Here is a 288,358-nt window from a genome sequence, read left to right as displayed (position 1 = left end):
CAGCAATATGTGTTCATATTATTCCTTCCAGTGTCCTTGCACTTGTCAACATTATATTTTGTCATTCAGTATGATGCTTAATTGCTTTGCTGGGGCCTTCTGGAGTTAATCAGTTGCCTAGCTTAGCCTAACCTGAATAACTTTATCCTCTGCAGATCTTGCTACCTTGCTGTTGGCTCCCTCATCAAGCTCATGAATACATTAAACAACACAGGTGTAACCCTTCTGCCCGTCAGAGTTGGCAGCAACAAGGACCGGGTTCAATATCTAGGGGATCCATTCCAATAACACAATGCAAACCGGCTCGAGCCCCCACCCAGTGACCTGGGACAAATATATACCACCCCCGCTGGGCGCCTTCCAGAGGCAATACTTCCCCTCTCGCAAGCACCTAGTCTGAGTGTAGCAAAAAGCCTTTTAATAACAGAGAGAAACAATGTGGCATTATGTTGGGGAAACACCACCAACAGGATTCATAACACAACCCATGAGCAAAAAAAACCCACCCCAAGCAAATTGGGGCATGCCCTTTCCCTTTGGTTCTTGAGTCCAGCAACCCCAATTCACCCAAAGTCCCAAAAGTCCAATGACCCAAAAGTCTCTGTCCCTGGTCAGGGCAGCCCCAGCATTCAAAAGTTTATCTGCAGAGCTTTACCTCCCAACCTGGGTGGAGATGGGGGCGGGGGTAAAAGGCACCTTACATGATCTGAAGCCGACCGCCCCACAGCTCCATAGGCCTTCGCTCCACTCCACCAGCCGCCACACAAACTGCTTCGCTCCGCAGCCCACAAGCAGCTCCCGCCGTCCCATGAACTGCTCCACCAGCCGGTCCACAAACTGCTCCGCTCCGCGTCCCATCAGCAGCTCCCGCTGTCCCATGAACTGTTCCACCAGCCTGTCCACAAGGCACTCCAGCCGTCCCAAAAACTTCTCCACAATATATCTTCAGGCTCCCCCACTACTTAACACAATGCTCAGTGATTCCAGCTCTTAGTCAGTTAGCTCTTTGGTGAATTCGGCTTGTAGTAGAGGAGCCTCAGTGCTGGTGCACCATTAGCCCAAAGTGAGCTCAGCAGCATGTAACTAGACTCCTAATGAAATCAAAATTAGCTCTGATATTCCACAGTGGAGAGAGGAGGAAGTGAAATTAGCATGTAAGGCCCTCACCAAGGGGCCCATGACACCAAGTATTAATACTTGTCCCCAACCTCTCTCAATTCACAGAGTTTTGGAACCCATGACCCTTGCCTAGCGAGTGCTACTTAGTTGATGGTGAGTCCCTCCATCATAACAAAAGGCCAAGTACAGTTCCAAGCACAGTTCCCATAATCAGGGTAATAACAATTTATTCTTCCTGTCCCAATAACAGAGACACTGGGGATCCCACAGCAGCCAAAGTGACCATTTGGGCAGCTATGGTCTCATTCTAGGTGGGGTGGGTGTGCCTATGCAAATGAGATCGGCCCCAAAGTTCTTTTCCACAACTTGCCACACCTCACCACCAGATGTCAGGGTGGAGCTCATCCTGACACTGCTTACACAGGTCCTAGTCTTGTAACCTGTGGGGTGTCCCATGGTTCACTTTCCTATGTTAACATGCTCCTCTTCTTTTTTGTCTTAGCCAGTGTCCAGTCTGTCAGAGCTCTCCTGCCCACCCACTCCTATGTAGCTTCCTTAAGTACTACTTCTGAAAGATTCTGCCAGCAGCTTTAACAATTCATGAGGTTTTTGGAGGCCTGAGCCAGCAAGGGAGGTTTTCAGGGGAGGGGGAAGAGAAGGGAAGCCTATGTGCTGATACACCAGCACTTTAAGGGCTCTCCCGGCACTACTGCCTCAACTGCCGTGCTGTTCTGAGGGAGCAGCACCCCTGATGCTTTGGTGCAGGGATATGTGGTTCCCCTAACCCTATTGGTTCCTTGTGCAACAGAGTTAAGGTGGCGATGGCAGTGGCATCACTATCAGCCAGAAGAGCTACTTGGCTGCCTCCCCTACTCCACAGGTGTCCTGCTCAACCAGGGCCGGATTTAGGGGCGGGCAATCCAGGCGACCACCTGGGGTGCCGGGCTTCGGTGGTGCCCGGCTCAGGGTGTTGTTTTTGTTGTCACCAAGAGGAAACATTTTACTTTGTTCTATTTTCCAGATATTTCATATGTGGATTCATTTTTCACTAACCTCCTAGAATGTTCTGGACCTTTGTAGAATCTCATGGAACCTTCCAGACTTTCTGAAAACTACATTTCCCTTGAGTCGCCTAGAACGTTGTCAGCCATGCCCTCGCAGGTATATAAGGGGCAGTGTGGTGCAGGGCCGTGCTAGTCAGTGAGATGGTGGGGGGAGGCCAGGGGCCCATGGGCCCACCTAGGGTTGCCAACTTTCTATTCACACAAAACCGAGCACATGTGCCCCGCCCCTTCTCTGAGGCCCTGTGTCTGCTCACTCCATCCCCCCCACACTGTTGCTCGCTCTCCCCACCCTCACTCATTTTCACCACCTGGCTCAGGGAGCTGGGGTGTGGGAGGGGGTGAGGGCTCCAGGGTGGGGCCAAAAATGAGGCATTCAGAATGTGGGAGGGGGCTCCAGGCTGAGGCAGTGGGTTGGCATGTGAGAGGGGGTGAGAGCTCTGGGGTGGAGGAGGGGGCTCTGGCCTGAGGGATGGAGCCAAGGGGTTCAGAGTATAGGAGGGGGCTCCGGGCTGAGGCATGGGTGTGGGAGGAGGTACAGGCTCTGGGGTGAGGCCAGAAATGAGGGGGAAGGGCAGTGTGGGGGCCATAGGGCCAGGTTTGGGTGCTGGTGGCCTCCCTCCCCCACTGTTAGGAAGCTTCCACTGCCCGGAGTGAGATATAAGAACAAAGTGAGAGCCCAGCTGCAATATTGTGAACCTTGTTTTATTGTGTAATTGTGAAAATGTACTTTGTATTTTAAGACTTGAAGAGTGTAAACAGCGACTAATAAAGGACACTTAATGAGACACCAGAGATATCTATAGAACCGCTATCTATGCAATAATATAAAAGTACTGTTTCTTCTTTTGATATGCTTAACACATAATGTTTGATGACTTGATGTTACTACATTTCAGTTATTCTTAAAATTTAAAGAATAACTGAAATAGAACTCTTATATCACACTCACTTCCCCCACCCAGGAAAACACACAACTGCAAACTGTTTCAGCCCATATGCCCCTAGAAAGCAAGCTACTCAAGGTCTTACATCTAGACAAACACCTAGTCCCTCAAGGTAGGAGCTGAGATTGCCTATTTCCTGGTGAGTGTGACAGAGTTTGTCGGAATTGAGTGTATTTGAAATGAATGCGAAGTGATGATGGCAGCGTGGGGATTTCCTACACTTCTAATGTTGGTGGCTGACACTGGAAGGAACAATGCTTGCACAATATGGCTTATGTGGGATTTACAATGTTGGTTTGAAATTATAAAGAAAAGCTCAGAGGGCAAGTCATGGCTTCAATAAAGATCAATAGGCAAGGGTTAAAAAAATAAATTTTTTCCCATTCATACATCTGTTTGGCTTCTGTTTGGAGTGTAAGCACCTTGACTCAGGGCCTGGTCTCACTATGTCTCTTGTCCCAGGGTCACCTAAACCTTTAAGGGGGCTGGGGAGCGTCCTCATCTATGTGAAGTTTAGCCCAGCTCCCCAGGAGGGAATGAGTACAAGAGTCATGTGATGGGGAGCACGTGCCTAAGAGCCAGGCCTGCTAAGGGAGACATAAGGGCAGCCTGTGGTCAGGGAGGAGTGAGCTTTCTGTTAGAGTGGGAGAACAGCCAGGGCAGGGCCACTGGGGAGACCTAGTCTGGTCACATAAGAGAAGACAGGGCAGATTGGGTATGTAGCAGAAGACGGATGCGGGTTTCCCCTATGCTGCAACCTTGGGAGCAACTACCCCTGTCACCGTGGGGAAGAAAGGACTGATTGGAGCCTAGGACAAGGGCTAAAGACCCTCATGGAAGAGGAGAGACGACTGAGAGGAAGGGTTGGACCTGGCAAGAGTCTGGGGTGAAAGACAAGTTTTGTGGTTCTCTTTAGATTTTGATTAACTCCAGAGGAGTTTTCTGACTGAGCTGGAGGACTAAGTCATCTTAGGGGCCCAATAATTCTGAGAGCTGGGGGGAGACAGCAAGTTGACCTGAGTGGGGAAATTATGGCACCAGACTGAAGGAAACTGAGGTAGAGGACAGGTCTGAAACAACACTGCTTTAGGCCCTAGTACAATCTCCGAAGCACTTAATACACTGAGGTGCTATATTAAAAACTATTGTTCCATTTTACCAAGGCCCATGTCTCTTAGATAGAAAATGTTAATACATCTACACTGTAGGGAACTTTTAAAAATTACTTAAATTTCTTGGGCCATTCACATGCTGTGAAATACTGTACAAGCATCAATAGAAGAACCTTAAGACCACATTAATGTGCCCTAGCCAGAAGTTGCTAACCCCAGGAGGATTCAGGAATACTCCCATGTCTTTCGTATGAAAGACAAACTAATTACCCGTGTCAAATTTAATGCTGCAAGGCTTCAAGCCAATGCAAAAGCATTCAAAGCTCATCCATTTGTGCTTTGCGCAGTCAGTACAGAAGTAGTTGAACATTTGTTTTCCTGCTCCTTTATGCCTACTTTATTGTGTGACATTCAGGAAATAACACACTACTATAATCAACAGCTCAGAACTACATTAAAACTTGATGGCCCATTGCTTAACGGCAAAAATAAGTAATTAGAGCTGCAGCGTAAGCAGCAATCAGAAGCAAACTCTGGTGGGATCTCTTCTGTAAACACAGGAACTGCCAATGCTTGTCAGCATGACTGTTGTGCCAGGAAGGAGGAGGAACTGGCTAAACTACTTTGACTTGATCTGTGCAGTAGACCCTCCAGTAATTGGACCTCCATACACTCATGAATAATGTAGCAGGGTCTGCTTTCATAACTATAGCTCACTGTGAAAGCAGGGAGGCTGCTACCTAGCAAACATTAGACAGCACCTGCCTGGTAGCATTACCGATGTAACAAACAAAGCTGAAAATGAGGTCACTGCCAGGCATCTTTAGTTTGTTCAGCTGAAAGTGGAGAAAACCTTAGACTGAACGTTTCTGCTACAGATTGCTAGGTATTGTGTCTCAGATTAGCTGATGAGAAGAGCAGATTTTTAGAGATTGCATCTGGGAAGAAAATCCTTATTGAAAAGGCCTAGAATAAACTGAGTAGCTTAAAGGAGAGCGAGGAAGAAAGTTCTAGGAAACAAGAAATAACATAACCCAGCTGGCATAAATTATTCCATAATCTTTAGCTTCCTTCCACTGTCCTCCATGAAGCACACCTTAGTGTTTACAGTACCTTTTTTTAGATACTCTTTATTACTGCAAGCATTAGGAATGAAGTGACAACAATTCTTGTACCTCTAAGAGGCATATTTGCCCCACAGAAAAGGCTGTAATTTGCATCCCATTTCTACTGTAACTCCCATATGGCACAGTTCTTTGGGGTTTGAGTGTAGATATGCAGTGCTTAGAAAAGAGATCATGTCACTGGCCACTTCTCTCCCTGCCTCTCTTCTGCTTCTTCATTTCCATCTCTGGGAGCAGCAAAACAAAGCACTGAAAGAAAAAGTGGCAAAGTCTTCTGAAGAAATGGAGCCTGGATCTGAGATGGCAGCCGGTGCCTCTGACCCCTCTGACAGTGTGGTAAAGCCATGACATTTTGCAAGAACTCTGAAACAGGGAGGAGGAGAGTGTAGAGGAAGAAGATTGTTAGGTTAGATCATTAATGTGATAGTGTTTTTCAGCAGGGTGTCTGAAGCCTTGGTTAAAATTCTGCCACCAAATTGAAAAGAAGGCAAAGAGTTACTTACTTCATGGAGCATTCCCATATTACTTAATAGAAAAGCTTTCTATATTTAACACTTCCATAGACTACAATATAAAATTATATCCTTGCTGTAGGATGGTTTAAAGCTATAATGGATAATGTTAAAATCTATAGCTTTTTCTGCATAATAGCTATCTAATTCTAATGGTTTCATCCCATAAGACACTTCCATAAGGGCTGCCTCTGGAGATTACTGCAAAAGCAAAGGCTGCTAGAGGATAACTATCCCAAGGACAATCAGTATTTCTAAAGAGCAATGTTTTTGACAATGGAATGGACCAAATTATCACAAAATTCAAGTTCCTGAACAAGGAACCCCTCAGATTGCTCTACAAAGTACTCATCCCTACAGACTCCTCTTTGAATAATACATACTGAACACTGCTGTGGGTAACTTCAGTACAGCTTCATGGAATAAAATGTAGCTACTTCAGAAGAGAGGCAAAAAAGAAAACCTGAAATCTATGCCTGATTGATTTATTTCAGAGGATAGGGTGATGAGTACTACTTGTGGGACACAGAGTTTTTGAAAAAGGAAAAGGAGGACTTGTGGCACCTTAGAGACTAACAAATTTATTTGAGCATAAGCTTTTGTGAGCTACAGCTCACTTCATTGGATGCGTTCAGTGGAGTTTTAAAGCAATTCCCTAGATTTTCAGCTCAGCCACTTTGTAGCAGCACAAAATTAGAGATGAGTGAATGCCGCAGCAAAACTTTCACTGATGTTTGCTTGAATAAAAAATTGGCTTGGCTTCACTTGTGTTTGCACTCCATTTTGTAGTTTTTTAATAGAAAGCTAACTCAGGTATGTCAGAGACCCCCTTGGGACTGTCACCTGGTGTGCTGGAATTACCTCTGAGCCCATTTTCCACTGGCAGCTTGGGACTCCAGAACCCTGCCTTGTTGAGCCAGACATGCTAGTCTGCTGCAACACAGAGCCAGGTCTGGTCCATCCCCCCAAACCTGCAGACTTTAACCAAAAACTGCTCAGCAAGTCACCTATCTCCAGCATCCAGACACCTAGCTCCCAGTGGGATCCAAACCCCAAATAAATTCGTTTTACTCTGTATAAAGCTTATACAGGGAAAACTCATAAACTCTCTGCCCTCTATAATACTGATAGACAGATATGCACAGCTGTTTGCTCCCCCAGGTATTAATCACTTACTCTGGGTTAATTAATTAACAAAAGTGATTTTATTAAGTATAAAAAGTAGGATTTAAGTGGTTCCAAGTAATAACAGACAAAACAAAGTAAGTTACCAAGCAAAATAAAACAGAACATGCAAGTCTAAGCCTAATACATTTAAGAAACTGAATACAGGTAAATCTCACCCTCAGAGATGTTCCAATAATCTTCTTTCACAGACTAGACTCCTTCTTAGTCTGGGTCCAAACCTTTCCCCTGGTACAGTTCTTGTTAGTTCCAGCTCAGGTAGTAATTAGGGTTTTTCTCATCACTGCAGCCCCTTTGTTCTGTTCCACCCCCTTTTATAGCTTTGGCACAAGGCAGGAATTCTTTGTCTCTCTCTGGGTTCCCACCCCTACTTTTAAATGGAAAAGCACCAGGTTTAAGATGGAGTCCAGTATCAGGTGACAGGGTCACATATCACTGTAAGACCTTATTCTTCATTACCCACAGGCTGGCCCACACATCCACAAGAAGGCTTGCATGTAAATAAACCATCTACAACCAGCTGTCCGAGTCAATGGGAGCCATAAAGATTCTAAACCCCCATTAATGGCCCACACTTTGCATAGTTACAATAGGACTTCAGAATAATACTTCATATTTCTAGCTTCAGATACAAGAAAGATACATTCATACAAATAGGATGAACACACTCATTAGATTATAAGCTTTGTAATGATACCTTACAAGAGACCTTTTGCATAAAGCATATTCCAGTTACATTTTATTTACACGCGTAAGCATATTTCCATAAATATATGGAGTGCAACATCACACCAGGAAAGGAATGATACCCCAGATCAAAAGACAAAAATGAGTATATTTACATAAAGTCTGACTGGTAATGTTCCAATGCTCTCTGAACCCAGCTGAGTAACTCTTGTTAATTATAGTGGAATCGACTTAAAACAGTCCTCTACTGAAGATACAACATGTATGAAACTGAACCAATGGCCCATGTGACTTATTGTTTCTGAAAGCCTTTTTGCTTTGTGATCAAAAGAAAATTTGGTGCGCTATATTCTTTTCCTCTCCCCTGCATATGCTGAAGTAACTGGAAGCCAGATATTTCTCAGCTCCAATCATTTAGGTGCTTCTCATCTGTGGTTGGCAGAACCCCCAGAGCTGAAATAAATTGTTTACCTGTGTGTGCAGGATATCTACCAAGCAAGATTCCATCAAATCACTCTGCGAGTTATGATTTAAGATAAGGTCTGTATAATCTAGTTTTAAGTTAATCAGTAAACTGGGTTTTACGGTGTTGACTTTCATCTCGTACAATATTTTAGAATAAATTGAAGCAAAATAGAAAACATTTTAGTAATCTTGGACTGAATGTTATAATTTTGAATGGCAAATGGTGAGATCCTTGTTGTGCTTATGATGACTGGACTGATGACCATTTCCATGAATGCAGAATGGTTGTATATCTTTGTCTAATATCAGCAGGCTGATGGGTAGTGGTCTGATAGCATCAATTTTTCTTTTGAAACCATTTAGAGATCCAAATATAAGTTGATTCCAGTAAAAGTAATAAAATAAAATTAAAATAGTTTAGGAGTTAGCAAGCAATAAATGGGAAAAAAAACACAGTGTTGCTGGAAAAGTATTGAATGAACTAATCTAGAGAGATGAGGGGTAAAGGAGATGTAATAAAAATGACAGGAATAGATATGGCTGGATATACCTGCATTTATGATGTTCCCACATGAGTCGGGTTTTTTTGTTTTTTTGTTTTTACTCTCAGCATCATGTTCAAAACAGTCTGGTGGGTTTATTTTTGAAAAGAAGCTAGCTTCAAATTATGAAACAGTCCATTAAGTGTTGCCTTAATAGCCTCTCACTACTGTGAGTGCAAAACAACTCTTATAATTGTGTAGGGAGCGTGGGGGCGAGAGAGAGAGAGACCTCAACTATTTGTATTTGAATAATTGGTGGATAACTTTGTAATTTTTTTTTAAATTTTCCAGGGGGAAGGGAAAGACCTCTAGTTCTTGCTGTTGTCAAGTTGTTGTTTTTTTTCCAGTGGGACTGGCAGAATCTAGCTCCATGGATCATGAATATTGTTCATCAGGTGCAGAAGTACTTGACCAGTCTGAACGCTGCAGGAGGCAGTCCATGGAAATGCTTGAGGTGGTAAGAATGCAGATAACTTGTGTGAATTAGCTCCCTATCCTCTTGTGCTGCTCTCTCCCAGTCCCACTTCTCTTGCTAGTGTAGCATGACCTACGGCACCCCTGAAGTTGCAGTAACCCAGATGCTACACCAGCTCTTATGCAGGGGAAGGGAGGGGGTGAAAAATAAGACAAGGACAAGGTCCCTATATTTTGCTCGTTAGAGTTAATCGAAATAGGTGAAAAGGAGAGCTGTCTAGAAGAAAAGAATAATATACTATAGGCATTTCTATTCAGGGACAGAGTTCTTTTGGCATTGGTGATTGCTGAAAGGCTTCACCATCAAACCTGAATGGGGGCTGCCTAGGGCCCTGAATTGTCTTAATTCGGCAATTCTGAAAGGAAATGGGGGGTTTCCATTGAATGTAGCAATTAATCATTTATGTGCTTAGCATTGTAGTTCAGCTAGTGTGTGGCTAAGTCTTTTCTAATGGGTAATTTAGTATTCTCCTTGTACTTTGTTTCAACTCTGTGTTCCTGTTGGCTGAGTGTGACTTGGGGCAGGTTGTGTTCTTTTCTCACTAGCCCTAGACCCTGAAAGCATACAGTAACTATGCACTGCACATGTGACTAGTCAGTCAAGTGCTGGTTTGAGCTGGACTTTTTTATACTTCAGTCTTCATGAACTTTTTTCTTTTTAAATAGACATTGAGCACTGAAGTTCAGAAGATGGCTTAGACGGCACACACTTCAAAAGCTTATAATATTCATGACTAGATAGAGCATGAACTCCATTTTCAGATGGCCTATTTACATACATTGTTAACTTTCCACACTGCAAACTGATCACTGGCATCAGAAGAACCAACTATTCTGAATGCTGCTTATTTAAATTTCAGAATGGTGGCTCTGCTGATGACAATATACTGTAGCAGTGCTACTGTAAAATTTTGAGTACCTGATCCCAAGGATGGGGACTCAGCAGGAGAGCCAGGTGGCTGGAGGAATGTGTTGAAAGTTTGAGACTCTAATGAGAAGACAAAGATTAGGCTGCCCTGGCTGGTGGCTGGCCTGTGGCTTATGTAAATATATTATCCATTTAGGTTCTAATGGAAAGGTTTCTGTGTCATAAAAATCATCATACCTATTGGCAATGAGTGCACAAGTCAAGGACTGAATGGAGTGGTGCCGGGATTTACTGAGGACATTATCTGGACTCTGTTATGCAGGAGGTCTAACTAGATAATCACAATGGTCCCTGCTGGCCTTAAAATCTATTTATGAACTTCTCTCTGCATGCAGTTCCCTTCAGGCCAAGGTTGATGTTCCACTGCTGAGTCCATGTTCTACTTTGTTTGTGGATAAATATTGTGAGTGTTCTTAATCTGGCAGCTTTAGCCAGCACTAAATGTACTTAATGTTCTTTTAATTGGCTTTGTCAAGAAATTACAAAAGCAGAAAAGCTATAAACGTAAGACAGAAGTAAGTAGCAATGCCCAAGCCACTCATAGAGGATGGAAGTTTCATACACTACTCTGTTACAACAGGAAATTGCAATAATAATTTAAAATAAATTCACTGTTGGCACTCAATATTAAAGTAGCAAAGGCGAAGAGCTCCCTAATGAAATGTCTCTTAACTGATGGAAACTCAATTAAATAAAATTCTTCTGAAACTTATAATTGCCAGAATGGCACCAGGGATTTGGTAGCTCCATAGAGGACACCTTGTTGGACTCTTGAATATTTCATTGGGTTTCTTTGCGGGGGAGTTATCTCAGACTCGGTTGAGGGAAGGGTCCCTATATTGCATGGATAAATAAACTTCAGTCACAAATTGATGATCCTCAGGGTAGGATCTTATAATGTCAATGTTGAGAATTTTTACAGTCCACTGTGGAGTTCTAGATTAACTGACTTTTAGGTTGCATTATTGGAAAGGAAATGTAGAAAATGAGTTTCAGTTAATCTCTTATTTGACCTATAGCCTCGAATGATCTGTACAGTATCTGTTGGAAAGATAATTTCCCCTGGACTTGCAATGAGACTCTATGATAGGTCTTAGTGTCATGATAGCTTGGGTACTACAGTCCTCTTGGACTGAAACTTCCACTAGCTTTGTAATGCTGAGCCAAAAAATGGCTTGCTTACTGAAGCACAGATGATGCTATTAAATAGTTTCTGGAGGAACCATTGTGAAAGGTAGAAAAGGCAAATTTAGATGTGAAACAGACTGAGGAAACTCAGCGTTGGCTTTTGTTTTGCCTTTTGTAAATCAGTGGTTAGTCTGCATTTCTTTCTGGAGAGGAGAGAACAAAGGAGACAGTATTGCTATATCAAGATAATCTGGGACATCTCTTTTTACCTTAGAAAAATCATTTTGAGTTACAACAGTAAGAGTTTGCTCTACAGCCTTTGGGTTTAACGGTTGCCGTCAGGTATCTGAGAATGTCACGTGGAGCAGCCTGCTGTGACTGTGATAACACTTTTTTGTAATTTTTCAGTATTAAGTGGCATATCTCCATTAAATAAGGTACTAGTGGAAGTATTTCTTATTCCCTAATAATATACTGTTTGGATAGCAAATAGAAGACTGTCTATAGGAAGACTTTCTCTTCTGTTTTCCTTCCATTCCATTTTCAGTGTTCTATTTCTGACTTGATCTATCATTTACTTGATACAATTATGAAACATATGAATACTTTAAAAGAAGACAGCATGGTTCAGTGGTGAGAGCCATGGACAAGAAGTCAGTGAATCAACAGTAGATCTGGGAATGAAAGCTATGACTCTGGAAAAATTGCAGCCTCTCTGCCTCAGTGTCCCCATCTGTAATCAAGCTTACCCACTTTTGTAAAGCATTTTGGCTGAAACACTGCATCTGTTTGTTTCAATGGCAAAACTCTCATTGACTTCATGGGGCCAGGCCTTCACCCTTTGTGATGTACAGATGAAATACATTACCTAAACTATTGCTCTTGATTGATAGTAGAGAGCATCCTGCTAGCAAAGCATATAAACACTCACGGCTTGATATTCAGAGGACCTCCTCCCATTATCAGAGTTGCAAAGCTAAATAGTGCTGGCCTGACTTTTGGTATATTAATCGTAATATAAACAAAAGCACTTGCACCATGTATTTTGTATAACTTCAAATTCTATATTCTCTAAGTTTACTGAAACTCATTGTGACACTGGACCCCATATTCTTCACAGTGATATTATTATGATACGATTATGACATAATCACAATGTATTTTATGCAAGATAAGTCATGTGAGGTGTCATTGGAAAAGTTATGATTTGCTGAATATGATTATCCTATTTATATGCATGTATCATTTTTGTATCTGAAGTTATGAATATTGATTATGTATCTGCATTTCAAATGTAGTTACACCTGGCTAATGCCCACTAGACAAGATGATTTCAGTCTAGATAGTTGGTGGGGAAGGGCCAATTCAGGGCAATGGGCCATTAGGAAAAAACAACAGGGCTTAGGAGAAGCTTATCTCCCACCTGGGAAGCCTTCCTGAGAATGCTACAGACAGCCTCCAAGTAATGGCTGCTATGACTCTACAAGGACATGTGATCAGACCACGTGTCTCTAGACTCCATCTTGGGATGTCAGTATTTTTCCACAGACTGGTCTGGGAACCAAGCTTTGAAACAAAGGGTTGCCACCATATGAAAAAGCTATATAAGGCAGGGAGTGACATCATCTGGTGTTCTTCGCTCTCCACACCAGAAGACTCCTGGAAACACCTGAGGAACAAAGACTGAACTGGGGGAAGTGTTGGACCCAGGCTAAAGGGATTTTTAGCCTTTGAATGAAACATCTGGGATTCCACCCAAGCTGTAAAGCAAGTGCAGCTTGCCCCTTAAGAATCTGCAGCCTGCTTGTATCATTTTGTAGGGTGAGAATCTGCTATTCCTATCCAATCTATTTAGTATATTAAGTTTAGTTTGCATTTTTTGTTTGTTCTCTAGGTAATCTGCTTTGATTTGTTTGCTATCACTTATAATCACTTAAAATCTTTCTTTTGTAGTTAATAAACTTATTTTTGCTTTGTCTAAACAAATGAGTTGGAGTGAAGTGTGTGGGAATCATAACTCAGGGGCAAAAGCTGTTGCATATTCCTCTTCACATTGAGGGAGGGGGCGAATTTTATGAGCTTATGCTGTATAGTTCCCTGTGCAGTGCAAGACAGTATAATTTTGGGTTTATACTTCAGAGTGGGTGTGTGCCTGAGAAGCTGGGAGTTGCCTTAACTGTAGACTTCCTATGCCGGGGCTGGTCAGAGAGCCTGCATATAATACAGTTGGGTATGGTCCTACCTGTATGAAGGCTGGTGAAAGTGCAGGCTGGAGGGCTTTCCAGCTTGTCACAGCAATATAGTGTGAGAGGGAACCCAGGATGGTGGGTCAGGGGACTCAATGGTGCCCCAGTTCCAAGTGGCACCCCATCACACTCATCTAAAATTAAAGAACATGGGTTTTTAGTCCTTAAGAGGAACTGTCAACTAGAGCCAATAGTCACAAATACCAGGAACAGCAGGTCATGTCACTGATAACATTCTGTGATACATAACTGACTTTTCTGCACTTCTCCAGTTTTGCATGCAAAAATAATGCCTGAAGTCACACAGCTTTCTCCTGAGAAGCCTGGTAATAACCCTCTTCATTCACAGATCTATCACTTTGCAAAGGAGGGTAAGCATTTATTTTTCCTATTTTACAGATGGAAAAACTGAGGCAAAGAGACTGAGTGACTTGCCCACAGGGAGAACTGGGAACAGAACCTAGGTCTTCTGACTCTTAGTCTCATGCCCTATCTACTGAACCTTACTGCCTCCCATATTAATACACCACTGCTAATGCCCAAATTAGCACTGTTTGTAGATATACCAAGTATTTTATAAGTCCCTGACAAAGTGCTATATACGTAAAGTACTCTTTTTGTTTCAGCTAGTCAGCTCCATGTGACCTTTCTTACCAAGCTGTGACTTGTCTCAGCCAGTTAGACTCTGAGTGGTAGGCTTATGAATAAGAATTTTCTGATGTCTTTTTTCTGTGCTAGCAATCAATAAGGGTCATAAATTGGGCAAAGTAACACCAACTTGTTATTCAGCCCTTCCATGTTCATTAAAAATGCTATTATACATATCTCAATCCGGACTCTCCCAGGATAATAAAAGGCATTGCTCTGTAAAATATAAGCAATACGCAAATCCCGACCTCTTTAAAAATCAGTATATTCACACTAACCATCTGTACATCACAGGACCTAAAAGATCTTTGGCAGCAGCATCTCAACTTGCTCTTCCATCCCTTTCTGCATTCTACATGGAATCTTGGAAATATGCCATGAGTGGCACTGTGGGTCCATCCAGTGCAGACAGAGGTCACTGGCAAAATTAGTAACAAAGAACTGCAGGTCTGTTATTGTAATCTTTCTTCTTATAGCACCTGAGTAAAGAAATGTGGCTTTTTTGCCATGCTTTGAGTGTTGAATGGCACTGATATACTTGGTACAACCTGGCTGGCCACCTCTCTGATAACTACTTCATATGCCAAACATAGGTCGAATACTTTCTTTCAGTATCTGGAGGGTCAGTTTCCTCTTTCAATAACCTTTAATTCTGGTCTGCTGTATGGATTTCAAGGGTGGGTAACTATGGATATTTTATTTCCAGTGTTTTTCACTTACATGTAAAAATAATAGTGTATGCAGAAGTATAAGGAAACTTATTTCCTCAATGGTGTCAAAATTTCCTCCATAAAGTTGGGTGACTTCACATTGTTCCTATACAGCTCAAGCAAAATGTTATAGTATGGAGCTAATAAAAAGAGAGAGGTCTGTATCAGAATGAATTTCATTTATTAAATGATGGCAAAGTAGAATCTAAAGTTTTAAAATGTCAAGATTCTTTTGAAAGTGAACATGTCTTCTGGCTTTTAGTGGCATTTTGCCATTTCTCCTTTGAGTAAAACAATTAGTCTACTAACACTTTGAAAATCTTTTATGAGAACAGAGCAATGGAGCAAAATGCTTCTACAACCAGATCTCCGCTTTCTAATCATAAATTGCTCCTGGCTTCATGCACTGAATTCACAAAGTTGATAGCACTTTTTTTTTAAATTGGTACTATTTGGAAAATGACTCCTCTTTATAACAATATTTTAGCAAATAGAGATTGGTAAGAGAGCCCTGACTGCATTACAATAAGAATGTAAGAAAGTTGGAGAAACTGGAAAAGGAAGCTTGCTATAACCTGGTCATCTATATTACAGCAAAGTATAACTTGGAGTCTGAGCCTGCAAATGTATACCATATGGTATAGTGCTCATTAATGAGTAGTCTAACAGTGTTCTCATCCAAACTTCGGTGAATATACACATTTATCGTATACTTGGCTATAAAGCTTGTTGATGGTGGATAGGGGCCTAGTCCTGCACTGATTACCAGATAAAAAGGCTCTCAACAGGCTGTAAAAACAATAGTATGATTATTATGCAATGATATGCCACAGCTAGAGAAGGGCAGAGTAGAAAGTAATTGCCCATGACAGATGGAACAAGTGTTTCACTCGTGTGCTTTGTCTGAAGCCCAAGCACCACCGCCCAGGGCTGACACATGTAACTTAACTTAGCTTTGCAGGGCTTCTTGTGCTGTGGGACCCCAGGCAGGTGCCCTGTTTCCCACCTCCTAACTCTGGCCCTGCACTTGCACCACCCCTAAAACCATCCTGCAACCCCCATGGGAATTGCAACCACCAGGTTGAGAAATGATCTAGATGAGTTGAGTACTCCCTGGAAGTACTCCCAGGGGTAAGTGTACCCCAGGTTGAGAAACACCAGGTTAGAGCAAAAGTCATAAGCAGTATGTGAAGGCAGTTAAGTTATTAGTAACTTCAAGGATTTGGGAGTTTAGCTTCTACTACTATAAAAATCTGGTTTTACAAAGTGAAAACACTTTCAATTACAATTTGTCAGTTTCTTAGGGCAACAATACTCTTGCCTTCCCAAGTGGGTTCCCTACTGTCATCCAAAGAAGATCCTCATATAGAAGTGGACGAGGAAAGTTGGCAAGGAAAGTTTAGTCAATTATCCTAATCATTTGGTTGTACAAAATAGAGAATCAGACTCAAACTTTGGCTACAGCTGTTTGTGATCCAGAGATGGAAGTTTGCTGTCTTCATGAAGAGGTTTGCTTAATGTTTTCAAGAAAGAGCTGCTTCTTTCCTTTGTCTTATCTGTGGATTATAAATCTCAGACATACATCAATGTGTAAAGCAGTTTCCCCCACAAAAGAAGCTATCCTTTGTTGGTTGTGGCAAGCACTTAAAATCTCTCTGTAGAAGAAAGCGTTGGCTAACGTGTTGTTCCCAAATAATATGTTGTGTATGTTCAGTATTTTGTTGGCATTTTTTCCAGTTACTTGCATTGGAGGGTCCAAACTATCCCAAAATGGTAGTCCTAAAGCTTTTGTCATCTCTTGATCTGGTTTGACACTATTTTTGGTATTAGTCATCCACTGGTTGCATTTGTAAACCAGCTGGTGAAAATGTCTGCACTTTCCTGAACTCTGTAGGTGGCATCTAAATCTGACAGATGCTTAGTCTTTAGGATCTCTCTTCCAATCCTGTCCTGGAGGTGTAATTATTCCAGATTTATTTGGCATAGTAGTGGAAAGTATGCTCACTTAATGATGGAAATAGCTTATTTCAGTGCAGGGGTGGAGGTGGTATCGTCTATTGTAAATTTTGCTCTTTGTACCTACTGATGATAAAATTGCAGGGAAACATACACAGTGTGCAGTATCCTCAGCAGGTGTAAATAAATCTAACTCCATTGATGTTTAGAGCTGATGGGCCAGACCTTCAGCTAGTGCAGAACAGTGGAGCTACACAGCTTTATACTAGCTGAAGATCCATCCCATTGACTCTAAAATCTTGCTTTAGAACAAGTTTGGAAATAGTTTTAAATATACTACTAGACCCTCTAGAAGATCACCACATAAATCCTGCTTGTCAGAGCTAAAAAAGTTAGTTAATATTTCACAAAGGGATGGGTGGCTTTATGCAATGGAAATTCTGAAACACTTTCACCACTTTTGTTAAACCATCTAAGACCCTTAAGATGGCCTGTCCAAGACAGCCCATCACCTCATTAGGGTAGTGGTCAGAGACCTTCAATCACGAAAGCCACAAGACCGACCAGTGATTCTGATTCAACCACAAGGACTCATGGACTCAAAAAATTCCAAAATTTTCTAACGGACAAGGGCACCCCATCCTCAGGACAAGAAGTCAAAGACTTGGTGAATCATTACCATTCTACCCTGACTTCTGCCATTGCCATGCTGGTCCCCAAATGGTCCCTTCCTCCTCATTGCCCACATAGATCTCCTTGGTTTTCTGACACCCTGCGATGGATGAAGAGAGGGACAGAAACTTGAGCGGCAATGGCAGAAAACAAAGGCTGATTCAGAGAGGATAAAACATAATGAGTTCCTATGCTGAGGCTGTAATACAGCCTCCAAGAATCTTCCTATCAGTTTCCACTGAGGCTGCACAATCCCTCCCCAAAGAGTTATCCAGAGTGGCAAGATGCGTCACTAATCCTGAATGCCTGCAACTTGCATCAAAGCTGAGCACCAAGCATTGCAAGAACTATCATCCTGCTTCACTGAAGAGATCACACACATTTGGGAAGGCTTCACAAACAGCATGGATCTGCTCCACCTGAACCCACCAACCAACAGCCCACCTGCATTCCCAGAATTCAATACATTAACTCATCAAATTCAGGACCTCCCCCACAAAACCCATGAGTCTGGCCTATGCTCTTCTTGGCTTGTGACAGAGTCATGAACTGAGGGAACTCCAGAGCAAAACAGCCAACTGCTCATTCAGAGAAGGAATCTTCCCTTCCTCTGTCAAACACACATTAGTCTGGTCAATACTGAAGAAACCCGTCCTGGACACTTCAGTCCTAACCAATTATCACACAGAATCAAATCTCTCATTCCTGAGTAAAGCTCATAGAGAAGCTGGTATAAAAGACCAACTACAAGCTTATCTAATTGAAGCCAATATCCTACACCCAGCACAATCTAGATTCAGGCAGGACATGGAATTGGAATCAGAACTGTCCTAGTGGCACTGATGGATGATCTCCTGCTGTCAATGGATAGAGGATAGACATCCATTCTCATATTTCTGGATCTCTGCGCACCATTTGATCACAAGATTCTGCTGTCTCACCTGAGAGGTGGTCAAGGATTGCCAACCCTCAAAGATTGTTCTGGAGTCCCCAGGAATTAAAGATTAATTTTTAATTAAAGATTGTCATGTGATGAAACCTCCAGGAATATGTCCAACCAAAATTGGCAACCACAGGTCAGGGTAATATATTAAAATGGTTTGAGCCCTTCCTAGAGGGATGTACCTAATGAGTAGTGATGGGAAACTGCACCTCCCCCTCTAAATCCCTTACTTATAGAGTTCCCCAAGGATTAAGTCTCCCTCCTGGTTCAACATCTACGTTCAACCACTAGGTGAACTGGTCAGACAAGGACTCAAGTGCCAGCAATATGCAGACAACTGTTCTATGTATCCTATTGTCATGGACTAGGATGTAGGCAGTCATGCCTACTGGTTGGAGCAGTGACTGTCAGGCCTAGTGGTTGGAAGCAGGAGTCAGAGCTGGAGTCAGGAGCAGGATGAGACAAAAGCTGGTAACAAGGCAAGCAGGAGTGATTGCAGGTGCAGGTGTAAGTGTTGAGCTGCTAGTGACCTGCTGCTGCTGGGCTTAAGAGCATGCCTGTTGGTTCCCCTTGGCTAATCAGGTGGTTCTGCTGTAGCTCACCCATGTTCATAAGTTTGCTGGGCCTAGCTAGTCCCAAGTTCAGCTGCAGACCTTCACTCCTGCCACTTTCACCACATATGAACGCACCACTACCACCAAGGTGGCCCAGTGGTTGGATGAGATCAGCTTTTGGATAAAGAACAGCTGGCTGAAGCTGAACCCAAGCAAGACAGAGGTGATGTTGGTGGCCAGAGGGAAGCATTTGGAAGAGCTTACAACCACAGTGCAGTGTCTGTTTATTTGATTCAGTCCATAGCCTAGGAGTACTCTTGGATTGCTTGCTGACGTTGAGCTCTCACATAACAACATCCATGAATAACAATTTCTACCATCTCCACTTGGCTAGGAAACTCTGTTTTGTACTGGTAGATGAAGAGATGACCTCAGAGGTGATGAAGGCATGAACAACTCAGCTGGATTACAGCAAAGTAATATATCTGAGCATGAAGCCTTCGGTACTTAAGAAACTCCCACCAACTCAGAACTGTGCAGCATGTCTACAGCAACACAGGCTACTGCAAACCTTTCCTCTATGCGCTGCACTGGCTTCCCATAGATTTGTGAATTGAGTTCAAGGTCTCAGTCCTTCTCTTCCAACTGCTCCATGGCCTGGGCCCAGGCCATCTACAAAGACGATCTAAAGATCTGAGGTGAAGACGGTGGTCAACAGCTACGCTCATCAGCGGCAACTCCATGGGTGCGCCGGGGCTGGAGCACCCACAGGGAAAAATTGGTGGGTGCTCTGCACCCACTGGCAGCTCCCCCACCCACCCCAGCTCACCTCCGTCTCTGATTCGCCTCCATCTCCACCTCCTCCCCTGAGCGCGCTGCCGAGTCCTGCTTCTCCCCCCTCCCTCCCAGAGTTTGTGCCGCGAAACAGCTGTTTCATGCGGCAAGCTCTGGGAGGGATGGGGGAGGAGGAGGAACGCAGTGCACTCGGGGAAGATGTGGGGCTGGGCTAGGGATTTGGGGAGGGGTCCAATAGGGGCAGGGAGGGGGTGGTGTTGGGGCAGGGCCTGGGGGGGGGCGCGAGCACCCACCCACGCTAAGAAAAGTTGGCGCCTGTGGCTACACTCTTCTGGGACAATGGGGTTTATGAATAAAAGTACAGCTCATCTATGTGGGAGAGACAACCTTCTCTGGGAGTATGCCGAGATACTGGAATTAACTCCCCCAGGAGCTAAGGGCCATCACAAACCTCACCACTTTTCACTCCAAATGCAAGACAGTTTGTAGAGATTTTTGTTTTTTGATGATAGTGGGGTAAAAGCTAAAACTGAAAAGGGTGTACTGGGTGTGGTGAGGGGGGCGCAGTGGAAGGTAATTAACATATAAGGAAGAAACTGGTTCTTTGTCTTTTTAAGTTTAGCCTAATGTCACTTTTTTCTTCCCAGAGAAGCCACATTTTTTTAATGCTATATCTCATTAAGTCAGCAATTAATGGTAAATATCACAGGGCACCTACTGTACACCATTATATCAACGCTAAAGATTGCCTAGCTTACATCTAGAAAGCATTCTCTTGAACATAATGCCATAGTCTTTAATCAGACTTTTGGCCTTTTTCCTCACAGTACCCTGAAGAATTTAACTATTCAAGCCTGGGAAAAGATGAGCCCTCATTTTAGAATCTTTCTTTTTAAGCAGCTGAAGAGGAGATCAAACCACAAGATTTTAGACATCTAACTGAAATGTTCAACATGAATTTCATTTTAAAGTATGCCTGACTTACAGCAGCTGATATGCCCTATTAATGAGCTCTTGAGGAGGAATTTTTCACACTTCCAAAAAGCCTGACTGTCTATTCTGTAAAACCTCAGAAAAGTGATTTATGAAGTGCAGCCATCCTGGTAGTAGGTGTAGCTTGAGTCTTTGTGAACCCAGGTTGAATTCAAACTGATGGTCTGAAATTGAAATCCTTGTATACCCCCCCGAGTACAGTTTTGATTTTGACTTATGCTGAGACAGTACTTAAAAGCAACTTCTACTTGACACTTTACAGAGGAATGTAAAACAATGTTTGTTGGGTGATGAAGGGCAGGAGGGTAAAGCATGTGCTTCGGGAGCAGATGTACAAAGAACCAAATACTGCAAATAAACCTTTATTCACATGAGTAGTACCACTGGCTTCCTCTGTGGGTTAGGCCCACTTGTGTGAATAACTATTTGGAGGACTGAGTCCTCTGACTTCAGCCCATAACAAATATTTTTTAGCTGTTTATATAAAAACACCTGAAAATCAGGCCTTAATTGAATTCCCAGAAAATCAGGCATTGTGGTGTGAAATTTAACACTGCGAATACAGCTGCCTGCTATGAAAGCTGAAAATGACTAGCTGATTAAGAACCAGTTCCCATTGAAGTTTATGGGAGTTTTGCTACTGGTTGCAGTAGGAGCAGAAGCAGGTCCTAAATACTGAGAAGTCTGAGCTCTAGAGCTGTAAATAGAAGATATGTTCTATCCTTAAAGGCATACAGAAGCTGGCCTTATAGGCTGTTTTATGCCAAGAGTGGGGAAGACTGTAGTTAATAAGGTTGCCTGTTAATAATGTGAGTCATTCCTCCAGTGCCTGAAAAGAAGTATTTAATTTATTTGCCAAGAATAAACTAATGCTGCTGTGGCTGCTTTGTAATCTAATTACTGCTCACGCTGAAAGGAAAACAAAGCTGGTTGTTTCCCTATACCTCATTCCTTGTATCAGAACCATTTCAACTGTTTGAATTCAAACAAGGTAGAGGAGGTAATATCTTTTATTGGACCAACTTTTGTTGGTGAAAGAGACAAGAAATTGGTCCAATAAAAGACATTACCTCTCCCACCTTGTCTCTCTAGTATCCCCTGGGATCAACATGGCTACAACACTGCAAATAAAAATAATAGAGGCAGATGTGGAGAAACTAGATCCATGTTTTGCTGTAAACAGAGGTTTGATCATAATTATGAAAACTGGAACAGGAAAAATGGAGAGAAGACAGCTTTGTTTAAAACAAGTTAAGCAGACCCAAAGGAGTCATCAGATGTCTGTGATAGAGACCACCTTTCTCAGCTAAGGTATTAAAAGTACAGTTTTTTCCTTTCTCTGTTATAAAGGCTACTCAATTCTATACAGGGTAGACTAACTACTAGTGTGAATATATTTTAAATGAATATGAAATATTCATCCTCTATGCCCAGGGATGCTCCTTCTTCACCATGTCAATATGCTTTTTTTTTTTTTTTTTTTTTTTGGTACAAGATGCAAATGAACAACTGTTTGGCTCAAGGTAGTCATTTGGACTCATGCTGAAAAATTTCAACTTTTTTTTTGTCATTTAAATAATTGCTCAATCCTTGGTTGGAATAGAGATAAGAGAGAACATGAATGTTTAGTACCAGTTGCCCTGGATTTCCTATTCCATATGCTCTCTTTCTCAATGGAGGAAACAATTCAGAAGATGATGGGAAAGTGGTAATGGTCATTGGCACAGGGATATGCTACTTGATTTGAAGTGGGATGAATAGTAATTGAATGCAAGGTAACAATTAGCTAGCAGAGACCTGTGTGGACAGAGTAAACTCCTTGAGTACAATTATCAGAGGCTCGTATGCAAACACTGCAGGCAGATTCTGAGTTTTTGCATGATTTATTTGGAAAACAAACATGTTATCCAGTATTAAACAACGTGAAACTCCACATAAAGGTAAGATTGGCTTATTTAGCTGCCATAATAGAACAGAGAAGTGGAAAGAAATGAACAAAGGCTACCACAGCTGGTGCATTTATACCTGCAAATGTCAGTTCAACCTATGAATTGCTGTGACGAGGCTTGCAGATGTCTGTGGTGCCACTTAGATTGTTGTTCATTTCTTAGTCACTCCAATGTCTAACAGTGAATCAGTTTCTTGGCAACTGTCACAATTAACATTTATGATTTTAAATTAAGTTGATGAAAAGATGGGGTTCAGAAATATTAAAGAAGAGGTGGCATATAAAAAAGGCAACTGTAATAGTTGACTTAGGGCTCTATGAATATGAAATGTTCAATTAGTCATTGGATAGTGATAGATCTAGATGGATAGAGACAAATCTGGGAAAGCTGTCCTTTGAGAAATAACTTTAGCAGGCTTTTCAAAGTCCCTTCAAGTTTTTAACGTGTCGTCTGTCACCTCTTTCCTTTTCCCCCATGTTATGTCTCTCAAGCAGAGGCAACAGGGTAAGGATACAAGCTCAGTATGTCACAGCTTGCATGGAACTTGGAGGGAGGAACAGAGACTGCTGGAGGGAAACATTTGGAGGGGACAGAGAAGTCTGTCTGTCTGGCACATGGCTTGAATACCAGTTGCAGAATCTCTGTAAATAGTTCTCTTTAATAAAGAGCCAATTTAGTTTTAGAAGCATGGAGTCCTCTCATGTTGTGATGCAGCATGCAGTCCAAGAAACACAGTAAAAAAGTTCCTATAGAAAGGTGGTGAGAACTCTCAGGGTATCTCTATGCTGCAATTAAACACCTGTGACAGTCCTGGGTCAGATGATTTGGGCTCCAGCTGCAGGGCTGTAAAATCGTGGTGTAGACATTTGGGATCCAGCAGGAGCTTGAGCTCTGGGACCCTGTGAGGGGGAGGGTCTCTCCTCACAGCCCTGGTTGTATACACCTTTACCTATTGTTAGCAGAAAGGGAGTTTTGTTTCAAAATCCTTTACTGATCACATAGCTTCAAAGCATTCCTGAGAGAATAGTCAGACCTTCTAACCAGATGCTTAGACCTTAGTCAGACCTTCTAACCAGATTAGCAACTAAACTATACTCATGCTCAATATCACCCTGGTGGGTGCATGCATAAGGTATTAGGCTGGAATGAGTTGAATCTCTTAAATATTCAGAATGATTGTAATGAGATATTGAATCACAAGCACAGGCTGAAAGTATAAAATCTTTAATGAAACAAATCACATTAAATCCTGATGTCTTGGGGAAAATATTGCAAAGTCAAGTAATATTTGTCTGTATATTGTTTTGATAAAATTAATGGATCTTATTGAATAAGCTTTAATTTTAATTGAATTCTCTTGCCAGTTCTTCATTTGTTCTGTTTCTATTAAATATTCAAAGTGCTTTTTTTTTCTTATGGTTCTATGCTCTTACTAGAACAATTACTGTTACTTTGGGATTGACTACTGACCATGACAGAATAATGAACCAAATAGGGAAATCCAAGAGATACTTCTTAAATGCCAAGAAGGCTTATATATTTCCTAAAATGAGCAGAATTCCCCAATCAAGGAGGGAGGAAAAAAAACCTTTCTTTATGGTCCGTTTCAGTGGCAACATTTCTATGCATCTGTCTGGTTTCCTGTCAAAGCTTACATTTGTCAAAAATGACCCAGAATTTCCCCTTTGATTTTGATCATGCTAGAGAATTTTATTAAACACAACTATTGTGAGTGGGGAGAAAAGAACAAGTGCTAGAGAATTTTACTGTGGTTGGGTATGGTTGATTGTATCTTTATTTTTATCTTTGTTTATGATAAACTATCCTAAAAATAGAAGACATTTTGTATGCCAAATGTCAGGATGATGATTTTCTCGTAGTTATCAACTTCATTGTAAGCCTGCAGAAACATAGATTTGGTATTACTTATTCATCTCCCCCCATAGTACCTGGAGGACTCCTATACAAGGTTATACTTTTTCTCTATTTTGAAGATATATTAGTACACTGTAACTTTAACCTTATCTGCTTTTCCTAAAGGAGTAGGTATGCTGTAGTTCCCACCATAAATAAAAAAACAAAAAGATCAACATTTAAGAATGGGACCTTCTCACTCAGGTAATCTTGTGTGTATGCAGGGCCTGATTTTTCTGAAAATTGCAGCCACCCAAATTCTGTTAAACTCAAGGAAGAGGAGGCTGCACTGCATTCTGGAAATCCAGGCCCTCAAATATATATATTTTTTACTGATTAAAAATAAGTCTTAATTGCTTCTCACCCTGTAGAGCAGCAGAGCTGTGGGCGAATAAGCTGGGTTCAATTATGCACGAGCTAGAACAAATTGAACTGTTAACCAAGTTCCACCTTCTGAGCTGAGCCAAATTCTTCCCTCAGCTATACCTGTGCAACTCCATGTAAAATCATGTGTGGGTGCATCGACATAACTGAGGGCAAAACCTGATCTGCAGACTTATTCCTCATGATGCTGAAGAGGAGCCCAGAGTGAATCTGCAGGGTTGACTGCAATGTTTCCCCTAAGCTGCATGTGCAGAGCCATGCTTTGCTTGAGGTAGGAGAAAGGAGCTTTGGGGCTCCACTTCCTCGCTAGGTGTTGAGAGATCTCTGGCTCTATTTCTCTGCCCACTGTTCCTCGCAGCCATTGGAAAGAGAGTAGCCCCACTCTCCTGGCCATGAACAGGAGAATGGGAAGCCCCGGAGTTCCCTCCCCCAGCCAGATTGTGAAGATATTTTCTAGAGGAGTATCATAGAATCATAGAATATCAGGGTTGGAAGGGACCTCAGGAGGTCCTCTAGTCCAACCCCCTGCTCAAAGCAGGACCGATCCCCAATTAAATCATCCCAGCCAGAGTAACCTGGGCTAACAGAGGAACAAAACTATGATTCATTTGCTCTCTTAGCAAACACTATCCTTAACCATATACACAGAGGAATATTGATTAGAAGCAGGGAGGTCTTGTTACCAAGGCATCAGTGAGACCATTATTGGAATATTGTGTCCAGTTCTGGGGTCCACACTTTAAAAAAGGAGGTTGACACATTGGAAAGGGTTCAGACAAGAGCTACAAGAACAGCTCATCATAGGACAACTTGCATTACAATGTGGCTAAAGAGGTTCAGTCTGTTTAGTTTATCCAAGAGAAGGTTACGTGATTTGATCTGTCTCACAAATGCCTAAGTGAGGAGAAGAGTTCAGATAATAGGTGGCTCTTTAATCTAGCAGACAGAGGCATAACAAGAGCCAATGGTTGGAAACTGAAGCTAGACAAATTCAGACTAGAAATAAGCTAATTTTTAACAGTGAGGTAATCAACCACTGGACCAATTTACCTAAGAATGTGGTGGCTTCTCTCACTGGATATCTTTATAAAAAGAGATGTTCTAGAAGTAATGGGTTTGATGCCAGGATCACTGTGTGCAATTCATGTTACGGAGGAGTTCAGACTAAATGATCATAATGGTCCCTCTAGCCTTAAAACCTGTGAAAAAGCCCAGTGGATGGTGACTTGCAGTAAATAAATAATCTGGCCTACAACTGTCAACCCTGAAATGTGGTAATGTAGGTTCCTCCTAAGCATGTTGGTGGCTCTACAGTTTCGAGCGTTGGGAACAGTTTGTACATAGAGGCTTCTCCACAGATCACAAAACTTCTATCTAGCTATGTTATACCTGCTCCTCACCATAATTCTAACACAAAGTCCTCAATGCCAAGTCTCTCTCTGCAAAGAAGTCTTTCAAGAAGAAGGAAGGCAATGGCCTGCTAATGGACTAATTTGTTTTCTTTCTATATGTAGGCTGTATTGGGAAGATACTTACTAGAATGCTGTGACTACATATCTTCTCCCTCTTAAAAACAGTTGGTGTCCAAACCATTTTCATATAAAATGTTCTTTTTTTCCTAATATGCTGTGGGATTGTGAGCCCTGTATTCAATAATTTTTTGTTTTCCTATTGTGTGAATACAGGTGGGGAGAAAATAATAAAGGATGGTAATGCAAGCTTTGCTTGCTATTATGGCTACAGATCACAGCTGCTTGTCACACAAATCCATACACAGCATTATTGACATAATGCAGCCCCTTCATTAGAACTGTTATGTTTTCAAAGGAAACCAAAACACTGAGCTCACTGCTATTAGAGATGACATCAACTGCTCTTTTCTTTGCTAGTTTTTCTTAAATTCTCGTTCTCATTTACTATTAATAACTTCTAGCAGTGCCTAGAGGCCTCAGCCCCATTGCGCTAGGCACTGTATAAATACAGCAAAAATGGTCCCTACTGTGTTGCTTAGATACCCTCTTAAAATAAAATTATGGCTCTTACCTGACTTGTTTGTTATCTAACAATCATTTGAAGATTCAGTTTTAGCTGGTTCCTTATGGAGCACAAACCAGACAGGATTATGTTGGAACACTGTATAATCCTACTTAAATTCAACTCCTTATTCTGGTAGGTGTGGCTTGATAACATCATCCTGGTTCTGAGGGATGTGGGAGTAGTTCTCTGGGGAAAAGAAACTAGGGTGCTAACACTGGTGTTCCTGGAGGGAAATGCTAGGGGCTGTGAACTTCAGGGACGAAGCTTAGGCTGAAGCTGGTGATAGCGGTTTTGATACCAATAATGACAGCTAAGGAAGGAGATCAATTTGGATACTCCTTGGTAACTCAAGTCTCTATATTCTGTTGAGGATGGAGTAGGGACTCAGTCTGTTTAAAGGCCATATTTTGGCTTTGGATAGACTTGCATCATCCTTAATTGCTTTCAATGGAAGTTGAATATATAGCTCTGAAGTCAGAATAGGGCCCTGAATTAGTCAGTACCCAATTGCGTGTGATCCTGAACTACCTATCAGAATCTGGAAGTGTAGTTTAATGTACTTGCCTGGTCTCTGGTCACTTTCTATAGCTGCAGTAGCAGATCAGAAATATTATAGAATCATAAGCTTATTATAAATATAAATATAATTTAAATTAGCTTCTATACCAAATGACTGGAGGATAGCTAATGTGACGCAATTTTTTCAAAGGACTCCAGAGTTGATCTAGGCAATTACAGACCTATTCAACATATTCATAAATGATCTGGAAAAAGGGGTAAACAGCGAGGTGGCAAAATTTGCAGATGTTACAAAACTACTCAAGACAGTTAAGTCCCAGGCAGACTACGAAGAGCTACAAAGGGATCTCTCAAAACTGGGTGACTGGGCAACAAAATGGCAGATGAAATTCAATGTTGATAAATGCAAAGTAATGCACATTGGAAAACATAATCCCAACTATACATATAAAATGATGGGGTCTAAATTTGCTGTTACCACTCAAGAATGAGATCTTGGAGTCATTGTGGATAGTTCTCTGAAAAGACTCAATGTCCAGCAGCAGTCAAATAGCAAACAGAATATTGGGAATCATTAAGAAAGGGATAGATAATAAGACAGAAAATATCATATTGCCTCTATATAAATCCATGGTGTGCCCACCTCTTGGATACTGCATGCAGATGCGGTCGCCTCATCTGAAAAAAGATATATTGGACTTGGAAAAGGTTCAGAAAGGGCAACAAAAATGATTAGGGGTATGGAATGGCTTCCATATGAGTAAAGATTAATAAGACTGGGACTTTTCAGATTGGAAAAGAGATGACTAAGGGGGGATATGTTTGAGGTCTATAAAATCATGACTGGTGTGGAGAAAGTAAATAAGGAAGTGCTATTTACTCCTCATAACACAAGAACTAGGGGTCACCAAATGAAATTAATAGGCAGCAGGGTTTAAAACAAACAAAAGGAAATATTTCTTCACCCAATGCATAGTCAACCTGTGGAACTCTTTGCCAGAAGATGTTGTGAAGACCAAGACTATAACAAGGTTTAAAAGAGAACTGAGTATGTTCATGGAGGCTAAGTCCATTAATGGCTATTAGCCAGGACTGGTAAGGAATAGTGTCCCTAGCCTGTTTGTTAGAGGGTGGAGATGGATGGCAGGAGAGAGATCACTTGATAATTACCTGTTAGGTTCACTCCCTCTGGGGCACCTGGCATTGGCCAATGTCGGTAGACAGGATACTGGGCTGGATGGACCTATGGTCTGACCCAGTATGGCTGTTCTTATTATAGAAACACTTCACCTTGAAGTCCCTTGAAATGTGTTACTGTACATACTTATGCTAAACAATCTGTTCCACCTTGTATTTAGCTGTGAGACGCTGAGTAAGTTTCCCAGACCTGAAGAAGAGCTCCGTGTAAGCTTGAAAGCCTGTCTCTCTCACCAACAGAAGCTGGTCCAGTAAAAGAGATTACCTCACCCACCTTGTCTTTCTCTCGTAGTCTGGGAATGACTATTAGAGCTACAACAACACGGCATATATATAATAAAATAACCACACCTTATTTGTTTAAAAAAAAATTGTCTGACTTTTGCCTCTAAAGATTTCTCAGTAACAAAGTGCTGCATTAAATAAATAAAATAAAATAAAAATAGTGTCCTATTCATATTTTAGAATCTAGATGTATTCCCACCCAAAAACTAGGTCCTATTATGCCTTCACTATTTGACAATCTCTCTAAAAGGGCACTATAGAGAAGTCATAAACTAAAGAAAATCCCTTATCTGCATTATATACTAACATCTGATTATGATGACTGAAAGAATTCTAAATCTCATTTTCTTTTCATTATCTGTCCTGAAAAATTAATAGTTTTCTGTGTGTAGCATTGTTCCGTTCTGGGTCACCAAGCTGTAATTCAACAATGTTGTGCTAAACTTTCAGATGCTGCAGAGGGAATATTTGTATTTTAACTGATTTTTATTTCAGAAAATAATTAATAGGTTTTGAAAAAGAAAGAGGTTCTTTACAAAACCCAAACTATTTTATCTTTTTAAAGAGTATTTTTAGTGGATGTCTTTGCCTGAAACAACTGTTTGGTTATGAGTTTAAAAGGCATTGATTCTCTTTCATGTAATCAAGAGATGAAGGCAAATTATAAATACAAGGGGCTTGGTGCTTTTCTAAAAAGTGATAATGCTGTAAGTGAAGCGGGGGGAAATAGTTATACTTTACAGAGGGCCACAAACCTATCACTATAAGAAAAAAACAAAACGGGCTAAATTGTGGGCATCTGAGTTTGACTAAATGTTATTTATATAATCTTGGGGAGGATGTTTGCACCTATGTATCTATGTGGAATCCTGATCTCTCAGGCTTGTGAGATTTACCTGAGCCAATTAGAAGCAGTATTAAAACAGAAGCAACATTTTGAACAGTAAGCTTGTCCTCCAGGCTGCCTATAAAGGCTGAGATAAGATCTCGGGGACAGGGAACAGTACCTCCAGGTTACCTAGGGGTACATCATTAATACATGTGCCATACTGCTATGTCTGGCTGTAAATACTAATCAAGCAGCCAGAAATGTCAGGAGTTTAAAGAAAGAAAAGAAACTACAAGATGCCAGTCAATCCTCTAATTTTTCCAGGTAGATAAGGCCCCTCGACATAATACTTAGACCTGTCACGAGTGCAGGGGAATAGACTAGATGACCTCTTGAGGTCCTTTCCAGTCCTATGATTCTATGGCAGCATGGCTCAAGCAATGCACAAATTGGGCAACTGGATGAACAAAAACACAAGGTGAAGGTTACTTCAATATAGAACTGCCACAATAGGTCAGACCAATGGTCCATCTAGCCCAGTATCCTGTCTTCTGACAGTGGTCAATGCCAGATGCTTCAGAGGGAATGAACAGAACAGGGCCATTATTGACTGGTCCATCCTCTGTCATCCAGACCAGCTTCTGGCAGTTAGAGGTTTAGGGACACCCAGAGCATGGGGTTGCATCCTTGGGCATCTTGGCTAATAGCCACTGATGGACCTATCCTCCATGAACTTATCTAGTTCTTTTTTGAACCCTGTTATACTTCTGGCCTTCACAACATCCCCTGGCAATGAGTTCCATGGGCTGACTGTGTGTTGTGTGAAGAGGTACTTCCTTACGTTTTGTTTTAAACCTGCAGCCTATTAATTTCATTGGGTGACCCCTGTAAGGGCACTGGAACTCGGGGGGGAGGGGGGACAGGAGGCCGTGGCTCTCCCACTTTTTGAAAGTGGACAGGCCTGGCCTATCCACTTTTTGCCATGGGCCTCCGTACCCCTTACCCCCAGCCAACCTGGCAGGTGGAGCATGATTGGGGAGCCCAGGAAGCGTGGGGTGCCATGCCATGGACCCTACACCTTCCCTGGGCAGTGGCTTGCAGGGCGGAGACACAGGCTGGGGGCTGCTTTCGGCTCCCTTGTCCCAGGCAAGTGGAGGGTCCACAGCTCCCAGCCTGCTATGGCTTCCGGCTTTGCCAGGGGCAAAGCAATAGGCAGAAAGGGGCAGGGCCTCAGGCAGAAGGGGTGGGGTGGGGCCACGGAGAGGGAGGGGGGGCCTGGCTCCCCCTTTTTTGGGAAGCTTTCACCACCGGTGCCCCTGGTTCTTGTGTTATGTGATGGAGTAAATAACACTCACTTATTCTTGTTCTCCACACCATTCATGATTTTATAGAACTCAGTCATATCACCCCAAGTGGTCTCTTTTTCAAGCTGAAAAGTTCCAGTCTTTTTAATCTCACTTCATATGGAAACTATTCCATACCTTTAATCATTTTTGTTGACCACCTCTACCTTTTCCATTTCTAATATACCTTTAAGATGGAGTGACCAAAACTGTATTTAGTATTCCAGGTGTGGGCATCCCATGGATTTATAAAGTGGCATTGTATTTTCTGTTTTATGATCTATCCCTTTCTTAATGTTTCCTGACATTCAGCTACCTTTTTTTTTTTATTTTTTGACTGCCACTGAATACTGAGCAGATATTTGCAGAGAACTATCCATGATGACTCTGAGATATGTCTTGAGTGGTAACAGTTAATTTAGACCCATCATTTTGCATATTTGGTTGGGATTATGTTTTCCATTGTGCCTTACTTTGCATTTATCAAATTGAATTTCAATTGCTATTTTCTTGCCCAGTCACCGTAATGTTGTGAGATCCCTTTGTAATACTTTGCAGTCAGCTTTGGACTTAAGTATCTTGAGTAATTTTGTATCATCTGTAAATTTTACTACTTCACTGTTTACCCCTTTTTCCAGATCACTTATGAATATGTTCACAGCACTGGTCCCAGTACAGTTTCTTGGGGGACTTGCTACTTACCTCTCTCCATTTTAAAAACAAGCCATTTATTCCTACCCTTTGTTTCCTATCTTTTAGCCAGTTACTAAGCCATGAGAGGACCTTCCCTCTTATCCCATGACTGCTTACTTTGCTTAAGGTGAGGGACCTTGTCAAAGGCTTTCTGAAAGTCCAAGTATACTATATCCACTGGATCATCCTTGTCCACATGCTTGTTGACGTCCTCAAATAATTCTGATAGATTGGTGAGACATGATTTTCCTTTACAACAGCAGTGTTGACTCTTTCCCAACATATCGGGTTCATCTGTGGCTCTGATAGTTCTATTCTTTACTATAGTTTCAGCTAATTTGCCTGGTACTGAAATTAGGTTTACTGGCCTGTAATTTCCAGGATCACCTCTGGAGGCTTTTTAAAAAATGGGTGTTACATTAGCTGTCCTCCAGTTCCCTGGTACAGAGGCTGATTTGAATGATAGGTTACACACTACAGTTAGTAGTTCCGCAATTTCATATGTGAGTTCCTTCAGAACTCTTGGAAAATACCTTCTGGTCATGGTGACTTATTATAGTTTAATTTATCAATTTGTTCCAAAACCTCCTCTGTTGGCACCTCAATCTGGGACTGTTCCTCAGGTCTGTCACCTACAGAATGGCTCAAGTGTCGGAATCGCCTCCCTCACAATTCTGTAAATTCTGCAATTGGTAAAGGCCAGTGCAAAGTTCATTTAGCTTCTCCACAACAGCCTTTTCTTTGAGTGCTCCTTTAGCACTTCAGTTATCGAGTGGTCCCACTGACTGTTTGGCAGGTTTTTTGCTGTGAGTTTGTGTCTTTTGCAGTTGTTCTTCAAATTCTTTTTTGGCCTGCCTAATTATATTTTTACACTTGACAGAGCTTATGCTTCTTTCTATTTTCCTCACTAGGATTTGACTTCCAATTTTTTAAAGGATGCCTTTTAGCCTTTAACTGCCCCTTTGATAATGTTTGGCATTTTTGGTGGTCTTACTGTTTTGTTTTGTATTTTATTATTTGGAGTATATATCTAGTTTGAGTCTCTATTATGGTGTTTTTAAATAGTTTCTATGCAGATTGCAGGCATTTCACTCATGTGATTGTTCCTTTTTGATTTCCATTAACTAGCTTCCTCATTTTTGTATAGCTCCCTTTTTGAAGTTAAATGCTAATACGGTGGGTTCCTTTGGTATTCCCCCCCACCACCCCGGGATGCTATATTTAATTAAAAGCAGCCCAATGTATCATGTGCTTCCAGTCTAATGACTTCTGAAGATTGTCAATAAATAGCACCCCCAGACTCATTGGAAGGTTTGTAAGAAGCAGGAGAGAGTAGTGTTGCATTTCTTACTGAGTTATGGTTTTTTTTAAAAGATCCAGGATTGTAGCCTGAACCCAATAACAGATTCTGTTAGACATTTTTTTTTACTCTCTGGTGTAGGAAATTTCAGAAAATGCAGCACCTAGTGAAGTCAATGCCAAAAGACATTGATGGCCATACTGTTCCTGAACTTCTTCTCAAATGTAAGACTTCCAATAATAGAGAAGAGATTCCAAGTGACTGGTTGACAGCACTCCAAACAAACCAATCAAGCACTGTAATGCTTTCCGTGAGTGCTGTTTTCTGAAGGGGAAGACAAACATACACAGGGCAGTATACTGGCAAAAAATGAAGGGTTTTTGCCAGCTGTGGAAAAAATGGTGCAAACCATATAATAAACATTTCCTGAACATGAAAAGAGCATACAACATAAAACCAGCTACTGCAAATGGAAGGAATTAGAGCGGTCACAGTCAGGTGGATGGGGAACAGACAATGAGGTTCAAAACAAATATTAATAAAAGCTGCAAGATGGAGAGCAATAGTGGAACCAATGTTGGATGTTACCTTCTATCTTGCTTCAAGGTGCTTAACATTCCAAGGAGGAGATGACCTGATTGGTGATCCACTCATGGCAACTTTCTTGTAACCTTGAGTTACTTACAAGTTACTCTGTTGTAATGAATGACTAATTGGCTAAAGTCAAACAGAAGCCGATGGAGGGTAGAACAATGCAAGGAGTCAGAATGAATGAATTACATGGGGAAAAGCAAGCAAACTGTCATTCTTGTAGAGAGAAAAAACTATCTGTTCTATCATGTGATGCTATTCCTGATGCCTCTTACCATGAAAAAAATGTGTTCGCCTTTAGGTTTGCAGTTCAGGACCAAAACAGTGGTGCATTTGACATTCAAGAAGTATTTGAATTCATCAGCTTCAGGGAACAGATAGCTAAAATGCTAATTGCCAGCGTGAAGGGCCATACGTTCCACTTGACTGTCGAGGTCAAGGTAAGGATTTGATAATGGATCTAATAAGTCATGAAAATTAAAAAGCGTTCAGGCCTGCATTATGTCCAAAAATAAACTTGATGAGTATTCACCTTGCACTTCCCATTCACGTAATCTCATAGGAGTTAATACTGCAGCTGCACGTAGTGAAACAGTAACACTTTTTTTTGATTGTGTACAGAAATTTGTCGTGTTTTCTGCCAGTGCTGTGAGGTGGAAGATTTTAACAAATAAGATTCATTCCAGCATGTGTCCAGCTAAGAATGGAGCGAACAGTGTGTGTGCTAATGCTTTCTGTCCAGTGATGAAGTATGTCCCAGGAATTCTGGAGGCATTGGAATGTGCTATCAGGGTTCCCTCCCCATTCTGAACTCTAGGGTACAGATGTGGGGACCCGCATGAAAGACCCCCTAAGCTTATTTCTACCAGCTTAGGTTAAAAACTTCCCCAAGGCACAAATCCTTTGTCCTTGGACAGTACGCTGCCACCACCAAGTGATTTAGACAAGAATCAGGGAAAGGACCACTTGGAATTCCTATTCCCCCAAAATATCCCCCAAGCCCTACACCCCCTTCCTGGGAAGGCTTGAGAATAACATACCAACCAAACAGGTAAACCAGATTCTTAAAAAAGAGAATTTTATTATAAAGAAAAAAAAGTAAAAGAAGCATCTCTGTAAAATCAGGATGGAAGGTAACTTTACAGGGTAATCAGATTCAAAACACAGAGGATTCCCCTCTAGGCAAAACTTTAAAGTTACAAAAAACAGGGATAAACCTCCCTCTTAGCACAGGGAAAATTCACAAGCTAAAAATAAAAGATTATCTAACGCGACTTGCCTTATTTACTTACTCTTTGGGCAATATTGAGACTCATTTTAGGATGATTTTAGTAGAAGGAGTTTTCTGACCTGGTGCTTCTCTGAACACACCAACACAGAGCACAAACAAAGCCTACCCCCGCCCCCTCAGATTTGAAAGTATCTTCTTTCCCCATTGGTCCTTTTGGTCAGGTGCCAATCAGGTTATTTGAGCTTCTTAACCCCTTACAGGTAAGGAGGAATTCTAGGCTACCCTTAGCTGTATGGTTATGACATGTGTTCTTGAATTAAATTAGACACATGAAGCTCAATCAGAAGTGGAAACACTGAAACAGCTCTTCTGCTCATTTTCATGCCTTTTGTTGGCTAGCTTTAAAATTTTTTAAAGTATTGATGAAAAGAAACAAGATTTTACAAGCCTGAGGGATCTCCTTTTGCTGATGTTATTGAAGAATTAAAGCAACTTTGACATTAGTGACCCAAAATTCTATTGGGAGCACGCCTTGTTGTAGAAGGTATGGAAATTTTGCCACAGTTACTGTAGAAGAAGTAGGAAATGGAAAAGATTTCATGAGACCCCTGAGAAATCATGTTCTATCACCTCTGAAAATGAAACAGTCTTCATTCAGAATGAATGTGATCTGTGCAACATTGGACAACATTATCTGTGAATTGGAGCACCAATTTAAAGCAACAAATGACATTTGTTTTATGTTTTGTTCAGTCCTAAAATGTCATTCTGGTGTCTGTGGAACTCGGAGAAGCAACCTAATGACTAATTCTCAAGTGTCTTATGGGTCTTTCGGAGAACTTTCCAAGTGAAATGTTACATCTGAAAAAAATCTTCGTCTGCTTTTGGAAAAGAACATGAACTGCCACCATTTATCTATCGTAATGAGATTTAAAATAAAAAAAAAAAACTTTCTCTGGCAAGTCACCGTAGTTACAAAAATAAAATAAAAAAAGGCAGCAGTCTGAGGCTGCTCAGGAATTTAGAATATGATCAGTATAGCAGGGCACATGGATTAGTGGACAGACTACCACCAACTTTTCCTCCTGTCCTGGCTAAAAATACTATGTGAACAATCAATCACCATCATGATGTCTTGGTTCTTCTGGTTTCCAGCTGGAAACAGAACCAGAAGTGGAGGGAAAACATATCTGAACACTTTAGAGCAGTGGTTCCCAAACTTGTTCCGCCGCTTGTGCAGGGAAAGCCCCTGGCGGGCCGGGCCGGTTTGTTTACCTGCTGCGTCCGCAGGTTCAGCCAATCGTGGTTCCCAGTGGCCGCGGTTCGCTGCTCCAGGCGAATGGGAGCTGCTGGAAGCAGTGGCTAGTAAGTCCCTCAGCCCGCGCCGCTTCCAGCAGCTCCCATTGGCCTGGACCAGCAAATCGCGGCCACTGGGACCTGCGATTGGCCAAACCTGCAGACGCGGCAGGTAAACAAACCGTCCCAGCCTGCCAGGGGCTTTCCCTGCTCAAGCGGCGGAACGAGTTTGGGAACCACTGCTTTAGAGTCTCAAAAATAGTCCTGTTTGATTTCAGTTCCAAATTGGGCAAAGATGCCAGGGGACCAAGGAGTTTTTTATTTATCCTTAATGAGTATTTTGAGGTGGGATGGTTATTTTGGTATGAGAGACAGTCAAGTATTGATTAAAATTTTTTAAAATTTTAATCCACTTACTGATTGTCACTTTTAATTATTCAGAGTAAGTGTGTTCTTAAAAGCAACGAAATTAAGTTCTCTTTCTTTAATGTTATACTCCAGCAAAGAGCATTCTTCCTCCACGATTACTTGATGCTCTAGTGAAAGATAGGATAATTGCATCACACCAAGTGTATGTTAGCAAAGTCAGCAACTGACTTCTTCTTAGTTTGCGGTATGCTATGGGTATTCATGGACGCTTTTCTCTTCAGCAACTGGATGTGATATTTTGCAATGCACTGTGGTTTTGGAAATTTAATCTAAAGGTAACTGGAAGATATTTACACTGTATTTTCAGTTAGTGTCTCCCTTTGTTTCCTCAGTCAGGTCACACAAGTACTTTGATAGTAAATAGACTAGTTACCCACTTTTCTCCTTTCAAAGTGCATTTATATAATAGCGAGCTCCAGTGTATTGTTCAGTTACAATGGGCTCACCTAAATATTGGTCTCTTGGTTTCAGAGAAGTGAAAATGCAGATGACTGAGGTGAACGCTTGTGAACTTTGGTTATTTACTATATTACAAATGTCACTAAAAAGTAAACTACAGAGATTTTGCTAAAGCCTAGACAATAAGATTCCAAAAGAAGAAATAGTAAATGGCTGTCTTAGCACTGTAGTTTCAGCAAACTAGTGAGAACAGTTTGTTAGAAATCTCAGCCAGAGGCTGTCTGCTCACAAAACTACTTTTATTCTGGATTGGAGGTAGAATTATAGAATATCAGGGTTGGAAAGAACCTCAGGAGGTCAGCTAGTCTAACCCCCTGCTCAAAGCAAGATGAATCCCCAATTTTTGCCCCAATCCCTAAATGGGCCCCTCAAGGATTGAACTCACAACCCTGGGTTTAGCAGGCCAATGCACAAACCACTGAGCTATCCCTACCCACATGGAAAGCTATTTTGGAATAGTTTATTTCACAGTAGCTATGCCGGTCAGTTTCCCCACATAGAGGAGGCCTAAGTGGCATCACAGCACCATCAACAAAGAGATTGATGAAAGCAGTTCTGAATAGAACAGTTCTTTAAAACTTATATTAGTGGTATTTATGTTAATCATGCTGGCAAAAAAGAAAAGAAAAAAGAAAAAAAAGCCAGTGTTTCCTAAGATGTTAGGGAAGGAATTTTTGTTAAAATGCAGCACTGAGTTTCTAAAAAATCTGCTATAATTTCTTCCCATTCTCCCCCTGTCCCTCCTTCAGGACTCCTCTATGCACCCAAGCTGTACTGCTTTAACCTGCCGATATAGTTGAAGTGGTACAAGCTCCCTAGTGTGGACACAGTTATACCGGTATAAAGGTGCTTTATACCACTATAGCTATTTCCATATGGGAAGGGGAATAATTGACCTAGCATAAGGCACCTTTATACTGGTATAATTGCATCCACACTAGTGGTTGTACTGCTATAAGAAATTTGTTAACCAAAATAGTTGTACCGGCATAAAACCTCTGTGTAGACAAGGCCTGAGAATCTCTTGCAGTTTTTCCACCCCCATACTATGTATACAAACTGCCATTATCATTTAAAGAGAGTTAACTGCACATATCAAGAGATACAAACATTCAATTTTCTCAATTCCTGCACAACACTCTAGAGCCAAAACTTTTCTGTTTAAATGGAACACCAGCTATTTATTTTGTTGACAAGTCAGTTGAATGTTTAAATAATAAACAAATACACCCAGGCACTCTGAGCTGAATGTGAAATCTAATGCAAGATTCCTGGGTTCTGTGGTGCTCTGCCATGGCAGACTTGAAATTCTGGGGCAGCTTCACTATATAAACAAGAACAATACATTAAATACAGTTGCTCTCTTGGTGTTTATCTTATATATCCATTTTTTATGCTGCCCCACACATTGAGATGTGCAGGGTAGGTCACAATTTCCAGCACCATTGATTTATGCTGGCTACAGATTGAGAAGAAAACTGCATCACTTTGCACTTGGTTTATATTTATATTTTCAGGATGGCTTTCATAGCCATAAAGTCTAGGGACAAGCTTCTTTGGTTTAAGAATGATACCTTAAACACTGGAACACAATTCTGCAGCAAGGGGTGGATGCCATGAAAAACTCCACAGAATCATTGGATACATGAGGTATTGATCACAGAGCACAAAATGATAAATATAAGGAGGACATACATGCCATTTATTTAGCATACCTGTGCCTTTCTTCTAAAATTTCTTCATCAGCGTTATCAAAGCAAACACTTCAGAGAATCATACTAGCAACCGACCTGTGTTGTTGACCTTAAATTCAATCTAGAGCAGGGGTAGGCAACCTATGGCATGGGTGCCAAAGGCGGCACGCGAGCTGATTTTCAGTGGCACTCACACTGCCCGGGTCCTGGCCACCAGTCGGGGCAGGGGGGAACTCTGCTTTTTAATTTAATTTTAAAGAAAGCTTCTTAAACATTTTAAAAACCTTATTTACTTTACATACAACAATAGTTTAGTTATATATTAAAGACTTATAAAAAGAGACTTTCTAAAAATGTTAAAGTGTGTTACTGGCACGCAAAACCTTAAATAGAGTGAATAAATGAAGACTGGACACACCACTTCTGAAAGGTTGCCGACCCCTGGTCTAGAGTCTCTGGGCCTTATTTTCATTTACATTAAGGCCTCTTTACATCACGCTGGCTTTGTAAATGGACTTTACAATGAGTTCAAACTGCATGCTGGCCTGAATAAAGTAAAGTGGCTATAGAGAATGCAATAAACATCTTCAGCACCAAAGCTACTATTTTTAGCAGTAAATTGTTCTGTATGGAACAATTCCATACTTGTTAATGGCGGTATAAATATCTATCCATTATGTCTGTGTGGTTAAAAAGATGAGTATCTGATTCTAGTGGGACAATGTAAGATCTCTCAAAACAAAAGGCCTAGCCATTAAAAGATCAAGGTTAGAAGGGAATAATTCCTCTTCTGAGAGTAGGGGAATACACAGTTGAGATCTGTATGCTAAAAAGGGCTATAGTAATTTGAGTATTCCCATAAAATTTGAGGTAGGCACCTGTAGCTTTGCACTAGTGTATTGGCAAGAAAATAAGCTTTAAAAGAGACGGACACTTATATCAAGTAAATATCTGGAGGCACAATTACTTCCAATAAATTGCATTTTTTTCACCTATTCAGTAGCTGCAAAAGTATTTGACAATATAATCTGTATTACAGTCTTTAAAGGTAAGTGGTCCCCCTTGATTTAAAATGTATCCTTTATTAGGAGCATAGTTTTTGCAAAATGTTGACAACGGATGGCAGAGAGGATTTTGGTTCAATGTTTAATGTATTCCAGTGATGGTAACAAGTCATTTATATCAGGAGATGTGTGTAATGATGGGTTGAAGTAGGTGTAAGTGATGTATAGACCTTATAGTGGTCTGTTTCAGCCACAGGCAATTGTGTATTACCAGGGAAAATCTAAAAGATAACATTTGAGACAGTTTTTAACACATAGAATATACACCATTAAATATCCATATTTGACATTAATTGGCTTGTTCTGGCTTTTGTTGTTAGAAATTTTCCATCAAGCTACAAAACTAATAGCAAGGGGGAAAAAAAAGACTATTTCAGCTTCAAAGGTCCACTATTGGTCCTAGGTACCTCAATAGCTAAGATACAATTTGGTTAATTTTCATGATATTTAAAATATATGCTGTTTAAAATGTTTTACTGTGTTGTCAAATATAAACTAAACTACTTGCAGAAGCCACTGAAACAAGCAGAGAAGCAATAAAGAAGGGATCTAAAATATAATCAATTCGGGAAGCAGAGGGAACACCCATCAAAAGTCTTCAAAAACCAAAAATGAGCCAAACGGATTTGTGACCAAGGGATGTATCCAGAAGCCACAATTAAATATTACTTTATTTCAAATTATATGCATACATTATACATGTACAACAAGACAGTCTTCCCCAATAACAGGATAGAACAGGATCATCAGGTACTCCTGTGATCTCCACTTTTTCTTCTCTGGTCCAATGGTTATAGTACTAGCCTGGGACTCAAGAGACCAGGTTCAATTCCCTGCTCTGTTACAGCATTCCTGTGTGGACTTGGGCAAGTCACTCAGGCATTTTTAGAATTACCCTAAGTGGTACCTAAGTGTTATCTGAAAATAGGATTGAGGTGCTTTTGAATATTTTACCATTCGTCTCTCTGCCTCAGTTCCCCATGGCACCCAGCCAGCAGCCGAGCAAGCACATGCAGAATCCAAAAGCAAAAGGAAAAAATGAGCAGCAAGCAGCAGTTTTAAAGCTTTTTTTTTTTTTAGCAGATTGCACAACCGGGGGCCAATCATGCTGTCTGCCGGGAAATTAAAAACCAAACAAAACAAAAAAACAAAAAAAAAGAAGCCACACACCCCTGAAAAGCCCCCAAACAAGCAACACACTACTTAAGAAATGAATAGGCAATTACACACACAAAGAAGCCAATATACACTTGCTGGGAGTGGGCTCGGCAGCCAACAGTGATAATGGAACTTCGCTGCCTCACAGGTGTGTTGTGAGGATATTTAAAGATTCTTAGGTGGTCCGATACTACAATCACTGGGGCCATATAGATACCCAACATAGTGATAAACACTGTATTTATAATCTTCATAAAATATTCAGGAATAATTTAATTTGTTAAAATTTCATCCACATATCTTGACAGTTCAAAATTGCAGAAATATCATTCTGTATTGTAAAAAAAAAAAAAAAAAATCAGCAAAGACCTGAAGAGATATTAGTGTTAAAAGCTAGAAAAGCACTTAGCAGAGACGAGCTAGATGATACAATTAACTTTGATTTTTTTTTTTTTAAAAAACTATGCTAATTCACTTTGATTTCTTTAAAAAAGCAATACTGACAGTACCCTCTGAGGCTGAGAATTGGAGCTTGACTAAGTTTCCATCTCTTAAATAAGATTAAAATATATCCTGAAGTAGCTCCAGCGGGAAGTTATTTCATCAGCATACATACTCTACTAGCACTGGACAGCATGGAAATGTGACATTTGTTTTAATGAGTTTGCTCATGAAACCCATAGGTGATGGCTTAAGGAACTGTCTGTGCTTTCAGTGAGAGAAGGAGAATTTTGCACACCTCTGTGAGATAATCATGTAGATTACCATAAAAAGAAAAGGAGGATTTGTGGCATCTTAGAGACTAACAAATTTATTTGAGCATAAGCTTTCGAGAGCTACAGCTCACTTCATCGGATGCATCAAATAAATTGGTTAGTCTCTAAGGTGCTACAAGTCCTCCTTCTCTTTTTGCGAATACAGACTAACACGGCTGCCACTCTGAAACCTAGATTACCATGGTTACTGACTTTGAAACTTCCAGGCCCTGACAACAGCGCATCCGTGTACAGCAGTTAGAGCTATTTTTCTTTCTGCTTTGGGCTGCCAATGAAGTCTACATTTTGAAATCACATTTGCTCAATTAAGGCAAGAAAATTTATTTTTAAAATAAAGTGAACTTAGTGCCAGTGAAAGGTGGGGGGTTGGCAGCATTAGAGACTGAAGTCCTGTATTTACAAAGAACAGGAAGTGCACAGCCTACAGCAGCCTTCCCCATGATGCCCCCATATATGATAGCCTTTTTGAGGGTATCACCGTCACAGGGGACCAAAGATCACTTGATTGCCATGTATTTTTTTATACAGGCTCTGATTCAGTGCCTGCCGAACTCAACAGGAGCCTTTCCACTGACTTCAAGTCTTTCACCTCTCCGCTGAACAAATTTGATCTGGATTACTGAGACACAATAAAATGTGAACACCATGATGCCCTTTTAATAGTCTGTTTGGAAAGTATGTTAGCATTTGAAGAGTAAATTCCCTAAATGTGTTGCTGGTTCATTTTTCGATTGATAACTGTTATTCCACTTCAGTCTCCCATTTAGTCAGCCATAAATGTTTATCATGTTCTTTGCTGCTGGGATTTATTCTGTGATACATATTTGAAATATGGATTCAGATTTTTGAGGACTTTTAGACAATATGCTGGGGTGGAAGAGCACAAAGGGATGGTGTTTTAACTTGGGTTTGTGATAGAAATATGCCAGGTGTCAGAGGTTTCAGCTCCCCTACCTTGGCTCAGTACCATCGTGGTACTTTATGTCAGGGAATACACTGTCTTGCCATAACATCTATGTGCTAATCTGCTGCCAGCACTCTACAGGGAAGTACTGTTGTGTACAAGTACATGGCACAAATGGCTACAACAGGACGTCATTGTTTCTTAGCCCTTTCCTGGAAGGAGAAATGGCAAATGACACATGTTTGAGGGGCAAGTTAGCGACTGTAGAGCTCTTTCTCCCTGCCTCACCTACCAATGGTTCCATGTTAATCTTAAATTACAGAATTCCACAACCCCAATTTTGGACTGTTTCTCTTGTCACAACCTGGCCTAGTCTCTCTAGACAGACACCAGTGTGTGAGTGGATCCACTCACTGCAAAGTGCAGACCTCACATCTGCACCCCTTCCTTGGGATGTGGAGCTCCAGAGCCTGGTTGCCTTGACCACAGAGCCGGCGGCTTATAGAAGCACTCTCAGAATTCTATCTTGTTATGGGCATTCTGAGATTCTTATTAACCCCTTCAAGGACAATATGGCTGGCAAGCAAGGAATACAGGCTTAGCAAAGGAACTGCTTAATCACAGCCACTATTACTCTTGAAAGTACTAGAGTTACAGATTTTGAAAACCAAACAGTCCTCAGCTCTTCCCTCCTATGGGTCTGAGGTCAGGTCACTGTTTCAGGCAAGACAGACCCTCCTCCCTCATGCCGTCTCTGACCAGCCTGGGCTTCTGGCATGTGGCAGTGGACACCCCCCCTTCACAGCGCACACTCATATTTTAATATAGTTTGACCATGTGCCCAAGAACTCCAGCCCCTTTCCCTCCCAGGGAAGTTTCTGTCTAGAGAGTTCATTGTTCTTGTAGATGGGTCAGTAGCTGAGGGACAATCAGAGTTGATGGCCTTTAATGACTCACATTGAAAGATTTCTTCAAGGTGTCCAACACCCCTTCTGAGCAGGGCCATCTCTGCAATAGACTGACCACAACACAAACAGGCAGCTGGCACACAAACATGGAGTTCACAAAACAAAATGGAGTTCACAACTTGATACAGACATATTCCCCTATGTCACACCTCTGATAGATGTTTTATTAAAACCATTTATTTACATATTTAATTTATTTGTTAGTAAACTAAACATTTACTTCTGTAAAAGGAGGAGGAGCATAGTTTCACCTTCAAAAATAGGACATGGAAAATAGAACTCAGACTTTTGGGGAAATGTTGTGGTTTTACTTTTTTTATTAAATAAACGATAATTGGTCTTAATTTTTTTTAAATGGAATAACTAGGTCAAAAGTTAAATGTCACTGTGACACTGCACCCCATATTCTTTGCAGTGATATTATTATGATACGATTATGACATAATTATAATGCATTTTATGCAAGATAAGTCATGTGAGGTGTCATTGGAAAAGTTATGATTTGCTGAACATGATTATCCTTTTTGTATGAATATATCATTTTTGTATCTAAAGTTATGAATATTGACTATGTATCTGTATTTCAAATGTAGTTACACCTGGGTAATGCCCACTAGACAAGATGCTTTCAGGCTACACAGTGGGAGGGAAAGGGCCTATTCAGGGCAATGGGCCATTAGGAAAAACAATAGGCCTTAGGAGAAGTTTATCTCCCACCTGGGGAGCCTTCCTGAGAACGCTACAGACAGCCTCCAGTAATGGCTGCTATGACTCTACAAAGACATGTGATCAGACCATATGATACTGGACGCCATTTTGGGATGTCAGTATTTTTCCACAGACTGGTCTGGGAACCAAGCTTTGAAACAAAGGGTTGCCACCATATTCAAAAGATATATAAGGCAGGGAGTGACATCATCTGGTGTTCTTCACTCCCCACACAAGGAGACTTCTGAAAACACCTGAGGAACAAAGACTGAACTGGGGGAAGTGCTGGAGCCACGCTAAGGGGGTTTCTAGCCTATGAATGAAAGACCTGATGATTCCAAACTGTAAAGTAAGTGCAGCTTGCCCCTTAAGAATCTGCAGCCTGCTTGTATCATTTCGTAGGGTGAAAATCTGCTATTCATAGCCAATCTATTTAGTATATTAAGCTTCATTTGTGTTTTTTGTTTATTTGCTAGGTAGTCTGCTTTGATCTGTTTGCTATCCCTTATAATCACATAAAATCATCTTCTGTAGTTAATAAACTTGTTTTTGGAGTTGGAGTGAAGTGTGTGGGAATCAAAACCCAGGGGCAAAGGCTGTTGCATATGCCTCTCCACATTGAGGGAGGAGGTGAATTTTATGAGTTTACGCTGTACAGTTCCCTGTGCAGCGTAAGATGGTATAATTTTGGGTTTATACTCAGGTGGGGGTGTGAGTCTGAAAATTGGCTGCTGTTTGCTGCATGTTTTTGAGTGGCTTGGGTGAATCTGTTCTCTCAGGTAGCTCAGTTTGGGTGTGTGGCGCCACCTGCTGTCGTGTTGGATGATAACAGGGCCTGGATTAGGCTGGCTGTGTCCCCAAGCAGTGTAAGCAGGGCCAACCCAACTGAGTGGTTAGTGGAGCCCAGTGGATCCCACAGCTCCCAGACTGCACCTCTAGGACACCAAGGTGACAGGTAAGCCAGGCCACTCCTTCAGTTCAAGGAGGAATTTGTAAGAGGCACTTCCAGTAACAACAGCTGGTTGGCCTCATCCCACCCTCCTGCCCTGGACTGGTGCTTCCAATTGGAAGGATGGCACATTGTGACTCGTCACACTCCAACTGGATAGAATGAATGAACAGCCTCAGCTCTGCCCCACAGGATGGAAGGACACGTGTGGTAGATATGGGTGAAGAGAATGGAGAGGGAGAAAGAGTAAGTGCATTTCTGTGGAGATCCGGCACTATAACATTTAGCAGTACGTCACTGGTAAACTCTCAATTTTATTATTCAGCTAAAAGCTTGTTTTCTGTTTAAAGAGAGAAAACTACACTAAAGGCCCCATTTCCAGCAGTGAACCCCATCTAGAGTAACCCCCTCAAGATTTTCCTGTCCAACTTTGGATGAACTTTCGTTGAGACCAGACTAAAGCCTTGGCATAAACTGGTTCAACTCCCAGTATAGCCATTGGGAGTCGGATTAATTTACAGCAGCGCTGAATCTGGCCCACTACAACCAATGGTTTGGTTTTTATGTTTGATTAAGGCAGACTTCAGTGTGTTTCTATTAACAGTTCACTCTTTGTATTGCACTAGCTCATCGAGAGGTCCTGACCAGGGTCATTGTATGCTAAGTGCTGCACAAAGTAAAAAGACAGTCCCTTCCCCAAAAGTGTGCAAACTGTGTTTGACAAGACGCAACAAATTGTAAACTCTTTGGGGTAGGGACTGTCATTTATTATATTTTTGTACTGGTCTTACCACAGTGGGGCCCTTGTTCTCATGGCCTTTACGTGCTCTCACAATATAAGTTTAAAAAAACCCAACACAGCACCAAGGGAGTGGGGACAAAGTAAGAGATGAGCAAGTGTTGTAAACAAGAGTCACAGCTGACTCCTACTTAGTTGTTAGCAAGCAGTGTTTGGTATGCATGTGGCAAGGCCAAGGCAAATCTTAAAGGAGGGTTAAGGAGGCAGATAAGGCAGTGTGGCTTAATGGACTCTTTCAAGAAGCTTTTCCTGTGCACAAGAGGTAAGTAAGAGAAAGCAGTCAAGGGAAAAGTTGACTGGATCTCAAAAGTGTGAATGTTGGTGTGACCATGACAAGATTTTAATTCTGTACAGTGCTTTGAGACTGTGTGCTGTGAGTGCTAAGTAACAGGTGTTTTGAAGTACAAATTCTTCGTTTTGAAGGCTTTCCATGTACCATTTTAACTATTAGTTGACCACTTGATTTCATTCCCATTTTTGTCAAGCAGTTGTTAGGAATGTACGGCTGGAAGGGGCCGCAAAAACTCATCTAGTCTAGCTGCTTGCACTGAGGCAAGACCAAGTATACCTAGACCATCCCTGAAAAAAAATGGTCTTACCTGTTCTTAACTTCCAAAGATGGCTACTCCACAACCTCCATTGGTAACCTAGTCCAGTAGTTAACTAACCTTATTGTTAGTTTTTCTTATAGCCAATCTAAATGTCCCTTGCTGTAGATTAAGCCCATTATTTCTTGTCCTATCTTCAGAGGACATGGAGAACAATTGAGCACAGTCCTCTTTGTAACAGCCTTTAACATATTTGAAGACTACCAGGTTCCCCCTCACGCTTCTTTCCTCATAGGTTACATTTTCTAAATCTTTCATCGTATTTGTTGAACTCTCTCCAATTTGGCCACATCTATCCTAAAGTGCGCTGCGCAGATCTGGACACAGTACTCTAGCTGAGGCCTCACCAGTACTGTGTACAGTAGAACAATTACCTTCCATGTCTTGCATGTGACACTCCTGTTAATACACCCCAGAATGATAGTAGCCTTTTTAGCAACTGCATCACATTGACTTGTATTCAGTTTGTGATCCACTATAGCTAAGGCTACATTTTAGTAAAGGGTATTTTTAGTAAAAGTCATGGACAGGTCACGGGCAGTAAACATAAATTCACGGCCCAAAACTATACCCCTGACTAAATCTTGCGGGGAGGGCGGGGGATGGCCGGCTCAGGGATGTAATGGGTGCTCAGGCTGGGGGGGTGGCCCTAGAGCACCGCAGGTGCTGGGGGTAGGGGGTGCGGGCAGCAGCATGTGGCCCAGGACCCCGCTAGTGCTGGTGGGGGAGGGGGTTGGCAGGGTCGCCAGGCTCCCTACCTGGCTCTGCACCTCCCCAGAAGTGGCACCATCCCCCTCGCTCAGCTCCTAGATGGAGGCGTGGCCAGGCAGCTCTGTGCACTGCTTCTGCCCAGGAAGCTGGGTTTGCAGCTCCCGTTGGCTGGGAACCATGACCAATGGGAGCTGCGGGGCAGTGCCTACAGGCAGAAGCAGTGTGCAGCGTTGCCTGGCCAGGAGGCTTCCTCTGCCTAGGAACTGAGTGAGGTGGATGTTGCTGCTTCCAGGGAGCCCCCCAGGTGAGCGCTGCCCAGAGCCCACCTCCCCCCGTCCCGTGCCCCTGCCCCCTCCCATGCCCAAGCTCTGCTGTTGGGGGAAAGGGGTGTGGTGGCCCAAGACTGCCCCAACAGTGGCTGGTGCGACTGGTGCAGGGGCTGCTTGAGCTGCTCCTGGGCCAGGCACACCAGCCACTGCAGAAGTCATGGAATTTGTGACTCCCATGACAAACTTGCTGCCTTAACTATAATCCCCAAATATTTTTCAACAGTACTACTGCCTAGCCAATTATCCCCCATTTTGTAGATGTCCTTTTAATTTTTCTTTCCTAAGTGCAGTAATTCGTATTTGTCATTACTGAATTTCATCTGGATGATTTCAGACCAATTCTCCAATTTATCAAGGTTATTTTAATTCTAATCCTGTCCTATCCTCTAAAGTGCTACAACCCCAGCTTGATGTCATCTGCATGTTTTATAAACATCTCTTCCACTCCATTACCCAAGTCATTAATGAAAATAGTGACTAGTACCAGGCCCAGGACAGAGGCCTGTGGGACCCCACTAGGTTTGTCATCCTATTGTTAACTACTCCCTTGAGTACAGTCTTTCAACCGCTTGTACACGCACTTTTGAGTAGTCACATCTAGATCACATTTCCCTAATTTGTGTATGAGACTGTCAGGTGGGACTATCAAAAGCCTTACTAATATCAAGACAAGCACTTCTGTAGCATCCCACTATCCCCTACGTTGCCCTGTCAAAGAAGGAAACTAGGTGAGTTTGGCAGGATTTGTTCTTGACAAATCCATCTTGGCTATTACTTATTACCCTACTATCATTTAGACCATTGTTCCTCAATTGTCAGCACATGGGTTAGATCTGGCCCAGGAGAGCATTCCCATTTGGCCCTCTGCCAGGCACCAGCTGTTCCTTCCTGCCTCCGGGGAAGCAGCAGCCACTCAGAGCTGCGCAGGAAGCAGCAGAGCTCTCCCCCTTCCTTCTGGAGCCTACCCTGCTCTCACAGGGAGGGAGAGTGGAGAAGCCATCCCTGATCGGAGGAGGGATCAGAAAGAGCCCTGCAGCTCAGAGTGGCCCCTCCTGCCCCTCACTTCCTGTAAGCATGGCTGGCTCCTCTGCTTATCCTCTTCTCTCCTTGTAATACCTTGCCTGGGAAGAGGGAGTGGGGTGAAGAACCACTGGAGCTGTCTCCACCCCAACCTGAAAGAAAGAGGGGAACCACACTGCAGCCTCTCCTGGCCTGGGAGAGGTTGGTGAAGAACCCCAGGGGCCCCTGGATGAATGAGATACAAAAGGAGAACTTAAAGACGGTAAAGTCATCGTGGAGAAACTAAATGGATTCTTTGCTTCAGTCTTCATGGCTGAGGAGGTTAGGGAGATTCCCAAACCTGAGCCGTCTTTTGTAGATGACAAATCTGAGGATTTGTCACAGATTGAAGTGTCACTAGAGGACATTTTAGAATTGATAAACTAAATGGTAACAAGTCACCGGGACCAGATGGCATTCACCCAAGAGTTCTGAAAGAACTCAAATGTGAAATTGCAGAACTATTAACTATGGTTTGTAACCTGTCCTTTAAATCAGCTTCTGTACCCAATAACGGGAAGATAGCTAATGTAACGCCAATATTTAAAAAGGGCTCTAGAGGTGTTCCCAGCAATTACAGACTGGTAAGTCTAATGTCAGTACCAGGCAAATTAGATGAAACAATAGTAAAGAATAAAATTGTCAGACACATAGAAGAACATAAATTGTTGGGCAAAAGTCAACATGGTTTCTGTAAAGGGAGATCATGTCTTACTAATCTATTAGATTTCTTTGAAGGGGTCAACAAACATGTGGACAAGGAGGATCCAGTGAACATAGTGTATTTAGATGTCCAGAAAGCCTTTGACAAGGTCCCTCACCAAAGCCTCTTATGTAAATTAAGTTGTCATGGGATAAGAGGGAAGATCCTTTCATGGATTGAGAACTGGTTAAAAGACAGGGAACAAAGGGTAGGAATAAATGGTACATTTTCAGAATGGAGAGGGGTACTAGTGGTTTTCCCCAAGGGTCAGTCCTAGGACCAATCCTATTCAACTTATTCGTAAATGATCTGGAGAAAGGGGTAAACAGTGAGGTGGCAAAGTTTGCAGATGATACGAAACTGGTCAAGATAGTGAAGACCAAAGCAGACTGTGAAGAACTTCAAAAAGATCTCACAAAACTAAGTGATTGGGCAACAAAATGGCAAATGAAATTTAATGTGGATAAATGTAAAGTAATGCACATTAGAAAAAATAACCCCAACTATACATACAATATGATGGGGGCTATTTAGCTACAACTAATCAGGAAAGAGATATTGGAGTCACTGTGGCTAGTTCTCTGAAGATGTCCACACAGTGTGCAGCGGCAGTCAAAAAAGCAAACAGGATGTCAGGAATCATTAAAAAAGGGACAGAGAATAAGACGGAAAATATCTTATTGCCCTTACATAACTCCATGGTACGCCCACATCTTGAATACTGCGTACAGATGTGGTCTCCTCATCTCAAAAAAGATATACTGGCATTAGAAAAGGTTCAGAGAAGGGCAACTAAAATGATTAGGGGTTTGGAACAGGTCCCATATGAGGAGAGATTAAAGAGGCTAGAACTTTTCAGTTTGGAAAAGAGGAGACTAAGGGGGGATATGATAGAGGTATATAAAATCATGAGTGGTGTGGAGAAGGTGAATAAAGAAAAGTTATTTACTTGTTCCTACAATATAAGAATTAGGGGCCACCAAAATGAAATTAACGGGCAGCAGGTTTAAAACAAATAAAAGGAAGTTCAACCTGTGGAACTCCTTGCCTGAGGAGGTTGTGAAGGCTAGGACTATAACAAGGTTTAAAAGTGAACTGAATACATTCATGGAGGTTAAGTCCATTAATGGCTATTAGCCAGGACGGGTAAGGAATAGTGTCCCTAGCCTGTTTGTCAGAGGGTGGAGATGGATGGCAGGAGAGAGATCACTTGATAATTACCTGTTAGGTTCACTCCCTCTGGGGCACCAGGCACTGGCCACTGTCAGTAAACAGGATACTGGGCTGGATGGACCTTTGGTCTGACCCAGTATAGCCGTTCTTATGTTCAATAGGAGCAGAGGTGAGGCTGGGGTGTGGGGAGCACAGCTGAGGAGTGGGTTGGGCAGATTGGGGGGCTAGAGGGCAGAACAGTTGGGGGAGGTCAGGTGTGGGGGCATAGGCATAGTTTGGCTTCTATATTTGAGGAGGCAGCTCCAGTCAGGCCAACAGGACTGCGTGTGGGGTGGGGGATAAATTCTGCACCTGCCCAAGGCTTTCAGTTAGTGGAGCAATGCTCCCACAACCCTCCAAACTACACCCATAGGGCTAGGTATGTGCAAATCACTTTCCCTTCTCGTTATCATCATGCCATGTAAAATTGTTTCATTTACACATATTGGTGCTAGACTATGTTGATCACACTTTGACTTACAGTGGTACTCCTTTTTAATCAGGCACTTAATCAGCTACTTTTGCAAAGATTGGTAATTCAAGTGCTTTCATTAGTTAATTTGATTGCATGCTGTGTAGTACTTTTTGGGGTGCAGGAAATTGCAAGCATTAAAATTTCAGGCAATAAGAAAGTGGAATTATATTTCTTGTGAGTTTATCGTCTCATTTTAATTTTAGGGGGAACTCTGTGTGTGTGTGCGCGAGAGAGACTGTGTGTGTGCTGAAGGGAGAGTGTGTGTGCTTGAGTGTGAGTGCACTGTCTCTTTACGAAAGCACTCACACTCAGGAGCCTGCAGGTGTGTTCAGACACAAGCAGTTGCTGGCAGCTTCGGCACAGATACATTCCCCCGTCCCATCAGTGGGGGCTCAGGGGAGACCAGGTACATAGGCAGGGGGAAGGGGACGCCCCATCAGCCTCCCCCACCCTCCCTGCACAACAGACAGGAGGACGCTCCCAGTCTGGAGCAGCATGGCCAGGGGTGACTCCAGGGAGGATTGGAGGGGAGTGAAACAGGAGCAGCAGCAGCTGCACAGGGCAGGGGAGCGGGGGGGGGGGCACCCCTGTTCCAGAGGAGCAACCTTGCTGGTCATCCAACAACTACCCCTCTGCAACTTGGGTCCCTCCACCCTCTCCAGATGCTGCTGCTTGCCTGCCTGCTGCCTCCCCCAGCCCAGCTGGCTCTTGGCACACCAGGTGGAAATCAGGCAAACCCTGCACATGGTACCCTCTTTGGCAGGCCGCCCTGGGCTTCCACCTGGACCGCCCACCCCAAAGGCTGGCCCTGGTACCTATAGAAAAGAGGCATCAATGTATCTCTTATTTTGACAAAAAAGTAAGTGCTTTTATCCATTATATAATGGGTTTCCTCGTTGTCCTTGGAACTATTCCACTTCTGACCTTACCAGAGAAAGCAAGTCCTGTATTTAAAGGCTCTATTCCTCTCCTTCCCAGCTCACTCTGGGCTAGCTGAGGAACACCGGCTCCTCCTCTTTTGCCTATGTTTAAGGGAACAATATGGATGTGATGTTGCATGTTACATGATTTTATGAAAATACACTGAGGAGTGTGAATATAATGTAACTAAAATATGCTTCATGCAAAAGGTCTCTTGTAAGGTATCATTGCAAAGCTTATAATCTACTGAGTGTGTTCATCCTATTTGTATGAATGTAGCACTCTTGTATCTGAAACTAGAAATATGAAATAGAACTCTGAGGGCCTATTGTAATTATGCAAAGTGTGGGCTATTAATGGTGGTTTGGAATCTTGATGGCTCCCATCAGCCAGGACAATTGACTGTGGATGGCTCTGTTTGCTGGCAGGCCTTCCTGTGAGTCAGGCTGGGAAGAATGAAGGCTTGGGGTCTCACAGGAAATATGACCATGTCATCTGGTACTGAAATCCATCTTTAACCTGGTGCTTTTCCATTGGCGGGGGGGGGGGAATAGAGAGACAAAAGATTCCCACCTTGTGCCAAAGCCATATAAGGGGGTGGAACAGAACAAAGGGGGCTGCAATCATGAGAAATCCCCTAGCTACCAGCTAAGCTAGAACAAGGGCTATACCAGGGGAAAGGATTGTGCCCAGACAAGGAAGGTGTCCAGTCTGTGAAAGAAACTTATTGAAACATCTCTGAGGGTGAGATTTTATCTGTATTCAGTTTTATTATTGTATTAGGCTTAGACTTGCATATTTAATTTAATTTTACTTGGTAATTCACTGTGTTCTGTCCATTACCACTTGGAACCACTTAAATTGTACTTTCTATATTTAATAAAATCACTTTTTACTTATTATTTAACCCAGAGTATGTATTAATACCGGGGGGGGGGGGGGGGAAGGGAGGGGCAAAAAGCTGTGCATACCTCTCTATCAGTGTTATAGAGGGTGAACAACTTATGAGTTTACCCTGTATAAGCTTTATACAGGGTAAAACTGATCTATTTGGGGTTTGGACCCCATTGGGAGTTGGGCATCTGAGTGTTAAAGACAGGAACACTTCTTAAGCTGCTTTCAGTTTAAGCCTACAGCTGTTAGGGGACATGGTTCAGACCTGGGGCTGGGTTTACAGCAGGCTAGCAGGTCTGGCTCAAACCAGCCAGAACACTGAAGTCCCAAGCTGCCAGGGGAAGAAAGGAGGGACAGAAGTAGTTTTGGCACATCAGTTGGCAGCCCCCAGGGGGTTTCTGTGATCCAACCCATCACAGTGGGATTCTAGGGGTGTAATCTACACACCACATTGCAGGGGCCAGGATGATGGAATGGAATCTATGGGCCCTTAGACATACAGCGAGTCCCAGGACTAGACTGACCGATAAGTGATAAATGTGTAGGACCAGTAGCTGCTGTGTAAGACATACAACTAGTATTCAGGGAGATGAAACGCAAGAGTTTAAATGGAACGTATATAGTAAATGTAGCTGAAAAGTGAAATACTTCTAATGTAGGTGTCCATATCAATCAACACTAGGTCTAAACTGACAAACTGGATCCTAAACAAGAGAGGTCTCATACAATCAGAAATGTAGGGCTTGAAGGGACCTTGAAGTTATCCCGTCCAGCCCCGCAACTCCTGAGGCAGAACCAAGTAACTCTAAACCATCCTTGACAGGTGTTTGTCAAACCTGTTCTTAAAAAAACTCCAATCCTCTAGTCCCTCACCATAATTATCTCATTTCTTTTCACCATCTTAGCTTGTGAGAAGAAAATGGAGCATCTAAAAATGAGCAACTGTTACAAAGAAATAAGCACTCATGGTGGTAAAGTGGAAAACAATATTCCTGAGGGTAAATTTTGCAGATGTTAGTGGCTGTTTGTTAAATCTTCCATTCTAACATCTGGGTTGGAAACGTTCAACAGTCAGATGATACATTTCCTCATTGTAGGCATTGGAGAAAAGAATGTACTAATTTATGAAACTGCCTCTGATTTTGGTTCCTGAGCTGTGATTATAGCAAAATAGAAGGGGCAGCAGGAAGAGCAATTTCTGAAAATTAGAGGGTTGTTTCTCAAAGGAAACATCTGCAATTAGCCCTTATTGTGAAAAGGCTTTCTAAGTACCTCAGCAGCCTCCAGGACCCATACAAAGATGACTCTTCCGCACTGTACATGGTTTAGCTACCTTCTTGCTCTTGTGCATTTCCATTCACACATTCCTACACTCATCTTTCCCTCTCTTTCCAATCTAGTTGAGTGCAGAGCTTCACTAAGGCCTCCTGTGGTTGAGGACTCCTTCATGGCTTGGTTTCATTGGAGCCATGTAACCTGGGAGGCAGCAGGAGACCAGAGCTCCTGGAAACTATACATGCTTAAGGAAGAAGCCCATGTTTGTTCCACCAAGGAATGAATTCCGCAGGTTTCTTTGTATGAAGGGTGGGGAAAGCAGCTCTATAATTACAAGACATACACTTTATACCTACCATGAAAAAAATATATATTCAAACTATACATGCAGTTGTAGGGAACATACCGGGGCCTCACTTCAGTTTAATTACACAGTAACAAAGCTTCCCTGCTTTGCTCTTGCATTCTGCTTGAATACAGATGTGTTTAGACTCTACAGCCTGTCATTTGCACAGATAAATGGAAGGATTACATTTCTTTTCAATCTGAAACCATACAAAGCGATTGAGAAATATTCTAAAATCCTCCTTACTTCCACTACTAAAACCACCAAGTCCTCTTATGAAAAAAAGGCTGATTTCTGATGGTGACCGACAGTGTGACCATGATCCATCATTCCCTGTAATTGTATCATGGGGAATTTTACTTGTTTTTCAAACCATTTGGCTACAGTAAGAAGCTGCTTCTCCTGGAATGCACGTCCAATAAACTGAAGCCCAATTGGCAAACCTTTCTCGGAAAGTGCTGTAGGAACAGTTATGGCTGGCAGCCCTGGGGGGAAAAAAAGCAAAATTATTAAAACATCACACGTGCAGGATTTGCTATTACACATATTGCTAGAATTATTACAAACCAGACTCTTAGGAAAAATAACCAAAACAAATGCATGTAAGCTTTTAAGGCTTGTCTCTTTGCATTTTAGCAGTACAACCAAGATTATATTACTCCTGGGGGAATTCTGCACCATTGCACATGTGCAGAATTCATGTTCCCCACAGATTCTCCACCGCCACAGAAAATACATTCTGCCAGAGAGGCACTGCAGTTGCACCTTTCACCCACCAGGTGCTTGTGGTGCCAGAGAGTGGGCAGCCGGCTCACCAGCTGGAGCAGCCAGTCAGACAGGAATGGGGCAGACGTTGCGTTCCTCACAACATGCCTGTAGGGCCCAGGTGAGGAGGCATGGGATATTGGGCGGGGGGGGGGGGAGGTGGACACAGCGGGGCTGCTGGGGGATCACAGTCTGGGATGGGGGCACAGGAACTACTGGGGTGACAGCATTGCACCAGGGTTGAATGGGAGGGGGGGGGGTGCAGGGCCACACGGGGACAGGGGCAGATGTGTTGGACTGAAGAGAGGCTGGGGGTGGGGGTCAGCCAGGCTCCCTGTAGGGGGAGGCTCCTCAATTCCCAAACAATTCCTCCCCTCCCTCCCCCGAAATACCACCTGTTCCATACTTCTCCCACCCACACTCAACAACCCTCTAGGTTCACTCCCAGGCTCCTTTCCAGAAATTACTTCCCTCTCCCTCAGCTCCTCCATTACCTCTGATTCCCCCAAACCTTTGCACTGCTTCTGAGGGGTGTGGGAAATAGGTTTCTGTACTGTAGTTTAAATGAATTACTACTCAAAGTTCTGCATTAATATGCCTAGTAAGGAATCTATTTATCAAAAAAGTTTCCTGAATCTCTGTCTGTGTTGTTAGATATACTTGCCGACGGGTATTTTGAAATAAATTACCAAAATAATTGAAACTTGGGCATGATTATAGTGTGTTATTTTAACAAATAAAATATACAGAATTTTAAAATTGTGTGCCAAATTTTTAATGTTTTGCTGCAAAATTTATGTTTTGGTGCAGAATCCTCCAGAAGTAATTATATACTTAAATTCTTGCACATTTAATGAATGAACTCACTTCACACTGCTACCATCTTATGGTCAATATAAGCTTTGCTACTCAGAGAAACAAGCTGACAACTTGGTTCAGACAGTTGCTTTCTATACACAGGTCCTATAGAAAGAGGGCAGCTGGCTGGAGAGAATGGATACTAAATTGAAGACTAGTTAGGAAATATGCCAAGGAGATGCACTTCTCTCTCTACTTACCTGCCATGTTTGCGGCCTGTGTAAAAATATCATCCTGTGCACTGCGGGTTCTGTTGTCTTCTTTGATAAACTCCACATATGGTATTGTATCACTTAGAGTGGTGGGAGTGAGCAAAACATCAATACCACTATGGAAAACATTCACAAAGTCTTTGGCAATGAGTCGTCTCACTTTTTGGGCCTTGATAAAATAATTCTCATAATTCCTAGGAACAAATAGTCACTGGTGTTAGAAGTTAAGTTTAAGACCATCAATAATTTAAATTGCTAAGTGGCTTTTGGGGGAAAAAAACAAGCCCAGTGTTCCCTTTGGGTTGAAGGGCTGCACCACAAGTACTTAGGGTTTCAACAGAGAACAAGATCAGTCATCAAAGCAGCATGGCTGCAGATGAACTAATGGCACTAAAGCATATTCTTAAAGATGAGCCATGAAACAGATCTGGGGAGAGACCTGGGGCAAACACCACTGAAGAGAGTGGAGAGGGAATATAAATGAAGGAAAACACAAGCCAAGTGGAGGGTAGGCTCAAATCAAGATAGTATTTTATGACCCAGTCTTTTCCTGCAACCTTATTGTTTACTTATCTACTGAACTTCATTGCATGACGGAAGTGATGTCTGGAAAAAAATGACTGTCTTATAGTTGTGATTTATCAATCATTTAGGGACTCTATCTAGCAAGGCACTTAAGCACATGAACAGTCCCACTTGACTTCAGAGGGACTACCCACATGCTTAAAGTTATATGTTTCAGGTGTGTGCTTTGCTACTCGTCCTTCTTATTGATATTATAGAGAAGCACACCAGGTCTTTGTCTAAAATTCCCACAGTCATTTACTTTATGTAAGCAGCAGTTTAGACTGAAGGAAACTATGAATTAATCTGTTTTTCTGCATATCTGAGGCAGAAAAACTGACAATTTTATATTTCATTCCTACATCACATGCAGCATTACCCTGAGTTTAAGGATTTAATGTCAAGTTTAGAGGTTCAGTTTCAAAAGAATTTATTAGTCAAAAATAACTGGTACTGTAAACATTTTATGGGTAATTAGCAAATGTATTGTAAGTCAAGGGTAAATAACTAAATGCCAGTGTCTGCTGATAAAACAATCCAAATTATCCAGTACATAACTGTCAGCTGATCACTCTGAAGATCTGATTTGCTGAAGAGTTGTCCTGAAAACAAAGTTGAGTGTGTCTTAACTTTTCAAGGGAACCTGGTACTTATTCTTCCAAAGTGATTGTAAAGATCAAGATATCACTGATCTCCGACAGCAAATCCATTGTATTATGGAAAATGGCTCTTTCTGGGGTTATTTATGAAACCCTACCTACCAGACTAAGGAAAAGGTTAGTTGCAGAACTAATAAAAATGTTCAAGACTCATGTAAGACTAAAGGGTCTTTAACCAGTTTTCCTGGTTTACATTTTTTTACCCTAACTACTTTTAAAGAATTTATAGGAGAAGAGACCGAGTAGATACATTTTAGACTTCACTGACGATATATGCAAGCATGCATAACTTCAAGCATCAATCTAGTTATTTTATGGATTTTACATCTTAAAGAAAATATTTTGTAATTTGAATATAGCAGAGAACAAACATGGCTCTCCTGCAATCTATTAGGATAATGTTATTTTAACCCTAAATTCTGTTCTTGATGATTCATTTACTGTGGATTGTAGCAAAGTGCTGAGACTCCCCCCTGCTTAGCTCTTGTAGAAATCACTCCCGTTTTCCTTCACCAAAACTGACCCACACAGGTTGTCAAGCATTCACCCTACATTTATGATAGATGGCCCAGGCAGATGTCATCAGAGAACACTAAATTGAGGATGCTTAGCAATAATATTGACAGTTCAGAGGGGCTGGCTGCTCATATGCTGACATCCCTGTCGTGAAGACACCCAGCTTTTATTAGCTCTAAGAGCTTAAAGTAGCAAGAATATTCTTGTGTGTGCTCAGTGTCACAGTTTAGGGCAATTGCACCTGCATCTCCCCTCAGTGGTTCAGCAAAGGTACCCATTCTCAGATTCCAGCTCCCCAATGGTCGCCTTTCTGGGTGGAGACCCATGTTTCTCTCCCTATTTCCAGGCTGCACAGTTCTTTGCCTTCACTGTATATTTCCCAGCAAAGACAATCTGCCTAAACAGACTTGCTTGCTTTCTCTTCAGAGACTGATAACAGAGGGATTGCTACAGATATAAGGTACCAAACAGTTCTTTCTGTGCAAGCCTATTGTATTCTTAAGGTAAAAAGCACTATAGAGAAAACAATACAAAACATACACTCTTGTTAATAAGCTTACCAGGAACCCCCACCCTAACATGGATTCTGACATGGTAAGTCCTTCAGAGGACTCTAGGGGAGTCCTTGTGATTCCCAGTTCATGACAGCTTTGAGGATTCCCAGTTCATGACTTCTTCAGCTCAGAACAAACATACTTATAACAGGTTCAGTTCACGGGTCTTTGATTTGAAGTTTCCAGATACAGGTAATTAGCATACAATGGGTCCCATTCTTGGGGGCTACCTTCAAAAAGCTCAGAGGGGAGAATTTGCATTCCCCTGACCCCCAAGGTATTTCCTCGAAAATCCACTTCAAGTCTTTTTGGAACAATATGTGTGAAGTTACTAATACCTTCCAAAGATTGTATTAATCTTGTCTTCCTGCTTAAGCAGTTCCACACGATCTCACAATAGTACATAAACACTTTTAATACAGACATAACATCCAAAAGATGTTAAATTTAATTCAATAAAGTTTATTTTAATAGATACGGTTCAGTCAGGATATGGCAGGAGATTGTTAGTCTGCAACACTCAATTTTCTTAAAATAATTATGACACCCTGTGTCAGTTGTTTTGTGGCAATGTGGAAATCCTCATTGTTTGGAATCTTAACAGGGTGGAGGCAGAGAAAGTGGCATTCTCCAATTATAATCATAAATGAAGACAGATTGAGACTGAGTGGAAATTAAAAGTATGTTCATTCTGAGTTCACATACCAGTTCATCCAGCTGAACTGCATAAACATAAGGTTCCTCACAAAAATAAATGAGTTTACTTGATCACACCAGTACAATTTTATTTTCTCTGTAGACTCAAGCAAAGAGGTGGGGAAGGTGAGAGAGATATATAAACTAAGGGCCACATCATCTGGCTTTCCATAAGAGGCATCAGTAGAACATAATAAATGTTTCTATACCTGGAGAACTTTAGCAAGATTAAATCGGCTTGATGCTGATGGCCACAGAACATTTAAATATAGAATAGTTAGGGCTCTATTCTGATTTCACTGACAAACATCACAGACTACGTTTTTGCATAGCTTAATCCAAGTGTGCCAATAGGCTACTCAAGATGCAAATCATACAACATGTTGTTCTACCTTCCTAAATTCAAAAGGCTTCCAGTTAAGAGTAAAGGAAAGCATTCTTTTTAGCCATTAATAACGGTTTGCTACATATTATACACTTAAACCAATATAAATAGATATTGCCTTAGCAACAAAGAATTTGTTCAACATAAGTAATTTCATCATAGCTGCTTAACAAATAAGTCATTAATATGGTACATTTGAGCTTTAAAATATGATGAACTTACTGTTTTAACAAAAAGTAGTTTCCGGACAGAATTCTTCCTCTTACAACATCATTAAACCCTTCCCGTCGAGTTGCAGCATACATGACTTCTGTGGACTTGTCCATACTGGAACGGTGTCCTAAAAATAAACCACCAGTGATCTGGAAACAAATCCTGAAGACCCATGAAAACTATTAAACTATATAAATTATTGACCTTCACAATGACATACTATGTCAAGTGCACTAGATGTTAACATGCTATTTTTGCATACAAAAACTAAAAACTTAAGCTAAATATTAAATGAATTCTGGAATCATACTGCAACTATACATTTGGGGTCTCTAGAAGTGAAATATTTCTATTTATCTGTACTGAGAAGTACAATGGAGTGTGCTACAATATGAACACTCCTGCCTCTGATCTTCAGCCTGACATGGAAGGCAGAGAGAACTCTTATCCTTCACGACATGAACGTGTAGAAGTATTTCAGCAATACTGATAGCTCACCCTTCAGTTTATTTTGAGTAGAGACTAAAAACTGATCTGAACAATGCATACATCCTTTGTGCTGCACAGTACACTCCTCAAAGAACACAGCTGAGAACATTTCTCTCAGACTAAAAACTTGCTTGCCGAAATGAAAAGCAACAACTTATTTACAAGGGGTCGGATCCTAAGCTCACTGTATTCAATGAGATTCAGTGGAATGAATTCAATAAACTTTGGATCAGGCCCTAAGCTTCCCATAACTTAAAGAACACCCAAACTTCAGACAATCAGCACTGGCGTAAGCAGTGAAATTCCACTGATTTCAATTAAGCTGCACTTGCTTAAGAGTTTGGCCAATCACTTAATTCTGTGAGGCAGGGACAGGTACACAGAGAGGATTGAGTCTAATTCAAAGTCTTTTTATGTATTGGGTTTTTGGGGATAGCTACAATATCTCAAAACCCCAGAATGTGAGCATTAGTTAAATAGAAAACAGAATCCAAAAAGGTCACATACTATAAACAACATTATAATGGTGGGTTTGTGACAAAAAGAAAGAAGAGGGGGTGAAAAAATCACAGGAAAAGCTTAGTTAAAAGGGGGAGAAAAGCACCATCTGCACCATCAATAGCCAGGTGCAATGGGGATGTTTAAGGAAGTTATTACACCTAATTCAAATTACTATCTGGTAAAAACTTAGATATAATACTAAATCTTTTGATAGTCCTGGCTTATTTTAATGCATTGAGAGTGACTGACTTCAGAAATTAGCTGCATTTTTATTTTTCACTCACCAGCACCACACATACCATAATCAAGTGATACACTCATTAGACAAACTAAAATGGCAAACCATTAAGACAACAACCCATCTTGGTTAAGTCACAAAATACAATCATGAAAAAGATCTTTTAAGTCTATCTGGTTCATTTCCCAGATAATTCAGGACTATTCCCTTGTTTACATTAACTAGGCTGCCTTTTTTTTTTTTTTTTTGGGCCAGGCCTGTCTTTGGATGTCTCCAGTGATGGGATTTTTTACTCAAGTGCTTCTAAATTCTAAATATTTTAATGCACAGTATCTCACCCAATAAGATGGCAAAACATTCATGTATATATTGAGCACTTTATGCTTTTAATAATTCACAGTTTCTGAAAACAAATTATTTTCATCTTTTCGCCACAAGCAGAAAGCCAGTGCAAGTTTCATGATCGTTTGGGATATCTCCTAACATTCAACCATGAAATGCAGGTAACCATGTATGTTAAATCACCACAGTGCACACACCTATGACAGGCATCTTTATGCCACTTAATGATCAACAAAGTGAATGTTACTTTATATTATATGTAATATAGCCCTTTTTCCTTTGAAAACGTAAACTTACCATATTCTAGTCCATCAAACCTGGCCATATTTGATGCTACTTCTGCTGTGCACAGCACATGATAGCATACAATTGAATAACGTGTGTGGGGTAGACTCACTTCAATCACCTTGGCACCTGCATTCTCAAAGAGGTCAGCAGCTTTAGACCAAAGTGCCAGAGTTTCACTAGATAATCCTGGTGCATGATATTCCTTAGTGGAGAACAAAAGTTAGGAAATGAATTCTATGAATAAGCATCTTCACAAATAATTTTACGTGAGTTTACTTTCAATGGTTCTTAATTATCGGTTGACAGTAAGCAAGCCAAACTATGTAATATACTATTAGATGCAAATACTGTTTAAAAAAAATGCAGCGATGAGCACTAGTTTAAGTATTTATTAGACTTATGTTTTTGCTGACTGTTAGGATATTAAATCATATTAAGTTCATAAGTTTCATAGATTTTTGATGCCAGAAGGGACCATCACGATTATCTAGTCTGAACACCTGCATAATGCAGGTCGTAACATTTCACTATACACTTCTTGCTTCAATTCTATAATTTCTGGATGGGAAGCTGCCCACTTGTCAATCTATTAACTGGGACTGTGCAGTTCATGGACAGCACATCTTAAATTTTAAGCCACGATACCAGGCCCATTATGAATGTTAAATGAGCAGAAACAATGGCCAAAGCACATCAGTGGCAAGTGTCATACCTAGGTCAAAACACAGCACTAAAAAAAAAAAAGTCTCATAATATGAGAGTTGGTGACAAGCCTCACTCTGTGTATACTCTTAGTGTTTGTCTACATGGAAATAGCCCAGAATAGCTATTCCACAGTAGTTCACTGCATAGACACTCTTATTCCGCATTAAAAGTGCCTTTTTGCTGTTTATTGAATAGCATACGCTTCCTAACCATATTAGCCTAAACAGCAAAAGGCACTATTAGTGAGGAATAAGACTGTCTATGCAGTGAGCTACTGTGGAATAGCTATTGCACTTTACATTTATATCCTAGTTTATTCTCTATTAACTTTCCCATGAAGACAAGCCCATACCAAGGAGACAAGGACAGCCAGCCTAATTAGCCTAAGTTTAGTTGAATATCCACTTTTGTAGACAGTGTCAGTTCAGTGTCAAAATATGGGACCAATCCTGCAGACTTGACCATAGTACTAACAGAGTTGCTTATATAAAAAAAAATCCACACTACTGTAAAAGGGACACTACTGTCAGGAGATCACTTATTTAAAAAGTCCTTACTTGTTACCACCACCATTTTGGATTACTAAAATTGAAATATTTACCATATAATTTACAAATTACTGTACATGCTCTTTTTACATTTCAATCAAACTGGACAATGAAAATAGACTGTTCAGTGATATTTTTGTTTGATTAAATTTTCTGGTTCACCTGTACTAGCACAACGCTTGGATTGCAATTAGTGAAGGGTGTTTAAATCCAACTGTTATCCCCTTATCTCACAGAAGGAAACACATTCATAAAAGGTTTTTTTTGGCCTATTAATAGAAAGACAAAAACCTAAATTGTGTCCCTCGAACTCCTGATCCCTAATTAGAACCCTTTCCCTGCTATTCCCTTCTTTGCACGGCACAATAATCTTTTTAAACAGTATTTTGTATTAATACAGTGCCTTTCAACCCAGGATCTCAAAAGCACTCCACAAACATTTATTAAGTCTTAACATCCCTGTGAGGTGAGTATTATGCCCATTTTACACTCAGGCAATGTCTACACTATGAGCTAGGGATGTGATTCTCCTACTCGCGTACATGTACTCCCGGTAGCTCGATGAGAGCTTAGCACGAGTATAAACAGCAGTGTAGCCACAGTAGCACCGGCAGCAGCAGAAAAGCCATAGCTGAGCTATGCCGAGTATGTGCCCCCTGGTTTCAAGCGGCACGACTCTGCAATGCCTCCACTGCACGTGCTACCACGACTACACCGATCTTTATACTCGGGCGAGCTATGATATGTGTACACAATGATAGGTCATCGAGCTATGATATGTGTACACAAGCTGAGGATGCACACCCCTAGCTTGTAGCGTAGACATAGCCTCAGGCACTAAGAAAAAGAGTGATTTGTTTGAGGTCAAACAGGCAGTCAGTGAAAGAGCCAGTAATAAAGCCCAGGAACTCAGGCTCCCAGTCTCCTCTTATAAAACTTCTAGACAACATTCCCTCCAAAGACTGGACAGAACTCTACAGAGAGAGTCAATGCCCTATAAAGGCCTGAAGAGGTTGACACTGAGCAATGAGATACACACACTTTCACTCCCATGCTGTCTCCGCAGATCCAAATCATTGCAGACTCAGGGAGCAGGATATATAGGTTTTTACTCTGGTATGAATTTTTTTTCCAGTGATAAAGTTGAAAATGCTACCTTTGGTATTCCTATACAGAGCTTGCTGGCATCTGTAAAACAGGTTAGTTCAAACGACTTAAAGGGGTCCTGCACAGTAGTAGAGTCTTTAGGATCATGCCCTGCAAGCACACCTGAAAGATGAAAAAGGGCTCATGACATACAGAAAAAGTAATACAGTGGATTCTTGAATTCAAAAGGTTTTGAGACAAACTGTATACAAAGACATATGCACTAGTAAATACCCAATACAATTGCTGCATCGTCCACACATCTGGTTAAAATTCCTGGTACATCCATGGAGTTCACTAGTGGAATGAGACCATGACGAGAAATCAGTCCATAGGTTGGCTTTAAACCTACTACTCCACAGTGAGCTGCTGGGTTTCTGGTGGACCCTCCTGTATCTGATCCTAAAGCCCTACAGTTTAAATAGAAGCATCATTAATAAAATTGAATACTTCAAAAACACATCCAAATTGTATCTGTTCTTAAAGAGGTACAGTTTTAAATTTATCAGAGGGGTAGCCGTGTTAGTCTGGATCTGTAAAAGCGGCAAAGAGTCCTGTGGCAACTTATAGACTAACAGACGTATTGAACCATAAGCTTTCGTGGGTGAATACCCACTTCGTCAGATGCACGAAAGCTTATGCTTCAATACGTCTGTTAGCTTATAATGTGCCACAGGACTCTTTGCCGCTTTTAAATGGAATTTTTTTTATATACAAATATGAGAATAATTTAAAGTGCTCCCATTTATTCTAGCCCTTTCTTTACTATTTAGTATGAAGCAGCAGCAGTTTTCAGTTTACAAAGACATGCTGATAAAATATGCCCTTCACATCTAACAACAAGGCTTGTTCATCAAGGAATATTACTTTTTTCGTGTTTTCTAAGATTGAGGCTGTGCATTGTGATTTCCCTTCTATACCAAAACTGCACCTGCTATACCAGGGGAAGGCAAACTATGGGCCACGGGCTGGATCCGGCCCGTCAAGGTTTTCAATCCGGCCCGTGGGATTGCCAGCCACGTGGCACAGCGGGGCTAAGGCAGGCTCCCTGCCTGCCCTGGCCCTGCTCCCAGAAGTGGCCGGCACCACGTCCCAGCAGCCCCTGGGGGAAAGAGAGCAGGCAGAGGGTTCCGTGCGCTGCCCTCGCCTGCAGGCACCAGCCCCTGCAGCTCTCATTGGCTGGGAATGGGGAACCGCGGCCAATGGAAGCTTCGGGGGTGGTATCCACAGGTGAGGGCAGGGTGTGGTGGAGCTGCCTGCCCCACTCCACCACCAGGAGCCACTGCTGGACGTGCTGGCGACTTCTGGGAGTGGTGTGGGGCCAGGGCAGGCAGGGAGCCTGCCTTAGCCCCGCTGTGCGCTGCTGCCACCCTGGAGCTGCTCGAGGTAAGCAGCGCCAGGCCGGAGTCCACACTTTGAACCCTTCCTGCATCCCGCACCCCAACCCCTTGCCCTGAGCCCCTTCCTGCACCCCAACCCCTTGCCCTGAGCCCATTCCTGTACACCACATCCCCTCCAACACCCCAACCCCCACCCCTACATACAATTTCCCCACCCAGATGTGGCCCTTGGGCCAAAAAGTTTGCCTATCCCTGTGCTATACTCAACATTTTTAGTAAAGCTGGTTGCAATTTTGATTGAGCCTCTGAGGGGTGAATGTCTGGGCTCGGAATGAAATGATTTAAACGTACCTACATGTAAATCACTTTTAATTTGTGTTACGCATTTCAGTATCTCTGTGTTCTTCATAGTATAACTAATTCAACACCAATGCAAATAATCCTACAGTTTCAAACAAAAACATTACCTTCCCTTCCCCAGGCACTACACTATAAACTAGGTTTCAGAGTAACAGCCGTGTTAGTCTGTATTCGTAAAAAGAAAAAAGAAAAGGAGTACTTGTGGCAGCTCACGAAAGCTCATGCTCAAATAAACTGGTTAGTCTCTAAGGTGCCACAAGTACTCCTTTTCTTTTTTCTTTTTACTATAAACTAGGTTACTGAAAGATTCAAAAAATCAAATTAAATTTTGAGGAAGAGTGCACAAGCCATTATGAAGCATTTAATTAACGGTTCTAAAAAGGCTCTTACACAAAGCATGTGAAAGAAGACACTGCAGCAGCGCTACCTCCTGAGCTTCCTCCTGTTATCAACCAATTGGAGTCTTCATTCTCAGGATGGGAGTTCTGCACACATTTGTCTCTGTACTGCCTTGAATAACTCCAGGGGTTTCTAACTGGTCCAAATATTCCATCTGTGCTTCCAGATCTGGTGTGAGAAATTCAGATTGAAATATAGTTGTCTGTATTTATCCTGTTATAGACTTCACATTATTAATACAATGTTTTTCTTCCAATTCCACCTTTTACTCCTGGCCCTTCAGGCAAATCGGATTGTGACATGGAAAGGCTGATATAGATTTACTTGTGAAGCTGACCCCAATACTGTTTTAAAAGAGTTGCTTGAAATCATAAAAACCGATAGTTATAACTTCACTCCTTCCTTCCGCAGAGTAGACTGAGGGCTAAATTCTCCCTAGTGTAAATTAAGTATAACTCCACTGAAGTCAGGGGACTCACACCATGTAAGCATCAGGCAAACCAAGTTATAAGTCTGCTTCGAAACAAAGGTCTTCAAGCCTGAGATACAGTAAACTACCAAAATTGGGTATGAGAAAACCACACAAGATGACCTCTTGAAGTAGTATGTCACAAGAAAGTGCCACACCATGATGGCAGTGTAGACTGTTCTGTAGAAAGCATAGCTCTTCTTGGAACAAAAGAAGGTTTCCAAGACAAGGCAGATTGTGTGCAGAGGCAATGTGATAATTCTCATGCTTAATTCAGTTACTAAGAAAAAAGAAGCCACCTTGAAAGAAAATACTACTCAATTAATCTCCTCAATACCATCCTACCACGCACAGCTGCTACAGTGTCTGGCCCTCTTTTCTTTAAATCACACCACAATGAATATACAGCCTAATAGGATAGGTTTCAGAGTAACAGCCGTGTTAGTCTGTATTCGCAAAAAGAAAAGGAGTACTTTTGGCACCTTAGAGACTAACCAATTTATTTGAGCATAAGCTTTCGTGAGCTACAGCTCACTTCATCGGATGCATACTGTATTTTCCACAGTATGCATCCGATGAAGTGAGCTGTAGCTCACGAAAGCTTATGCTCAAATAAATTGGTTAGTCTCTAAGGTGCCACAAGTACTCCTTTTCTTTTTCCTAATAGGATAAATATTCTGTGAGAAGTTCACAGACATAGTCATCATATTCCATTAGTCACCCCGGGGAGTAAATATTTACCACCATATAACAAACATGCATAAACTCAGCAGTTTAGGATTAGAGATGAATCATAGTAGACACTGTAGTTATATTACTATGCAATGATATTAAATATTTAATATAACTTACCCCATTGCAAATTCATCTAGGTTTGTTTTTCCTAGAAGCACAGCCCCCTGATCCAATAACTTCTGAACTACCGTAGCATTGTAAGGTGGAATATAACCTTAAAAAAAATCAGATTGGTTAAAAAATTGTCTGATACCATCTGGAGGACTTTCAATAACTACTCCTCCAAATGTTTCAAAGTAATCATCTCTGCATGGCAACTGTCATTGTGCAGTGCTACCAAGTTTCTTTGTGACAGTAGCAGTGATAATCAAAATTGATTGATAACAAACAAGGAATAAGTATTAACTAGCACTTTTATTATTTCCTAGAGTAGTCTTCTCCTGAGACTGAACGAATCGTACAGTTAATTCAGACCTCGTTCACATGGAGAGGAGAACCAGGCCAGTTACAAGAGCACGTAAACAGGGTGATTGCAGCCAGAGTTCTAACAGTTTCTCTGACCAATACTGATGCAGATATCTTTTTCTGAGAAGGATGTTAGAGCACTGGTGGGCAACCTGTGGCCTGTCAGGGTAATCCGCTGGCAGGCCACCAGACCATTTGTTTACATTTGCACAGCCGCCTGCAGCTCCCAGTGGCCGGGAATGGCGAACCACAGCCACGCAAATGTAAACAAATGGTCTGGCAGCCTGCCAGCAGCTTGCCCTGACGGGCCGCATGAGGCCCACAGGTTGCCCACCATTGTGTTAGAGCCTATATCAGAGTTTCACCCTCAAGACTCTCACCCACACTATCCCTGTCAATCACAACTGCTTTGGTGGCATGCAGAGGAAATGGTAATTTTAGATAACTTGACCCTTGCTGTTCAACGGATATAGTCAATTTTTCCCCTTTCATTGTTACAACACAATAACACGAATTGAAATAAATTAGTAGGATTTCCCCCCCATTTTTTCAGTTTGTTTACCTTGTGTATTTGTCAGCACTTTTTGTATCATCGGTTTCGCTCTTTACCCTCATTAGTTAATGTTCCCTGTTTGTGGTGGTCTATTACACAGCTACATGAGAGAGAATTTTTTTCCAAATAGGAAAATAATAGTGCTTTTATTAATAAAACATATTACAATGCTATGAACATCTTAATGGAACTGCTAAGTGAAACAGTGAGCTATGGGTATGCAAAAAAAAAGCAGCTTTTTATAAAACAAAAAATTATAAAAGAATTATGAACTGATGACTCACATCAATATGAGACAACTGTTGAGCTCAAGAACTAGGACCAAGTCTCTAAGAACACAACAAAAATTGTGTTTGCATTTTTGTATGTAGAAAGACAATTTAACAAACAGAAACAAAAAAAAAAGACTACTGTCCAGTAACAGAGTAAAATGTAACCTGTTGATAGAACAGTTACATTTTAATGTATTGATTATAGTTAATATTGCATTGTTTCATTTATTTACATTGTTACAATATTAATAGTTTTTTAAATATATGACTGCAAAAGCCACAAAAGTTTGGCAGATGGAGATAAGGGAAGTTTAGTGCCTGAAAGTACTTGAATTCATTTTTTGAAAATGACTAGGTTTTAAGTAGGTTGTGCTGCTTTAGAGAAAAGGACTAGAGCTTCAAAATGGTGTTTGCTTTGCCTACAACGCATTACTTTACCTTTCAGCATGTTTGATGCACATGTTGTTTCAATACCAGCTGTGCTGAAGTTGTCTTTTACTGCAACAGGAATTCCATCTAAATCCCCCAGTATCTGACCTGCGTTACGAATTGGTACAAGGACAACAGAGTAAAATCTAAGTATTAAAACACACTGTCTATGTTGCTCAGCAATGACATTTTATTTTACTCTTCAGCTTCACTTTTACGTGGAAGTAGGAGTTGTACTCAAATGCTTTTAAGTTATATTTTCACAAAAGGTCTTTTGTTTTCAACTCTAACATTGAGGACTTTGCTCAGGCCAGATTTAGTTCCATACTGCATATTCTCTGCAACTCAGAAAGTGGCTTCCAAACTAGGTAAATTATTCCAAAAGATGCTTACCACCTCAGCTGTGGCCATGCAATTCTTATTTCATCCTTAGACAGCTACTTAAATCTACTCCATTTCCAAGCCAGGAGTCCTAGATTCTGCCTTCTGATGCACAGCAATTGTGCTCGGAATTAGTAGTTGGACAAAGAGTCTTTCACAGCTGACTATTAGTTATCCAGAGAAGACTCTCAAAGGGGATAAATGCCTTGAAGCTGAAGTATCTTAACTGGCATTTTGCTGAAGCAATGGGATGGTAGGAACTGTTAGACAGAAGAGCAGATCTACCAGGTTGAAATTCTTCTCCTCCTGCCCCTGTTCATTCCCCATCTTTTGTAAATGGTGACGACCTCAAGTGCAATCAGTATATGTCCACAGAGCCCTTAGTCTCAATAGGCCCCATTGTTGTTCACTGCAAGCAAATCAAATGAACAGTAGACCTCACTTTCTTTTTTTTAAGTTACTGAGTCTAACAAAAGGTTCCATCCACTACAGTCAAAAAAATTTATGGAAGAACAGCAATTAAATACAAATCTAGGGTAACTTACCTCTCCTATATCGCTCCTCTGATTCTTCAGCCTGTTTTAATGCTGTGTCTTCTGCTATAGTAATGTAAGCATTAAGAAATTTTGTGGCTTTGATAAAGGAGAGACATCTTTGACAAAGCTCTGTTGGAGTCACTTGGCCTTCTTTCAGTGCTGCAGAGATCTGAAAGGACAGTTTCCATTTTTAAACTGCAAGACCCTAGTTAGAAATATTGGTATGACTGGCAAGAATTATTTCAGTCAAGTTTCTAAAACTAATTCCCTCCCTCCACCCTTAATTTTGGGGATAAATTTGATACATGTAGTACTTTTATGATGGAATAAAAGCATTAGCTAAGAATGCACTCTGCCAACTTTCACAACTCTTTCAAAGCATTTCAGCCTCAACCAGCAATGCCACTGCTATTCTGGTCATGTCCTGAGCAATTTCTAAATATGCTGGTAACATGAAACCCAGTCCTTCAAACTTTTATGCATTTGAGGAGTCTCGATCACATCCATCATGTGCACGAGTGTTTATAGGATCAGGCCCATCATTTGTAACTGGTTATTGTGGATGCAAATACAAGTTTTGCAGCATAATTATGATTAAAGATGGTTTTAAACACAGCTACAAATCCCTACTCTGCATAGAGCCTTTGTTAACTTGCTTTTGGCTGGTGAGGAAACTCACCAGCCAAAGCCTTGTTCCAAATAGCACCACTATCTCCCTCTTCATAAGTTAAAACACACACAATCATCCAAAAAGAGAATGAAAACAAGATTTTAACCAGGCTGTATTCAGCTAAGGTGGCCAGACGTCCGGATATTAGGAGCTCTGTCTTATATGGGACCCTATAACCCATCCTCCACCTGTCCCGATTTTTCACACTTGCTGTCTGGTCACTAGCTCATGGGCAATGCGCTGCAGCCTAGACACCCCTCGGAGAGGAGGCGGCTTTTATTAAGAGCGCTGCTTGCTCTGTGTCCTGCCAACGCCTCCCTCCCTAGCCCCAGCTGGGCCGCAGCGTCCGATGCGGGACTGAGTGCGCACGGGGCTGCGCCAGTGCCACAGCGCGTCTCCTCCTCGCTGCCGGCTGCGCCACTTCTTGCTCTTGCGGGGTTAACACGCTCCGCCGCCCTCTTGGCCTTTGCGGCGCCGCCGCCAGCGAGGGGCTGGGGGAGAAGGGCGGGCGCCTCGCGTGGGCACAGCGGGTCGGGTGCTGCGGGGAAAGTTACACCGCGCACACCGATACCACGGCGATGGGCGCGGGCCGGGCTCCGGGCAGTTGCTGCAGGCAGAGCTCGGGGTTCCGCTTCCGCCCCGTCCCCACAGGTGGGAGCCCCCGAGCCGCACGGGGGGGGAAGGTGTCGGCGCCACGCGCCCGAAGCCCGCTCACTTCTCTGAGGGAGACGCGCAACATCCTCTCCGCGCCGCCACTCCCCCCGGCCGAGGACACCGCACGGCCACCGCTAGGGCGTCAGGCCCCTGCTCGGCCGGCCGGGCCTGGGCGCTGCCATCTTGGTGTGCACCGCTCAACATGCAGCGGCTCCGTTGGCTCGAGTCTTCGCCGACGGGCATGATGCCGGCTCGCTATTGGCTGAGGTGAGCGGAGTGGGCGCGGCCCGGCGGTGACCCTCAGCCTGTGCGCGCTGCGCGGAGGAGATTCAGGCTAGGCAGGGACGCGCTGAGAGGAGACGGGGGAACGCGCTGGCACCTGGGGCAAGGGCAAGGAAGCGGGAGAGCGAGGCGGGGGCTGCCTCACTTCTGGGGGCCGGGGTCTTGTGGGTGGAGGCTGAGCTGGCTGGGGAGGGGTCCTTGGGGCACTGAGATTTGGTGATTTGTAACGGGTTTGGGGGAGCCCCTCTCTTCTTCCCCCACCTTTCAAACTAGGGAGCCTCTGGGGGCTGTGATGCTCGTGGGGAAAAGCCAGTTTGTTCAGGTCGCCTCGTTCACACCCCAAAACCTGTGAGCTTTATAGTTAAAAATTGAATCTAGACAGGCCTCCCCCCATCCCGTATGGTTGTAAAAGAAGAATTAGAGAAATAGTAAAAGATTTTTTTTAAAAAAATTGAAGTTGGCAAACATACATGGCTTAAAAATTATCTCTGTGGAGATGGGAAGCATCAGTGTAGCCAGCATGTAATTATTTTTACACATCAAGTATAGTAGCTAGAGTCATTAACGATCCCACCTTATGCATTGTCAATAATGTATTTAAAGATGCATCTGTTTAGTAGGAGAGCATACAGTGGCTTGCTTTTCAGTCAAGGTTCCATGGCAACTTGCCTTAGAAGCAGCAAAAGTTTAATCAAGCCCCGTCTATATAGAAATATCAGCCTCTCTTGTCAGAGATGTACAGTTATGGCATCGTGGATAATAGATAGATATGGGCGAAATGATGTGCTACGATTTACAAATAACATGATGTTCCCTGTAATACATTTTCCAAATGAAGTTATTATTAAAGTCCATGCTGCAAGTTTAAACCCTATAGATGTTAATATGAGAAGTAAGTGATTTTTTTTGAGTAGGAATTATTATATTTTTGTGTATTTTAGTGTTGATTAAGTTCTTAACATAACATGTTCGTACTGTAAATATAATTTTATTATACCTGTATTATTTTTATTAAATTGTTGGTGTAAATCATAGTCCAAAATGTGCCTGTGGCCCAATAGTTTTTAAACAGGGCTGTCTGGGAAAATATTCCATGATTATTGTGGGAAGATACTCTTGCAGAACTTTTTTTTCTGTTAAATTGTTAGGGGGAGTGGTGAATTTTTAGACTATTGTTCTGCATCTACCAAAGCAAAACTAAGCTGGGTTTTAGCCCAAGTAATACAAGCAGCTGGCTGCTGCTCTTCACAGACTTAAAACTCATGATCAGAATGAGAATCAACTTGCAACCCAATTTTAAAGTGTTTTTCTTCTTCTGTTAGTTTGGTTTCTATTGTGCAAGGGTCCAGGCCTGCAAAACATTTAGCTTCCTCAACTCCCATGACAGTTGGCTCATACAATTAATTCCCAAAAATGTTTATTTCTCATCTTTGTCCTAACTTCCTGTTGCATAGGTGCTTCAGTGCCTACTTTTATTGGACCAACTTCTATTCATGAGAGAGACAAGCTTTTGACCTTACACAGAGCTCTTCTTCAGGTCCGCTGAATTCAAGGCTTTGGCCAATCAGTACATTTAACTGATTGATCATTGACATTTGACATTTTTCTAGTCCGACAATTGTTCTCAGTAGCAGGCTCAGAAATCTTAACAAAAACTTAAAATCACAGAAAATCTTACATTTCACTGTTTATTCACAGCAAGATGCGACCTTGCATTTCAAATTTTGATACTGGTCTTTGAGGAAAATTGAAGGAACTTTCTATTTTTTTTAAACAATCGAGCTTAAAATGTCAATGATACAGCAATTACTTGCAATTTAACGCTCTTCAAAAGCCCTGATCCTGCAATGAGCTCCATCTTAGCAGACTCCTGAGCCTACACAGAAATCTGGATGGATCAGGGATCTGCCTGCATGAAGCTCCTTGTGGGCTTCTGGGTATTCTGGGGCCAAAACTAGTCAAAACATAGCAGGTTGTTTGTTATAGGATTGTTTGTCCAATCATGCAACCCATACTCATCTGAGGGGCCCTACTGAAGCCAGTGGGATCATTTGTGTGGTTAATGATTGCAGAATTGGCCCTGTCAATGCTCATCTACCTATGAAAAATAAATTAGACATCCTTGAGATAGTCAAAGATTTTAAGGAGCTCTTTGGTACATATGGCTTGCAAAGCACCATATTTTCATCCTCAGAAAATATTTTGTGTTTGAGTGTTCCTTTAAGCTTCTTTATTATAATAGTGCATAATTAAGATCGTGATTGCTCATTTTTCTATGACTGATAATTTTAAAAATAATAGGACATCTCTGCAGACTATTATATATTTGGTAGGCCTTGTACATCTGAACAACTGTCTAATGAATAGAAAATGGTTAGTCCAGACAGGATATGACTGTTGTTGGACCGTGACCATGAGTGGTGCAGAGCATTCACATTTACTTAATAGGAGTTAGAGTTGCTCAGTACCGATCAGCATAAGGCCATTAGTGATTTCCAAGATCATGTTTAGATGAATACTGATGTAATACTTCCCTCCTTGGGGAAATGAGACACATTTTGCAATTCTTTTGCATCATTAGCTATAAAGTATTATTGTAAGATGAAATGTGTTATCAGCTGAAGTTCTCAAGAGAATAGAATAAAGTGCTGTGTGTTGTTGTCACACATGAAATGATTGATTGTTCTTATTATGAAATAACAAATGTCTGTCAGTGTGATGTCTAATATCATGTTATAAGTAGCTAACTGGTTTTATGATACTTAATATTTTATATGTATTGTGCACCAAACAGGACAAAAGAAGAAATATTGCAAGACTTAAAAGTTGATACTTAGTTGTATAAACTTTTTTAAAACATAAAATAATACTCTTCTGCTTGCTTCTAGTTCTTTAGAGTTGAGAACATTTTCAGAACTGTAAAAATCAAATTTCAGGAGTGTAAAGTTGCCTTATGCACAGGTTATACACCTTACTCACTTGTCTGATTTTGCAGTTCTAGAAAAATAATCATTGATATTTCCTACTTTGTTAAACCATGTTTTATAGATGGTTATGGAGCAGCCGCTTTAAATGTGAAACGTGATCCACTGAAATTGAAAAGCACCGGGAGTGAATTTCCTCTAACACTTGGTCGAGATGTATCTGGTGTAATTATGGAATGTGGGCTAAATGTGTCCTATTTCAAACCTGGAGATGAGGTGATGTAACTTGTCTCATTTTTCTAACTTTATGTATGTTGAAAATGTAATATGAAGTCAATTTTTTTCTTTTTCTTTGCAAATACCTTTTTTTTTCTTGCCTCCGTGCAGCCTACATGAAAACTAGGTTGCAGTAACTTTTTTTTGAACTTCTATTTGTTTTTTTCCTGCAAAATATTCATATGGGCTAGTTACCCCATTCCTTTATATTTAGAGTCCATTGAATTAGCATATGTTAAAATCCTGAGGTGGGGTTTCTTATATTAAAAAATGAAACACCCAAAGCTGCTTCATCTTGATTGAAACTAGAATTTTAACAGGAAATTTCTCTTGGGTAAACCTTTATTATCTTATAATACCAAAAACTCCGACATAGTTTAGGAGCCAGCAAATTTCTGAGCCTCATATAAATCCTTATAAGACTTGCTTTTAACTTTTTTCAGTTCTACTGGAGGAATGTTTTTTTCTTTCAGGTATTGTACCAGCTCATGGCCTTCCAGTAAGATATGAACTGTTTAATGTAATCTGCTTTCTCCAAAAGTTTATATTATACACAGTACAGTACGTCTTAGTTATATGGCCCATCCATGCTTCTATTAATCATTCCTCTGTAGTTTGTTTTAAGAGAGCAAATGAAACCTTTTTATAGTGAACTTAGATATAGTGAAACTGATATTCCGTATAATTAATCATAGAATCATAGAATATCAGGGTTGGAAGGGACCTCAGGAGGTCATGTAGTCCAACCCCCTGCTCAAAGCAGGACCAATCCTCAAATAAATCATCCAAGCCAGGGGTTTGTCAAGCCTGACCTTAAAAACTTCTAAGGAAGGAGATTCCACCACCTCCCTATGTAACCCATTCCAGTGTTTCAACCACCCGCCTAGTGAAAAGGTTTTTCCTGATATCCAACCTAAACCTCCCCCACTGCAATTTGAGACCATTCCTCCTTGTTCTGTCATCTGCTACCACTGAGAACAGTCTAGATCCATCCTCTTTGGAACCCCCTTTCAGGTAGTTGAAAGAAGCTATCAAATCCCCCCTCATTCTTCTCTTCCGCAGACTAAACAATCCCAGTTCCCTCAGCCTCTCCTCATAAGTCATGTGTTCCAGACCCCTAATCATTTTTGTTGCCCTCCGCTGAACATTTTCCAATTTTTCCACATCCTTCTTGTAGTGTGGGGCCCAAAACTGGACACAGTTCTCCAGATGAGGCCTCACATTGTCGAATAGAGGGGAACGATAACATCCCTCGATCTGCTGGCAATGCCCCTACTTATACGTCCCAAAATGCCATTGGCCTTCTTGGCAACAAGGGCACACTGTTGACTCATATCCAGCTTCTTGTCCACTAGTAACCCCTAGGTCCTTTTCTGCAGAACTGCTGCCTAGCTATTCGGTCCCTAGTCTGTAGCGGTGTATGGGATTCTTCCGTCCTAAGTGCTGGACTCTGCACTTGTCCTTGTTGAACTTCATCAGATTTCCTTTGGCCCAATCCTCTAATTTGTCAAGGGCCCTCTGTAGCCTATCCCTACCCTCCAGCGTATCTACTTCTCCTCCCAGTTTAGCGTCATCTGCAAACTTGCTGAGGGTGCAATCCACACCATCCTCCAGATCATTAATGAAGATATTGAACAAAACCAGCCCAAGGATTGACCCTTGGGGCACTCCACTTGATACCGGCTGCCAACTAGACATGGAGCCATTGATCACTACCCGTTGAGCCCGACAATCTAGCCAGCTTTCTATCCACCTTATCATCCATTCATCCAGCCCATACTTCTTTAACTTGCTGGCAAGAATACTGTGGGAGACCGTGTCAAAAGCTTTGCTAAAGTCAAGGAACAACACATCCACTGCTTTCCCCTCAACCACAGAGCCAGTTATCTCATCACAGAAGGCAATTAGATTAGTCAGGCATGACTTGCCCTTGGTGAATCCATGCTGACTGTTCCTGATCACTTTTCTCTCCTCTAAGTGCTTCAGAATTGATTCTTTGAGGACCTGCTCCATGATTTTTCCAGGGACTGAGGTGAGGCTGACTGGCCTGTAGTTTCCAGGATCCTCCTCCTTCCCTTTTTAAAAGATGGGCACTACATTAGCCTTTTTCCAGTCGTCCGGGACCTCCCCCGATTGCCATGAGTTTTCAAAGATAATGGCCAATGGCTCTGCAATCACATCCGCCAACTCCTTTAGCACTCTCGGATGCAGCGCATCCGGCCCCATGGACTTGTGATCGTCCAGCTTTTCTAAATAGTCCCGAACCACTTCTTTCTTCACAGTGGGCTGGTCACCTCCTCCCCATGCTGTGCTGCCCAGTGCAGCAGTCTGGGAGCTGACCTTGTTCGTGAAGACAGAGGCAAAAAAAGCATTGAGTACATTAGCTTTTTCCACATCCTCTGTCACTAGGTGCCTCCCTTATTCAGTAAGGGGCCCACACTTTCCTTGACTTTCTTCTTGTTGCTAACATACCTGAAGAAACCCTTCTTGTTACTCTTAACATCTCTTGCTAGCTGCAACTCCAGGTGTGATTTGGTCTTCCTGATTTCACTCCTGCATGCCCGAGCAATATTTTTATACTCTTTCCTGGTCATTTGTCCAATCTTCCACTTCTTGTACGCTTCTTTTTTGTGTCTAAGATCAGTAAGGATTTCACTGTTAAGCCAAGCTGGTCACCTGCCATATTCTCTATTCTTTCTATACATCAGAATGGTTTGTCCCTGTAACCCAATAAGGATTTTTTAAAATACAGCCAGCTCTCCTGGACTCCTTTCCCCCTCATTTATTCTCCCAAGGGATCCTGCCCATCAGTTCCCTGAGGTTGTCAAAGTCCACTTTTCTGAAGTCCAGGGTCCGTATTCTGCTGCTCTCCTTTCTTCCCTGTGTCAGGATCCTGAACTCGACCATCTCATGGTCACTGTCTCCCAGGTTCCCATCCACTTTTGCTTCCCCTACTAATTCTTCCCGGTTTGTGAGCAGTAGATCAAGAGGAGCTCTGCCCCTACTTGGTTCCTCCAGCACTTGCACCAGGAAATTGTTCCCTACACTTTCCAAAAACTTCCTGGATTGTCTGTGCACTGCTGTATTTCTCTCCCAGCAGATATCAGGGTGAGTGAAGTCTCCCATAAGAACCAGGGCCTGCGATCTAGTAACTTCCGTTAGTTGCCGGAAGAAAGCCTCATCCACCTCATCCCCTTGATCCGATGGTCTATAGCAGACTCCCACCATGACATCACCCTTGTTGCTCATGCTTCTAAACTTAATCCAGAGACACTCAGGTTTTTCTGCAGTTTCATACCGGAGCTCTGAGCAGTCATACTGCTCTCTTACATACAATGCAACTCCCCCACCTTTTCTGCCATGCGCGTCCTCGTTGAACAGTTTATATCCATCCATGACAGTACTCCAGTCATGTGAGTTATCCCACCAGGTCTCTGTTATTCCAATCACATCATAATTCCTTGACTGTGCCAAGACTTCCAGTTCTCCCTACTTGTTTCCCAGTCTTCTTGCATTTGTGTATAGGCACTTGGGATAACTTGCTGTTTGTCCTGCTTTCTTAGTTTGAGGCAGGAGCCCTCCCCTTTCGCGCTCTCCTGTTCGTGCTTCCTCCCGGTATCCCACGTCCCCACTTACCTCAGGGCTTTGGTCTCCTTCCCCTGGTGAACCTAGTTTAAAGCCCTCTTCACTAGGTTAGCCAGCCTGCTTGCGAAGATGCTCTTCCCTCTCTTCGTTAGGTGGAGCCCGTCTCTGCCTAGCACTCCTCCTTCTTGGAACACTGTCCTATGGTCAAAGAATCCAAAGCCTTCTCTCCGACACCACCTGCATAGCCATTTGTTGACTTCCACGATTCGACGGTCTCTACCCAGGCCTTTTCCTTCCACGGGGAGGATGGACAAGAACACCACTTGCGCCTCAAACTCCTTTATCCTTCTTCCCAGAGCCACGTAGTCCGCAGTGATCCGCTCAAGGTCATTCTTGGCAGTATCATTGGTTCCCACGTGCCTACTTATGCTGCACTGAAGTTGTTCTGGAGGTTGGAAAATGACTTTTCTATGATATAGATACAATTTTAAGAAAATAATAAAGGTTGAAATGTGTTTTTCCCTTTCGTTTTAGGTATGGGCAGCAATTCCTCCCTGGAAGCAAGGCACTATTTCAGAGTTTGTTGTAGCTAGTGGAAATGAGGTAACCATAGCAAAATTTCGATATTAAAAACAAAAATTTCAGCAGACTTTGTTTCTTCCAAAATCTATGTAAATTGCTTTTTCACAGTTTTTAAATTGTATAGCTTTTTTTAAAAAAAAAAATTTTCTACTTTATGTAGTCAACATATTTTGAAACATGGAAAATTCAACAGCTGAGGTTTAGTATAGCTTGTTTAATTTGCAGCCTTGTAGTCCACTTGGTGGGTTGAGTTAAATCAGTGATTTAAATCCCCAATTTTAATTGTAATTTAAATGAGCAGGCAGGAAACCTTGATTTAAATAATTGATTTTAATCTTGTTTTATATTTGTATTTTTTAGTAATTTTCCTAAAGAAAGGTTGATTCTCACTGATTGGTAACCATTAAAATTTGTGGATTTACAACTAAACATAGCCTTTACACTAAATGTGGTTGTGACGGGTCCTTTCCGGGGTGCCACCTGGAGCTGGGGTACCACTGAGTCCCCCTAATCCACTAGCCTGGGCTCCTTTTACACAGAATTGCTGTGAGAAGCTCTCTCCAGGCTCCAGCCTGTACTTTCATCAGCACATGTACAGGTAGGAACACACCCAGCTGCAGGTACATGCAGATGCTGTGATCAGCCTTGCCTGGGAAGGCTGCAGCTAGGGAACTTCCCAGCTACTCAGGCATGCACCCTCTGTGGAATGTAAACCCAAAATTATACTGTCTTGCACTGCACAGAAAATTGTACAGCGTAAGCTCATTAAATTCGCCCCCCTCCACCCCCCACATGTGGAGAGGAATATACAAAAGCTTTCTGTCCCGAGTTATGACTCCCACACACTGGTTTTAGATAAAGCAAAAACAAGTTTATTAACTACAAAAGATAGATTTTAAGTAATAGCAAACAGATCAAAGCAGGTTACCTAGCAAATAAACAAAAATGCAAACTAAGCTTAATATGCCAAAGAGATTGGATGTGAATAGCCGATCCTCACCCTAAGTGATGATACAAGTAGGCTGCAGATTCTTAAGGGGCAATCTTCACTTTTTTACAGCTTGGAATCTCCAAGTGTTCCAGTCACAAGCTAAAAATCCCTGGGTCTAGCACTTCCCCCCAGTTCAGTCAGGTGTTTGTTCCTCAGGTGTTTCCAGGAATCTCTTTATGTGGGAAGTCAGTGAAAAACCAAGATGATGTCACTCCCCTGCCTTATATAACTTTTGCATATGGCAGGAACCCTTTGTTTTAAAGCTTGATTTCCATGCCCATCAGTGGAAAAATACTCATATCCCAAGATGGAATACAGCACCACGTGACCTGGTCACATGTCCCAGTAGTGTCACAGCAGTCTTGACTCGGAGGCTGTCTGCAATGTCCTCAAGAAGGCCCCCAGGTGGGAGATAAGCTTCTTCTAAGGCCTGTTGTTTTCTCTAATGGCCCTTCCTCACCCAGCTTTCAGAATGAAAGCATCTTGTCTAGTGGGCGTTCCCCAGGTGTAAACACATTTGTAATACAGATACATAGTCAATATTCCTAACTTCAGATACAAAAGTGATACATGCAAACAAATAGGATAGTTTTATTCATTAAATCATAACCTTTCCAATGATATCTCACATGGCTTATCTTGCATAAAATACATCATAATTATGCCATAATGATATCAGAATATCTCTGTGGAAAATATGAGGTGCAGTGTCACAGTGGAACAATTTTTTGTTATACATTAGAAGAATAACCTATACAAATGTATGTTAAGCTATATATTTGTTTAAATTTTATTCAGATTCTAAATTTGTTACATTTTATTTATTTTAGCAAATGTGAATGATACATTTCTTATTTAGTACATGATTAACCTTTTACTTATGATTTGTGTCAAGATCTATTTGCATGGAAACTAGAATCTAGTTAAAAATGCACAAAATCAGCATTAATTTTTTTAGCAGTTAATTAAAACTACCTTATATATGCTGAATACATAAGAAAAAAGTTAATTTCAAATGCAGAACATGTTTTAATAAACTGATTTATTAAAGTCATTAGTGAATTGAATGGATTGTTTCTGGTCACCGTGTCCTTCAAGATTCTAGAACTAGAAGATCTCATCCTCTCATACTTAGCTTTTCTTCATAGATTGGAAGAGGAAAACAAGCTTTCCCACTTTTTTCAGCTCCCAGCTGTTTTCTTAACTTTGAATGAACTAGCCATTGTACTGAACTAGTTCAGTAAACTGAAATTAAGAAAATATTCTCTCAGCACCTGCCGTCAATACTCTTGCTGTCAAAAGCTGGGTTAGCAGCTCAGCAAACTCTAGTTCAGCGGTTCTCAAACTGTGGGTTGGGACCCCAAAGTGGGTTGTGACTCCGTTTTAATGGGGTTGCCAGGGCTGGTGTTAGACTTGCTGGGGTCCAGGGCCGGGGCCAAAGCCTAAACCCAAGCCCCACTGCCCGGGGACAAAGCTGAAGCCTGAGTGTGTCAGACCTGGGTGGTGGGGCTCAGGTTACAGGCCCCAACTTGGTGCTGAAGCCCTTGGGCTTTGGTTTTGGCCCCCACACCTGGGGTTGTGGGGCTTAGGCTTTGGTCCCCCCTTCTGGGGTCGTGTAGTAATTTTTTTTTTTTTTTTTTTTTTTGTCGGAAGGGGGTCATGGTGCAATAAAGTTTGAGAACCCCTGCTCTAGTTCCAGGTTCTGAGCTAGTGACTTCCTCTAGTTCAGAAGTATGTCTTTTTAAAAGTTTTGCAGTAAAAATTTACTGCTTAATTTTTTTTTAATATAAGTGATTTTAATAGATTATAGAAAAAGTTTAATTTTTTAAATGAAAAATGTATTTAATGTAAATCAAATTTGAATTTTTTTTATTGAAATCCATATTAAAAACTTTATTTTTATCAACCCTGGTAGTCCACAAATATACTATTCATTGTGATTTAGACATGGCTGATTTTCTATTTAGATCTCTCACAAGCCCAAGTGTCTCAGTCATATGGAAGCTGCCTCCTTACCATATGTGGGTCTAACAGCATGGTCTGCAATAAACCAAATTGGGGGACTGAACCAAGATAATTGCAGTGGGAAACGGTAGGTAACTGGTCCTGCTGCTAATATGTTTTCATTAAGTTTTGTATGTTTAATTTTTGTATAGAAAGCTCACTGAATTTAAATTTTTAAGAGAGGTAAAATAAAAAATGAACGTGCAGAGTCATTCCTATATACACAAAATGGTAAAGCCTTTGAATTTGCATTAGTATTGTAAAGATACAGAGATGACATATATGGCTGAAAGTTTACTTTTTTAATTCAGGGCCTGACCTGCTAACCTTTATTCTGACAAATAGTCCTATTAATTTCAGTGTGGCTATTTGCTTAAGTAAAGCTTGTAGAACGAGACCCTCAATTGTTTTGGTGGGGTCAGAGGACTTCTCACCTCACTTCCTTCTGAACAGAAGGAAAATCCAATTGATCTTATAAACACTTACACATGTTCTTAACTCTGCTTATGTGAGTAGTTCATTAAAATCAATGGGACTACTCACATGAATAGAATTAAGAATGTGCATAAATGTTTGCAAGATCTTGACCTTGTACTTTCTGACCTCCTGTTATCGTGGTGTATTATGTTTTAATAAAATATATTGCAAAGGACATTGGATTTAATAAAAATCTTTCTTCTATCTTTGGAAGATATTGAAGTAACTGGCTATTGTGTGCCATGGTAAATTTCATTATGAAAATATCAGGCAAATGTTTACTATATTTTGAGAAAATAAATTATTCTTTGAAATTGTTTCTGCTCTTGAAACTATTGGTATTACCCTGTAGTAAACAGTAGAACTTTACACTTATCCCCCTCTTTATTTTTTAAATATTTTAGGTAATTTTTTATTTTGGTTAATTTGTTGCATGTAAATGGGATAAATATCATTTAATGAGGTGCCTTTGGTTAAACAAAATTAAAAATGCCCTACCTAGGTTACAAACATTACCTAAAAGTGAAAGCTCTTTTAAAAAAAAAAACTCCTTTATTTATACTGTTTCTTTACTTTTTGCATTTGCTGCAGCTTAAACAATGAAAAAAAACTAGTGAGTTTTACTTTCACATTCTCAGTCACTATTTAAATGTTCTGTTACTGCTAATAATGACTCATATGCACTTATAGATTGCTTTGTAAATAGTTTCTAGTGTATAACATCTTGGTTCCAAACAACAGGCTGTGGTCAGCCCCTGGGTTGGGGGAAATGAAAAAGTTTTTGGACCACTTGTTTTGTTTCTGGAAATGTACTTAGTGCTCTTTGCTTCAGCTATGGAACTCTTGTACCATGTACAAAGAAGACCCATGTGTCCTGGAGGCTTTTAGAATAAAAAGAGAACCCTCACCAAAGCTGTTCCAAACTTCCACTGAAATATTTTACTTCAGTCACTCTTCAAAAGATGAATTTTCAACTCTTTAGCTGTAGCTTTCTTCAAAAAATCAGTGAGAAAATAGCAAATTTTAAGTTAGAAAGAAAATTGGCAAGGTGTTTGATGGCAAAAGTATGTGCCTATTTTTTAAACCAAAATGTTGAATCCAACATCCAGACAGTATACTACGATCTTGAATTGCAAAAGCAATTCCCTTCATCCCCAGCATAGTGAGAGGGTTTAAATCAGAAACATCCTTTGCTTGAAGATACTGAAACTTCAATGAAACCCCCATGGTGATATCTGAACTTCAGTCTTTTGAACAAAATAGTCACTGAAATTCTGACTTCAATATTCCTGCACTGAAGTCAGCAGATGGTTCAAAATTTACAATTCCAATTATAGGCTTCAGGTAACACTTTCTTATTAAGTCTATGTATTAAAGATTTGATAGAAAGTATCTAGATGAAGTTTATAAAACACCACGATTAGAGTGCTGAGTGCTGTACTGAGGTCTCGTATCATTAAAACTAGATTATTTTAACAAAATATTCTACAGTGTCTTTAGTAATATACTATGAGGTATTTATTACACACAGGTGTAATGAACGTACACTTGTCAAAATAAATGAAAAACATGTTTTATGGTGCAGTAGCTCTGATCTTTATCGTATTTGCTCATTCTCAGTGTTTGGTATTCTGTAATCTCTTCCAATTATAAATGAAAACTAGCAGAGTTCTGCTCAACTTAACAGTAGCATTCCTAGAAATGTATTTTGGTTTAGTACAGCCTCAAAATTATTTTTGCCTAGTCTACTTCATTACATGTTTTTTTTCTCTGTTAAACTACTATAAAGTTTAATAATGTGACCTACATTCCATGAGTTCTAAAATGTCCCAATACTGTAAATACCACCACTTTAAACAAATATTTTCTCTTAGGTTTACATTGACAATTGATTTTTCTGTAAAGGAAATGTCACAACACGAAACCAATGAAAATTTGGTGCATAAAGTATGGGTCCAAACTTAGGAAGTGCTAACCTTATTCAGTTCTTTTGGGGAGAAAGTGTGGAAATAGTGCTTCCTTTAAGTTGTCTTTTGATGAAAATATTATTGGCCTACGGTTCCACTGCTGGATTAGTGGAAAACTCATATGAACAAGGCAAAGAGCTGCCTTGCTGTACTGGAAGATAGTGTTATTGGCACAGAAGTGTAAATCGACAGTGTTGCCTCACATTTTTAGTCATCTGAAAGGTTAACTGTCCAAAGGACCAATTTTGAAAGAGAAACAGAGCTGTTAGTTTCACATAGCCTGGTATCTGAAATCTGTAAGAGACATTCAAGTAGGGTGTTATTAAAATTTTGCACTTTTTTAAAAGCTGACATGTTGGCACCTTCTCTAAAATATAACCCTAGGTATTTGTTATGATTGCTGCAATGCTGTATTCATCAGACTTTTGTCCTGGCTGCCGCTTCTCTCCTACATTCATGTTCATCTCCCTGTTGTAATCCTCCCCCTCATGTAAATAGGATCACCAAGGAATCTTTATGTATATTGGGTATTTCATTAGTTTAATTCACGTGGATTCTTACATGGTGGAATTGTCTTGCTATGCAGTTAGGTTGTATCAATTGGAATTGCTCTTGTTTTACAGAATATTAATTTTCGGCGCTTCAGGTGGAGTTGGTACCTTTGCTATCCAGGTGATGTATTACAATAAGCCCAGTATGAGGCCTTTATAAAAATACTCTATGATCAAGGTTTAGGGAAATGAGGTGGGGGCTGTTGGTGGTGAATCGGGGCGGAGGGATACCTCAGTGGTTTGAGCATTGGCCTGCTAAACCGAGGGTTGTGAGCTCAATCCTTGAGGGGGCCATTTAGGGATCTGGGGCAACTATGGGGGATTGGTCCTGCTTTGAGCAGGGGGTTGGACTAGATGACCTCTTGAGGTCCCTTCCAACCCTGATATTCTATGATTCTATGAATCAGCAAGCTACTGAATGATCTCAGTGCAAGCCCAAAGGTAAGAGAATATGAAAATAGTTTGAGATTTATCATTTCCATCTATTTTATTATCTTAGTCTAAGTTAGAAAGGAGTCGGTTTTAGGTGCAGAGAAGTTATGGGTGTAGGAAGTGAACGTTTACACTTCAAGGCTTTAGTTACTGGGAAGGAGACTCCAATTTCCATGTGACTTGAAATCTGTTATATGTTTTGATTAGATTTTCTGCCTCCCTCACCCCCAAATGGAATAAACCTGGTATAAATTGATAATGACTTCAGCAAACTGTTTTGTTTTCTGATGTAAATTCTTCTTAATGTGTTAATATTTTTATGTGCATCAAATATAGTGTAGTTGCTTAGAATGCAATTCCCCTTCCTCCCGTTTTTAATCTCAACAGTTCCAAACTTTGGGGAGAGGAGATGTTTTTTAATGAGCTATTCATCTTGAAACTTGTTCTGAGTACATTTGCATTAAATTTGGGGCTTTTGATTGAAAGCAGTGTCCCGTTATACTCAAGTATCTTTGTCTTCAGAGTATAAACAAACACATTTTAGATGATTGCACCACAAAGTGTTTTTTTCAGATTTCAAAGTTGTAAATATAATAGCCTTTAGAAGAGCATGGGAGAGTTTTCAGTGGTACACTATCTGCCTAAACCTTAATAAAGCAGGTTGCTAAATGAGTTCAGTAAGAAAGGTTGAGCCTGCCACTGAGTAGTTGTGATGTCTACCTGTCATCATGTAGAATAATTCATTCCTGCATTAAGTTTATGGTTGGCAAATATCAAAGAAGATATTGCAGTGAAGAGTGAGAATAAGGTATACAACAGAGGGTAAATTAAATTATTAGCAAAATTCCTTTCTGTCTAAGCAGCTCTGCAGACTATAAACTAACCAGCCATCTTCCCCTATGATAAATTAGTGATAGTTTTTGCTCTTTGAAATTTCCACATAGCCAGATTATTGTTTCTAGTGAGCTGATTTACAACCAAATAGTCTTTACACTAGATTTGGTACATCTTTTTTTATACCTAGGAGGGTACACTATAACTATATATATATCTATTTACGCATATTTATATATATTGATTATATAGCTTAATACTTTCAGATTCTTATTAATGGTACATTCTTAGTATGTTAGAAAATGGTGAATGATATATTGCTTATTTACTAGATAATTTATCTTTTTGCTCGTGACTTGTGACAAGCTGCATTAAGATGGTTATTGGAATTTAATTAAACACACAAAATAGCATATAAATCTTATTTTTATTAACGAAACAAGTCTTGAATAGAGTTCATGACCTTTTCTGATATATTTACAAAGCTTGAGCTCAAAATTTAGATGTTTTTTCCCCTGATGCTTTCTTTATCTAGAAAAAGAGCCTTTAACTCAAAGTTTTTGATAGAGGCTTAGGGATTCGGCATATTTGTTTTTTATTTAAATGTTTTAAGAGATCATAATTTTACAACTTAACATATTTTGTATTAAATTCAGATTTTATTTTAAATAAGTTTAATTTTTAAAAGGAAAATGTATTATAATTTAAATAAGAAATTAAAAAATCTGATTCAAAATTAAAAAAAAATCATTTATTTTTATCCATCTTGATGGAAGGTTTGCATTTTGTATATTAGCAGCCAAGTGCATACTTAGGTAGTCAGCAGCATCTGAAGAATTAACTGTCCAAATGGCCAACTTTGAAAGGCACAAAGCCTTTTACTTAAGGTAGCTTGGTATCTAAGATCTGTAAGAGGCATCAGAGTAGAAAATTATTATAACTGCATATCCTAAACACCATTTATGGAGTTATGTGTTAGTGGGTTGCCCTACACAGTAACACAATGCACCTGCTGTACCCCCTCTGTATTGCAGATGTTTATTTGGATTCTGTTGATAATGAGATGTTGGTCTTCTCAGGTATTTTCACTGTTTAAATAATTTTTAAACCTTAGAATTTTTTATGTTTTTTTTTTTTTATAGTTAATGAAAGCTTGGGGTGGTCATGTGACAGCAGTTTGTTCTCAGGATGCCAGTAGCCTGGTGAAAAAGCTTGGAGCAGATGATGTGATTGATTACAAATCTGGAGATGTAGCAGAGCAACTGAAAATGTTACCACTGTATGTACTAATGCAGTTAAATATGTATATAGTGCTGTAGGGACATAGGCAGCAAGCAGACTCCCTTGCATATACCTTTTGTGTTGCTGGAATCCTAAATTAATCTGGCAGACTCCCTGCCTCTGGGGTTTTGAGCCTTCCTGTTTGCAAAGCCTTACTTTCTAAATCAAGCTCCCTGCCCTTCCCCCTTTTGAATGTGGCCTGTGAAGTGAGTATCATAAATACAGACTGCTCTGCAGTATTAAGTCAGAAAAAATAAGATTAAGTCAATGTGGAAGAGCTCACTCATTTAAAGACATTTGAATGATGATAATGATTTCCACAACTATATCAGCTTCCCTCCAAGGATCTCAAAATGCTTACAAACATTAATGAAAGACAAGGTGGATGACAGGTTTCAGAGTAACAGCCGTGTTAGTCTGTATTCGCAAAAAGAAAGGAAGAAAGGTGGATGAGGTAATATCTTTCACTGGACCAACATCTGTTGGTGAGAGAGACAAGCTTTCAAGCGATACAGAGCTCTGCTTCAGACTTAACTGTTTCATGCCTCAATTTCCCTTTCTGTAAAATGAACCTTTGGTGTTGGCATATCTCACACAGGATTTGCAAAGCTTAATTCGGTAATGTTTGCAGTGTTGCTGTAGCAGGCCTGAAGAAGAGCCCTAAGCTTGAAAGCTTGTCTCTCTCACCAACCAAAGTTGCTCCAATAAAAGATATTACCTCACCCGCTTTGTGTCTGTAATATCTTGAGACCAGCACAGCTGGAACAACATCGGAAACAATGAATTAAGCTTTACAAGTTTGTGTGCGGTAAGTAAGCACTAATAGCTCATTTTACAAAAAGGGAAACTGAGGCATGGAGCAGTTACATGACTAAAGTCTGATAGCAAGTGTGCGGCAGAGCTGGGAATAGACTGAGTTTTTCTGGAAGTCTAGTCCAGCTGTCTCAGATAAATAACAAACGTTTCAAGACAAATACATTTATGTTTAAAATGTATCGTTCAGAGTTTTCCTTGGAATTAGTTGTTTGATAGGAATTCTCACCTTAAGGATTTTTTGCTTGTTTTTTCTTAAAGACTTATTCAAATATAAATTGTGATAATTATATTTGAATCTAAATAGTTTGAACTTCAAACTTTCAAGCAAATATTACTTGGGAGAAGAATGCAAAGCTCTAGAATATGGGTGGGTCTACAGTTGCAGCAGTATGTAAAGTACAGACACAGTACGCCCAGCTAGCACGGGTATAAATAGCAGTGTAGATGGTGAGACACTGCTTAGGTGAGTAGAGTGTCCTACACATTTGAACCCTACGTGCACAAGCATTTCTTCTCCTGTCTACGCTGCTATTTTTTGCACTGTAGTGTCCTGCTGTCTCCCCATTGTGGGAGGCTTTTCCCGCCGCAGTGAAGCACTCCAGCAGCTCCTCTGCCTCTCCCCTAACAGAGCCTTTTCCTCACTGCAGTGAAAGGCCCCAGCAGAGGGGAGCTGCTAGAGCCTTTCCCTGCTGCCTCCCTGCTGTCAGAGCCTTTCAGGGCTACATGTAGCTGCACACCATAGTGAGTGTGGACACAGCTTGCTTTCAGATACCCTAGATGCTGCTGCATGTGTAGGCCAATGTAACAGTAATAGTGACTCTAAACAATTAGGGTGGTATTCAGTTTAGCTACAGTGAGATTGTTAGTTGGCCCTGAGATCAGCGTGTGATGGTTGTGTCCTGTCTGTAGTGAATGACCAGTAATATATAGGTACAATCTCTGTGTACAGTGGGGCTGGGTTATAGTGAACTAGGATTTAGTTGAAAGTCTGGGTCTTCCATGCTACATTCCTGTGCACAGATTGTTTCAATGCCTTGCATCTGCAAATGGACAGTTCAGCTATAGTCAATCTCTGCTTAGAATCACCTTTTCCCTGAAATAAACAAGTTAATTACAAGACTGTTGCCCTGTTTCTGTATTTTTTTCAGTGCAACACCGTGCTTTTCAAACACATATTCCCCCCTGTTTCCAGGTTTGATTTCATCCTAGATAATGTTGGTGGACCCACTGAAAAATGGTCTCCAGATTTCCTCAAGAAATGGTCAGGAGCCACATATGTTACTTTGGTAACACCCTTTCTACTGAATGTGGACAGGCTTGGAGTAGCTGATGGCATGCTACAAACAGGAGTCACAATTGGAACCAAAGCTGTAAAGGTACAGTAACAAAATAGATGCTTTAACTCTATGTAATAAGGAATTTGGATGCAGTCAGTCTCCTGGTACATATGTTTTGGGTTTTTTTGCTTCATTCCTGTGTGCTTAGTTAGGCATGCTCATACTCTTCCAACTGTTTTTTTCCCTTTTCTTCTGTGGTAAACCCGGGACAAACAACTACAAAAAAGGGAGGGGTAGTAATTAGTCCCAGGGATTAAAAGGCCTCTCTCTGTCCACTGAGGAGAACCAAGGGGAAATAAATTTCAGCTGGAAAAGGGGTTGCTAGGGAGCTAATTAGGTTCAGCTGGCTCCAACTGCTGGAGACCTTTTTAAACCCTCCCTGGCGTGGAAGAGGGGGGCGGGGGTGAGAGAGAAGCAGGGAAGCTGCCAGTAGGCTAAGGGCAGCAAGACACTGAACCCTTCCAGGAAGGGAGGCTGCTCTCCCTCCCCAGAAGGGAAGGAAAGCAAACACAAGGGACTGATCAGGGAAAGGAATAACCGGACCCTGTGCTACCTGTAAGGATTTGCCTTGCCCAAGCCGGTGTCTCCAAGGCTAAAAAGGACTGAGTCTGCTGAGGAGAACAAGGTACTTTGCCACACCTCCACATACGGGGTTGGTGATAGTTGAGTGAGAACCGATATCTGTCTGGCTGATGTGGGAATGTTTTGGGTGCCTCTGAGTTAAGGTTTTTATTCTGCTTTTTTCATAGTAAGTCCTGTTGATATGTCCACAGTAAATGCACCAGATGAAATCCTGGCCCCATTGAAGTCAATGGGAGTTTTGCTATTGACTTCATTGGGGTCAGGATTTCACCCAACACATTGTTTGTTTGCTCCAGTGATGCGCTGTCTTCATCCCAAATGGAGAGAATTCCCACAGGACAGCTAAGAAACACTTTTTATTTTCCTTTTTCCTTTCTTCTCTCTTCCGACTCATGTTTCTGAGTGGTGATATTGTTACCCTAATTTTTCTGTCTTCACTTTTTAAATTTCTTTCTGTCTGAAACAGGTGAACTTTTTTTTTTTTTAAAGGCTTGTTTTTTCCCTGAACATGCAATTCTTGCTCTCCAAAGGAGTGCTTTTTCTACAGTTGTTGTGGTTGCATATTTGAATGAGACCCCAAGTCTAACACTGACACTTTAAAAGGGAGGCCTCCTGTTCATAATGAAGTGAAGTACGAGCCTGGAAAGAAGGCTGTACCCATATTGCTCAGTGCAGCTTTCTGCACGTTTACATGAGAGGCATTTTGTATCATGTATCACGTTTCAATTGTATTTGAAAAATCAAGGCCCTGATTCTGTTCTCAAACCAGATTTCAGTCATTGGAGTTACTCCTGACTTGTATGGTTGAATGTGAGATCTTCCTGAAACTTTAATCAAAATCCCCTTTTTGATTCACCTCTTTCTCCTAGCAAAACTGGTAGGGGTAGGCCCCTATCTGTATGTCAGTGTCCGCTTTAAAACGCAGCTATCTTCTGAAAAGCTACCTTGTAAAAATGACACCTTCTTTTTCAGCAGATCCTTTAGTTCTGTCTCTGCATGATGTATCCAAGAGTAAAAGCTGGCCTGCAGAATCTATATTACTGGCAGGGAAGTTGAGCTAGAAAAAGCTGACTTTCCTGTCAGAGCCCAGGTTGACCTTGTAGGGCTGCCTATATTTGTGTGTGTGTGTATATAATATAGTTGATTATTTATGTATATTTAATATAATTTATGTATTTTAATGTATAATTTACTATAATATATAATAATAAAATTAATTTAACAGTAGTGAATGACGGATTGACAGCTTCAAAGATGGAAGGTGGCTGGCTCTTCAAGGAGTGTGTGATGCATAGCAGCAACGTTAGCTTTTTTCACATTGCTCCCCTAGTGTGCCTCAGCCCTGCCTCTGAGTGAGAGAGGGTACAAATAGCTCATTCTTTCTAGGTCTGCTCGGTTCTTAGCCACTGATACCGCCACCGAGTATGCCTGTCAGCTGAGAGCTGGACTGAGACAACCAGCCCACTTCAAATGGGCCACCAGCCAGTCATCAGGCAGTAATGATTTTCTGCCATCGCCACCCTGGGCTGGATTTGAACTGATTACATAGAGGTGAAAGGCTCTGACTCCCCAGCAAAATTCAGGATTCATTTTGTGTGTGTGTGTGTGTGTGTGTGTAAACATGTGACTGTTTCTTATACAAGATGTAAACTGTGCAGTCTTGCTTGTCTGGCTGTGAAGATAAGGCTTTTATCGCAACCAGCCAACTCATGCAGTTGGACGCTGGATTTCACTCTGGTCTTATTGTGACGGCGCAACATCCATGTGCGTACATCTAGTCCATGTACTTCTGTGACATTTAGACACCAGAAAATATTTCCCACATTTTTCTTAAGATCCCTTGCTAGGCTCTGACTCTCTTGTTTAAATATGCGGTTCATATTTTGAGTTTCTTTGTAACTCTTTGTGTGATCTGTCCATTTCAGCACCTCTGTAAAGGAATCCATTATAGATGGGCATTTTTCACACCGAGTGGCCAATCTTTGGATGAAATAGCAAAACTGGTTGATTCAGGAAAGGTATGTTAGAATCAGTAATTTAACCCACTGTGTTATTGCTGAAATAAATGCTTCTTTGCCTTAAAAAGTGTATAATTCACAGTTAAGGAATAAAACATTACAAGCTGCTCAGTGAGAGGGTTAATTGTTGCTCTTCAACTTTTCCTTCTCACTTAGTTCTTGCCCCAGTGTACAGAATGTAGACATTGGTGTTTCCTACTGTGTTAATAATAGGATTCTCCACTCTTTTCAGACATTAAATCTACTGGGCTACAGGCAAAATGGGCTACTTTTGGCACTGGAAGTGATTGTTTAGCCTGAACTCTGACAATGAAAATGAAATGTCCTTCTTTTTTCCCAATTCCTGAATGATCTTTAGGCCACTTCATTGCTGCTATTCACCTTTTTAGTGCTGTTGACCAGGCACACAGGATAAGGTGCACTTCCTGTTCTGCCCATATACCCAATACGCCAGTATGTCAGCACTTCAAAGAATATTACCTCAGACTACTGCTACACAGGGGCTGTATTAGTAAATGGGTTGTAGTGTTTTATGACAGTGCTCCTGGCTGCAGCTTCACACCACTTCACTTGGCATTGCATCCAACATTTCAAGCACAATCTGCAGCCTATAAAGAACCCACAGCAGATGCTTCACTTCCTGTGATCTTGCATGACCATACTCAACAAATCAAAGTTTAATAAGGAGCAGAAATACCTTGTGTTCCTAGTTACTGCTTGTCCTGACCCTTGGCCAGTCACAGCACATTTGTGTTCTGTTCCTACCTTATGTTTAAAACAAAAATGCAGAATATGCCCATGAAGGTGTCTTGGGAAATATCTGTTTATGCAGTAGAGAAAAGGCTTAATTTGTATTCATCTGCCTAATAATCTGGACAGGGGATGCTAATGCTATTTAAAATGTATGTCATACATTTAAGGATGTCCTGATGTACCTTTTTATTGTTAGATGGTAGGAGGATAAAGGTGTTTGTTTAGTCTTTTATTCTGTGTCTCTACAAAAACCGGCTGTAGTGTCAAATAATGTTTTATCTACATAGTCATTATGCTAACAGTATTTAACTCATTGCTTTGTAAAATGCAGTATATGAAAAGTATTGTATAAAACCCATATCTGTTCCATTTGGATCTACTTTAATATCATGTAATTCTGTTGTCTGTACACATTGGTTCCCTCAAATTGAGTGATCATCGATTCATTGGGGGAGAAAATGTGAAATGCGGGGGGGTGGGGGAAGCGGATATATATGTCACAAAACATCCCACAACTAAATTATGAATAATATTTGTTTATGAAACTAGTTTATAATAAATGAGCCATATGGAGGCTAGACATGCAGATGCCATTGTCCATTGAAGTCAATGGGGAATTTGGATCAGGTTCTCAGTCAGCATAAGAATATAGGAACGGCAATACTGGGTCAGACCAATAGTCCATCTAGCCAAGTATCCTGTCTTCTGACAGTGGCCAGTGCCTGGTGCATCAGAGGGAATGAACAGAACAGGCAGTCATTGAGTGATCCATCCCCTGTCATCCACTCCCATCTTCTGGCACTCAGACATCCAGAGAATGAGGTTGCATCTTGTTAATAGCCATTCATGGATCTATCCTTCATAGGGGTGAATGCACTTCTGTGTAACCCTGTCCTAGTCTCCCCCCCCGGATGCAGGATTTGTTGTGTCTAAACCAGGGGTGGACACATGTCAAAGGCAGCACACGAGCTGATTTTCAGTGGCACTCACGCTCCCGGATCCTGGCCACCGGTCCGGGGGGCTCTGTATTTTAATTTAATTTTAAATGAAGCTTCTTAAACATTTTAAAAACCTTATTTACTTTACATACAACAATAGTTTAGTTATATATTATAGACTTATAGTAAGAGACCTTCTAAAAACATTAAAATGTATTACTGGCTTGCAAAACCTTAAATTAGAGTGAATAAATGACGACTCGGCACACCACTTCTGAAAGATTGCCGACCCCTGGTTTAAACCATCCAAGACAGATGGCTATCCAGCCTCCTTTTGAAAGCTTCCGGTGAAGGAGCTTCCACAACCTCCCAAGGCAGTCTGTTCCATGGTCCTACTGTTCTTACAGTTAGGAAGTTTTCTCCTGAGATTTAATCTAAATCTGCTATGTTGTAGTTTGAACCCATTGCCTCTTGTTCTCTCTTGCCACAGAGGGCAGGACAACTTTTCTCCATCTTTTTTTATGGCAACCTTTCAAGAATATAAAGACCACTATCATGTCCCCTCTTTAATCTCTTTTCTAAACTAAACATACCCAGTTCCTTCAGCCTTTGCTCATATGGTTTGCTTTCCATCCCTTTGATCATCTTTGTTGCTTGCCTCCGGATCCTTTCCAGTTTCTCTACGTCCTTTCTATACATTGGTGCCAAAATTGGACCCAGAACTCCAGCTGAGGCCTAACCAGAACCAAATAGATGGTACTATCACCTCCCGTGTCTTGCATGCCATGTCTCTGTTAATGCAACCCAAAATTGTGTTTGCTTTTTTTGCAACAGCATCATGTTGCTGGCTCATGTTGAGCTTGTGATCCACTGCAACTCCCAGATCTTTCTCAGCAGTGCTGCTGCCAAGCCAGTTATCCCCCATTCTATATTTGTGCATTGGGTTTTTCTTCCCTAAGTGTAGCAACTTACATTTATCTATGTATAATTTTATTTTGTTGTCAGGGTACCCAGGACTGTGACTCACCATGTTTCCCCCTGTCTTTGGCGTGAGGGAGTCCTGCTTGGACTGGGAATCGGGTCCAGGACACCATGAGCCTGTTAGCCACCCATGCACTTTCCTCTGGACAATGCCTACCCTTACGTTGCCTTGCAGGTTAGCAGTAGGTGCACCCAAGTCCCCGAGTCCCTTTGAAGTGTTCCCCTGTAGTGATCAGCCCCATATCCACTGAACACTCACAGAAATACCAGGTCTGCTGTCCCCAAGGGAACAGTGCACACACCACCGTGTACAATTCACTTCCGGCTCAGCTCTTTGCTTAATACCACAGCACTGAGAGATGTATCTGTAGTGAAACCAAGAATAAGTTTATCATCAGAGATTCAAGAGTCATGTGACAGTAAGAAAATTCAAAACAAATGGTTTACATACAAAACAAAATCATAACACGCTTTCTGGAGACTACACTTAACTTAAATGGCTAATGTCCCATCTAAAGAAGTTTCTCGCCCTGAAAGTCCTATGCAGCATTTCAGCTAAGGCTGGTTGTGATCTCGCTTTCATGCCTGCTTCCTAGATGGAGGATTATGAGGTGTCTTTTTTGCTTCCTAGATTCACTACCAGAGCTTATTGTCTTTGGATAACCACCTCTGATCTATTTTTCCTTTGTGTTCCTTCCTTTTTGGCTTCACATCTCTCTGTTAAATTCTGACATTTTATAGAAATGAGCTTCCATTGTGTTAGCGTTCAATGCTTAATTTATGAGCTGAGAGAGAGACATTTCTTACCTCCTGTTTGGAGGAAAACCTTTGTTTCACCCCTGCCTTGATGCAGATTTTAAAACCATATTTTCAGTATATAAAGATAACTATTGACATAGTATTTGTACATATATTTCACGATGACATTAATGAGCAGTGTGAGCCTGCCTTTTATTTAAGAACACACATGATATTTTTTGGTGAACCACAAAGTACATACCAGAATCAAGATATTCCTGCAACTCTCTTGTCAGTTAGCATTGAGGAATTCATGTGGTCACAAACCCCATATTAAAACTGTGCAGAATATTGGGAAATTACAGTCTTATATAATGATCTTAATGATCCCGTAATGATAGACAAAAGGGACCACTATGATCTGCCTGCCTGGTTACTACAACTTGTGCATACAGCTGGGTATTTAGACACTTAAATATCCCCTTGTTTGTGCAAGAGGTATCTATGCTGAAAATGTAGCACTGTTTAAGGTAATTGTTGTTATTTCAATATGCGGGGTTACATTCCAAGTACCTTTGATTGTTTCAGTGTTGTTATATTTAACATAGAAGAAGAAAATGTGTGTGAATTACCAGTATGAAGTTAGTCCCAGTGTGAAAATAGTAAGGTGTGTTTATCTTAAAACAAAACACTTCACTCTCCCCGGGAAGCCATGCAGTGTTTTTATGTGAATGTTGTTAAATTCATAATGGAGATCACTCATTCAAATAACTATGCTGATTTGAACAGATGTTACATATTTCAGCCTCTAGATAGCCAGTTGTACATCTGTTTCTAACTGTGTGTCTGTGTGTGGTGTATTGGCCCTCTATGCATAGTTTGAAGTTAGTAGAAAATAGCATACCGCACACAGAGCATATTATTTTCAAATGCCTTTATTATTTATATACTACACAATTCTAACATGTCTGTCACTTGTCCTGATGTTGATGGGCTATACACGTGCCAAGTTTGAATGCTATTTCTAAGTAAGTTTGAGCCATCAGTGTCACAAAAGTGATTTAATATCCTTAAATTACTTAAAAATGATCAGAGTTTTCCCAAACTTTTCAAATAATTCCTCTCTGTGCTGAGAATATGCTTCAGAAGCATATCTCAGTTTGCATCTATAGCGTGTTGTTTAATAAATAAAACATCTGTTTCAAAAGGCATTCCCAAAATAAACAGCACCTTGTCCCCTCAGGCAAAATCCTTGGAAAAGGAAGGAGATTTGCATCTTAAAGCTGCAGTTCTCAACCATTCTGTCGGGGACCTATGAATTTTCATATGACTGAATCTATCTCTCAAAGGATTTATTATAACGATTACTAACCTATTTACTGGTATTACTGTAATGTCTAGGATCTCTAGTCATGGACCAGGACCCGGAGAGGGCGTCAGGATACATCGTTGCTATTCCTGGCTGTGGGACATTTATACAAATCACTTAACCAATTTGTGCCTCAGTTTCTCCCTCTGAAAAATAAGGATAGTGATACCTTTCCACCTTGGTAAAATGCTTTGAGATCTCCTGATGGAAAAATGTAATATAATTTCCTATTATTATTACCAGCCTTTAGAATTGAAGAGGCAAATTACAGATCAATATTATAATCAAACCTGACACCCCTCAGGTTGTCTGCCTGTTCAGATATCCAATCTGTCCTTCTGCCAGTTTCCTTGCTGCACCATTTGTGGAGGTAACCGCAACCTTTTGATTGAATGTGTTCACTGTGCATGTTGTTTATTTATTTGCTCCCCACCCCTCTTATTAGGGATCTGCAGGTAACATCCCCTTCATTCCTGCTACATTTTGCTGTAGATGTCTTCTCTGCTATAGCATCTTGGATCCCAAACGACTCTACAAATTCAGTATCTTTTTGGATGTGGACCGCACCAGCGATTTAGGCCTTTGTCCCATCATGGCCAGATTGGTGCAATGTGCTCTGCAGGGTCTACACCTAACGCTATCTAGAAACTTCAGCTAGTAACAAAGGTGTTCTGCTCATTTATTTAATGGGATCCTTGCTTGGAACAGATAACCATGCTCCATAGTCTGCACTGATGTTGATAGTTTCTGCGAGCAGTCCAAGGTTTTAACTTACAAAATTCTTATGATTTTGTTCCCATGCCTCCCAGGATTTGTCTTCACTTTAGAGTTAACTGAGGTGATTGTCACCCAGATCTGAACATGCTGGTTAGCCTAGGCTGGCTCTGAGCAGCTGCCCTGCAAAGTGACATTTGAGTTGCTATGTCCACACTGCTGCGCTCATCTGTGTATGTTCTAGGGCTTCTGGGGACATATCCTATGGTTCTCAGTGCTGCAGTATGCTGAGCCACTATGATTCTTTCCTAGTGAATTGTGGGTGTACTTGTCTGTCCTTCTTGACACATGGGGAATTGTGGCACGGCACTGGAGGACTATCGGCACTTGAGTGGTTTAACTTGTGTCCTCAATGCAAAGTGGATGGGTTACCAGCCAGATTTGGGCTTTAGCTTACATCCCCAGATTAGTGGTTGCTTCATCCAAAGCTAACTGAACTAAGGTCAGAGGTTTTTGCATGTGGAAGGAAGAGGGATTTGAGACAATACTTGGATAAGAGCCCACATTGACTCTGCAGTTAAGAAGTATCTGCAGAGTCCATCCCTCTCCAGGGTAAGATCAGTTGGAAAGCTTGACCCCACCCTGTCTAGCTTTGTATGTTTAGATGTTGTCGGTGGAGATGCCTTGACTTTAATTAGTTTTTCGTGATGGTTGGCTGGAGCCTGAGGTATTGATTTTTGAGAGAGGTTGCAAAGACTTTCTTTTAAATAACCCATCTTTGTAGGGTGTTTTGTTTTGAGAGAGAGAGAGAGAACTCTAGAGCTGCATGTAGCTAAGGCTGTATAAAATGCTGTGAATTCTGTTTTTTATTAAAACTCATCTGTTCCTCTCTTCTCAGATAGTATAGCTTACTCATGGTGATCATGAAAATTCTTCAGTGCTTACATTAATACAGTTTCCATAAGCAAAGCTAACTCAAAATGTACACTCTTTACACAGGTGTTGGGCTTTATTTGAATATTCAGATTCACATAAATCATGATTAGACCTGGAACAGTGTAAGCAGATACCAGACGCTTACTCAAATGTGTTGCTCTCTCACTTGGTTAGCCCTGATGCAGTTGTGTATTCTGTGGTTAATCAGCACTGACTTTCAGGGATCTTGTCTTCAGGGGGGGGGAATACATCTAGATTTACTAAAAATAGTTACAGTAGAATGGGTAAAGGTGGTGAACAAAACAGCTTCTGAATATGGTGTGGTGTTTCATTTTCTCAGCCCTTGCCCCTGGGAGTGTGCAAACCATGGGGAGGGGAGGGTTCTCCAGTAAGGGGAGACATTTTCCTCTGCTTGAAAAAAACAAACTCAGGTAGAGGGGAAGTATAAATAGGAGATGCAGCTGCACAAACAGCTCTCACTTCTTGTTTGTGTGGGATTTATAACACCAGTCAGATTAAACTAACAGCATAAGTGAGTAACACTGAAGAGTGTGTGATGCAGTATAGAACAGCTTCCACTGCCTGCTACTAGACTAGAGAGTTCTACAAGAGAAGCTGTCCATTTTTCCTTACACCAATTAGAGCTTTCCTCTGCATAGTCCAGTGTGTTTTAACATGGGGTAAATTAGCTGCATCCAGCCACTCTAACTTGTATTGAGGCGAGCCTGGCCTGGCAAACACAATGCTCTTGGGCTGGCTCCAGTCTCTTGTTCCTCCTCATTGTGCTGGAAACTGCTCCAGCTGCTCCTGTTATGATCAAATACAGCCTATGCGTCACTTAAACCCCCAAACATAACTGGATTCACTTGGACTTTGCTATCAGAATTTTATTGATCACGTGTTACTCTATCATAACTGCAGTTAGGAGTAATTTGTTGTTTTAAGAAACATAATATGGCTGTTTTAATTCTTTAAAAGATACCAGAAGAGCAGCTAGTGTGTATGACACAAATGTTATGCAAAGACACCCTGTGAATTAGGTATTGTTACCATTTGACAGATGGAGAAACTGAGGCAGAAAGAGAGGTTTGTGACTTATCTAGGGTCTCATAAGAAGTCCTTGGTAAAGCTTGGAATAAATAGAATCCAGAACTTCTCCCTCCCATTCCTGGGTCTTTACCACCAGAGCATGTGTGTTCCTATTTGATCATTTTTCATTAGGCATTTCTGAAGCTCTAGTTATTTTAAGATCAAGGCAGAGAGGTCAAGCTCTTCAATGTATTTTTGTGCACATAATATTCATATTTTTTGGAGATTCTAAGATTTCATTAAGAAGAAAAACCCTGCTTCTAGCCTTTGGGTTCCAAAGCTACCCTTGAATATGTGACACGAGTAATCACTGCAAGTGCCATATTTGAGTCTGACAGCAACTTCAAACAGTGCCTCCAAGAGGTGTGAACTTTCCTCCCACCCCTTAATCTCACACTGATGTTAAGTCTAGAGCCTATTGATGACACTTCTCATGTCCGCATTAACTATTTCATTGCATATCATTTCAGTGGTAAAATGGAGAAGGGGGTGGGAGTGAAGGCCGTGGAAGGTGGGACTTGAGAGATGCAGCAGGGAAGGAAATGCAGACATAAGAAAGGAGAGAAACAGAAAGGAGGATGGGGAAGGAAGAGAAACAAAAGGCAGAAATAGCGGTGTTCCTAAAGGTGAGCGTATTTTCCACTTAGTGACAATAAAGTACCAAACAAAAATGAAATTTTTAGTTGCAACATCAAAGCCAATTCAACTAATGATCTTTGTGCAAACTTCTCATTGACATTGGGGGAGATTCACTGTGGATGCAGGGAGAGGAGTAGTGAGTCCTACATTTATATCTTGGCTCATGAACCATAATTACAAATGGAATTTGGCCCTTTCCACAGAACGAGTGCCCCTGATCTAGGTACTGTCATGCTTTCATGTCTCAAAATTACAGTGTGTTCTTCATTTCAACCCAAAATATGCATATTTGTATGCAGTGCATTGTTAGCAAACATTTATATTTGTGTCCAAAGGCCCTACTCAGGATCATTGTGCTGGGTGCTGTAGAAACACAGAAAAGAACCAGTGCAATATCATTGCTTTTGAGTTATGGGGTTTGATTCTTCAGTTCTTGCTCAAAGCTCCTAGGGAGTTTTATGTGAGTAAGGACTGCAGGATTTAGGCTCGTCTGTTCACTTCAGAACTGAAAGGGCCAGTGCATCTCTTATCAGAGAAATACGGACCTCCAAGGAAGGATTCAGATTGGCCAACGGTTTGAAAATTACTACTACTGAGTGGACTCCTAATGCAGCATTTCAGTCATAGCGTGCTGAGTTCAGAGCTGGGTTTGATACATTTCAGACTCTTAACTAACATTAGCAAAGAGGTTTCCCCTCTCTCTCTCCCCTCCTCCTCCTTTTAAAACATGTAAGGAGCTCATTGAAGAGCCCAGAGATCCGTATCTATAATGTTCTGCACATTATTAAGAACGGAGAGCAAGAGAATATTCAAACTCAATCTGTTTTTTCAGATAAACAATTCTGTAGTTGTGGGTGTAATCCGTTCTCTCCCCAGCCTTTAGTATTTAATCCTGTTTCCCTGAACAAGTAAGTGTCCATTGGCAGGGGGCTGATGTGTGGCTGTAAATAGGCAGTGTTTGCATTATCCAGTTAATCTCCACTTATTATCATGTATTCAGCAAACAGGGATGCTCCCTCCAGCCTGCCTGCCTGTTCACAGGAAGAGATTTTATCTGTGTCAGTTGATTATGGTAAAGGCCAAATGACTCATTGTGCTGTGATATGGTCAGCTCTTTCAGGGTTATCCAGACAATGGGCTAATCAGCAGGCCAGAGAAATTTTTTAATGCTTTAGATTGCCAGGATCATCAATTTAGTATTCATGTCTCTAGAGCATTGCCTAGGGGTCAGTGTTTAGATCAGACCAGAGGTTTCTAACAATGGAGCATATGAGCAGTGAGCATTTGGTGGCAGTGATACACGCAGTGTTTTGCATTCGATCAGGTTGGGCTAGGGATTCCTCTGAATCCCCTAGAGCACCATTTTTAAAATGAGCTGTGAACTTTGTGATATATTGAGAACCTAAGACATAGTGTTATAATCTGATACAAGTGATCACTCATAGTTCAAAACGTATGTTGGGTCTACAGAGGGTAATAGTCTTGTTTTTGTTCTGAAATCTTTATATAACCAGTGTTGGTGTCTGGAATTATCCTTATTGTACCTTTCCTTGTAAATGGCTCTTCTGTGCTTCCATCTGGGGATCATATCTGAGCTCCAACCTTTCCTGATTACTATTCTGATAGCCTCACCCTGCCACAGGCCACACTCCCCCTGGGCTAATCAGTGGTTTTGTGCTGTGTGTTTCTGAGGAGTCTACCTCTTTGTTTTAAACTGAAGTGAAGCTCGGCAAATAGATCTTATTTTAATAATGTTTATAGGTAGTTCAGGTTCCTCAAGCCATGCTCGGTATAAACAAGTTGGCGAATTTTCCCTGCTCTTTCCCCACCCTGCTGTTGCTAAAGCAATGGAGGACAGCCACTGCTGTTGATGCTACATTTCCCTTGCAGGCAGTCACAGCAGCTGCTTGATCCACCCCATCATCATGGCCAAAGACACTATTGCTTTACCTCCCTGTCCCTAGGGTGACCAGATGGCAAATGTGAAAAATTGGGATGGGGGTAGGAGGAGCCTATATAAGAAAAAGACCCAAAAATTGGAACTGTCCCTGTAAAATCGGGACATCTGGTCACCCTACCTGTCCCTGACGTTGTTGATCACTAGGGCAGCACTGATTCTGACCAGCATAGCAAAACTAAATTAGTCTTGAACTCAGTCAGAGTTGCTCCAATATTGGGTAGTAGTGTGTGCTATGCAGCATCTGACTGCCCGCTCTGCCAGTTCTCCATCCCACTGCAAAGAAAACCAATTGTGTCGCTCCCCTTGTTCAGCCAGGTAAAACTTACACTCCAGAGTGTGGTATGCAGTGGTGCTGTAGCACTTACATGAGAGGAAAGTGATCAGGAACAGTCAGCATGGATTCACCAAGGGAAGATCATGCCTGACTAATCTAATCGCCTTCTATGATGAGATTACTGGTTCTGTGGATGAAGGGAAAGCAGTGGATGTATTGTTTCTTGACTTTAGCAAAGCTTTTGACACGGTCTCCCACAGTATTCTTGTCAGCAAGTTAAAGAAGTATGGGCTGGATGAATGCACTATAAGGTGGGTAGAAAGCTGGCTAGATTGTCGGGCTCAACGGGTAGCGATCAATGGCTCCATGTCTAGTTGGCAGCCGGTGTCAAGTGGAGTGCCCCAGGGGTCGGTCCTGGGGCCGGTTTTGTTCAATATCTTCATAAATGATCTGGAGGATGGTGTGGATTGCACTCTCAGCAAATTTGCGGATGATACTAAACTAGGAGGAGTGGTAGATACGCTGGAGGGCAGGGATAGGATACAGAGGGACCTAGACAAATTGGAGGATTGGGCCAAAAGAAATCTGATGAGGTTCAATAAGGATAAGTGCAGGGTCCTGCACTTAGGACGGAAGAACCCAATGCACCGCTACAGACTAGGGACCGAATGGCTAGGCAGCAGTTCTGCGGAAAAGGACCTAGGGGTGACAGTGGACGAGAAGCTGGATATGAGTCAGCAGTGTGCCCTTGTTGCCAAGAAGGCCAATGGCATTTTGGGATGTATAAGTAGGGGCATAGCGAGCAGATCGAGGGACGTGATCATTCCCCTCTGTTCAACATTGGTGAGGCCTCATCTGGAGTACTGTGTCCAGTTTTGGGCCCCACACTACAAGGAGGATGTGGAAAAATTGGAGAGAGTCCAGCGAAGGGCAACAAAAATGATTAGGGGTCTGGAACACATGACTTATGAAGAGAGGCTGAGGGAACTGGGATTGTGTAGTCTGCAGAAGAGAAGAAAGAGGGGGAATTTGATAGCTGCTTTCAACTACCTGAGAGGTGGTTCCAGAGAGGATTGTTCTAGGCTATTCTCAGTGGTAGAAGATGACAGGACAAGGAGGAATGGTCTCAAGTTGCAGTGGGGGAGGTTTAGGTTGGATATTAGGAAAAACTTTTTCACTAGGAGGGTGGTGAAACACGGGAATGCGTTACCTAGGGAGGTGGTAGAATCTCCTTCCTTAGAAATTTTTAAGGTCAGGCTTGACAAAGCCCTGGCTGGGATGATTTATTTGGGGATTGGTCCTGCTTTGAGCAGGGGGTTGGACTAGATGACCTCCTGAGGTCCCTTCCAACCTTGATATTCTATGATTCTATGTAGCTGTGTCAGTCCCAGGATATTAGAGAGACAAGGTGGATGAGGTAATATCTTCTATTGGACCAACTTCTGGTGATGAGAGAGAGAGAGAGAGAAGCTTTCGAGCTACACAGAGCCCAGACTTGAAGTAGCTCGAAAGCTTGTCTCTCACCAACAGAAGATATTACCTCACCCACCTTGTCACTCCAGAGTGTGCACACTTGATGCAGCTGGTGAATATATATTAGCACAGTGGCTGTAGGGGAGAATCAAATATACTAATTCTGATCCTTTCTTCCAAGTTGTTTGTGTGTGGGCGGGAGCTTACATCCCAGTCATGTATGCTTTTCCACTTGACACTGCTGATTTGACTTCTCTGAGTAAGAAATCAGGTGACTACTGTGGCATAATAGGTTGTTTTGATTACTAATGTCCTGGCTTTTTGCAGTCACACAGATCAATTCTTTATTGCAGATTTGTGCTTTGCTGTAGGACAGAGGTGGGCAAACTACGGCCTGCAGGCCACATCCGGCCCGCATGACCCTCCTGCCTGGCCCCTGAGCTCCTGGCCTGGGAGGCTAGCCCCTGTCCCCGGTCCCTCCCACACTGTGGTCCATGTATCGTCTCCCTGTCCCCCTCCTTCCCCCCGCAGCTTCAGCGGGCCATGCTGCCAGCGTAGTGTATTAAGCTGCTCCGCGTAGGAATGTGCTACTGGTAGCAGTTATGGAGAGCAATTTACTACACTACACCCGCGCAACGCTCTGGGCGGCGTGGCTGCAGTGCCGCCAGCCACCGGTGCTCTGTGGTAAGGGGGCAGGGAGCGGGGGGGTTGGATAGAGGGCAGGGGAGTTCGGGGTGGTGGTCAGGGGACGGGGGTGTGGATAGGGGTCGGGGCGGTCAGAGGGCAGGGAATGGGGGTGGGGGGGCTGAATGGGGCAGTGGGGGGCAATCAGGGGCAGGGGTTCCGGGGGGGGACAGGGAGCGGGGATGGGTGGGTGGATGGGGCAGGGGGGCTGTCGGGGTGAGAAGCAAGGGGGGGGGGCGGATGGGGGCAGGGGCACGGGCACAGCCTCCCCTAACCGGCCCTCCATACAATTTCCGAAACCCGATGTGGCCCTCAGGCCAAAAAGTTTGCCCGCCCCTGCTGTAGGGCATTTAATATCAATAATATGAACTGAAAATATGCCGAGGAATGAGTGAAGGACCCTACATCAGGACTTTCAGCTACTATATGAGGGTTGTGCAGCTGTGGGGGATGGGGGGTGGAGAATGTGGCCAGTTTTCAAAACCTTGCTTGGGAAGTGCATATATGGACCCCTTCACTGGTAGATGTGCTATGCACTCATTTCCCGGGCTGCGTTTCTGAAAATGAACCTTTGCAGTTTGGTAAAATTGGGGGTGAGGGAGGGGGGCTGTTCGCTTAGAAGCATGAAAAAGAGCTACTGCTTCTGAAATTTGCAAGCTGCTTGTGGGATTGTTGTTGCATTAGACCTTTGGCATTTATAAATATTTGAATAATATGCAAAAACAATGAGGAGGACTTGTGGCACCTTAGAGACTAACAAATTTATTTGGGCATAAGCTTTTGTGGGCTAAAGCCCACTTCATGAAGTCTCTAAGGTGTCACAAGTACGCCTCATTGTTTTTGCTGATACACACTAACATGGCGACCACTTTGAATAATATGGGAACTTGAGAGAGTAATTATGAATTTTTAAAGTATTCAGCTACATAGATCGGGGGAAAAAATAGCCGCTTCTCCCAAAGGAGAATTGTCTTTATCAACAGGGTGTTATAAATGACGCGCATCTTTCTAGTATAATAAACAGGGTGTTTAAGGCTTTGTTGTTTAAATTCTGATCACTGCTTCAGCTAGATGCAGAACCAGCTAATGTTAATCTTTCTTTCCATTAAGATAATCATGGCCAGCCCATTGATGAAGGAATATTGCATCAAGGTGTGAGATCACCCTCTGGGTAGTGTTCTTGTAGAGCTTGTTATCTTGGCCTCTGGGAAGAGGGCTCAATATGTGGTGCCTTTTCTAGCACCCTTTTTGGCTGTCAATGAGATGTGTTTTCAGAAGAAGCTAATGTTCTCCCTCCATGGGGACAGCTGGAATGTGATAATTAGCAAGAGATGGGAGGAATATGTATAAATAAGAAGAGTGAAGCAGTGTTGATTTCCACACTGTGATGGGGACAGCGAATGTGGTTGCTTCACCTTATTTGGAGGAGATATGAAAACTGTATATAGGATTACTTTGCAAAATTAACAGGAGTATTTGTGGCACCTTAGAGACTAACAAATTTATTAGAGCATAAGCTTTCGAAGGCTACAGCCCACTTCATCGGATGCATAGAATGGAACGTATAGTAAGAACACGAACACAGAAGGGGTGTGTGTGTATACACACACACACACACACACACACACACCCCTTCTGTGTGCATGTGTGTGTGTGTGTGTGTATATATATTCTTACTATATGTTCCATTCTATGCATCTGATGAAGTGGGCTGTAGCCCACGAAAGCTTATGCTCTAATAAATTTGTTAGTCTCTGTCATAAATATAAAGGGAAGGGTAATCACCTTTCTGTATACAGTGCTATAAAATCCCTCCTGGCCAGAGGCAACATCCTGTTACCTGTAAAGGGTTAAGAAGCTCAGCTAACTTGGGTGGCAGCTGACCCAAAGGACCAATAAGGGGACAAGATACTTTCAAATCTTGGGGGGGGGGAGGGAGAGGGCTTTTGTTTACCTGGTTGTTCTCTCTTGAGACTTAATGAGGCCAGACAGAAATCCATCTTCTCCAACCCATCCTAATCCAAGTCTCCAATATTGCAACCAGTATAGGTAAGCCAGGCAAGGCAGATTAGTTTATCTTTTGTTTTATGTGAATTTTCCTTGTGTTAAGAGGGAGGCTTATTCCTGTTTTCTGTAACTTTAAGGTTTTTCCCAGAAAGAGATCCTCTGTGTTTTGAATCTGAATACCCTGTAAAGTATTTTTCCATCCTGATTTTACAGAGATGATTTTTACCTTTCTTTTTTTTTTTAATAAAACCCTTCTTTTAAGAACCTGACTGATTTGTCCATTGTTTCAAGATCCAGAGGTTTGGGTCTTTGATGATTTTGTAACCAATTGGTTAGGATATTATTCTCAAGCCTCCCCAGGAAAGAGGGTGTGTAGGGCTTGGGAGGATATTTTTGGGGGGAAGACGTCTCCAAGTGGCCTCTTTCCCTGTTCTTTGTTTAAAACGCTTGGTGGTGGCAGCATAGGGTTCAAGGACAAGGCAAAGTTTGTACCTTGGGGAAGTTTTTAACCTAAGCTGGTAAGAATAAGTTTAGGGGGTCTTTCATGCAGGTCCCCACATCCCCACCCTAGAGTTCAGAGTGGGGAGGGAACCCTGACAGTCTCTAAAGTGTCAAAGTACTCCTGTTCTTTCTGCAGATACAGACTAACACGGCTGCTACTCTGAAACCTGTCATTTTGCAAAATTAAGGTGTCAAAATAGCTGTTGGTACAAGTTGTTTCTTGGTCTATGTAAATTATACATAGATTTTTAAAGGTACGGATTTAAAGGGTGGGATTTTGAAAGGTATCTAGATGCCTAATTCCACTGGTTTAAATGGGAATTAGGTACATAAATACCTTTTAAAAACTGGCCTGAAGTGACTTATGAGAACAAGTATGGGCCTTGTACTCCTAAGGCATTTTTAAAGGTGGGGGCCTAGTGAGAATTTCAAAAGCACCTAGGTGCCTAAGTCCCACTGACTCCAGTGGGAGTTAGGACCATAGATGCTTTCAAATATCCTCAAAGGTGCCTAAATACCTTTTTAAAAATCTGGCCTTTGAACCTGGTGTGTGTATTGAGTTGAACACGAAATAAATAATTGTCAACAATGAAGAAAAATGTAAAACACTTCTCTTCCTCCAAATATTAATGTATGGAACATAAGGTAGAATCAGTGTATCCATCTGCTTTCTCAGAGCCTTGGACCATAGATGACTACGTTAGTGTCCAAGGTTAGCTGTCACTGTGTTTTAGTTAGTTATTACATATAAGTTGGAAGTGTGGGAGGGGAGAAACTGTTAGATATCACTTGGCAGGGATCAAATGATTGAGCATGATCCTATCTGTTTTTGTTTCATAGATCCATCCAGTTGTTGAGCAAGTCTTCTCTTTTTCTGAAGTTCCAAAGGCCTTTCTGAGGCTAGAAGGAGGACATGCACGAGGGAAAACAGTGATCAATGTAATTAATAAAAAATAACATCTACAGCCATTCTGTTTTGCTTGCAGTCTGTTCTCGCTGATAAATGGCATTTGGACGTGGTAGACTTGAAGGTGTAGTTTACTATTTCCTTGCAAGTCTCTCAAAAATGGTGTCCTAAGGTTAAAACGCTCCTAAAAGTTTTATAGGCCATGAATCTCTAAGTGTAGTAAGTACTAAAAGTTAGTTTTTAAAAACAAGTTATTGAATGTAAAATTCCTAATATAAAAAATTGGTTGGGTCCTTCCTACACCAGTTTTGTGGTTTGTTAAATTTATGAAACAGAGGAAAGGCTAATGCCTTTTCTAGGTTGGCTAGATTATAGCCATGTGTGAAGAGGATTTGTAATTCTTCACAGGGACACTCATACCCATCATTCTGATGGCAGTAGCTAAGTTGACAGCCTCATTAATTTTTAGTTCCATGGAGCAGTTTGTGCTGTAGGCATGTTTCAGATAAGTTCCAAAATGTCTTGTGAATGATGACTTTGCCCCAAAGGAAGCATTGGCTGTCCTGAGTTGTAAACAAGTGCTGAACTTCAGTCTACAGTTTCTTGATCTGTAGAGTAACAGCAACAGAAGTCATTACTACAGACTAAACTCTTCAGGGACCTTGTCTTCGTACGTGTTTACACAGCAACTAGCACAAAACCACGTAATGCTACTGCAATATAAAATAATAATTTAGGGTTGTCAAGCAATTAAAAAAATTAATCATGCTGTTAAATAGAATACCATTTATTTAAATATTTTTGCATGTTTTCTATATTTTCAGATACATTGTAACTGAAATCCGTGTACAGTGATCACTATATTTTGATTACAAATATTTGCACTGTAAAAAAAAAAGTTTCAATTTGCCTAAGTACCGTAGCGTAATCTCTTATCATGAAAATTCTACTTTGTAAGTTCAACTATGTACAAAGAAATTCAGAAATAAAACAATGTAAAACTTTAAAGCCTACAAATCCACTCAGTCCTCCTTCTTGTTCAGCCAATCGCACAGACAAACCAGTGTGTTTACATTTGCAGGAGATAATGCTGCCCGCTTCTTGTTTACAATGGCACCTGAAAGTGAGAACAGGCGTTCGCATGGCATTTATAGTTGGCATTGCAAGATATTTATATGCCAGATGCGCTCCTTCGTGCTTCAGCCACCATTCCCGGTGTGTCTATGCTGATGATGGGTTCTGCTCAATAATGATACAAAGTAGTGCAGACCGACACATGTTCATTTTCATCATCTGAGTCAGATGCCACCAGCAGAAGGTTGATTTTTCTTCTTTGGTGGTTTGGGTTCAGGTTCTGTAGTTTCTGCATCAAAGTGTTGCTCTTTTTAAGACTTTTGAAAGCACGCTCCAGACCTTGTCCCTCTCAGATTTTGGAAGGTGCTTCAGATTCTTAAACTTAGGGTGGAGTGCTGTAGCTATTTTTAGAAATCTCACATTGGTACCGTCTTTGCATTTTGTCAAATCTGCAGTAAAAGTGTTCTTAAAATGAACATGTGCTGGGTCATCATCCAAGACTGCTATAACATGCAATATATGGCAGAATGTGGGTAAAACCATGGAGCCAGAGACATACAATTTTCCCCCAAGGAGTTCAGTCACAAATTTAATTAATGCATTTTTTTAACAAGTGTCATCAGCATGGAAGCATGTCCTTTGGAATGGAGGCTGAAACATGAAGGGACATAGAATCATAGAATATCAGGGTTGGAAGGGACCAACCTAATATCCAACCTAAACCTCCCCCCACTGCAACTTGAGACCATTCCTCCTTGTCCTGTCATCTTCTACCACTGAGAATAGCCTAGAACAATCCTCTCTGGAACCACCTCTCAGGTAGTTGAAAGCAGCTATCAAATCCCCCCTCATTCTTCTCTTCTGCAGACTAAACAATCCCAGTTCCCTCAGCCTCTCCTCATAAGTCATGTGTTCCAGACCCCTAATCATTTTTGTTGCCCTTCGCTGGACTCTCTCCAATTTATCCACATCCTTCTTGTAGTGTGGGGCCCAAAACTGGACACAGTACTCCAGATGAGGCCTCACCAATGTTGAATAGAGGGGAACGATCACGTCCCTCGATCTGCTCGCTATGCCCCTACTTATACATCCCAAAATGCCATTGGCCTTCTTGGCAACAAGGGCACACTGCTGACTCATATCCAGCTTCTCGTCCGCTGTCACCCCTAGATCCTTTTCCGCAGAACTGCTGCCTAGCCATTCGGTCCCTAGTCTGTAGCGGTGCATTGGATTCTTCCATCCTAAGTGCATGAATAGCACGTAAATATCTTGCTGTGCCAGCTACAAAAATGCCATGTGAACATCTGTTCTCAGTTTCTGGTGACATTGTAAATAAGAGGGCAGCATTATCTCCCATAAATGTAAACAAATATGTTTGTGTGAGTGAGTGGCTGAACAAGAAGTAGGACTGAGTAGATTTGTAAGCTCTAAAGTTTTACATTGTTTTGTTTGAGTGCAGTTATGTAATAAAAAAATCCACATTTTATAAGTTACTCTTTCACAATATGTGAGGTGAATTGAAATACTATTAATTTTTATAGTGCAAATATTTAATCAAAAACAAGTGATCACTGAATACTCTGTATTGTGTTGTAATTGAAATCAATATTTGAAAATGTAGAAAAACATCCAAAAATATTTAATACACTTCAACTGATATTCTGTTTAACAGTGTGATTTAAAACTGATTAATTTTTGAGTTAACTGCGATCAATCACCAACCCTAAAAACCCCCAAAAGAAATAGTATTTTTCAGTATTTCACTTCATACAAGTACTGTAGTGCACTCTTTTTATTGTGAAAATGCAACTTACAAATGTAACGTTTTTACATAACTGCTTTAAAAAACAAAACAATGTAAAACTTTAGATCCACTCAGTCCTACTTCTTCAGCCAATCGCACAGACAAACAAGTTTGTTTACATTAATGGGAGATAATGCTATTTATCAAAATATAAAGAGCAGTGTACATTTATATTCTATGTTGTAATTGAAATCAATATTTGAAAATGTAGAAAACATCCAAAAATATTTAAATAAATGGTATTCTATTATTTAACAATGATTAAGGCTGTGATTTTTTTTAATGTCACGATTAACTGGCATTTTTTTTAATCCTTTGACAGCTTTAGTTAAGACATACCATCTAGTTATGTTTGTAATAACGAATAGGGGCATATAACGGTCGAGAAACAGGGGTAGTGTGTTGAGGAAAATGGGGGTATTCAACTTAATTCAAAACCTGCATTAAGTTCTGCACATTATTTGAAACCTTTGCTTATGATGCTGCAGCATCAATTTATAACCTGCACAGTAGCCCTTATTCCTCTCATTTGCCAGACACAGTTTAATTAACCAGAAGTTATAATCAAAGAAACACAAATATTTAATTAGTTTCCACTCCCTGGGATTGTTAAAAATTATCTTGCCCATAAAATTTTCATTCCAGTAGGTTTCTCTTAATTGATAGTGGAGGCTTATCATTATATGCATATTCACCATCTTATGGTAATTCACCTTTAATTGCCCCCTTAACATGAAGTCTTGGGTTTAGGCACTTAAGTCCCACTTTTAGGCTCCACAGTAGTCCACAAAACTCCCAGTGAACCATAAAGGTATGTCTGCACTGTGATAAAAGACCTGCAGCTCAGCCATAGCTCTCAGAGCTCAGGCCTGCACATCCCCATGGGAATAGTTTAGCCCTCAGCCCCAGTCAGCTGTCCCAGGCTCTGAGACTTGGTACTGCAGTTTTGTGTGGTTTTTTTTTTTTTTTTTTTTAAATCAGTGTACTCAGAGGAGCCTTTAGCAGCACCTAAACTTCTGCCTCACCTAGGTGTTCGGATGCCTGTCTCCAACCTGAGCCCACAAGTGAGCCCTGACCTCGGGGGAAGATAGGTATTTGCCTGTGTATTGTGTGCAGAGTCTGATCGGGTAGTTGTGCTCACAGGCTGCCTACAGGCTCAGGTCCCATTCAAAATAGGGTCACTGAAGAGGGGGTCCCTTCAACCTGGAAAAGGAAGGGGATGATGGAAACACCTACCTCAAACTTTAGCCCAGTGGCCACTCACCTGGGATGGGGGAGACCCAGGTTCTATTTCTTCCCCCCCACCTGAGGGGGAGAAAGAATTTGAAGTTGGGTCTCCCACACCCCTGCACGTGGGCAGCAATGAACCCCTGCTTTGGGGAGGCTAGCCTGCTGGCCCTGACCCCCCCCCCCCACCAGAGCCACAACCCCTGCCCCAACAGGAGAAGCCCTGAGGGGCCCCACTGTGACCAGAGGAGCTCCGACCCGCCTGCCCCAGCCACATCAGGCCAAGCTGCCAACCCCCCCAGCCGAGTTACTGCCCCCACAGCCAGCACCAGGCTGGCCCCAGCACCAGGCCGAGCCACCGGCCCACCACCCCAATGCTGGGCCAAGCCACCAGCCACCCCACCCCTGAAGGCCTTCACCAGGCTAAGTCACTGACCCCCCCAGCCAAGTCTCCTCACTCCCCTGCCCGTCTCTGGCTCTCTGTGTCCCTTCTCACTCCTACATCCCCCAGGAGTGAAGGAGACATGGCAGGAGCAGGGGCCTTCCCTGGCCCATTATACCCTCCACCCATGCCCCTCCAAGAGAGTGCTTTAACCTCTGGTGTTTAAGCTGTCCCACTGTGGATGAACAGTGAAGGAGTGATTGTGGGGAGGGAGGGTGGCTGCTACTTTATAACTATAGTTCCCTCTCACTTATAGGTATTGGGCCAGAGTGTGTGAAAGCAGGCACCACCAAGTCCCCCTCTGTAATTTTGCAAGGCAAGCACCTAACTTAATTCCTGCGTGAAACTATTTAAGAGTCGAAGCCATCTGACTCCAGGCAAGTAGTTCCCATTTGTGGATTGCTAAACAGGGAGAGGTGCTCCCTACAGCCTGGACTTAGGTGCCTACCTGCATGAGAGGAAAGGCTTAGGACACACACTTCTCATGAGCATCTCCTCTGATCCTGCCTCCGGGGCTGACTTTGTGGATTGCAGCCTAAGGCTCATTTCTCCCCATTCTTTGTATAGGGAGCCTAGCTGATTTACTCAGTCTAAGGATCTCAGTGTTGTTACTTTGATGTTCTAAAGTGCTTAAGTCCTTTTGTAGATCCAGGGCTCAGTGCCGAGATTATTGGTTTAACCTGAAACAAATCAAACAGTACTTGAGAGATAAAACAAGAACTTAATACCCTGTGTAGAAGTGATCTTAGTGTAGTTCTTGTGTCACAGAAGCACCAACTATCTCCACCACTTTTACATTCCTTGTAGGCAATCCATGGTAGAAGAATTAAGGACCGAAGACGACAACAGCCTGGGTGATCTCTTCACAACCGATTTGAAGCACAATGCATGAGAAGCAGGCAGCATTGCACCTGTACAGATGAGCTTCACTATAGACATGTAAACAGGGAACTTTGCAGATAGTTTCACTAAATCAGATTTAGCTGAATAAAATTTGTGAAGTACATATAACATACTGTGTATACAATAAAAAAAAGCACAGAAAAATTTGCCAGAATTACCACCTTGGAACCAGAAGTAGCACTCTTTAGAAAGGTGTCAGAGTAGCAGCCGCGTTAGTCTGTATTTGCAAAAAGAAAAGGAGTACTTGTGGCACCTTAGATACTAACAAATTTATTTGAGCATAAGCTTTCGTGAGCTACAGAATAAAAGCATGTTACAACTGTACAATTTTTAAAGAGTAAGATGTATTTGAATGTTGATTATTGCAGTTGTCTGTACAGGAAGTGAAAAAACAACCCCACACACTTAAAATTAGATTGAAGGCACTGACTTTCCCACAGGTAAAGATAAAAAGTAAAGCACCAGTATCCTGCGAAGCAACAAACAGTAAAGAAGAAAGTTACATTCTAACAGACTTACTATGCAAGTCAACATCCAACGAGTGCCCCCTGAGGCTCCTAGGATCGGTTTGTAATAACACTGGTCTAGGCAAGAATGAAATACAGCAGCATGGTACAAGAGATTACATTCACTGTTCTGCCAGTGACATAAAATAAAACCACAATTTTAACATTGGGCCAAGGGAGACAGTAAACCATTAATGCACAAGAACAACCTGCTACAAGTTATTTCACATGCCTCTCTTGAAACAAGCTCTTTGCTAAGGTGTGGTTCCTGTCCTCAAGTATGCATGGAACTTCAAACTTGCTTGACTGGCAATGTATGTAAGTTCTTGTATGGCACTTATTGTGGTATGAGTGTCTCCCAAGTTTTCTTTCCTACCTCAACAATGAGCTTTTGTCCTAGAGTCCAGTGCATTGCTGCACTAGGGTTGCTGTGACAGCCTGGCTTCGCCCGCCCACTTCCCGGATCCCAATAGGATTACTTTCCTGTAGCCATCTGGTCCGACCTTGTCACATAGGGTTATAAGAATGTGTTTAGTGCTTAGACTTTACTGAATACTTGTGAGTTGCTCTCTGCATTAGTCTGACATAACATCTGTATTCCACATTGTAAGGAACTATTTGAGCGGTTGTATTGTGAGCCTCTGTGACCATGTAAATCATCAGACTGGAGAGAGACGGTAACTAGTGTGAAGTGCTGATCTCCAGCAGAAGGTGTTACGTCCTGCCAAACAGGGAAGGCGCATTGACACCAGACAGACCATTGTGGGACATTAAAGAGGATAAAATACCATTGACCTTGCCCTCCTCAACTTCACCCAAGATGTTTGGCGCATACGAAGATCATAGTGGGTTCAAACGTAATTAACTACGGCTAGTGGCAGACAGTAGCTGGGACAATGTCTCGAGAGATTTGGAACCACTGACTAGTGATGCTTTTTTAAAATAAAGGAGAGAGAAGTATTTTAAATTACATTCTGAGAGTAGTAATGACTGCACTTAATGGAGCTACTTCTAGGTTTGAAGTATTTGCCCCAAGCAGAGAAGTAGATAATACTTTTAATTTGTAAAGAGTAAGGCAGCCTTTTAAAGTAGAAGCAGATAGAAAATGGGCAAATTCTTCATAGCTGACACACCCTTCTTGCTGCCTAACACTTTTGCTAACAAACATCTATAGATTTGTATTCTCTGTCTTTCTAATAGAAAAACTAGAAAAATAGATTGCTTATTAAAATACAGGCTTTAAAATGACAACTTACTAAAATACATCTGCACATACCTTGTAGTCATTTTTTGGTAAAAATTCTCCTAAACAAATTTCAATAGACTGAAGTTCTTTTTTGTACTAATGCATTATTTACATGTTAATTTTCAGGAGATGAATACTCCAATATACTACTACAAAGATCAATCTATTTTGCATACCCCCCCCATATATGTTGCACTTCAATCTTTTGTGATAAGTTTTATCTAATTATCTCTCAGTATAATAGTTAAAACTTTTTTCCTGATAAAAACATCTGTAGAAATAATTTAAAATTACACTCATTTAATATAGTCTGGATTAGCAATTCATCACTGACATGAAATTGCTGCTTGGAAGGAGGACCTTAACATTTAAAAAATTAGTAACAAACAAACAGTTGGGAGCAGTTACAAAAATTGGTCAACATCGTTGTGGGTTAACATCCAGTAAAACACACAAACTTATGGAATTAATGCTTAGTGCTGAATCTATCCTGTCGCTTGTTCTTACAATTATTGTGAAGGCAGGATAGAGATTCTCTCTCTTCTTCAAAGACGGCCACATTAGTTGGATTGTCCAGAGTGTTGTTATAATTTCTCTCAGATGGACGGAACTGTCTGGATTTACAGAACTAATGCTTCCCAACACTGGGTTGGCTTCTGTTCATTGACCGCATTAACAACAACATGATTTTGATCATATTGTGTGCCCCCTAAAAAGAAATTTAAAAAGAAAATGAAATGTGAAAAATCACGAACTGTTGGATTGAGACTGCGTCAGTGTTGTAAATGTTTCAGAGCCATTCTAAGGATACATGGCAAAGACACGTAAATCACATGCACCTTTTTAAATAGAGGTACAGAAGAGGAGTATATTCTCATCTTCTGTACTTCCCCCATTCCTACACTGCCTCCTCACTCCCTAAGGAACTGCAGAAGAGTGAGCCTATCTGCCTCCCCACTTGGTGCCTAAGTCATGCACCTCCTGCTCCTGCTGTTGTGTGAAGGAGAGAAAGTAGGACAAGGATGTCAGGTGAGGCTGACTGGATCAGGACTCTGACCTTCCAATAATCAAATGCTGCCTCACAATCCCCATGTTCTAGCCATCCAGTGATTAACTGGCCTCCAAAGGCTAGCTAAGGAGTAACTCAATATAAAAGAAATGATGCTGGCCAGCAGAACATATAGCAGTTTCAGCATGGGCCACAATAGCCTTTATGTTGTTAGTATTCATAAATAACCACAGCTATTTGCTTTCAGGTGGTGCACTCAGACTATAATGCATTAAAGAATGGCCATCCTGGGTCAGACGAAAGGGTCCATCTAGCCCAGTATCCTGTCTTCCGCCAGTGGTCAATCCCAGGTGCCCCAGAGGGAACAGGTAATCCTCAAGTGATTCAACACTATTCATATGGGTGCATATATTGTATGTCCCCACCTCCACCTCTCCCACTCTAACTGCAAATTGCAACACAAACCATGCCCTTACATTTGCACTATTTCAATGACACCTGACATTATTTTCTCTCTCCTGAAGTCAGTAAATGGACAGATGTAGTTGTCTGTTACATCGGTGGTCACGAACACAGATGATCAGTCTAGAGCTCTCACTGCTGGGAAGCCTCAGCCTCTAGAGCAAGGACATTTCTCATCCGAAACATGAAATCAGTCAGTGACTAACACAGCACCCAAACCTGTATTTCTTCATGCTGTATTCAGATCATGCCACAGACCTATCACTAGTGGGTGTTTGAGTGGACTGATAGCCAATGAAGAAAATGTTCATTCACTCAAGAAAAGTCTATTCTTCCTATTCACAAAGATGTATTCTTATAGTGAAATAAATGCCTTCAGGCAGTTGCAGGTCAATTTCCATCTCCCTAGCAAGCTCCACATATTCCTGGCCCTATGCTTTCCACAGCAGCTCAATGTGGAGAGAAGCCCAAGCTGGTGGAAAGAGCTGGAACAAAGAACAGGTATATAAAAGTATCCTCTCTGCCCTGGAACTGCCTCTCCCCTCTGCAATCACTTTGTGGTAGCTCAGTTCTGTGCGACAGGGCTGTCATCCACGGCTCACTGTGGCATGTAGCCTTCTTAGAGAAGCAGAACTTACGACAGCAGAAGAACAAGCTTCTTATGGAGCAGCAGCAATTTCCCCCCACCCCAGCTAGGATGGATGGCCTGGGACCAGCCAAAAGGTAGTACAGCAGATATAAGACTTGTACTGCCAGGGCAAAGGGAGACCCGAGCAGAGGGGAAGTGTGGTAAGGTTGAGATCAGTGAAAGGGCTCTGTTAGTGCTATGTTATTTTGTTGAGACATAGGATGATCTACAAAAAAAAAAAAAAAAATCTTGGCCATTGGAAATAACTAAGAGATAACAAAGAAGAATTAACTAAGCAATGCTTCTAAAGTACAGTTCATAAGTAATCATCATGGTAAAATATTCTTAAATTTATGCATGCTGGAATGTAACTGTGTATGAGACAGTACCTGAAATAGAAGGAAAGCCAGATATTTAAAAGCATAAAAGTGTATGGTTATTTGGGGCAAATATCGCTGCCCTGCATTATTTCAGTACACCCACAAGATGGCAACATTATCACACATTTTGAACAAGTAAGTTTATTTGCTAAAGGATGTGTTCGGGCTGAAAAATAGATGGTTGATTATTTAGCTTTAACGTTGGTCCAGCGATGTGGAAGGACTAGAGACAGTTTTTATTTAATTGCCTAGACCAGCTACACTAAACCTATTCATTTTTCAGATACACTATACATAAAATAAGTCCTTCCACAAAGCACATGTACATCGTGTAACAATAAATACTTGGGGAGGAGACACGGTGGGTGAGCTTGTCTCTCTCACCAACAGAAGTTGGTCCAAGAAAACATATTACACCTCATCCACCTTGTCTCTCGAACATCTGGGACTGACACAGCTACAACAACTCTGCCTATGACAATTACTTGTAACTTCACCTTTCATAGGTAGAAAGGGAAAGATGATCCCCTTATAAACAACATTCCAGAGTCTACATACCACCTCCTTGGTCAAATGTCTGAGAAAAGAGATAGGCTTTGCACTCTGCCTTGCAGGCCGGTATAATCTGGCTCTGTCCAGACCCCGCATGGAAGCAATTCCCAGAGTAGATGATCCCCACCCCAGAACGCCCTGCCACTGGAGACTGTGAGCTCAAGCACCTCAACCAACTTCACTTGAGTTCCAGCAGAACATCATGATACATTTTTTTATCGTCTTTTGTTGGTGGTCTTGGGACCAATTCTCATTCAGTGTAATTCCACTGCAGTTTCTCCTGATTTAAACCAGCATGGGAGGCTACTTTACTCAGGTTACATTTTATTAATATTTACAATTGTCAGAGCTGCAGTTATGTCTTGCAGTTAAACTAAAAAGTTGAGTATACCTCCTCACATTTCATCTTAGAACTTTTTACAAATAAATGTTTAGGATCTCTGCCCTTCTACTTTTGAGCTTGGCAGTTCAAATCAAAAAGAGAACAAACAGATAGATATTGTATTTTCTAATGCGAGCTAGCCGGTTAGATCTCTGTCTCTCTAGATCTATATTTTCCCTTTCTGAGCTATTGTATTCTGCAATTAGGCAGTTTTCAAATATTCACTCAAAGTACATTACATGCTTTTTAAGATGTTTAATTGAAGATGAGACAGTATACTAATCTCTTTTGTCTTTGTCTAGTGGCTCAATTAAGATTGAAAATATTCTGCACAGTGTAGTTATTAAATAAAGGCACTTCCCTGAACTAGACACTTTGATAAACTTGTAATTAATAATCACACTTTTCCTTGTGGGGAACAAAAATTCCTCCATCTGGCTGTAGCACAGGGGTTCTCAAACTGGGGGTCGGGACCCTTCAGGGGGTCGCGAGGTTATTACATGGCGGGTCGTGAGCTGTCAGCCTCCACCTCAAACCCTGCTTCACCTCCAGCATTTATAATGGTGTTAAATATATTAAAAAGTGTTTTTAATGTATAAGGGGGGGGGGCACTTAAAGGCTTCCTATGTGAAAGGGGTCACCAGTACAAAAGTTTGAGAACCACTGCTGTAAAAGGATTAGGGATTACACAGTTAACATTGTGATTAATTTTAGTACTCGTGGGGGAAAAAGAACTGATAGTGCTCGTCTGCGACAGGAACTATATAGGCAAACATTGCGTAACCCTGTCCTCACATTTCTGCCAGCACTTTCCATGTTTGTCTCAATAAAGCATTAATAGTTTACTCAGGTCATTTTGTATTTGTAACAGCTATTCTGATTAATATCACAGCATTATTTCAAAATTGGTTTTAAATGAGTAAAGTTAACGAGTGGTGTTTTGGGGAGATAGTATTTGCCTTAAAAGAGAAGTAACGTGAGTAAACTGGAGAAAACGAGTTATACTGGATGAGAAAACAACAATGGTGAGCTGTTAGTTCTGCTGCTTATCATACCGGTGGGTTTACTATGCAGCCTATGAAATCACAAGGACAGAGCAAGGATAACATCTAAATGAAACAATCTTAAAATGGTATAACAAAAGCAGCTGTAAAATACGTAGTAAGGGATACAGATCTTAGGTTGGTCTAACATTAATCATGTTTTAGCATTAAAGGCATAGCTATTTTAAAATTATTTGTCCTTTTGTATTGCAAGTCTGCATGTGTTAGACAATTCACTCAATACAAATGAAAACTAAAGAAAAACGTGCTGAAGAAAAGAAATCAATTTTATATTTAAGAAGTGTTTTATGTATATCACCAAGTTAAGAACAATGGGGTATTTCTGCATACTTACACATGCACATAAGGGCCATGAAGAAACACAAGCCAGATTAATCCCATGGGCTATTGAGCTAGTTATCGGAATAACTGGGTGACATTCTATATCCTTTGTAATGCATGAGTTCAGACTAGATGATCAGAACAGTCCCTACAGATCCCAGATTAAAATCTGGGAACTATAAAGCTATCCTTAATCTACAGGAACACTTTCAGCACATAGTCCACCGTAAACGTTGTGTAATTAAAATCACACCGAAAGGCAACAGGTTCTTACCTTTGATATCTAAAACTAATGTTGGCTTCATTTTGCTATGGATCCTGCCATCAGGATTAACACACCAATACTGCTTGTCTTCATTCTCCTCGAGTGATAGGCCTAGCTTAGAGCCAGGAGTTATAAGGTTTCCTACAATTGTCAAGCAGCAATCCTCAGTCATCTATATAATTGAAAAGACAACAGCAGTCAGTCTTTAGTGTAGCTGTAGAAACAATATCTGTACCCCAGGTTTTCTGGTCATGGACGGAGGGCATAGGCAGGAGATTGTGGTTCTTGTCATCACTCCCCTTCTGTTGGTAATGGAAAGCGTTTCACCCACATTCGACTCTAGACTACTTATTTTCCCCATGATCCTCTTTCTGATGGCAGCCTCCATTGTGATCCTTTTCTTTTTACTATAGAGGACTAGCAAAACAGATTCATTTGAGAGAAACATTGAAGCTGTTTTAGACTAAGCAAAGGGATTTTTGAAAAAGGGCTACCACAATTCTTTTTGGGGTGTGACCTCTAAAGTTCTCCATTTTTATCAGCCTCTGGGTACAGCAGCACTCTTACAATATTCCTTCCCCACCCGCTATATCACCAGCATTTGCATTACTGGCCACAAGACAATACGAGGCAATAACAAAGCCAAATACAATACGTTATGTTATTTTGTATAAACAATGATTTCCAAAATTGAAGATTACCATAAGACTCCTGTAGATAGCAAATTACTTAACAAGTGGTCCTGACAACATGGATTACAAGATACTTTACTTTCAGAAGCTAAGAACAAATTGCAGGTCTTGGAATATATTTACTTCATTCTGTATCTCTAAACTTCTCACCTGTACTCTAATCTACTAATTTCTTCCTGCTAGGCTAGCAAAGATTCAACGCTCACACAGAAGTTGTACTAAACCACCATTTCTTTCTCTCTACTCTGCCAGCCAGGGAGTGGGTCTGTAAAATACTCCCCTGCTCCCTCCAGTTACCGTGGAATGAGTCTTATGGCAACTCACCAGTTGTCACTTAGGTAGCTAGGAAAGTTCTCAGCTGCTTCCTGGATGCCCAGGGCATGGCTCGTTATTTTGACTCAGGGCATAAGGCAACCTGGCTTTACCGCAATTCACAAACAGTTGTAATAAAGTCTTTTTTTATCCTCCTTTGTTTTTCAATATACACGTGTCAGAGCACACTGGCAGTGTGATATAAAGCTTTCGTTTGCACTTCTAAAGAGCAATGGCATAACTCAGTCATGGTCCAGTCATTATTGCAAGTAATGTAGCCATCCTAAGCTTTTGCTAGTTAACCTACACGACTATAGTACAGCACAAGCTGCATCCCCATGAATTCTCTGTGCACCATAAGTTTTATTTAGAATAAAGCAAATGGGTTGATTATATTGAAATGAGAGGACTGAGATAACACCCATCCATAGCCATATTACAACACTGCCCAAGTAGTAATATGTTCAGTTTGAGACAGAACTACCGTCATGAGGAAAGTATTTTGCACGTGATGTTGTTAAAGCTGTTTGCTCACTTGGCCTCATTTTTACAGTCTATATAATTCCTTTTTACGAGAGCGTCTATTCTGTGCATGTCCAAACAGTACCTCAGTAAATTGAAGAGAGGAAGATTTGTCCCTCAAGCATAATTGACACAGTTATGGAGAGAAAACGCTCCCTTTACAAAATGGCTCTATTGAATTTATACAACGTTATGAAATAGGTCACATGATTCTTTGCACTCAAGCAGATTCACCGTATTAATTCTATTCACTTTAGACCCCAATTCCTGCAAGACTAATGCACATATTTTACTTCATGCACTATGAGTAATGCCACTGACCTCCATGGCACTACTTATAGTGCACAAAGTTAAGCACATGCTTAAGTCCATGGAGGGATCAAGGCCTTAGTCAGAAGCCAAGTCTATAGTAATAGTTTGCATCAGCAAGAAGATTTTTAGGGCTTTGCCATTTCGTCTTGCTGGAATGCCAAATACCTTAACCCCTGAGTGTAACCTTCAACACAATACTGTCCAAATACTGAATTCTGCAAACAATTTTAATAAAGGTGTAGTTGAAAAGGGAAATTATCAGGAAGTCCATATTTTAAAAGCTTTCCCTGTTTTGATATTTTAATTGACATTTTTATGGGGGGGGGAAGAGGACACAGACAGAGGGAAAACAATGCATAAGGACATGATGTTATGGACTCAATTGTATGTATGACCCTAATGTTCTTCAACAAGCAGAAACACTCAAATCAAACATGTTGGACTCAACTATCTAGTGTGTTTTAACTCAGTTAAAGAAAAATGGAAAATACACTGTTTGTTATAAGATGTTTATATAATCAAAAAAAGGATGAGTTTGAGGAAAACAAAAATTATGTTTCAGGTGAACTGGAGAAGAGTGAGACATGGAAAACAAAGAAGAAAGGAAGACAGCAGAAATTAATTTTAGAAAGTCAAGAGTACATGGTGTGTTTGTTTAACTAAACTAAACTAACGTTCAATGGGAACTTTTTACTATTGAAGTAAGCAAAATATTTTTAAATGAAACAAATGTTTAATGCTTCTGTCAAGCCTGAAAAGGATTCTGAATCACAAAATCTTACCAGATGTAATTATTTTCTTCAAGAAACATCAGTCTGGTGCTTAAAACAATATCAATCAACTAAGTTTAAACCTCACCCTGCATTTGATGAATCCGTCTTGATAAACCCAGATCTGGTCATCTGATCTACTATCTTCTGTAACCTGTATTCTGAGAAGACTCAAATCATCCACATTTCCATCAGCTGACATGAACTTTCCAGTTTCCTTGTTTCGAAGTCTGAAGTATACACGTTTCTATGAAAACAACACAGCTCTTTAGCTAAACTCTCGAATGCAGGAACACATAGTGCTTCTGGTTAACCACAGAGTAACCACTACTCAGTGGTGCACTTGGGATCTTTGTCCCTGAGGCTTTGGATTTCCTCTGAGGGCATTTAAAAAAAAAACAAAAACACATTTCTAAGGAAAACCAGATTCTGAAAGTTCTCTATCTGCACCAGTACCTTAGATAGGGCAATCAAAATGAACTTATCCTCACTCTGCATAATGCTAAGCAGTTCAGAAGCAGGCCGGAACAAGGACAGTTCTAGGAGAGGGACCCAATACATTCATTATAGGTACTGGGCACTTCTTTAATTTCAAGCCCAGTTCTAATAATTAAAAACATAAGTGATTCATGAACTGCAGAAAGTTATTTCTCAATAAAAACTGGTTCAGTATGCACCACGGATGTTAGCACATGACAGAATAGTCTGAGCACGAGAATCTAAGCAGTTATGGCACTTGCCCTCAAATTAGCCAATACTTCTAAAAAAACAACATGACAGTACTCTATACATTATATTCACAAATCAATTTGTGCATTTAAGAGATTATTATACAAACAGAGAATGGATTTTTTTTTTTTAAATGTCTACACAGATGAAAGTGCCTCTGGCTAGTATCCAAAACACTAACAGCTTCATTTCCCAAATTTCTGAGACTAGCACATGACAATACAGATATCAGAATGCTTGTGACCAGTGGGAAGTTAAGAATCCTGACTGGTTGTGTAATTCAGTCAAAGTAAATTGCTCAAAAATAACATATTTAGTTTAATGTGTGCACAGGAGACAATTCAGACTTTGGGAGATAGTATTGTGAAGCCAACTGGCACAACCAGCATCAGCATTATTGAAGACAAAATTTTGAAGAGAACCTCTTTCCGTGTTCGCTATTTCTGCTGTTTAATGTTACCTTTGACTGTGTAGTACCAGAAACAATTACTGATTATGAGATAAACTTGGCAATAAAAAATACAGAAAGTCTATAAAGAGGATCTCATGCAAACTCTCAGGCCCCAAAGTAGACCACAGCCTCTCTCACCTGTAATAAAGGTCGTAGAGAACCTATCTGGTGACAGCCACTTAATTTACGCCAGTCTGGGATTTCATTTGGTGACAATAACATCTGACGCCCTCTGTAATTACTGTATTCATAGATTATCCACCTGAAAAAACAAAATATACTTTCATGTTTATTAACTGTCAAGCATCATCTGTATTAAAATGTACATTAAATACTGCTTCTGAAATTGTAAGAAGTGATATTTTAGATAGAAATTTGTGTCACGAAAAAGTAGTGCTTAAGTTAGTAGTGCTAATAACCAGGACCATCTTTCTTTTTAAGTGGTCTCCAAAATAATAAAATTATCTCCTGATTTCAGGCATTAGTAGATTTGTGCTCAACTTTTAAAACATTTCCATTAATAAATCACACCAAAAAGAAATAAAGCATTTTCATAGGTTAGAGACAGTATGAAGTATAATATTTTTATGTATAATACACCATTTCAGGAAAAAAAACAGTGTGGTCAACCAAAATGGGCATGTAAATATGCTGCAAAATCAGTCGTGTTGTGTACCTTTTTACTGGCTTGCAGAAACTCCCTATCCATAACACACGCAGGTGAGAACTGCTAGCAGAGGGCTTTGGGTTAAATAGGGACAACTGCACTACGGGGGAGTTGTAAGCACGAACACACGCCTGTCACCTATGTCCTATCCTAGGATGTCCCGCTCCAGGATTTTTTTTTTTTTTTTTTTTTGGGCAGGGGAAAGGTGGAAAGTAGAAGTGTGCCAGGATTGGTATGGAAAAGTTCTGCCTGGCACTCTACAGAATGTGCACAGATTTTCTGGCAGCCTTATATTTGCAGGATCCTGCCAGAATTTGCCCCTGTGGCTGCAAAAATACTGTATCAGACAAAACAGGAGGGGTGAATGTGTTCACTGTTTTTTATTACTCTGAAATAGGCCACAGCGCAGGGCAGTTGTCTAGTTCTCTTTCATGTACGCAAGTCCCTGCACTCTGATTAGCTGGGAGCATGAGATAGGCATACATTTTCAATAACCTTACAGTGATTATGCAAATTTCTCTGTACCATCTGCCCTAAAATCTCTCCCCTGTGACTTGCTCCTCAGTAGTCCCCCAGGACATGCCTACAATAAATGTGGTCACTGCCTTAATTTCTAAGCTCCTCCCAGCCCATCACCCATCTACCCCTAGATAATTTAATTTTAAAATGAACGACTCTGATGCCTAGTCTACACTAGGAGTTTACATCGGTATAGCTATGTCTCTCAGGGTGTGAAAAATCCAGAGCCCTGAGAGAGGTAGCTATGCCGACCTAACTCCTGCTGTAGATAGCGCTAAGTCAATGGAAGAATTCTGCTGTCCACCTAGCTGCCATCTCTCGGGGAGACGGATTACCCATGCCAGGGGGAGAACCCTGCCATCGGCATAGGTGGTGTCTGCATGGAAGCACTACAGCAGCTGCAGCTGTAATATTTGAAGTGTAGAGATACCCTTTTATGGAGAAAAGGAAGGCTAAGCCTCTGTTCAAGGGGCAAGGAGGAGCGGGGGACTGAGATATTGAGAAACCTGGCGTTGGTGGAAGCGGGTTCAGCAGCTGACACAGCCATTTATACAATGTATGGCACATGGATAGGAAATGCTGAGGGCTGTGAACATGCAGAACAAAGGGATTTAAGTAACAGAGTAGGGAGCACATGTATAATTGAGGGTATACTTCCACTAACTGAACCACCACCACATCCTTCGCCAAGAAAAATTGGCCTTTGGCCTCAGACTAGGTCTTCTAAATTAAAAGCTAATAATATGTATTAGGCAAGTAATTTGGAGGTGGCATTTACATTAGGCAGGCACTAGAGAAGTAGTCTAATTGTAGTGCTCACTTTCACACATCAAAGGATGACTTTTCAAACCACCTCAAGTCACCTTCTAATTTTGTGTGAGTGCAAATTTTGCACATACAATTGATCTGCGTGTGTTAAATTAGAGAACTCAATTTTTTTTAAAGTGGCCTAAGCCTTTTACCTTAAATTGACTAAAGAAATGAAATTCATAACTAAAGAGCTGATCCTACTACTGCTAAAGTCAATGCGCGTTTTGCCACCAACTTCAGTAGAAGCAGGCTAATAATAAAAGTTGTCATTTATTCTTACCTTATCCATAGTGCCTAGATAATACAGTAAATACAGGAGACTTACTGAAACCATTCCCTGTGCATCGAGATAAGAATAGTACATCCCATTCATAAAAGCTATGAACAATACTGCACCGTGGAAGCCTTAACTCAGATTTGGTTTGATCTCATGGATTTGTTAGACTGCTATGTAAGGCCCTCTTCCTGCAAGCTGACTTTGATGGGGCTTCACATATCAGCTTCCAGGATCAGGGACTAAGGTTGTATATTATTTTAAAACCAGATTATAGTAGTTTGGGACCCTCCTTCCAAATGATATCATGGTATCCTCTTGCACTGAGCATACCTCTCCAGGTGAGGGGACCCCTGTTATTAGAAAGAGACAGATAATAGTAATGGCGGATTCAATTATTAGGAATATAGATAGTTGGATTTGTGATGACTGGGAGAACTGAATGCCGAATTGCCTGCTGGGCGCAAAGGTTGTAGACCTCTCGAGACATCTAGACAGGCTTATGTGCAGTGCTGGGGAGGAGCCAGTGGTTGTCGTATACGTAGGTACCAATAAGATAGGACAGGCATCCCCAACGCAGTGCCCGCGGGTGCCATGGCGCCCGCCGGGGCATTTTTGTGCGCCCGTAGGACACCCCGCCGCCGAAATGCTGCCAAGAAGCGTTGACGTTTCTTAGCGGCATTTCAGCGGCGACGCTTCTTCCCGCTGCCGCATTTTGGCGGCGGGTGTGCGGCGCCCATCACAGTCTTCTGGGAATAGCAATTTGCTATTCCCACAAGAATGGTTGGGGACCACTGACCCCTAGGAACTGGTAGGAGAGAGACCCTGGAGGACAAATTTAAGCAGCTGGTGAAGAGATTTAAGTCCAGGACCTCCATGGCAGCATTCTCTGAAATGTTTCCAGTTCCACATACAGGGCCAGTCAGACAGGCAGAGCTGTAGGGTCCCAATGCATGGATGAGACGGTGGCATTTGGAGGAGGGATGTAGGTTTATTAGGAATTGGGGAACTTTTTGGGAAAAAGAGGAGTTATACAGGAAGAATGGGCTCCCCCTAAACCAAAACAGAACCAGATTGCTGGCATGTAAAATTTAAAAAAGTCATAGAGGAGTCAATTTTTAAGCTAAGGGCTGGGGGGAAGTCGACAGGTATGGAGGAGCACGTAGTTCAGACAGACACATCCCTTAGGGGAAGATTTATTAAAGGGAATACTCTATATCCTAGTAAAGAGGAGAGAATAGATGTTGAAAAACTACAAGTAGGAACGGAAGAGAAACGGTCAAATGAAAAAAAGTCCCATTCAATTATATCACATGAAGGTAGACAACTGAATATTGACAAATTTTATAAGTGCTTATATACAAATGATAAAAGTCTCAATACTAAGATGCAGGAATTTGAATGCCTTGTATTAAATGAGGATATTGATATAATAGGCAAAACTTGGTGAAATGATGACAATCAATGGGACATGGTAATACAAAGATACAAAATATACAGGAATGAGAGTAGGTCATGCTGCTGGAGTGGCACTATATGCGAAAGAAAGCACAGAGTCAAATATAGTAAAAATCTTAAATGACTCAAACTGTACCATAAAATCTCTATGGATAGAAACCCCATGCTTCAATCGTAAGAGCATAGAAGTAGGAATATATTATTGACCACCTGACCAGGATGGTTATGGTGACTGTGAAATACTCGGGGAGATCAGAGAGGCTACAAAAACAGAAAAAACAGCAATAAAGGGGAATTTCAATTATCCCCATACTGACTGAGAATAGGTCTCCTCAGAGATAAAATTTCTGGACATCATTAATGACTATTTCTTAGAGCAGCTAGTCCTGGAACCCAAAAGGGGGCAGTCAATTCTTGACTTAGTCCTAAGTGGCGCAAAGAATCTCGTCCAAGAGATAAATATTGCTGAACCACTCAGTAATAGCAATCAAAATGTAATTGAATTTAACATCCTTGTAGGGGGAAAAATACCAAACAAACCCATCACAGTAGCATTTATCTTCAAAAAGAGGAACTGCACAAAAATGAGGCCGCTAGTTAAACAGAAATGAAAAGGAGTAGTCACAGAAGTGATATGTCTGCAAGCTCCATGGAAACTTTAAACACATCATAATACGTGCTCAAACGATCTGTATACCCCAAATAAAAAATACAAAATAGAAAGAGGACCAGAAACATGCCACCAGGGCTAAACAGAGTAAAAGAGGTAGTTAAGAGACAAAAAGACATCTTTTAAAATTTAGAAGTCAAATCCTACTGAAGAAAATAGAAAGGAACAAACTCCAGCAAGTAAAGTGTACAGGTATAATTAGTCAGGCCAAAAAAGAATTTGAAGAACAACTAGCAAAAGACATGAAAACTAAAAGCAAAATTTTATTTTAAAGTACATCAGAAGCAGGAAGTCTGCTAAACAATCAGTGAGGACACTGGAAGATTGAGGTGCTAAAGAAGCACTTAAGAAGGACAAGGTCGAGTTGCGGAGAATCTAAATTAATTCTTTGCATTAGTCTTCGCTAACTGGTATATAACCTATCGCTTAAATCAGCTTCTGTACCAGATGACTGGAGAGCAGTTAATGCAATGCCAGTTTTAAAAAAATGTTCCCGAGGTGATCCTGGCAATGACAGGTCGGTATGGCTAACTTCTGTACCAGGCAAACTGTGGTGCAGGGTTTGCAGTGAATGCGGATGATCAAGGTGCTCATTATGGAGAACCAGTCTGCTGACAGAAAGCTTGTAGAGAGACAGAGTCTAGTCTTGCCCCATAAAGTTTACCGTCTCTGTGGGTGACAAAACTGACTTGTCTTTGTTTACACAGACCCCTAAAGAGGCAAGGCGGCATCAAAGAGACTGGATCACAAATACAACTTCTTGCCATGATTGCCCCACTAGTAGCCAGTGGTGCAGGTAAGGGAATACTGTATGTCCCTTCGTGTCTCATCTGGGCTGCTATGACCGTGAACACCTTCGTAAAAATCCCTGGTGCTGTCGCTATGTCGAAGGGAAGAATGCGAAACTCGTAGTGTTGGTCCCTGACCTTGAAGCGGAGGAGCTTCCTGTGAGACGGATGGATGTCCTCATGGAAGTATGCATCTTTCATGTCTACAGCCACAAACCATGCTCCTCCTGGAGGGAAGGAATTATTGATGCCAAAATAATCATACAGAATTTCAGCTTTCTGATTAATATATTTAGCTGACCAAGATCCAGGATGGGCCTCCACCCTCCACAGGGACGAGGAAATAAGGTGAGGCTGGATGCCCTCTATCGCACCCTTGAGGAGCAAGGAGTCTGTTTCCTGCTGAAGAATCAATTGGTGGGAGGGATCCCCTGAAGTGCGTTGGGTGGGAGGGCGATGAGGAGGAAGGAAAGAAACTATGGAGTATCCATGATGGATGATCTTCAGTACTCAACTGTCTGTGGTGGTCTTGCCCCAACTGTGGGCAAAGAGGGCAAGGCAGATGGCAAAGACGGGCAGCAAAATAGGTGGCATTGAAGGTGGTTCATGGGTGTTGACCCACATGTCTAAAGTGACCGTTGGCCTACAGCTGGGAGAGGATTGCGTAGGTGTCAGTGGCTGGAGCTGAGAAGTGGGCCCTCTGGGACCTCCATTGTTTACAGGGGAGAGAGGGGGGTTCTGGTGGCTGTTGATAGTAGGGTGGGTAGGCGGCTGTTGTCCAAACGGCTGCCTTTGGTGCTTGCTACTGGGAGCTGGGGTGTAGATTCCCAGGGACCGCAGAATGGACTGGCAATTTTTCAAGGAATGCAGAGACTAACCGGTCTGGCCATTAAAAAGATAGGCTTCATCAAAAGGGAGGTCCCTGATGGTGTTTTAGGCCTCCCTCAGGAAACCGGAAGACTGAAGCCAAAAGTCTCTGCACAGAATGAATCCCGTGGTCATGGAACAGGATGCAGTCTCAGCTGCATCCTCCGCAACCTGGAGGGCCACCTTAGCCACCAATTTCCCTTCATCTACCAAGGCCTGGATCTTGGCCTGGTTGTCCACAGGGAGCTTGTACTTAAACTCTACCAGCCTGCTGTACATGTTGAAGTTGAACTTAGCCAGCAGTGCCTGGGAGTTAGCTATGTGGAACTGTCATCCCTACAAAGAAAAGACCTTCCTGTCCAGAAGGTCCAACCTTTTGACCCCTTGTTTGGTAGGCTGGATTTCTGCAGCTGTTGATAAGCCTGCTCTGCAGCTGCTTGAACCACCAGTGAATTAGGGGCTGGGCGCGTAAAGAGAAAATCGGTCCCTTTGGCCGGCACAAAATAGCATCTCTCGGCTCTTTTCGGGGTGTGGGCACATGATGGGTGTGCCGAACCAGCCTGGGCAGTCTAACACCAGTATGGCCTTGTTTATAGGAAGGGCCACCCTGTGGCTCAAGGATCTCCAGGAAATGATGTTGGGGATCCTGGACTTCCTTCAACAGAATTTGCAGGTTGGTAGCCACCCTCTCTAGATGGTCTTGGTACCGCTGGTGATCATCCGGCAGAGAGAGCAGCAATCATAACCGCCTCATTCAGTGACAAGGAGGCTCCTGTTGGAACCGGTGGTACAGATTCCATGTCTTCCTCCTCGTACACTGACAGAGGCTAGCTGGCCCATGGGGAAGGAATGATAAGACCGGCAACAGTGCCGGATGTCTGTGGTACAGATCCCAGGGTCTCCAATAGGGCCAAAACCTAGACCAATGGACCCCAAGGAAAGCAGTACCAGGCCTCCCTGAGGGGGTCATAGCTGGCAGGTAAGGGTGCCTCGGCTCTCTGTCTGGGCTTCTGCATGGCAGTGGAGATGTTGGTAGGACTATGTCCTGGGACACCGCTGAGTCAGATAACGGCTCTGTCAGAAACGGCAGAACCGTCGGTAATGGAGGACCCCATTCCGATGGATGGAGCGGGGGCCTCTCCTGTAATAGCAGTTCATCCTCAGTGTAGCAATGTCCTGAAGAATGGATGGGCCCGAGAGGAGAGGAGACTGCGAGTACGGCAAGATCACTTTCTCCGGCATCAGGAATGTCTCTGTATGTCCTGTAGTCCACATAATGTCCATGGAGACTCTGGAGGGACAAGGTTTAGTCATCAGAGCTGGCGAATGGGATATGCAGAGCCACACCCATAGATAGCTGCTCCATGCATCCGGGTACTGAGGTCACCAGTGGAACAAATGGATCCTACTTCTTTGCCTTACCCTCCAGGCAAAGGGGGGGTCCCTTTCGGCACAGGTTCCAGGGGATCCAGATGCAACATCCCGACCTGGTATGCCTCGGGGACACAATGCATCTCTTATGAGCAGTCCTCTGTAGGGACGTGCTCTTATGCCCTCTAGAGTGTTTCTTACTGTCCTGGTAGGGCTTGTCCTTGGGCTTCGGTGCTGGCGGCTCTGCACCATGTCTCGTGTTTGGGAGGCAATCCGAGTCAGAGGAGGCCGCTGTATGCGGGGGTCTTCCTGGCCAGGATCAGAGTGAATCTGGGGCCTCAGTCTCTTCCATCAGGAACTTGCAGAGTCGGAGCTCCTGGGCCTCTATAGTTCTAGTGAGAAGTACTTACAGATGCCGCACCTCGCCCAGACAGCAGAGGCACCGTTGATGATCGACACTGATGGAAAAGGAATGAAGGCAGGAGACAGTTCTTGAAGCCTGGGACTCTGGGCATAGTCCCAGGGTAGAGAGGGGTTGTGTCCCCCAACCGGGGAGGTTCTGTACTAGCTAGACTAGACTACACTAAACTATCTTAACTAATCTATAAAACTATGAAAACACTATTTACACAAGCATACAACAACTCTCTGAGATAAGAGCGAAGGAGGAATTGGTGTTCCTATTCAGGCCATGTGGCAGTAAGAGAGAACTGGAGTGACATCTACCCACACTGCCCCTTATGCCCTCTCTTTGGGGCACAAGAGTACATGCCGCACATGTGTGGGTCAAAAGACACTACCTTGGGAGAAAACTTCTGGACTCAGGCTCATGGCGCGCATGCGCACCCTACATGTGAAATACACATAGGGATCATCACTCAAAGAAGAAGGGACAGATAATAAGAAAATATCATAATGCCACCATATAAATCCATGATACACCCACACCTTGAATACTGCACACAGTTCTGGTTGCCCCATCTCAAAAAAGATATTAGAATTGGAAAAGGTACAGAGAAGGGCAACAAAAGTTATTATAGGGATGGAACAGCTTAATTAAGATTAATAAAGACTGGGACTGGTCATCTTAGAAAAGAGATGAGTAAGGGGGAGATATTATAGACGTCTATAAAATCATGAATGGTGTGGACAATATGCATAAGGCAGTGTTATCTACCCCTGAACATAACACACGAACCAGGGGTCACCCAATGAAAGCAATAGGTAGTAGGTTTAAACAAACATAAGGAAATACTACTTCATGCAACACACAGTCAACCGGTGGAATTTGATGCCAGGGAATGTTGTAAAGGCCAAAAGTATAACTGGGTTCAAAATAGAATTAGATACATTCATGGAGAGTAGATCCATCAATAGCTATTAACCAAGATGGTCAGGGACGCAACCCTATACTCTGGGTGGCCCTAAACCTCTGACTGCTAGAAGCCGGGACTGGAGAAATGGGGATGGATCACTTGACAAATTGCCCTGTTCTGTTCATTCCCTTTGAAGCATCTGACACTGGCCACTGTCAGAAGACAGGATACTGGACTAGATGGACCACTGGTCTGACCCATGTGTTCTTATATAAATATTTTATATGAACTTACGGCCTGCTTCCTACAAGGGGCAAAGCACCTTCTAGTCCAACATAGTCATCTTGTAGTAAGTAGGCCCTGAGACTCTCTTGACTCAGTAAATAGAAATGAGATTATCAATGTATTGCAGAGTAATACTCCAATGGGATATCACTTATTTTCTAAGTATTTTTTGCATTATTTCATGTTTAAGTAATTTCCAGAGAAGCAAAAAGTAAATATAACTTACATGCCACCAAAAACTTGGACAGAAGCTATTCGAGGATTGTATCCTAGGAACTGGAGATTTAAGACTTCTGTAGTAAACTCCATTTTCTTCCCCTTGAAACCTTCCTTTTCAAAGAGGGCTATGCTTGGCTCAGAAAGCTCCTATATTAAAAGAAAGGGTCCTATTTAATACATGTACATCACTCCAGAACATTAAGCCACAAAGACTCTTTGCACTCTTTTGCTTGAAGATTTGAAGATCAGAAATTCCCCAACCATCCTTGCTCACTGGCAGCAGCTTACTAAAAAACCCCAAACCCCCTCTCTATTTGTACACTCTATTATTATTTCAAAATACAAATAGTGTAAAAACCACAACAGTGAGAACTGCCTGTGTCTGCAGAGATCTGAAACAATAGCTTTGAGAGCTGTGCATTGCCCCATTCATTTCAAAAACAGTGCCCTGTGAACTCGAACAGCTAAATGGGACTAAATCAGGGGGCCCAGATAATCTTCATCCAAGAATATTAAAGGAATTGGAACATGAAATTGCAAGCCCATTAGCAAGAATTTTTAATGAATCTGTAAACTCAGGGGTTGTACCGTATGATTGGAGAATTGCTAACATAGTTCCTATTTTTAAGAAAGGAAAAAAAAAAAGTGATCTGGGTAACTACAGGCCCATTAGTTTGACATCTGTAGTATGCAAGGTCTTGGAAAAAATTTTGAAGGAGAAAGTAGTTCAGGACATTGAGGTCAATGGTAAATGGGACAAAATACAACATGGTTTTACAAAAGGTAGATCGTGCCAAACCAACCTGATCTCCTTCTTTGAGAAAGTAACAGATTTTTTAGACAAATGAAATGCAGTGGATCTAATTTACCTAGATTTCAGTAAGGTGTTTGATACCGTGCCACATGGGGAATTATTAGTTAAATTGGAAAAGATGGGGATCAATATGAAAATTGAAAGGTGGATAAGGAATTGGTTAATAGGGAGACTACAGCGGGTCATACTGAAAGGTGAACTGTCAGGCTGGAGGGAGGTTACCAGTGGAGTTCCCCAGAGATCGGTTTTGGGACCAATCTTATTTAATCTTTTTATTACTGACCTCATCACAAAAAATGGGAGTGTGCTAATAAAGTTTGCGGATGACACAAAAACTGGGAGGTATTGCCAATTTAGAGAGAGACCGGGATATCATACAGGAAGATCTGGATGACCTTGTAAACTGGAGTAATAGTAATAGGAAGAAATTTAATAGTGAGAAGTGTAAGGTCATGCATTTAGGGATTAATAACAAGAATTTTAGTTATAAGCTGGGGACGCATCAATTAGAAGTAACGGAGGAGGAGAAGGACCTTGGAGTATTGATTGATCACAGGATGACTATGAGCCGCCAATGTAATATGGCCATGAAAAAAGCTAATGCGGTCTTGGGATGCATTAGGCGAGGTATTTCCAGTAGAGATAAGGAGATTTTAGTACCGTTATACAAGGCACTGGTGAGACCTCACCTGGAATACTGTGTGCAGTTCTGGTCTCCCATGTTTAAGAAGGATGAATTCAAAGAGAAGGGCTACTAGGATGATCCGAGGAATGGAGAACCTGTCTTATGAAAGGAGACTCAAGGAGCTTGGCTTGTTTAGCCTAACCAAAAGAAGGTTGAGGGGAGATATGATTGCTCTCTGTAAATATATCAGAGGGATAAATACTGGAGAGGGAGAGGAATTATTTAAGCTCAGTACCAATGTGGACACAAGAACAAATGGATATAAACTGGTCATCGGGAAGTTTAGACTTGAAATTAGACAAAGGTTTCTAACCATCAGAGGAGTGAAGTTTTAGAATAGCCTTCCAAAGGAAGCAGTGGGGGCAAAAGACCTATCTGGCTTTAAGATTAAACTCAATAAGTTTTAGGGAGGAGATGGTATGATGGGATAACATGATTTTGGCAATTAATTGATCTTTAAATACTCATGGTAAATAGGCCCAATGGCTTGTGATGGGATGTTAGATGGGGTGGGATCTGAGTTACTACAGAAAATTCTTTCCTGGGTATCTGGCTGGTGAATCTTGCCCATATGCTCAGCGTTCAGCTGATCGCCATATTTGAGTTCGGGAAGGCCTGATGCATTAGGTGCTACATGGGTAGAAGGTGCAAGTGAAAAAAATGTAGAGACTGTTATGGGAGAAGCAGGCAAAAGGGGTATTGAGACGAACTGGGATCATTGGAAGCGTGACAAAAAACATGACCAGAAAAATAAATACCTGAAATAGAAATCTTACAGCTTTGCAGAATTATGAAAATGAGCTTTACACAAACACACGTTTGTCTGTTGCTTTTTACTTTGTATATTGGTTTGCCGTAACACAGATATTATCAGGTAGAAAACTGATTGCCTTGCCTAGCTCATCATCCCATCAATGACCTCTACGGAGAAGCAAGCAGCAGTGTATGGAAGCAAATAAATGGCATGAAATTGCTTTATACTGTACTTATCTGCTAAGCCTTTAACAATCAACTTTAACTTTAACAATCAACGGCTGCCATTTGTTTGTTTTGTCAACAGAACACCATTGTTCTCCTTCACAAAGTAAAAATTTTCCAAGAGTGAGTTTATCCTTCTACGGTCAGAACAGGCATATAAAATACAATGATAGTTTACACTGCAATGTATAAAAGCTCTCTACAGATTAGACTATTTTAATTAATGGTTGATAACAACCATTATGCATGTCCAGGACCATTCTATTTATTTTTAACAGTATCTGCATCAGCAGCATGGCAATGGAGTGGAGAAAGTATGACATACACCTAGGGGGGCTCTTTTCCTGAGTTTATATTGTACCCCAAAAGGCGCCATAGGGGCTAGTAATGACAACTACATTAGAGCAATAATAATATTGTCAAAGAGTTACGTGAGTATTATAATAGCCAAACCCAACGAAAAGGAGCAACAGTTTACTATTTCTCTTCTAAAATTAGTACAAACAACTGGTAGTAGTAGTTCTAGCCTCTCATTGGATTCTTGACAACATTTTGTTTAAATTTATGTTAGCTTTAAAATGTATTTGCATGATTCTGCAAATGATCTATTGTAATGATCTATCATGAGGTTGAGTAAACTCTTAACTGACCCTTAAAGGGTAATGAGTGCAAGTTAAAATGACATTTGATTTCTCATTTGCTATTAAAATATTAATTATTATTCTGGTACGAGCAAATAGGAATAATTAAAAAAGCTTATAAATTCCATATTGCCATAGAAATATAGAATTCTGATTTTTGAATACACGAGGTGCTGAACCTTCTTTGGAAGAATGAACCATTGAGTGAGTGAACAAAAATGGAATTTTCGTGATTATGACAACTGCACATTGTAATTAATTTAGTTCTTCTGAAGTTGCATGGTTGAATTCCACTTTTTATGCACATACAGCATGGACAGCAGCAGGGAAGCTTTTCCACATTGCCCCACCAACATGCTTGAACCCTAACTTGGAGATGAACAGCAGCAGAAAGCAGCAATTCAGTTGCTCTGCCTATGGCATCGTTGACTCCTTTACTACGACTGCTATCAATAATGATGGCAGTTTTTGGTTCATGCACTGAGACCAACAAACTCATTACACATAGCTACTGAACAGCAACTACTTGTCCCCGTACCACTTGTACTTCACTGTCCTTTATGCGGTTGCAAAAATGAGAAGTTAAATACTCCTACTGCGTGTGTATTTATTCAGTTATCCTTACAATGTTTATAACATGTAGAGATTTAAGTCTTGTTTGGGGTGGACATCCCATTGCAGTCAGATTAGAATAGGTTCCTTCTTCTAACACATACTGATTACCAGAGAAATCTTCTTTATCATATGCAATCCAACTGCAGGAAGAGAAGGAAAAATCTAATAACTAAAGTATTCCACTCAACCAAAGTTCCATCAATGCTTCCCAATATTCCTTAGCATGTAAACAATCATTTTTAATCACTCTGAAATATTTTAGCAGAAATAAGCTACTGAGAGAAACACGACAAACTTCAGAGGTATTGGAGAGTTAAAAATTCACATGATGAATTGCAAAACTTTTTTCCTTCCATTTAACTCCACAGTTGGTATGTGAAACTGGATCCTTCACCCATTTCCAATTTCAGAAAGTTGGAATATTTTTATTTTAAATTTTTTACCATTTCAATGATTTTGCAATAATCATAATTCCATGCTTACCTGCCGCCCAAAACTTTTGAAGACTTTGTAGCAAATGAATTGTCAATATAATTGGTATTTTTCTCAAATATTTGGCTGTTACCTTTGAATTCTGGCTCTGAAAATAGCTGGACCTTTAAAATTATAGGGTACATATTAAAAGGATATAGTATAATAATGCATTCAGCACCCTTTAACTAGGTAAATCAAACATTACTTCCATCCATGGTTATATTCAAATGCATTTAAAAACCCAGAATCCTTCAGTTTTGCAACATTAACATATTTTATTATCCACGAGTTACTTTTCTGAAAGATTGCCAGGTAACCAGATTGAAAATTACTTTCTGCAGTAAATCATTTAGCAACATACAAAACAGTTCAACAACTACTAGTAAACAGACAGACTGTTTAAATATATCCCAGATTAGATTTTTAAAACTTCCTTGTAAGGCAAGATGGTAAATGGTCTATCAAACTCATCTGTCCTGGTTCTTTAATCATATTCTTAGAAATACATTTTCCCTTCCCCATCCATATCAAACTACCTGATTTCTCAGAATATAAAAGTTTTGTATGAACTTTGTAAGCCACTCAGATACCACAATGATGGGTGTGGTATAAATTCCCAGATTAGACAGATAGTATTTGTACTGCTAGAGCTATAGTTGTGTCAACACTTATATTACAAACCCCTTTATCTTGTTTAAAATTTCACCCTAGGCTGAAAGCCACACACACACACACTATGAATTAATAATTCATATTAATTACCGTATGAGGATAGTTGATGGCATAATTAAATCTGATCACACAGAAATCATCCCTATCATAATAATTATACCAAATTTATTCACACTTAAAAAAGATACACGTCCAGGCATGTAGAGATTTCCCACAAGAGGAATATCATGTACAACAGAATGTGCCCCCAAACAAAACATAGGTCCAGTGTTTCTTACCTCACTTAAGAATCTGTTTAGAAGTATACAATATGCAGGTGTAGACAATTTAAAAAAAAATATGCATGGGGCTGGGCAATGAACAACCTTGAGGTATTTCTTTCCCCAAAAGCTATAGACAGCTGTGAACAGCAAGGCTTTGGTAAGGCACAATATCAATTAAGCCTTGTTTAATATGATTTGCATCCTTCTCCCCTCCCCTTCCCCCCCCCCACAGGGTCATAACTTTGTATTGTATGCACCATTTAGGCTGAACTTTTTCAAGTTTCATCTGTGCCATGATTTTTTTTTTTTTTTTTTTTTATTAAAGGAAGGATGAAAACAGATTTTTTTTTTTTTTTTTTTTACAATGGGAAAAGTGTAAAATCTGTAATCTCACTAAACAGGTAAGTATCCTCTGCATATTCAGAGTCATATCTCCTTGCATGAGTGACAAAAAGTAAGATTTTACTACTCTTGAAACCATGAAAGTCCTATAGATCTAGGAGAGAAAGAAACACCTAGATTCTCTGGTAGCTTGCATTCCATCAACAGAATTGTTAACTAAAGCGGGGAAGGGATAGCTCAGTGGTTTGAGCATTAGCCTGCTAAACCCAGGGTTGTGAGTTCAATCCTTGAGGGGGCCATTTAAGGATCTGGGGCAAAAATTGGGGATTGGTCCTGCTTTGAGCAGGTGTTTGGACTAGATCTCCTGAGGTCCCTTCCAACCCTGGTATTCTATGATTCCATGAAATTCTAATTGCAGGGCTATTTCTGCAACCTCATTACCCTCAGATTATGGTCAGCTACATCTGTGTAACCCCACTGAGGACAAAATTTGAGAGTATAGAGTTTGCAAAATTGTGAATGAGGGTACTAATTCATCAAGCTATTTTCAATGCATATTGTCAGGATGCTGAAAAAAGCTGAAACACACAAGCAGCAAAGGAAGAGTTAAGACTGTACAGGCACATTACCTACTGCCAAAGGTAAGTTTCTTCTGTGTTCAACAGGTAATGTTAGCTAACACAATACTTTATTTATGGATAGAAGGGGTTTCTATTTAACCCCCACTTTTTCATTCACTTCTAATATTTTTCTTTTGAAGTTTTAACTTGGTGGGTGCTGAATCCATGAGAAGAAACTGTGTTAATTTCTGAATATTAACGCTGCATTAAGTCCACAGAAATCAGGAATGCTGTATTAACTCTGCATTTCCTGATTTCTGTGCTTAATTTTTAAATATCTGATATTGCACCAATAACCCCTTTGCTCCTGAAGTTTTTAAATGCTTGAGGGTCAGGAAATTGGGTAAACAGCAGCAGGGTAAACAAACGGATAGGGAAAGCTAAAGCAGAGATGGAGAGCTGAAGATAATGGAGTCAGAGAACATCAGCTACTCCCATAAAAAGGAACACAATGACACAAAACTATTAGTATTGGTAGTTTCTGAACAGTACAGGTTTTCTTGAATTTGACAGGATGTAGTAAACACCACTCCATTCAATTATTTTGGCATCTTAGGCATTTGCTCAAGTGCCTAGATATTTTAGTCATTTGATCAAATTACAATTTTGACAGAATGACTGCTTTTTAAAAATTTATATATATTATACACACTGAATATATTTGTTTTACAAATTTAGAGAAGGGCCTTACCTTGAATTTCCCCATTTGGCTATTGATGGTATCCTAAAAAGTTTGGAGGGAAAAAAACCCAAATATTAAGAGTGATGAAATAATGCAAAAAGCATTCAAAACCTTACAGCTTTAAGAACCTAAGCAAATCTAAATTTCATTAGAAAACAGGAGAAATAGCTACAATCATTTGTCAAAAATGTATAAAGTGTAATAATACCAAAAAAAAAAAAAAGTTTCCTTACCGCAACTATGGGCTGAACTGAAGAGATCTTACTATTCTTGCCTCCCCAGGCCTCAATGCTGGGATACAGTCCTTTATCAAGGATGTACTGCTCTCCTGTAAAGTCAGGATTCTCATAGACTACCCACCTGAAAAAACAGATACCAAAAAACTTTTTCAAAACACTGGTGAATATTCATTATTGTCTTAATGTAAGTTTTAAGAACATAAGAATAGCCACAGTGGGTCAGACCAAAGGTCCATCTGGCCCAGTATCCTGTCTTCTGACAGTGGCCAATGTCAACTGCTTCAGAGGAATGAACAGAACAGGTTCAAGTGATCCAAGAAACAGTTAATGTTACTGATATTTCCAAAGGGCAAACTAGCACACTGTTAAAAAACAAAATTAAAGAAATAGTACATTGCATCAACAATTTTAACCCAGCCAGTACCATGAGGTGCTGAGCCCCTCCTGCTACCACAGGTTTTACTGACAGCAGTGGGTGTTCAGCACTTTGCAGGCAGCACTCGGAAACTTACAATATGGGGGCCTGATTTTGCAACAGGCAGCTCAAAAGAGCCATATATGGTTTGCACTTCAAAAATCTATTGTAATAAGTCATGCTTTCGCACCATGGATCTACTGTATGTGTATTAAGATTCTGGGGAAAACAAAAAGAGAAGAAATTTCAACGCTCTTCAACTTAGCTACCGCAAGCCACATGAGGCTGTATGTATTTTATCTGGCAAGATGCTCATTTGTTTTGTCCTTGATCAGAGAGAATATTTTGAGGTGTTTCAAATCTAAAGCTTTTATTATGTTACTAATTCTATAATTTTTATTTATTAGCTTGAGCTAAGAAATAAATAAGCTCTCTCTTGTAAAATGTGAGGATGTTTGGAAACAAATTTTTGCATGATGAACAGAAGCATTAAGGATACTCTGCTACAATAACATATTATGCATTTCATAAAAAATGAACCTGACTGAAGAGGATTTTTTTTTACATGACATCACACCTAAACAAAAACATTTGACTCGTTTGCAGAAGTCTGCTAAGGTAAAGTGTCCTTCCTGCTAGGAAATATGCCACCAAAAGGGAAGGACGTTTCCCCCCAAAATTAAATGCTAAAACAAACTGAAATATCTTAACAGATTCAAAGGTTTTAAGGCTGCATGGGATCATGATGAGTCCCACCATGTGCATAGAAAAGACCACAGAATTTCTACATCAAGCCCCTAACTTCTAGTTCAGCTAGAACATGTGTTCTAGAAAGACATCCAAACTTGATTTAAAGAATTCAAGTGATGGGGAATCTACCAAATCCCCAAGTAAGTTGTTCCGATGGTTAATTACTCTCACTGATAAAAAATGTGCAACTTATTTGTTATCTGAATATATTTAGCTTCATTGAATCTTGTCATACATTTGTCTGCAACATTAAGGAGACTCTACTATTAGATGTCTCCCCTTCATCACAGAATCATAGAATAATAGAGTTGGAAGGGACCTCTGGAGGCCATCTAGTCCAACCCCCTGCCCAGAGCAGGACCAATCCCAACTAAATCATCCCAGCCAGGGCTTTGTCAAGCCTGACCTTAAAAACTTCTAAGGAAGGGGATTCCACCACCTCCCCAGGTAACGCATTCCAGTGTTTCACCACCCTCCTAGTGAAAAAGTTTTTCCTAATATCCAACCTAAACCTCCCCCACTGCAACTTGAGACCATTACTCCTTGTCCTGTCATCTGCTATCACTGAGAATAGTCTAGATCCATCCTCTTTGGATCCACCTTTCAGGTAGTTAAAAGCAGCTATCAAATCCCCCCTCATTCTTCTCTTCCATAGACTAAACAATCCCAGTTCCCTCAGCCTCTCCTCATAAGTCATGTGTTCCAGACTCCTAATCATTTTTGTTGCCCTTCGCTGCACTCTCTCCAATTTATCCACATCCTTCTTGTAGTGTGGGGCCCAAAACTGGACACAGTACTCCAGATGAGGCCTCACCAATGTCGAACAGAGGGGAACGATCACGTCCCTCAATCTGCTGGCAATGCCCCTACTTATACGCCCCAAAATGCCATTGGCCTTCTTGGCAACAAGGGCACACTGTTGACTCATATCCAGCTTCTCGTCCACTGTCACCCCTAGGTTCTTCTCCGCAGAACTGCTGCCTAGCCATTCGGTCCCTAGTCTGTAGCGGTGCATGGGATTCTTCCATCCTAAGTGCAGGACTCTGCACTTGTCCTTGTTGAACCTCATCAGATTTCTTTTGGCCCAATCCTCCAATTTGTCTAGGTCCCTCTGTATCCTATCCCTACCCTCCAGCGTATCTACCACTCCTCCCAGTTTAGTGTCAGTTTAGTGATGTAAGTACTTAACCTTCTCTTTGTTATAAGCTAGATAGACTAAAGAAATTCCATCTTTCTCTGTAAGGCAGGTTTTGCAGACTTCAAATAATTTAACTTTTTCCTGAACCTTTTCCCATTTGTCAGTATTGTTTCTAAAGTGCAGAGACCAGAACTGGACACAATATTTGAGTAACAGTCTCACTAAAATTGTATGCAGGTATAACAACATTGCCCTACTTCGATCAATATTCTCCCTTGCTTATACATCCCTGAATTGCATTTGCTCTCTTAGCCATCTCATCACACTGAGTTCATGCACTGAAACCTACTTATAAGTAAGACACTCTCCATCTCCCCCAAGAATTTCACCATTTCACAATGTCCAGAACAGCAATTTTCATACCATAGTGCATTAAAATATGGAATTTTCATTTTACTTCACTGTAAACCAACTTTCACTATATACAAGAAGTTCACCATAAGAGGACATCCCTGTACTAAAGAAGAGATTCTATTGATAAAGCTATTATTCAAAGCACAAGGAGCCTGATTCTCAGCAGCTGTAAAGTGGGACAGCTCCACTGACTTCATGAAACTAAGTTGATTTATGCCAGCTGAGGATCTGACATGAGAAGTACAAAATTCATTAAAATACATAAAACTGGTACTCAAGTTTTGTACGATTTGTCCACAGTGAACATACTCTTATAATCCTTCATATTACCTCTCCTTTTGAGTCATGTATAACTGAGTCTTTTAACGTGTTATTCTCTAATAATTTAAGGCATATTCCAGGACACACACCCAAGCCATTTTAAAACTACTTAATCAAAGTGACACAGGTATGTATGGTAAACTAACCACAAAGTTAAAAATGTTTGAAGTGTGCATACTATACCTGTAGGTCACATATGCCAGAAGCTTTGAAAATGAAACTGCCTTGGCCAATTTCTCAAACAGATGTTTACCAGCCTCTCAATTACACAAACATCTGTGTATCACTAAACTTCATGAATAATCCTAACAATTTTTTTAAAATATGACCTCAAATTCTGTTTCAGTTATTTCAAACTATATTTACTACCATGAAAATAAATATTTGTGATATTAAATCTAAGTGGGAGTGTTAATACATGCCAGATCCCCCTTGAGCGTCTCTCTCCACACTATGCAAACATCACTCTATCTCCATCCTCCACCTGCTTAAAGAGGGCTGTATGCTTCAGCACATCAGCTGGTAGCACTACCATGGTATCACATGAAGTATCCAAGAACCATAGTCCTGATTCAAGAAAGCATCCCTATTAAAGGCAACACTTAAGTATGTGCTTAACTTAATGCATATGATAAAGTCCCATTGAAGTCAATGGGACTTGAGCAAATAGTTAGGTGTTATCCTTAACAGGAGAGGACTTATGGATGTGATTAAGTGGTTTTCTGAATCAGGGCCCATTTGTGGGTTTACAGATCAAACCAACACCTTTAAGATCATTCAGAAACCAGTGCAAACAACTGCACGGGAGTAACATGATAATCATTGGAAGTATTTCTACAACCATATTCCGCACCAGCTGAAGCTTGAGTGGTCTTCAGGTACATCATTCTGTAAGGTGCATCACAGTAATCCAGTCTCAAAATAACAAAGACCTGCATAAGTGGGACAAGGTCTGTGTGCAAAAGAAAGTGTCACAACCTCGTTTCCAAGCACAGCATGAAAGAAAGTACACTGCAGCTACTGTATTTGGATAGCCATAAGTAACTGAGGATACAACATGAACCTCAGGTTGCAAACCTGAATGAAAAAATGAAGGTACCATACTCTCTCAACTGGAGGAGCTAAAAATCTCTACCAGTTCTGGTTGCTTTCTCCATCCCATAAGCTGTCTTTATTTAGGCTGAGGCTCTGCCAGGTAGCTTTCATTCCAGCCCCAATCTTAGCTAGACACTGGATATGACTAACTGCACCATCCCAATCAGATGAAACAGAGACCCAGGGAGGGGTGCCATCTGCGTACACTAATGCTATTGCAGCAGACACTACTATCTCATACCCGTAACAGCCTCTTACACACACTGAATAGGAAGTGTGACAAAACAAAATCCTATGGAACCCCAACAGAGACCACTTGGGACAGATGAGCCACTGAAATGCAACTCCATCTACTCCTGCTAGTGTCTACAGTCATGTCAACAATACTTTTTTGGCCAACAGATGATCTAAAAGAACCATAATGGATAACTGAATGAGAATTGAGGATACTTGGGACTGCTCAGGATTAGTTCCTTTATCCGTACAATAGTCTGTAATAAAAACCGCTTCTCAGTAGAATTAACCACTTCTTAAGCCTTCTTGCAAGTTCATTTTATTCGGTAAAGAAGGTCAGGTCCATACAGTACACTAATTACTTGAAAATTAGGGGAAAAAAAAGTAGTTAAATTAAAGGAGCACAGAATAGTTAACAAAAGTTTATGGGAACTGGGGCTGGGGGAGTTTTTGTCTAAATTAAACAAAGGACCAGAACCAAATTTACTCTTGGTCAAAGACCCAAGGTCAAGTGTAATCCAATTAACATTTGTATTTTGCAAAATAAGTTAATTTTATTATTTCTTAAAACAAATAGTGATTGAGCTTGGCAAGTAAAAACTAAGCAGGAAATCAGAAACACTGTACACTCACAAGAAGCTTAATTTAGTATCTGTTTAAACTTGTTTTATGGGTGTTACCTTTTGCCACTAAATTCTTCCATATTGGGATCTTTCCAATTGGCAGAAAATGGAAGTAGATATCAATGCTGACTTAAGACAGCAAAGTGGCTCTTACTTTATAAAGGTTTTCCTTTTTTCAAATGACAGAAAAATTATTTCCTGGATTTTCTAACAAACTATGCTGGGATGGTTTCTGGAAAATTTCTGAAGAATGAAACTAGTAATGATTTGTTGTAAAAGTATGCAATAAACGGTGATGTTTTATTCCAATTTGTTTGCAATACAATATATGCAAAAGTGAAAGTAATCCTTAGAAACATGCATGTAGTGTTTGAAAATAGTATAGCTAAAAACACACATATGTAATTCTTGAAAAACGTCACTGAATTGTTCACATCTTTGTTAAAAATTTACATTTTTAATCTAAAAAGATATCAGATGAGCTACTTAAAAATTTAACCACAAATTACTGCATCTATGGCATACTAGCCTATTTAATGGTATTTTACAGTCTAAATAGCTCAGAGAATTGCTAGTTGATGATGACTGCACCTTTAAATGGGGGTGGGGCACGTTGTCTGGCTTGCTGGGGAAGAGGGAATAGCTCTTTACGGCCAAGAGTGGGAGCAAGGATCAGAAGCTGCTGCAAAAGGGGGAGTGGGTCAGCGTGGTGACACTGACTCATCCCCAGGGACCGGAAGGGCGGGGAAGTTCAAAAGGGGCAAGTCTGGCAGGAGAAGCCCCCTTTCCCCACACCAGATGGAGCAGCACCCACCCTGCCTCCCCTTGAGGGGGCAAAATACCAGATTTGGTCAGAATCTGCTGTGGGCATCGAGCTAGCTGCTCCTTTCTAAGGGAGCTGGGAAGGAATTTTTCCCTCACCACCAGATTGGCCTAGGTGGAGTAGGGGGGGTTTCCACCATCTGCACAGTCGGTTCCAGTGGGGCTTTGTCAGGATGAGTAGGGAAGGGAGTTAGGCTGTAATGTCGCAACTCATTATGCAAGTGTCGGGCAGATGTCTAGTGCAGGTGCTCCACAGGGAAGGGATAAATGACTTTGGTAAAGGACTTAAAAAAGAGGTGTTTGTTAAAGGAGTGGAATGGGAGAGGGGAGTTAGGGGCTCCCATGTCTGGTATGGCAGGGAGCCAACCCCCTCTCTTATAGTCCACCTTAGCCCTTGTTTGGGGGAGAAATGGTAAGGTCCCAGCAATGGGTTGGCTGAAGGACAAGGTTGGAAAAAGATGGGGGCTGGCAGAAACCCCCCAGGTAGATAGTGAATGAACATGGAGCTACCTGCACTATACCTTTTATCTGCCAGGTAGTCCCAGACTCTAATAATAGAGTTGCGGCCTGATTAAAATCATATCAAGTGTTTCCTGACATTCTCTTGGTATAGCTGGACAATAGGGTCTTTGGTTATAGATTCAAATTTGGAAGGGGTTCTTGACCAAAAGCTGTTACCATTTACTGTCTGTTCAGTGGCTTACGTGAAATGAAATGGTAGCTTTGCATTCTCAGGGGACAAATGTCCCTATCTTTGCAATAGACACTTTAGTCTGCTGTCTCAACAAATATATTAAGGATTCAATGGGCCTGGAGACTGAACAGCACATTCTACAGTTAAATGGTGCGGTTCTTCCAGGTTGTCAGATCTCAGGCAAATGCGTAAAAGTGTGTGGAAGCTTGTACTGCTGCTGTCCAGCTGTAACAGTTCTGTAGGGTAGGACAAGTTGACTTTCCAAAGCAAGTGAATTCAGCAGCTTTCATCCACCCCGTATTTCAGTACCTGACACACCACCATCATAAAACAACTGATTTTTCTGGCAAGGGAAGAATTACAGTTTGTGCTCCCAAATACATACCTAACACTTTACAGAACAAATATTCATTACAAATACGGTTTGGTTTACTGAATGTTATTTTTTATAAATATTTCTGCAATGTCCTTCTGAAATATTAATAATACTTTAGCAGTTTAAAAAAATCCTGTTGACACCATGTATCCCATATAAAAAAATATGGGACACTACAAAAATAGTCTGATAGTCCTTTGGTAAGAGCCCCTGCTACCTGAATTAACTGTTCATTAGTAGGATGCATTTATTTAAAAGAACAGAACATGCAGGGGAGAAACTGCAGGAGGTGGTGGCAGCAACCAGACACGATAAAAAAAAATTAACTTATGGCTACCCCTGCCAACCCATAATCCTTCATTTAAAGTCTTCACATCTGAGGTGAACATTATTATTTTTCCCCAAGAAAATATGAGGAATAAAAAATGGTCAGAAGCTAAAAAGGAAAGGAGGTCTTCACCCTGTCTCCAGGTTAGGGTGGGAGGAGACAAAAGGGGCTCAGTGGATGCAAAGACTGCCATGTAAAAAGGGCTGCCTTAGGAACAATGTTTGCAACCAAGTCAGTGAGCTTGATCCTGCAGCCCTTACTCTTGCAAAACTCACACTGAAATATCAATAGGAGTTCTGCCTTCATAAAGACAGTGCAGGATGAGGTTTACAGTGGGGTCCTTCAATGAGAGTTAGCTAAATGTTGTGGAGGGAGAATCAAGCACCAATGTGTCTGAAATGCCTTCAGTGCTATCACTCACATTAATTCTGTGTATCTTGGAACATGCTGCCTAACATTTGTCTGTCTTTCCAAAACAAACTACTGTAGAAAATACTAGTCCTAGCAAGGGGTTAGCCTGAAGGTCTCGTCACAGAGCAATTATATCTTCAGAGGAAACTTTGGTTCAAAGTATCATTCTGTACTAGCAAAAAAGAAAAAAGCACATTGGAGCGAAAATAAATCCTAATGCAATTTTTATTTTATTCTCACTGAGCAACTAAAATCAAAATATTTTACTTAAGATATCAAAATGGATCTAACCCTTCCTACAGTTACATGTGATCAGACTGAGTAGGAGGCTGTTTAGAATTTGTCATGCTACTTGTTGGGCTCAGAAGCCTCATGAGTAAAATCCTCCCTGTAGCGAGCCCCAATGAAAAATATCTGGAAAAGGTGAGGAAAAGTAGCAACCCAGTGAAGCAAGCTAGAGTCGGGCTTTTACACATGCCACTGGAAGTACCACAGGCTTTCTAAATATTCAAACATGCATTCACTAACAGATGATTTAGCTACTACTGTAGTCTCATTTCAGTGACAATATAATATTAACTCATTATGTAGCACCACAAAATTAAGCTGAGTCCTCTAAGGACTATCTGAATATGTTTGACACGGATTCATAATAATCTGAATTGCAAGTAGATAAATTTACCTTACGCATACCATAAAGAGGAACAACAATCGAAACTAAACAGGATATTTCCCAACAAAAATAAAATATTCACTATGAAAAAGTATCCTGTTCCAAAGATGTGCTAAAAAACCCACAGATCTATTATGGCCCACATCACATCACCACACAACTGCCTTCCAAGTATTTATCCCCACAACACACCTGTGAACGTGGTAAATATTATTATTCCCCATTTTACATATAGGGAACTGAGGGACAACGTGATTACATGATTTGCCTCAGATAAAACACATGAAGTTTTGGTCAGAATAGCAAATTAGCCCCAGAGCAATTCAGCTGTATAACAGCTTAAAAAATTCCATGACAGCATCCTATTATTTATCCTCTGATGAACAGATAATTTACATGCATTCATCATTTACAAATAACAGGCCAGTGTTTCCTAAGAAACTACAGTCTCATTATAGGAAGAAAATAAAATTTCATAGTACATTTATTTACAAACAGCCACATTCTTCTTTGTCCTGTGCAATCACAGATAGGGAATTATATTCCCAGAAAGATTTCTTCACAGATATTAAAAGCAGAGAGCAGTAAAACATTAAATTTGCTAATTTATTCTAAAAAGAATCACTAAAAGAAAAATGTAATTAAAAATATCACTTACACTCCACTTAAAACATGTATGGATTGTGTCCTCAGTCCATATCCAGTGTCTCTCAAATTGGAAATAATTCCTAACACATTAATATTGGAACCTTTAGTCCCGAAGTCTTTTTCACTGTACATTATCATGTGGGGGTTTGTGAAATCCTGTTGAAGCAAACAAAAATAAAGGAAAATGTAATAAAATATTTCACTGCACTCAAGTAGCAAATATTAGATCTTCTTGGAACTTACACCTAGAATAGGTCTCAGCGACTGAAGCTCTTCACTGTAACCACCCCAATCTTTCCATTCCTGGTACGTGCCTTCTTCCAGCAAATACTGATGACCTGCAAATCCTGGTTTCTCGTAAGCAACCCAACTAAATATTGGGTGGGGGAAAAAAGCATATGAGAATGGAACCTTGCCACTAAACACAGAGCTGAATTTATCTCATAATCCTTCAAAACATACTGAGATACGACAGGTGAATTCTTTTTAAAAATAAGGAACGCCTGAACTTTGACACTGTTAAAAGGAAGCTGTCTTTTTAATCAACCCAGACAGAAAAGGGATAAGTGAGATAAAAATCTGAATAAAATAAAACCTTTTACTAGGGTAGATGAAACGAGGAGACCTAGGTTCAAAGTCACCATAGGGTGACTATTTGCTTGGCACACCAGAGAGGGAGGCTTCCTTGTTCTCAGGATGTACATGTGCAGTACCTAGGGTAGGTCAGAGAAGCCTGTGGTGCTGCTCTAACCTACACCGGCTGGAGCAGTGCATGCTCTAGCAATTGCCTCCTTTTTACTTATGGTGGAAATGGGGTAAGGTGGAGGCACAGGTGCTGGAGACACCAGCCCTGCGTTAGCCAAGAGCTCCTCACACCAGGGGAAATCTCAGCTAGCCAGATCTGGCTGCTTTGTGAGGCTAGAGTGCCACTAGAGGTTCAGAATGCACCCCAGAATCTGGTTATTTGCATTGATCTAACACAATGAAATAGCTATGAGGACAAAGACAGCAACTGTACATTACATCTTATCTGGTGCAATTTCCAACGCTATCATGTTATTATGTGTACCAGGCTTTTCTTCATTCTGCAATTAGAGCTGTTTGTGGGATTTTTCTCTACTTACATTCCTTCCAACACTTTTATGGACCCCACTGATCTAAGTGGCAGTGTCTTATTTTCTCCAGATTCTTCTTTTTGCTTTTCTTCCTCAATAAGAGTGAGTATTTCTGATTCCAGTTTCATGTGTTTCCCTTCAAAGAAAGGCTTTTCGTAAACGATTACCTGTAGCAGAGATGAGATAAAGTGGCAGTTACTGAAAAGGTGCATTAGTTACAAGTTTTGACAGCAGATTGACTTTAGGTGCACAGCACAAAATGAACGAAGGATAAGACTTTGAAACTAATCGGTGAGTCTCTATACTGGCTCAGGAGTCTGCCCTAAGATTTATTATCCAGTCACTGTATAAGTGAGTGCTGTGCCATCATACATATGATTAATGACTGGTAATCAGGTATGACAAAAGTTGCAGCACCATAGTGTTTCAGCACCATGCATACACAGCCCAGCCACCATACCAGTACTCATGACATCACCATGGTAAATGAGTTTGTGTGTGTTTGGTTGCCATGTTTAAAAGAGCTGGTCTCATGGGGATTAAATTAAATATAATATATACATTGTTTTTTACCTTTGGCTCTTCAATGGATTCAACTTTGCGGCCACCCTAAAAAAAATTACAAAAATAAAAATAACTTGTTTGTAATAAATTTACATATGTATAACTATTTTACAGAAAACAGTCTTCTTTAATATGAAATTTTTTTCAAAGTCCACAATATCAAACTCAAGAACATTAAACATTCATGGGTGCAATTAAGGGTAAGAGTCCAAGGACCTTTAAACAGCACTATATACTACTTTGAAAATCACTATCATGTTTTATAGTTTATTTTTGTGAATCTTGCAGAGTTTTGTGACACTAATGTTATTGTTAACATACTAGCTCTAATTATTTTACCATTTTCAAGGGTCTCAAGGACCTAATGTATGCTTCCTTCTTCTCCCAAAATGCTAAGTTAGGATATTCACCAGGCTCCAACATTAAAGGGATTCCCTGGAAACCAGGTTCTTCAAAAATTAGCCATCTAGATTAAGACAAAAAAAAGTTATAGTTCAGTGTTTCTGAATTACAATAAACATCAATGTAATGCTCATACAGTATCTTACAACAGAGGCCATTATCCATTAAAAGAAAGTAAATACAGGACCACATTTGTCAGGATGCCACCAGCCTGAGAATAGATATGTTAGCATACACTTCTATGCCTGTGCAGAGTCCAGTCTGGTTTGCTCTGGTCTTCTCATGTTGACATAGCTACCACCTCTCTGGGAAGTGGATTAACTATGCTAACAGGAGAGCTCTCCCCCATCAGTGTAGAAGCATCTTCATGTAAACGCTACAGGGGCACAGCTGTATCAGTGCAGCTGTACCGCTGTAGTGTTTTAAGTGTAGACCTGCCCTCGCAATGGTTCTGCGCTTGTTTGCTGGATTAGGGCCCAAGGAATTTTCACGATAGTTAACATATGTTTGGGGATTTGACCCTGTTGGGTAACAGGAGTTTCAGACAATGACTGAACTTTGGAGAGTCAAGCCTGTATTATTGTCTATTTACTGGAGACATATTTTTGTATTTAAAAATGGATTTTATGGGTACAGAATTAATTTTTTAAGTGAGTTAAAGAAGATCCTCAACAACCTAGAGCCAAATTCAATGCAAATGCTATCCAGCTTTCATGACATATCAGACAACTGCAGATTTTTGTTTTATTTTTTTGTTTTGGTTGGTTTTATTTTCCCCACTATTCATTAAAAAGTTCAAATAGCTCAGAAACGAGACCCAAGTATCTTCACAATCAGCAGTTTCTTGGTTCCAGGCACAAAGTAGCTTCCCAGAATTGGCTCTTTAGATCTTTCCCGAAGTAGAGTCTCTATACTGTTAGATTTGTCTCTGCTTTGTTGCATCCTCTTCAACACTTTGCATTTCTTAAAAGAGTGGGGGGGGGCGGAGGAGTAGGGGGGATTGTTTTTGTTTGTAAATAAAAACTAGGGTGACTAAATGTTCTGTAAGAGTCTAAACACCATTTCCTTCTTCTGATTGTCAACAAGCTACTCTGTGCATTGTGCAAAATAGTTACTCAAATTCCTATTTTATGTGGTAAGATATATGCACAAATATTTAATTCCACTTTCACACTAAGCGGTTCAAGGAAGAGTCCCCAAATTTGTCATTCAAATATGTATAGAAAGAATATAGCACAGATTGACCCTCTTCTTGTCCATTATTTGCATTTTTATAAAACCATTAATCATCACTCTCAGACAGTCTAAATGCAAGGCTTACAAGGCTGCTTTCCCAAATTAGGTGGAGCATACTAACTTTGATATTTTAATACAGTTGCTGAAATATGATTAAAACTCTGGTCTTGATATGCTGTTGAAAGATCAAAACCATTATATGTCACTATTTAGTGGCATGTTTAGGGCACAGCTGGTTCGAAAATGATCCCTCCCCCCAGGAAAATGTCAACTGTTCAAGGTTTACAGGATTTTATTTTTGTGAGCACAAACAACTTTTGGCTAAAAACCATTATGGGAACTGTAGTCCAGTTGGAGAAGCCAGACTTTACAGCAGAATTCAGGCATGAAGCACAACAATGGCATTTCCAAATAAAAACTTTTTGTTTAGGGTTTTCTGGGGGGGTTTGATGAAAAGTCAAAATTTGCACAGAAAATTAATTTTCTGAGAAAATCTCATTTAGTTGAAAACTGGATTTTTCACCCAAAACAGTTTTGAGGGGAAATTTTTGATCAGTCCGAGTTTAACCCATAAAGTCATGACCCGTAAGTGTGAAAGATAATGAATAAATATCTTTAGTTTAGGATCAACTTGGTTTTAGAAATTCCAGTACTTCATTTGTCCACAAAAGGTATAACACTGGCAGCCGTAGTATAAATGTGTGACCACACTTCCCTACCAATGTGTTTCAGTTCTAAAGTCAGAGTTAAGAAACTCAATCCTTGCCTTCTCACTGGGTTTACAGAAGAAACTGAACTTATTGGCAGAAATCTATCCATATAGGCCTGTCTTTCTTATGTGAAGTTGATAGTAATTAACATGGGGACCACAGCAGGAAATTGGACTCTTCCATGACACACAAGAAATGACAATGAAGATTGGGCACAGAATGAGGAAAAATATGACCTAAGCTCAATTTAATAAGGAATGCCAGCTCATAAATTTTAAAATGTAGGAAAATATAGAAGGAAAATGCAATACACAGCTTTAAGCTTTGTGATGCTTCCTAATATTCCTAACCCTTGAAATATCTTTAGTCATTGAGCTTCTCCAATGCATGTAGCCTGAATGTGTATTAAATGGGAATTTTTGCACTGGAGCAAGCTTAAAGGAGATTATACTGACAGAATGTTCTTGGCCAATATTCTTCTGTTTTCCTTGGCTTGTATGTATTTTAATAAGAGTTAGCACTGTCCATTTGCTCCTCCTGCATGATCGCGCAGTAAAGCTGAAGTCATGTTCAGAATACTATATTTTACCACTATTGAGAGATCTTTACCCAAAAGGGTACTCCACTGTAGGATCAAAACAATTTCCTACATATATGTATTGGGCCAAATTCTACCCTCAGATTGCACCTATGCACAGCCCCATTTGGTTCAAGTTGGAGAGAGTCAATAGTTTTCTTCATAAATTAAATCTAACGAATAGCATTCTTTAGTAAACGCTTTAAATACCTGAAGTGGCGTGAAATAGGTCCCCCTAAACACCAACACCCCGCTACAGCAACTATTGCTCGTCTCACACTATTTTTTGGTTTTGGTCTTGATTCCCTTTCCTACTTAGCCAAAAGGCTCACTCTTGGGAATTAGCTTTGCAGTCTGTCATTGAGCCACACTGGACTGATGCCTTCAGGACTCAGATCATAAGGATCCTATCCAGGAGCTGACTGGTATGCAGTACCTGGCTTGTACTGAAGTTTCCTTCAAAGTACCACAGTAGTCAGTGATAGTCATATAGCACCAAACCAACATATTCACATATTCCTATCAAGGACAATTGTATTGTGTTCAATAATCTAAGACTAACAGATGTAGCTTTATTCATGTTCTTCAGGTATTAATTAATGGTATGTTACAGAGATGCACTGACTTCAATAAAGCAGTTAGTTAATCCCAACACTACAATAATTAATATAGTGTGTATATATAGAGATACACACACACACACACACACACACACACACGTTTGATTGCTTTGTACATGGGTTCTCAAACTTCACTGTACCAGGACCCCCATCTGACAACAAAAATTACTACATGACCCCAGAAGTGGGGAACGAAGCCTGAGCCTGCCCGAGCCCCACTGCCCTGGGCTGAGGGAGGGAAGGCAAAGCCGAAGCCCAAGGGCTTCAGACCCGGGCAGAGAGCCTGTAGCCTGAGACCCACCACCTGGGGTTGAAGCTTTGGGGCTTGGGCTTCGGCCCCGGGCCCCAGCAAGTCTAACACCAGCACTGGCGACCCTATTAAAACAGGGCTGCGACCCACTCTGGGATCCCGACCAACAGTTTGAGAACAGCTGGCTTAGTATTTACATGTAGGATAGCCTTTCAAACAGATAACCTTTTAGTGCAGTGGTTTTCAACCCTTTTTCATTTGTGGACTCCTAAGAAAATGTCAAATGGAGGAACGGACCCTTTTGGAAACCTTAAGCATAATCTGCAGACCCACAGGGGTTCGCAGATCACAGGTTGAAAACAACTGTTTTAGTGAGTGACCACACTAAGTGACCAGAAGTAAAATTTTTCCACTGAATGCATCCGATGAAGTGAGCTGTAGCTCACGAAAGCTTATGCTCAAATAAATTTGTTAGTCTCTAAGGTGCCACAAGTCCTCCTTTTCTTTTTGCAGAAGTAAAATTGTATGTTTGCATGTCTGACAGTTATAACCAACAATTTTAAAACAAATTCCTTTTATATCAACATATATACACATGAAACTATATACTTACATGCCCCAATGAACTTTTATAGAACAAGTCTTCTGTGTTGTGCCAAATATACCGGTTTCCTCAGTGTCATCAAAAAATGAAGTTACAGTTCCCAGCCCTTCTGGTCCTGTAAACAGGTCAATTTGGCAAACCCTGTAATCCTGGAAAAATGGTAATTCTGTATTGTAGCACCATTTTTTATTGCTCTGATATAATTTATTGTAACCAAATCAATTTTTAAAACACTTCTGCTGTTCATAAGCCATTTACCCTATTCTATCTCAGTTACAGGTGTATGGATGCCTGTAAGTGAAATGTGGTGAGGCTGGTGATTTTTCCTCTCTCCGTGTGTTGAAATCTCTCTCAATGATTCTCAAATCTAACTTTTCATCCCTGACTTTTCTGTCACTGTGCAGGCATGCATCTCCCCTTGGTCTCTTCTATATGTTGTTTGTCTAATTAAATATGAGGATAACACTAAAGAGAAAATTCTTTAACAGAACCCTAATTTTTTAAAAAGCCTATTTACAAATCAAGCATGCCTCCTTTTCCCTTTCAAACATTGTTACAGCTTATAGTAGAGGTTGGAAAACTTTTTGGCCTGAGGGCCACACTGGGGTTCCAAAACTGTATGGAGGGCTGGGTAGGGAAGGCTGTACCTCCCCAAACAGCCTGGCCTCCACCCCTTATCCGCCCCCTCCCACTTCCTTCCCCCGACTGCCCCCCTCAGAACTCTCCACCCATCCAGCGCCCCCTGCTCCTTGTACCCTGACCACCCCCTCCCAGGACCCCACACCCCTAACAGTCCCCCTGGGATCCCACCCCCATCTAACCCCCCCGCTCTCTGTCCCCTGACTGCAACGACCCCTATCCATACCCCTGCCCCAACAGGCCCCCCGGGACTCCCATGCCTATCCAACCACCCCATTCCCCGTCCCCTGACCGCCCCTCCCCAGAGCCTCTGCCCCATCCATCCGCCCCTCCCCAATCCCTGTCCCCTGACTGCCCCCTGGAACTCCCTGCTCCTTATCCAACCCCTCTGCTCCCCGCCCCCTTACCATGCCGCTCAGAGCAGCAGGACTGACAGCTGCGCCACCCAGCCAGAGCCAGCCACGCCGGCGCGCTGTCCGGCAGGAGCTCGCAGCCCCACCACCCAGAGTGCTGGTGGCACGGTGAGCTGAGGCTGCGGGGTTGGGAAGGATAGCAGGGGAGGGACCAGGGATAGCCTCCCCAGCCGGGAGCTCAAGGGCTGGGCAGGACGGTCCCGTGGGCCAGATGTGGCCTGCGGGCCGTAGTTTGCCCACCTCTGGCTTATAGCCTATTTTGGCAACCTTCAAATGTCAAGACTTCTGAATGATACCTTAAAACACACATAATAAGTTGCATAAGCTAATACCGTGTACATAAAAACCCACAATTTGTGTGGCTATAGATATTTGTTAATGCAAATCTGGGTTTGTGGGTGTGCACTAGAATGTGTGTAAATTGGGTGCACATAAAAAAATGTATGTTACATTCTATGTACTTACTGAACTTTGGAGTTTTTATTTTTAATCAATTTGCAAACCTTATACTGCATTTTAAATTTCTACTGTGTTTTGAGGAATTAAGTAATGATAAGTATCAAGGAGTAGGTCTCCTTTCTCCCCCACCCAACTAGTGCATACTATCAGAGTTGCTACTGCAATACACCACCAATTATTTTGTAATTAACTCACAGAATCATTGCATAAAACTCAAATCTGTCTCAAACACCCATACTTTAAGTAATGATATGCTTCGTGTATTAATAAATCAGTTTCTTGACATCAGAATTATTTATGCCAATAGAGGAAACAAACTGAAAAATATTTAAGAATTGAACAAGAATAGATTATATTACTTGCCTTTACTACATGTTTAATTGAACCAATCACTGCAGACTTAGAGTTATATTCATCTTTCTCTTCAGAAGTATTTTCACCCCAAATATTATCGAGTTCCAGTTCTCCTTCCTCCAGAGGAATAGAGGGTCCTTCAAAATTTGGTTTCTCATATAGAATCCAGCTAAAGAACAGAAAATTTTCCCCTTCATACTTTTCATGATGACATTTTAACTAATCATGATTTTCTAAAAAATATGCTCTAGTTCAACCACAACTATTCTACCTGAAGGAAGAATTAATTCAGAGAAGTCATATGTTCTGGGTTATGCAGGAGATCAGACTAGATTATTCTTTCTGGCCTGATAACCTATGATATATTCTCATTAGTATAGAGATTTATATACAATGCTGTCCACATTTTTTAAGTCCAAATGTTGTTTATGTTTATTACAAAAAGCTTTCGCGCAAAGTACAGAACATTGCCCATGAAAAAGTCATTTAGTAAACAAAGCAGCCATGAAACCAGGGTGGAAAAAATCAATGATTTAAAAAAAAAAATGGATTTTTTTTATTTAAATTGGATTTTTGAGGAAAAAAATCTATCCAAATATAGTTTTAATTAAGATACATTATAGTTCAAAGATATCTCATCATGGAATAGGGATTATAAATTCTAATTCTATAGTATGAGACAATATATTCATGTAATGTTTAAGAAAAGTTTTGTAAATGAGTTTCAATAGTTCATGGATTAGGGACCCAACCTTATGGGGTTCCAGGGGCTTCTGCACAGATTATTTAGGTTAAACTTTCTATTTACCCAATGGGACTCAGTGCTCAGTCTAGAAGATACCATCAGAGATGCTTAGTTTTGCAGTTCTCAAACTGTGGATTTGGGTCTCCAGAGATAACATGCTTGTTAACAGCAAAAATGTTTTAAAATATATAAATAAATAATATAGAGAGGTGAGAAATAACAGACCTCAATCCTATTGTCCCTCTGCAAATTTGTGTACACACAGTCAATCCCATTCCTCTCTCTAAAAGTGCAAAGTTTCAAAAAGTTCACTGAAGAGAAGATAGTTGCGGGCGGAATAGATCTGGACAAGGAGGAGAAGTCTGGAGATAAATGTGAGAAGGGAGGGACAGGCAGTAGAAACAAAAGTGAAACTGTCTGAGCAGCATATTCCAGAAGCGTTGAGGTCTTTCTGACTGTAGCCTTCATTGATTTGAGATCTACCATACCATTCTCTCACTAGAAGGGAAACCTATAATGGTAGCAGGCTGTAAAAGAGACCTAGTTTGGGTGTCATCTATCTCATGTATCTCTGAGTTGTAAAAAATATGTATTAAGGTTATAACAACCAACAAGAATGCACTTTTATGTAGAAATCCATGATTAAATCAAGTCTTCCTGACTAATGATTTAAATCAAATCCACCCTGCATGAAACACATGAGTTTTCTATCATGCTGGGCTGCATTTACCAATTCTCCACTTAATAAAAGCTTCTAATAAAGCATCTTATCTAAGAGACAGAAATCTGGAGTAGAAACTGTTTATACTTCCCTAACTCTACTATATCATATCCTTAAGCATCAGCTACTCATTGCGGTCTTGCTTTACCAAGCTATATGATGAGCTATCCTTACATTTACAGTTAAAAAACATGACGCTTTCCATAATTAGCTGTTTAATAAAATGTTAATGCAATCTTCAGTCTGTCTTAAATAATCAAATGCAAAGAAATGTGCATCATACTATTATGCCTAGGCAAAGTTGAGGCACAAAAACAATGGTGATTTTAAATAAATAAATATACTAAATACCAAGACACAACAGGTGTAATAGTTAAGAAAGGACAGAAGCATTAACTCTGAAATTCTTTTCCAATACAACTGATCAACTGGAGACAATAACTACACCAAAAGTTGCTGACATGCAAGTTACTGTCCAGTGTTCATTTTTAATGTTCTTTTTAAAATACAAATACCTATTGATGGCATTGCAATTTCATTAGAAAGTGCTTGACACTTTTATATTGGTGCAATCTGGGATGGTAAAAATACTTGCTTTAACACACTTTCTAGGTTCACATCTAATGCCAGAATTTGTGTAAATCTCTAACTATATGAAAAGATGCATTTTATTGTCTAAACTCCTCACATCACCAATTTGGTAGTAAAATATAATGAAGCAACAGGATCTGATGGGATATGAAACTTCTGTCTAATAATGCCACACTTACCATAAGGTATGTTGTGAGGCATGAGGACAAAGGCTGAGTGTCTTCTGTCATCGTGTGTGGGGATATAGACAGAGTGATCATTTACTGAAGTTATTGCAAAAGGATTTGGTTGAGAGAAAATTATTTTGTAGATGAAATTCAAAGTGCTTTCTATTGGTTTCCAGGACTCCACATCATGGCCACATTATATCGCTGTGGTGTAGGGTTTTTTTGTGAACAATGAGATAACTACTTTTGCATGTGCTATGTAGAAAGGGATATTAAAATGAAAAAAGGATGACTACATGAATTTTATGGCAGAGTTAAACTGCCCAAAGGCTTTTATATTTGGTAATTAGTCCAATATGTAAACTAAAGTATGCAAATTAGATTGCTTTTAAACACAGATTAGTGGTGTAGAAGTTGGCAAAAAAATCTGTAACTTGCGAATTACACGTGACATCAAAAACAGCTAAATCTATTAAAGAAAAATTTGTTAATGAAAAAATATTGCATCTTGGCTGTTAGTGTGCAAAGTCCGTCTGGGAAACTTTAAATAGACTGAGTTTTAACCTCTCACCTACTGTATGCCCCTTCGAGGAAACAAAGATTTAAGAGAAATGCACACAGATTTCTAGCTGAAATGATGTCACCATGATCATGCTTTACTATGCTAACACCCCCCCTGCAACTCTCAATAATGCTATTCACTCCAGCCAGGCAGATCCTTGCACCCTCCTGGAACCCCAGCTGCCTAAAGCTAATTCCATGCTACATATCATTGGCCTCAATAGGGCTCTGGTGGATGCAGAGGTTTGCCTTCAGGGACATGTAAAGATCCTGTCTACACTGGATCAGCAATCATGTTTGCTAAAAGAGTTGCATATATAGTATAAAACCAGCTCAGGCTATCCCAGTTGGCTGGACAATGGGCACAGTTTAGAAGCCATGTACTAGGTTAGGAAGGGTCTAATATTAGAACACTGTTTCTTGATTTGGTTTGGCCCAAATGTAACGGACAATCAAAATATGGTTAAATTGACTAAGCTGAAACAGTACTGCAGTGGAGTTACAAATTGGTTCTGTTCCTTTTGTTCCTAGCCTCATGGATATGGGGCAAAATCATGTGGAGAAAAATTCCCATCTTACCATCCTCGGATGACTTTAACTAAAATCACTGATGACAGCACCCAAGAGCTGCAATTCAAAACATCATTAAAAACTTCTATACCATTCTTGTGAGAGTTTGATTCACTATATATCACCATCTGTATAAAAACAAAACAAAACAAACAAACAAAAAAACACATGAGCATTATATATCACCATTTTTAATCTAACAGGAAACAGTAGTCTGTAACAAAAAATAGAAAATATAAACATTACCTTGCCAGGTCTGGGATTGATTTTATTTTGGCTGTTTCCTGAAAATGCCTGATAGACAGGGGAGAAAAAAACAGGAATAGATATTTAATAGAGAGTGTAATTTTTCCATTACAAAACAATAAAATAATTAAGTGTGTTCTCATTTGGTATTATTTAAATTGATTTTAATTTTGTTTCCAATTTCTCCTACTGAAGACCACTTCGTCACACGTGCACAAATGTTATACTAGTCGAAGTGCTGCCTGTGGACCAGGTAGCCTTGAAAATCTTGCTGGCCAGCTTTCCAGATTTTCCAAAGGTGTTCCTACAGACCACTTAAATTGGGGTTGTGCTGGAATTACAGAAGCATATGCTCTACAATTAAAAAGTAAAATGTTTTTTGTATAGAGATACTATGGAAAAAATGCTACAAAAATTATTTTTTAAAAAGCAAATACAAATATTGTAAAGATTAGATATGCTGGCATATAAAAATATACATTTAAAATAATCAGCATAATCATTTTCTTATGGACATCTTTTAGTTATAAAATGTGGATTTATAAATTTAAAAGAATATGTGAGAACACCAGGAGACTAAACAAAAATATGCCAGACAAAACAGTCAAACTACACTTTGAGTCAGAAAACATATAATTTTAAAAGCAAACATTTTAAACCAATGTTGAATTAAGTGATAGAGAATATGCAATAAAGCTGTAATTATATATTGTGTTTCTAAAGAACGGAAGAAAATGTTAACATTTTAATATATTTATATTGCACTAATACCCATGGACCAAGACCCTATCATCTTCAGAAGTGGAAAAAGAACAAAAAGACATCCCCTGCCCCAAAGAGTTTACAATCTAAGTAAAAGACAACACACCACAGATGGATAGACAGACAGACTGCAAAGTGCAAGGAAACACTGAGACAATGCTGGTGAGCATGACAGGCATTGTCTCAGAACACCAGCTGCCTAATGATTGCTCATTTTTTATAGGCATCATCATAATGAGTTGAGAATACTACTGCAGGACTGGTTTTCTAGCTTCTGATTAAATTCCAGTCAGCATTTGCCCAGTTTTTTAAGGTCATTTTTTGTTGCTGTCCTTATATTCCTTTCCTTTATGCTGCTTATTAACTTTATTATCAAGCTTAGTCAAGAGAACATGTACAATAGGTCCACTTCATACAAATAAAACAATTTTCTCTTCCTCTCCTAAGGAAGATAAAGTAAAAAAAAGGCCCCAGTCCTACAAAGGGAGATGCATGGAATCCTATGAAATCCATGGGAGTAAGTTTTATGTGCCTACATGGTTCTTTTTGTGGGATCAGGACCGTATGCTTGTTAAAAACATTCCATTTAACCCAATGGCAGCAGAATAAACATGGATGGGTAAGTAACCACTGAAATATCTTTAATCATTGAGCTTCACAATCTATTTTTGAAATCATCACATTAGAAAAGATCAGCGCAAGAGCACTTCTCCTCGCAATGTAAATCGAAACTACTGCTACATTCAAACTAATCTGTAGTCTTGAAACATTTGACAAAAGTCTCAACTCTGATGGAAAGAACACCCAACCTTAATAGTGCAGGACAGTGCTTTCTGCTTCCGGGGGGGGGGGGGGGGGAAGAAACAGCTAATGGAACAGCCTTCCAAGTGCCCCAAACTACTATTTTTTTAAAAAAAGATTAAGCACTGTGGTGGATACACCAAAGAGAGCAGAAAAATTATTCAGTTTTGAGAAGTACTTCCTGGTTTTCTGTATTCTCCCTCAATTCTATACACCATTTTGAGGAGACACTTAAATTTGGGAGCTCACAGCTCCGCTACTCTCCTTCTTTCCCACCACCTACTGAATGTACTTTGCCTTTTTGGTATCGGTGGGAAATATTTTTGAATGTTAGAGGTCTGTAGCAGTAGAAATAGTTGTACATTTATTCATAGTTCAGACAGCAGTAATGTGAGTTGATCCTAACATGTAGTGCAACAGAATGTTACTAAGGGAACAAGCAGGTCTGCCCTTAAATTAACTTTAAAAATCAAGTTAATATTCTGTGTGGATGCTTCCCATGAACACCCATTCTGTGAATAGATAAAAGGACTTCAATATCCAGGGCTATTAATCCAGCACCTTTCACCATCACTGCCAGGCCATTTTTAAAGTCTCCCTAAAAATTATGACTACTGCCCTAAATATGAGGAGTAAGGAAGCCTGACCCATTATCTCTGCAGCAGTGGAATGGCCCTGTATCTTGTTGGGGAGGGAAGCAGTGAATATCGAAAGGGAGTGTATGTCTTCAAAAGTCTACAGAATTGGGCAAGAAAACAGAAAGTATTCTACTGATTTACAGAAGTAAATCAGAACAAGCTTTATTTAAAAAAAGGGAAAGTGAGGATTCAGAACAGAATGTCTAGTGTTTGATTATTGATGATTCTACAATGTGTCCTTATCCTAGGAATCTTAATAAATAATAAGGGAGACACACACACACACACACACGCTATCATTGCCACATTTAGCCACTCTTCTAAACTCACAATTTATGTACTTCGCTACTTGTTTTTCCTTCCAAGTCAAATTGTGTGTACTGAAGATAACATGAAAACTGAATAACTTTTCAAACCACTTAGAAGAACTGCAACATGCTCACCTCTCCGTCTAGAAAGCCAGAAGGGATATTTGGTTCACATGAGCTAGACTTTAACCAGTTTGAGAAATTTTTGCCAGTGCTTCCATAGTTTGGCATTTGTGAATTTAGTTCTTCTTTTGCATCATCTGTTTGCAAATATTTTTCCATGTAATTTGGAACTTTTAAACCTGAAAGAGACTGAATTGCAAAATCAAAATTAAAGGGTTTTTTGTTGTTGGGTTTTTTTTTGTTTTTTGTTTTTTAACAGCCAGGCAGGGTTTCATAAGGTTTAATTTTCTGAATTATTTAGTTTTATTACCTCAGAGTTTTGAGGCATGTCAAATGGTCTGACTGCATCAAGTTGTAAAGCAGGCATCTCTGAGGAGTCAGTTGAGAAAGTTGTTGTAATAGTATTTACTGAGGTTACAGAGGGAGTAAACACCTTTCCTTTAGCTGTAGATGACAGCAAGCTTGAGAAGACAGCGCTTTTTTCCAGACGGGACCTCTTAATTTCACCATCTGTACTATCCCTGTTCTGCATTTTAAGTTGTAGGGCTGGTGCTAGATCTTGTGTTTTTCCTCTCTTTATTCCCAAACCCAATGTAAATACACTGGGATCAAATACTTTCTCTAAGTTGTCTTCATGAATTGGAGGCATTGCAAAATGGGGTGCAGGGAAATTTGGAAGCTTTGGCCTTTTCTTCTTCTGGGGTATGCAAACTGAGCTGTCTAGATTTTTGATAGTTTCGGTAAACTTTTTCATGTCAGAAGGGGAATCAGAAATACTCTCATCTTTACCAGGAGAAATATTACCAGTGTTACTTGGGCTTTGCTGTATATTGATAATATTTTGCTCTAATGTCCGTACGTTTTCTAAATTGCCTTTGTTACACTGCACGTTTGTAGAAATTGGCTCTCCTGTTTCTATCTTTTTGCCTTCATTTTGTATCTGAAAAAGCACATTCTCCTCTAATTCGGATTCTTTGGAAACTACATCAGATTTTAGGAGACATTTATCATCTTTACAAGGAGATGAGATCTCTCTGTTTGATAACAGTATTTTTTCTTCACTGTGGTGGAATTTTGAGCTTGCATTAATTGCTCTATTAACATTATCTTTTAAGATTTCATTTTTGTTGGCATCTTGTAAAGATGTTATAGGTAACAAACTGTCTTTATTAATAGCGGTAGCTTCTACATCAGCTTGTCTTAAAGAGCAAGCATTAGCATCTGTTTTGCTTGTTTGGTTAAACAGCGATCCTGCAACTTTTCCTTTCTTCAGTTCTGCTGCCTTTTCAACCTCCTCATTAACGGACGTTCCTACTTGAGAGCCTTCTTCAGGTTTGGTCTTTATTTCTGCTGAGCCTTCTTTCACCCGTGGCACATTTTCAGGTAACTTCAGGTGATTGTTTTGCTTATTAATTATTTTATCAGTTTGTTCATATTCCTGGGGTTGTTTTCCAAATTTCAGCTTTGCTCTACCAACAAATGTATTTGATACAGTGTTATTTTTCAAAGCAGGGACATCAGAGGGTCGCTGGCGCTGATTAGCACGTTTATTTTCAAACAAGGAAATTTTGTTGGCAATGCTGCTGTTAATTTTATTAACTGGCTTTTCAAGAGAATTGTGCTCATTTTCTAGGTCTTCAAGACTTTTAGGAGCTTTAAAATTCAGTTCTACATTCTTGGGTTTGGCAGGACTGCAAGAAGCACAGTGAAAGTTATTTTGCAATGTATGCTTAAGTAGAATCATTGTATTAATTTAAAAATAAGAAATAAAACACAGTTTCATAACAATATATTTTTCCAGTATCAATATTCAGTTTAAGTTACAATATTCCAAAAGCATTTCATAAAAAAAAAGGAATAATAACTGTGCTACCAACAGTAACCCAAAGTCAGGAACAACGTACCGGTATTTCATAATGTCAAACAAAGGATTGCGCATTTGGCTGGTCAAAAAATATCTGACTAGTCAAAAATAGCTGACTAGTCAAATATTAGTCAAACATTGTCAATCATCATCAAATATGGTCAAATATTTTAAAGCACTGATTTATTAGAATATTAAGAAAAAAGAGCAAGACTTTATGATCTTTAATAGGCTTAGCCTTAGATAGGTACCTATGCCTAATTACAAAAAACCAAGTTATTTAACAGAGTTAAATTCAATTCAGAAAAGTGAGATACACAATGAAATGAAGTTCTGAAAAAAATGTAAGAATGGCACAATGATGCAATGAAAAAGGTAGGCCGACACCTACATAAGGGCATTCTTGCTGGAATATCTGACAATATTTTACCATGATCAAGTAATACAGTCAACTGACATTATTTGACTAGCTTACCAAACTTAAACACACACACACGCAAAGTTCCTAACAATATTTGGTAGATAAACACAACAGTGTATCAGATAGCCAAACACTCCAGAGGATTTCCACTATTTACATATCTCAAAAGTCAAAGTTTAACAGTGGAGACAATCAATTGAATTCTTTTTTTATAAGCCAGATACATTTTCAGTGTAAATCGAGGTGGGCTTTTGAAGAATTAATTTATTTCATTATTTTCCTGTTTAAACTTGGAATACATTGAAAGAGTTTCATTTCACCCAACCTTTTTTAAAATTTGAAATCAACCAAAACTACTACTTGATACCCAACATCACATTCTCTGATTTATTTCCCCCCGAAATATACTTGTTAAACTGGGTGGTAAGAAACATTTTCTCCAATTATGAATTTTGTTTGGTAATTTACAGTGAAGTCTGAAAAGTTTTGTTAACTTCGGTTTCTAAACACAAGATGACAAATTTTCAAGGTCAGATTCTGAGCTGTGCTTCTTAGGAGGTTCAGCCTGGGCAGTCAGGAGCAATGGCTTTACATCACCTTTCTGGCTCCCAAAATCTTGGTTGATTATGTTGAACTTTCTCTGGGGCTAGTCTAACTCATCGAAGCTTCACTCAGCTGTCTATGGGCCATCCTGCAGCCAAGAACAGCCAGAGCAGAGTGCTCTGTCACACTCCATCCAATGCACTCTACGTAAGGGACTGCGAAGGAGATGGCGTAAGGCTGTTATGCTGGCAAGGAACCTCTTTGCCAAATGGAGGAGGATGGGGAGAGAAGAAATTCCTGGCAGGACAGGGGGAAGTCTGTTTTCAGGCCCTTTTATGGTACAGGAGCAATGTAAAGAGGTCAGAACACAGTAAAAAATTAGGGCATAAATCTTCAAAACTTGTTAGAGTTGAAGTGTTAACTGACCCATTCTCCCCTCAGTGATTGTGATCGGTTCCCTAAACATTACAGGGAGTTACACGCATGCAGTGATGAGTGCACACACACAGTGTGTGTAAATGCACTACATGAAGTCTGGCGATTGTGGGAGATCACCGATCAGCTCCCAGCAGGCTCTTTTTTAAAAAAAAAAAAAAGACAGGTGAGGTCTATACATGATCTTTTGGCATACACTCATGCTTATCTGTTTGGATAGAATACTATTCACTAAATTGAATAGGAATTGACAGAGGTGGTGAGTACAAATGAGTTTATGTGGATAGCCTATATAGCACAGCAAATGTCATCTGTTTTGTAAGAAGTCCCTCTACCAACACAGACATACTGATAACAGAAACTTGTTCAGATATGATCACAACTAGAAGGTACATAAGTTTCATCAATGTAGACTCATAGACCTTCAGGCCAGAAGGGACCATCATGATCATCTAATCTGACCTCCTGCACATTGCAGGCCACAGAACCTCACTCCTGTAATAGACCCCTAGCCTCTGGCTGAGTTACTGAGTCCTCAAATCATGATTTAAAGACTCACAGTTACAGATTTCAGAGTAGCAGCCATGTTAGTCTGTATCCGCAAAAAGAAAAGGAGGACCTGTGGCACCTTAGAGACTAACAAATTTATTTGAGCATAAGCTTTCGTGAGCTACAGCTCACTTCATCGGATGCATCAAAGCTTATGCTCAAATAAATCTGTTATTATCTAAGGTGCCAAAAGTACTCCTTTTCTCTTTAAGGTTACAGAGAATCTGCCATTTACACTTGTCTTAAACCTGAAAGTCACCAATGCCCCATGCTGCAGAGGAAGGCCAATCTGACCCAGGGGAAAATTCCCTCCTGACCTGAAATACAGCAAATCAGTTAGACCCTGCGCATGTGGGCAAGATCCACCAGCCAGACACCTGGGATAGAATGATCTGTTGTAACTCAGAGCCCTCCCCATCTAGTGCCCCATCACTGGCTGGTGGAGATGTTTGCTACTAGCAGTTGAAGGCTGCCTACAAGCCATTGTAGGCAGACTCATCATACCATCCCCTCCATAAACTTATCAAGCTGAGTCTTGAAGCCAGTTAGGTGTTTTGCCCCTACTGCTCCCCTTGGGAGGCTGTTCCAGAACTTCACTCCTCTGATGGTTAGAAACCTTCATCTAATTTCAAGCCTAAACTTGTTGATGGCCAGTTTATATCTATTTATTCTTGTGTCCACACTGGCACTTAAGTTAAGTAACTTCTCTCCCTCGCTATTTATCCCTTTGATGTATTTATAGAGAGGAATCATCTCTCTCCTCAGTTTGGTTAGGCTAAACACGCCAAGCTCTTTGAGTCTCCTTTCATAAGATTTTCCATTTTTCATATCATCCTAGTAGCCCTAGTAGAACATCTGGCAAGCAGAGAAAAGAAACTGTTAAAACTTAGGGACAATTCTAACTGCCCCGTAGGCAGGCCGTATTTCAGCAAGAACAAACTGAAACCATGAAAACCACTTGGGGCTTGTCTTTGTTACAGCACTACAGTGGTGGCGCTGCTGTAGCGTTTAGTGAAGATGCCATCTACGCTGACAGGAGAGCTTCTCCCGCCAGCGTAGGGAGTCCACCTCCGAGAGGTGATAGCTGTGTCAATGGGAGAAGCCCACAGTGCTGTCTACACTAGGGATTAGGTCAGTGTAATTATGTTGCTCAGGGGTGCGGACGTAGTTCTACCGACAAAGTTAAAAAAAGGGAACAGAAAAGAACTCCCTGTATATTTCGAGGAAGGTAATGGAACCAGGTAGAAAACAGCTTCATAAGCAAGATTCTAAAGATACTTAGGACTTGTCTACACTGCAATTAAAAACCTGCCACTGGCTGGCGCCAGCTGGCTCGGTTTGTGGGGCTCTTTAATTGCGGTGTAGACTTCTGGGCTCAGGATGCAGCCCGAGCTCTAGGACCCTCCTATCTCGCTGGATCCTAGAGCCTGGGCTTGGACACTGCAATTAAAAAGCGCCCAAGCCCAAGTCAGCTGGCACGGGCCAGCCGTGGGTGTCTCATTGCAATGTAGACATACCGTTAGACACAGTATTTTGCTTGCCTAAAGCTAGTGTTTCCTAAACTTTTGAAAGCTGAGTTCCCCTTCAGGAAAAGGGAAACCAATTGTGCCTTCTCCTGCAATTGTTGGAAGACTAATTTTAATGTATACATCTTCCATGTCCCCCACCCCTGGCCAGTCCTTCACTCTCACCACCCCACATTTTGAGGACTTCTGGTTTTCATAATATGATCCTTCTTTTCTTTCCTTACATGCTCTGATGAGCACTCAATTTTGACATATAAAGTATTATTGAGTACATCTGAGTTAGCACCCATTGAAAAAACAAGGCAGTTAATGTCTCACAGGTATAATTGCAGGATCACGGCAATTCAGGCAAATACCTGTGCCACAGTTAACTTTCAAAATGTGAAGCATGTGTTTCTTCACAGCGACAGGTAGAAACCTCTCTTTCAAAAAACGAAAACAGACTCTGCCAAATAATTAAGAGGTCTGTCTGTGCACCCCACATCTGAACTTTTGAGAACCCATTCCCCCAAAGAGGAATGTTCCGCACTTTCGGAAATGCTGCCTTAAAGCATGAGGCACCAGGTAAGGTCTACTTTGCATTAAAATGGGATAAACAATGCCATACAAAGCAAAGGTAAAAAAACCAAAACACTTGGCTCACTGTTGGTATGCTTGAAATATATCCTTATGCGGGGAAGAGTGGAAGATAGTGGATAATCTATCATGTAAACCTGCCTCCTACACTCATTCAAGTCTGGCTAATTCATACAATTCACTAAGCAGTGCAACTCAGCCTCCAATTCACTAAACCTGAAACTATCTGCTTGCCAAGTGTGAGCAGGTATAAGGCCTGGTCTACACTAGGAAATTAAGTTGGTATAATTACTTTGCTCAAGGGTGTGAAAAATCCACACTCCTGAGCGACGCAGTTAAACTGACCTAACCCCCAGTGTAGACAGCACTAGGGTGACGAGAGAATTCTCCTGTCAACCTAGCTACCGCCTCTTGGGAAAGTGGACTACCTATGCTGACAGGAGAAGCCCTCCCATCGGTGTAGGCAGCGTCTTCTTTGAACTGCTACAGCCGCGCCACTACTGCGTTTTAAGTGTAGACAAGCCCTAAGATAAATACTGGTGGATTCCCCTTTAAAGATGACATACTGTTTACAACCTAGCAGTCAGCCTTAAGAAGAAAGCAGTTAGACCTCCCCCAGTTTAGCCATATAGGGAAGGTGACTCACACAGGTAATATACAGCAAAAATGACAAGCTTCACAAATTACACCGATGCCAGAACATCAATGGCTGACGCAAGCAAAACAAAATTGTGTGATCACAGACCTGGCTAATTTAACAAATGGGCACAAATGCAGGCAGCTACAAAAACAAATGTTTGAACATTACCAATGAGAACTGAGGCCAAGATTTGCATTAAGAATACCAAAATAGTTGCAAGCCTCAGCTCTGATTATGATATACTATCATCCTAAATTTGGCTATAACCTCATTAAAGGTAGACTCAGGTCTCTTGGGTCTCAAATTTGCCCCTTTTAAAAGGTGTTATAACATAATAAGGAAAGTATCCTGGATTTTAAATATCCATATTTTGTAACGTGTGGAGGTGGGGGTGTGTCGGGGGAGGTCAGCTACCCTTGTTTGCCAAAACCATTTAAAGGACAAAAAATACTATCACTACTTGTATGGAACTGTCAAATAAAAAAAAACCCCACAAATGTGTCTATCATCTGTAATGCTTCTATAGCAGCATTTAATTATTCCCAGATCTTTGCAGACTTTGAGTATAATGGTGTAAAAGCAAGCATGTTTTGGCATTATAAAATACAACGATATTGCTAAGGTTTAGTTTCATTCAATAGGCCAGGGGAATCTGTGAAAATAACTGGAGTTAGTCAAATAGAAAGGGATAAAAAGTAAACTTTTTGAGAAAAATGCTTCATGTCTTCTTAAACTTTTAAAAGTAAAAACACGGCCCTCTGAGCTATGCAAGGTAAGTTTCTGCTTCTGCCTAATGAAGTGTGTGGGGAAAAAAAGCCTCTTTGTTATGAGATTGCCAATCTTTTTTTCCATTACACAGCAATTTGATACACGCCTAGTTTTACAATTCACATGTTCTGATTGGAACATTTTCAAATTATGACCTGATGAATCTCATCTGGTATTTTAACTATCTCAGCTGAAGTCAGCTGCCTATATAAAGTGTGACATTCACTTGACTGATGCTGCTACAGAAGTGTATGACTAACAGCAGTAGTCAACAATCTCACTATAAGGCCATGTCTATACTACCACTTATGTCGGCAAAACCTATGTCGCTCAGGGGTGTGAAAAAACACACCCTCCTGAGCGACATCTGCCAGTGGTAGTGTACACAATGCTATGGCGGTAGGAGAGTTTCTCCTGCCAACACAGTTACCGTCGCTTGTTGGGGGTGATTTAATTATGTCGACAGGAGAGCTCTCTCCTGTCAGCATAGAGCAGCAACACGGACCTGAACATTTATCGATTAGAAAGAGCATTCATCCCCATCACCAAGTTTCAATCAACAATAACCAAGACAAGGTGTTTTGTTACCCTGCTTTTTAATGTCAGGGTCAAACTTTGACAGTAAGCATTGTAGGAGATATTTTACTTTTCAACACCTTGAATTCAAATTAAGCATCCATCTAACCGCAGATTTTACTTTTCTATTGCTCTGATACAAGAGTGACTGTCACTTCATAATATAATATGGGACACTGTCAACTTGAATTTTTAGAAGTGTCAATATTAAAAGTCCACTTTTTGACAGAATAATTTTTAAACAGTATTGGTTTTTAACCTCTCCAGCTGATGTTTATAAGGGTCTTTCCCGCAAAGGAGAAACTAAATGAATACAGTAGCACACAGTGAAATGGACTACACACAAAGTTATCAAAAGCACAAAGAAAAACTGAAAAAAAATACCATTTTTAGTAATTTTTTTCAATTAAAGGAATCCTTAAGTGTTACTCATTCTGTGGTCCACACAAAATTTGACAGAAATGCATGATTTTCAAATTCTCAGTGTCATTTTTATTGAGAAAAATTTAGATAGATATTTAATAAGTGCTATATGAAAATGTATTGATTTTGTCAAGGTAAAAGCTACGAGCAGTCAAATTAAAGTATAAATTACTTACAGGCTAATTTTTGTTGTAACTGTAGATCTGGAAACATCCAAACATAAATTTCTCAGCTTTGTGCTGTTTAAATCGGAACTTGCTTGTTTTTCGGTGGATTTGCCTAGTTCTCCATTCTGAATCCCTTCAGTAAGCAAGGCAGCTTTTCCATCAGAGCTATTTACACGTTTTGCCGTCTTGGATTCAGTTTTACTTTCAGAAAGTAAAGAAGTGGTATTCTCTGTGTCATTGGGAGAGGAAACTTTGGAGGTCTCTGCTTTGCTTTCACTAGAAGGTGCAGATACTGCTCCCTTTTCCACTGAAGTACTTTTTGTTGTTGGGTTACCTTCTGTTGCTGCCATAGGCTGTATAAACTGCTTTTTTGGTAAAGAATCTTTTAGTGGACTCTTCAAACCGGTGGGAGAAACAGGGACTGCATCAGATGGATTCTTTTTAAATGATCTTCTCCTGAAAGGGGATGAAGTTGGGAGCTGCTGTTTGCTTTTCTCAGATTCAGTTTTAGGCAGCCCCTTGTGGTTAGATCCGACTTTTAAGTCCTGGTTACTCAAGGTAGAAGAGTTCCGTTCAGGAGTCTGTTGAGGAGATTTAATTTTTCTTTCTGAATTGGTTATCTTTTCTGAAACCACATCAGAAGGAACATCACCAAAAGCAGAATCTTCTTTTGCAGTATTCTCAGTCTGATTTCTCTCTCCATTTAGAGTCTCACTAGATGACTGAGATTTCCTCCTCTTTCCAGATCTCCTAGTAACAGATTTTTTATCCATTGTGTCTGTTTCACCCCAAACTTCTCCTGATAGAAAAGTCACAGATTCATTAAAAGGTGTTTCTTCTGTTTTACTAAGATAGATATCTAATGTTAGAACTCTAGCAGGATGTATGTGCTCAGCTGATTTGGATTTCAAACTGTGTGGCAATTCCTTTGACGCTGCACACTCAGGTTGTGAAGACCCTTGCACATTCACTAGTTGTTTATTATTTAATATGTTATTTTCTAAGTCTTCACTAGATAAATTATTCAAACTTCTGATGAAATCCGGTGTTGTGGAATTAGTAATGTCTACAACAGGCTCTTCTTTTAGTTCCAATGTCTCCACTGTAAGGTCACTTTCAGAGAATGTGTTTTTTATTGTTCCAGTGCTACTGTTCCAATCAGGTGACCACTCGATATCAGAAAAGCCTTCCTTGCTGCTCCATGCTGTAATAATACTGTGACTCGAAGGTGTTATTTTCTCACAATATTCTTGTGTCTCTGCAAGAGCATTCCATCTTCTTGCCTCCTGCACCTGGGGAATTGTACATTCTTCTTCCTTTAGGTCTTCACTATCTATTGATTTGAGTGAAGCTGTATCCTTATAAGGTGAAACTGATTTCCCACTTTTAATATTTGGACTTTTAGAGGGTTCTAGTGAATTTTTGGCATTTTTTCTCCTCCCTGTACTAAACAAATTTCCAAGCTTTCCCAAAACTGGTTTCTTTTTGTTCTCTTCTTTGGAAGATTCTGGAGACTGTGTTTTAGACTAAACAAAATTAGAAAAAAAAAAGTTTGATAATGTGAAAGGTATTTCTTCAAGAAACATATTATTAATGAACATTTATATGTTCCAAGAGGTAGCCAAGGGGAACTAAACTTTATTAAACAGTAGGTCATCTTAGAAAAGATATGCTTTACTTTTGTTTATATATTGTTATATAATGCTTTTCTAATTACACACATCTTGCTTTAATATTATTGGTAATAGAAGTCTCAAATCTTCAAACACTTGTGCACACACTTTTAGTTTGTTCATCAATGTGAAGAGAGGTCCATAGATTTTTATGTCTGAAGTGATAAATTTCCATAGCAAATTTGCAAAGGTAGGTTAAATTACTACACAGGAAAAATAATACGAGCAATGTTACACTGTGGACCAAAATCTGCCCTCTACTAAAATAGTGCCACACCATTGAGTTCAATGCATATTAGTATAAGTGACTAAGGGCAGAATTTAACCCTATGAGTGAAATTTTACCCTATAACTTCAAATAAACTTATTTCCTGTTTGACAGGTTATCTAGAGAATTTCAGTATATTTACAATATCTGTCAGTAAGTTACAAAGAATTTATAAACACTTTAAAAAGCAGGCATAATGCAATGGAAAATCTTCAGCAATCAAAATATAACAGAAACATTTTAAATAATATTTCCTGTCTAAAGGGATTAGTACAAATCAATACAAATCAATTTTGTTTACTGAAAAATTAGAGCAAAATAAACAAAGACCCTTTCACAATATTAACATAGTCTAAGTCTTTTCACGATAAATTGTGTACAGTTTTATTTTTAAATAGACTAATATTTTCTTTATAGCTAGCATTGAAAGGATTAGATTTTTATCAGTAAATGCTGATAAACATTTATTTCACCATACACACATAAGCTAACAAAAATATTTCCATCCATAATCAAAGTTTACAGATAGGCAAAGAAAGAAAAATGCTGCTTGAGAACTTAGAGTTTGATTTAAGGCTATTTACCTTATATATTTTAAAATTTATGTTTTAATTGTTATAAAGTTTGAACTTTTTGAATCTCAGCATCTACTGCCAGTAAATAATTGTCTGACTCCCTCCTCCTATAATTTCCCATAACTGAAAAATACATATTAAAATAAAAACAATTCTTAACACGATTCTGTGCAACTGTGAACATTTAAATCAATAAAAATTCAAAAAAAATCTTACAAATAAACAATAGCATCTGTCTAAATTATACAAAAAATATAATTCTGACAAGGGCCTATTCATAGTTAAGTATACAGACACTCAGTGAAAAATGAGGTTGCTCTGTGGCCATATAAAGTGAGATGACAAGCACTGTGAATCACTGTCCCTATAGGAAACACCTCCTGAAGCATACAGCTCATGTTATGTCTCCCTCCCCTCCCTCAGGTGAAAGAGCAGCATCAGAGATTACTGGTGCTAATAATATAATGTTAGGTTTCAGAGTAGCAGTAGTGTTAGTCTGTATTCGCAAAAAGAAAAGGAGGACTTGTGGCACCTCAGAGACTAACCAATTCATTTGAGCATAAGCTTTCGTGAGCTACAGCTCACTTCCTCGGATGCATGAAGCCATAATGTTGAAGCCATGGGAGCGGTACACAACGGAGGGACGATTAGCAAAGCTGTAGAACGAAGCAGGGCTGGAAGCTCAGCCCACGTGTCCCCAAAGGCTAAGCAAGCCGCACAATGCTCCCCTTCCTTACCGACACGCAACCACTGGAGAGAAGGGGCAGCAGGAGGTTTTCAATGCACAAAACGCCCGGCCTGCCTAGCTCTGCGCCCCACGCGGACTTTAGCCGTGATTACTGAGTTTACACTGCACAGGGTCCGTCCACTGGCATCCGTGCTCGCAGCCAGGTGTGGGCGCAGCGCACACTCATCCCTCAACTATGCCCCGCTCCTTCCTGCCGCTGATAAGGGCAGGGAAAGCCAGGAGACAGGAAAGCCAGCCGCTTCAACGGCAGAGATTTGCCTGTCAGCCCCTTACCCCGCCCCCGGCCACAGCAGTTCGCACCCCCACCAGCCCGGCGTCCCAGCCCAGCGGCAGGCAGGCTACTCACAGCGAGACCTAGGTGGCCCCCAGCGCCTCCTTCCTCCGGCAGCCCCGAGCCCAGTGCCCCGCGAGGGAGCGCAATCAGCGCAGCCGCCCCCGTCTGACCCGCCGGGAAAGCGTCGCTCCGCCAGTTCCCGCGGCAGAGGCGCCAGCTGTGTGAGCGCTCCGGCCCGCCTGCAGCAGCAGCAGCAGCAGCAGCTCCGCCTCCTCGCGCCACTCCCTCCACGCGCTGCGCCGGCCGGGGCCCCCGGAGCTGCGGCAGGGCCCCAGGGCAATGCGGGCTGGGCGTGCCCGGGAAGCGGGGGCATTCAGCGCGCAGAGGAGCGGCTGCAAAGGCGTGGGCGGGTGACAACGGGCGCAGAACCTGAGCACGCAGGCCGGGATGCAAGGGACGCTCAGCGCCCAGCGGGTGAGACTCGGCAGCGCAGCCCAGGGCACCAGGGAAGAGGGCAAGGGGGGTTGAAGAACAGGACGGTAGAGAGGAGACAGCGGCTCAGAAGGGAGAGAGGGGGGAGCAGGACGGGAGCTCATCAAGGAGAAGAGGAATGCAAGGAGCCAACAATCGGCAATGCATAAAGACGGGGAGTTGGCACTACCAGCGCGTGTCTGAACAACTTGAGCGGCTGCTATAGCAGAGCCTATTCCCAGCTATCCAGGGCAAAAAGCCGCCCCGAGCAAAACCGACAAACTTTGATGCTGAGGGAAAAAAAGCTTAGAATCTAAAGTATCCAGTCGCGCCATCTACCTGTAGGGAGCTGCTCGCGTTATAAAACAGGGCTTAAAGACGGCAAAGTGGTTTTGTACAAAGCAAATGCCCAGGATGGGGGCGGGAGTGGATGCACTAAGCAGCATCGTGTTTGGTTAATTATCATAATTGTTGTTTGCCGATCAGCTATTTTACTTGACGTGCTGCAGGCACACTAGTTGGAAAGATCGTGTACAGATTCCAACTGGTTAGGGGGCGGAATAAGTAGGAGATCAGTGGTCTGTCCAGTAGTTTTTTTTAATGAGTGTATACTATGGAACGATTCTGGACCGGTGAAGAGGTGGCCTGAACAAGCTACTTGGCCTTCAACAATTGTAGCTTCTCAAAAAATATTTACTAGCCTCTGTACTAAAACATGCTTTAGTTAAAATCCTGTTACAAAGCATATTACTTAATTTCAGGCATAGAAACTTGGGCAATGAAGAAACCACAAGGCTACCTAGCAAGAACTTTAAGCCAAAAGAGGAGAAATGAATTTGCAGAAGTGAATGCAGTTCTACACAAAAAATATATCTATACACATTTTCCTTGTAGAGAATGTGGCATTGAGGGATGGAGAGGGAGTCAGCACTTAATAGAGGATAAATTAGTAAATTTGAAACCAAAGTTTGAGAGGCTTTGGATAGTCTGAATAAAGCAGAAAACAAGAGGAAAATGGAGAAGTCTTGATGAGATTAAATAAATAAAAAAAAACCCTCATCAAGACAACTCAAATATAAAGTTTTATTATGTTATGGTTACTATTACCAAGTGGTTCAGCTATATTTACCTCTTGGACCAGATCCTGTGCTCCACTTAGAACTAAATCAAGAATTGCCTCTCCTCTTGTGGGTTCTAGGACTAGGTGCTCCAAGAAGCAGTCATTTAAGGTGTCAAGAAACTTTGTCTCTGCTGTTACCACTCAAGATAGAAATCCTGGAGTCACTTTTGTCTCAGCCGCAGACAAAAAAGCAAACAGAATATTGGGAATCATTAGGAAAGGGATAGATAATAAGAGAGAATATAACATATTGCTGCTTTATAAATCCACGGCACGCCCACATCTTGAATACTGCGTGCAGATCTGGTCCCCCAGTCTCAAAAAAGATCTACTGGAACTGGAAAAGGGACAGAAAAGGGCAACAAAAATAATTAGGGGTATGGAACAGCTTCCATGTGAGGAGAGATTAGTAAGACTGGGACTTTTCAGGTTGGAAGGGATGACTAAGGGGGGATATGATAGAGGTCTATAAAATGACTGGTGTGGAGAAAGGAAATAGGGAAGTGTTATTTACTCCTCATAACACAAGAACGAGGGGTTACCAAATGAAATTAATGGGCAGCCGGTTTAAAACAAACAAAAGGAAGTATTTCTTCACACAACGCACACTCAACCTGTGGAACTCTTTGTCAGAGGATGTTGTGAAGGCCAAGACTATAACAGGATTAAAAAAAAAACTAGTTCATAAGTTCATAGATGATAGATCCGTCAATGGCTATTAGCCAGGATGGGCAGGGATGGTGTCCCTAGCCTCAGTTTGCCCAATGCTGGCATGGGTGACGGGATGGATCACTTGATGATTGCCTGTTCTGTTTATTCCCTCTGAAGCACCTGGCATTGGCCACTGTTGGAAGACAGGATACTGGGCTAGATGGACCTTTGGTCTGATCCAGTATGCCATTCTTATATGCTATATTATTCATACATTAAAAAGAGCTAAATTCAACCATAACTATCGAGTCATGATTGCATTTCCATAACATATTTGCATGAATAAAGAGTTCTGAGTTATTGAAAAGCACACTGGGTAGGGTTGCCAACTTTCTATTTGCACAAAACCGAACACCCTTGCACCGCCCCCTGTCCCACCCCTTCTCAGAGGCCCCACCCCCGCTCACTCCATCCCTCCTCCCTCTGTTGCTCGATCTCCTCACCTTCACTCACTCAGGGGGTTGGGGTGCGGAAGGGAGTGAGGGCTCTGGCTGGGGGTGCAGGCTCTGGAGTGGGGCTGGGGATGAGGGGTTTAGGGTGCAGGAGGGTGCTCTGGGCTGGGATCGAGGGGTTTGGAGGGAAGGATGGGTTCAGGTCTGGGGCAGAGGGTTGGGGCACAGGTGGGGGTGACGGGTGCAGGCTCCGGGCGGCGCTTACCTCAGGCAGCTCCCAGAGGCAGCGGCATGTCCCCCCCTCCGGCTCCAATACGGAAGTGCAGTCAGGTGGCTCTGTGCACTGCCTGGTCCACAGATGAAGCCCCATTGGCCACGGTTCCTGGCCAATGGGAGTTGCGGAGCTGGTGTCTGGGGCAGGGGCAGTGCCCAGAGCCCCCTGGCTGCCCCTACACCCAGGAGCTGGAGGGGGATATGCCGCTGCTTCCGAGAGTCTGCCTGAGGTAAGTGTCACCCGGAGTCTGCACCCCTTACCCCCTTCCTCTCCCTTGCCCCAGGGAGCCTGCCTTAGCCCCACTGCGCCACCAACTGGACTTTTAATGGCCCAGTCAGCAGCACCGACCGGAGCCACCTGGTCCCTTTTGGACTGGGCGTTCCGGTCAAAAACCGGACACCTGGCAATCTTAACTCTGAGTTACATTTTCAAATAGTGCGTGTTAAGCCCATAGTTGAGTTTGATTTGCAAGACTACATGTATAAAAACTTAGTAGTAGGCAAATCAATTGCACCTGTGAAAAAAAATTGCTATGTGCAATTATCTTGCATAAGTTCTTAATTATGACATGCAGTATTTGAAAATCTAGCTTTAATTTCTTACTGAAGTTTGAATTTGTTTTATGTCTAGATAAATAGATGCACATACACAAGAAAACTGTTGCTGGATTCTGAAATACAAGCCTTGTGTAAATTGTACTGAAATAAGAGAGCACCACAATTACACACACCGCTTACAAAACGCATAAAGGTTCTTGCTCTGAAGAGCTCATATTTTAACTCACATAAATATAATATGCAGGACAACAGCGTAAATGCAAGAAGACAGAAAAGGCCAAGATTTTCAGAAGTGGCTAGTGATTTTGGGTGCACAACTTGAGACACCATAGAGGGGACTAATTTACAGAAACTACTGAGTAACCATCTTCTGAAAATCAGGCCCCGTTAAGGTGTCTCACTGCATCCAAAAATCTAAGGACCCAAAATCAATAGTTATTTTTTAAAACCTGGGTCAAAGACAGCATTAGTGACAAGAAAACCACAGGAAATCTTACGTGTTTTTAGGATGGATTTGAGGATGGGTTGAAGATCACACTGCATAAGGAGTTGGAGGCTGTTCTAAGTGCATTGCAAGCATCTTTAAGGTGATGTTCTACTATGAAGACTATATAAAATTGCCACCTTCTTAAGCAACAGATCTACACTTTGTTCATATTCAGTGATATATGTTTACATTAATGACAAAAATACTCCCGTTAGCAATGCAGAGCCAATACAGCCAAGACCCCAAGTCTTCAGAGTACTTAAATGTGCTTATCTTGATTTCAGTGGGACTTAAGCACATGCTAAAGTGCTTTGCTGAATCCAGGACTAAGGGATCAAAGGGATTTTCAACTGAGTTAACTTAATATGACTGACAAACCCTCTTATAGCATGTCCACGCTTGGGAAAAAAGGTGTATTTTTACCAGGTATTAGCTAACGTGGTAGCTAACATGGTAAAATCCAAGTGTGGACAAGACAGTTATAGTTTTAACATATTAGCTGGTCGATGTAAACCCGAGGCTCTACCCTAAAAGTAAACAAATGGAATAAATTGCGAACACTAAATTTGACTTTTGCAGTTCTTTAAAATTCATTTATTTATGGCTTTATCAACAACAGGAAAATTTAGGTTTATGATGTCCATTTAACTTTATCTTAAACAATTTGCATTATTTAGCAGGAAGCATTTTTAGTTCAGGATAGGATGTTTGGGGTTTTTTGGATACCTTTAAATTACAAGTCACAGTGCTAACAGCATGTGGGAAATAGAAAACATCAGAATGGAATTCAGCAGCCACTGATAGAGTCACAGAAGTGACATTAGATAAATTATAGTGGAATGAGTTGTAACTGCTGTTCTCTGCTCCATTTGTTATAGTGATTGAGATTCAGCTGTTCAGCAACAGTAGTGCTGGGGTTTGTTGGGACTAAGCAATTACTGAAGCAGTGTGGAGACTCTACCGGAGAGTGCAAAAAATGACGTGGGAGGGATGCAAAAAGAAAAAAGATCTAGGAGAGTGCAACATAAATAAAATAAGAAATCAAATAGCCAGTATAATGAGGAAAGAATACTAAAAGGAAGAAACGTGGATAAAGTACAATGCAGAGAGAGGCACTGGAGAGTGACAGTGTTTGTGGGGTGTGGAGGAAACATGGAAAAGCTGATTTAAAACTAAATTAAAAAAAACAGAAAAGTGGGAAATATAAAAGACAACAAGAACTAGAAACCTGTACTGAACAATTTTTTTAAACCAACTACTGCACAAGCAACATTTATAAATTAAAATTAGAACAATTTTTTCCAGGTTTGGTTTAATTCTGTGCATTTGGTACCTTAATTTCACAGATTCATTATGGACAGTTTTCCTGGTGTTTTGTGCAGTGGTTTGCCTTTCACAAAGCAACCAGGGAGGAATATTATGCTGGAGAATTAGAAGGATTAATTATAAATCCCCCCCACCCCCAACAAAAATAGCAGGGGAATTTAGGGACAGGGGTTGTATACGATATTTTTAACCAATTATTTTAAATAGACTAGATTTCAGGTTGACAGTGTCTCTCTAAGATATGTAGAAGAAAAAAGCTCTAACTCCAACAATTCCATTACTAGACTCCCTTGTAGGTCCTCTTCTCCTTCCCTGCCACCCTCCATTTTGAGATTACACCAATCACCGTAAGGTCTAGGCACCACTATTTAGTGCACTAATTATTGAAATAGTAATTTCTTTGAACCCTGGAGACAGGCAATGCAGTTATAGTACTTGGGGAACTTGTAAACAAAATCGTTATTTTTCTGACCTACACTTTTAAAAATACATTCTGACAACATTTTTTTCAGAGAGAGTGAAGTGGACAAACTAGAAATGTTTTTCCAATTTTCATGTTTTTGATGCTCACTGACTTGTAAGTTTTTCAGTTTCTCTGTTTCCAGTACTTCGGGATGTTTTAGGCTAGAAACTGATATCTCCAACACACCAAAACATCTCCATTTCCCCATAAAATATTTTACCAGAAAAAGGACTTTTTAGCCTATGGAAAGGAGTTATAAAATGTGCATTGTAAAATGATCTATGTTGCAACACCACACAGAAGAATATAGGGCCTATGTACCGCTGAAATTAGATGTAAATCCCGCAGCATACATGTTTGATTGATTTTTGGAGGGAAACAGCAAATCTCAAGAAATCCAAACATGGGTCAAATTTCTACACTCTGTCCTAAGTGCCAGGCATAAAGTTCTACAGCTTGGAACACCCCAAAAAAGTAGCAAGGAAGAAGGGATCATGCACGTCAAAGAAACAGGACTTGGGGAATTTTTAAACTTCACTGAGCTGAGAAAGATTAAGTATTTCTACAAAGCAAAAAGTTTAGTACACATGAAGAAGTATGGACAAAAATTAAATAGATTCCCTCCTGTTCGATATAAGTGTTTAGGAAAGGCTGTTGGACACAAAACAGCAAGCACAGCAGAAAAAACATGTCTGTTCTCATCCCCAAAGTAAAGCATTTCCCCACACTGAAATCCTTATCCCCCATCTTGCCAACAACAGCTTTTGATTTTTTAAGGCAGACTTCCTGAATCAAATGGAGCGTTAAGCTTCAAACTGATTGAATGAATTTGAAAAAAATACATAGATTAACCATATCTTAACCCAAAGAAAGTTTAAAAAAAGAGAGAAAAGAAAGTATTGTTTGCCTTACCATGATGATGATAATCCTTTTTGTTTTTTTACAAAAGAACAAGCAGACTATGAGATATGAGATGCAGTTGCGTGTGCGTTAACAAAAAAAAAACTACTCCTCTATGATCCTCTCACACCTTAGTCCCCCTCCCCGGTTTTTCCCCCTTTCTCCTCAGAGTATCCAATTTAAAAAAGAAAGTAATATCTGATCCAAGCTCTTCTGATTGATAAGTCAAGTCATCTGGCAGGCAGAAAATGATATCTACATGAGGAGTTCAATTACAGTTGTGACACTTGGGTTTCTAAGGGTTAATTAAGGAGGTGAGTCCTTTAGTAGATGTAACATCAAAAACGGAAGAACCTGCTGTAAAAATTAAGGAGGCAGAGTTTGGCAGATGCCTAAATGCATTAATTAGCCTACACGACACAAGAATGCAGACATGCAATGCAAGGGAAAAAACCCACACATCTTTGTTCCCATAAACTTGATTCAAGTTTACTGATCTCCATTTAAGGTACGTATCCCTTTGTTCAGCAAGAGATTGGTCCAAACTGACATCTATATTTATTTAGCTCCTGAATAAATACATCACAGAAACATATTTTTCCATGGTCTAATGGAAATCACCACAAAGTATTTGAATTTAAAAAGAATACAGGAAGCAGCACGTATGTGTTCTATATTACTGTCCGCAGGTGTCTCATTCCTCTGTATTTTGTGAGATTACATTATCTTATCTCAAGTTCTTATAGCTAATTAAATAGCAATATCTAGAATTACAGCAGGAAGTCTAATTTAGTCCCTTTTTTTAAAAAATGGCATTTCCTGATGTAAGCAGAGTCAGGATGAGCTCCACCCTGACATCTGGTGGTGAGGTGTGGCAAGTTGTGGAAAAGAACTTCAGGGGCCAATCTCATTTGCATAGGCACACCCACCCCGCCTAGAATGAGGCCATAGCTGCCCAAATGGTCACTTTGGTTGCTGTGGGATCCCCAGTGTCTCTGTTATTGGGGCAGGAAGAATAAATTGTTATTACCCTGATTATGGGAATCAAGGACAGTGGAACTATAGTTGGCCTTTTGTTATGATGGAGGGACTCGCCATCAACTAAGTAGCACTCGCTAGGCAAGGGACATGGGTTCCAAAACTCTGTGAATTGAGAGAGGCTAGGACAGGTATTAATACTTGGTGGTATGGGCCCCCTGGTGAGGGCCTTACATGCTAATTGCACTTCCTCCTCTCTCTGCTGTGGCATATCAGAGCTAATTTTGATTCTATTAGGAGTCTAGTTACAGGCTGCTGAGCTGAATTCACTTTGGGCTGATAGTGCACCAGCACTGGGGCTCCCCAACTACAAGCTGAAATCACAAAAAAGCTAAACTTACTAAGAGCTGAAATCACTGAGTGTTGTGTTAGGTAGTGGGGGAGCCTGAAGATATATGGTGGAGCAGTTTGCGAGACGGCGAGCAGAGCAGCTTGTGGAGCAGAGCAGTTTGCGGGACGGCTGGCGGAGCAGAGCATTGCAGTTTGTGGGATGGTGAGCAGAGCAGCTTGTGGAGCAGAGCAGTTTGTCGGATGCCTAGAGCAGCTCATGGGGTGGCTGGCCATCAGCTTTGGACCATGTAAGGTGCCCCTTAAACCCCCCCCCCCCATCTCCACCCAGGTTGGGAGGTAAAACTCTGCAGATAAACTTTTGAACTCTGGGGCTGCCCTGACCAGGGACAGAGACTTTCGGGTCGTGGGACTTTGGGTGATTTGGGGTTGCTGGACTCAAGAACCAAAGGGAAAGGACATGCCCCCAATTTGCTTGGGGTGGGTTTTTTGCTCATGGGTTGTGTTATGCATCCTGTTGGTGGTGTTTCCCCAACATAATGCCACATTGTTTCTCTCTGTTATTAAAAGGCTTTTTGCTACACTCGGACTATGTGCTTGCGAGAGGGGAAGTATTGCCTCTTGGAGGCGCCCAGCGGGGGTGGTATATATTTGTCCCAGGTCACTGGGTAGGGGGCTCGAGCCGGTTTTGTATTGTGTTATGGAATGGAACCCCTAGATACTGAATCCGGCCCTTGTTGCTGCCAACTCTGACAGGCAGAAGGGTTAAATTTTGCGAGCAGAGCGGCTTGTGGAGCAGAGCGGCTTGCAGGACGAGCCCCCAAAAATGAATACTGTGGGTCAGTGCCTCATCACCTAGTCCAGCACCTTTATGTGAGTCAGAGGGCAGGAATGGGACAAAGTGGCCTTAAAAGCTTTGGTTCGGGCCACAAGAGGATTCCCCTGGAATAGGGTCTGTGGAAGACAGTGGTAACAAGCCCCCTGGGATTAGTGGCTAGGTTAAAGCCGTCATAGCTCCCTGTGTCTCTTGGTCTTGTAAGAGCATAAAGCCAATATATAAACCGAAAAGAGAACAGTGGATCAGATTAAGAAATTTCACAAGAGCTTACAACAGACAGCCGCATATGTGACATTTGGTTTGGAGACCAGCTTTGCAACATTTGAGATAGAACTAAATATATTCTTAATGGGTGTTAAAAACATTCACTAGGGTGAAGAATGAAAATATTCTGTCAAACTGTGAGTATTTAAAAATGAAATTAAGATGTTCTTATCCTCCACAGGAGTTCTAATTAAGGTTATCAAATATGTACATAATTTACCTATAACATTTGATTGTATAAAATCTTTTAATTGAAGTCTCTCTCCAGTTTGGCACTCAAAAATTAAAGCATCCACATTAGTGGCCACTTCTGAAAATTTGGGCCTTAACCTCTCAGCCTCTAAAAGCCCACTTGTAAAATGGGTTTAATAAATACTTATCCACCTAGGTAAATTCTTTGACAGCTACAGATGAAAAGTGCTAAGTGCAAAGAACTATTGTTTTTACAGTGAGTGTTATCCTGACTTTCAAATATAAAATGGACTCTCCAGTCATTTTTGTTAATTACAATATTATTAAGCATTTCTCCCAATTGTGAGTAGCACTATGCCAAATGTCAGTGTTCTCCTGTAATTCCCAGAGCACAGAAACTAATTGTTACAAAAATTATTGGATAGAAACGCTTATTCGTTAGGGTAAGTGTCACAATTATATTTCTGAAACCAACACTCACAGGAACAGAAGATGGGAATCACCTAGTGTATCACTTCCCCGGATACCCAGGGTTGTGACGCACCTCGCTACCACCTGCCCTTAGCAGGAGCAAGTCTTGTCTGTGCCTGCTGGGGGTCAGCTCCCCAACCCCACCACCCCTGGACACCACAAGCACTCCCCTCCAGGCCTACCCAGACCATTCTCTTACACTACAGGTTAGCGATAGACACACTCCAGCCCTCACGCCTTTCGAGTGTCTCCTTGGAGTGATCAGTCCCTGGTCCACTGGACACTCACAGAATTCCTAGCTTCACTACTCCCAAAGACACTGTAAATACTAGCTTATGGGTTTCCTTTCAGCTCACCGCTCCATTTAACACACAGCACTTACGCATGTATATAGTGAAAACAAGTAAAAGTTTATTTAAGAAATAGTAGAGATTTAAGTGATAGCAAGTAGAAATATTACAAACGAATAGTTTCATGTAAAATAAAATCATAACCATAAATCATAACAGAACCTAAACTTACTTAACTAGTTACTATCAAGTCTTAGTTTTGTTCATCGGCGTTTTTCAGCCATGTAGGCTGTGATCCCTTTCTCATGAAACAAAACACACACTCAGCTTGTCTCCTCAGTGAAGGATCCAAGGATTACCTGAGTATCCCCAAAAACCTATCCTTTTTACTCAAACAGGATATCCTCCTGCTGTTTGTTTTTTTTCCTGCAGCTTTCCCCTTGTGTGACATCTGGTTCAGCAATACAAATAGGTCTCCGCTATTTGTGTGGTGCACACAATACACACTTGACCAGATAGAGAGATAAGCATCTCCTACCCCATGTAAGACTCACTGGCTCTAGAATCTGGGCCTATAGAGCTGCAACCCAGCAGCAGCTGTAACCAGCTTGCACTTCACTACCCACAATCCACTGTAGACTTAGACCACAGGAAGTCTGCTTCAAGGGGTCTGACAGGCAGCAGCCTCATTGCTCCTGATTGCCTTCCTGCCCTATATAAATCCAAGGGGCATTCCAGGAAGTGTCCCAGCAATAATGTGGATCTCCTGGAGCTACTGTGACCATTCCTGCTCTTGAACTCATGGCTGTGACCTCCACTTGATCTGGACTTCACCTCCTGAGCTGGACCCTGAAACTTAACTCTGACCCTTGGTGTTGATTCTGGCCTGGAACCTGACTATGAACTCCTCTGCTACTCCCAGCTTCAGGTTTGATCCTGTGCTGACCCTTGGTCACGACTGCCCTTGTTAGGATCCTGACACCTCTGCCTGACCAGAACCTATCATCTTCTGCTGACCTGTCTTCACTTACATACTTTCAGAACAGTTCTCAGTATAGATATGTAACTCCTTAAACATCATCCATACATACATCTTGCAGTGATATTACATTGCCTCTATATAAATCCATGGTACACCCACATCTTGAATACTGCATGCAGATCTAGTTGCCCCATCTCAAAAAAGTTAGATTGGAACTGGAAAAGGTTCAGAAAAAGGCAACAAAAATTATTAGGCGTATGGAACAGCTTCCATGTGAGGAGAGATTAGTAAACTGGGACTTTTCAGGTTGGAAAAGATGACTAAAGGAAGATATGATAGAGGTCTATAAAATCATGACTGGTGTGGAGAAAGTAAATAGTGTTATTTACTCCTCATAACACAAGAACAAGGGGTCACCAAATGAAATTAATAGGCAGCAGGTTTAAAACAAACAAAAGGAAGTATTTCTTCATACAATGCACAGTCAAACTGTGGAACTCCTTGCCAGAGGCCAAGACTATAACAGGGTTAAAAAAGGAACTAGATAAGTTCATCCTTGATTAACTTATCTATCAATGGTCCAAGGATTATTAGCCAGGATGGCAGGGATGGTGTCCCTAGCCTCAGTTTGCCAGAAGCTGGGAATGGGCGACAGAGGATGGATCACTTGATGATTACCTGTTCTGTTCATTCCCTCTGAAGCACCTCGCATTGGCCACTGTTGGAAGACAGGATACTGGGCTGGATGGACCTTTGGTTTGACCCATTTTTATGTTTTGATGTAATGATCAGGATGACCAGTGTGTCAGTGGTTGTTGGTAGAGACCTCACATTTCACCCTTTGATGCACTACTATATAGTCCCAGAGGATCCCTAAAAACCCTTGTGCTCCCCTTATGCCCTCTGCCGGTTGACATAACTGGGTCCATAGGACACATCTCACCACAAAGAGACTTAGGCATTCTGATGCTCAACATTTCAACACCTAACTTTTAGTTCCCTAGAATTTTCTAGGAACAAATCACTGAAACAACACAGAGCCACACACTGCCTGTTAAGTGCCTAGGCTCCTTACATAATACACAGGGAGAGATAGGCACCTTAGAATCAGATCCACAAAAGCCAGAGGCCTAAGCAGTGTGCTGCCTAAGCCAGCCAATGGGAAATGCTGAGGAGAAGGATGTCATAAGCCCCGCCCCTCTCATGGAGATAGGCATCTCCCTACAGCCCAGACTTAGATGCCTATCTCTGCTACCGATCCGCAGCTGGAAACATCTCTCCTGAAGTCATATGGCTCAGATGCTTAAGCCATTTCGATGAGAATGAATTAAGTACTTCCTCACTCCACACCAAATGGCTGGAGGAGGAGGAGGTAGTAGTGCCTACCTCATAAGTCCTAGGCCAGGGGTTACAGCACTGACCTAGGATGCAAGGAATCCAGGTTCAATTTCCCCTCCCTCCCCCACTGTCTATTTTGAGAATATTTGAACAGGGTGTCTCCCACTCCTCTGGGGGGGGGGGGGGGCTCTTAACCACTGAGCAACAGGCTATTCTGATGTGGGGGTCTCTCTCTCTCATTTAAGTTGTTCTATTTTGGATAAATATTTAGTCATTAGGCCAGAGAGTGCATATGAGAATGATTCTGTAACCTGGTGGTTAGGGAACACATCCAGGAAGTGAGACCCAGGGTTCAGTGCCCCTGCTCCAAAGACACACTAATTATTTCTCGAAAGTGGAACAGGGAGCCTCACATCTGAATAGTCCATATAGACCATGCTTGGGGAACTCTCCTGAGAGGAATGGGGGGCCCCTTTTCAGATCTATTCTCCCTAGCAGACAGAGGGGGAAACTGAATTGGGGACTCCCACATCCCAGATGAGTGCTCTAACCATGTGGTTAAAAGTGGGTAGTGGCACCACCACTACCATGACAATTTTGAATAGGACCTGATCTGGTAGGTGACTTCTAAGCCTACATCAGGCCCAGCTGATGAGATAGACAAAGCAATGTTTATCTTCCCCCAGTTTGTGGTTCACACTGGAGCTTAGGTGGGAAATAGGTGTGTCACAGATCTTAGCAAGCACCGCTTTTTGGCTCACTAGCACAGTTATGAGGGGAATCCAGTCCTCTCTGCTCTGAATCACAGAGTTTCTTCAAGCTCCTAGAGCCTAAGCAGGCTGCAGCACTGGTTCCTCCCCTGGGGCTCTCTGGCACGTTTCCTAGGCACTGACTCTGTCTGTTACACTTCTTGGAAATGGGGCTCCTCAGCCCACCTGCTCTAGGAGCAGTGCCGACTCCCCAATATACTCCAGTTATTAAATAACACCTCTCTCCCAAACCTCCACCCCAAAGATGTGAAGCTACTGGTTTACAGTCTAACACACTCAGCATCACTCAGTAGAAGCAGTAAACACCAACATAATCTGCACAGTTTAACACCTTTATGCTCTTTCATACTTAATCATGTAAAGTACAGGAGATACAGACCCATACAAAACAATAAACACTAAATGCATGTCCCTGACTCAGTTTCCTCACCACTCCAGGGCATTCTTTGAGCTGGGGTCCAAGTCCCTTGGCTTGTCAAGAGTCCTTAGGCTGCCCAGGATCAGGAAAGTGCACAGGGCCCCCCTTTCCCCATGAGGCTGGTACTTGCTGGGTGACCTCTTCCTTCTGCAGCCCATCACCCAGCTTCTGTGACTTTGTCTCCAGCTCTACCCTACTACTTCCTGTCTACCTCCCATATTCTTGTGTGTTTCTTTATTTAAACTCTGACCAGTCATCTGCTCTCTTTTGTTTGAGTCCTGGTAGGTTTCCACTGGTCCTACCCCTTGCCCTCTCACTCCAGAGGAATCAGCAAAACTGTTTTTTCTAAAGATGCGGCCTTTTAAAATACATACATACATACATACATACATACACGTTTGATTTTCACAACTTTTGAGGCCTAAATGCCATCATTAATCTTAATTATTTCCCATCGTCCCTGTATATTTGATTCTTATTTATGCATTTTAAAGATGCAGTTTACAAGAAAGTGTGATGCAATTATTCTGATTAAAAAAAACTAGGTTTACACAGCAAAATGTATTATATTAAAGTCAAATCCTTGTCTAAGGACTGACTGTTGTACTTAAACTGATTTTAGGTGCCTCTATTTATCTGTCTAAATGTTGCCTGTCAAGATTTTGAAAATTATCTTAATGAACAAAACATGGGAGGAAAGTTTTTCCTGCATCCAAGAACTTTCTTTTGTTCAAATCTATCCCCATTTTGACCTCTTACTCAAAGAGTAATTTAGGAAATGCTTTGGCAAATGAGGACCAGAAAGAATGTCTTGGGGTATGTCTTGCACCGTGACACACAGTACATTTGTTTTAAAGAGAACTGAAAAAAGAGCACTCCAGTTTATAAAGCAATAATTCAGTTACCAAGTGAATAGAATAAGAAAGTAAAGATCAATTATTTTTTCATAACAAGAGACTGGACACTGGAAATCCAAAGCAATCCTTTCATTGTGATTATATTGCAACTAGAAAAGGAGTACTTGTGGCACCTTAGAAACTAACCAGTTTATTTGAGCATAAGCTTTCGTGAGCTACAGCTCACTTCATCGGATGCATAAAAGTGGAAAATGCAGTGAGGATGTTTTTATACACGCAGACCATGAAAAAATGGGTGTTTATCACTTCAAAAGGTTTTCTCTCCCCCCACCCTTGCAACTAAAGATACAAAGTGATAATTACGCGTGTTCCAATTGTGTTGTACATTGTGCAGTGTGCAAAGGGGAAGGATAAGGCAATATGCACTGCTATGAAGGACTGATGAGCAAAGTACATCAAAAGCTTTGTGCTGTTATCCTATCAGTTCTAAGGGTGCAGAGCGACATTGTGCACATGCTGAGCTACATGGTTCTGTAGCAAGGCAAAATGCAGCTATGATCACACCAAAAGAGAGCAAAGTCTGTTGCCAAAATCCTAAAACTCATTCAAATAAATTACGCAAGTGCAACTGGTACAAGAAATGCATAATGTAAAGCAGTCTCTGACTCTCTGCATAGGTCACTGCACAATCATAGCAACAGGGGCTGTGAAAAAGCAATTGATGCAAATGGCAAATTCACAGGATTCCACTCAGCACGAAAAAGAAAGGGCATGAATATACCCTCCAGGAAGAAGGGGAAAAGATGCTTGATATCATTATGAGGAAGAGTGTGCAGTAGCATGAGCAATGGCACTGTTGAAATGTTGACGTGCTGGTGTAATTGATTGACATATAGAGGCAATACAGCAGGATAAAAGGATGGCCATGGTTCACACCAGATAACCTAGCATATGTCACCGTCCTTTGTGAGTATTCCCATAACTCCTTGCAGAGCGTCCATACTGGCTCATAGGCAGCAAGTCTCTAACACTATCTGGACTTTGCTTGGGGCACGGAATGTCAGTTGTCTATTAATCCAAGGCTGATAACAATACACACTGTCACATGTATTACTCAGTTGCTTGCCTGAGCCATCTGGTAAAGAGTTGCATTTCCACATATGGGAACGCTTTCCTCTACTGGACTTTTTTCTACAGTTTGTTCACAGCATTACATATAACTGCACATTTGCAAACCCTAGTGCCAGATAATTTCTGGTGCTCTTATTCACTGAGGATGAAATTCAACCCTGTGCATTGGGCCAGCACAAAGGCTATGCAGTACTTAAGCCACAATTTCACAGTATGGGCCTTGTGGTGGTTCCCCTGTACCAGGAGTGAACTTTACCTCAGTATACAATTTTTTTGAGCTACTTGGAAGGACAGGGTCCAGAGTGAAACCTGCCTTAAGCAGCCAGCCATGGATCAGTAAATATGGGTTGGGTTTTAGTCAAAAGTTAAAAAACGCTACTAGAAGCCTGGGAATACTTCAAAGAGGTCATTCAGAATAGGGTTTGATTTCTTGAAGGGGATCTGTAGTGCAGGTCTCACTGGACATATTTTAAGCTTTTCTTACTCTTCTCAGTCATTCATTTTCTAATAAAAATGAAGCTTCCCTATACTTTTTCCATATCTCCATCTTTAATGCTAGAACTTAGGACACCTTTCCCTTACACAGATATGCAAGAAATGCATGGTAGCATTAAAAAAAGTATCGCCTCCCCATTTTTTGCATTGTTCTTATTGTTCCCTAGGACCTATGTTAGCTATCAACAGTAATACTAGGCATCTCTGACCAACTAGAGCTCACCAACTCAAAGCTGAGCTGCCACTAGAGAACAGCAGAAAAATGGAGAGTCACAGAGAAGTATTTAATGCTTCTATGAATCAGCCATAATAATCAAACATGGAGTAAAGAAATGGTATTTTGATGAAGTAGAAGAGATGAGGTTTTAGATGGCTTGGGAGGTAGACAAGATGGTGTTAAGGACACTGGGGCATGGCCACTAGGTAACTCGAGGGAATGGAAAACCACGAGTGTCGATGAAACCCCCTCGCACTAGGCCCAAGTGTCCTTGGGCCCCCCCGCCTGGAGGCACTCGCAGCAGTTATGCTGAGAATCTGCAACAATATGTTGCAAAGTCAAACTGCCTGAAACTAAACAAGGCCAAACAAAGCAAATATAAAAAAAAAAAAAGCTAAATAAAGCAGCTTTATGTATAATTTAACAAATACTACAAAACAAGGAAACTAGCTGGTACCTGGATTGGCTGGCTATATGAATACTTAGGGCAGCTTGCTATTAAATAAGTATGCTAAAAAAAAAAATGTATAAAAGCCTGTGTAACTTCCTGCTCTGGGTGCAAAATTTGAGATTCTATTCTCCCTGTACCTTTTTGCAGCTGCAAATAAACTTTTCTGCTTCTCCACTCCGTTGTAATTATTGGGTGAAGCACACCAGGTAGCGAACCAACCCCTGCTGTTGTTTTGCCTCTCAGCACTGGGTGCCGGCAACAGCTTTTGGCGTCCCTGGGTGGGCGACGAGGCTGCTATTTAGCCTTGCCCGGACCCCTCCTGGAGGTCGAGCATTGCAGCGAGAACCGACGCCCAGCGCGCACCAGTGAGTTCACTGGGGGCCTCGGAGGAGACGCGATTTGATCAACACCGGAGGGCACAACAGTGCAACGCACTCATAGTGGAGAAGCAGCTGTGGACGACTGTGAGGAACCGGTCCCTTGGACATAGGGGAGAAGCAGCTGCGGACGACGGTGAGGAACCGGTCCCTTCGATAAGGTAGGAACCTTTTGAAATCTGGATTGTATGCTCTGTTGGAACCTGGGGACGCCCAGAGTTACCCTGTAGGTATGGGACAGGGACAGAGCTTGGGGGTTAGGGCACAGTGTACGCCCCTAGAATGCATTCTAGCAAACTGGAAAGTATTTGGTGCGGATCCAATGACTAAGAGCCAATTAAAACGATTCTGTACAGTTGACTGGCCTCAATATCAACTAGAGGACCAGGAGTGGTGGCCACCAGGAGGGTCAATTAATTACAATAAGATTCTTCAGTTACTCCTGTTCTGTCAGAGAACAAGGAAATGGAATGAACATATGTATACGCATTTATTTCTGACTTTATGTACTCGAACAGATATTTTACAGCGCTGTAATCTGACTCCGACTGGTTCGGTAGCAGCTAATGTTAGTCCCCAGACCCCCACCCCCACTGTAATGGCAGAGCCGGTGTCCCCTTCGGCCCCTACACCCACACCTTGTAAATCCCCAATGGTTGGCCTACACCCCTTAATCACCGAAACTAAAGTCGCCCGGTCTGGATCGGACAGGCATCCGGCCACGACTATGCAGGTTTATACTCATGTGCCCTTTAATCCTGTGGATTTGGCTGCTTTCAAAGCACAGGCAGAAGAGTTTTCCACCAACCTAAGCAGGTTTATATCAGTTTTTGAGGGGTGCCTCAGTAGTCACAAGCCGGACTGGGATGATTGTAACATCCTCCTGCGAACCCTATTGTCTGAGGTTGAAAGACAACAGGTTGCGTCCAAAGCAAGGGAGAAGGTGCAGAAACGGTACGACCGGGATCTTATTAATGTCCCTGACCCGGATGCACAAGTCCCCCGAGCAGACCCCAGGTGGGATCCAAATGATCATGGGGATATGACCCGCCTTACCTCCTATAAGGAGTTGCTTTTGCATGGACTCCATCACTCGGCTATCCGACATAATAATTGGGCAAAGCCATATGAAGTAATGCAGGATTTAAAAGAAAGCCCAGGGGCCTTTCTACAGCATATTCGGGACACAATTCGACAGAACACTAATGCAGACCTCGATCAGGCAACTGAGTCAATTATTAAGGGAATTTTTATGAGCAAAGCAACCCCTGATATTAAGAGAAAGTTACAAAAAAAGGAGGATTTAAGGGGCATAACCATGGCACAAATCTTAGACTGCAAACCGAGCTTATAGTCTGAGAGAGACAGAAAAGAAGGAAAAGCAAGTAAGACTGATGGTAACAGCGGTACAGGCCGGCACTAAGGGAAGTGGCTGGGGAGGAAGGGGCCATGAACGCGAACGTCCGGGCTCGCAGGAGAGACAACTGGGTCGCAACCAGTGTGCCTTGTGTCAACAAGAGGGACACTGGAAAAATGAGTGCCCAAAGAGGAAAAAAAAGGGGGGTGCCTCTATGATGGCGATGGCGGCGCAGGAATAGGGGCGTCGGGGAGACGGACCACCCTACCCCCGGAACCCCGAGTAAAGATGTGGGTGGGAAGCTCAGAAATAGATTTTTTTAGTGGACTCTGGAGCGGCATGAACTGCTGTAAATCGACCCCTTCAGTTGCCAGTACAGATTCCCTTACTGTGGTGGGAGCCACAGGCAGGGACACCAAGTGCCCAGTGTATGCCCCAGCGGAATGCACTTTGGGAAACAGGACTGTATACCTCCCTGAGTGTCCAACACCTCTGCTGGGATGGGATCTGCTTTGTTGCCTCGGTGCCACCCTGCATTTTACTGAGGATGAAATAACCCTTACCTTACCCCCTGAGAATGCATGGATCATGACCCTTGCAGTTGAGCCCTCAGCCATGCAAGCCCCAGAATGGAGCCTGTGGGAAGACAGGTGTACCCCCTCATGTGGGCATCAGGGATTCCAGGAAAGGCCACCCACCAGACCCCCATTACTGTTCAGCTCATACCAGGAAATGGCCCAGTGCAAGTAAAACAGTATCCAATTAAGAGGGAAGCCAGAAAAGGTTTACAGGAAACTATAGATCGATTCCTAATGTATGGTATTCTCCGAGAATGTCAGTCAGCCTGGAACACTCCCATTCTACCCGTACAGAAGCCTGATGGCATGTATTGGCTGGTACAGAACCTAAGGGCAGTCAATAAATGGCTTAAGACTTTGCACCCTCTTGTCCCTAACCCATATACCTTATTGGCTTCTATAGGGGAACAGTATACCCATTTTTCAGTCCTCGATCTAAAAAATGCTTTCTTTACCATCCCAGTTGCCACCTCGTCACAAAAAATCTTCTCCTTCAAGTAAAAAAAACAAACAAAAAAAAAGTTAAAAAGCAACTTTGCTGGACAGTGTTGGCCCAGGGATTTAAAAACTCCCCCACCCTCTTTGGCCAGGCTCTGGCCAAAAACCTAAAAAAATAAAATAATAAAAAGGCCCTCCTTCTGCAGTATGTAAATAATTTGTTAATTGCCACTGTGGGCCAAACCCCCTGCCTTAAAGCCACCGTGAGCCTCCTGAATTTTATTGGACTCCGGGAATATCGGGTAGCACAAAGTAAGGCTCAAATCGCCCTCCCAAAGGTACGGTACCTCGGGTTTCACATACAGCAAAAAAAGCATCAGCTTTCAAGCAAAAAAAAAAAAAAGCTATCAAATTCCTACCCCAAGTAATCGTAAGCAGCTCAGGGCATTTCTGGGTATGGCAGGCTTTTGCAAAATATGAATCCCAAAGTTTGGACTGTGGGCTAAACCCCTGTACAACTATATAAAAAAAGCAAATCATAACCCCTTCTATTGGACCCCAAAAGCTAACAGGGCATTTAAAATCCTAAAAAAAATTAATAAAAGCCCCGGCTCTGGGCCTGCTGGATCTCTCTAAGCAGTTTCAGTTGTATGTACATAGACAAAAAGGAATGGCCCTAAGAATGCTCACACAGCTGTTAGGAGCATAGAGACGTCCCGTGGCTTATTTTTCTAAGCAACTGAATCAGGTTGCAAAGGGTTGGCCAGCATGTTTACGGGCGGTCGCAGCTACTGCCCTAGTGCTTAAAAAAGCCAAGAAGCTAACATTGGGAGGGGTTATGCAAATCTATACTCCCCATATGGTCCGAGCCTTATTAAATGCAAAAAAAGGGCTTTGGCTCACCCAGGCTCGGATTGCTCGGTACCAGGCTAAGCTGTTAAAGAACTCTGAATTCACCTTACAGCCTTGCCCCTCCCTTAACCCAGCCACTCTCTTGCCAAAAACAAAAACATAACTGTTTAAAAATCATAAATGCCCAGTACTCCAGCCGTCCAAATTTTAAAAAGTACCCCTCCCAAATGCAAATTATAAATGGTACACTAATAATAGCAATACTGTAATAAATAGGCAAAAAAAAGCGGGTTATGCTGTTGTGACCCTCCATAACACTGTAAAAGCTAAAGGTTTGCCTGCTGGGACCTCTGCCCAGCTTGCCAAACTAATAGCCATAACCCGTGCACTTAAACTATCAAAAAAAAGCAGATCAACATTTTTACTAATTCAAAATATGCTTTTGGTGTGCTACATGCTCATGCTGGCCTATAAAAGCAAAGGGAAATGCTGACAGCCCAAGGCTCCCCAATCAAGTACGGGCCCCAAATCCTCCGGCTCCTAGAAGCCGTACAACTTCCCTCGGAAATGGCAGTAGTACGCTGTAAAGCCCATCAAAAAAAAAAAAAATCAAAATGTGGCTAAAGGTAACGCCCGGCCAGATAGAGAGGCTAAGCATGCTGCTACCCTGCCATCCCCTCAGACTAAAAACGCCCATATGCATGCCCTTATCCCATCAGTAGGGAAGCTGCCAACCCCTCAGTACTCTAAACAAAAAACAGCTAACTAACAAACTCCGTCTCCAAAAAAAAAAAAAAGGCTCCATTCCCCAGAAAAAAAGGTCCTCCTACCAAAGGGCCTAATCTGGCCAGTGCTGCAAAAACTACATCAAACCACTCATGCTGGCAGGGAAGCACTTATCCAGCTAATAAAAAAATACTTTATCACTTCCGGACTCCGACCCCTGGCTCCCAAGTACAAGCGAACTGCTTAGTCTGCCAAAAAAATAACCCCCGACCAGAACATCCTGTGCCACCAGCTGCCCTAGAACCCACTCCGGGCCCCGAACAAGTGTGGCAAATAGACTTTACTAAGTTTCCCCGGACCCAAGGGTTCAAATATCTCCTTGTCATAATAAATCGGTTCAGCGGATGGCCAGAAGCCTTCCCATGCCATAATTGCACTGCCAGAACAGTGGCCCTCAAGTTTATTAAAATCACTCCTCGCTTTAAACTCCCCCTGTAAATAAAATCTAACAACATAACACATTTCACATCAAAAATCATTCAGAGCATCTCACATGCCTTACAGATCCCCTGGAAACTCCATACGCCCTGGAGACAGCAAGCCAGTGGTGTAGTAAAGCGTACCAATCAGATCCTTAAACAGCATCTAGCAAAAGTGTGCCAAAAAGCCTCACTGCAATGGCCTAATGCTTTGCCCCTCGTCCTACCTCGTATCCGCGTTCTCCCTAAGGGTAAATTAGGGCTTAGTCCCTCTAAAATTATGTTTAAAAAAGCATGGCCTATAAATAGCACCCCGGTTCTATCAAAAAAATAAAAGCTAGGTAATGGTTTTTTGTCACAGTATGTGTTTCCTGTCTGCTGTTCTCTTGTCTTTTCACAGGTATACCAAGAATTCCCAGCCTCTTCCCTTAGACTCTCCCGACCACTCCTTACAGCCCGGTGACTCTGCTTGTTCGTACCTAAAAAAAACAAGCCTCTCCAAAAAAAATAAAAAGGACCCTATACCGTCCTGCTGGTCTCCCATACAGCGGCAAAAATCAAAAAACACAAAAACTAAATCCATCACTCTCGTCTAAAGGCAGTACCCGCCCCCTCGTCAGCAAAACAGTGGACCGTCCAACCTGCTGACTCCTCATCTAGTAACAATCTCGGGCTAAAGCTACTATTTAAAAAACAAAAATAATAAGCATCTTAACGCTAAAATGGGCCCACCCAGGTACTAAAAACCCTAAATTAAAAAAACTCTAATAATAATTAAGTAACGTTATTCTTTGTATTGATATTTCCAAACTGTGCATATCAAAAGCATAACTCCTTTGTTTTGCTTGCGCACCATATTGCTACTTTAATAAACCAAACTAATTGCTGGGTATGTGCTCCAACTCCACTGTCCCCCAAAACGGAAATGCCCCTTGACATACTGCCCCTAACCCTAGCAAAATTAGCCGCCACCAAAAAGAGAAAAAAAAACAGACTCGCCGTTCTAAAATAAAACCTTTTTACAGCAAGCCACCTATCAGGCCCAAAAGTATTCAGCTGCAGTACTCACTAAAAAAAATTATGTTTTACCCGAAACCAATCTAATTACTATAGGCGTCCTATTAAAAAAAACTCCTGTGTTATTACACAGTAAGCTAATAAATATTAAATAAAAACCAAAAAAAACCCAGCAGTATAAATGTAATGGTTCCTCCCCTTTAAAAAAAAAAAACTTACAAATAATCTTACCGCAAAAAAAAAAAATTTTTAAAATATAACTTGCCATCCAGTTAATATCTCCAGTATAGCAAGCCAATAGTAAATTTGTAATGGTCCCTATAGCAAATGTAATTTAAACAGCACAGTTAAAAACGCCCCACTTGTACCCAATCAAAAAAATAAAATGCCCCCTTGGGGCATATAAACTGTTTAAAAAAGCAGCCTTAAATATCCCAAAAATCCCCTTAAACAGTCCTTACTGGGCCCTACAGGATCACTATTTTGTATGTGGCCAAAAGGCTTACAAGGTACTGCCAGCCAACGAAACAGGTAGCTGTTACATAGCTCATGGAGTTCCTCATCTTTCCATAACTGCCACACTGCCCAAAAAAAAAAAAAAAAAAAATTAAATGCCCAAAACACCTCTATTAAGTCACACAAAAAAAAACCCTGCGGCAACTAACTACAGCATTAAAAAGCAATATAAAAAATTCCCTCACAACCAAAAGGCTTGTAGGATGCTCTGTACTAAAAACAGCGCCACTGTTTTCCGGGCCAGCCATGGCATGCATAGGCTGCTATACTGTAAAGCTGCAAATAGTACTTAAAAATAGTCTTAAAATTAAAAAACTCAGTTAATAATTTAAAATCAGCAATAAACACATTAAATAAAAAGGTACAGCAGCTCAAAACCTTTTCCCTCCAAAAGAGGCTGGCTTTGGACTCTCTCTTAGCATCCCCCCCAAAAATTTTGGCCCTCGTCGAGCCCCAATGTTATTTATTTATATATATATATAAAAATAATAGCAATTATAAAATCTATAAAAAAAAATGGTACAGGCTAAGGCCCATGCCCAAGCCAAAGCACAGGTTGCCTATACTGCCCCAAAAAGCAATTGATTGCAAACCTTGTTTTCAGGCTGGGGTTTGTCTTCTTGGCTTGGTGGTTTATTTAGCCTGTTATTAAAACTTCTCTTTCCTGTATTGCTTGTATTAATAGTATTATGCTGTGCAGTATCATGAATCAAGGCCCTTTTGCAAAAGTTAATAAATCATTCTCTTCAGGGCTATCACAAAATGCTTATGCAAAATCCTATTATAAAAAAATAAGTAGTCCAAGTGAGAAAACTCAAAGCCAAGGCTGTTGAGTGTTCTCAAAGGAGGGAGTTGTTAAGGACATTTGGGCATGGCCACTAGGTAACTCGAGGGGATGGAAAACCACGAGTATCGATGAAGTCCCCTTGCACTAGGCCCAAGTGTCCTTGGCCCCCCCGCCTGGAGGCACTCGCAGCAGTTATGCTGAGAATCTGCAACAATATGTTGCAAAGGCAAACTGCCTGAAACTAAACAAGGCCAAACAAAGCAAATATATATTAAAAAAAAGCTAAATAAAGCAGCTTTATGTATAATTTAACTAATAATACAAAAAACAAGGAAACTAGCTGGTACCTGGATTGGCTGGCTATATGAATACTTAGGGCAGCTTGCTATTAAATAAATATGCTAAAAAAAAATGTATTAAAGCCTGTGTAACTTCCTGCTCTGGGTGCAAAATTTGAGATTCTATTCTCCCTGTACCTTTTTGCAGCTGCAAATAAACTTTTCTGCTTCTCCACCCCATTGTAGTTATTGGGTAAAGCACACTGGGTAGCGAATCAACCCCTGCTGTTGTTTTGCCTCTCAGCACTGGGTGCCGGCAACAATGGGAAGGGGAGACAGGGACATTTTTATTAATGCAGAAATACATTTGTCATACAAATGGAGATAGGATTGGCAGTAATCTGGGAGTGTGGGAAAAAGAGGAAGTACAGGAAAGTTGCAGTGATGTCATCAGTCTAGTCAGCAGAACAGTTCTTTTATTAAGTAGACTCGTAATTTTGTTGAGCAATAAGTGGCTCTGTGTTATGATTGTCTGAGAAACAACTCTTGTGTTCTAATTACATATACATTTCAAGGTTTTTTCAGGATAAAGGGATGAGCAAGTCTACAGCGAACTGTATTACAACACCATAGCTTTGATCATAATAGCCAGATATTTTATACAGCACTGGTGGCCAAACTTCTTAACATGTTGGCTGCGTACTGAATACAATGCAGGCCTCTGTCTACACAATAAGCACAACAGTGTTTTTGTAACCAGTCTGCAAGACTTATCAGACTTGGTTACAACAAATACTGTTGCATTGTGTGCATGCAGCAGCTTTTTTCACAGTACAACCATATTTGTGTATCCACAACTTCCATGCTGTCTGACTATATTTGTATCACTGCAGCCTGGAAAATGTGGGCAGAAAAGTACTTCAGTAAGGGATACAGTGCCCAGAGAACATATACCGCAATGGTTACTCTCAGAGGATTGACTATACTGTTGTGATGGGGTGGACTAGGCCCTGAGGTCTCCTGCTGGAGGCCTCATGACCCTACCTCATCCCACCCCAGAAAAGGACAGACGAGAGGGTCCTCCAAGTGAGCAAGAGTGGATGCAGGGGAACCAGGCAATGAGAGGGACTGCAGGAAGCAGCCAGTCAGGGCCCAGCAGGGCCATATAAAAGAAGCTGCAGGGCTAGCATGAGTTCAATCTGTTAGCAGTGACTGAGGGAGTAAGAGGTGCTTCTGGCTGGCTGCAGGGGCTGGGGAACCAAGAGGTGCTCCTGGCTCATTACAAGGGCCAAAGCAGGTAGTTACTGACGGGGACTGGGGGAGTGAGGAAGGAACTTCTGGCTGGCTGCTGGGACTCAACTAAGACGCTATGGGGAAGTGGCTCAGGGAAACAAAGAGCAGCAATTAGTAAAGGGATGCATCATGAGGCTGCTATACTTAAAGGTTCCCTAGCTGGGACGTGGAGCAGTGGGTGGGACTGGGTCCTCCCCCTGCCCCCAACCACTGGTAGGAAGTGGCTATGCCCGAAAGAAGGCTATGCCCTAAAGAACTGTGGCACCCTAGGGAAGGGGTCTGCACTGGGAATGACTTGGTGAGGAGCTGTGGTCGGTGAACTGACTCCAAGAGTGGTGGCTCAGCAGGAAGACTGGTGTCACTGAGGACTCAAGTAGAGTGAAGGAGTCCCCTGGGAATAAGCCCTTGGGGCACTGCTCAATTCCAGAGTAGGAACCTTGCAACCTGACTGGACCAAGCGAGGGTACTGCAATGGACCCTGTTGGACTCATTAAAAACTAAGCCCAGGGAGGGCTGCAGAGAAGGATATACCAACTAAGGGTACCATGATTGGCCCTGTTGGACTATTTTAGAAGAGCCAAGGAAGAGCTGAAGGACATTGAGAATATTTGGATTGTGTACCACAGAAGGGGTTTGTTTGTTTTGCACACGGGCTGAGTCACCAAAGACCTGCTTGACTAAGAGCAGCGGCTGACAGGGCACCGTGAGCTGAGGAAATTGAGGGAAAAACTGCAGGTATACGTACTCGACCAGGGAGCACTCAGGAGAGGAGAGTGCACCCCCTTATAACTGTGCATAAACGCAGCCTTTTCCCCACACTATTGACCATAATGGGGTGGGCCATGTGATCTGTCTCTCAAAGCCAGCAGATGAAATCCTGATCCCATTGACATCAACACTTCCATGATTTCAATGGGGCTGGGATTGAACACAGATTATCTCAAGTTAGCGCTGCTTGTTGTGCTACAGTAATGCCAGTTCTATGAACAATGTGGGTTATTTAATATGCCATGGACTTGAGCCATTCACTGGGCTCTGTGGGCAGAGGAATTCCAGAGAGCAGTCGCAGTGTTCTAAATTGCCTCTATCTGCTCTGCTGAGATCGTTTCTGTCATAAATATAACGGGAAGGGTAATCATCTGTCTGTATACAGTGCTATAAAATCCCTCCTGGCCAGATGCAAAATCCTTTCACCTGTAAAGGGTTAAGAAGCTAAGGTAACCCTGCTGGGACCTGACCCAAAATGACCAATGAGGGGACAAGATACTTTCAAATCTGGAGGGGGGGGGGGAAACAAAGTGTTTGGTCTGTCTGTGTGGTGCTTTTGCTGGGAACAGATCAGGAATGCAAGCCTTTCAACTCCTGTGAAATTAGTAAGTAATCTAGCTAGAAAATGTGTTCGATTTTCTTTTGTTTAATGGCTTGTAAAATAAGCTGTCCTGGAGGGAATGTATATTCCTGTTTTTGTCTTTTTGTAATTTAAGGTTTTGCCTAGAGGGATTCTCTGTGTTTTGAATCTGATTACTCTGTAAGGTATTTACCATCCTGATTTTACCCAGGTGATTCTTTTACTTTTCTTTAAATAAAATTCTTCTTTTAAGAACCTGATTGATTTTTTTTTTCATTGTTCTGAAGATCCAAGGGTTTGGGTCTGTGTTCACCTGTACCAACTGGTGAGGATTATTATCAAGCCTTCCCCAGGAAAGGGGGTGCAGGGCTTGGGGGAAGAGGTCTCCAAGTAGCCTCTTTCCCTGTTCTGTGTTTAAATGCTTGGTGGTGGCAACATACTGTTCAAGGACAAGGGAAAGTTTGTACCTTAGGGAAGTTTTAACCTAAGCTTGTAAGAATGAGCTTAGGGGGTCTTTCATGCAGATACCCCCATCTGTACCCTTGAGTTCAGAGTGGGGAGGAACCTTGACAGTTTTGCTCCTAAGATCTGAATTCTCTATTTAGTGAGGAGTTTAACATTTTGGCCGGGGGGAGGGGGGGGTAAAATAACTATTAGTTGTAAATTGGTCTGAGTATTTGCTAAATCATTGTACTACAATGTTTACATGTTGTTCACCACTTTAGTCAATTGCAACAACATAGAATAATGGAATCACAGAAATGTAGGGCTGGAAGGGATGTCAGGAGGTCATCAGTGCAGTCCAATGTGCTGAAGCAGGACCAAATGTACCATGCAGTCAAATTGCACAAGTCAGCTGCTGCTTTTTTCTTTGCTGTGTAGACCCTTAAAGTCTTCTGTGCTGGACATACATGGAAATATTAGTATTGTCATCTGCTATGTGGAGCCATATAGATGTACTAATATGACTAGTAAGGAAATATTTGTCATAACATTTCCTGAATCTTTTCTGTATTGTTACAGACACACTTGCTGACAGGTATTTTGAAATTATCAAAATTGAAAATGGCATGATTATATTTTTTTGACAAATAAAATATGCAGAATTTTGCAGAAATTTAAAATATTGTGTGCAGAATTTCCCCCCAGGAGTAGGCTAGCAGCCTATATTTGCAAGGATCACCTCCGGAACTTTTTAAAACTTGGCATTATATTAGTTACCTGCCAATCATCTGGAATAGAGGGTGATCTAAGTGATAGGTTACATAACACAGTTAGTAGTTGTGCAATTTCATATTTGAACTCCTTCAGAACTCTTGGGTGAATATCATCTGGTCCTGGTGACTTTTATTACTGTTTAATGTATCAATTTGTTCCAAAACCTCCTGTACTGAAGTAACCCACACACCTCTTAGGTGTGGTGCTCTGTTCCCTCTAGTGGCACCGAGACTACGTAGAGATTAATGGGTCTGCTCTACAGCCTTAGCTAAGGGCCATGTGGCTTTTAGCTCATACAGTAGAGGCTCACGCATTAAGCTTCAGGTTTAATCCTGCCCGCCAAGGGCCATCCCTAGCCATTTTGGTGCCCTTTGCAGCCCCCCAGACTTCTGTGGGGGGAGGGGGCTGGTCCCAGGCCTCCATGGGGGGCAGGGCTGGCTCCCCCTGGCCTCTGTGAGGAGACAGGAGCAGGCTTTGGGGGCGGAGGAAAACTGCCCCCCAGTACAAGCCGGCAGAGCAGAGCAGATTGGGTCTGGATCACTGCACTTCCCGCTCCACTTCTTGCACTCACGGGGTGGCGGGAAGTGGAGCAACCCAGCGCCAGCCTGCTCCACTCTGCTCACCTGGCTCCCAGCCTTGGGACTGGGGGGCAGAGGGGAATTGCCCCCCAGCACTCACCAGTGGCGCGGAGGGGGATGGGGCTGGGTTGCTGTACTTACAACCGCCTGGTGAGTGCAGGCCCGACCCCTGCTGCAGTCCTCAAGGGAGTGGGGGCACAGCTGGGGTTATGGGAAAGAGGCAGAGCAGGGGCTGGAGCAGCACGCAGCTGCATAGAGCACCAGGAAATTTGGTGCCCTAAATTTCCTGGTGCCCTATGCAGCTGTGTACTTTGCATATGGGTAGGGACAGCCCTGTGCCCGCTGGCAACCGGGGTCTGTCAGTGTTACACTAACACCTCAGTCTGGGATAATTCCTCAGATCTGTCACCTAAAAAGAATGGCTCAGGTTGGGAATCTCCCTCACATCTTCTGCAGTGAAAACCAATGCAAAGAATTTGTTTAGCTCCTTGGCAACTGCCTTATCTTTGAATGCTCCTTTAGGTACCTGGATTGTCCAGTGTTCACTATAGTTGACTCTGTTTACTCTTCCCTATACTTCTGGTCAGAGGCTGCGTCAAAAGAGCTTCTGCCCCACCCTGTGAATCTGGTTTTGTCTAGCACAGTTTCAGAACCTGTCTCATTTAGTTATGGTACTGAAAGTTTCCCCAAAGCTTAAAGCATTGCTGCAAGACATACTGCTGAGGTGGTTTGGGTTCCTCCACACTTTGGCTTTTGATGTTTCTTGACAAAAGTCTGATGAGGAGACAAATGAGTGCCCAGGTGTGGTTAGGTTAGTTGTCTTCCTGTATATTGCTCTGAGTGAGGCAGAAATCAAGCTGAGGAAGTAGGAGGGAATTTAACATGGCAGCTGGAGCCCTCACTCCCCCTCACTCCCCCCGCCCCACCCCCAGCCCTGATCCCCCTCCTGCCCTTCAAACCCCTCAATCCCAGCCCAGAGCACCTTTCTGCACCCCAAACCCCTCAGACCCACCCCAGTCTGCACCCCCATCCAGAGCCCTCACACCCCCCAAGCCCCTGCCACAGCCCCCTCTCACACTCTGAACCCCTCAGTCCCAGCCTGGAACACCCCCAGCAGGAGCCCTCACCTCCTCTCACATCCCAACCCACTACCTCAGCCTGGAGCCCCCTCCTGCACTCTGAGCTCCTCATTTCTGTCCCCAGCCAAAGCCCTTACCCCCCTTCCTACAACCCAGCCCCCTGAGCAAACCCGGTGAAAATGAGCGAGCGAGTGAGGGTGGGGAGAGCAAGAGATGGGAGTGGGGTGTGGGGGGAATGGAGTGAGCGGGGGCAGGGCCTCGGCAAAGGGGCAGGGCATGGGTGGTCGGTTTTGTGAGAGTAGAAAGTTGACAAACCTACCAGGTGCTTGTAAATTAAGATACATGGAGGCAGGAAGAAAGTGGCTACTCCTAAAAAAAAAAAAAAAAAAAAGCTTAGAACTAGGTGTTTTAGCTGGAGTTGTTAAGGTGCAATTGCCTCAGTTTATGGTTTTTGTAACCTTTGTTCAAAGTGAACAGCAGGAACTGTGTGCATATTGTGAAAAACTAAGAAAGAACTCCCTGAATGTTCAGCTTATTAATTTAATTCTCAATGAAGTAAAAATCCAGTCTAGGACCAGGTATACATGGACCCCCCCAAATCTTTTCAATCAAGTTAAGCTAACTCAATTGAAACTCCTCTCAATATCAATGTACACACAGTTTAACATTTTTAACATGATGTGACCTGGCCGTTATATAACCTAGGTTTTCTGCTACGCTAGGATGCAGTTCCCTAATTATACTTGGCCACCATTTTGTCACTACTGAGTTACTTTGACTGAAAAATACTTGTTGTTTTCCATGACATGGCCGTAGAAGGGATTTATTCATCAGGAGTGAGAAGAGTGAAAGAAACAGGGAGTTCTTTCCTAGTCTAGTTCATTCACAATGAAGTACACAGTTCCTGTTAACGTAGGGAAAAAAAGATAGCAAAACGGTAATTTTCATGTAGCATAGGCTACAAGATGATCAGCTCAGGCAATCTTAAAGGTTTGTCTAAATGAGCACTGGATCTCCAATCAGGCTAGTTCAACTGAGTTAGCTTAACTCAACTCAAGAACAGCTTTTTCCAGTGTGTATGGTCTAAGGTCTAAAAAACTCAGATTCTACTTCAAATGCTTGTGAGCTGGGACAAATTTTGCCCTCACTATATCTGGGCCATCTCACTGAAATCAAATAGCTACTCCTATGCAAGTCCACTGAGCAAAACAGGGTTTCACAGAGGTACCAAAGGGCAGAATTTGTTCTGAAGAATCTTTGCTACTGATGATGCATGGAAAGGAAAAAGCCCAGCTTCACTTTCAGACTCCTGTAGTAGTTTGTAGGACTGACAGCTAGAAATGAATGTTACTACTTATCAAAATTTGTTATTCGGTAGGATTTTCCTCATCCACACACTTTACTATTTGCACAAAAATGGCAAAAGGCCAACCACCCTATATCTAAGCAAAGATTAGTATTATTAAGTGTCATTCTGAAGTCTCTAAAACTTCATTAATTTTATCAAACACTTATTAATACTGTGACAAAGTTCCACAAGCTGTCTGTGACAAAGTTCCTGCTCTACCTTGGTGGGTCTTGCGCTTATTGGCAGATTTGCTCGCCTTGGAGCTTCACGGCAGCCCTCAGCTTGGCCGTTTTTCTGAACCCACAGTCTAGGTCAACTCCTCCTGTGTCTGACCAGGAGTTGGGAGGATTTGGGGGGAACCTGGGCCTGCCCTCTACTCTGGGTTCCAGCCTAGGGCCCTGTGGAATGCAGCTGTCTAAAGTGCCTTCTAGAACAGCTGTGTGACAGCTACAACTCCCTGGGCTACTTCCCCATGGCCTCCTCCCAACACCTTCTTTATCCTCACCATAGGACCTTCCTCCTGGTGTCTGATAATGCCCAGTCCTCCAGCAGTCTGCATTCTCACACTCAGCTCCTAGTGCCTCTTGCTCCCAGCTCCTCACATGCACACCACAAACTGAAGTGAGCTCCTTTTTAAAACCCAGGTGCCCTGATTAGCCTTCCTTAATTGATTCTAGCAGCTTCTTGATTGGCTGCAGGTGTTCTAATCAGCCTGTCTTAATAGTCTCCAGAAGGCTCCTGATTGTTCTGGAACCTTCCCTGTTACCTTACCCAGGGAAAAAGGGACCTACTTAACCTGGGGCTAATATATCTGCCTTCTTTTACTCTCCTGTAGCCATCCGTCCCGACCCTGTCATAATACATAATATAATAAACCTAAAGTAGAACCAACAATGAAAAAGACATTCTATGATGCATTATTCTTGGAGAGGTTATTGCTAGTTTGCACATTAATTTTCAATGGATCTCCTAGTTACCCATATGAATTAGCAGGAATCTACTCTGTGTATTATATATAATGGATTTTCAGACACCTAACGCTTGCCTTTTGCTTGTACAGAATTACACAAGTGACACTTTCATCAGTACAAGTTGGCAACATGAAAAGAACAAATTTAGATTTTCTGATGAATTCTTCTTTTTATTTATGAACTAGCCGACAAATTATTCAATAACCTTCCCTTTGAATCAAGGAAATAATTTCCCTAAAAACAAGAGAAGTATTTCCTGGAGTGCTTTGTGTATTAAAATTTATTCTAAGCCCTATTAAGTTGCTGGCTTGAATTCCAATTTATTGTGTATTACTGTTTGTTGGTTTTGATAAAGTCTTTGGCTTTGCCAACAACCATGGCAAAAACCTAAGGTGGGAGGTGAGCTTAATGGGTAAAGATATCTCGATCACTGTTCTGAGGGTTCAACTGGAGCCCAAAAACAATAGTATGATATTGACTGATGAACTTGTTCTTTGCCACTTGCCTGCTTGGCTCCTTTTCCATGTACCAGGACAAGTGAGATCTTTGTTTTAGGAATCAAGGAGGCTGGTGTAGTTATTTTATATGCAATCAATCACTTGCTCGATTGTTTTGAGAGATTTTTTTTTAAAAAGGAAAAAAATTGACATACTGTTACACCAGCATTGTGGCTAACAACTCAGTGTAGAATAGAAACATTCTGGTTATGGTTTCCATAACCGTATCTTATTAGTATGATTCTAATCTCTCACTAATTTTCCTCGTGTGACTCTATTAATTTGAATAGTATTATGCCTGAATAATTGTACTATTGTAACTTAAATCTGAATCAAACACCCCCCGCCCCCCGTATATTAATGACATTTGAAGACCAACCTCAATAATACAAAACGGTCACATACATACACGCATGGGAGTTGACTGATTCCTGCCAAAAAAATAAAATTCAATTTCTTGACTTTTGTAATTTAATCATAACTTTGCTCTATCATGTCTCCATTTTGTTATATAACAAAAGACAAGATGATTGGACCCACTTTGTAACTTTGTAGGGTGTTTCAGTTGCAAGGTCTTTTGTTTTTGTTAAATACAGGACTGGGTTCCATGTGAAGAATGAAAGCCCTACGTTTTAACTGATATCAGCAAGGCATTAACAACTGACTTGGCAGTTTTCATATCTAGGTACAGCAGTGTTCCAAAAAGGGAAAAAAATATCAAAACTTGTAAATACGTTAATCAATGCTTATTAAATAGTAAAACTTTATCACTCACTCATGCTTCAAGAAAGCAATCTGACATTTAATTTCACAGTAGCTGTTTTCTATGAAGTTGGTACACTAAAAATCTCTCAAAGATAGTGATGCCACAAGTAGAGACATTTCATTCTACTCCAAAATTAAGTCTCAAGCTGGCTTCTAGAGCAATACTGATTTTATCCCCTGATGATAATGCATGGTTTTGCTATTTCAAAATGGTGCTGAGCAGAATTCTGTATTTTATCTGTATGTTTCTACAGAAACATATACAGAAATAGCCTGTTGAAGACAACATAGGATATGTTGGGTTTTCCATCATTTGCAGTGTAAGTCATAACTGGATGTAAATAATATGCTACAGCTCAAATACAAGTTACGGGCCTCATGCAGAAATTACTGGGTGAATTCTTATGGCCTATTGCTACACCAGTGGTCAGACTAGATAATCAAAATAGCTGTTTCTGGCCTTTAAAAAACACACTATGAATCTTAGATATATATTAGTACTACAACTAGGAAAATTCAGTTTTCTTCAACTAATAGTCCGCTGTTTACTTCTGTTTATGGGAAAGTTAGTTTCTCTGCTGAGCCAGATAGTTTTAAAATAAGTTGTGACAAGAAAGGCATTACACAACCTTGACTTGTAATATAGTAGTTGAAACAGTTCTCACACTAGACTGAAATAATTAGTATCTCTCTTTCCACCACTTTACTGACATGCAACAATACTTATGACAAATAGATGAGTAACGCTACTGGAGAAAATGAACATGAAAAAGCAAATACACTAATGCATTAACTAACTGGCATGCACTGTTTCCTGCAAAAAGGTAAAGTTTTTCCAGGGAAGGAAAGTAGGGAGTGTAGGTGAGTGTGTCACTTTACTGTACTATGTTATTTGTTGGCTTATACATATTTCATGAAAATACAATCAAAAAGGGAAAAAAGTCATAGTCCCTGTGGAAGATCTCCTCAAGCCATTTCACACAACCCCAGCAGAATTTATTCCAATGTATAATACTCATTTGCTAACTTGCAAGAGTTCACGAACAAGGGTTTTTTACAATAAAGTTAAGAACACATTAAATGTTATATTCCTTCTTTTCCAAAATTGTCATCTCCTCTAATGTTTTTGATTCCCCCTTACCTTTCTTGACATTGTTGTTAATGAAGTGATAGATATTGAAATTGCTGAGGGAGTTTGAGAAAACTGGCGATCTGGACATGATATTGAAGACAACTGGTTTTCTTGAGCAACATAGTGTCTATCTGGTATGTCAGAGTATCTGAAAGGAGAGAAAAACATTGGGTATTTAATAAATGCTAATAAAATAAAGTCCAGGATATGCTTCCTCTGCTAAATTCTTAGGCCTGGTCTACATCTAAAACTTAGGTTGACCTATCTAGGTCACCCCAGGATGTGAAAACTACATGTCTTGGGTGTGAATTGAAATCCCCCATGTAGACACTGCTAGGTTGATGGAAGAATTCTGTCAACTTAGCTTCCACCTCTTGAGAGGGTAGATTTAAGACAGAAAAACCCCTTCTGCGGTTATAGCAAGCGTCTACACTACAGCAACGTAGCTGCAGCTCTGTCACTGTAGTGCTTGTAGCGTAGACGTACATTTATATACACCTCCTTATACAGCCCCCTAAAGTAATCTTTGTCCCTGTTAGTGTTTACATCCCTCAGATATTTGTAGATTTCATGCTGTTTTGTAGCCAAGCCAGCGATTTTTATTTAAGTCTAATGTTTTCTCAAAAGCAATCCCTTTTTTTAAATGTATTTATTTTGCGGGGTTGCTCTTCTTTGAACTTCTTCCAATTCATCCGTGTCTTTCTGGTAATGAGACACCTACAACTGTATGCAATATTCAGTGGGGGGCAGTCATACCTGAGAAGAATTATTATCCCCTTGTTCTGTGATGCAATCTCTGTGTACACAGCCCAACACTGCACAGGGCTGTTTGGGTCCATCATGTACTGCACATTCTGCTCACCTAACTCCTACAAGTAGTCTCATCAAAAAGTGGGACTGCTAACAGGAAGAGAGTTTGGCCCTAGATGAGCATGATGGTATGTCATTTGTGCACATGAGCACAAAGTAAAACTAAGCATTCAACAAAGTAAAGTGACTCAGTTTTGAATATGACAGAATATAAAACACAACAGGTCCAATTTTGCCCACACTTACACCCATACCACTGTCTTGATTTCAAAATTCTGAACCAAGAGGACTTACAAAAATTTCATTTCACAGTGCCCCACTAATGGAGAAATGAGACATTTTAAAAAATTTAAATCCTTGGTTAGCTATATTATAAAAATAGATGATTCCTGTAACATGAGATGCTTTTGTGCATCCTTGGAACCTGGCTAGTGAGGCAGTGCAAGGCACCCTCTTATCCCCCTGTGCAGGCAAAAGGGAAAGAGTTTCGCAGAGTGGTTATGTCCCCTCCCTGGGCAGGGCAAGAAGAGATGGAGCCAGCACAGTTGCACTGGGTAACACACAGAGTTTACTTCCTCCTTCTCCTCTCCCTCCCCCAGAGCAGTAGAGGAACTGAGAAGGAGACTGTGATACTCCTGAGTCACAGTCTTCTGCCCAGGTTGCTCCTGGAGCAGTGGAACAATGCCTGTTACTTTGCGCTCACAGCAAAGTCACACCTTAGCCCTTGGAGAACAGCAAATCCTGCAATTATGGTGCTTTATCAACATAGTAAAAGCTTCCCTTCCCTAGAGTGACAGGTGTAAGAGAGAGAAGATAGGGTTGTTTCTGAAAGCTTTCATCTAATATTTATTCTGTCTTGGATTTTTTTTTAACTAACTCATTTTCTGTAAGTGATGCGGAAGTCAAGAGGCTAAAAACTCCAAGCCTTTATTCCCCTCCTGGCTTGAGTCTTTCAGATATACATAATGCAACCATGTATGTTGCTGATGCAGGCTGGAAGGTCAGCAGCACTACAAGGGCTAAATCCCTGGCTGTGTTGCCAATATTTCCTCCCCACAACTCCTTGTCACAATGCTTTCCAAAGTGCCAAGAGGGTAGAAGGGCCCCAGGCTGCGTTTTGTTTTTGTTGGATTTGGGGCAGAATTTTGAAAAAAACACTTGGAGAAACATGCAAGTACTCCTAAACCCACACTCAAACAAACCAACCAAAAAACTCAACACATACAATAGGGTAATTCCCCATCATCACTGGGCCCTTTCAGTTTTACACATGGGTATAGGTAGGCTTGGCAGAATTCGATTTAAAAAAAAAATTATGACTGATCATGTTTATTTCTAAGCTTTTTTCTATTTTTATCTATTAAATTTTCAGTTGTGGGAAATTATGGTGGGGGTCAGACAATTATTTGACAGTAGACATTGAGATTCAAAAAGTTAAAGGTTTATAGCCATTAAAACACAAGTTGTCAACATATGTCAAAATACATAAAGTAAATATCCTTAAATCAAACTCTAAGTTCTCAAGCAGCATTTCTTATTTTGCCTATCTGTAAATTTCAATTATAGATGGAAATTTTTTCATTGGTGGGTGGGTGGATGTTGAAATTGACATTCGCCAATAAAAATCTAATCCTTCCAAGCCTAGCTATAGAACAGACTGCACTGATATCACTGGTTGATGATCTCCTCCTAGCAATGGATAATTTTAAAGGTGTCCGTGTTGATTTTTATAAATTCTGACTGAGTTTTTGACACCACTGCCAACAGAGGTACTGTTAACATGCCAAACCAGCTTGGATTTCCTTCTTTGACAGGGTAACTGATTTGGTAGATGGGAAAATGCAGTGGACATAATATACCTGGACTTCAGCAAGGCTTTTGACACAGTCCCACATGACATTTTGGTAAGTAACCTGGAGAAATGTGGGCTTGGCAGAACTACCATTAAGTGGATACATAAATGGTTAAACAACTGCAGACAATAGTTATGTTAATGGAATTATGTCAGATTAGAGGGAAGTCTCAAGTGGGGTTCCACAGGGATCTGTTCTGGGTCCGGTGTTGTTTAAACATCTTTATTAATGACCTGGATGTAGGTATAGAGAGCATCCTGATCAAGTTTGCAGATGACACAAAGCTAGGAGGGGTTGCTAACACTTTGGAGGATAGAGCTAAAATTCAAAAGGGATCTTGATAAATGGGAGAACTTGGCTACAGACAACAATGAAATTCAACAAAGACAAATGTAAGGTTTTGCACTCAGGGAAGAAAAACCAAATGCATAAATATAGAATGGAGGATAACTGGCTTGACAGCAGCGCTGCTGAGAAGATCTGGGAGTTGTGGTGGATCACTATCTCAGCATGAGTCACTGTCAGCAATGTGATGCTGTTGCAAAAAAAAGCAAATGCAATTTTAGGTTGCGTTAACAGAGGCATAGCATGCAAGTCATGGGAGGTGATAGTGCCACTCTACTCGATGTTGATTAGGCCTCACCTGGAATACGGTGTCCAATTTTGGTCACCAATGTATAGAAAGGTGTGACGCTCTGTACCTTGGCGGAACACCCAGCACCCACATATTCATCCTTGTAAAATGACAGTGTGGTATCCAATGCAAAGTTTGTCATGTCGGGTGTCTTCGGAAGGCTCATGTGTACTGAGCATTGTTGTTATAGGTCCGGATAACACCAGAGGGGAACATCACAAAAGGATGTAAAGAAACTGGAAAGGATTCAGAGGCAAGCAACAAAGATGATTAAAGGGATGGAATGCAAGCCATATGAACAAAGGCTGAAGGAACTGGGTATGTTTGGTTTGGAAAAGAAGAAATTGAGGGGGGACATGGATAGCGTCTTCATACACTTGAAAGGTTGCCATAAAAAAGATGGAGAAAAGTTGCTCTCTCTTGCCACAGAGGGCAGGACAAGAGGCAATGCGTTCAAACTACAGCATAGCAGATTTAGATTAAATCTCAGGAAAAACTTCCTAACGGTAAGAACAGCAGGACCATGGAACAGATGCCTCAGGAGGTCGTGGAAGCGCCTTCACTGGAGGTTTTCAAAAGGAAGCTGGATCGCCATCTGTCTGGGATGGTTTAGACACAACAAATCCTGCATCTTGGCAGGGGGTAGACTAGATGACCCTTGCAGTCCCGTCTAGCCCTATGATTCTAACATGCCTACAGTCGACAGCATTTAATTGCTTTAGATTAGCTCCACTACTATATGAGAGAATCCAGAAGTTGATAATGGGCAACTGCTCATCTGGGTGAATGTCTTCTCATGTCAAGTGTTGGAAGGTTCTGTTATGTCCCACTTTTGTTTACTGTGTATGAGGCCTCTGGTAGGGCTAGTCCAGATATATGGTGCAAGATGTCTGCAGTATACTGGTGCCACTCTGCTTCATGTCAAACTGATCTTACTAATGCAGTGGAAGAAATGACCCAGTGTCTGCAGGAGATCAGGGTCTAGATGAAGGCTAACTGGCTAAGACTCAATCCAGCTAAGGAGGAGTTAATGTTGGTAGGCAGAAGGAAGCAGCCTGAAGAATTGGCAAGTACTATATATTACTCCTGGGAGAATTCTGCACCAAAAAATTAAAAATTCTGCACACAAAATTTTAAAATTCTGCATATTTTATTTGTCAAAATAATGTGATATAATCATGCTGGTTTCAATTATTTAGGTAATTTATTTAAACTACAATACAATGGGTGGAGAATGGGAGTGAGAAGTATTGGAGGAAATCCCCAACCTCCCTTGCCTAATAGTAATGTAGCTAGGTTTGACCCTTTTATTTTGAGTTATTAGTCAGTCAACCAATATATGCGGCCACATGCTCAGTGTTACATCATAGGCAACTGAAGAGCAAGTAAGGGCTGGGGAATCAAACTCACAATTTATATTGGTTACTGACCATCACCAGAAAGGTCAGTAGCAAACAGTTCGTAGAGCACATTTTTTCAGTCCAAAAATTTAGACCAGTTCTAATCACTAAAGCACCATAAGCATTTATAAGGCCATACTGTCTTTCACAGCAGTCTGGCAATGTAAAGGAGCTTTAAAACTTTTACACCTGTTTTATACTCCTAGGGGAATTCACTAACAATGGGAACAATTGACGTAGCAGGCAGGCATTTACATTCTGCTCTGCCTGAGGGGACAGAGCCTGCCCTACGCCTACCTCCTCAAACACCCTGAAGCCCTGCCCCTCCATGCCAAGCATGCTGCAATAGCGCGCGCTCTCTCTCTCTCTCACACGTATGACTACCCAGACCCCCTCCCCCCATGGTGATTTATGTCTCTAGTCTACCAGCTGCTCTGGGTGCCTAAACCAACCTGCCTGTGCTGACAGGGAGGGGCATGTGACCACTCTTGCAGCTTCCCTTTGCTTCCCTGTCAGAAGTAATTTTCTGCGGGAAAGCAAAGACATCTGCTGGGGACATGAATTCTGCACACATGCAGTGGCGCAGAATTCCCCCAACAGTAGTATATGCACCTCTGACAGAAGGAGGGAGGTCACCATTTGTGATTCAGGTTTGAAGTTTAGGGCCTTGATTAGGCCTGAGGCTGCTATTAGAGCCTAAGCAGCTGTAGCCAAGAAGCTGTTTTATCACCTATTGATGAGGCAATTGTGTTTATTTCAGATGCTGTTTTCACCTCAAACAAATACCTGGGGATGCATCTTTAAGCCACTCAAAAACTGGAGCTGGTGGAAAATATGGCAGCATGCTTATTGTGTACTCTTGGTGTGAAGCGCCATTCAATGTCAGATATTCAAGAGCTACACTTTGAGTTTCTGAGTGGAATACAAGGTGATGGTTTAAACTTTTAAATCCCGGAGTGATTTAAAGTCCAGGTTACGTGAGAGATGGTATCTCTCTCCATGCCACACAGCCACAGTTTAGATCCTCAGAAATAGTCAAGCTACCTTCCTTTCTTATAAACAGGAGGGAATCAGCTAGTAGGACATTCTCCCAGAAATCCTCTCAATTCTGGAATACACTTCCTGTCTTGGTCTGTCAAAATCCCAAATGGCTGGGAGAAAGAAAAGAAAAGAAAAGAAAAAAACAAAAACCAGGATTTGCAACATGTCATGAAGGTTACCAAATCCTAGCAGATGTTTGCAAGGCCCATCTATTGTCTCAGACACCCAGGGTGGAGGTTTTTTAATCAGGAGAAATGAGGGGCAAGGTGTTTATAGGAGGGTGAGCAGTTTATTACTTGCTATTACATGTCTGAATATAAGATTGTAAATTTAATTATACTAAAGGTGCCCAGAGCCTGGGATGGGTGCTTATCTGAGCCAGGATACTGAGAGGGAGACATCTTGTTGCATAATAAATAAAAATTATAATAAAATAATAATTCAATCAATCAATCTTACAGCAGTGGAGCTGGAGCAGAGGCAGAACAGCAAGAAAGGGCTTGGCCGTTAAAACCCCAGTAGGCTTACAACCCCTGACAGCAACACCTCAAAAGAAGAGCTCGCTATCTTCCCTTTGCTACGCTGTGGCATGGCTTTGGTGCAAAGCATGAAGAAGCACTCTGTAAAAGGCTTTGAGAGGAGATGGGAGAAGCTTTACAGAGGCAGAAGATTCTGTTTGCCAATAAATTACTATTAAACAACAGAAGAGCTGACAACAGATACAGTGATCACAAGCCATTATATATAAATTGAAATGAGAGGTGTATGTTAGAGACAATATCCTTTAGCCTAGTAGTTCCAACCTTCCCATAATCACTTTTTTGTTTTGTAAATGTTTAAAAATGAATAAAAGTATTTAAGATAATAGAAACGAACACTTAAAACATTTTAATTCATGTTTTGAAAAGACTGATATCATACCTTTAGTTAAATGAATATTGAAAACAAAAATACATGGCAAACTGCTCAGTATAAAAAACTGGATTGCTGTTTTACTCATAAATTAATAATGTTTAATAGGCTGGCAACCTTCATAATTTTTATAGTGGTAGATTAGCAGTTTACACAACTTGGCCACCTACTGTCTGTCACTTAAGAGCACAGTCTTCAGGCTCTGCCCATTAGACCTTTTTTACATATGTCTAACTCCTAATCTGGATTGATTTTTATGAAACATGAAAGTAAACACACACACACACAGTTCCTACCCCTACTGCCTCAGGGTTGAATGTAGTTATAATTTGAAAGATTTCAGAGTAACAGCCGTGTTAGTCTGTATTCGCAAAAAGAAAAGGAGTACTTGTGGCACCTTAGAGACTAACCAATTTATTTGAGCATGAGCTTTCATGAGCTACAGCATCCGATGAAGTGAGCTGTAGCTCACGAAAGCTCATGCTCAAAATAAATGTGTTAGTCTCTAAGGTGCCACAAGTACTCCTTTTCAATTTGAAAGATGTAAGTGAAGCTATTCTGAAATGATAAGTAATTGGGTGATAGGCATACTAGTTTTGTAGCACAAGTGACAGATGCTTGCTATTCTTATTTGTTTCAGGAAAACTAAGTAAGAGAGACAGAATTCTAGTTTGTATGATTCCTGATTTTACCATAACTCCACAGTATAACAACAACAAGCAATCACAGTAAAGTCTGAACACTCTATACCAAAACTCTGCCACCTAATGGCCAAATTGTAGATTCATAAATATATAACTTGCATTTTCAAAGAACCTAGAGATGTAAAGGGCCTATGGTCTCATCTCCCTGCTGTGGCAGGATAATTTCCTATTGGTCACTTGACAGTCTTTTGCCCATGGATCTTACGGGCAAAGATTTTTCTGATACTCAGCCTAAATGTTCTTAATTTTATATTATTATTCTTAGTAATACTCCACTGTGTAACTCTAAATAATTCTTCCCCCTACTTGCTGAATTCTCACTTTTTCAATATTTGTAGGATTTAACCATGTTTCTCATGTAGTCCCCTCTTAGCAAACTCTTTAACTTCAATAGCTAAAGCCTTATCTCCCATTTTCTTACTCTTCTCTGAATTATCTCCAATTTGCCAATATCTTTCCGATAATGAGATGCCCAGAGTTGAACACAAATTTCCAGGTGCAGCAGGGGTGAAATTAATGTTAAACTCAAGTACAGAGGCCCAGCTCCAGACCCCGGCAAGGAGCAGGGCCTCGGGCAGAAGAGGCGGGGCAGGGTTCAGCCTCCCTCAGCCAGCCCATCCACACTGCATGGCCTGCACCGCACAGGCCAGTACTGCCTTCTTATTGGTATGCCGTACCGGCCCACTTTCACCCCTGAGGTGCGGTCACATCAGACCTACATAGAGGACTATTACCTCCTTGCTCTGTTATATGATGGCTTTGTGTATGCCGTTTAAAACTTTCTGTTGCAATAAAAAATTGCAAATTCATCCAATGTGCTGTAAATACATATGACATAACACCATCACTCCACCTTTTCTTCCCTTTCTATTTCTACTATATAGATTTGTACAAATCTATACTGACTTTTTCATTAGAAATCCCACCAGATTTCTGTTTATGCCCACTCAATCATAATCACTGTCTTTTAGTAGCATTTCTAGTTTTTTGTTTGTTTCCCACATGCTTTGCTTTGGTGTACAAATACTTTAGAATATTCATACACTTCTTTAATCTTTGTTTCAGAAGAGCTGCATCTTCTAATATCTGCCAGATTATTTGAATTATTCAGGCCTTCCCTTTATCCCCTAGTTTAAAATTCACCTAACAAACCCTCCCAGTTACTATTTTCAGGAGGCCAGTACCCCTTCTGTGTAAGTAGCAATCATCAAATCAAAAAAATTCTCATCCCAGAAGTCATTCCAATGTTCTATGTACCCAAAATTCTCTTCTCTATATCCTCAGTTATGATTTTTGAATTACAGTCATATAGACTTGTTATAAAGTTTGCCACTGGGTGGCACATTCACTGGGGTGCAAGATTTATCCAAATACTAAATAAATCCTACCTATGACCATCATTCCACTGTACCACAACCATGTGATTCCATTATCTCCCCTTAAGTATACAATTGAGTTTAGGTGAGGCAGAGATAGTGGGTAGGTGTCTACAGTCAGATTTTTAGTTACTCAACTGCTCTTACAAAGTACATCTGGATTTTTCTGTTGTAATTTTCCTACTCGCAATATCGGGGAGAACAAAACATTTTAACTGTATAAATAGTCTCTTGTAATGAAAAATTAATTATTCAAAAGTTTAATCTCTGCAGCTATCTAGAAAGTTTTCTAGATTTACTATAATCAAATGACTTGACACAGAAGATATTACAGTTAATTAATACCCAATGTAGGAGTGAAACAAATTGGAGCCCTTTTTGGCATTACTACCTATTATGGTAGCATCCAAAGGCCCCAATCAGGGTCAGAGCCCTGTACTATTAGGCACGGTACAAATTACATACATAGATATGATCCTTCACCTATAGAGCTCACTTGTATCTACTCTTCACACTTGCTGAACTAGATCATCATGCTCTGGCTGTACTGTGCATAAATCCACACTAAACTACCCTTGGATATCATAGTAATAATAATCTTGAAATGTTTATGGTGCTCTATGTGTTCAAAGCATTGTATGAACAATAATCTTCACAACCCCCCGCCAGGTAGGTGAATATCTCAACATAACATATGGAGAAACTAAGGCAGCGAGGTGAAGTAATTTGACCAAGGAGAGAGGAGTCAGGAGTTCTGATTTAAATCTCTCACTCATTCCTGTAACCCATGCTGCTTCTCCACATTTGTTATTACTGACCCACCTTTACTACCACAATACCACATAATAGTACTGCTTCCTGTACTCTTTTCTATCCATGGATCAAGTTATCCCCATATTCATGGATATATCTGAAGAGATATTTGTGTATCTGTGATATGTCTCATTTAAGGTCAGAAGTAATGCTCATTTAATTTTTTACCTACATGGACACATTTATGAAATTCTTTCCCTCTGCAGTGTTATTTGAGCATTAGATTTTTTATTCAAATGGGTATCTGAAAAACGAGTATAATCTGAATTACTTTATTCTCTAAAATCTCCTGTGACTTTAATTATTTTTGCTTAGAGTGAGTCCCAGTTTCAAAAATCATATTCAACTGGGTATTATTAAATTTGATATGGTAATAAGAGCAATCAGAAAACTCTTTATTTCTTAAAATAATGTTAGTGCTCATGAGAAAGTGAGAAGAAGATACACACTGCAAGGGAACCAGAGTGTGGACAGGTGCTGAGCAAGCCTGTCACACCACTTTGTCAATGCACCAAAAGCCTGATAAGCAAAGCCCTTTTATTTCAGTGCTCTTCTGAACAGAGATTACACGATTAGCCAAATTAAGTAGTGGTTTTATAACAAGGAAAAACAATGGGTGTTGTACTAACCAACTCAATCTCACTTGTGCTAAGCCCAACTGAAACCCAAGCCTTTGGCAGAAAAACAATGAGCTGCCTGCCTCAAGAATATAATTTACAAGACTCTGAAACAGGGAGTGAGACTTTATCTGTAATTTAATGAGGAATTGTGCATCACAGCAATTGCAACTAAAGGATCATTACTGAAGTTCAGAAAAGTAGTAATCTAAACATTTAGGATACTTAGAAAATTATTCCAAATTCACACTAGAGAATTTTAACATACTCTTTTTCAAGATGCCACTATAAGTAATGGTACCAGTTATAAATCTAGAAATGGAAATCTAGCTTTCAAAAGCTGCCTATTAAGACTCCCCTGAGATTTAAGTGGAAAGGAAAAACAATATTACAATTGGGCTCTTTCAGTATGAGCAACTGTCCTTTCATTCCAGGAATGGATGGTTAACTTTAAATTATATATTCAATTTTTGAAATATGCAATCTTCAGGGAACCATGGTAGTAAGCAATATGAGCTATACTGACAGGTTTCAGAGTAACAGCCGTGTTAGTCTGTATTCACAAAAAGAAAAGGAGTACTTGTGGCACCTTAGAGACTAACCAATTTATTTGAGCATAAGCTTTCGTGAGCTACAGCTCACTTCATCGGATGCATACTGTGGAAAATACAGAAGATCTTTTTATACACACAAACCATGAAAAAAAATGTAGTGGTAAACACCCAAAAGGTTTTCTCTTCCCCCCACCCCACTCTCCTACTGGTAATAGCTTATCTAAAGTGATCACTCTCCTTACAATGTGTATGATAACCTGGAAATGGCCCACCTTTATCATACACATTGTAAGGAGAGTGATCACTTTAGATAAGCTATTACCAGTAGGAGAGTGGGGTGGGGGGAAGAGAAAACCTTTTGTAGTGGTAAACACCCATTTTTTTTCATGGGTTGTGGGTATAAAAAGATCTTCTGTACTTTCCACAGTATGCATCCAATGAAGTGAGCTGTAGCTCACGAAAGCTTATGCTCAAATAAATTGGTTAGTCTCTAAGGTGCCACAAGTACTCCTTTTCTTTTTATGAGCTATACTGCTTCTCTGTTCTTGTTCCCAGATTTTATAATGGATTGTTTGATTTCAGGTTTCAAATAACTATACATGTCTTTTGCAACCAAAATAGCTTGCATTTTTTGCATTTTCCTGACTTTCACATGTATGGACACGATATTGGAGTTACATATGTACCGCCAACTGTAGAGTTTTTAGTAAGAATTTGTAAAAAATTATGATAACTTTATAACAACTTTGGCTTGAGAAACCACTAGTTACTCATATATCTATACTGAGCATTTGTGTGTGAAGATTTGTTAATGGCAAGGTACAATTCAAACAGATGACTATACTCTAAAAACACAAAACTTCTGAACAATTTGGGCAGGCCAAGCGCAGAAGCAAGCCTCATGTCCATAGGGACATAAACACTATGTTGTTCTGCATATTTGCTGTTATGTTTATAGCAATTATTTCAATACAGTTTCTATTTACCAAGCCTGGATATTGAAGACAAATTATTGAAATTTTCCCTTTTTTAAAATGTATTTTCATATTTCCCATAGTCTATTGGTTATTTAAAGCTAGACACAATGAGAGTTCCTAAACTAGAGTATGATAGAATAGTGAGTTGAGAAAAATATGGGAAATTATTGGATGTGTATGATGGGAGAAAACTCAGGAAATAAACAAAAAAGAAAGCAAAGTTTGATTATATCATATCTGTTCAGCAATGGCCTTTAAGAGCAGGGGCTAGAGAGAAGAAATAAGGAGTTGTAGCCTCCAAAGCTCCACGTTTAATTTGACATTTAAACTGTCATGATTACACTTCAGAAGCAACCCATTGATGTGGATAGCTCTGTTCACACTTCTCAGAGCTATTGTTTCAGGCTGTTTGCATATACAAGCAGTCATCTGTTTTGAAGGTTATCCTTCTATTCAGAAAGGCTTGTGGCTTTTTATTTTTTTAAAAATTAAAAGCTTAGATTATGGAGCACAAGATGGCAGGCACCAGGAAAAAGTACTAGGTTGCTGCAAATTGGCTCAGTTGGACCCCTGCTTATAAACGCTTCAGCTAAGAAGAGTCAGAAGACGGCTACCTGGGCCTCTCATGCCCATATAACCTAGTAGAAAATTCTCCAAAGTTTATATAAGAAAATGGGTCTGTCAGACTGGTGAGCATTTTGTAAAAAGGATTAAAACTGATTTTACTTGAGTTCTCTTCTGTCAACTCCTACCACTTTGCTTCCCTGCAGGTCAGCAGGGCTCCTGTTCCCTAAATGTATAATTTGTGTGTTCACATTGTTGCATGCATACTGTGAAAATCCCAGACCAGCGCTAGTCCCCTCCCCACCCCCCCAGTTCAGTTTTGAAAGAAGTAAATAAAAATATACCGCAGTTATTTTGGGAAGAAAAACCTTACTGACATATAAGGCAGAAAGTAGGGGATGGTTTGGAAAAGATAAGAGCGTAAAGGGGAAAAAATGAGGGTGAGAATGAATGAGAGATGATGGCTGGGGAAGAGGAACCGAAAAAGAACTAACTTTGTTTTTCAGCAGGTTCACAGTCCAATTTTTTCTAATTTAAAAATCGGAATGTTTCATTAATAAAATCAGTACAATTTAAGGATGCTTCCTGTTAACTAAATAGCAGCAATATCCTGGATTAATAAACTCTAGGGCATTCAGAAGCATTTAATCTCAGGGACTATTTGTTATAAACATCTCATCCTTCATCCTCAGAGTTTATTCATACTAGGACACAGTAATTCGCTTCTGAACAGGAAATACCATCAAGTTAATTATATTAAGTATATGGGATGGAGGCTGCGCCAAATGGCTCTAAACTTCAGTTACACAGGAAAGTAAACAGAGACTTTGCCTTCATGGCGAAAAAAAAAAAAAAAAAGAGGGAGCTTTACAGCGAGATGACGGTCTTGGTGTAAAGTACTAGTAGATACAAACTCTCTCAATATAGCTAGTTGAGGTCAACCTTACAGCCCCACCTCTTGTTTATCTCAACTAGCTACACTGAAATAAAAGCTACCTATGTCTCATCTCCACTAGGATCTTCCAGTGAGATAGTTATCTTGATGTAAAAACACACCTCTTTTGGGGATGAAGACAAAGCCACAAGGAACAAAATTACCTATGCCCTCTATAAGAGTTAGACGGGTTCCTTCAGACTCACCCATTCTTTCAATCTGAGCCTATCAGAATTACCCCTGAAACTGACCTACCTGTAAGAAGGAAAGCCCTCTATCTATGGAGAACAAATTCAGACATAGCCCTTCTTGCCGTTGATGTAAAGGTGTCAGTTATAAAATAATAAATTCTCTACATTGTGTCAAAGTGCATGTTTTGTTTTGTATCAGAACTGCTTCCCATGTGAAGTTATGGAATATAGTAATAAGTAATTTCTTTCCTTCTTTAATAATTAATTTCCCCAACTACATCCATCTCTGTCAATTTTCAGAGGGTTCTTTCATTGTCCTTGTTCACTTGGGCAAACAAATGCATACTCCAGAATTAATTCATCTTTTCTGTTGCTTGAGGGCTAAGTAACATCTTTCCTAAATGAACCGTTCACTTTGTGAACTCCTATGCAAAGCATTGTCTGTTGTGTAGTGTAGGTATGTTTTTTGGCTTAAGACTTACAGATCCACAATTCTGATTTAACAAATTACAAAATTAAGAATCACATACATACAGAGATGAATTGAACATACTGGTTATATCTGTCGCAATGCTATAGGAAGGATATTGCTGTTTAGGAGAGGCTGAAGAAGAGGGCTATGAAAATGATACAAAGTATTTAAATTATGAAGAATATCTAAGGGAGTTAACTTGTTCTCACTGGCCTGCAGCCATATCACCTTGGGCTATAAACTAATCTAATAAGCACTGTTTGACCCCGCTCAGCACTTAGCCAGAAAACCTTGAAGGAAAACCCAACTGGTGAAGGAAGTGTCAACTTCAGTTCTGTGTCATCACTGAATCAGTACTCAGGCATGGTGCTAGATGGCATTGTGCTGCTGAAGGTACCATCATTCAGACAGTATGTAAAACTAAGATCCGCCATACTTGCAGTAATTAAAAGATCTCATGACATTAATTCACAAAATAGGGTTTTAATCCTGGTATCCTGGCCAAATACCAGTTTGAGTAATTTCAGTCCTTTTACACTGAAAAAATTCCTCCAGTTTTAAATGGATAAGTCATGCTTCACTTCCTCTCTACTGCTTTGTAGGGAATCTGAGGTAATCTTCCCTTGACATATATCTGCCTGTAAAATTCTTTGAGATACATCATGATGAAATATAATTGGTCTCTGAAAGAGGAGCCCTTGAATTTGATCACTAGCTTTCACGCTTTTTAAAACTTCTATTTAATTACCTCAATATTAAAAAAATAAAAAATGCACATGCAAAGTGAAGGGCTACTCTTTTGAACACTAGTCTATAATTTTGAAAACAAGGAGTAAAATTAAACAGGCAGATCTACATCATACTAAGTAAAATAAACAATGTGGACTAAGTTACCAATAAGGGTTAGTAAAGTAAAATTGAAGAGAAAACTAGACTGATTTCTGAAAGAAGGGATTAAGGAATATGGTGAAAAAAAGCAAGGTGAAATTATGAGCAATCCAAAAGGGACAGATATATTAGGCTAGTTGTGGATTTTCTTCCCAAATTTAAGTACGTTCATAAATGAACGTGTCATGTAAATGTCTCTGAAAGTTTTAAAATAGGAATGGAGTGACCAAAAGGGCGTTTCTCTTCAGGAGTTTGAGACAGGAAGCTATATACATTTTCACTGAACTTTTAATAGTTTACCATCTCACCGGATTGTCTAGCTCAGGGGTAGGCAACCTATGGCACGTGTGCCAAAGGCGGCACACGAGCTGATTTTCAATGGCACTCACACTGCCTGGGTCCTGGCCACCAGTCTGGGGGGCTCTGCATTTTAATTTAATTTTAATTGAAGCTTCTTAAACATTCTAAAAAACGTTATTTACTTTACATACAACAATAGTTTAGTTATATATTATAGACTTATAGAAAGAGACCTTCTAGAAAGGTTAAAATGTATTACTGGCACGCGAAACCTTAAATTAGAGTGAATAAATGAAGACTCGGCACATCACTTCTGAAAGGTTGCCGACCCCTGGTCTAGCTCAATTTGGATCAGGGACTGAGACTTCTATCTATTTAGGGTGACCAGATGTCCCGATTTTACAGGGACAGTCCCAGTATTTGGGGCTTTGTCTTATATAGGTGCCAATTGCCCCCACCCCATCCCGATTTTTCACCCTTGCTATCTGATCACCCTACATCTATTGCACAGTGATGAGCATGTTGTTAGCATTTAAATAGATGAGTAATAAAGTAAACATCTCAAAAACACCAAAGTATGATCACTAAACATTTAATCATGTTTAAATTTTTTAAGTTCACATACCAACCTTTAGCCTGATACAGTTTCAAACAGATGAATTATGAAGCATGAGTTTTATCATTGAAATGTCAATAGAATAAAAACTATAGGGGTAATGGTGGAGCCAGTCTCAAGACTGACCACCCTTTCAGTCTTCTGAAATGTCTTACTTAGAATGGTTTGTTATGGAGTCACCTGCCAGCAACTCTGTAGTTATCCACTGCATGCCTTATTCCATTCTAACTCTACTTTAACCCACTTTTAACCTTCTGAAAAGATTTTTGAGGGCAATGGTCTAGAACCAGATCATCATTGATATTGCCTTGTTATTCGTAATCCCTCTGAGACAATTACATTCAACAGCATAGTTGGAGCAACCCAGAGGTAGCCACTCAGGATCCAGAGGCAAGACCTTTTCAGAGTTGGGTCCTAGATTTTCGAACAGTACGAGGTCAGAATGCACTTTACTCTGACCACCTTCCAAAGCACAAACACAACAACAGGAACCATGATTACTTTAAAAAATAAAAAAGTACAACTGATCAATCTCCAGAGAGATGACAGCAAAGGACATTATTGGTTAAGTCTCTACTAACCAGAACCAAAGTACTAAAGTGATTGGCATTCTATCAATAGAATAGATAAGGCAGAAAAATCTATTTTCATTGACCAAACTGAGAAAATTGCAGAAAATGAATGATAAAAATTGTGAAATGTAAATCAGAATTTAAAAATTTTCAGCATTAATCAGAGAAGATGATGTAACAGTCCCTTCTGGACTTAAATCTATGACTCAAAGCGGTTATGAGTAACATAGTATAGATTTTGACATATCTCCCTTTAAGGCGGCAAATTTCTCCACACAGAACTACCATTGGAGAGGTCAGCTACAAAACAGACTCTGAAATCTCTGTTGAGAGAGATATTTGATTATATGCAACACAGAATTGTATTTTTTCCAGTGTCCAACTATCCTTTTTTGGAATAGCACTCACTACACAGGAGGCACAAAACCAGAAGCAGACCAAACAAAATAGTCTAAGTATTAAACGTATATAGGTTGTCTTTCAGGAATTAAAGCTTCCTTTAATAAATTTTGGTGTTCTAGATTAATAAAATGCATATCTGAAATTTAAAACACTGTTCTGCAGAACATACACAAGGAAGAGACTCCATTGAAACCCTTTATCGGAAAAAAGTTCAATTAGAAGATAACACTCCAATCTCAAATGTCACCCTGAGCTATTACAAATCTCTTTCAGAAGGAAAAAGTAACAGAATCCACTTATATTAGTTGATGAGAAAATATGGTACAATAGAGACACAGGCGCTGATTTATATCTTGGCTTTGCTTATTAGCTAGTCTAATGTCCTAGCTCCCGTTTATAGAAACTTAGAAAAAGATTAATGACCATAGATGGGATCATATGCTTTCAAGAATGAAAGCATGTGTCTTACAGCCCTTATTTATGTGAATAAACCTTCCCTCCTCCTCCATTAAAGATGAGCTGCCAGAGCTAATGAAAACTGAGTTAATTTTTGATTTATGTAATAAAGGCCCCCATGAAACAGGCGACAGTGCTTTTAACACAGATATCTGGAATTAGCAACTTTCATTTCACATCAAACCTGCTCTTTCAAAACGTCCTAAATGTAGCCCTCCACAGAAAACTTATTTTTTCCATTATATTATCCCAAGTCCTTTACATTTTCATAAGTATCATATTTATTTGAAAATAAAACAATGAAAAGCAAAATCCTCTGTCTGTTAAAATGAAGTATGAGTGTTTTCTTAAAATAAAAAGCATAAAAGCAACATAGCCACATGAGTATTACGTTAATACACAAATCAGTAAATGGTTTCTTATGATGAAAGAGAAATGAGATGAAAATTAATTCTTTATGTTTAACTCCTCTGTTTTTTAACCTAATTCTATTTGTTCAGTCATTCTTTTTACATTTATACTAAGTAAACAATCAAGAGTTGGCTTTAAAAGTAGATTTTCTACAGAAGCCTTGCCAGACATTCAGGAAACTACCTTTGTTACAAAAGACTTTGCCAGTTCCCAGTAAAAGAACATGAACGTTTAATTAAAGCAGGGCTCCAGTCCACCTTACTTTTCAGATCTCAGACAGACACACAAGATTGCTGTGGATTATCTTCTTACATCTATGTACAGTGCAAAGTCCCATCTTGAATGCCTGCTTTCTAAAACAGACAAAACTATAGCCAACAATAGAGAAAGATGTAAAGTGATTGGCATGAATGTTTTTTTTGACATGCATCTTGTTACTTCCAAAGGTGGGAGGATTTTTCCCAATAAATATTACATTCTAATTAGATCTGAGTTAAAGGACTATGGAGAGGCATGAGAGAAAGGCTGGACAATTAGCAGCTAGCTGAAAGAAGCAGGTTTTTACAAAGGACTTTGGAGAACAGCAAGGTTGCTTGGCATGTTGGAGAAGGGAAACAGTTCCAGGCATTGGGAAGTGTCTTGAAAGAGTTAAAGAGATGATAGTGAGAGAAGACTGATGTTTCTGAGGGGTAACAGATCAGCAGGGGTATTCTTAAAAAAAAAGAACACAAAAGAAGAGGCACTCTGTAGTTTGTCCTAACAATAGATCCCAAAGTTTTTAAATTTTTTAAATTAAAGTGTTTTTGCAAACACTGTGGGTCAAGATGGTCTTTTGATGTCTGTGCTTGTGCATTTCTGTCCCTATAAGGTTAACCAGAGATAAGGATTTAGTATGAACAGTGAGTCCAACAAGTCAGGCAATTAGAATGTAGCAGGCAGGTAAATGGTGATGAATAAAGATGTTAAGAGGAAGTAATGGTTGAAAAGTATTAATATTTATTTTTTAATATTTGCATTTCAGTAGCACTTAGAAACTCTAGTAAGGAATCAGGGCCACATTGTGCTAAGTGCTGTACAAAAAACTCTTTAAGGGCATGTCTGATGAAGATGCTCTATGCTGACAGGAGAGTGCTCTCCCGCTGGCATAATAAAACTCTGCAAGCGGCAGAAGCTTCGTCGGTGGGAGAAGCTCTTCCGCTGACATAGCACTGTCCATGCTGGCACTTATGTCAGTATAACTTATGTTGCTCAGGGAGGTGGTTTATTCACACCCCTGAATGACATGAATTCTGCCCATATAAGCTGTAGTGTAGACATAGCTTAAAAACGAAGACAATCCTTGTTCCAGAAGTGAATAAATCCAATGGAGGGCGGATGGTCAGGGAAAAAAAAGATAAGATGATAGTTAAAGCAGCAGCAGTCTCAGCACACCAGCTGCCTAACTAAAGCAAAGGCCTTGCCAGCACTGGGAGGCAGCATATGGCAAATAAGAGAGATTTCTAATGAGAAGTTTCAGCATAGTATGAATGAACATCAAAGCCAAGTTGTAGTAGATGAGCAGGCTGGTTGCTTCAGGGAACCTGTAATAGGAAATGCATTGTCATAATCTTTCACATCAAGTTCACAGGATCCAAACTGGTTTAGATCAATAATGGTCAAAAACACATTGCCATCTCTAGTAGCTTGAGAAGCACTGCCATAGGCTATTTTTTTTTCCAGTGTGCACACAGACCGGTAGCCAATGGCCGGTCCGCGGACCGCCACTTTGAGTAGCACTGGCCTATGGTACATTGAATGTACCGGTGATCTCATTCCATTACTAGTAGTGACCACTGGCAGTCTTGGAAAATTCATGAGCAGCCCTGGAGCTCAAAATAACTGATCGAGGGTTAAAGAGAATACCACAATAGAATTGAATGCATGTGAAATTCCTTACTTGAACCAATTTGCATGGATTAACAAAATGAATAATGATCTCATCTTCTAAGAAGGGGGAAAAGAGAAGTTTGCAGATGCCAAGGAACAAAACAAAAATAAAATCACAGAGAGAGAGAGCAAAGTTAAATTTTGATCAACAAAAAACTATCAATATCCAGCAAAAACACCGAGGAGCCACAAGGATTCCTTGCTGTTTTTGCTGATACAGACTAACACGGCTACCACTCTGAAACCTATCAATATCCAGGTTATTTTTTAAAATATGTTTCAAAACATATTCAATTCCTTTTGTTGAGAAAGGTAAAAAAATACATAGCAGTGCATTTAGACAATTGTGCAGTATTTCACTTGCAAGAAAAAATTGTTTCCTGAATTTCTCCAGACAATCCTCTTATTCCCTGAAGCATAGAATTTGATTCTTCTTTCATAGTTTTCTTACTAATTACAGCATTTGTAGCAACAAATTATCCAGACATTTTCTAAACCCAGATGGCGTATTTGACTTCATGGACACATGTGGCAGTGAATTCCACAAGCTGTCTACTGTGACAAACTTCCTGCTCTACCTTGGTGGGTCTTGCGCTTATTGGCAGATTTGCTCGCCTTGGAGCTTCAGCTTGGCCGTTTTTCTGAACCCACAGTCTAGGTCGACTCCTCCTGTGTCTGACCAGGAGTTGGGAGGATTTGGGGGGGAACCTGGGCCTGCCCTCTACTCTGGGTTCCAGCCTAGGGCCCTGTGGAATGCAGCTATCTAGAGTGCCTTCTGGAACAGCTGTGTGACAGCTACAACTCCCTGGGCTACTTCCCCATGGCCTCCTCCCAACACCTTCTTTATCCTCACCATAGGACCTTCCTCCTGGTGTCTGATAATGCTCAGTCCTCCAACAGTCCGCATTCTCACTCTCAGTTCCTAGTGCTTCTTGCTCCCAGCTCCTCACATGCACACCACAAACTGAAGTGAGCTCCTTTTTAAAACCCAGGTGCCCTGATTAGCTTTCCTTAATTGATTCAAGCAGCTTCTTGATTGGCTGCAGGTGTTCTAATCAGCCTGTCTTAATTGTCTCCAGAAGGTTCCTGATTGTTCTGGAACATTTCCCTGTTACCTTACTCAGCTATCTGCTTTCTATGCTCTCCTAAAGCCCCCTGGCCTGGGCTTTTTTTACTTTTTGACCCTGCTTCGTTTCCCTCCTCCCCCAACCGAGCCAGACGCTTTTTCTTCGTTTTTTTTTTTTTTTTGCTGTTTTTCTTTGCTGCCGTTCGAGTGCTGGTCAGCTGCCAGGTTGCCTGCCAGCCCCCCACGCCTGCCCTCGGACGCTGCTATTGCTTCAGCTGAAACCCCCGGAGGAGCAGGGGGACTGCCGACTCGCTCCCCGGAGGAGGGGAGTGGAAGCCCCCAGACCCAACCGTTTTGCTGTTTGTTTGTAGACCTGTAATTAACCGACAAGTTATTTTTTTTCTTCTTATCTACTTGGCATTTTTGGAATGCTCCACAAAGACCAGGAGAGAAGACAGCTGACAGAGAAATCGCCCAGGGAAGCTACAAATCATTGTGGAGGGGGCCGTAAGACTGAGTAACTTTCGAACTGTACTTTTGTGTGGGGGGAGTTTCACTGTGTCTTAATTGCGTTTGTAGGGGCACAGGGGGTGTGGCATGGAGCTGTCCCCCGATCCATCAGTGCCCCCCCCCAACACTACTACAACTGTCACAGCCCCCCGCCGTCCGTCCCTGCTGGCAACTTGCCATCTGTCTCTGGATTCAGCTGCTTACTCTGAATTTAGTCATCCGGACCAGACACAACAGCCGACCAAACGAGACTCTTTGGACAAACGCGCGTGGGTCCACGTTCCCTGCCCCCGTCCCCGGACTGCCCACCCCACAGTTTGCCCCTACTACCTGACCCCAACTCCTGTTTCCTCCCCCTGTCCAGTCCAACCCATTTGCCCCCCCCTCCCCGCCTGCAGCCCAGCAGGAGAAGTGGTTAATTTGCTTCCCACTCCTCCTTCTGGTGTCTCCCCGCCTCTTCCTGCTCACGATGGCGGGGAATGAGACGGGTGAGGCTCCTCTAACAACCTCAGCTACCCCTCCCCCACCTACTCCCCTGCCCAACCCCCAAGCCTCCCCCCCACCACTGCTGCCAAAACACCTGCCACCGCCCCCGCTGGGGCATCGGCAGTAGGAGGCACCGGGACAACTACTGCCGCTGCTACGCCCACCGCCCCCCCAGATTCTAGGAGAGCCCCCCCAGTTGGCTGGAAAGGCCAGGGTGTGAAGAAGGGAAAGGGCCCTGCTACAACCACCAGGCCCTCCATGGCAGGGGCTGCTCCCACCGCTGTGGCCTCGTCATCGACCATGGCATCTCTCCCCGCTGTTGCCTCCACCAGCTCTGCGAGCGTCCCTCCCCCGGCCCCCAGGGCGTATGCCCGGGCGGTAGCAGCCCCCCCACCGCCTGCCGCCTCATCATCTCGCCCGCCCACCGCCTCCGCTACCATGAATAGCGGCTGCCATGACCAGGAAACATGGCCTCCGTTGCCTCCTGGTGCCCGCCTCGCCCCACATGGAGACATACGTGCAGGCATTGGCGAGGGTGGTAGGACCCACGGCTATTGTGGCGGCCTCCAAAATGTACGGGAAGGTAGTCTTTTTCTTAGCATCGGAGGCTACCGCCCAGGAGGCGGTGGAGAAGGGCCTGGCGGTGGCGGTTCATTCCCCTGGAACCACTAGAGGACCTGGGCGTCCGCCTAGTCCTGACCTCCGTCCCTCCCTTTCTACCCAATGCCGCCCTGTTACCTGCTCTCTCCACCCTGGGGAAACCCGTTTCTGTCATCAGCCCTCTCCCGTTGCGCTTCAAGGGCCCCACCCTCCGTCACGTCCTTTCGATCCGCCGGCAAGTGCAGCTTCTACCGCCGCCAGCGGCGCGTGACGGAGAGGCGCTCGAGGGGTCCTTCCTAGTCCCCTACCAGGGAGCCCGCTATCGGGTCTTTTACTCCACGGGAGAGGCCTGGGGCTACCTCTGCCGATCAGCGGGGCACGTCTGAAAAGACTGCCCCTTGGCCCGGCGGGGAGGGGCACCCGAGACCCCTGAGACCCAGCAGGACATCGGCTCTGTCGTTGCCGACACCCCTGGCCGCCCGGTACCTGAAACCACCTCTCCTCCTGCTCAGGCCCAAGAGACACCTCCCCTACAATGCCCAGACGAACGAGGGAGCCCCGCCCTTGCTGTTAACAATCCAGCAGAGCCTATGGAGGAGGATGCAGCAAAGATATTACCGGGCATAGGAGAGGGCCCGCCCCAAGAAGAACCACCCCCCCCCATGCTGCCTCACCGTTACCCCCCCGAGCCCCTGAACCATCACCTCTGCCCCCCGACATGACCCCTGCTAACCAGCCCCCAGACGATGCTATGGAGGGCTGAACCCTAGTCCAGGGAAAGCGAGGCAAGCGGAAGGCTCGAGCTCCGCTGCACCCATCCAATGCGGAGGCCCCCCGGAAGACCAGGAAGGGAGGCACTGACACTGAGCCTTCCGCTATGCCCACGAGTGAGATCCCTCCGCCGGTGTCGTGAGGGGAAGACAAAATAGCACTGGAAGGTGGAACCTCCCCTCCACGGGGGAACCTCCCCTCCGAGACCCCTGAGGAAGCCCCTTCTGCCCGAATATCACCCGAAGCCCCCGCGAACCCCGAAGCAACCGTCGTAGCGGGCGCCAGAGGGGAGCCCCCCAGGGTGGCAGAAGACGACCTCTCCTCCATGTATGAGATCGAGACCCTAGGTTTGACCCCGGTCACCCAGGGAGAGAATGACCTACTGCCGGCTGGCCTCGATCTGGGCAACCTTACTCCAGTCCCCCTTTCCCCATGCTCCCTCCCCCTAACCGCCTTCCTGGGCGGGCACCCTACAGAAGGTGGTCCACCACCTGATGCCATGGCTGCCAAATCCACCACAGAGCCTGCGCCTAGCATCACTGGGAGCCCCCTCCCCACCCCCTTAACCCTTGAATCTGTTCGGGAGGCACCACCTCTCAGCTGCTTGCCTCCCGAAGCCCAGAGCCTCGCCTCTGACCCTGCCCCCACCCCTGTCCCTGCCCAATCCACCTCTTCCTGCAATGCTATTGCCGCCCCTGGGGTTATTTCTTTCCCGTTTTTTGTGGATTCCCCCCAAGGAGCAGCCCTTGCATTTTCCTGCCGCGACCCATTAGGAGCTGCAATTTTCCCTCCGCCATCCCCTTCTACCCCAAGGCTTGAGACGGACCTAATAACTTTAGCCTGTCAGACGCCCCGTCGGTGGTCCGCACCCTGCCTGCCTGCCTCAGCGGACCACGAGGCTGCACCAAGAGCCCCACTAGGGAATGACCGGGAAATCGCAACCCCACCCCCCCATGAGCTGCAAAAAGCATTGCGGGAGTTTTTAGAAGACATCCGTGGCTCCCACAACAGGGTACAGCTGGCTCTCCAGCTATGGGGGGACTTGATCAACTCCTCCAGGCCACAAGGGCCCTTATAAAGGAGGGTAGAGGGAAAGGAAGGCTAGGTGCCGCGGCCTACAGGCAGGCCTGCAGCTTCCGTGACGATTTACTCACTTACGGAATGGGTCACGGATTGTTGTGCGACCCGCCGGGGGCCGCAAACACCCCCGCCAACAAGGAACTCCCACCCCCCCAGCCGTCCGCATGACGCCTCTCATTATCGCAACTTTGAACACCAGGGGCTGCAGGATGGCTCTCCGCAGGTCCCAGGTGCTCTCTTACCTTCGGGAAGGGGGTACTCTGTGGTTTTCCTGCAGGAGACCCATACGGATCCAACCGCTGAGGACAGCTGGCGGCTGGAGTGGGGGGACGGGGTCTACTTTAGCCACTTCACGATTCGACAAGCTGGAGTGGCGACCCTGTTCTCCCCCAACCTACGGCCCAAGGTGCTAGAGATCACTGAGGCCGTGTCGGGCCACCTGCTGCATCTCCGAGTCCGTATGGAGGGGCTCGTGGTCAACCTCGTTAACATCTATGCCCCGACAACAAGCCCGAAGCGGCCGCAATTCTATCAGCGGGTGTCTGACTTCCTCGGCACCCTAGATTCTCACGAGTGTCTCGTCCTGGGAGGGGACTTTAACACCACCCTCGAGGAACAGGACCGCTCAGGGGCCGAGCTGAGCCCGGCCACCGCGAACATTCTCCGAGGAATAGTCGAACATCACTCCCTAATGAACGTTTGGCGTGACCATCACCCAGATGACACTTCCACGTTCACCTTTGTCAGGGTGGAGGCCCATCGGTCACACCACTCTCGGTTGGACCGTATTTATTTATCCCGTTTCCATCTTTCACAGGCCCACTCCTCCAACATTCGGCTGGCCCCATTTTCTGACCATCATCTAGCCACCATAACAGCCTCCCTCCGCGCAAAGAGGCCAGGGTTGGCCTATTGGCATTTTAATAACAGCCTGTTGGAGGATGAGGGCTTCGTGACGTCCTTCCGGGAGTTTTGGCTAGCCTGGCGAGAGCAGTGGCATGCCTTTCCCTCGGCGCGACGATGGTGGGATCTAGGGAAGGTGCGCGCCAAGCTCTTCTGCCGTGACTACATTCGGGGCACCAGCCGATGGAGAAATGCACCAATAGAGCAGTTGGAATGGGAGGTCTTAGAGATGGAGAGGCGTCTGGCCGCCAGCCCCGAGGACCCGTTCCTCTGCGGAGCATGCCGGGAGAAGCGGGAGGAGCTCCGGGCCCTTGAGGACCATTGGGCCCGAGGTGCCTTTGTTCAATCCCGCATCCGCCTCCTTCGGGAGATGGATCACGGCTCCCGTTTCTTCTATGCCCTGGAGAAAACGAGGGGGGCCAAGAAACACGTCACCTGCCTTCTAGCAGAAGACGGCGCCCCCCTCATGGATCCGGCGGAGATGTGTGGGAGGGCCCATGACTTCTACACAAGCCTTTTCTCCCCGGATCCGACCAATCCTGGCGCTTGCAAGGTGCTCTGGGAGGAACTCCCCACGGTCAGCGTGGGCGACCGAGACCGACTAGAGCTGCCTCTCACCCTGGCCGAGTTCTCGGAGGCCCTCCGTCGCATGCCCATCAATAAATCTCCGGGCATGGACGGGTTGACCGTGGAGTTCTACCGCGCATTCTGGGACATCCTTGGCCCAGACCTAGCCACTGTCTGGGCTGAGTCTTTGCAGGGCGAGGTCCTCCCTCTTTCGTGCAGGTGAGCGGTGCTCGCCTTGTTGCTGAAGAAGGGGGACCTCCACGATTTACGAAACTTGTGTCCCGTCTCACTCCTTAGCGCGGACTACAAAATCGTAGTGAAAGCACTCTCGCTGCGGCTAGGGTCCATGATGGCGGACGTGATCCACCCAGACCAGACCTATACCGTCGCGGGTCGCAGCATTTTTGACAACCTATTTCTAGTCCGAGATCTTTTGGAACTCAGGCGTAGAGACGGTCTGTCGTTCGCCCTCCTGTCTCTTGATCAGGAGAAGGCGTTCGATAGAGTGGACCATTGGTACCTCCTGGGCACTCTGCAGGCGTTTGGATTCGGATCTCAGTTTCTGAGTTTTCTCCAGGTGCTGTACACTTCCGCGGAGCGTCTGGTTAGGCTCAACTGGACCCTGACCGAACCGGTCAGCTTCGGGTGAGGAGTACGGCAGGGGTGCCCCCTCTCGGGCACCAGCTGTACGCTCTGGCGATCGAGCCCTTCCTCTGTCTCCTCCACAGGAGGTTGACAGGGTTGGTGCTGCGGGAGCCGGAGCTGCGGCTGGTCCTGTCGGCGTACGCCGATGACATGCTCCTCGTGGTCGAGGACCCGGGGGACTTGGCGTGGGTGGAGGCTTGCCAGGCCATCTATTCGGCAGCCTCCTCTGCCCGAGTCAACTGGGTCAAGAGCTCTGGCTTGGCGGTGGGGGACTGGCGACAGGTGAGCTCCCTCCCACCCGCGCTTCAGACCATCTGGTGGAGCGCGGGTCCACTGCTCTACCTAGGCATTTACCTTTCTGCCACGCACCCTTCTCCGCCGGAGAACTGGCAAAATTTAGAAGGCGGGGTGATAGAGCGGCTCCGGAAATGGACGAGGCTACTCCAATGTCTCTCCCTCCGAGGGAGCGCACTGGTGCTTAACCAACTAGTCCTGTCCACGCTCTGGTACCGGCTCAACACCCTGGTCCTGGCCCCGGGTTTCCTGACCAACCTCCGGACATCGATTCTAGAGTTCTTTTGGTCAGGAATGCACTGGGCCCCTGTTGGGGTTCTTCATCTACCCCGAAGGAAGAAGGGCAGGGCCTGAAGTGTCTGCACACTCAGGTCCGTGTCTTCCGCCTCCAGGCCCTGCAGAGGCTCCTTTATAGCGCAGGTAGTTCGACGTGGAGCATACTGGCGCACGCCTTCCTGCGCCGCTTCCACGGGCTCCGATACGACCGGCAGCTCTTATCTCTGTCCGAGAGGTTTTCCGCGAGACCTCTCCGGGCTGCCGGTCTTCTACCAGGACTTCCTCTGGACCTGGAAACTGTTTTCAACAACCAGGTCTGTGGCGGCCACCAAGAGGGTAGATCTCCTCGCGGAGCCCCTGCTACACAACCCCCAGCTCCGTGTGCAGGCGGCGGAGTCCCGCTCGATGCGCCAGAGTTTGGTCCTGGCGGAAGTCACGAGAGTCGGAGACCTCCTGGACTACGACCGGGGAGACTGGCTGGATCCCCTGACGCTCGCTCGGCGCATGGGGTTCTCCAGACCTCAAACCCCCCGGCACGTACTTCAGGAGGTGAAGGCCGCCTTGACGCCCGCTGCTCGGGCTTATCTCAACCGAGCCCTGCGCGAGGGCACACCCCGCCCACCCTCTACCCCAGGCCCGCCGGACCTTTCAATTGGGCCCCTACCCCATAGATCCCAACAAACCCCTCACCCTTTCACTGCGAGCCGGCTGCATGAACTACAGCCGGTTAGCTTCCAAATCGCGCCACGGAAATATCTATACACACTTCACACCCTTCATGCCCACACCCTGGTGTCCCGCCCCGATACAAAGTGGCGGCACCTCCTGCCACCTTTGGAGGGTGAGCAACCCCGGTGGGCCAGCCTGTATTCCACCTTGGTCCCGAGGCCCGTTGGGGACATTAGTTGACGGCTCCTTCACGGAGCTGTGAGCACAGGCGTGTTTTTGACGCAGTTCACCCCCATCCCAGATACTTGCCCTTTTTGCAACGTGAGGGAAACCCTGGCGCACGTATATTTAGAGTGTGCCAGGCTGCAGCCCCTTTTTCGGCTCCTCACAAATATTTTATTACGCTTTGGCTACACTTTTCCCCTCACCTTTTTATCTACACACTCCCCATCCGTGGCCGCACAAAATCGCAAGATCTCCTGGTTAACCTCCTCCTAGCCCTAGCTAAAACAGCCATTTATAAAACCAGAGAGGGGAGGTTGGCTAACGAAGCGTCCTGCGATTGTAGGGCCGTTTTCCGATCCTCAGTACATTCACGTATCCGGGCGGAGTTCCTCTGGGCGGCGTCCGACTCTCGACACCTTCGAGGAGCGGTGGGCGCTGTCCGAGGTTCTCTGCTCGGTGACCCCGTCCGGTTCCCTCCGTCTGACCTTTTGATTGAGGGGAAGAGCGAGAGACCCCAGCCCCAGCCGTTGCTGCTGTGGATACCATCATCACTGTCACCTAGGAGGGGTCCTATCACACGTGGGTGTACGTCCCCCCACCACCCCTAAACTGCCACCTCGCAGCCGTGCCCATCTTGTCGGGCACTCTCAGGAGAGGAATAATCGGTGACACTGGGCGTGGCACTAGGTAACTCGAGGGGGTGGAAGACCACGAGTGTCGAGGAAGCCCCCCCGCTCTGGGCCCAGGCTAGCCTGAACACTTCTCCCTCCTGATGGCTGCTGTGTTATACCTTGTGTTTGCTTTTGTTTTGTTGCATAGTTTTGCTTTATCCTTTTTGGTGATTCTTTGTAAGTGTGACGCAAATAAAATTCTTTTCTGCTTCAAAAAAAAAATTACTCTCCTATAGCCATCTGGCCCGACCCTGTCACACTACATACAGAGTGATGTATTTTTTTTTTGTTCTAAATTCATTGGTGTTCAGTTTAATTGAGTGATCTGGATTTCACATTAAGGATTCTGTTTAGATTGTAAATATATTCAAACAATATTATTGGACAAGGTTAAAGAGAGGGTCTGATCAATTTCCATCATACCTATAACAGTGTCGTCTGCCTCCCAAGTGACCCCCCATAGCTCTGCAGTGCACTCTCTCAGTTTCCCTTCTTCAGGGCTCCTCAAACTTCACACACAGGCTTCTCTGTGTTCAGACATGACTCATAATAATAGCACCAAACAGAACTTTCCAGGAGCAGTTAGAGACTTTCTGAAATCTCTTTAAGACACAAAAATGCTCTTTTAGAGAGGAAAGCACTTGGTTTATTAACACCACAGTTCAAAACAAAACTGAAAATCTCAAAATAAAATCTACAAAATTCATTTCAATTCCCTGCTTTTAGCAGGCCACTCCCAGCCTTTCCTAACTGGGAGTATTCTTTTCTTCTCCCTTGAAATCTGCTCTTGGCAGCTCCTCCCAGGCTACTGTCCTGTCTGGCACTTCCAACCCTGCCTAGCTGGAGCATTCTCTCAGGCCTAAACCCTTCACCCTTTCCTGCTCACTAGGACTTCTCTGCAGTCTCTGCTACAGCTTCCTACTCCATTTCCTGTTCCCCTCTACCTCTTTATACAGACCAGCTGACCTCTATCAAGGGCCTATGGTGATAATTCTGACTATTTCATGAGATCTAACACTTTTCTCCTTTCAGAGTTAAAGTTGTCTTGGTTTTCTCCACCTCCTATGAAAGTATCATCAGACTGTACCCACCAGGGTTCATCTTCAGGCCTTTCAATTTTATCTACACCTTAAGTGAGACAATCAAAAGTGAGTATAGCACTCCAGATGATGCGAGCTCATGGACTGTCTACTAGAATTCCAAAGCGAAATCAAAATAGCATTCAAGTCACTGGGAGCTGTGTCATTGACTTCAGTGGGGCCAGGATTTCACCACAAGTATTTTGTTCACAGACGATTCCTTAAGTTCAGAGGCCTATTGTGTATTAAAGAAGTATAGACTTTTTCAACTAAGGTACATTAACTGCATTTCTTCACATTTAATTTCTTGTGCCATCATGCTGCCCCATATTCTTTCACTGTATTTAAATCCATCTAGACTTTATCACAATCCTACATAGCTTTCACATAGTGAATCAACTTATTCTCATCAGCATACAATGAATTTAGAATCCACTTCCTCTTGCAAAATCATTAATAAAATATAGAACACTGGTCCCAATACCGGGCCTTAGCAGGAACCCAATATTCATCTTTTTCCAGCCTGAAAGACAGCTATATTCACAATTGGGATGGTGCCAAATTGACGTGGCCATACTGAATGAATGGTGAGAACATGGCTTGACATGACTGAACTGCAAAAGAGGATTCTGGGAGCAAAATCCTTCTCTTAGCATCAGGCAGAGGTGAAGCTGACTGGCTCCATGCTGTGTGTATGATCAATACTGATCTTTGGGTCAGCAAATATGTCCACTTGAAAACAAACAACATGTGTAGAACATCCTGAGTGGAGCATGGGCTGACCGGGGCATCTCGACCCTGTTGAAGGACATCACCCAAGGCGCTGAAGTGAATGATTGATAAGGGAGTGAATGTGGGGTAATGTTCAGTTGGCACAGCTCTGCAGTCTCCTCCTAAAGTATTAATTAGGTAAAAATTAGTAGCCACATGCTGACTGGACATGCTTTGAAGACACGTGACTCCTTTGAGGAAAAAAAAAAAAAAAAAAAAAAGAGTATAAAAATCAAGCAAATTAAATTACTGTTGGGAATTCCTTAATTGACACTTGAAGACGCTGCTAGACAGAGTAGCCAAAACCCTGTTCCGTGGGCTCGAGTAGGACTGTGACCAGAGGGGTTTCCAGGAAGCCAAGGCCTTGCCTCGAGGGAATCCAAGACAGACCCGAGGGCTGAGGAGACCAGACCTGCAGAGAAGTTGTCATCCATAGAATTGGTAACCACCTTCTCTGTTTGCCAAGCAGGAACTGTGTGAGGCTAGCACAGGGCCTGTTTCTGTATATTTGTGAAAGAGAGGCTCACTAAGAGGAATGTATAGCTCTAACGGCTAACATAGGAGTTATGTGCTTAATGTAACCCTTTACCGCTTGTGTAATTCCTTCTCAAATAAACTGCAGTGTATGCAAGTTAATTACTGTGGACCTTTTTCATTGGTATGACAATAATCTGCTCCACTGGGAGCCATCAAAGATCAATTCAGGGGTAGTAGCTCCCTAGTGCCAACATTTGGTAGCAGAGGACGGTTACTGTTGTGTCCCAGAAAAAAAGAAGGTCTTTAAACTGCATCAAACTGTTTTATGAACTGGTGGACTTTGAGGAGCTTGGTATCCTGAATCAATGGTGTTAACCAACTAAATTAAATAATGTTCTGAATCAGTTTTGACTTATATTAAATTTTAGCTCGGAGGCCAAATTTAGTTACAGTACGCAAACAGGGAAATATACCGGTGAGCAGAGTTATATTGGTCATTCCTGTAGTCGATGATGTTTTGCAGGTCGTCGAACCGGTAGACGAGGGGGACGCCCCAAATCCTCTGGTTGTGGTTGATGAGTGTTTGTTAAGACAGGTATTTAAAAGCGTGGGGTCTGATCCATCTCTGGCTGATGCAGTCCCCACACTGCATGAGGAAGTTTTGGACAACTTGTGTTGAGCTACCAAAAGGGTTACACTCCTGAGAAAGCCCAAACAGAAGCACATGTCATCTGTGCTATGTACTGTGCTGTAGATAAGCTTGTAAAGGAGCGACATGTTGTGCAAGAAGGTTTGGAACAGGAATTGGAAAAGCTAAAATTGCAGAATGAAAGCCTGAAACATGACTTGCAAACGCTGTAGCACAAAATGTAACCAAGGCTCAGCAGATAACAGCTTTAACCCAAACATGTCCAAAAAGAATAAATATACAGGTGGAAGATGAAGAGGAGCCCCTTCCAGGGTAGCCCAGGCAGTAGTGATAGCAAAAATGCCTCAGCCTTCATGGCTAATATGAGAGGCAGTAAATTGTCCTCCGACTGAAACTAAAAAACAGGCACTGGCTAAACAAATGAACTCTTTGACAAAGAGCCACTAAAGATCCATTCAGGGGTAGTAGCCTCCTAGTGCCAACATTCACCATTAGTTAGCCAGATTTTGACACCCCCTAAGACTTCACTCCCAAGTGTCAGTAAACAGAATAAAGCAAAAGAGAAACTCTTCAAGAGCCTCAGAGCTCACAGTCTAAAAATTTCATGGGAAGTAGAGGTAACCAAGGAATTTGCAACAATTCAGGCCAGTGATGACAGGTGAGAGTTACAGAGTCAGACAACACTGTTTATACCTCAACATCTGCTGAACTAGCTTTTAGTGCACAACAAGACTTTGCTTCTTATTTCAAGGTTATTTTTTCTTAATAGTCTTATCAGTGAGTTTATCAGAAGCTTTTTTAAAATCCAAAGGGGAAATTTTAATTTATAGCTGGGTGTCCAGAACATGAAATAAAGTTCAAGGATTTGAAGCATATATTGACATCAGTAGTAATACTGTAATTATTTGAGTCAATGAAAGAGAGCAAGATTCTACAGAGGCTTCAAAAGCAGGGTTGTAAGCTATATAGCTACAGAGACATGGAAAAAATGGCTGACTGCAAAGTATGTTACAAAAGCTATGACAATGGCAACAAAAACATATTTGCACATTGAAAACGATGCTAGGCCCTGTATGTTGGGGTACAAAGCTTAAAGTGACAACCACTAACTGCAATGTACAAAAAAACTTGGAGAACCACCATCACAGTGATAACTTTTGAAAGTGCAAAAGGAAATACACAGAAAGATCCTAGAGTTCCAGTCAAGACATTACCTAGTAATTGCAAATAAACTGTTTGGAGCAGACGCTTCATCACATGTCATCTAAACATATGATGTAGAAGCAGTAACAGTACATGTAATCATGATAAAAATGTCATGTACCGCATCACTAAGTAAAAACGGTAAAAAGAGAAACATCTAAGATCAAAATACAAATAATAATGTAAGCTATAAGTAAGTAATCCTCTCCAACCTATATGTTCCATATTATTTACGTGTGTGTGCATGTGTGTATATACATACATATACACACACACACACACACACACACACGCTCACTCTTCCACCAATATCCATCTGTGACCAACACTTCTTTTCGAATTAGTCATTCCAAGTTGTGCCGTTTATATATTCTTTCTACCATTTTATTTCTCATCACTCAGAAAACTATTTTTGTACATTCATACACTCTGTTAGTATTCCCAAAATCACTTGTGTGTATATATATAACAGAGTGTATGAATGTATAAAAATAGTTTTCTGAGTGATGAGAAATAAAATGGTAGAAAGAATATATGAACGGCACAACTTGGAATGATTAATTCGAAAAGAAGTGTTGGTCACAGATGGATATTGGTGGAAGAGTGGGCATGTGTGCAATCTGCCTTACATTTAGAGTTTCACAGCAGAAAGAACACATGATACCTTAAACAACCTACAGTTCCATGGGAAAAGTCAGAATTGATTTTTATCCTCAGAAAGTAATGAGCATCTGATTATAATTAAGGCTGCGAGTCAGTCACGGAAGTTACGGATTCCGTGACTTCTGCAGCGGCTGGTGCTGGCCCAGGGGTTGCCAGCACTGGGCAGCCCCTGGGCCAGCAGCAGCAGTTGGGGAGGGGGATCAGGGCTAGGGGCAGGGGTTGGGGGGGTGTCTACCTGGGATGGAGGACCCTCCTGCAGCTCCTAGGTGGCGGAGAGGTGGTGGGGGCCTCTGCGCCATGCACTGCTGGGGCCTGCAGGCCCCACCCCCACAGCTCCCATTGGCTGTGGTTCCCGGCCAATGGGAGCTGCGGCCGCCAGCAGTTGTGGCGGGAGCAGCAGAGGATCCCCAGCCCTGGCCCCTGCCTCCGCCGCCTAGGAACTGCGGGGATGTGGAGCCAGGTAGGGAACCCAGCCAACCCTCCATCCCCCAGTACCAGTGGAGGTTCTGAGTCACCTCGACCCCCACCCCCAGCACCCGCAGTGCCCCCGGACCACCCGCCTAGAGTGCCCCCGCCCAACTTTTAGTTACAGTAGGTATTTTTAGTAAAAATCATGCACAGGTCACGGGCCCGTGAATTTTTGTTTATGGCCCATGACCTGCCCATGACTTTTACTAAAAATACCCATGACTAAAATGTAGCCTTAATTATAATCAACTATTTGAGCAACTTTCCAGAGGTAATGACACTTAAACGTACCACAGCTTCAACTGTGGTCAGGCACGTTAACTACATGTCTGTAAGTCATGGAATTCTAAAGTACCATAGTAATGAACAGTAGACCACAGTTCAGTGAAAATCATTGTAGAACTTCTGTATAACATACCTATTCTTACTTAGTTACAGATATGAGATATACCAAAGGTTGACAAATAACTCTGATGGGCAGCAGGTATAATAGGCCTGGGGAGACTAAGCCTTTCCTAAGCCAAGTCCTGGCCCCACCCATTCTGCAACCTCTCCCCCATGCTGGTGCCCAAGCCAGCGGGAACTCAGTTCCGCAGAAAGCTGGTGGCCCGGCGCTGGGGCTGACACTGAGGCCAGCCAGCAACCTGACACTGGCGGTGGCCCGGCGCTGGGGGCGACCCGACAGTGCAGTGCTGGTGCCAGTCAGGGGCCTGGGGCGGTTTGGCTGGAGCTCTTCTGGCTATGGGGGTTGGGGGGGCAGGGAAGGCAGGCACTTGGAGCTCTGGTGGATGGGAGGGGCGGGTGTTCAGGGCTCCAGCGGACAGGGGCATGGCCTTGAGTCCAAGGGGTGGGGCCACATGGCTAGCCTCCCCAAATGGGGGCACACGCGCTGCCCATGGAAGACAGATTAGACAAGTCAAGAGAGACACCACCTTTACCGCCGTTAAAAAACAAAGAATGTTAGAGTTTCACAAGATAGTCACTGGCCACAAAAATTACAAATGATTGAAGAAATGTCATCTCATTCATATTTAGTGAACACCAAAGTAGGAAACAAACATCTGGTAGAGGTACTCAAGAACACAACTGTGGAAGAAAATGAGCAGCTAGCCAAGAAGACTGATTTTAGAACTGATGCACCAGGGGAAAAAAAAAACAATTTTATGTACTGATCTTGTTTCAGACTACATGGAAGAGACTAAACAGACTATTAAAGACCTTACAATAGATAACTCCTGAACTAGTAAAAACAAAAAGCAAAAAACAAACAAACAAACAAAAACCCCCCTATTGATATTATAAAAGAACACTTTCTTATAGCTTATATTATTATAAAAATGCTGCTATGTTCAATCACTGTATTTGCTAGAACTTGCTAGAATTTGGGGGGGGGGGAATTAAAGTGAGGTGTGCCACAAAAGGTTAAGCATTGTCAGGGAACTTAAAGTTGCCACACATCCTGTAGGGTGCTTCCTGTTCATTCAGACTCTCTCACACAGAGTCAGGCACCAGCTGCAGAAACTAAGGCAGAGAATACAGCCAGGCTACGTCACAGCAACAGCAGCACTATGTTTCCTTTAACTAAAATAATCACAAAACCTGCTTTAGTCATCAGTAAAATACTACAGTTTGAGCACTGTGCCATTGCTGTTATTGCCAGCATAATTCCATTGGTTCAATTACTAATGGTATATTTCTCTAGTGCAGACAACTTTGAAACTCCAATAACCCATCTAGGTTCTGATACAGTCTAACATAGTATCTGAGCACAAAAGCATACTCAAAAATATAAATTCACTTTAAAAATGTGATTATGACAAAATTCACTTATAATGTATTCAAGCCTGATGTTTGGCCCTTGTCATACTGTATTAATTATTTCATTTCACATTGATAAAGGCAGTATACTACAGTTGGAGTTACTTTATTGTTTTGTTTATAAAGATAAAGCCTAGTTATGTCACGATGTTTACTATTCCTTAAGGGATATATAGGAGAATGCTCTATTTTCATAGGATAAAGATGTGGTATCTGAGTAGACTTTATCCCAACAAGGATAGCTGTACTGTAAAGTAAATACAGCACCCAATTTTTCATAGAAGAGGAAGTTTCTTGTTACTAGCAGTGGAATAATTCTTAAGGGCTATACATTTGTCACGCAGCCTTAGCGCGCACACACACAAGTTGTTCAGGGTGAGAACTCTTATTTGTTTTGACTCATACTAAACACTTCCTATACTAAATAATGAACAAACTGGAGTCTCTGGCACTAACAAATACTTATTTAAGGGAACAAGGGTTAGCAAGGAGCAGCCAAATGACTAAACAAAAAACTGACATCTAGGTTCCAAATTAAATTTCTATTTTAAATTACATTAATTGTACAGAGGCAGCTAGGAATCTCCCTACCCCCTTTCGTCTATTCCATTCCTAACGAACGGAAGTAAAAACAGCACCTCTGTCCCACAGAGTTTGGTCCAATAGGAAGTTTAGCTAATTTAAAATCCACAAGAGCCTGCATGAAAAGCTGCCCTTCTCTCACTCTCATTGAAGAAAACCACTCCTGCCCAGGATCCATAGTGCTGCTTTCTGGTTGTTCCAAAAAGAAGATACCATACATTTCTTATTTATAACTCGTTTGCTTAATTGCTGAGTCAGCACATTGAACATCCATTGAAAATAACAATAAGGCTGACCAATTTTAACAGTTCCTCTGCACAGTTCTCACCCCTGCTGTGAAATCATATATACATTAACCTTCTCTCCTGGTCTCCAGCAAAGCACACATATTTCTCAAGTGGACAGAGTGCAATGTTGACTTTCAAGCAGGTCAGTTTGCATTCCACTTTTCTCAAAGTCATAAACACAAGGCACAAGACAGGCCAAACAATGAGACTGACACACTGAGGGAGTAATTTGAATATTACAATGCCCTATTATTTTTCCTAGGAAAGTAAAAATCCATAAAAACCAAAACATGAGGCATACAATAGGATTATTTTCTATATACCTCTGATCCACACTATAAATAATAATTAAATCCTCCTGATAATCTATAGGGATTTTGTTGTTGTTTGTTTTTTAATCAGATTTTTGGTGGTAGCTTTCATTTTCTTAAAACATTACTAGACATGGGCCCAAATATGGGATATGTTGAGTGTCTCATTGAAGGTGCTGAGCATTCCCAATCCTTAATGTATGAAACAGGAACTGTAACATTCACCACGTTAGAGTATTAGGCCAATAAGCAGGAACTACATGGCTTATTTCACATGAACAGATTTGTCATCAGTAAGTAACTGGCTTATCAACTGCATTGTTTATAAAAGTATTTCTGCTTTTGGGAGTTTAATATAGCTCTGAACCTCTTGCCTCCCTCCTTCCCCCCCCCACCTAGTATCATACATATCTTTTTAAATTATACAAAGATGACAAAACCTGATAAATGTTTTGTTTTTAATTAGCCACCGTTTTAACTAAAATGTTGCGCTTACTTAGAGCTTGGCTTGTGAAAGATGCCAGATTAACAGCCCTGAAGACCAAAATCATTGTTATTAAATATTATTTGTATTACAATAGTATGTAGAGGCCTCAGTCAAAACTGGGGCTCCATTGTGGTACACATTCTACATACACAGAGTAAGAGACAGTCCCCGGCCTGAGGGGCTTACAATTTAAATAGACCAGACAGACAAAAGGTTGCAGGAAGGAAGTATTATTACCCACAATTAACAGAGGACAGAGAAAATTGTTTTCCATAGAATAAGCTACTGGATCCATGCCCAAACCTTGGGGATCCCATGACAGTAACCGGATAGCTGGGCATGTTGAACTTCCATGGAAAGTAACAATAAGGCTGACTAGTTTTAACAGTTCACTGTACAATTCTCACCTCTGCTACGTAATAAATATAAACAAGCTCTTGGTCTCCAGCAAAGCACACAAATATTCTTTGAGGGGATATTGACTTTCAAGCAGAGAATTTCCATTTGCCTTCCAGTTTTTTTGTTTGAGCTTCTGCACTTAACTATGGAAGGGTCACAAACAAGATACATAGTAGCCATTTTGTCAAAGGCAGCCTAAAACAAATAATTATGTCATCCAAAAAAAAAAAAATCCTTAACAATTTGCTGGAACACAACCAGTGATTTAGGGTGGACCATAAAAACAAGGCCTCCACTTCTAAAATAGAGGTGGCCATATAACGTATGCACTGATAATATTTTAATTATACTTCCTGTGTACTAAAGATCATTCTATTTGGGCTCATGAAATACATACTATACTGTTCCAACATTCCATGCATATGTGCTGTTGCGTATATTACAGGTTATTCATTAAATGACTCAGTGAAGGTGTAAAATAACCTCTCAGCACTGGTGATTACTGTGTTTCTCTTTAGCATCAGTGGGATGCCCACTATGAAATCCCAAATAGCAGCAGCAAGGACATTAAAACAGTGGAAAACCAATACTATGCCACCAAAGGCTGCTCCATAGGAAAATACACCCTGCAGGGAAGCTAGAATAGAGAAAGTTAGACCATCCTTCATAGAGACTCCAAACGCTTCAGAGGATGGGCAAAAATGGCTCTTGATGACAAGCATTACAGAACTCATATTGTCCTTCTTGATTTTGACTACAAATTCATAGACCCCCAAGGCTAGAAGAAACCACTAAGATCATGTATAACCTCTTGTATTCAAAGGCCATAAAGTTTTTCCCAGAAACTGAATTAAAGCATACCTTTTAGAAAGATATCTAATTTTGTCTCAAAGACTCCAAGTGATGATGAGTCCACCAGTGTTCACTCTAATTCTTCCCACCCATGTGCGGAATTAATTTTGTTATGTGCACCAATATGGAGGTGATGTGTGACTGAAGCCCCAGGGCTGAGAGGTTCAGCATGTTGGAGAGGGCTCAGGTGCAAGGGAGTGAGGGCTCTGGGGTGGGGTCAGGGATGAGGGTTTTGGGGTGCAGTGGGGCTCCCCAGGGCTATGGTGGGGAGAGAGGACTCCCGCCAGTTCACTCTCCCCACAGAAGCACCTGGGGTGGGGGGGGGGGAAGAGGCGCCTCTCCCCCCGGCCGTGGCAGGGCTGGGCTGGGGCCAGGGGAAGGGCGCCTGTTCTCCCACCGTGGCAGATTTGGGGCTGGGGAAGGTTGGGGAGGGGCGCCTGTGGTCCGGCAGGTCCAGTCCAGGCTGGGTCAGGGCCGGGGGAGGGGTGCCTGTCCCCCAGCCCTGGCAGGTTTTCCACCTCATAGTTGATGCTGAAAACAAGACTGCAGTACTCTGAAGAGAGATACTGAGTCTAAAGATAATGATGCTGCATCTGACACAACCAGGTTGAGGGAATGGCAGCCACAACACAAGAAGAAAGCTCCCTCCAGCAAAGGAAAAATTCACAAGCAGAACAAAAGATAATCTAACACGCCTTGCCTGGCTTTTACTTACAATTTTTGTAATATGAGAGACTTTTAGGATGGTTTATAGGAGAAGGAGTTTTCTGACCTGATGCTTATCTGCTTCCCAAGAGCACACACACAACAAAGCCTTCCCCCCAAGATTCGAAAGTATCTTCTTTCTCCATTGGTCCTTTTGGTCAGGTGCCAACCAGGTTATTTGAGCTTTTTAACCCCTTACAGGTAAGGAGAAATTCTAGGCTACTCTTAGCTGTATGGTTATGACATTTGCCATAAAGGTCAATCAATTCATTTTGAATTGTTTTGCTACAGTGATAGTCCATAGCTTCTTTATGAACCACTCAATGTAGGTGCTCACACATGACATCGTCATATTTCCCAAGGAGCTCCACCAAACTGAGGAAATTATCGTTATGTTCAGGCAACAATTTATCCAATGAGCCCAAGAAAGCCCAATTATTCTTTGCAAGGAACAGGGTAATTGAGAACAGATGCTCAAGCACATTCCTCCAATGCTGGGTTTCTACATTAATAATGTTTTGTTTTTTCTGAGTCTATGCATTTAGTCAGCTGGAGTCTGGACTCGACCTCCATCCATTTGGAGTTGACTGTAAAATGGCCGTTTCATGTTGCTTTAGAGCATTAGCTAAGTTATGCCAGTAATTGTACATGGAAAGCGCAAGCAACGATTTGGCATACTTGTCAAATATTTTGCAACAAAAACAGAGCACTTTGTTGATTTTGAGTAAACTAGCCAATGCTGATTCAGTTTCTCACCATTCTTGAGCACTCTTTTGCAGTATGACTTTGAGAAGTGTCACTTCTGTTCATTTACCGGAAATGTTATATCCTCAGTTTTGCCCAGACAGTTCAAAATTGTACAATTGATATCAGCAGAGTTTAGGATTGCCAGCCATAAAGCAGGATCTGACATATCGATTTGTGGTGTGCAATTTTTCTCATTGCTGGTTCCGTCATTATGCGAGGCTGAATCTTCTTTATTGTTTCTCTCCTTTTCATGTGAGCCACATTCTTGTTTATCATCACTCTCCTTTATGCCACCAGGAAAACTGGACTATTCTCCATCACTTTCCTCACATTTCCATTCCTTATCTTCAGGTAAATCTGCTAATTCCTTAGTAATAGAACTTCCACCATTTACACTTCACTCCTCAATTTCTTCTGCACAGGGATGATCACTACTGCCTAAAACCTGGTCTATGTTGTTCTGTTTCAGATATTTCTCCATCAAATTTGCCCCTGGCTGCAAACTAGATTGCAACTGAGCTTCTCGCTTCCTATACTGAGCTCCTGAAGGTTTCTTCAGGGGCATCTTTTATTTTCTATGGGGGAAAACAGATAGTATTATGGAGAGCAAAAGTCTATGTTCTGCAGTCTGAGAAAGTCATCAATCATAATGTGTTAAGCATGGCAAAAGAAGTAACAGTATTTCTTTTATATTGTTGTATAGACAGGGGTTTGATAGATATCTCTGGCATCTCATTATGTATAAGAACGGCCATACTGGGTCAGACCAAAGGTCCATCAGGCCCAGTATTCTGTCCTCTGACAGTGGCCAATGGCAGGTGCCCCAAAGGGAATGAACAGACAGGTTATCATCAAGTGATCCATGCCCTGTCACTCAATCCCAGCGTCTGGCAAACAGAGGCTAGGGATACTATTTCTGCCCATCCTGGCTAATAGCCATTGATGGAGCTATCTTCCATGAATCTATCTAGCTCCCTTTTGAACCCTATTATAGTATTGGCTTCACAACACCCTCTGGCAAGGAGTTCCAGAGGTTGACAGTGCTTGCATGAAAACATACTTTCTTGTGTTTGTTTTAAACCTGCCACCTATTAATTTCATTTGTTGGCCCCTTGTTCTTGTAGTATGAGAAGGAGTAAATAACAACACTTCCTTATTTACTTTTTCTATACCACTCATGATTTTATAGACCTCTGTCATATCCCCCTCTTAGTCGCCTCTTTGCCAAGTTGAAAAGTCCCAGTCTTATTAATCTCTCCTCATACGGAAGCCATTCTATACCCCTAATAATTTTTGTTGCCCTTTTCTGAACCTTTTCCAATTCCAATATATCTTTTTTGAGATGGGGAGACCACATCTTGATGATTCCCAACATTCTGTTCACTTTATTGACAGCCGCTGCACATTGAGTGGATGATTTCAGAGAACTATTCACAATGACTCCAAGATCTCTTTCTTGAGTGGTAACAGCTAATTTAGACCCCATCATTGTATATGTATAGTTAGGATTATGTTTTCCAATATGTCCTCTATTATTCATTACTTACAATCTTCAAGTCTTAAAACATAAGTCCACTTTCATAATTACACAATAAAATAAGGTTCACAGTATCACAGCTGGGCTCTCACTTCACTTCATTCTTATATCTCACTGACTGACTGGTGATGCCCCGCCCCTTATTTACCCACGAGGGCATGACTGACAACATTCTAGGAGGTTCAAGAAAATGTAGTTCTCAGAAAGTCTGGAAGGTTCCACGAGATTCTACAAAGGTCCAGAACACTCTAGGAGCTTAGTGAAAAATGAATCTACATACAGAATACCTAAAACATTTTACTTCAAACATTCTATTTTCCCTTTTGTCGCTAACAACAAAAACAGCACCCTGAGCCCAGCGCTCTCCAAGTCCAGGAGCCCAGGCAGTTGCCCGGGTCACTTGCCCCTAAATCCAACCTTTGAGAAGGGTAGAGGGAGACTGGTTCTGGAGTCTGGCAGGAAGGAAGGAAATGTGAGTGTGGGAGTGACTAAAGGCTATGTGTGTGAGGGTGGCACTTGGTTGTGTGAATTGTAATTAAATGCTACGATACAGTCTTTAATTACAATTCACCAGGGGGCCAAATTAAGGTTGCCCAAGCAACCTTAAATCTGGTAATTCTTACCTTCTGCGTGCTTGACTTTAGCAACATCAATAATGTTCTTTTAATGTAGTTTCCTCTGTGTAACATTAGTATAACTTGTGTGCTTTCTCCTTTATCAAGTAATATGTGCAGATGAAGGGAGTTGGACTCTAATCCAAGTCACCAATTCAGAGCAAAGTATTTTCATCTTACTTACCAAATGGGCCCTTTGGAACAGTGCATAAAAAAGAACCAACAAATTATTACTTTAAAATCAGAAATTTCACACACACACACACACACACACACACACACACTTGCCAAAACCATAGATTGCAAGAAAAACTGTAAGAACATTCAATATATTCTTGTACAGAGCCATAGTTCTCAAACATGAAACAGAAAAGGAGCCTGCTTATTCAGGTAGCAGTCTATCTTGGCTGAAGAACATTTGGATTAAAAGAGAATGTTAACTGTTGCTCGGTAAGAACAGAATAAGCATAAAATGTTCCTGGGCTCTGATGTTATGCCTACTGACAAACTGTTTTCCGCTTGTTTTTTTCCTTGTAAAAGACAACTTATCTCAAATGTAAAACATGCAAGACATATGCTCCAGCCTCATGACAGCTAAAGTTCTGAACAGTCAGGCGCATTAGGTAGAGCTGGTAACACAGCCCATATAAGGTTACAAGACTCTTTCCGTTATTAGACTTATCCTCTTAAGTTTCTTATAATTTTGCCAAAATGTAACCATTTAGTCTGAAAATTTCCATGCCAGATGTCTGCATCAGGTTGATATTTCAGAATAACGGTATAACCATTTTCAAGAATGTTAGGGGAAAATATGCTGGTTTGCCCATGTTAAAAAAATTATTGCTGTTGTTTCTTTAACAATTTCTAGAGCCCCCAGGCTTTGCAAACAGGGACTTGCAATTGGAATGGGGTGAAAGGATTTTATCATCCTTGTGAACATTTGTTCAAATTTACTTAAATTATGAGCATGAGTATAGACAACTGAGGGCTTCAGGAGAGCATTAGGCCCCCAAAAACTTAGGGATTATATTAATAAATAAAGGAAATAATGAGTTTGGAACAGAAGTTTGTTTATCTCACTTTTATTAAAGTGGACAAATTTAATCATGGTACAAAACTACTCAATGAAGTGATATTCAACAGCTATTATGTTATTATTTTATTTACTTCAGCCCTCCACATAAAAAAAAGTTGTCTACACACCTGATGAGCCACTGAAAAAAAAATCACAGCTGACACATGCTCAGTAAAGGCACTTCGTAGAGTTTGGCAGCTAATTTCCCTGGAGATTCCATCAGCACTAAGCTTGCTCTAGCCAGAGTTATAGGGACTGAGCAGGACTTTCTTTACAATTGCTCTTCCTGGCTGCCAGGTGCTGCTGTGGCACTAGGCACAGGGATTAAGATCAGGGAGGTTCTCTGGTGTTTTCATTGTCCTCCCTGCTTGCACCAAGGAGTGCAGAGGGAGAGGGGGTGTAAGAACCCAAGAATAGGAGCAGTGGGGAGGGAGATAGGAGCAGAGAAGGGGAGAGGAAGATAAGAGACAGATAGGAGCAGAAGGGAAGGGAGGGTATTGGCTGGACAGTGCTCACGGAATGGGTAGATATTCAATATTTATTTTTAACTTTAGCATTCAATGTGTGGCTCTAATACAGACTTATTAATTTCTTTGTGGGCTTTTTTTATGGTGCTTTCACCACAGTGTCTTAGTTCTTTACAGACATTAATTAATTAATCTTCACCACACCCTGGTGAGTTGAGGTGATATTACTATCCCCATTTTACAGATGGGGAACCAAAGCACAGAGTTTAAAGCCAAAATTGTTAAGTGTCCACTAATTTTGGGTGGCCAATCTGAGAATCCAAGGACCAGATTTTACAGAGTACTTAGTATTTTATAGAACTTTATATGCTGAGAACTGAGCTCCCATTAACCTGAGTTATATTCGCGAGTGCTTAGTATTTGGCAAATCAGACCATGTGTGCCTCAGTTTGAGTGCCAAGAAAATGAGGAACACACAGGGGCCACCAATAAAAACTATGGTTTATATGATTTGTCCAGCATCATACAGGAACTCTTGTGGCAGAGACCAGGGTAGAGTCCAATTCTCCAGTATTGCAGTCAATTACAAGACCATCATTTCTCTGCCTGCAGTTCTTTGCCTCATTCATCACACACCTTCCAGCTTCTCCAACAAATGAAGCAGAGGTCCAATAGACAACAGCCTCTTTCAATACACAACCATGATTCATTCCTGGAGCACAGTCCCATCCCCTGCACTGAATGAAGCATGGATCCAGTGGAAAAAAATATGCTCTATGAACAGCACTGAGGACTTGTTCCAGCTTGCCACTTACCTTCGTATCTTTCTACGGAGACATATGTTTAAAAAGCATTCATGCTTCATTCACAAAGTGACAATGTCACACTATACTTGAGAAAAAAAACCTTAAGTACAGTATTTGATTCTTGAGGTATAACTTGACATTTCATCAGAATTTGTTTTTCTTTACTTTATAGAGCAATACTAGTAGTATATTTTTATTCCTAAAGCACTTTGCTTATTTATGGCATGATTCAGGATAGTTTATTATGTATTTTTTATTCCCAAGTATAATTTTGCAAAGTGAATGTAACTAGTAACACCTTTAGACATTTAAGCCTGATCTTGCAAACAAAGCACATGCATAACTTTGTGCATGTGAGTAGTTCCATTGACTGCAACTGGATGACTCACAATGTAAAGTTGCACACACAGTTAAGTGTTTGCAGAATTGGGGTCATATTTTGCTATAGTTAGCTTAATGCAGTTAAGAGCATTACAGTTTAGTAAAATTGTTCTTAGTAAAATTGCCAAAGTCTCATATTATTAAAAATTCTTGTTTAAGATAAGGGTAAAAGTCAGCTAGTAACAAGCCTCAATTAATCTATCAACAAAATGCTATATAATATACAGACCTTGAAGTATGGTTCCCACAGTTCTCCTCATACAGAAGTTAAAGCAAAGAATAGAAAAAAAGAAGTCAAAGAAATTAGATATGGAGAAGAACTATTATATCTCCATATAATATATTGCTGAGTTGTTGTTCCTGTCTGGGGTAAAGTATATTCCATAATCTAAAAGTTTCCTGATATTTGACCTAAGTTTTCCTTTACTAAATTTCATGCCACTATATACCTTAATTAACTGCTTTTCTCTCTGTCAAGCCACTGTGGGATGACCTCTTCATAGCTATGGACAGATGCCACTCTGCCTGCAAGAATTCACCACCTAGATGAAGACCAGCTGGATCAAGCTTAATTTAGATAAAAATGGAAGTAGTTGACCAGAAGGGCAAACAATCAGAGGAGCTGCTCAATATCTGCCCTGAAATTGTCATGACACTGTTAAGTCTCTGATTATTATTATAAGTTATCATTGTTCCTTGAAACTAGGGATGTAACAGTAGTAACAACTCAACAACTCCAATTTGGCAGATGATTACATCCATTCCATTTGGTCAAGACCCTTGCTGCTATAAATCTGGGCATTTGCTGGCTCATAACTGTACTATTATAACTCTTCAGATGAAATTTAATGTTGATAAATGCAAAGTAATGCACATTGGAAAGCATAATCCCAACTATACAGATAAAATGATGGGGACTAAATTAGTTGTTACCATTCAAGAAAGAGATCTTGGAGTCATTGTGGATAGTTCTCTGAAAACATCCACTCAATGTGCAGCGGCAGTCAAAAAAGTGACCAGAATGCTGGGAATAATTAAGAAAGGGATAGATAATAAGACAGAAAATATCATGTTGCCTCTATATAAATCCCTGGTACGCCCACATCTTGAATACTGTGTGCAGATGTGGTCGCCCCATCTCAAAAAAAGATATATTGGAACTGCAAAAGGTTCAGAAAAGAACAACAAAAATTATTAGGGGTATGGAATGGCTTCTGCATGAGGAGAGATTAATAAAACTGGGATTTTTCAGCTTGGAAAAGAGACGGCTAAGGGGAGATATGATTAAGGTCTATAAAATCATGACTGGTGTAGAGAAAGTAGATAAGGAAGTGTTGTTTACTACTTCTCATAACACAAGAACTAGGGGGCACCAAATGCTATTAATAGGCAGCAGGTTTAAAACAAACTAAAGGAAGTATTTTTTCACACAACACACAGTCAACCTATGGAACTCCTTGCCAGAGGATGTTGTGAAGGCCAAGACTATAACAGAGTTTAAAAAAGAACTAGATAAATTCATGGAGGATAGGTCCATCAACGGCTATTAGCCAGGATGGACAAGCATGGTGTCCCTAGCCTCTGTTTGCCAGAAGCTGGGAATGAGTGACAGGGGATGGATCACTTGATGATTACCTGTTCTGTTCATTCCCTCTGGGGCACCTGGCACTGGCCACTGTCAGCAGACAGGATACTGGGCTTATAGATTCATAGATATTAAGGTCAGAAGGGACCATTATGATCATCTAGTCTGACCTCCTGCACAATGCAGGCCACAGAATCTCACCCACCCACTCCTGCGATAAACCTCTCACCTATCTCTGAGCTATTGAAGTCCTCAAATCATGGTTTAAAGATTTCAAGGAGCAGAGAATCCTCCAGCAAGTGACCCGTGCCCCATGCTACAGAGGAAGGCGAAAAACCTCCAGGGCCTCTTCCAATCTGCCCTGGAGGAAAATTCCTTCCCTACCCTAAATATGGTGATCAGCTTAACCCTGAGCATATGGGCAAGATTCACCAGCCAGATACCCAGGAAAGAATTCTCTGTAGTAACTCAGATCTCACCCCATCTAACATCCCATTGATGGACCTTTGGTCTGACCCAGTAGGGCCATTCTTATGTTCTTATCTACTGCTGACAATCAGGACCAGACAAAAAAACTTCAGAAAGTACAGTGTCTGTAGGCCCATTTATTAGTGTTGTCAAACAATCACAACACCAAGGCTACAGGATTTCCATTGGCTCCCTGTCTACTTTTGAGTCCATATTAAGGTCCTGGTCCTGATTTTTAAAGTCTTCAGCGTGTTGGGATCAGTCTTCCCTGGAAACCACTCCTTCAGTTGAGACCCAGAGGGACTGCTAAACAGAGTGGGAAATACGTAGCATTATTTGAGAGGTGGAGAGCAGATGTTCTCAGTAAAGGGGCCCTCTCTGTGGAACTCCCTACACAGTGAGAGCTGATTTAGCCCACGCCCAACCATCTTCAGATTTGATTGCAAAACTCACCTTTTTGCGCTGTCACTTCTTCAGTAACAGAAACTAAAGAACATCAGAGAAGAGAAAAAGAGGGTTCAGGCAGCCAAACTCAAAGAGAGAAATGGAGGGTACCTTAGGAATTCAGTGTTATGCTACTATAAATTTCTATATTCCAGCACCTGGATGCTAAAAAGATGGATGCCTTGCAGCTACCCACGCAAAACTTTTTTTATTATCATAGCCTTCAGATATGCAAATGCAAACTTTTGCAGACAATTCTATCTGCCTCCCCATATCATCGTTCAGCAAGGATAAACACAAAATACATAAATGTTAATTATTCCAAATAAAGTTTCTTTTAAATTGCGGAAGCTTGAAGCATGACAGAAGTAATGTACATTGAGCATGTATTTTTGAATTAGCATCTGCCTCATGAAAAGTGAATCATTAGACCAATTATTATACTAGCCTGTATTATCAGTCTAGATTGATTAGTTGTGTTTTCCAATTATAGTTAATATAGATTAAGGAAAATTCATTTTTGTCATTATTTCTAGATATAACTGTCTGTCACAGTATAGATATTTCTGTTATCCTCTGAACCAACCAGTTTCAGAGATGGAATTCTATAATCACCTCTCTAAAAATATGCCCATTTTTGCCATCCAATGTTCAAGAGTTGGCAACCCTATCATCCTTCCTTGGGTACGTATCCTTCACACTTATGGTAATCCCAACTAGTATATCTTAATATAGCCTGGTTTGCTAACATTTCCATTCTTCTTCATACACATAAGAATTATTGTTCTCTAGCATTTTTTCCATTCCAGTTTCTTCTGAACTGGTACTATCTGACCCAGCTGTGTTACATATCCACTTCTGTAGCTGTCGTCTCCTTACCAGAGATAACAAGAGTGACTGTTGTGAAGATAGTCCAGGGAAGAATTGATCAGGCTTTTCTAAGTTAATCTTAAAAGTCCAATAGTAAAGGAAGTACGAGGCCAAGACAATGCTGAGGCACAATATTCTGCAGTAGCAGCCTCAATTTTAAAGAAATCCAGATTTTTAAAAATCTTTTAGTCCAGTCTGGCAGCTGCTACACAGGATAGACAATCTCTTAGTAAGAAAAAATGACAGCTAACCAAAAATAATCAAAAAACAAAACTATTTTTCCATATCCTGACTGTGCGCAACTATAACATGCCCCACAACTGCCACTCAACTACTTATTTTTTAAAACTAGATTTAAATGCAAACTTCCCATGCTCATTTTGAATAGGTACCTTTGAACATCAAGCCTTCACATTTTTAATTAATTGAGTGAACATCTGTCCCATAACAAAATGTGACTGTTTGTTAAGCACTTCAAATTTTAAAAATGAGCTCTATTTAACATATGCATTAATTTAGGTTATAAAGTCTTCTTTTGGCCTACTGTGGATACACTTTTCATGGCTAGCCAATGAATTTAATAAGAATCAGGTGCTGGCACAAAATATATTGAAAAGCAATGTTACAACTGAAACAGATTGTACAATACAATACTCCTTTGAGAAAACATAATTTTGAGTGGCATAGCCTAAAATTTACAACAATTTCCTTGCTCCATTTCCACCCCCCCACACACACCCTTTTTTTTTTTGGTGATGATACAAAACTACAGGTTAACAGGACAAATATTTAGATTCTTCTAAGAAGGCCAGTTTTATTCAGGAAGTGATGCAGACATAAACATGTACATTTCTATTAAAAGATGTTTTCAAATACCCTTCCTAGTAGCTTTGCTATAACTAGTGGCTTAATCTGTCCCACAATGCAGTCAATAGAAAAATGACTTGCCCTAGGAACAGAAAACAAAAAGCTGTGCTTTTGTGTGATGTTTATAAACCTGTCATTTTCAAGGTCTAGTAATTAGTGGGGTTTGTTCATACTTTGTCATTACCAAGTATCATACACATTATGCAGGCAAAACTCCCACTGACATTGTCAGGTGTATGAAATTGGGACCTGTTACAATGTTTCTACTTTTTAATCTCATCTATTTATTTTCTTTGGGCTTTGTATTAGTACCCATGAACCTATTACCTGAACACCTCCCATAGCAAGGGACCTTCAGTACTTCACTGAGTCTTTGACTCTTCTTACCAAGGTTATAAAAAGCTGTATTTGGGATTCTGCCTTTTGGGGGCAGGAAGGAAGTAGATTATGTGTTGTTGTAAGTGTCCTCATCAATGAACTTCAAGTTGAATTTGGCTGTCAAACTGTATTATAAAACACATCATTTTCTATTTCAATCATTCTACAAGGGGCTTTTTACTATTTGTACAAAAATATATGAAAAATATTTAAAGTTGTTCCATATACACATTCAAATGCAAACAGCAGTAGTCAATATTTTTAATGGGTACACTTGACTACCCTTAATTTTGTAAAAATATTATATACACCCAAAGACATTCCTCCCATATATGAACATTTCTCAGATGTTAAATATAGATAATTGAGAAATGTATATTTTACTTTGGACCCTTTTGAATCCACATAACACTACTGATTCCCAACTGCCTAGACTTTGCTGTTCATATGAGCTCCAGGTCTGAAATGTATTGTCTGGAACACTCACCCAAATTTGCTGTAACCAACCATGAATTCATTAAATATATAAAGGGCCTGTTTTTCAATTACCCTACAGCTCCAGCAGCATAAAGGGCTGCAAGTGATGCCAAGGAAGATCTCCATTATAAAAGAGGTGTGCCAGGAAACCAAGGGAGAGCATGGTTGGAATATACTGCACTCTGACTAGGAGGGCAGCCCTCTGAGAGCTTTTGGAGCCCTGAGGTTTGCTCCAACTTATACTGGGGGCTGAAAATATGGGGAAATGCCATGGAAAAAAGTTTTAAAGCCCCTTTTTCTTCCTTCCCCATTTCTGTGCTGAGCCCAGGAGTGGAGAAAGAACATGGACCAAGTCAACGACAATTAGGGCAGCTCCTGAAAATACATCATGTGCATTTTATGAACTCCTTTTTACCCAGGAAGTTTCTTTCTGCCTCAGGCATAGGGTGACTGCTACTTCTGCGCATTAATACATTTATTGATTTACACACAAAACATGTTGACACTATCAGTCCTTGCTTCTATTCAAAGGATTATTGAAAGTAAGCAACTATCTTTCAGCTAAACATTCTCTTCTAGAAACAAAAAGCTTAAAATTGTATGTGACTTGATGAATTGCGTTCTGGGTTTCAACAACATGAATCAGCTCCAAGGAAAGCCAGCTGTATTTGTAAATGTGAATACTGTGCAACAAAATGCTCTACCCTCACCTGTAAACAGCCTTTTGAGACTACAACACCCACTTAAGTAATTCCTCAATGATTTGGCTGAAATGTGTCTAGTCCATTTACTGTGGGAAGTACATCGATTCCCAGGTCAAAGTAAGCACATGAACATCTCAGACATGTGCGTTTCAGGTACACATACACACACTCCAATCAGGCAGTTCAGTATCACGAGGGGGACCAAAACTGGACTGAACTTTCACAACGGTAGAGTTTTGCTTGACCAAACTAGCAGTGGTTCCTACCTGGTCCTGGCTGAGAATGGTAGATGGGTCCTGTTTTCACTCATCTCTAATTCCCTCAAAGGTTCAAGGATATGAAGCCTGTATGTGGCGAATCACTTCCACCCGCGGGACTGGACGGCTAGGGAGGTAAGGGGAGGCTCCAACGCCAGCCTCTCTCCCCGTGCCAGTCTCTGGGCTGGAGGGAGCACCGTACCTGATTTGGGGTCGCTGGTGGACAGGGGACTGGCTGCGCTCTGGGGAAGGGGGCGGCTGCCCAGGGAGGAGCCCGGCAGGTTTCGGAGAGAGGGGAGCCGCCGCCGGGAATGGGCGGCAGGTGAGGGAGGCAGAGCGGGACGCGAGGTGAGCGGGGTTATTACCTGGTTGTGGAGGTCCCGGGATCCGGGGTGGCGCAGAGGGCTGAAGGGGGAGACGAGGACATGCCGCCCCCTTCTCCCAGGTGCTGCTTCTTCTTCGGGCGCCAGTGGCTGAACGCCGAGCACTTCTTGGGTTCCCGCGCCGGGGGGCTGCAGCTGCTGCTGCTCCCGACCTGCCGCCGGTCCCGCCTCGTGGACGGCGCCTCCGCGCCCGTCTCCGGCTCCGGCTCCGAGTCCTCAGACTCGCTGCAGTGGAAGAGCTTCCCGAACCGCTTGCGCCCCCCCTTCTCCATGCCGAGCGCTGCCGGAGCCGGAGCGGCGGGTGGGCCAGCAGAGAACTCGCCAGCGAATGAGGGGGCTGTAGCCAGAGCCCGGTGCCTTAACGTAGACAGCGGGAGCCGCAGCACCTCCTGGGGACCAGCTGTGGGCTGCCCCAGGACCTCCTACCTTCACCTAGCAGCAGCTGATGCTGCAAACCCCTCCCTCTTCTCCCAGTCACTGGGGTTCCCAACTTTCCCGCGGAGCGAGCTGCAACGATTTCCTGAGTTGTTTTTTTTTTTTTTTTAATTGTTTGTTCCCTCTTCCCTCATCTCAAACCATCACCGCCAACCCCTCCCCACCGAGAAAGCAGCACAGTAGCAGGGCCACCGTCTATTGCACAGGAAGGGAGAGGTTTGCATTACCCATGTCCAGGGTGCAAATTATACATTATCATGTTGTTTTCTGCTGAGCCCGTTTGCCCAGGCCCTGTGTCACTCGCTTATGCAATGCTTACTCAGTCAACTTGCTCCTCCATTGCAGACACGAGGTGCATTTCTTCCACCCAAGAAAAAGAGATTTGGCTCTACAGTAGGAGGGAAGTATTGAAGATAGCAAATAAGACTTCCACATCATGTGTCACCTTTGAGATTCATTTATGATCTAATACATTAGACAATGCTTCAGCCTGATGGGAACTATAACTGTCCAATAGCATAGCTATTTTTTAACATTGGCCAAAATTTTTGAAGTCACCAGGCCTAAATATAACTGTCTGCACCTAAATGTTAAGTGGCTTGATTTTCAAATTCTGATTTGCAGATACTCAACACTTTTGAAAATGAAACTACTTATATTCTGGTTCCTAAATATGGAGTTAAGGCCCTAATTTTAGTTGGAAAATTTTGGTCATTTTCTTTTAGAAAGAATTTTATTAATATCATTAGATACCATGCTGACTAGGGAAAGCACAAATATTAGTTATTTATTAACATTAAAATTATGTTCAGGTCACATATTGACAGTCTTGACATTTATATTCATGAACAAAGTCAGTCTAGATTTTATCTAAACCAATTTAGTTTTGGAATAGTTATATTTAATTAATTTCAAAGAAAGAGCATGCAACAAATAGATCCCATTCTCAAACCTCGTTGCACCACAACCCTCTTCTGAGAACAAAAATGACTACATGACCCCAAGAGGGAGGACCAAAGCCTGAGACCACCCGAGCCCCGCTACCCTGAGTTGGGGCCAAAGCCCAAGCCCCACTACCCCGGGTGGGTGGGGTGAAGAGGAAGCCAAAACCCAAGGCCTTCAGCCCTGGGCGGGTGGCTTGTAACCTGAACCCCGCCACCCAGGGCTGGAGTCTTTGGGCCCCAGCCCTGGGTGATGGTGATCAGGCCCCAGCAAGTTTAATGCCAGCCCTGGTATCCCCATTAAAATGGGGTCAGGCCCCACAGTTTGAGAACTGCTGGATTAGAGATCAGTAGATCAGGATTCCTTGGCTAACAGTTTTCTATCTCTCACCTTTCACCTTTAGCCCTGGTCTACACTAGGACTTTAGGTCGAATTTAGCAGCATTAAATCGATGTAAACCTGCACCTGTCCACACGATGAAGCCCTTTATTTTGACTTAAAGGGCTCTTAAAATCAATTTCCTTACTCCACCCCTGACAAGTGGATTAGCGCTTAAATCGGCCTTGCCGGGTCGAATTTGGGGTATTGTGGACACAATTTGACGGTATTGGCCTCCGGGAGCTATCCCAGAGTGCTCCATTGTGACTGCTCTGGACAGCACTCTCAACTCAGATGCACGATTGTTTGCCGTTGCTCTGACGCAGGGAGGGGCGACTGACGACACGGCTTACAGGGAGTTAAAATCAACAAAGGGGGTGGCTTTACATCAAGGAGTATTTCAGGCAGGACTTCACGGAGGGTTCCAATAAGAAATGGTGCACCTAAGTTATTGTTCTTATTGGAACAAGGAGGTTAGTCTGGCCTCTGATTGATACATGGCTAGATTTACCTCACTGCACCTTCTCTGTGAGTGACTGCAGTGTGACCTAGAGGAATGAGTCCCCTAGACGGGGGGCGGGGGGGTGGTGGTTTGCAAATGAGTACAAAACAAATCTGGTCTATTTCTTGTTTTGATACACTCCATCTATCTTTTACATCTTTGGCTGGCAGCAGACGGTGCAGAAGGACTGCATGCCATCCACATCTCATGGCTGCTCGGCAGAAGATGGTACAATAGGACTGCTAGCCATCCTCATCTCTTGCCTGCCCGGCAGAAGATGGTATGATAGGACTGCTAGCAATCCGTATCACCTGCCTGCTCACCATAAGATGGTTCAATAGGACTGACTGCAGGACTAAAGAGAATGACCTGATCAAGTCACTCCAAATTTAGTCACTTCACCCATGTCTGCCCAGGCGCTCCTGATCGACCTCACAGAGGCGACTAGGAGCACCTTGGACATGACGATGACGGCTACCAGTCCTATTGCACCGTCTGCTGCCACAAGGCAATGGGTTGCTGCTGCTGTGTAGCAATGCAGTACCGCGTCTGCCAGCACCCAGGAGACATACGGTGACAGTGAGCTGAGCGGGCTCCATGCTTGCCGTAGTATGGCATCTGCACAGGTAACTCAGGAAAAAAGGCGCGAAACGATTGTCTGCCCTTGCTTTCACGGAGGGAGGGAGGGAACGGGGGCCTGACGATATGTACCCAGAACCACCCGCGACAATGTTTTAGCCCCATCAGGCATTGGGATCTCAACCCAGAATTCCAATGGGCAGCGGAGACTGCGGGAACTGTGGGATAGCTACCCACAGTGCAACACTCTGGAAGTCGACTCTAGCCTCGGTACTGTGGAAGCACTCCGCCAAGTTAATGCACTTAGAGCATTTTCTGTGGGGACACACACACTCGAATATATAAAACCGATTTCTAAAAAAATGACTTCTATAAATTCTACCTAATTTTGTAGTGTAGATATATCCTTAGCATGGTGAAAAAGATCAAGTAGATATCCCTCTTTCCTCCCTAAGTTTTCAGACTAGAACTGGCCCTAATAATATCATCTACTCAGCAATTCTGAGTGGCTGGAAAGCATTGTTAGCTTGTCTACACTAAAACATATAAGATTTACACAAATAAATATTTTGGGATTAAAGTGGGCATCATCAGACAAACATTAAAATGCTCCAGAACTGTGGCAGGAATTAAATAATTTAGATGTGAGAAAGAATAAATTACTCATTAATTATTGCAACTTCCATACTATTATTCCAGATTAACAACACTGTTCTGTCTTCCAGAAACTAATTTTATGCAATAACTTGTGAAATTCCACTGAAAAAAATAATTATAAACCCTTTATGGAAAAAAACATAGGTTTATTTGTCTCTAAAATACTGTATACAGGTATGGCACTGTGTAAATAATTATTAATACTCACAATAAGTTACCAGTGAGTTTCCTGTTTTAGCTTTTCTTCCAACATTATGGTGATATGAAAAACCTTTTCCAAGAATCTGCATATGAAGACTACCATTTACTTTTTAAATTCTAGTTACGCACATTCAGAGTCCACCAAGAAACTCTCAAAAATCATTGTGTGAAATCTCATGCCATTGAAGTCAGCAACAACTCCCATTGACTTCAGTGGGGCCAGGATTTCATCTATTTATATACTAATAACTCTTGTGAAAATTTTTGATATAGGGCCTGATCCTGCAGACCTTAGAAGCCACTGGGAATTTTGTCTGAGTAAGGAATTTAGCTAGCACTAGTCCTTTAAATGATGTGGCTGATTGTGGAGAGGACTAAATAGAATTTGTAAAACAAAATTGAGCTTATAAAAATGGTTTCTTATTCCCTTCTGGTGTTGTTAAATACTTTACAATTATTTCTAGGAGATAAATACTCCACAGCTAGCCACATAGGCTGGAGCCCCTCAAATCTGATATAAACCATGGTGTGTACAGGAAGTTCTTGCACTGGTATCCCCACCACCTCACAAGAAAATATGCTTTGAGTTGGAACTGCAAAACTATAGTGCTTACAAAAAGCAGCTCCCTCCTTTGGGAGAGGCCAAAGTGTGGCTTGCAGGCCATATATATACCATGGAGTTCTACAGCGTAGCTCACAGCCACCCTTCTTCTTAATAGAGATGCAACCCACACAGACTACAGTTACCAACATGCCATGCTCCATCTTGATCCTTGCAGTGGGAGTAATTTGCTCAATTTCATGCAAATTAGGTTCAGCTCTCAGAGTCCAGGCAGGGTGTAAAAACAGATTTCAGTCAGGCAATGTTTCGGAGTTCCAGGGATACTATATTAGTCTGTATATGATTTTATTTTTGCTAGTTTGCAAAGCACGCAAATCTGATTTTACTTCTTCTCTCTTTACCCAATCACTTCATAGCAAGAAAGTCCCACCAAGAAAAAGTCTGTGCAGCCTCCTCCTGTGTTGCATATTCAGTTCTTTTTTCACTTTGTCATTAGCCAAGTCACTCTTCTCCTATCTCTCAGTGAAATTCACCCCAGTGCAGAGGGCTAGCACAAGGCTCATGCAATAGTCAAGTCCCGCTTCAGCCCTATTTTAAGGACTTAAGTGGTACATAACCCTTATGCTGGCCCTCTGCATCAGGATAAATTGTGCATTTTAAAACTCACAATTCCTTCAAGAAGTTTTGAACCTTATGCCTCTTTGATTTAATTACATAGTTAGGGTTGCCAGGTGACCGGTTTTCGACCAGAACGTGCAGTTGAAAAGGGACCCTGGCGGCTCCGATCAGCACAGCTGACCAGGCTGTTAAAAGTCCAGTTGGTGGGGCTGGCAGATTCCCTACCTGGCTCCATGAGGCTCCCAGAAGCAGCGACATGTTCCTCTTGCTCCAAGTCGTACGGGTAGCCAGGGGGGCTTCACGCTCTGCCCCTACCCCGAGTGCGGGCTCTGCAGCTCCCATTGACCGGGAACCACAGCCAATAGGAGCTGTGGGGCTGGCACCTGTGGGTGGATGCAGCGCACAGAGCCGCGTGGCCGCACCTCCGCCTCAGAGCTGAGGACGTCACTGCTGCCGGGGAGCCCCCTGAAGTAAGTGCCGCCTGGAGCCCACACCCCCTCCTGTACCCCAACCCCCTGCCCCAGCCCGGAGCCCCCTCCCACACCCTGAATCCCTCATTTCTGGCCCCACCACGGAACTGGCACCCGAGCCGAATAACTCACCCCCTCCTGCACCCTGACCCCCTGCCTCAGCCCGGAGCCCCCTCCCACAACCAACTCCCCTCAGAAATGATAGTGTCATTTTTCCCTGCAGACTTTCTGACAGGGAATCAAAGGGAAGCTGCAAGAGTAGTCACACACTACTCCCTAGCTGTGCAGGTACATCGTTTCAAGCACCTGGAGCAGCTGACGGAGAGGTAAATCACAGCAGGGCTGGGGACACTCCAGACAGTGGCTCCAGTGGGTCAGTTTTGTTCAATATCTTCCTAAATGATCTGGAGGATGGTGTGGATTGCACCCTCAGCAAGTTTGCAGATGACACTAAACTGGGAGGAGAGGTAGATAAGCTGGAGGGTAGGGATAAGATACAGAGGGGTCTAGACAAATTAGAGGATTGGGCCAAAAGAAATCTGATGAGGTTCAACAAGGACAAGTGCAGAGTCCTGCACTTAGGACGGAAGAATCCCATGCACCGCTACAGACTAGGGACTGAATGGCTCGGCAGCAGTTCTGCAGAGAAGGACCTAGGGGTTACAGTAGACGAGAAGCTGGATATGAGTCAACAGTGTGCCCTTGTTGCCAAGAAGGCCAATGGCATTTTGGGATGTATACGGAGGGGCACTGCCAGCAGATCGAGAGACATAATCGATCCCCTCTATTCGACATTGGTGAGGCCTCATCTGGAGTACTGTGTCCAGTTTTGGGCCCCACACTACAAGAAGGATGTGGAAAAATTGGAAAGAGTCAAGTGGAGGGCAACAAAAACGATTAGGGGACTGGAACACATGACTTATGAGGAGAGGCTGAGGGAACTGGGATTGTTTAGTCTGCGGAAGAGAAGAACGAGGGGGGATTTGATAGCTGCTTTCAACTACCTGAAAGAGGGTTCCAAAGAGGATGGATCTAGACTGTTCTCAGTGGTAGCTGATGACAGAACAAGGAGTAATGGTCTCAAGTTGCAGTGGGGGAGGTTTAGGTTGGCTATTAGGAAAAACGTTTTCACTAGGAGGGTGGCCCCACTTCTCCAGCACCCAGACCTCCCTGCTGAGACCCCCCACACTTGGTTGTGTGAATTGTAATTAAATACTATGATACAGTCTTTAATTACAATTCACCAGGGGGCCAAATTAAGGTTGCCAAGGAACCTTAAATCTGGTATTTCCTTCTGAGTGCTAGACTTTGCAACATTAATAATGTTCTTTTAATGTAGTTTCCTCTGTGTAACATTAGTATAACTTGTGTGCTTTCTCTATCAAGTAAGATGAATGGAGTTGGACTCTAATCCAAGTCACCAATTCAGAGCAAAGTATTTTCATCCTACTTACCAAATGGGCTCTTTGGAACAGTGCATAAAAAAAAGCAACAAATTATTATTTTAAAATCAGAAAGTTCACACACACACACTTGCCAAAACCATAGATTGCAAGAAAAACTGTAAGAACATTCAATATATTCTTGTACAGAGCCATAGTTCTCAAAACATGAAACAGAAAAGGAGCCTGCTTATTCAGGTAGCAGTCTATCTTGGCTGAAGAACATTTGGATTAAAAGAGAATGTTAACTGTTGCTCGGTAAGAACAGAATAAGCATAAAATGTTCCTGGGCTCTGATGTTATGCCTACTGACAAACTGTTTTCCGCTTGTTTTTTTCCTTGTAAAAGACAACTTATCTCAAATGTAAAACATGTAATATATGCTCCAGCCTCATGACAGCTAAAGTTCTGAACAGTCAGGCGCATTAGGTAGAGCTGGTAACACAGCCCATATAAGGTTACAAGACTCTTTCCGTTATTAGACTTATCCTCTTAAGTTTCTTATAATTTTGCCAAAATGTAACCATTTAGTCTGAAAATTTCCATGCCAGATGTCTGCATCAGGTTGATATTTCAGAGTAACGGTATAACCATTTTCAAGAATGTTAAGGGAAAATATGCTGGTTTGCCCATGTTAAAAAAATTATTGCTGTTGTTTCTTTAACAATTTCTAGAGCCCCCAGGCTTTGCAAACAGGGACTTGCAATTGGAATGGGGTGAAAGGATTTTATCATCCTTGTGAATATTTGTTCAAATTTACTTAAATTATGAGCATGAGTATAGACAACTGAGGGCTTCAGGAGAGCATTAGGCCCCCAAAAACTTAGGGATTACATTAATAAATAAAGGAAATAATGAGTTTGGAACAGAAGTTTGTTTATCTCACTTTTATTAAAGTGGACAAATTTAATCATGGTACAAAACTACTCAATGAAGTGATATTCAACAGCTATTATGTTATTATTTTATTTACTTCAGCCCTCCACATAAAAAAAAGTTGTCTACACACCTGATGAGCCACTGAAAAAAAAATCACAGCTGACACATGCTCAGTAAAGGCACTTCGTAGAGTTTGGCAGCTAATTTCCCTGGAGATTCCATCAGCACTAAGCTTGCTCTAGCCAGAGTTATAGGGACTGAGCAGGACTTTCTTTACAATTGCTCTTCTTGGCTGCCAGGTGCTGCTGTGGCACTAGGCACGGGGACTAAGATTAGGGAGGTTCCCTCTGGGATTTCATTGTCCTCCCTGCTTGCACCAGGGAGTGCAGAGGGAGAGGGGGTGTAAGAGCCCAAGGAGATATGATTAAAGTCTATAAAATCATGGCTGGTGTAGAGAAAGTAGATAAGGAAGTGTTGTTTACTACTTCTCATAACACAAGAACTAGGGGGCACCAAATGAAATTAATAGGCAGTATTTTTTCCACACAACACACAGTCAACCTATGGAACTCCTTGCCAGAGGATGTTGTGAAGGCCAAGACTATAACAGGGTTCAAAAAAGAACTAGATAAATTCATGGAGGATAGGTCCATCAATGGCTATGAGCCAGGATGGGCAGGGATGGTGTCCCAGCCTCTGTTTGCCAGAAGCTGGAAATGAGCGACAGGGGATGGATCACTTGATGATTACCTATTCTGTTCATTTCCTCTGGGGCACTTGGCATTGGCCACTGTTGGAAGACAGGATAGTGGGCTAGATGGACCTTTGGTCTGACCCAGTATGGCCATTTTCATATTCTTAAAATGTCAGATGAAATTCATTGTTGACAAATACTAAGAGATACGCATTGCAAGAAATAATTTGAGCTATTTGTATACACTATGGGATCTAAATTAATGTAACCACTCTGGAAAAAGAAAGAGATCATAGCATGAAATTAATTGTAAACTACAGAAGACCATACTGTTCATAGAGCTGCAATAAATGGGCACAGCTAAGGTTCCATTTTAAGTGTTAATTTATAAATCTAATACCACCAAAATAACTGAGTTATTAATTGTAAATTCCAGCCTTAAATGACAATTGTCAAATATTTGTATATTTAAGATTTTTTTAGTTTGTTTGTTACTACATGGTCTTGGACATGACTTTTTTCTTAGTGAGGAATAATTTATCAACTTTAATATAAAGGTAAAGATATTTTGATGTAAAAGCAGCACCATTCTTACTTATTATATGGTATATAGAGCAAATAAACTGATTAAAAATTTTTATGTGGAGGGCCAAAATATGAAGCCTGAATTAAAAATTTGTGACTGTAGGAAAATATTTGAGGACTCCTTAGCCCTGTGATATTCTAGGCCAGGGTGATCATGCAACAAACAGCTGGCTGGTTATTGTTGAACGTGGGGATGAATAGTAAATATGACCTGTTCATTGCTCTGTTCCAGTGAGGGCTTTGATGCACTCAAATTTATGCTCTGTCTGTCCCCACTAGCAGTATCTCCGTTGCTGCCTGACAGACTCACTCTTTTCCCTTCTGCTTATCCATGTGGATTTTGCTATGTGCTACATTTGTGGCAGAAATAGGGCTGTGGAGTCCTTGTGCCCAGTTTCTCTGCTGCACTGTTTACGAGGTCAGAGCGATGCCGTATTTCCACTTCTTTTGACTTTCATATTATTTTACCAGGTATATCTGTTCTGAACCTGATAATCAAGTTTAAAAACATTGGGCCTGATTCACTTTGTATTACTCCAGTTTTACATCAGCGTTATACAACTGAAATCAATGGAATAACAGAAAATCTGGAGTATCATAGTGGTGAATTCAGTTTATTAAATCTAAAAATAAGTATCTGCCCCCTAATATAGCTGCCAGTGCCCTCATGTACAAACTGCAGTCTGTTTTGATATTTTAAACATACTATAATTCACACATCCCCCTCCCGAAACACACACATACACACTTTTCACTCATGCTTACTCGCCTTTTGGCAGCTCAAAAAGATTATAATCCTTCTGCTGTTTTTTCCCCATATTCAGTAATCCTTCACCTTCCTATTTTACGTGCACTGTACACTCATCTTTTTACTCACAAATACAGTTGAAGTTTTAACGATTTTGCTGTAACTCATAAAATTAATTGTGTAAGTATAACAAAGAAGAAATATAACAACCTGAGGATTTGAATTTCATGTAGATTTTTCAGATAAATAGTCTTACAGTCCTCCTTAATAAGGAGACTTCTACTCAAAAGTATAGTTAGACTAAGCAGTGCAAAAGTCTTTAATTCTGAACTGCATTATTGAGGCTATAAGACTATAAAGCAAAAGAAATGACTGTAGTCAGTGAGACAAATTCATCCCTTGTTAAGTCCATTAATGCTAATGGAGTCATACCTCAGATAAATTTGATCTGTCATGATAGTCAACTATGAATCAGATGCGTTTCAGTTCAGTGCATTCTTTTAAACAAAAAGCTGAGAACTGTCTGCTCCAAGCAGTTACTATCAGATATGATAAATACATAAATAATGGGAAGGAATCTCCATTGATGTAAAATGGCATAGCTCTGTTGACTTAAATGGAGCCATCATGATTTGCACAAGATATTTATATCTACCAAGGTTCTTATGCTATGCCCATCACTTTATTATTTTTGCACCTTATTCCAATGCCATGTCAAACCCCAGTACAGCTACAGTAAATTAGCCAACAGAGGAGGCTGTGATGAATCACTGGGATGACAGGTCAAAATGTAGATGCTTAGAGTTATGCAATACAACAAAGAAAAGGAATTAAAGTTTTATCAAAAGGCTTTAAACTGATACACAGTAAGTAATCTTTTAACTGTAGTATAGAATAACTACTTGTAGATAGAAGTTAATTCTTTGTTTCAGTGCTGGGAACGTTAAGTTACTAGATGAAGTGAAAGAAGCTCAATGTTATACTGCACCTATGGCTAAATATTACCTTTGTTTCACATGCTGATGTTCCACTGACATCAGCATGAGGTTTCCAAAAAGATCAAAAGCACTAAAAACAAACTGAAAACTTACTCAGCTACTTCTTAAAATAAGATCAATGTGTATTATTCCATTATGTTTTTGATTTTTTTCCTGGGTATTTTCAGACTCAGCACTGTGACAATGCTGATATTGCAACTACAAATAATAGAAAGACATAGCCAGGACTTATGGACAAAACACAGGATTGGGATCAGAACCTAATGAGTTTTAATCCAATCACTTGTTATATGGTATTGGGAATGTCACTTAACCTCTCCCTGCCTCAGTTTTTCCATCTGAAAAATGGCGATAATAATGCTTACTTACCTATCTCAGAAAATTATGTTGAGGTTTTTCTAATGAGTATTTTACAAAATTTAAAGAAATATGTACCGGTAAAAATCGAAGTATTATTATTTCCAGAAAAACAACAGGGACTCCCTGTTGCTCAGGGACTCCCTGTTGTTTTTGTGGATACAGACTAACACGGCTACCCCCGATACTATTATTTCCAGATATATTAATGTGATAACCTTAAATCAGATGTGCATACGTTTCATATAAAAAATATGAACTGAATTATCTGTGAGTACATTATGTCTGTATGTTTTTAATGTCTTTTTTTTTTCCCCAGGAGTGATTTAACAATGTGAAAAGACTATTCCTAAAGACTCTTTTTCATGAGTTCTTTAGTTTTCTTCATCTATAAAATAGGGATAATAATACTTACGCACCCACAATTAATATCTACAATGCTTTACAGTGCGATATCAATACTAAGTATTATATCAAATATTTTATTTATTTTCCTTTAAATTCATAAAATCATTTTTCATACATTCTAGGCATATTCATACAGAGAATGGAGAACACAAGCAAGATGTTCGTGGGATGATAAGACATGCAAAGATTTATGTAAACCTGGTCAAAATCCTAGTGCCAGGACATAGGAACTGCCCCTCAAAGCCAGGAAAATTCTGATATATCTAGGCAACTGGTCACCTTAAATCAGTACTTCAAACCATACGGTATCAATCCAAATCATGCAAACTACTCCATGCAGTCAGACCCTTGCACCTGCATGGACCTTGTTGCAGGAGTGGGGCCTTGATGGCTGCATCATGTCTCTTTCAGTTTGTTTCAAGACAGAGAATGCATTCAGCTGCTTTTTGCTACACTGTCTAAATGAACAGTTCTGAAACATTAAGCTCTACTGTACAAAAGTATTTATACTACCAACTTTGTAATTGTAATCAATATAGCTATAATGGATTTTTATTTGAGAGCATGCAATTTTTTATTTTTAAAGAAAAACCACATACCACCAGTTCACAGTCTGCATTCTACATAAATTTACTACAGTTTGAGAACTGCTGATCTTAGACTTTTGTCTAGTTAGGGTCTAATTGAAAGTATTTTAATATTTATTATTACATTATTCCCAAATAATGTTATATTAAACCAGTGATTTAATTTTTATCTCAGTGATGCGCTGCCAATATTTTAAAAGAAGTTGCCATAAAAATGTCACCTTTATCATTTGATAAACCCATGTGTGTAGCGCCAAGGGTATGTTGGCTTGCCAACAGGAGAGATAAGAGACTGGTGCTTGGTAAAGAAACATATTAAGATTATTAAAATAGCCACACTTAAAACAATAAGTGCAGTTGCTGGAAATATTTATACTTGGTTCCAGAACACGCTGCAGTGTAGTACATTCATAGTATATTACAGTATCCAACATGTAATTCCAAAAGAAGGATGAGGCCATGGTCTTTGACCATAGCCAGTATTTTCAGGAAATTTCGCTATCTGATGCAACCTGGCCCAGTCCTAAACCAAAAAACAAACAAACAAGGTCTTTAAAAGTATTTTTATATTTCTGGGATAAGGGAAAAGTTTCCTTTGGCAGGGATGACTGGCTAGTTTCCAGAGAGGGGATGAACTGTATCAGAGACAATGAAATCAGCCCCACCTTCCCTTCAGTTTGGTGGTAAAATTTAACAATGGGCCCTTGAAAGCCCTAAAGTGCTCCCTCTAGTTTATTAAAACTTCCACATAATATTTAAAGTCTGCATTTATTATCTGCTTCAACACACTAGAACTTTGGGGAACTTCACTTCCAGCAAGTCTCAACTCCCTTGTACAATATTAGTGGTATTGGATAATACATTTAAATTAAGCTCTTCCTTATTCATTCTGATTAAGAAAGTTGTTCACAGGGTTCCAGGTAGTTAGGGAGGAGTCCATCCTATTATTTTGGATGATGTACAGTATCTCAAATTATAAATCATAAGAATGGAATTAATCTAATGAACCACATGTGAGAGAAGTTCTTCCATTCCTGACTAACAATTTCCACTGCGGATGTTGTTAGGGTGCTCCCAAGAAGCATATAGATGAACATTTAAAAAGCTCATCTTTATAAGTTTGCTCTGTGCCCTTGTAACAATTACACATCACAACCCAGATTTTCAGCATGGTTAATTTTTATAAGTGTCCATATTGGTTTGTGAACAAACAGAATTGAGGATTAGCTAGTGGAGGCTACTCTTAACTTGACCCTAGATCTTGTTCTGCTGTAGGAGATGGTCTACCTCCCAAAAGTTTTGTAGTTTTCATAATAGTTGTGCCTAATAGATGTAATTTGTTTATAAATAATGAATTCTAAATGATTGTCCTGTTTTTTAATCTGCGATTAGTGCCTCTGGTAGAATAGCTAGATTATTAAAGCATCATCTTGCCATATAAAAGGGCCAGACTCTGCCACCCTTACTCACACTGAGTAGTATCTTATTTTGCAAGTAGCTCCACTGAGATAAAAGGGGCTACTTCTCAGAGTAAGATAGCATGAGGAACAGTGGAAAAATTTGGCCTAAATTTAATAGCAGACTGTTGGTACTATCAGGGTTGGATTGTGTTTGATGGGGACCTGGGGCAGTTTATAATTTTGGGGCCCCTGTTTGCATACTCCATTCCTTCTCTTTACTGCTTTACCACCACCCAGCTCTGAGACCAAACACTTTATTGTGAAGTTACCTTGATTATTTCAGGTAGAGTTTTAAAATGTGATATACCAATTGTAAAGCTGAATGAAAATTAAAATGAACAAGACCATGTTAATTTTGGCACATAACTGTAGTAATACACATAGGGATGCTATGACTTCAGTTACTTATATCAGTGGTATTCAATTCCACTTTCTGGCAGGCTAGATAAGCCACTGTCCCAATCTTGGCAGGACAAAGGGTTTTTTCAGTTGTTTGCTCTCTAGTAAGTCTGCCATCAGCCAGAGATTAAACTTTCAAGAGTTGCGTGCTGGATTGCATTTATTAATCTTAATATAAAAGGTTAAGTGTGCTGGTAGACAATATTCCAATGAAATCTTGCACACAAATAATTATACAAGTACATTGTAATGGAGTGGAGCCGACCTGAGTTGCAGGGCTCTTTCTACTCCTTCTGTCCCCCTCCCACCGTGTGTGAATAGGCTAGGCTAGGGAGGGAAGGGGGAGAGAGGTCTGCTGCTTCCTGAGCAGCTCCGATGGAGGAGCAGCTGACACCAGGTGGTCGGCCAAACAGAAGGCCCCTGTGAGCCAAATCTGATCTACAGGCCACCAATTGAAGAACAATGTAGAAAATGTATATTTTAGGGAGGCCCTCTGTGACTGAATGCACCCCTGTATTCACATCCTAGACACTATTCTGACTTTAATGCCTTATATTTGTACTCACTTCAAATCTATTTTTGTAGTTAAACTATTTTTTAATCAAAACTAATCCTGGGACATGTTTAAACTGAGTTGTCCAATTAAAGTAGCAAACTGTTGTACATCGACCTCAGAGGAGTAACAGCCCTCCAATATCTGAATTGTCCATGAGAGGACTGGACAGTGCAGAACACACACACATAGTTGTGGGGAAAATCTGTGATTGGGAGTGTGTTGGAGTCAACCTGCAAATGGTAATCAGGGCTGCTGGAAGTCAGAGCGTTGACTGGAGTGTTGCTGGCAGGCTGCAACCATACACAGATACTCAGGGTGTGATCTGCATGCTGTTGGGCTCTTTGTGAGGGGCCCACGTTGGAAGCTGAAGCAAAGCATTGTGAGGCCCCCCCAGCATTACAGGGCAGGCAGTGACAGTGTCTCTTACTAGTCTAGATTGCACCGCAGAACGTGATATCCTCAGATGCAAGGGCACTGGCTGCATCCCTGAAAACCACTGTGTAAATCCAGCTCTGGGTACTATACAAATCATAATAAAATAGTACATTAAATGAGAAATATTCTTACTCTGATATGCAAGTCAATAAGATCCCTGCAGGCATATTTTAGAATTCAGTGTCCTCCAAACATTAAGCCTTAACTGCGTGAAGTTGGGCACCCAAACATTAGTGGACACAGACATTTTTGAGTTGTGTGTCTTACTCAAGGTCCCACAATGAGTGACAGAGCCAGAAAAAGAAACCAACAGCTTCTGATGCTCAGAAGCCTGTTTTAGCATCAAAGGATTATTATATGTACTGTCCTTCCTTAAGTACAGAAACAAGGTAAGCATAAATTGAAATTACAGCTGAAAAAATGCCATGTGTCACAGCCAGATAACTATTTCTTTATCTAGACAGCTACTAGTGGGATCAATATTTCCATTACTGAAAATACTTTTGTTTTTTCCATTATAATGCTTGTGAGCAGAATGCTACCACCCAGCCCAGCAAGCGGGAAGCTTCATAGGACCAGACATGGTGGGGACAGCTCCAGGATCCCACCGGGGGAAAAGCAGGGATGGCCCTTCCTCCTAAAAAGACTTCTCTGCCTCCCATTGGGCAATCAGAGAGAGATGGGAGCTGATTGGCTCCTCATCCTCCCCCCCCCACTTTAATTTAAACCTTTGCCCAAGTCTTTTGGAGCCTCTTACTCCATTTCAGCTGTCCCACCCTTCCTTCTTGTCTTTTGTAGTATAGGAACTATAGCTTTAGGTTGCTGCAGCTCTGAGCAATTGTCTGTTTTGGGGATCAGGCAAGAAATTTTCCCATTAGAGCTAAACTGGCACAGGTCTGGTGAGCTGAATCCTAGGGATCAGCTGAGGAGAGCCTACCCTGACTTATAGGTTACATGGTGGGAGCCCTGTAACACCCACACTGGACCCATTTAAATGCCTGGTACATGAGACTTGGGGAAGGTGGGACAAATAGGTCCCCACCCCTGCCTTAAGTTGCAATTTACCTCTTAAATATGTCCCTGCGTCTGTCCCTATTCACCTACCTGTCCTGATCACAATGGTGTATTTAGTAGCATATAATAGTAGAACTATGGCTTTTATTTGATTATTATCCACTGCTGCATCTTCTCAAAACCCAGAAAGCATATTAAAGGATGGATATTAAGGTTATCCACAATCCACTTTTATATCTCTTCTCACAAGAGACAAGACCAGAATGTGGTCTGACATTGTCCAGAGAACAGTTGGGGAAATAATTTGTAAGGATTAATATGGATCTCAGGGTGTCCATAGATTCTAGCAACCAAATCTTTTCACGCTTTCTGTGGAAAAGCCCTCAGCTCCCAATAAAGCAATCTGGGGGAGAGTGATTTCTGGACTAGGATTTCAATGCGAGTTTTGCCATTGACTTCAATACGGTCAGAATTTCTTCCTAATTGAAGGGAACTAGGTCATTATAAGAGTAACCTGTTCTCCTTTCATGGGTTTTCCATGCACACCAATCATCTGACCAATACTTTGTACTTTGATAAATATAACATTTACTTTTTTTAAAAGTTACATTAAATGCAAAATGAATCAATGGAAACATTAACATGAAAACAAAGAAAAAAATGCAACTAATATATATTTGGTAAGCCTCCAGGGACCAAATTTTGGCCTCATTTACAATCATTCATCTTCACTGACTTCACACAAGGGCAAGCTCTGACCTAACAATGTAAAAAAGGACAGAAAATAAGTCTGTTTTATTTGTTAGACTTCGTCTAAAGTAATTATGAGCTTGTTTAAAGCTTCTCCGCATTCTATATGCAGCCACTGTCAGGTACTCAGATTTGGCTGCCAAAAGATGACTCATTGTAATGCTGTCTGATAATATGGTTCCAAATTGGGGAGTGCTATACTGCCCGAGGTTCTTTGGCATTACAAATATTTCTGTTTTGTTCTAGGAGTTCCCTCCCTTCCTCTCTCGATTGGCTATAAATCTATCCTGCTGGGGAAACAAGGAATGTAGGACAAAATAGCCACTTGAAAAGTAGTAATATACACCAGGGAGCCAATTCCTTTGTATTGCACCTATTCTGCCAAATCCATTCTATGACATTATTTGCAATGGTTTTGAATTCTTCTTTATGGTAGTGGTTGATATTACTGAGATACTTCAAAAACAGAAAGAGGAAAGATTAAAGGAAACTGCATATGCTCCCTTGCTCTGAATGCAAGGGAAAAAAAAGGTGATCGCCACACACCCCATGCCACAATAGCCTTGCAATCCCCTTTTGGACCCCCACTTTGAGAAACGCAGATATAGATCTAGCTTATTCTTTAAATTGGGGGCAAGACAACAACTTCCATGGAGTGCTCCTGTTATGGGTTAGTGATTAACCCCACAAATGTTGTCAAAAGGATACCAGACATCCATTTTTGTGTCTCCTGGTATGATTAGTAATGCGAAATTTGTTAAGAAAACGTTGCTAATCATCTCTCTTGCCATACAAAGGTGGTTAAATCATACCTTACTGAGAAAAATGCCACAGGAGGGCAAAAGTTAGGCAGAAAGCCACTGCTTTAACCCCTGTTGGAGAAGAGATTTGCTTTCTCGCTTAGTGAGTGGGGAATACTGACTTCCAAACCCAAAGATGCCCCAAGATCCAGAGGGAATGTCTACTAATCTCACAGCATGTGTGAAGGGCTGAGTATTGATACAGAACTCTAATGTCTCTGTTACCCCAGCACAAATACCCGTGACCAAATCCTCCCCAGGAAACACTACCGAAGGGGAGTGGCTGGATAATACTGACAGGTCCTTCAAAAGCAAAGTGCCTCAAACATGTAGAGGTCATACAGAGGGGTTTCTATTTTGCCATCTGTCTTGGTCAGATATCCTATCCTTTGTGGGGCATGTCAAATCCTCTGTGGGGCACTGGAAGCTTGGTCCAGACACGACTGGAGAGTCTGAAGTGAGTGGCTGCCACAAAGCACAGTAGCTGTGGCCTCTGCAGATACTTCAATATCTGCAGGCCTGAAAGTCCATGACATTAGATAGGTAGTCAAACCCAGCCCTTCCATCCGCTATCATTCAACAGACACTCTGCAGTTTTTGTTCATCTTGAACCATCTTGCAGCCTTTTTTTTTAAAACATAGAAAAGCATGATTTATCCTGAAGGTTAAGCCCAGTCCTGAAGATAAACAACATACAGTAAATCTCCACTGAATCTGGTGATGAAAGAACACTAGATTAAGTAGCATTCTACTCCTTACTATGATTAGACAATTTTACGTGTAAAATTTATCTGTTGCTATAGTCTCATTTCACCACACTATATTATTTCACCAGAATATATTTGTTGGCCTTGCTAAGTATATCTTTGTAGGTGAAGGAGTTAAATGAAAGAAGCAGTGTTGATATCTTAGGAGGGGGCTCAGGTGTGCCTGTACAATTTAGTTGAAAAACCTAAGTAATCTTCTACAGTAGCAAGGGAATAAAATTAATACATACCGTATTTGCCAAGTGAAGTAATCTTCCATTTGCATCTGTTAGACTGAGCTCAAATTCTGTAACTGCTGCCAAATCACACCACAAATTTCCCACTGTTAGGTCTTCAGGATTTCCCCTACTTACTGGATTTTTCCAGGGGAGGGAGAGATTTTCCTTCTTCTCCTCCTCCAGCTACCTACATTGCTATATTATTTTTAACAGGATACTTTAGAGTTCTTGTGGGTCTATTAAATTTATTTTTAGACCAAATATGTTGGACCCAATTTTCTGGATACATTTGGGAAGTGCAATGCCATATTTACAAAAATATTCTCACTAGAATGAGTGGTCACAAGAGCACGTTGAAAAATGCAAATTCACAGGAAAATTTGCAAACATTTTATGTTGAATTAGTAAAAAAAATGCACTCATTTTTCAACATTTTTAAAATATTAGATCAGCTGTCCTTTTGATTGCATTTCCACACAGAAGACAAGAGACAGACCATGGTGCCTATCTGACCACATTCCCTCCCTGCAAAGCTCTTTCCCTTCTCCTCCATCGGCACACGTTCACCTCATGGGTCCTACGAGCCATATCCATTACGGACTAGCTGGGGACATATTTCAATCTTTTACTATTACAACAAAACCTGTACAAAAGACCCTTCCTTATTAGGCAATCTCCAAAGAGAAGATCCCAGAGTAACTGGGCCAATAGCCCAGTAGCCAGAGTCTTCAGAAATGAAATATGCATATAGATAGATACTATATGAAATTAATTGTTAGGTTGTTGAATTGTGATCCATACATCACCTCTGTAGCTTGCATGTCTTATTTAAGAAACAGAAAATATTTGCTATCAAGGAAAAAATGGAAAAAAGTTTTCTAGTAAATAGCTGTCCTATATATTTAGCATGAAGCTGCTCCAATTTGCTCTGCACACTGGTGATACTGGAAATGGTCATCTGTGTTTTTGTGTGCAGCTGTAAAGTCCTTTCTTCAGCAGAGGATAGTTTCTTCTTTTACTTTCCATAACTTCTTGAGCTATGCACCCCTGGGGAGTTGGATACAAAGAAAATAGGCAATGGACAGCAGAAGTAGTATTCTTGAACAGAAACCCTTCAACTAACTATTTTGGGCATATTTCACACTAGTAACACAGGTCATAAAATAATTCCTAGTGCATTTTTCTTTTTCTAAAATCAAGATTGGATGTTTTTCTAAGTGTCAGTGATGGAGAATTTACCACAGCCCTTGGTAAATTGTTCCAACAGTTAATTATGCTCACTATACAGAACAGTTGCTTCAGTGAACAGCTAGAAACCAACGTCTGGATAGATATTGAGAGGTCCTTTATTGGCTTCTCTTGGGAGCAAGTTTTACTCCAGAAAATCCAGGAATGGCTCGTTTTCCAGCAATTCCATTGGGCTATCCCATGGGCCGCGGATATCGTAGGCAAGGGGAGGCTGTGCCTCCCCAAACAGCCTATTGTTGCCCTGCCCCCAGGACAGTGTGCTTCCTGAAGGGACTCAGGGCTGTTGGGACAGCTGGTGCTGGGCTGCACTGTGCTGCCTGGCCAGTGCAGGCCACCCAAGCCCTGGGGGTGGCCTGAGCTCCTGTGGGGGAGGGGCATGGCCTCAGTTTCGGGCAAAAGCCTATTCTTAAGTTGTGACTGTATAACTACTGCTTGGCATTTGATTTCTGTCCTCTAAACACTATTTAAATCAGAAGTAATATTTTCTAATCCTGTAAAAACCCCAAGGCTTAAATCAACAAACGTTTGATGAATACATCACGCCTGAAGATATAACATCCACTGATAAATGATCCTGAAGAATCATCAAAGAAATAGATGATTAAAACTATTTTGTTTTCCTGGAAGACTTAAAAGAAACTGAATTGAAAAACAGAGACATCTGGGCATTTCAATGTGCAAACTGAAGGTTTCCCACCAGCAGCTTGGAATCTCATCTCCCTTCATCAATAGGGCACCACCAGAACAAAATAGGAAAGGCCTGAAACGATAGAAGTTCTTTTTAGCAAAACCACTGACTATGTCCATCCCACCCTGCCACCCCACAATCCAAGTAATTCTGCCACTTTTAGAAAACACAGCTTTGAATTTTTAATTTACCATTGTCTCAGCACTTTTTACTGCAATTAACCAGGCTGCCTGCAGGGAGCTTCTGTGGACAGAAGCATCCCTTTCACAATATATTGAAGCTCAGTTTTGAAAGTAACATTTTATATCCTCGAAATTCTACAAGAATTAATTCTGTGCTCCTGCACTGAGCCCTGTGTGTCTTGTTGCAGGCCCTTCCACCCCTACTGGCTGCAGTACCTTCACAGCTCACCCACAATGCAGTGTAAATTTGGCTCAATGTACCTTCACAGACCATTAATCAATCCACCTCCATAAGGGCTGATAGGGCAGGGAGAAGGACCTGCCCTGGGAACTCCTAAGAAAGGCTGCTGCAGCAGCCTCTGTGGAAAAAGGAAAGTCTATTTGCTGGGCCCAGACAGACTGAAGGTGCAGTTAGTAACTTTTGGTGGCCTTCGGCCAGAGCCCAGTAGAGTGGGAGGACACAAGCTCCCTTCCCCCCCCCCATATTAAGACCCCCTAATCACTTGGTGACCTTTCCAACAACTGTCAACCATCACAGGCTCTCTGGCAGTGTATTTGCAGCTCAGTGGTCAGAGGACAATGGAAGGGTTAATGCTGACTCACTGAGCTGCTGCTGTATGCTAAGGGAAGGGTTACTTCTATTTTCACTGGAGTTGACTGGAGATTCTGGGGATAGAAAGGACAAAGGAAGTTGGCCTTGAGAAACTTTTGGCCGACTCCCAGAACCCAGTCAAGCGGGGCTGCGTCTACACTGCAAAGCAATAGGGCTCAAACCCTGGGGTCATGGCTTGACTTGGGCTCCAACCCTCCATTCCACTAGGGCCTGATCGGAGTCTAAATGCTAAAGCTTACTCTATGAGCTACACTGTGGAATCCTAGAACCCTAGGTCTGAGCCAGAGTCTGAGAGATGTGCGTAAACAGAAGTGGGGTTTGGGCTGAAGCCTGAATTTATGTTGTAGCTCAGATGTTCTCAAACTGTGGTCCGCGAGCTCCCTTCAGGTGGTTTGTGGATAGATCCCTCTATGGTGCATACCTGACCAGCCACACACAAGAGAATGAAGGGCCACCCACCTAATTAGTGGAGCTGCATAGGTGCCTGGACTCTGGAGAAGACGCACATGTAAGGTGAGGTGGTGGCCGTGGAGGTGATTGGGGGTAGGTGGAAGGGAGCAGTGGGAATTTGCGACGTGCAGGGTTGCGGCGGCCAGAGAAAGAGGTGACTTTACCCAGCTCCAGCTGCCAGGGAGAGACAGTCCTCCTTCCCAGCCCCAGCTCGGGGACTGCTGTGGCAGGGAAGAGAAAGCACATCCATCACATTAGAAAGCTAAGACTTTCTAAGCACACAGTTCACACATTAGAAAGCACACACTTTCTAAGCTAAGACTAAGAGCACACAGCTCATATTTTAATAACAAAAAACATTTTTTTTTATATGGCGCTTTTATCCAAATGCTTGACATTTGGGAAGATCATTAAGTCATCTGCTGAAACCCTCAGCAATTTTCAAGTGGTCCGCAAAAAAAAAAGTTTGAGAACCACTGTTCTGGATTATGCATACTCTATAAGCTATGTTTTCTAATCCCTGTTATTTTGGGGGCTCTTCTCTGAACCCTCTCCAATTTACCACCATCCTTCTTGAGTTGGGGCACCAGAACTGGACACAGTATTCCAGCTGTGGTCACACCAGTGCCCAATAGAGATAGGTTATTTTATCTATTCCTACTCATGAGTCTCCTGTTTATGCATCCTAGAATTTCATCAGCTGTTTTGGTCACAGCACCACACTGCGAGCTCATGTTCAGCTGATTATCCACCACAACTCTCAAATCTTTTTCAGAGTTACTCCTTTCCCAGAATAGTCCTCCATCCTGTAAGTATGGCCTACATTCTTTATTCTGAGATGTATACTTTTACATTTAACTGTATTAAAACCACATGCCTGATGTATGAGGTTTTAGCGGACAAGCAGTGCAGAACCATCTTACTCTTCTTGTTCCTAATCATGTAGGAGTCAATACTACTTCTGTCCTACATTCCTTTACATTGCCTAATATGAGAAGGAGGAATTTCAGCCTAGAAAAAATTAAACAATATCCTGTTTTCAATTATATCAAACACATATTGATGCTATGGACTCAGTCCTGCTTCCATTAAAATAATAGCAATTTTGCCAGTGATTAATGGAAGCAGCACTGAACCCTTAGCTTTTGCATAAATTTTAACCTTAACTATACCCAACCTGGAAGTCTGCTATAATGCACTTAAAAAAAAAAAAAAAGTCAAGTCTCCTTCACTTCAGGATTATTAAGAAAGAATAAAATACTACTTTAACATTGGTAAATTTTTTTTGCAAGGAGTTTGCTTGCTTGTATTTTTTTTTTTTTTTTGCTGCTCATGTAAACTATTGTCTCCAACTTCAGCTTCATTTCTTTGTGTGCATCTCTTCCATTTTAGAATTATCATATTTATAGCTTTTATTTGTGCCACAGATGCTGCTTTGGTATTTTCATTTTATTTTAGGACTAAGGGAAGGTGTTATTTTGGTGGACTCCATAGTGGGAAGCTCAGATTGTCTGATCAATTTTTACTGGAGACAGGCTGTCAGATCACAATTCTTTAATCTTTTATTTTCCCTGGAGTTGTTTCCTGCCATTTTGTTGATTTAATTGTTTGACTTGTTATATTTTCTGAATTTTATGTTGCTGAATCAATAGCAAAAGATAAAAGAGATCCTCTAAACTCACAAGAATCCAGCTGCCATCACAGAACGTCCATGTTTAGCTCCCTCACTTAGGTAATTGAAAGCTTTACCCTGCCAAAATTTTCCTCTTAATATGTAGGCTGTACCATAAAGAATCCACTGAATGCACAAAGTTATAAGGAGTTAAGGTTTGGTCTTGTTCTCAATTAAGTACATTGGCAAAACCCCCTTGAGTTCAATGCAAGCATGACTGAATCTTAAATGAGTTGGCCAGTTTTTCATAAACCTTCAATGTGAGATGAAGGTCTGGATGTCTTTTAGCCCTGATAGAGTGAGTATGATTAAATGAATTTTATACCGTTTATAGAATAAAATTATTTGTTTCCCCATCAAATCCTTTCTTCAGGAAATGAATTTACTGGCTCAAAATGCTTACTTACATACTAGGGAAGCTCATGCCACCCATATGCTTATTTAAAAATCCTTTTTGTTGCTTATCTGAGTTAATTTGATATCTTTAAAAACCAATGGAGAGATTAATTTTAATAAAATTGCATCAGAAAAAAGGAGGCAATTAGTATGTTGCCTCTACCAAACATTTACATATGTAACTTTACTCATAATCCCACATGCACAGATACAGCAGCGTTGAACCCATGGTGTGTACGTTAGGAGCCCAATTCTGCAATATACTGAGTACTTGTCGCAAGTTAGCAAAGCAGATAAGCACATGCTTATCTTCAAGTATCTGAGTAAAGTTAAGCATGTGTTTAAGTGCTTCTCTAGATTGGGGTCCTAGAGCTATTGGGAGCTTCATTTTTATAATATGAAACAAAAAGAATAAATGTTATTGAGATCAAAGTAAAAAGTACACACTAAGGCAGTTGATTCTCTGTGAATACCATTCCTGAACATGCTTTTCAAAATGTGCAAGCATCAGAAGGGCATACCTACCCTGTAGCACTCCCTTCTGGCTAAGTGTAGCTCTGCTGAGCCCTACCTCAGTTTTCCTTTCACTCAAAACCCCTTAAGAAGTCTACACAGGCCAGATATTCAAAACATCCCCCCTTCTACAGTCCAGTTTAAATCCCACAGAAAGTTTTCAAACTTACAAAGTTTCCATCCCCATTTTAGCTAGGCCTAGGCCTAGGCCCAGCCCCTCCCCAGCAGGAGGTTGGTCTGGGTTTGTTATTTTACCCCAGACCCAAGCTGCACACAACCTCACCTCCCTGAGAAGGTATCATCCTACTCTCCCAGCACATCTTACCTAGAGTTTAGCCTACCCCATTAGCCTTCTCTCTGCTGACTCAGGAACCAGCAGAAGCCTTTTTACTGTCTGCAAGCACCTGCCAACAATTAGCTGCAGTTGTCTCCCCCTTTATAAGGCCCAGGTGTCTTCCTTTAAGCCCTATTGGGCAGATAGTAATCAGTCCAGGTGCATTGGCTCCCACTCCCTTTTAAAAGGACCAGTCATCCTGTAACAGCATAAACAGAACATGTATTTAGGTGATGTACTACAGACTTGTTCCATTCAACAGAACAGCCTGCTGTTAAAAGGTTTACATGAGAGAAAAGATCATGCTTAAACTTGCTTCTTGGTCTGACAGAAAAAAAATGAGGCTATTAGAATATAAAGATAGCTTTAACTGTTTTATTCTCACACTGAAAGCCTTTTATGGCTGGGTCAAATTGGACAGATGTTATAAGGTTAAAATAAAAGATGGTAACTAGGACTCTTCCCTAATTAGGCTACAGATGCACTGTGACTTTCAGTCAAAATGTAATAAAAATGTTAATTCAGATATCCACATAGCAATCCTTCATGCTATTGCAGTCTCTTTTTGTGTGTGGTTTTATTACACATGAGCTGACTCAATGAAAAACTATCAGGAGCTTTGCACTGAGTAGGGTTCTGTTCAGAGCTATCAGGCTTATAGGCTTCACAACTGAATTCCAACTGTGCCAGCTAAGTTGTTATGGCTATCTCCAACATCCTGTAATTGGTCTTAATTAGATCAGATCATTAACTTATTTACCTCAGAGGAATGTTGTGAAGCTTAAAGCATTAATATTGGTAAAGCAATTTGAAATTCTTTGTACATACAGTTTTCCTTTTGACCAAGTACTATTATTTTTTCTCAAATTGCCCTGTCCATATTTCACTCTTTACATATTTTATATTTTTTTAGTGAATCAACTATCTGCAAAGGTGCCGGATTGATTGTTCTAGACACTGCAATCCTCTATTAATCCACGGAAAAGGCACAGTCTAGCCAGCCATGGTATAAATCCTACCATTTTGCTTCAGCCTGGACTTGGAGGTATTAGGGGTGAGAGGGTTCTTCAGTCTCCATGTCCATTCACTTGTTCCTCTCACAAGGCTGAGTCAGGAGTTCTTGAATTCTAAATCTGGCTCTGTAATGAACCTGTGTAACCTTAGGTAAATCACTTCACCTCTCAGCTTCAGTTTCCCATTCTGTAAAACAGAGATAATAACCTAAGGGTGTTGTCATGGTTCTGTTCTGTTTGGCATAATCCCACAAAATGGGATTGTCCAGTGGGGACCCTTTTCTCCCTTCAAATACTGTTTCCTCCCACTCAAGGAAATCAGAAATTGGATGGGAGGAGGCCCCACTGGACATTCCAGTTTAGTGGAAATATGCCTACAACACTCCTGTATTCCTCATTGTGGCTCACTTCCAGAACAATCAGTCAGGGAACTCTAATGTCTAGCTGTGAAGTTTTTGGAATTCTTCCCTGGATTATTTTAGAACCTGACTCAAACATTTGGAATTTGGGGAACTCACCGAGTATCAGCCTACTTCTTAAGAGTCTTCAGGAAAGGGAACAGCTGTAGACTGCCTAACCCAGAGTTCCCTGCCCACGATGGGCAATATGTGACTAGCACCTGGCCCCAACTCTTCTGCCTGAGACCCCACTCCTTCCGCACCCACTGGTAATGAACTCTTTAGATTTAGGCTTGAGTATGGGAGTATTGAGGCCCGAGGGAAGGTGAAGGCTGAGAAGCAGCATATTCCACCAGGCTGGGAGTGCAGACTGAGCAGCCACGATCTGCGCACCCCACCAGGCTAGTGCATCTCATCTTTATGTGTACCACTAGTGGGATTAGAGGCCTTGGGTGGTGATGGTGGGGAAAGGTGAAAGGTTTTAGACACCTCTGAAGGTTGAGGGGAAGGGATTTTTTTGTTTTTAACAGTTTTGCAGTTGAATTTCCTTAAGTCCCTCCGCCCTTTAGCCGATTGGTCTATACCCCTTCTCTTGCCTAATATTCCTTTATGAATGGCCTCTGAACTCCTCTGTATGCAACTGGGGTTTTTTGTCTGGGACTTTGGAATCCACATTGTCAAGGCTGAATCTCCAATCTGTCACTCCGAGTGCAGAAGATGGGGCCCACAAGGATTCTAAAAATTAATACTTGCCACTCCAGGCTTGTATTAAACTCCCAAAGTTGCAGCTTTTCTCTGACCTTGGCTTGGTAAATGCTGACACCACCAAAACGCAAAAAAAAAACAAAACAACCTTGGACCCAGGAAGGAGCACTTGGGAATTCCTCCCTGTGAGGTACCCTCAAGCCCTTTTACCCC

The 288,358-nt window shown here is 41.7% G+C and overlaps 3 protein-coding genes across 5 annotated transcripts; 1 reads left to right on the top strand and 2 right to left on the bottom strand.

Annotated features, from left to right (window-relative positions):
* Positions 1 to 53,236: 53,236 nt before the first annotated feature.
* Positions 53,237 to 71,997, bottom strand: QRSL1 (glutaminyl-tRNA amidotransferase subunit QRSL1). Of its 2 annotated transcripts, none has more exons than XM_074948190.1 (11): positions 71,814 to 71,997; positions 70,438 to 70,597; positions 69,521 to 69,619; positions 67,910 to 68,006; positions 66,580 to 66,756; positions 64,724 to 64,899; positions 64,500 to 64,612; positions 62,100 to 62,292; positions 60,242 to 60,359; positions 56,634 to 56,839; positions 53,237 to 55,295 (listed from the first exon to the last, which is right to left on the bottom strand). In XM_074948190.1, the coding sequence occupies exons 1-11, from the start codon at positions 71,835 to 71,837 to the stop codon at positions 55,084 to 55,086; spliced, it is 1,575 nt and encodes a 524-aa protein (XP_074804291.1). In that variant the 5' UTR covers positions 71,838 to 71,997; the 3' UTR covers positions 53,237 to 55,083. The 2 variants fall into 2 exon arrangements, with proteins under 2 accessions (XP_074804291.1, XP_074804290.1); XM_074948189.1 differs by lacking the exon at positions 71,814 to 71,997 and adding an exon at positions 71,205 to 71,541.
* A 234-nt stretch (positions 71,998 to 72,231) lies between these two features.
* RTN4IP1 (reticulon 4 interacting protein 1) lies at positions 72,232 to 125,007 on the top strand. 2 transcript variants are annotated; one of them, XM_074948187.1, is made up of 10 exons: positions 72,232 to 72,926; positions 75,083 to 75,234; positions 79,354 to 79,422; positions 82,360 to 82,484; positions 85,464 to 85,512; positions 87,800 to 87,936; positions 89,947 to 90,130; positions 92,599 to 92,691; positions 117,113 to 117,233; positions 123,320 to 125,007. In XM_074948187.1, exons 1-10 carry the CDS (start codon positions 72,626 to 72,628, stop codon positions 123,418 to 123,420), a joined length of 1,332 nt encoding a protein of 443 aa, XP_074804288.1. In that variant the 5' UTR covers positions 72,232 to 72,625; the 3' UTR covers positions 123,421 to 125,007. The 2 variants fall into 2 exon arrangements, with proteins under 2 accessions (XP_074804288.1, XP_074804289.1); XM_074948188.1 differs by lacking the exons at positions 117,113 to 117,233; positions 123,320 to 125,007 and adding exons at positions 108,588 to 108,686; positions 114,009 to 114,772.
* CRYBG1 (crystallin beta-gamma domain containing 1) lies at positions 116,067 to 261,764 on the bottom strand. Its single transcript, XM_074948185.1, has 23 exons — positions 261,475 to 261,764; positions 210,505 to 210,643; positions 172,592 to 174,108; positions 164,405 to 165,785; positions 164,107 to 164,283; positions 161,463 to 161,510; positions 161,226 to 161,344; positions 157,877 to 158,030; positions 156,006 to 156,145; positions 151,937 to 152,063; positions 151,607 to 151,642; positions 151,043 to 151,200; positions 150,162 to 150,288; positions 149,929 to 150,074; positions 140,971 to 141,097; positions 140,747 to 140,779; positions 138,168 to 138,280; positions 137,695 to 137,824; positions 133,959 to 134,098; positions 124,846 to 124,969; positions 123,616 to 123,774; positions 120,929 to 121,091; positions 116,067 to 116,565 (listed from the first exon to the last, which is right to left on the bottom strand). Exons 1-23 carry the CDS (start codon positions 261,762 to 261,764, stop codon positions 116,477 to 116,479), a joined length of 5,637 nt encoding a protein of 1,878 aa, XP_074804286.1. The 3' UTR covers positions 116,067 to 116,476.
* Between the last annotated feature and the right edge of the window lie 26,594 nt (positions 261,765 to 288,358).

This window comes from Natator depressus, chromosome 3, assembly GCF_965152275.1.
Source record: "Natator depressus isolate rNatDep1 chromosome 3, rNatDep2.hap1, whole genome shotgun sequence".
NCBI lineage: Eukaryota > Metazoa > Chordata > Testudines > Cheloniidae > Natator > Natator depressus.
Note: the sequence above shows the minus strand (reverse complement) of the source record. Positions and strands in the feature narration are given on the sequence as shown.

What these genes read in the sequence shown, in the direction of transcription:
- QRSL1 (XM_074948189.1), bottom strand. Translation starts at nt 71,279, where the DNA reads ATGGGTTATAGGGTCCCATATAAGACAGAGCTCCTAATATCCGGACGT. An exon ending in TGCATCAAACATGCTGAAAG is followed by an intron (nt 68,007 to 69,520) that starts GTAAAGTAATGC and finishes ATTTTTTTTAAG; the next exon opens with GTTATATTCCACCTTACAAT. An exon ending in CTAGATGAATTTGCAATGGG is followed by an intron (nt 66,757 to 67,909) that starts GTAAGTTATATT and finishes TTCTCACACCAG; the next exon opens with ATCTGGAAGCACAGATGGAA.
- RTN4IP1 (XM_074948187.1), top strand. Translation starts at nt 72,626, where the DNA reads ATGTATTTAAAGATGCATCTGTTTAGTAGGAGAGCATACAGTGGCTTG. An exon ending in GATAATTGCAGTGGGAAACG is followed by an intron (nt 82,485 to 85,463) that starts GTAGGTAACTGG and finishes CTTGTTTTACAG; the next exon opens with AATATTAATTTTCGGCGCTT. An exon ending in AACTGGTTGATTCAGGAAAG is followed by an intron (nt 92,692 to 117,112) that starts GTATGTTAGAAT and finishes ATTTGCTTTCAG; the next exon opens with GTGGTGCACTCAGACTATAA.
- CRYBG1 (XM_074948185.1), bottom strand. Translation starts at nt 261,764, where the DNA reads ATGGAGAAGGGGGGGCGCAAGCGGTTCGGGAAGCTCTTCCACTGCAGC. An exon ending in ATAAAAGTGTTGGAAGGAAT is followed by an intron (nt 150,289 to 151,042) that starts GTAAGTAGAGAA and finishes CCCAATATTTAG; the next exon opens with TTGGGTTGCTTACGAGAAAC. An exon ending in ATTAGTTTTAGATATCAAAG is followed by an intron (nt 116,566 to 120,928) that starts GTAAGAACCTGT and finishes ATTTCTTTTTAG; the next exon opens with GGGGCACACAATATGATCAA.